Genomic DNA, 288,358 nt, shown 5'->3' with positions numbered 1-288,358 from the left:
CCTTGTAGTCAGGAGAGAACCAGAAACTCCCCAAGGTAATGAGGAATCCATGTCTATACGGATAAAGAAGGATTAGAAGATTTTATCCACCTCATAAGGATCACCATATTTAGAGCTAGAAAGGACTTTAGAGATGGTCTAATCCTCAAGGTCATAGGTTCCCCACCCCTGGAATCTGATTTTCCCATTTTGTATGTGGGAAATGTTCTGGGCTGGGCCTGAACTGGATCACTTCTCTGGTAGTTTATGTTTGCCGTTAGAATAAAATGGGGTACCCTTTGGTCATTCAAGAGTTAAGAAAAGGAGATTTACTTAGCCAGAGCAGGAGAATAATATTCAACAAGGATGTGGATTGAGCTGACCCTGTGTCAGCTGCCTATCACGTTCTGCCAGCCAAGCAACAGGACCCCCGGATGCTCCTCTCAGCTATTCTGGATTCAAGTGACCAGGAAATGATGTTAAAGGCCTAACAATCCCTTAGCCATCTGAGCCAATCAAGTCTCAAGGATGATTTCAATATCTCTTAAGAGAAAACTATCCCAACTTGTATGGTAGCAGAAGTTAGGATGCTCCCATAAGTTACTGCTTCCACCATGGGGAAACTGAGCCCCAGAAAGGAGGAATTACTTGCCCATTGTCACAAAGAGCGAGGACTTGAATCCAAGCCCTCTGTCTTCTCTTCCGATGTTCTCTCTACTACAAAGTAGTAGCATCATCTACATATACAAAGTTGTTAAATATGAGAACTAGAAGGGACTATCATTGGACAGAAGAAACTTTCTCATAGTCACACAGGTGAGCTCAATAATAGCATTATTAGTATAACAGCATTATTTGTTTATTTTGTATTTGTTTATATGTATATTATAAAAGTATTATTGGTTTATAATATAAGGTAAAACTTAAATGTGAAACTCTACCTCTTCCAGAAATTACATTTGGATTCCATGGACAGGAAGATGTTATTTCTTATTAGTTGGACTCCTCTTAAATTAGTTGAACTCCTCTTAAGAAACCTAACAATTCCATTGTAATAACAAAGAAAGGTCCCTCTTCTTTTGCTTGAACTGTATCTTGACAGTGTTCCAAAGTACTCCATAAGCCTTAAGGTGCTGTATAAATGCATGTTAATATTATGATTCTCTTCCTTATTGTTGTGGGGGCCATGTTCTCCCTGGGAACACATCCCCCATGACCTGTGTGTGGAGCATTATAGGCGATAATGGTATTTCAGTGCTAACTCTGATAAGAGGGAAGCATTTGCAGTATTCCTGGAAGGTTAACTGGTTACTAAATCTTGTGAGGGAGTCAAGATGTGAGAATATCCAAGCAAGGGTACCAGAAGGGACAAGAGACAAAAATGGATTCAGAGCCAAGAAGTTGCCTCTGACTGTCTAACTCCTGGCACGACTAACAGAAGGCTTTCCCTCATCTGCCCCAAAAAGCAACAGCTGTAGACATCATCCTAACCCCCAGTCACAGTTCATATTCTGAGGAGGAGCCATGGTGCAAGAGATTAATGTTTCAGGCATGCATTATTGAGATGCCATGTTTTTCAGCTTCCAAGGCTCCTAGGTTTGATCACTAGATAAGTCCTTAACACCCCTTTCCTTCCCTTACGTGACTCCAGCATGCTGATAGACAGCAATGCAGAGAGCACTGGAAAAGTAGATTTCAAATCTACGTTTCATGATCAAGTAGCTTATGTTTTCCACAAAGTCCTATTCCAGAGCCTTGTAGTGGCACCCGGGACCTCAAAGGCTAAGCCAGCAGACCACAAACTGTCGAAATCTGCCAGACTGAAAGTTTTCCAGTAAGGATATATGTATGGCTTGGGACACTCCTTCCCCTTTAAGGGATAGTGATCAGGAATGCAGCTTGAACCTAGAAATGATTTCCCCTAGATTAGTAATATTTCAGAGCTAGCTGTGTGACCCTGAGCAAGTCACTTAATCCTGATTGTCTCAAAAAAAAATTTAAGGGGGCACATAGTTATAACTCTAGACAGTTGCCCCCTCTCTCTGAGGAGAGCAGAGTGGCAGCCAGTCTCGGGCCCCAACTTCCTACTTCCCTTCCCGGGAGGAATCAAAGCTTCCCTTGGAGAAGGGTGAAGGAGAAAAGCCTCTAAAAGCATTGGACCTCACCTTCATGCAAGCTACATGTAGATAGACTCACATGGACACATATAACTTACATGGGCAAAACAAAATAGTGACATACTATGTACATGTGTATGTGTCTGATATCACAGCAACATGTATGTATATCTGTGTCACATAACTATGTCAGTATGTATGAGCTGGACAAAGAAATGGCAAACCACTCCCGCATCTTTGCCAAGAAAACCCCAAACAGGGTCACAAAGAGTCGGATACGACTGGAAAAATGACTGAACTGAATGTTCTATTGTATTTATATTTTGTTAAATATTTCAAAATCACATTTTAATCTGGTTCAGAGCACTGGGGAATGTTGAAGACCTTTGGGCCACTGGCATAGCGTTTAGTGTATCAGACTTTGAAGTCAGGACGACCTGGGTTCAAGTCTACCTCAGATACTTAATAACTGTGTTACCTTGCATGAGTCATTTAACCTCATTGTGCCTCAGTTTCTTCATCTGTAAGATGGAGGTGATGGACTAAATAGTCTCTGAGATCCCTTCCAACTTTAAACTCCATGAGACATTGATATCATAATGAAATTAGAAAATTACAAAGCAAAATACACTATTTTGAAATAGTAATTCAAATACCACTACAAATTTAAATACTAATATAAATACTATAACAATATTTCAAATACTATTTCAAAATAGTATATTCTGTTTTGAAATTTTTATAGAAATTTTTGGGGAAGGCCTTTTTTATCTTTGTATCCCCAGAGCCTGGCACATAATAAGCACTTACTAAATTCTTGTTTCATTAGTTCTTTCTGTGGTGGCAAAGAACTGGAAATTGGGGAATGGCTGAACAAGTTGTGGTATATGAATGTGACGGAATACCATTGTGCTATAAGAAATGAGGAGGGAGATGGTTTCAGAAAAACCTGGGAAGACTTATGTGAACTGATACAAAGTGAAATGAACAGAACCAAGAGAACAGTAACAGCAATGTTGTAATGATGATCAACTATGAAAGATTCAGCTACTCTGATGACAATTCCAAAGAGCCCATGATGAAAAATGTCATCTACTTCCAGAAAGAGAATTGATCAACTCTGAGTGCAGATTGAAGCATCCTTTTTTCACTTACTTTATTTTTCTTGCTTTTTCAATTTTTTTCAATATGGCTAATACAGAAATATTTTCACATGAAAAAAAAATTCTTGTTGCATTAAATTGACTGACAGAGTCGGAGAAAATTGTTGGGTAAGCAGGGAATAGTGTCAATTACTTTGGATGGTAAGAGATGTAGGGATGGAGAAATAAACATTATTAAGCACATACAATGCATCAGGCACTGTGCTAAGCACTTTACAAATATTACCTCATTTGATCTTCAGAACCCTGGGAGTTGTGATTATTATCCCCGTTTTGCAACTGATTAAACTGAGATAAATAAAGGTTAAGTGACTTATTTACAGTCTTTGTTCCTGTAATTCAGTCATTTTTTTCAGTCATCTTCAACTCCTTGTGACCCAATTTGGGGTATTCTTGGTAGAGATACTGGAGTGGTTTACCATTTCCTTCTCCAGCTCATTTTTCCAGATGAGGAACTGAGGCAAACACAGTGAAGTGACTTGTTCAGGGTCACATAGCCAATAAGTGTCTCAGGCTGGATGTGAACTCAGATCTTCCTGAATTCAAGCCCAACATTCTGTCCACTGTGCAGCCTACCTGCCCTCTAAGGGATTCCAAAATCAAAGAGGAGGGCAAAACCATGTAATTCCCTCCCCCACCTCTACCTGTAGAGAAAAGACAAGCTCACATGCCTAGCACAGTGCCAAGCACAAGCAAATACTTGTGGATGGATTAACCATCAGCCCTCCAAAAGGCAAGCTTCAGGATCAGAATTCTATAGCCTATGAATGAATGAATGAATGAATGAATGAATGAATGAAGCATTTATAAACCACCTCCTATGTGCAAAGCATTAGGAATTCAATATAGAAGTCAGACAGCCTCTACACTCAAGGCACTCATCTTCTAGTGAGGAGCATCATAGCACATGAGGAAGGCTGCAGCTGAGAGTCAGATGGAAAATTCCCATGGTCCTTTGGGTACAGTGCTGGGAACCCAAAATACAAGAGTGCACGGAGTGTCTGCTTAGAAAGAATTCTACTGCTCAAACCTTCTTTCAGTCACAGTAACAAGGTTTACCGTATTGCCAATAAAAGCTGTGGCGATTCTAAGAATCTGTGCGATTTAATGGAGCTAAGATTGGTACTTATATACAAGAAAAGACAGTGAGAAGATCTGGATGGGATCAAGAAGCAGCAAATAGCCTGGAGTGAGCCAGGTGCAGACAATGAAAGGAGTTATGAGGTTGGAGAGCCACAGTGAAAGGATTACTGAGGATCTAGGTAGACCAGGATGGACCAGATGCCTCAGACAAAATGCCAGTGGGGGAAAGTTCAGGGGCTTTTAGGGGTCCAAGTCCCAAAGACACGGTCTTTTCCTTTTAGGGGTCTAGATCCTGTAACACCATCAGTGATGTTTCTTCTTTAATGTCATCTCCACTGATAAAATCATACCAGTTTCTCATGTTGGACTATTTGACCAAGGTGCCAAGGACGCAGGTGGCAAGAACTTTTCTATGTGTGTCCTCAATAGATATGGGTTGCGGGAGCAATTGCTAGGCTACATTTCCGTGCATGTTGCTTCCTAGGTTAATGGCTGAGGGAAATGAGCTGGAAGCAGTGCTACTCCTGAGGTCCTGGGCTGTACAGCGCTGCTTAAATTGTAGGTCTTGACCCCATATGGGGGTCACATAACTGAATGTGGGGGCTACAAAAAATTTGGCAACAGTAAAAGGTTTCTGAATGCACAATGACCAAAAATTAATTCAAAATCAAATTTGTAGTGAATCCAAGGTGTTTCTGGTGACACTTGCCCATGTTGCATCTGCAACTTGAAGTCTTGGTTCTGAACACACAACATGCCCACTTTGCACTACACGTGCCATCATACCACACAATGCCAACAAATGCTGCCAGAAACACCTCTGCTCAAATTCTAGACTATTATACATTATGAATTGCAGTGTTTTCACTGTACATATAAAGTTTTCTGCTCTTACAGAAACAAAATAACTTAATTATGGAAAATAAAAAACTTTTAACATTTTCCTACCACCATTCCTCAGCATATAAGTATCAAATGAGTATATCTTTGGCTTGTATTGTTTTAGAATGTTTGATTTTAAAAATTGCTGTTATCTCCTTTTACAGAAACATAAGCATTTAATTGCAGCAAGTAAAGACAAAAGCTCTTTAATAATTCCTCCACCATCATCACTCTAACTGTGGGCATCAATTTTTTAAATTAAGCACAGACATGTAATTTCATACACTAAGGCTAGTGTTTATTTGAGAAATTATTAGCAATATTTATTTATGTTTTAGGATAAAATATTTTTCAGTTATGGATAAGTGGCTAAATTTAGACTGAAGAAGTAAAAATATCAATGACAATGTGGCAGTCTTTGCTACCAAGTCGCAGTACACCTAAATTGAAAAGAAAAAGAATAATATGTCAAATCATTTTTGCAATATGGATTTACTTCTAATAATGATGGTGGTGTAGAAAAATCTTTGCTTAATTTATAATGAAGTTTTGTCTGCACAGCATGTGAAACCAGTCAAATTAAAACAACGTCTTAATACCAAGCATGCATTGTACCACAATAAACCAAAGAAATATTTTGAGTGACTTCTAAAATCTTCAAATAAAGAAAAACAATGTTTTGAGGAACTTGTTACTTTCAATGAAAAGTCTTTACTTGCATCTTATGAAACTTCTTATTTAATTACAAAAACGAAAAAGCCCTACACAGTAAGAGAAGATCTTGCGTTACATGCTGCTATTAAAATGTCAGAAATAGTTCATGGGATAAAGTATGGGGATGAATTTCATAAAATTCTTTTATTGAATGATACTATTTCCAAAAGAATTCTTGAAATTAGCAAGGATCAATTCCAGCAACTTATTACCAGGCTTAAGGGCAGCCTAAAGTTTACAATTCAGTTAGATGAAACAACTGATATTTCTAACATGGCACAATTGTTACTTTATGTAAGATATGTTTATGAAGGAAGCATACATGAGGAATTTTTGTTTTGTCACCCTTTGGAAGGGCACAAAAAAGGTGAAGGTATATGTCTTAAAGGTGATGAATTTTTCACAAATTAAGGTTTACAGTGGAAAAATTGCATTGGAGTCTGCACAGATGGTACTGGAGCAATGATGGATGAGATTGTTGGATTTGTAGCAAAAATTAAAGCTGGTGGCAATGAACATATCACTTTTATTCACTGCATGATCCATTGGGAGGCACTCATAGCCAAAAGAATATCACCAGAGTTAGATGTTGTACTCCCTCAATACAATCAAAATCATTAACTTCATTAAAAGCCATGCCTTTAACAGTCATTTGTTTTCAAACCTTGGGAAAGACATAGACCCTGGTTACAAAACCTTATTACTATATGCAGAGGTGAGGCGGCTCTCAAGAGGGTGAAGTTTAAACAGATTATTGGAATTGAAAGATGAAGTTGTTATATTTTTGACTAAGAAGAAATCCAGTTTTGTTAATTTTTTTCATAATGACTTATGGCTTTCAAAACAGTTTTATTTGTCGGATATTTTTGAAAAATTCAGTGATTTAAACATGTCACTTCAAGGAAAAATTGTAACACATTTATGTTAAAAAATAAAGTTGAAAGTTTTGCTTAAAAAGTTAACATGAAAAAATAGGGTAGAAAAGGGTTCTTTAGAAATGTTTCCAGCTACAGATAATTTTATAATTGAAAATAACTTTCCAAAGATTTAATTGTAAGAGTTATAACTGATCATCTGAAGTGCCTGGAAACAGTTTCAGAAATACTCTTCAAATTTTTATTCTAAAAAACTAAGTTGGGAGGCAGCTAGGTGGCGCAATGGATAGAGCACCAACCCTGGATTCAAGAGGACCTGAGTTCAAAATCAGACCTCAGACACATAACACACTTACTAGCTGTATGACCCTGGGCAAGTCACTTAACCCCATTGCCTGGCCAAAAAAAAAAATCTAAGTTGGGTTCATAAACAATACTCAATTGAAATTTTAAAAAATCAGTCATCTGCCATTAAAAGTTCAAGAAAAATTTGCCAAGTTATCAAGCAACACAGGTTTAAAACTTGAGTTTCCTTTAAAAAAAATCGTTAAATGAATTTTGGCTTGGGATTAGGAGAGAATTTCCAACAATTTCTGAAATGGCCCTAAACATACTTCTTTCATTTTGTACTATGTATTTATTCGAAGTAGTGTCTCAGCACTGAAAAACATTGAAGAAGCTCTGCGTCCTGAAGTATCAAATATTCCACCAAGATTTAATTCTTTATGTAAAAATTAAAAAAGCATATAAATCTCATTAGTATGTATATTTGCTTTCATCTTTAATAAATGGTAAAATTATATGTACACCAAAGAATTGTTTTAAAATAAATTTCTTTATGATTTATTATCAATAAATTTTTGATATATACCTATATACCTGAGGTCATGTAAAAATTTCTCAGGCGAAAAGGGGACTACGCCATAGAAGTGTGGACTACGCCATCAGGGTCTGAGGGGAGACGGTCGTCAAGGTGGTGGTGATAGTGGTTCAACCTGTTTGGCACATGCTGGTCCCCTCCCCCTCTCCCAGGTACACAGTAGGTACTTAGTACATGCATTTTGACTAATAAATGCTTGTTGACTGAGACAGTGTGGTACAGTGGTAAGAATGCTGCATTTGGAGTCAGACGACATAGATTCAAATTTCTACTCTGACTTATGACATATACGACCTTGGGCAAGTCCCGTAATCTCCCCGGGCTTCAAATGAGGATGTTAGAATAGAAGTCCTGTAAGGTCTTTTTCCAGATCTAAGTCTACGGTCCTATGGTCACAGTTTCAATTGTTCTCCTGGTTATCTTTGCTTTGTTCTGCATCTGGTCATCCAAGCCGCCTCAAATTTCTTTGAATATTTTCCAGAATTCTAATGCTCAGGGTGGGGGGTGGTTTGATTGGTTGACAGAAAAGGAAACTACATTTCCCATGATGCTCGGAAACCGGAAGGACGTACTCTCACCGCCTCCCGCCCCTGCTTATACACCGGAAGTCCGGACCTTAATTCTCTTTCCCTTCTCTCAAGGTAGGAATGGCTGGCCGGGGTTGGGCGCTGTTCCTTTTCACGTTTCGAATCCGCTGCCATCCGGGCTCTTACGGCCGCGAGCCGGCATCAGCATCGCTCGCACGTTCTCGGGGCCTCTCCCGGGGCTCCCCGGGCACCGACGCTTTTTCAGCATTGGGAGCCGGCGTCCGGCTCGGCGGCGCTGGAGGCGCGGGCCGCTCAGAAGGCCCTGCGGCCGGACCCGGAGCGGACACGTCGGCGTGGGGCGGGAGGGTCCTTGCGGTCACCCGTAGCGCGTGTGGCTGGGAGCTTCCTGCGGGGTGGGGGCTGCGGCGGCGACTCAGAGGGAGGTGTCGGCGAGGCCAGGGTCCAGAGGCCAAAGACCCTTCGAGGGTCGCGGGCCCCGGAAGGGGGCCGCAGGACGGCGCAGGGAGCCGATCCGCCCTGGAAGCGGGGTCGGAGAGGGTAGCGGCTTCCGCCTTGGGAATTGTCCACGACCCCGAAGCCATAGGCCGCCACCCCTCTCACCCTCTGTCCCTCCTTCCTTCCTTCCCCCTGCCTCAAAACCCTCCTCAGCAGAGCAGGAAGACCCGGGTTCCAGTCCAGCCTCCAGACACCCAACCGTCTGCGTGACTCTGGACAAGTCAGCTTAACTTCCCTGCCCCTCGGTTTCCTCACCTGTAAAATGAGAGTAATAAAAGTACCGACATCCTTCTTGGATTGTTGCAAAGATAAAATGCGATATTTGGAAACCTCTTTGTAAACTACATCCAGCGGCACTTTAAGCACAGTTTATGGATTGATAAGTAATTGTTATATATGAGAAACAACCTCTGCCTAAAGTGGGCTTAGGGCCTGCTGAGTGGAACGGAGTACACGGCATGGACCCAGTGGGAAAGGGCTAGAGCAGTAATAACTAGGGAATCAGAAAGGGCCTCTTAGGAAGAATCCGTTGAGCAGAGCCGTAAAGGAAGCCAGGGATCCCTGGAGGTGGCTTTTAAAAAATTCTTTAAAGGCAGGTTTTTTTATTTTTCGGGGAGAGGGGAGCTTTTTAACTCTTTCTCCCCCCCCCCCCGCCCATTACCTTAACCGTACATAATTGGTTCCTAGTAAATGACTGAATTGAAATAATTTTGTGAGGGTCGGTAGCTGGCTCTTGAAGCTGACTGAGGAGGCCTAGAGACTCCCCTGGCTTAAGCTTTAACACCAAATATCCCCACCCTGTGTGTCAGTGGTGGAGCTCAGCTTTCAAAGTCTATTTACACTGTTGGCTATTAGATTGTCAGTGATAATAGCCAGCATTTATTTAGGACTTTAAGGCTGACAAAGTGCTTTGTTGTTTTGAGTTGTTAAATGCCTACTCTGTTAAGACATAGGGTTCAAAAATGAGAATGTTGTCCACTCCTTTTTGACTCTTGGTTACCCGTTTGGGGATTTTCCTTGGCAGAGATACTGGAGTGGTTTGCCATTTCCCTCTCCAGCTCATTCTTACAGTTGAGGAACCGAGGCAAACAGGGTAAAATGACTTGCCTAGGGTTACCTACTCAGTAAATGTCTGAGGCCAGATTTGAACTTAATGAAGAAGAGTCTTTCCGATTGCTTACTGCTGTATCCACTGCCCCCAAACTGGGAATACAAAGATGAAGAAGACCTTTGAAATGCTTGTGGAGCTTACAGTCTTGGGGAGGGTGGGGGTGGCACCGGTCATGTATATGGACATGCAGTAGACACCAGTCTTGATATGGTAAAGAGGAAGCCTTCCCTAGGGTGAACCTTGAGGAGAAACCCTAGTAAACTGGGGGAATAGCCAGCTTGTGTTCTGGTTGGATCTAAAGAGAAGGCATTTGTGTGTTTGAGAAACAAGGTTGGGAAAGTTTATTGGAGTCAGATTCTGAAGACCTGTTTATGTGGCTGAGGGTTTGTGTTTTCTTTTGTAAGCATTTGGGAGGCATGGGAGGTTTTCAAGCAGAGCATTAACAAGTCACATCCGGGTATTTTGAATATCTGTATATATGAAGGATGTATGCGTGGAGGAGGAAGAGACTGTAGCCTAAGAAACCAGTTAGGTGGCTTTTGTACAAATCAAGACAAAAGCTAGTGAAAGCATGCTTGTTATTTGACTTGATTGAATTAGGATGGTATTACAATTCGTTTAACCAGTGTTTCTTTGTTGACAGATGGCGGACAAAAAACCCCCAAAGGAACCAAAGGAAAAGAAGGTCCGGAAGGAAAAAAAGGAGAAAAACAAGAAGGAAGATGTGGCTGAAAAGGTGGTGAAAAAGCCCCGAAAGCACTGCAGTCGGAACCCAGTCCTGGCCCGAGGGATCGGTCGATACTCTAGGTCTGCAATGTATTCCAGGAGAGCCATGTACAAGCGGAAATATGCTGCACCAAAAACCCGGATTGAAAGGAAAAAGAAAGAGAAGGTGCCTGCTACTATCTCAAAGCCAGTTGGTGGTGATAAGAATGGAGGAACTCGTGTGGTAAAGATTCGAAAGATGGTAAGATTTGGAGACGGTGAAAAACCAATCAAGTGTCTTCTGATACAATTCAGGAAAGGGGGGGTGGGGTTTATACTTAGAAAGCCTTCCTTGGTTTGGATTTACAGCAAAGTTGAAGACTACCACAAGCTCAAAATAATGTGGCCCACCTATTTACAGGTCATTCTGAATCTGCTGTGGTACTTAGTACCTAAAAGAGAGATGAGTGCGTGCTTTTAAGTAGTTTTCAGTATAGTTGGGAAAGACAGGTGTATAAGAAGTTAATAACAGTTTGAAAGGGTTATAAAGCAGCATGGAGGGTCCGACAAATAAGTCTGTCTAATTATTGTACTTGGCTCTGCCGCAGAGCTCACTGGTTGCCTTTAGAGAACTCTGGAGGGCCTTCTGCTTTTGTAACTTTCTGGTGTGTGTGGTTCTCCTAGCCAAGGTATTACCCTACCGAGGATGTGCCTAGAAAGCTGCTAAGTCATGGCAAAAAGCCCTTCAGCCAGCATGTAAGGAGACTTCGATCTAGCATCACCCCGGGCACAGTTCTGATCATGCTCACTGGCCGCCACAGGGGCAAGGTAAGCTTAACCAATTTTGTGTGTTCCTTAGTGGGTTGAAAGCCCAGCCTCTGTTGGCTGCCCTAGAGCAAGCTATGCTTTTAAGTTATTTTGTTTGTTTTGGGCTTCATTCCTGGGTAATTATGTTCTTTATACACCCCTGGTTTAGTTACAAATCTGTTTTCTAGTAAAATAAAGATAATCCTAGGTACAAAGGCTTGATGGGTAACTTGAAAGCAGTCCTTATTTGTAAAACGTTAAGATTTGATATTTCTGCTTCCTTTGCAGCGAGTGGTTTTCTTGAAGCAGTTGGCTAGTGGCTTGCTACTGGTGACTGGTAAGGAAACTTTACCCCCTTTGAAATACCATTTCTGTGTCTTTTTCTCATTGAAATAAACCATATGTTTAAGACTTGGCCCTTCTGGTTTGTACACAGTGGCCAGTTGACAGACACCTAGTAAATAGGAATCGTACTGGCATTCTTGATTAAGAGTTGGAAAGTCCTTTTCCAACTTTCCAAGCTTTTAGCAGCATAGCTTCTGGGCATTGTAAAAAGTAATGGGGAAAGGGGTGCTCCAAGGCTCTCTTTCTCTCACTTTAGACAGAGAATCTCCTTGGTTAGGCAAGCTTCCACTACTGTTGAGAGAATCCATGACTTTAAATGTAGAGATATCAAGTAAGATTACAGATTTTTCTTAAGGTCACTTGCCTTCACTTAACCACCTTAAGTCTTCATATGGGACTCAGTGTTGCTTCTTACTAAAAAGTCTCTAGTTCTAATGCTTTTATACTAGTCTAGTAGCAAACCCAGAATTTGCTGGAGGGCCGTGTCATTAGCATACCTGTACTACTGAAATAGCCCATTGGGGGGTCTTGCCTTCTCTCTGATCCATCCTCCATATTGGCTGCAAATTGATACTCCCAAAACACAAGGCCGACCATGCAACCCTGCTGCTCAGGAAGCTTCAGGTTTATGGTCTTTAGGATAAAATGCAAAACCCTCTGTTGGCATTTAAATCCTTTCACCTGTCCTTCCTTTGTTGTTGTTTTGTTTTTGGTGAGGCAGTTTGGGGTTAAGTGAACTTGCCCAGAGTCACACAGCTAGTGAGTGATATGTGTCTGAGGCTGGATTTGAACTCAGGTCCTCCTTACTCTAGGACTGGTACTGTATCCACTGCGCCACTTCAGTGCTCTTCACCTATCTTTCAAAATTGATTTCACTTTGCTCTTCCCCGTAGACTCTGTTTCATATGTTGATAATGGATGGAGTGAACCCACTCTTTCCCCATTATTATTGTACCCTCAGCAGCCAGCTCAGCACATTTAAGGGTCTTGATAAATCCCTATGACACTGAAATGAACACATAAAAGCTTAAAAGATTTTGAGTACAATCTTGGCAACATTTTCTGTGGACCAACCTAGCTAAGTATCAGAAAGAATATAACCAGAAAGTGGATGACCCCTACCACTAAATGAAATTTTCTGGACAATACAACTTTAATGACATTTTGTATTTTAATTAGATCAAAAACCTCATGAGCTGTTGCTTATTTTTTTTTAACCAGGACCTCTGACCATCAACCGTGTTCCTCTGAGAAGGACCCATCAGAAGTTTGTCATTGCCACCTCTACCAGGGTTAACCTTGCAGGTGTAAAAATTCCAAGTCATCTTACCGATGCTTACTTCAAGAAGAAGAGGCTCCGTAAACCTCGACACCAAGAAGGAGAGATTTTTGACACAGAAAAAGAGGTGAGATTTCTGTCGCCCTTAAAATGGTCTTGAGGCTTGGCAGGGGTGCTTTTGTTAAGGGGATGGGTTAGGATTCATTAGTTAAATTGGAGTGCTGTTTTGACCTTCAGTTCAACTCTGATCTCCAAGCAACTGGCGGTATCGTGGCACCGTAATCTTGTTATATTTAGTACTGATTTCCAAGGCTTCTTACAGAGACACTGTTTGCTGAGCTGATTTGTTGGTAGCCGTTGACCATGTTTTAGCCCCTGGTTGAATTTGCATACATTTTCTTCTCTTTAGAAATACGAGATTACGGAGCAGCGCAAGGCTGATCAGAAAACAGTGGACTCTCAGATCCTGCCCCAAATCAAGAAGATTCCTCAGCTCCGTGGCTACCTGCGCTCTGTGTTCTCTCTCTCCAACGGAGTCTATCCTCACAAACTGGTATTTTAAATGCCTCGCACAGAACTCTCATTAAAATATTTGGAATAACTATTACTTGTGCCATTTTTGTGTGTTCTAAAGGTCATTCTCCGGGCCACCGTGCCTGTTTTCCCATGTCCTCACTCCCGAATCCTAATCATGCCAACTGGAAGCACTGGATCTCTTCGAATGCTTTGTTTTTGTTCTGGTTTAGTGATGAGCCCAGAGACTTGGACTATTGGTAAAGCCTGCAGTCTTCTCATTTCTCCCCAGTGTTGGTCCTTATAAATACTGCCTTGTGGTTATTTGTGTGGCCCAGTCCCTTGGGCACACCCCAAAAAAGGTTCCCCTTCCTACCCTTTCCAGCAAGGTAGCCCCCCTCCACAAGTCTTCTCTAACTTAACTTTGCCGTTTGTTCAAACAGTCCTCATAGGGCAAGATCCTGAAGCCCTAAACCCTTGGTTCTTGTCATTTGAATGTTCTATAACTTAAAAAATATGCTTCCTAAAACGTGCCCCCAACGGAATGCTTCACTCCAAATGTCTAAGGCAGTGGTCAGTGATGTCCCTTCCTAGATACCATACCATTAGTGCAAACCAGGAGCTATTAAGTAAGAATAGGCAGAAACGGGCATGTGTAGTAAGTAGAGCACCAGGCCTGGAATCAGGAATGTGGGCCAGTCACGTTAACCTGTTTGCCTCAGTTTGCTTATCTGTAAAATAAGCTGGAGAAAGAAATGGCAAACCATTCTGCCATGAAAACCCCAAGTGAGGTCACAGTTGAAAACAGCTAAACAAAAGTGCCAGGAACCGTGCAGGAAAAGCCTTAGCACTTCTGTCTGCTGTATCTTGAACATTGGTGATAATTCACTATTAGTTAGATGCTTGAGGCTAGACCAATAGGGCCTGTCAGCAATAAAACTACATTTAGGTTGTAACTCCTAAGAAATAGCAACTTAGCCAACCACAATCAGGTCTAGGTGTCTCGACTTCAATTGGCTTGATGATTATCGGCATTAATGTAACAATACAAGCTCCCAGGTGGGCAAGAGAATGAACTAAGAAGCCCATTTCTGGTCCTTCCAACAGGAGTCAATGTAGAGATCCATAGGGAGCACTGAAAATGAGATTATAAATAAACGTGTGTGTGTGTGTGTGTGTGTGTGTATCAATCTCCAAGTACTCTACCAACGTCAGCTCCCATTATCTGGTGCTGATGTTTTCTGACACAATGAACGTGTCACATTTTTTTAGTTTTTTAAGAGAAAGTCAAATAGAGTTTAGAGATCTGGATTCCAAATTAAGAAGGGTTTCAGGTCCAACCTATGAACACATACTGGTTACGTATGACCTTGCGCAAGTGATAACTTCTTAGGGCTCTCATAAAACTTTCAGAAAAAGTGAGTGGTAATCTGCCTTGCTTGAGAGAATTCCTCATCTGGGAGTTTCCAATATTAATCAAATTATAGGCCAGTCCCTTTTTTTTTTTTGGCAAATAGGAAGTTTATCCCTTTTTTTTTTCTCCTCAAAAGTAATTTTTATTTTTAATATCAGTCACAATACTCATTAATCAAATAAAATGAGAAGTTTCATCTGGAAAAAACAAAAAGCCATAAACTTCTTCCATTTGATAAGTCCCAAAGGTAAAAATTGCAAAAAGATAATTTATTGTTCAATGTCTCCTACTTTCTTTTCAATGTGTGTACTTAAATTTTTAAAAATTTTTTAATTTATTCGTTTTGATTTATCAAAAATCATTTCCATATGCTTTTGAGTTTTAAATTTTTCTCCCCCGTCCTCCCCACCACCCTCCCTAAGACGGCACACAGTCTGATATAGGCTATACATATACATTCTTATTAGACATATTTTCACATTAGTGATGTTGTAAGTAAAAATTAGTACCAATAGGAGGAACCACCAGAAAGAGGAAACAAAACTCAACAGAGGAGGAAACAAAACTCAACAGGAGAAAAAAAAATAGCAAATAGTATGCTTAGATCTGCATTCAAATTCCATAGTTCTTTCCATCATGAAGCCTTAGGAGATGTCTTAGATCCTTGTATTGCTGGGAAGGGTTGTTTATCAATATTACTCATGGCACAACATGGCTGTTATCGTGTACCATGTTTTCTCTTGGTTCTGCTCACTCTCACTTTCTTCTTTCATGCATCCATAATCCATAAAGATATCTAAATTGAGCTTTGAAAAACAAAGTGGGTTTTAGTTAAAAAACTGCCCTTTCCAAAACAAGCTGTGAGATTGTGGGCAAATCGTTTGACCCTGCACTGGGCCTCATTAACTAGATGGTCTCCAACCTCCCTTTTATTCTGAAGAGTCCTTAAGACTCACCAAATCAGAGGATCAGAGACTTAGAGCAGGCAGGGACCTTAGCGGCCAACCCTTCATTTAATTTGAAGAAGCTGGAGCTCAAATGTCTAGGGAAGAATTCAAACCCTAGTCTTTTCTGGCTTCAAGTCCAGTATTATAGCATATAGCCTCAGTGATAAATTGCAGTTATCAAAAACCTGCCTAACTCCTAATAGTTTGACTAGAATACTAGATGGTATTTCTACAACAGAGAAGGCTTGGATATCATAAAATTATTTAGTGTTTTGAGGGGTCCAGTCCTGTGATTTTTGGGACATAGGGAACTTATAACGTTCCTATATATAATCATCTAATTGATATTAGAATATATTAATATTGGACATATGAATATCATATTCATATGTATAATAAAAATTGTGTGTGTGTATATGTATATATATATGTGTGTGTGTGTGTGTGTGTGTGTGTGTGTGTGTGTGTGTATAAAAATCATCTTTTCTGGTCTTCTGGAAGACCAAAAATTGTCTATGGGTGAAGACTGGCACTCTTGTCTGTAATTTATAATCTTACAGAATCTCCTGGGGCACTGGAAGAGATTGATTTGTCCATCCTCACATGACTAGGAAGTGCCAGGGGGAGGACACGAACCTAGGTTTTTTCTTGCGTATAAGACCTCTCTACTAGGCTTCACTGCCTCTCAAGAAAATATGTAAGGTAACTTTTTTTTAAATAAATTTGATAATTTTTCAAAAATTTTTGGAAAAGAAGGTTTAAGTTGAAGGTCTGTTGTTAATGTGAGCCTATTCAGAAAGAGTCAACACATACTAAAATCCCTTTATTTTTCCATATTTCTATAGTTTCAGAGCCTAAATCCAATGACAGTTTGGCTGTAATAAGTAGCTGAATCACAGATTTTCCATCCTCTTCCAGAAAAAAGAGAAAACTCAGCCAGCCGCCCCATTGGAAGTGTTAAAGATATTATATTCTTAAAATTCTTAAAAACAAATCATTGGACTTCATTAGCGTCAAATATGCTGTCGGGCTCCATCTTCCTAAATTGATCAGGGCAATGCCCAGAGAGCAGGGTCCAGAGAGCAACCCCATCATTCAACAGATAAGAATGTTGACTCAAGAGTTAAGATTCCAGAATCCCATTTCTATTACTGATTTAATGCACAAGATCAAATAAATAGTACCCCACATTTGCCTCATACTGTATCCTTTCCTTTTAGCGCTAACCATAAGCATCTCTAACAAATAGCCATCTTTTTGTTTGTTTGTTTGTTTTTCAGACCTTGGTTCATGTGGAAATTTGTTTTGCATGACTTATTTGTAATGGATTTTGTATTTCTTGCCTTCTCAGTGGGTGAGGGAGAGAGAGAATTTGGAACTGAAAATAAAATTCAATTTTAAAAAACGTGCTATTGCTACAAAGAAGATTAGAAAAGATGATTATATATGAAATTGAACTGTTAATGTACAGTTTGTTTTTTATTGGATTGCTTACCATCTCAGAGAGGGGAGGAAGGGATAGAATTTGGAACTCAAAACTTTAAAAAAAGTTTAAAAAATTTTTTTGACATGTAATCAGGGAAAAATATATGAAATTTTTTAAAAGAAGGAAAAAGGGATAGAGAAGAATGTAGAAGGTTAAGTGACTTGCCCAGGGTCACACAGCTAGTAAGTGTTATGTGTCTGAGGTCATGAACTAGCATTCTCTCCCTGTCTGTCTTTCATTTCAAAGGCCTAAAGCAGGGTAGTGACTTACCCAAGGTAGAGCGGAGCTGAGACTCAAACCCAGGTCTTGTGACCCCCCCAATCTATCATTCCTTCTGATGTGATTTACACTCAGCTATAACCTAACCTCAGACACAGGTCATATATATCCTTTTGGGGAGAGAGGAGTGTGGGAAGAGCAGACAGGCATGGATGGGTTGGAATCTATATTGCAGATACCACTACATTATATTTTTCCCCAAACCTCACCCTTTTTCTATCTTTTCTCTTTCTTTCTGGGGCGCCACCATCTTTCAGATTCCTCTAGGTTTCACCTTCCTCTTTCATTATCCTTGACTCTTCACTGAACTGAAACTACTCTTTCCAGTTACCAGTGACCTCAACTGCCAGTCTGAGCATGGTCTGTTCCTCATCTTCACCCTCTTTGACCTTGAACTCTGTTGACCACCCCCTTCTCCCAGATCCTTGCTTCCTCCTTTTGGGGCTGCTGAAAATGAAATATTAAAAATTCTCCTATTAGCACACTTTGGAAACATAAAAAGAGAATTTTCTATCCTGTTCTAAAAATCTTCTCAATGAAGAATCTGCATGGGCTTTGACCTCCTTGTTAAAAATGTGAGAATAAGAGCAGCTAGGTGGCACAGTGGATAGAGCACTGGCCCTGAAGTCAGGAGGACCTGAGTTCAAATCTGGCCTCAGACTAAACACTTGACACTTACTAGCTGTGTGACCCTGGGCAAGTCACTTAACCCCAATTGCCTAAATATATATATATATATATATATAAACACAGTATCTTCTGATTATTCTTCAAGAACAACTGTTTAGCATCGGGAACATGGACATTTATTAGGGAAATTTCAACAAAAACGTTTATTTAACCGATGAAGGGGATTGAAGAAATGATAGCTGACATTTATACTACCCTTCCAGATTAGCAAAGTACTTCGTATATGTAAACTTGTCTGAAAAATAAATATCCTGTTTTAGTGAACGAAGCCAACAATATACTTCTTCCATTTGGATCCATATACCTTTGTCAAGTATCTTTGACAGCTCTGACAGCCAAGTATGGCAACCCCATATTGAAATAAGCTGATGTTAGAACCAGATCTTTGGCTCACCGTATCACAAAGTGTTAAAATAAGATTTTTTAAAATGACATTCAAATCACATTGCTCTCACTAAAAATATCATAGTTGATATTTTTAGTGAGAGCAAAAAGGTTGTTTGTCCTGTCAAATAAAATATCGCTTTCAAGATATTTCATCTTTATTGCAGCCATTTTAAATGTCTACCTTCATGTGTTTAAAAATATATATATTCATTAGAATAATAGTATACGTTTGTAATTTATATGTAAGCAAATATATTGAGGTATGTACTCAAAAAGAATGGGAAGCTAGATGGTGAAGTGGGTAGACTGCTGGGCCTGGGGTCAGAAAGACTCATTTTCTTAGGTTCAAATATGGCCTCAGAAACTAGCTAAGTGACCCTGAGCAAGTCATTTAACCCTGTTTACCTCAGTTTCCTCATCTGTAAAATGAGTTGGAGAAGGAAATGGCAAACCATTCCAGCATCTTTGCCAAGAAAACCCCAAATGGGGTCATGGAGAGTTGGACATGACTGAACAACATTACAAAAGATTTTTTTTAAAAATAGGAATATGTTTTTTTAGAAGATTTACAGCAGGGTGGGGAGCCTACCTTTGAAGCCACATATGGCCCTCTAGGTCCTCAAGCGTGGCCCTTTGACTGAATCCAAACTTCATAGAACAAACTTCACAGCCCCTGGACAGCCCAGAGTAATTTTTTTTTTTTTTAAAGCGAGGTAGGCCAAAAAAGTTTGAGAACTTGGGGTAGCTAGGTGGCGCTCTCTCTCTCTCTCTCTCTCTCTCTCTCTCTCTCTCTCTCTCTCTCTCTTCTCTCTCTCTCTCTCTCTCTCCTCCCTCCCTCCCTTCTCTGTCTCTGTCTTTGTCTCTGTCTCTCATTCTCTGCCTGTCTCTGTCTCTCTCTGTCTCCTCCCTCCTCTTTCCCCTTCTTCTCTCTCCCTTCCCCCCGTTTTCTTTCTCTTCCCTCCCTCTCTCCCTCTCCTTCTCTCTCTCTCTTTTTCTCTCTCTCTCCTCTCTGTCTCTCCTCCCTCCCTTCTCTCTATCTGTCTCTCCTTTCTCCCTCCCTTTTCTCGTTCTGTCTCTGTCTTTGTCTCTCTGTCTCTCATTCTCTCCCTGTCTGTCTCTCTCTGCCTCCCCCTCCTCCTTCCCTCTCCTTCTCTCTCTCTCTCTCTCTCTCTCTCTCTCTCTCTCTCTCTCTCTCTCTCTCTCTCTCTCTCTCACACACACACACACACACACACACACACACACAGCACAGCCCATTATCTCAAAATCCTCCCTGCCTAACACTAGATGGATTAAGGTTCTAGAACTGGAAGTGACCAGTGGAAGAGGAAAGTGACTCTTCCTTACAGTGAAGCAAGGCTGGAGCCACCTAGATGTATGAGGGCGGAGCCCCCTGGGACAGAAGTTCTGGAGCTGAAAGGGTTAAACCCTCCGAGGCAGGGTCTCTAGTCCGAGGGTAGGGCTTTGTGGAGTGACTGATATTTACTCTGCATTTTACTGACGTCCCGTTCTTTCTCCAGCAAAACAAAAAAGGGGGGATAGTCTCCTCTTTGTCTTGGTATATCCCTACGCCCTCTCCCCTTCCCCGGCTCATACTAGGCGCCCGAGGAGTGTTTGCTGAACAGGGCTTGAGATATGCTCGGGGGTCGGCAGCAGCCTCAGCCCTTGCAGCAGCGTGCTCTGAGTCTGCCTCGCTGTGCCCGGGAGAGCGGCTAGCCTTCTCTTCTGACCAGAAGACGACTCTACTCTTCGGGCTCTGGGCATTGCCCCTGCCAGCCTGGAGGTGGAGTTGGCACCCCGAGCTAAGAACGAAACCTAGGCTCTACCGACGTCTGATGGTGCGGGCTGTCTGAAACCGCAGCAGCGGGACCGCCCAAGTCTATACAAATTAAAGCTGATTGTGTTAAGTCCGCCTGTGGAGGTCCCAGTCAAAGAGTCACAGGACCTGAGTTCAAATGTCACCTCTCCTACTGCATGACCTTGGGCCGGTGATTTAACTAGTTCCCTAGGTCTCAGTTTCCTCATTTATCAAATCAGAGAGTTCGACTAGTCCTTAAGACCCCTTATAAGTTCCAAATCTATGATCACATGACTTTAAGTAAAGTCGGTACTGACATTTCAGGGCTCTGGTTATCCTAACCTTCTTTCAGTTCTGTTCTTGCCCTTTTGCAAGAAAACAAACAAACAAAAAAAAAAACCTCAAGAAAAATTAAAAAAGTAAAACAAAGGATGCTTCAATCTGCAGACAGTTCTTTGTCGGGGAGTGGATAACATTTTTCATCATAAGTCCTTCAGAGCTGTCTTGGATTGTTGTATTGCTGAGAATAACTAAGTCCTTCCCAGCTGATCATCCTGCAATATCACTATTACTTTGTACACAGCACACTTCACTTTGCATCAGCTCATGTGAGTCTTTCCAGGTTTCTCTGAGAGCTTCCTGCTTATCATTTCCTATAGCAAAATAGTATTCCATCATAATCACATGCCACAATTTGTTCAGCATTCCCCAACTGATGGGCATCCCCTCAGTTTCTCATTTTTTGCCCCCAGAAAAGAGCTGTTATATTGTTGTACATTTAGGTCCCCCCCCTTTTTTTATGTCTTTTGGGATATAGACAGCGGTATTGCTAGGCCAAAAGGTATGCATGGTTTTATAGCCCTTTGGGCACAGCTCCTAATTGCTCTACAGAAAGGGTGAATCAGTTCACAACTCTACCAACAGTGCATTAATGTCTCATTTTCCCCACATCCCCTCCAACATTTGTTATTTACCTTTGCTGACCTATTAGCCTTCTAATAGGTATGAGATAGTATCTCAGAACTGTTTTAATTTGCATTTCTCTAATCAATAGTAGTATTTTTTCATATAGCTTTCATAACTTCAGAGACCTTTCATAACTTCAGATAGCTTTCATAACTTTATCTGAAAACTGATCATATCTTTTGATCATTTATCAATTGGGGAATGGCTCTCATTTTTAGAAATTTGACTCAGTTCTCTATATGTTCGAGAAATAAGGCCTTTTTCAGAGAAACTTGCTTCAAAGTTTTTTTCACAGTTACTATTGCTGACTGCATTTTCCTCCACCCTATTTATTCCCCCCCAACTCTCTCCTTTCACCCTGTCCCTCCTCAAAAGTGTTTTGCTTCTGACTACTCCCTCCCCTAATCTGCCCTCCGTTCTATCATTCCCCCCTTCTCTTATGCTGGACATTTTTAGTCTGGAGAAGATAAGACCCGGGAGGGGTTGCCCTATGGACAGCCCTTTTGGTCCCAAAAGGCAGAACCAGGAAGAATGGGAAGGAAGATACGAGGAGGCAAAATTCATCTTGATGCCAGGAAACCCTTGCAGAGAATGAGAGCCATCCCAAAGTGGAATGGGCTGCCCTGAGAAGTCCTGGGACCATAGTATTGTCTATCTAGGGCTGGAAGGGCCATCAAGTCACCAGACCACAATACTAGCCCTTTGCAGGCTTTTTCTCTCATTCCACTGCACCCTGCCAACTAGCTTGCAGGCAGCCCTCTCGAGATCTGTTTTGTCTTTATATAATGATAACTCTGACAATCTCTTCTCAATACAGTCTGCTGTTTGAATTGGTTTCCTCATCTGGGTAATGGGTTTACTGTCATTCCTTCATTTCTTTCTTGGCTCCCAGGAGACCAAGGGCTCACATCTCTGACATGGGTGGAAGTGGTGGGAATGAGCAGAAATGAAGTCTGTGTCCAGGACACTGAAAGCAATTACTTAATCCTCCTAGGACTGGACCTCTGACCTTACTGAACCTAGGAATGTCAATAGCTCTGTGCTCTAACCCTATGAGGACACTAGGCTCAGAGCTCAGCTTGCAGGGTAGATTATCCAGGTCAAAGGGGCATTGCCAAATGAAGATATGTTCAAGTAAATGGGGATGATTAACCTGGGGAAGACTTAAAGGGGATATAAGACCAGTATTCTCCCCATTTCCCCACAACAGGGATTAGTTCTCCCAAAGAGGTAACTAAGCTGCTCCTGGGACCTGATTCTTCCCTGCCTTCCTTGATGCAGTTTCTTGGTCAGAAAGAAGCCGAATCCATCAAAGCTAATTGCCACTGTAACCTTGTTCATATCTTTGTTATTTTGTGGTTAAGCAGACCTTTTGTCAACTATTCAATGACTTAGTTTAAATTTTTTAAGGCAATTGGGGTTAAGTGACTTGCCCAGGGTCACACAGCTAATAAGTGTCAAGTATCTGATCTGAGACCAGATTTGAACTCAGGTCCTCCTGACTTCAGGGCCAGACCTTTATCCCTGTGCCACCTAGCTGCCCCTGTTCAATGACTTAGGAGTGTCTCATTTCACTCCACTATTAAACCTGAACTCACCCGGTCCCAGTGCCGGCTTGTCCCCAACATTTGGGATAGGTGATGATTGGGATGAGTTGAGGTGGCCTCGAGGCTCATATTGTGACTAAGGGAAGAAGGCACTGTGAATATGTTGGGGGAAGTTGGATGGACACCACGTAGTGGTATCTGAAAACAAGAGCTCTTCTGGAAGTGAACGGGGAGTCCTCTCAATGGGACAGGAAGCAAGCTCCTGCTGATGAAGGGCCATTAGTTCAGTGGGTGATGGAGGAGGCTGAATGGGAGGGCAAAGAAAGTGCCAAGTCTAGCATTCCCTAGTTATTGTTGACTATCCTGCAGAAGTTAGACTGCCAGCATAATCAGATTGAAAATGAGCTGGTGGGGCAGCTAGGTGGAGCAGTGGATAGAGTACCAGCCTTGAAGTCAGGAGGACCTGAGTTCAAATCCAGCCTCAGATCAAACACTTGACTCTTACTAGCTGTGTGACCCTGGGCAAGTCACTTAACCCCAATTGCCTTAAAAAAAAAAGAGATCCTTGGTAACTTTCAGCTTCTTATTCCTGCAGTTGTCAAACATGAGGTATCAAATATGATACAATAAAATGTTTTGAGAAAAAAAAAAGTGAGCTGGTGCAGTATATTCACCAACTGGAGACAGAGATCTTAGCTTCTGGGGACCGAGCGATGGAACAAAAGCAGCTAATGGACCTAGTGGCTGGGCAAGTAAAGGGATCTTGCCTCTTTTTTTTTTTAGCTATTTTTGGCATTAAATTTTTTAAATATTTAGTCCCAGATTATTTTCCTCCCCTTAATCCATCCCCCATCCATTGAGAAGGCAAACAGTATGATCCTTGTTATATATGTGAAGCATATTTCACATTAGCCATATTGCGAAAGAAAGAAAGAAAGAAAGAAAGAAAGAAAGAAAGAAAGAAAGAAAGAAAGAAAGAAAGAAAGAAAACAATAAAAAGAGAAGAAAGCAAAAAATAAAAAGAATGTGAAAAAAGTGTGCTTCGATCTACACTCAGAGTTCATCAGTTCTCTCTTTGGATAGCATTTTTCATCATGAGTTCTCTACAATTGTCTTGGCTGTATTAACCAGAATGGGTAAGTGTCACAGTCGACTGGTGTTACAATGTTGCTGTTACTGTGTTCAGTGTTCTCCTAGCTCTACTTAACTTTACATCAGTTCATATAAATCTTCCCAGGTTTTTCTGAAACCATTCCCTTCATCATTTCTTATAACACAATAGTGTTCCATCACAATCATATAAAAGGGATCTCTTCTGATGGGAGAGAGGGGAGGGTGAATGGGGATTGTCAGGCCAAAGCCAGGAACCTGTGGTATTCTCTCTGATTCAGAGATTCCACTTTCACTGTATCCCACTGGGATCAAAAGCTATGATGCAGGAGAATCAGACTGGAAGTGAGAAATAGAATTAGGAAGCCCCACCAGAGGTGAGCCTTGCTACCAGGGGCCTACTATACCCTATTGACCAGTCTGCCTTGGGGTCAATAAGATCCCAGATTCTGAATGAAGTCCTACCAGAATGGCTTCAGACTTAAGCTATGAATCTCCCCCACCATACAACTATACAGGTATGGCCTGATCAACTGGCAAGATGGAGCAGGAGGCAGGGACTTCTGTGGCTTTAGCAAATACTGCCATCAGCGCAAATAGATGCTCTGGGAAAGGAAAGAGGAATCACAGAGTCTGCTTTCCTACCAAGTAGGCTAAGGGCAGTGACACCCTCTCTGGGTGTGGCTCCTGAATCAGGGGGTTGACAAGAAAGCAATTGATGTCCAACCTATGGTGGTGCTAGTAAAATCCACCTAGGTGAAATTCAGTACCCGGACGTAGGGGTCTTTCAGTTCTACCCAAACCTAATGCATCTCCTACGGCCCTTATACCATTTGGATGTTTCAGAGGAAGCCACAAAGAGATCACCCCAGAAAGAGGGGGTGTAATGGACTCTTGGGAGTCAGCATTTGTGCATTCCCTTTCAGGAACCTCTGTGCCCCTTAGTGTGCATGGGTAGGGTCAAAATAAAACCTGTAGAATTACCCAAATTATCCAATGCAGTGAAAATCAAACAATTTTGGTGCCCTGGGCAGGGGGGAAGGTGAAAGAAATTTCTTTTCTAGAATTGGAAAAGAAGGAAGCTGGAGTACTTCATTACACTAGACATCCTTGTATTGTCTTTGAGGAAGGCAGATGTCACCACACTGCTTATGGTAAACTATAGGGAGACAAACAAAGTCATCATGTCCATCACTGTCACTGTTCCTGACCTCATCAATGTTGCAGTCCAGGGAGCCCAGGCCCAAGGTGAATAGTAAGGGGTTATCAACCTTGCCAATGCTTTTTTTTTTCCTCTATGCCTGTGGCTGAGACTAATAGAAGCAGTTTGCTTTACTCTGGAAAGGAGTACAACATACCTTCCCTGTTCTTCCCCAGGGCTACCTGAACTCTCTCCCATGCTACCACATTCTGGAGAGCGGAGACTTAAAAAAGGCTTCCCTTACTGAGAGCATTGATAAACACTAGATGTATTAAACCCACAGCCAGCTGCTAAGTGGGGCCAAATTAGATTAAAAATATAATTGGTAAATATTTAACAAAATAAATAAAAAATACAATATAATATATGTACCATTAATTTGTAGTTTTCTAAGTCAATATACTGCTAAAGGGAGGTTTCTGTTTGAGTTTGACAACATTGATGTACACTACATTGGTGACATAATGTTGACAGGGCCAGATGAGGCCATGGTGGCAGAGGCCTTAGATGGGGTGGTGGAACTATGAGGGATAAGGCCTGGGAAATCAACTCTGAGAAAATCCAGCTTTTAGCCCACTAAGTTCAGGTTTTGTTGAATACAGTATATGGGGAAAACCCAGAGAATTTTAGGCACAATCTAGAATAAGCTACTGACACTTGCTTTCCCATCATGCAGTCTTCCTCTTTCAGGTGGGATTCAGAACAGGCTCACAACCCTGGAAGATCTAAAGCACATGTCCAGCAGTCTTTCCCTTTCATCCCTTAAGACCCTGCAAAGCCCATGTTTCTGGAAGTCTCTGTCCATAAAGACCAGATTGAGTGGAGCCTTTGGCAGGCACCGAGGAATGGCTAAAATAAGTGTTGAGTTTCTAGAGCTACAAAGTCCCCAGAGGGGCCACTCACTCTACCATTTCTGAAAAGCAATTGCTTGCCTGTTACTGGGCCCTAGTTGTTATTGAATAGATGAAACAGAGTCATAGTATCGTCCTTTGTTCAGAGTTGCTTATTATGGCGGTGCAAGATGGGTAGAACACACAGGAGGCTTCTTTTGCTGAATGGAAATGGTATGTTCAAAATCACATTGGCCCAGGTCCCTCTGGTGTTGGTGCTCTTCACAAACATTTATTCTATAGTACTGAAGGGGGAAGGGAATGAACATTTATATTGTATCTACTATGTGCCAGTCACTTTACAAATATTATATCATTTGATCCTCACCCCAATCCTGAGAGGAAATTGCTGTATTATCCCAATTTTACAGCTGAGGAAACTGAGGTGATTTGCTCAGGGCCACACAGCTAGTAAATGTCTAGGTCACATTTGCATTCAGGTCTTCCTGACTCCAGGTCCAGCACTCTATCCATTCCACCACCTAGCTGCCTAGGTGATTCTTCCCACGATGCAATGCAATACAATACAATACACATTTATTAAATGCCTACTATGTGCCAGGCGCTGTGCTTGGGTTACAAATAAGAAGATAGTTCCTGCCCTCAAGGAGCTTACAATCTAATGGAGGAAGACGATACGTAGAAGGAAGCATTGCAGCTGATGAGAAATGAAGGAGAAAAGGAGTTTCTGGATCCTCTTTGAAGGGAAGCTTTGGGCAGAGTCTCATGCTCTGCTCTCCAGGCCTCCGGTCACACCAACAGAGACAACTCATTTGTCACTTTTCTTGCTTTCCTGACTGCAGAACTCATGTCTATTTGATTCTGTCCCTGCAGGGATGGGGAAGTAAGATGGGGAAAAAAGAGGCTATCCTTTCCCAACCCTGACAGGAATAGTGACTCCTCCCACAGCACAGCCAGAGCAAATGCTTAGCTAGGTGAGCTGAGCCTGATGTAAGCTGCCTCTTCTGCTCTGTATTGCTTTTCCTGAGTAGAGGTGACTGAACAGTAATCCTGGGATGGAAGAATCTACTTTAGTCTTTTTTTTTTTAAGGCAGTTGGGATTAAATGACTTGCCCTGGGTCAGGGAGCTAGTGCGTGTCAAGTGTTTGGTCTGAGGCTGGATTTGAACTCAGGTCCTCCTGACTTCAGGGTGGGTGCTGTAGCCACTGTACCACCTAGCTGCCCTAATCTACTCTACTCTTAAAGACAACCTGGTAAATTCAAAATTGGGGATCCTGGAAGCAGAAGGAGTTTTTGCATTGGAGAATATGCCATGGACAAAGAAAACGAGTCTAACTCCTGGCCTGGCTGGATATGGACTTTGAGGGAGCATTGCAAAGCCAATGTGAAATTTATAAGTTACTGACTATGTAAGCCTTGTTAGCGCTCACTATGAGAGCCTTTTATATTAAACATTTATTTTGTATATGTGAAATAAATATTGGTTTACATTGCACTTTGAGTATTCTTTTACTCTCCCTTTGGGGGACCCTAAACATAAGCCAGACTAAGCTTTAAGAAAATTTCCCTCAGGGAACTGAGTGGTAGATATGAAGAGTCAGAGTTTGGGAAAGGGAGTCTTAGCTTTCCTTTATTTTAAAAAATACATAATATTTTACTTTTCCTCCAATTACATGTTAAAACAATGTTTTATTATTTGTTTTTTTTAAAGTTGGAGTTCTAAATTCTATCCTTCCCTGAGACAGTAAGTAATTAGTTATAGGTTCTACTTGTGCAATTATGTAAAACATTTCCATATTAGTCATTTTGTACAAGAAGACTCAAATAAAAGCAAAGAATGAAATAAAGAAAAAAGTGAAAAATGGCATGTTTTAGGCTGTATTCAGACAATCAGTTCTTTCTCTGGAGGTAGATAGTATGCTTCCTCATCAGTCCTTTAGGATTGACTTGAATCATTGTATTGCTGAGAATCGCTAAGTCATTCACAATTCATTGTACAATATTGCTGTTACTATGTATAATGTTCTCTTGGTTCTGCTCATTTCACTTTGCATTGGTTCATGTAAGTCTTTCTAGGTTTTTTTGAAATCATCCTGCTTGTCATTTCTTAGAGCACAATAATATTTCGTTACAATCATATATCACAGCTTGTTTAGCCATTCCCCAACTGATAGGCATCCTTTCAATTTCCATTTCTTAGCCAACACAAAAAAAGAGCTGCTATAAATATTTTTGTACAAATAGGTCCTTTCTTCCCCCTTTTTATATGTCTTTGGGATATAAACCTAGCAATGATATTGCTGGATCAAAGGGTATACACAGTTTTATAGCCCTTTGGGCATAGTTCCAAATTGCTCTCTAGAATGGTTGGATCAGTTCACAACTTCACCAATAGTGAATCAATGTCCTACTTTTCCCGATCCCCTCCAATATTTATCATTTTCCTTTTTTGTCATATTAGCCAATGTAATAGATGTGAGGCAGTACTTCAGAGCTGTTTTAATTTACATTTCCCTAATCAATAGTGATTTGGAGCATTTTTTCATATGACTATAGATAGCTTTAATTTCTTTTGTCTGAAAACTGCCTGTTCATATCCTTTGACCATTTATCAGTTGGGCAATGACTTGTATTTTTTTACAAATTTGATTCAGTTCTCTGTATATTTGAGAAATGAGGCCTTTATTAGAGATAATTGTTGCAAATCTTTCCCCCCAGTTTTCTGCTTTCTTTTTACTTTTGGTTGTATTGGTTTTGTTTGTGCAAAAAAATGACCTTTCCTTTAAAAAGAATTGATTGACTTGCCTTTTCATTAGCAATGAAAATCTTAATTTGATTATGTTTCTAGAGTTGGAAAGCAGAGGGGAGGGGAAAGGCAGGAAAAAGGTGTTGTGAACACAGGTGGCAAGAAGGATAGAATGTGAAATATGGTTGGGGCCGGCTAAATATAGCAGGCCATGTGATACACTCATCAGTCAGTGCAGGCCCCCGTATTGGAATTCCAGGACTGAGGAGGTAAAGTTATCCAGAGTCTGGTTTCTGGATAGGTCTGGTAGGTATAATTGCAAGGCAGATGATAAGGTCCAGCAGTTCGGAGAAAGTCACAGCAAGAAGATGGATGGCAAAAAGACACCCTGCATTAATATCTAAGGCCATTTGACTCTAAAAGAATTATTAGGGCAGGAGAAGAAAAACTCAAATATATTGTATTTCTTTTTTATATTGAACTTAGCAATAACTACAAACATTTCAATATTTTAAAAAATTTAAATGATTGTAAATAAACCCATAAACTTCTGATATGTACAGTTGTGGTGCTTTTTTTTTTTAAAAATATCAGATTGCCTTTCTTGAAAACTGGTCACATACCCAGCTCCACAGTTGCTAGGTGAAAAGAGGGTGTTGATATCCCTATACTTCCATGTACCTCGGATCTCATTGATGTGGACATTCCCTTCAAATGCTATAAATCACATTTACTTTATGTGTCTTGTCCTGTGAGACTCCTGTCTCCTTATAAACTCTCCCAACCTCTAAATGTCTCAGTATTATTACCTAGACACACATGGAACATGTGAATCTGCTCTCAGTTAGCCCTTATTCTCTCTACTTGGCCCACCCCACCTTTTTTCCAGACCTACGTTTCCCCAATAACATTCTGCATGCCTCTTTTCCTGTGCAATAATTCAGTATATATTTTGACAGATTTTTATTGATTTTTAGACTCAGAATGGCCTAAGAAGAAATTAGTTCTTAGTGAAAACCTGAGCCCTGATTCTGGGTTTCCCTTGCAACAGCTAACAACAGAATTAGCATCTCTAATAAAAAAGGAACCATCTGCTCTCATTTGACCAATTTAAAGTCTGAGTTGTCTATTCAAGGACACTGAGGGTTAATCAGCATGTGGCCTCAGATTGTGGTAAAAAAGGAAAGGAACAAGACATGCCCATCTTCAATTTCACAACCAAAATTGATCCATGATCTTCTATGTGTGAAAAAAAAAATCTGACTATCTTAATAGTCGCTTTTTTTTTTTAAAGATAATTCAACTAGTATTCTGTAAGAAATGGTGACAGGAAAGGTTTAAGAAAAACCTGGGAAGACCTGTACGAACTGATGTAAAATGAGGTGAGCAGAACCAGGAAAATAATTTACACAGTAATGCCAATATTGTAAAGATAATCAACTTTGAAAGATTTAGTGTATCTGATCAGCGCAATGACCAGCCACAGTTCCAAAGAACTCTTGATAAAACATGTTATTCACTTCCGGATAGCAAGGTGGTGGACTCAGAGTGCAGACTGAAGCATATTTTTTTCTCTTGCTTTTTTTGGTGCTAGTTTTATTTTGGTGGTTGTGGGGACAGAAATTCAGAATAACAATGGAACGATAATGCAGAAATTTGCTTTGTATGACTACACATGTTTTTATAGATTTTGTTTTTCTTGCCTTCTCATTAGGTGGGGAAATGGGTAAGGAGAAGAAAAGAATCTGGAACTGAAAAAAAAAAAAGGAATAATTCTGCCTTAAAAAAAAAAAACTCAGTCCAAATAAAAGAAGCATGGTATAATAGAGACCCTGCTTTGGAGTCAGGAAGACCTGCTTGGATTCAAGTCCAACCTGCTAATATATACTAGCTGCATGACCATGGGCAAATCTCTTAACCTTCATGTTCCAAGCAAGTCTCTAAGAGTATAAATAAGACAGTTTCAGATTTGCCCTAATGGAGGGAGTTCCCACAGTAAAAGCTCACTATACAGATGAAATGACAAATCCCATTTTAAATATTTCATTCAACACACATTTATTAGGCACTTAATATGCATAAGACACTGAACTGAAGTTTGAGATCTGAAGGAAAAAAACAAGCCCAACTCGTCCTTGTCCTTAAAGAACTTATATTCTACCAGGAAATACACCACGTACACAGGTAAGTAAGTGTTATCCTTCATTCTCAAAGAAGACCAAAACTACCCCACTATGTTAGAGTCAAGTTACAGTATGTCCGATGGTAGCTGATCAGACCAATATGAGCTCAGAAGGCTGTACCACAGGTCAGGCACAAATAGTCCATGTGAACATTTGGGGCAGATTCTCTAAATTTGCACATCTCCCGTTTCTTTTGAGCTACTTCAGTTCTGCTTTGCTCATAGAGTACAACGTATTCTCTGACATGGGTACGCCATGCTGAGCAGTCCTGTGCCAGCATCTCCCACATCACACAATCAATTCCAAAGTTCTTAAGACAGACCCTGTCTGACCACCATGTGAGTGCTTGTCCTGTGTGAGTTCTCCATAAAATAGTCTTTTAAAAATAGTCTTTACCAGGAAATACATTATGTACATAGATAATTAAATACAAGATAATTTGAGGAGTGAGAGAACATTTCAAATAGGCGGAATCAGGAAAGGCTTCTCTAAGGATGTGGCACCTAATCTGAGCCTTGAAGGGAAGTAAAGATGCTAAATGAGGAGAAAAGGCATTATGGACAAGGAGAACAGTCTGTACAAAGGCATAGAGATGGGAGATTGCATGCTGAGTTCAGAAGACAGCAAGCAGATCAGTTTGGGAGGAACATACTGTATATAAAGGCAAATAATGGGAAATGAATCTGGAAAGGCAGGCTGGAGCCAGATTATGGAGGCCTTTGAATGCCATGGTGACAAATCTGAGTTTTATCTTAGAGATAATAGGGAATCACTGAAGATTTTTGAACAGGGAACTATACTGGTAAGACCTGTGGTTTAGGAAGTTATATGGAGGATCAACTGGAGAGAGAAGAGGCTAGAGGCAGAAGGACAGGAGATTGTTGTAATAGTCTGGATGATGAGAAAAACTTGTACTAATAACTAATTATTGTATTGAGACCAAAGTTTTCCCCCTTTTCTGATTCCTCATCCAGAAATCAACTAGTGTAGGAGATCTTTCCAAAAGACTTACCCAGCCAGGATGGCTGAGATCTAATCAAAGACAATAAAAGAAATCTTAAGGTTAGGCTAATGGGTGCATTCCTACTCGTTGTGTTTGCTCAGACGGGTCTGGAAAATGTGGATCCTCCCTTTTGTCACACAGGTGATAGGGAAATTGATAAGGCTCTTTGACCAAGATTTGGGCGATCCAAGTCACATATCCCAAGACCTTCATTGTAATATAGCCCACCCGATCTGTAAAATTCATTTTTTCATTAATTGTTAACCATTCAGAGTTGATTGCCACCCTCAGGAACATCTACTCTTCCAAAAGCATATAAACTATGAACCCACCACCATGAGGGGTCTTTGGTCTAAGAGAGAGAGAGAGAGAGAGAGAGAGAGAGAGAGAGAGAGAGAGAGAGAGAGAGAGAGAGAGAAATGATCATCCTTTTATTAAAATGCTGGCACTATTAATAAAATGGTTAAATTACCCAGAAATTATTTCTTGAACCTTTTAAAATGCCACATTGAGAAGTGATGAATGAATGAAAAACTATTTTTTTTCATGAACATCATGCTTCCCCTAGGATAACCTTATCACTCAAAATCTCCATCATGGAGGCAGATTCAGTTTTGATACTCAACTCCTTCTCCATGCCCTCATTTGCCTCTCCCTCTTATTGGAGGACTGGAAGATAGAGCAATACATTTCTTTCAAAATCTCCCTTTACAGAAGGCTCAGAATTTTCCAGCTAACTTCATTTCCCATCAGCTGCTCTGCCTGTTTTTGACTCCATAAACATCATGTCCCCATGTAAGGTACCCTCTGGAACCCCCTCCCCTTTCAGCTTCCTTTTGTGTTACTATCCTCCCCTATCAGATTGTAAGTTCCTTTAGGACAGGGACTGTCTTTCTTTTTCCTATTTGTATCTCCAGCACTTAACACAGTGCCTGGAAAATAGGTGCTTAATAAATGTTTATTGATTGACCATTGACTAACTATATGCCCATCACTGGGCTAAGCACTAGGGATATAAATTTTTTTTCTGTTGTTTTTTTTTTTTGGTGAGGCAGTCAGGGTTAAATGACTTGCCCAGGGTCACACAGCTAGTTAGTGTCAAGTATCTGAGGCCAGATTTGAACTCAGGTCCTCCTGACTCCAAGGCTGGAGCTTTATCCACCGCGCCATCTAGCTGCCTTTTTTTGGGGAGGGGGGCTAGGCAATGGGGTTAAGTGACTTGCCCAAGGTCACACAGCTAGTAAATGTTATGTGTCTGAGGACAGATTTGAACTCAGGTCCTCCTGAATCCAGGGCTGGTGTTCTATCCACTAAGCCACCTAGCTGCCCCATAGGGATATAAATTTTAAAAGCTAAGACAGTCCCTGCTCTCAAGAAGCTCATATTCTAACATAAAAGATAGCACAGATAGTAGGTTTCAGATGCAATTCTTAGGGAAAGGTCTCATGATACTTAGGGTGCAGAGGCAAAGCAAATGGTAATGCATCTCCTTTAATGCCATTTACAGTGACAACCATATTCATTTCTGACATTAAACTGTTTGACAGTGCCTTGTAAACTGTTTGACAGTGCCAAGGGCCTGGGCGGTGAGAAGTTTCTTTTCTGGGTCTTTAGCAGCTGTAGCTGATAAGGAGGTGGGGCTATGGCATCTGCCCAGTGATGGGCAGTTGATTAATAGTTCAATGGAAATGGTGGTCAAAAAGATGGTGGTGATTTGACCTGCCTGGCACATGCTACATCTTGTGATACAGGTTTGAAGGGGGTGGTGGTTGTATGGGTGTAGAGAATGAAAGAGATGCAAGAAATATTGTAGGGGTTAAAGTCAACATCTACTGGAAATGGATTGGATATAAGAAAGGAATGAGAGCGGAAATGACTTGAGATTGTGAATATGGGGAACTAGAAGGATTATTTGTCTTTCCAGGCTAATGGTCCATATATTACATTGATATGCCTTGCATTTTAAAAAGGTTAGCTATATGGACACCCCCAACTCCATATATATGACTATGCAGCATATATAAAGGACATATTTCACATCTTCTAATTCTTTTCAGTCTCTCTTCCTGGGCACATAAGAAGGAAAACCCGTGTGATCAGGGCAACAACTCATGACTACAGGCCTGAATCCTACGTTTCTTTAGGGAATGATCTGAACCATCTGTCACTGGTCCTTCTTCTGAGCCTCTCCACTCTCCTGCTAGAAGAAGTTGCTTTTCTGCTACTCTCAGGCCACTAAAACTGTGTTAAGCTTTTTAAGCTAAAAGCAGCCTTATGCTCAGTGTCAGCAGAGCTTCTTAAGCATGTACTTTTTCAGTAAAAAGCAGTTCTCTTTAATCCTGGGATGAGCAGAGCTATTTGCATTTTGCTCTCTAAAGTGTTTGAGGAGTTGCCTCCTCAAGCCAAAAAAAAAAAATCAATGTAGATAAGCTTTTGAAGGGGTTTCCCTCTCTCAAACTATATTTAGTTCTAGAAAGAAAGGCGGCCTTTTCCTCGGCCAGTTCTTCACCCACAGCAGAGGAGACTCCTTTCCTCCCATCAGCTCCTTCAAACAGCAAAGCTTTCCTCCAATCAGATCAGCTCCCTGCATCAACAGCAGAGCTTCTAGTCAGCTGATTTCAGCTTCTCTCAGCCTCTCAGTTCAGTAGGTGTCTGTACTTTCTGGATTCTGATGTCTAACTTCTAATGCCTCAGTAAAGGGTATCCTCATTTCTAACTTGGGTTGAGAAACCTCAAATCTACATTTCTTTGTATGTGCCTCAAATAGTCATTATACAATAGATCCAAAACAATTCTTTGATGCTATTTCCAAGCAACAAACTCCCAAATCCCCAAAACAGTCATATTCAAGTTACTGGCTAGAAAGAAAATCCACTACAGCTATCTCTATGATTAGTCAGCACCTTTACCTTTGAGGGGCATGTTTTCACTCTGGTCCTCTCAAAACTTTCTAGCTCTCTTCATGTACTTTTCTTCAAAGGGCTGTTCTTTGTGTTTCTTCAAATGGCTTTTCTCTATATTCCATACAAAATGCCCTTTTTCTGCTCCTTTCAGCAAATAAAAAGCTCACCTAAGAAAGGGGCAGTAACTTACAATTGAATGAGTGAATGAATGAATAAAAAAAAAGCACACGCTAAGCACATGCCACGAACTGGAAATACAAATGCAAAAGCAAGATGGTAACGGCTCTCAATGAACTCACATTCTAACTGAGGAGGGTTAAGTGGCAGTGCCAAGGGAAGTCCTCATTAAGTTTTAGGGTTTCAGGGCAGGGAAGAGAGTGTCAGTGGGCCAGAGAACAGCAGCCCAAGGCAGAGGACATTGGCACTAAGTAGCTTCATTTAGTTTCCCAGCAATACTTAGAAAGGGTCTCACTGATATAGGGAGAATTGTACGGGCTCCTTCTCCATCCGCCATCCAGAATTAACCATGTGAGCAGAACAAAGATGATTCAACCTCATTTGAGTCCCAGGATCTAGCCTGTGTGACTGCTGCTTTCCTGGGTCTCTGTAGACCTGGTGATTTACAGCTCACTCATCTCATTGACTTTGCTCTTTATTTATTCTTGGAGGTGTTGGGCCTCCCCATGCCCTCCTGAGTTCCCCGGCTGCTCTGGACATGAGGACACTAGTCGTCTTCCTTCAGGCCTTTCTCCCTTTGTGTGTGCTCCCTGTCCTGTAATGAAGCTGGTGATTAGGAGCAGATGCTCCTAGGCTCTCAGGCATGGACATTTCAAGGAGTTACTTCTTCCTTTCCAAGACTGCTTCATAGAGGTGGGAAGAAAAAGCCTACAGTCTGCTGGAAGGAGAGCTGGGAGCGATTATCATTTCTATGGGGCCTTTAGGAGTAAAGATAAGCTAAGAAGCAACATCGATGATCAAAGAGAAAGGGCAGGGGTGAGGGGTAAAAGGAAATGAATACACGGATCACTGAGGCAAGAGAAGCTTCAGCCTTCTAGTATGGCACCAGCAGCTCTTCCTGTGGAAGATGGGGGATAAGGGAGAGTGGGAGGTGTCATGGGAGGGGGTGGGGTCCAGAGGATTCAACTTTGACCTGGCTTTGAGTTCATCAGGTGCTAGCTGTGTGTCCCTGGGCTAGTCACTTAACCTTTGCTTCTTCATCTTTAACAAGGGGGTGATAAGCAATCAATAAACATTTATTAAGCACCTACTAAGAACCAGTTGTTGACAGGACTAAATGAGGCATGTAAACCTTCTGGCCTCATAGAACTAACAGCTTTGTGATCCTGGCAAAATGGTAATTCCCAATTATAGAGTGATTTAGAGTACAAAGTATCTTCCTCACCATCTCATACTTTGCTTTGCAGAAGTGTGTGTGTGTGTGTGAGTGTGTGTGTGTGTAGGATCTTGAGCAAACCACTTAAACTCCCTGGGCCTCAGTTTCTTCATCTGCAAAATGAAAAAGTTGGACTAGACGGCTTCTGAAGTCTCTTCTAGCCCTAGTCGACAGTTACCAGTAAATAAGCATTTGTTAAGCACCTACTGTGTACCTACCAGGCACTGGGCTAAACTGAAAGGATGCAAAAGCAGGCAAAAACCCAGTCTCTGCTCTCATGGAGCTCAGTCTAATGGAGGACACAGTATGCAAACAACTGTGTACAAACATGCCATATACATGATAAATTTGACATCATTTACAGAGGGAGCTGGCATTTACCAGCATTTGGGTTTTGTTTGTTTTGTGAGGCAATTGGGGTTAAGTGACTTGCCCAGGGTCACACAGCTATTAAGTATCAAGTGTCGGAGGCCAGATTTGAACTCAGGTCCTCCTGACTCCAAGGTTGGAGCTCTATGCCTGTTTTTTTTTTTATTTACCAGCATTTGGGAAGACTGCAAAAAGCTTTTTGCAGAAGGTGGAATTTTAGCTGAGACTTGAAGGAAATACACGAAGTCAGGAGGCAGAGACAAGGAACAAAATCGTTCCGGGCATGGAGGACAAGCAGAAAAAAATGCCCGGAGCCTCCAGATGGAGTGTCATGTTTGAGGAACAGGCTAGCATCACTGGATTACACAGTATATAAAGGAGAGTAAGGTAGGAGGAAAGGTAGGAGGGGTCTAGGTTATGAAAAGCTTTTATATTTGATACTGGAGATAATAAGGAAGCCACTGGAGTTCATTGAATTGGAGTAGGGGCAGCTAAGTGATGAGTGGATAGAGCACTGGGTCTGGAGTCAGGGAGATGTGAGTACAAATCTAGCCTCAGGCATTTAATACCTGTGTGACCCCCAGCAAGTCACTTAACCCTATTTGCCTCAGTTTCCTTATCTATCAAAGGAACTGGAGAAGGAATGGCTAACCACTTGAGTATCTCTGCCAAGAAAACCTCAAATGGGATCATGTAGAGTTGTGGTTGTGTGGTTGTGGTTTGTCCTTTGTTCGCAAAGAGGACCACGATGTCAGGGAGGTGATGCCATGACTTGCAAATGAATTGGATTTTAGTGAGGCAGGGCTGTGCAGGGTCACCAGCCTCACTTTCTCCTCCAGAGCCATCTGGGTCCAGTGGCCAGATATCAATCAGGATGACTGGAGATGGCCCAGGATGCAGTGGGAGACCTTGACTTTTTAAAGCTAAGGTCTTTCCAAGTTCTCACTTTGACTGAGGCAACACCCATCTAGTGATTAGGGCTGTTTAAGAAATGAGCTAAGGTAGAAAAATAATAACAAAATTCATTTGGAAGAACAAAAGGTCCAGAAGATCAAGGGAACTAATGAAAAAAAATGTTAAGGAAGGTGGCCTAGCTGTTCCAGATCTTAACTTGTATTATAAAGCAGCAATCATCAAAACTACTTGGTACTGGCTAAGAAATAGTGGTGGATCAGTGGAATAGGTTAGGTAAGGAAGACATAGTAGTCAATGACTATAGTAATCTACTGATTGATAAACTCAAAGACCCCAGCTCCTGTGATAAGAACTCACTATTTGACAAAAGCTGCTGGGAAATTTGGAAAAGAGTATGGCAGAAACTAGGCATAGACCAAAAAAACCTTATACCATACACCAAAATAAAGTCAAAATGGGTTCACGATTTAGATATAAAGGCTGATACTATAAGCAAACAGGGAGAGTAAGGAATAGTTTACCTGTCAGATTTATGGAGAACAGAAGAATTTATGACCAAACAAGAGATAGAGAACGTTATGAAATGCAAAATGGATAATTTTGATTACATTAAATTGAAAAGTTTTTGCACAAACAAAGCCAATGTAACCAAAATTAGGAGGGAAGCAGAACACTGGGAAAGATTTTTTACAACCAATGTCTCTGATAAGGGCCTCATTTCTAAAATATATATAGAACTAAGTCAAATTTATAAGAATACAATCATTCCCCAATTGATAAATGGTCAAAGGATATGAACAGGCAGTTTTGATGAAGAAATTAAAGCTATCTATAGTCATATGAAAAAATGCTCTAAATCATTATTGATTAGAGAAATGCAAATCAAAACAACTCTGAGGTACCACATCACACCTATCAGATTGGCCAACATGACAAAACAGGAAAATGATAAATGTTGAAGATGTGGGAAAATTGGAACACTAATACATTGTTGATGGAGTTGTGAAATGATCCAACCATTCTGGAGAGCAATTTGAAATTATGCCCAAAGGGCTATAAAAATGTGCATACTCTTTGATCCGGCAATATCACTTCTAGGGCTATATCCCAAAGTGATCATAAAAATGGGAAAAGGACCCACATGTACAAAAATCTTTATAGCAGTGCTTTCTGTGGTGGCAAAGAATTGGAAATTGAGAGGATGCCCATCAATTGGGGAATGGCTGAACAAGTTGTGGTATAGGAATGTAACAGAATAGTGTTGTGCTATAAGAAATGATGAACAGGCTGACTTCAGAAAAACCTAGAAAGACTTGCATGGACTAATGCTGAGTGAAATGAGCAGAGCCAGGAGAATCTTATACACAATAACAACCACATTATGCGATGACTGACTTTATTAGACTTAGCTCTTCTCAGCAATGCAAGGATCTAAGACATTTCCCAAAGTCTCATGATGGAAAATGCCATCCACATCCAGAAAAAGAACTATGAAGTTTGGATGCAGATCAAAGCACACTATTTGCTCTTTTTTTCCCTTCTATTTTATTTTGTTTCCTCTTTCTTGTGGTTCTTCCTATTGGTTCCAACTCCTCTTTACAACATGATTAATTTGAAAATATGGTTAATAGGAATGTTTATGTAGAGCCTATAGCAGATTGCATTCCGTCTTGGGGAGGGGAGAGAAGGAGGTAGAGAAAATTTAAAACTCAAAATCTTATGGAAGTGAATGTTGAAAACTAAAAATTAATTAATTAATTAATTTTTTAAAAAACAACCTATGTTCTTCCTTTGTAGATGATTTTTCTCCCAGGCTTCTAGAGGGCACATTCCTTAGACTAATCTCCTCCCTTGACTCCCAATGGACATTTTGTAGAGTGCCTCAATTTTTTAAAAAGGCCAACAGGGGGCAGTTAGGCGGTGCAGTGGATAGAGCATCAGGCTTGGAGTAAGGAGGATATGAATTCAAATGTGATCTTAGACACTAGCTGTGTGACCCTGGACAAGTCACTTAATCCTAATTGCCTCCAAAAAAAATAAAAAAATAAAAAGACCTCCAAGACCATGGCCAGTCAGCTTTGTCAGAAAGACAATGACTAATCTATCATCTACTTTCATCAATTTCGTAGTATAATAAGATTAGGGATTATGATTTGTGATTTCATTTGTGCAGGGAGCTCTCAGAGGAATAAACTCTCTATCAATGCAGGGGGCACCTTCTTTACAATTTAGAACCTTAGAGAGTCACATAGAGCATGGAGAAACAAAGTGATTTGCTCCCAGTCACATGATGAGTCTATGCCAGAGGCTCCATTCCAGCTAACATCTCTACCTCTTCCCCACCAGAAAATTGGCCGGTGTCCCTGGCACCACCCTGGGCTTTGATAAGCCTTATCTTGCCCAGACCCAGCTCTTCCCACCCATGTCCAAGTCCATGTTGCTGCTAACTGGTGTACGCCCTTTGCTTCTCCTTTATTTTTTTTTTAAGCTCCCCTTTGTATATTTTGTTCCTCCAATAAAATATCAGTTCCTTGAGGGCAGAAATTGCCTTGCTTATATGTATTTGTCTCTTCAGCACTTAGGAGAGTGCTTGGCGCATAGTAAGTTCTTAGTACATGTTTTAATTATCTGTAAATTTGTAGTGGATTGAATTAAATCTTATTTGAAGTCCTTTACAGGTTTCATGTTTTTTTAATTGAAAGATGATGTCAAATTATTTTTTTAGAGAGAAGGAAAGTAAGACAAAATTGACACACTTAAGAGCATGAAAGAAATTTGATGGTTCTTGACAATTCAGACAAATGAGCTCCTTTAAAAAAAACCAAAATTTTATTAATGCCTTTTGTCTTTTCATCATAATCATTTTCTAGGGGGAAAGAAAAGAAAAAAACAAAACCCAAACTTTCCCCTCTGGACTGAACCTCTCTTATGATGAAAAATAATTGGCAATACTATCTAACATAGTGGACTCATTTGACAATGTGTGTAACATCCTGCCTCAACGTACTCCCTCCTCTTTGCTATAAAGATTATAGGGTCATATGTATCATATCGTATAGATAGCATACCGTCTAGAGCTGGAACTGACTTTGAATTCACCTAGTCTGGGGACTCAGCATCTTTTTCTTTGACATTGTAGTAAAGAGATCTCTATAGATCTCTTTTCAAGAAGAAATTTTTTTCCCTTCCTTTTGGTTTTCCCCTTTTGTTCTGATTCTTTCACAACACGACTAATGTGGAAATATGTTTAATATGATTGTACATGTACAGCCTCTATCAGATTGCATGCCATCTTGGAGAGGGGTGAGGGCAGGGAAGGGGAAAATTTTAGAACTTAGAATCTTATAAAAGTAGATGTTGAAAACTAAAAATAAATAAATTTATTTTTAAAAGTCATTTTAAAAATAATCAAAGGAAAGGCTAAATTTCAGTTAGAGGTTAGTGAATGTCAAGATGTCATTTTTTTCCCATCCAAGTTCACAGAGCACCTAAAATCTGTTTACACACCCAGAGTTTAGAATCTTTGGTTGAGTTTAATCTTTTCAGTTTACAGATCAAGAATCAGAAAGGTTAAGTCATTTGCCCGGGTCCACATAGTAAGTGTCTGAGATGGGATTTGAAGTCAGGTCTTCCTGACTCCAAGTCCAACACTCCAATCACTATTGAAGGTATGTTTCATTACCTGTTCCCCAGACCTTTCACTAAAACCTTTCCTTTTTAAAGAATCTTGGAGCTAAGTAGTTCATGTGATTTTGCAATTCAAGAAGACTTGATTGCAGTTTCCTGGACCCAGAGGGCAGCAGATCCTTCAGTGACCAAAAGGTGGCATGGAAGCCCTTCTCTCCTTGAACTTGGGGTGCTGAGTTCTTGAGCAAGGAAAGTAGCAAGATGAGTGTTTGGGTAAATCTTGAGCTTTCAGACTCTGGGCAGGGCATCTTCCCTACCCTGTTATCCGCTGCCAGTTATGACTGTAGCTGAACTTTTGCCTATTACACGTTATCTCCTTTAAAAACTCCCCTTTCTTAAAGACCCGCCCACACAAAAATATTAACATTAATAGTTACTGCAACTAATGGGAATTTATTAATTATTAATGAATAATATAATTGGTTATTAATAACAGCTCTTTTTGTAGTGGCAAAGAACCAGAAACTAAGGGGATACCCATCAATGGAGGAATGACTGTACAACTTGTGGTATATGAATGAATGGAGTACCATTGTACCACAAGAAATGAGGAGTGGGCTGGTTTTAGGGAAACCTAGGAAGACTTGTACGAACTGCTGCAGAATAAAATGAGCAGAATCAAGAGAACAATTTATGTAATTGCAATACTGTAAAAATAAGCAATTTTGAAAGACTTGATCCAAGCAATGACCAGAGGATTCATGAAGAAGCATGTGAACCCACTACCCGACAGAGTAGATGATAGACTTAGGGTACAGAATGAGACACACATTTTTGGTCATGGCCAATGGAGGAATTTATTTTTTACTTTATTATGCATATTTATTAAAAGGGCTCCCCTCCACCTTTTTTAAAATGGTAGATGTAGGAGGGAGGGAAAAATGGATTTTTATTAATTGGAAAAATAAAAGTTAATTATACCCCTTCTTTTGGCTGCTTTTCACTATTTTCTTCTTTCTTCTGCCTCCCTTCTCAACCTCCTCAATCAATATCAGGAATCATAGGGTCATAATTTATAACTGGAAGAGACCTAACAAATCAACTAGTCCAAAAATCACCTTTTACAGATGAAGAAACTGAGGCACAGACAGGTTAAGTAGTGGCAAAGCTGGTATTTGAAACCAGGTCTTTTGATTCTAAACCCAATATTCCCTCCCCCCTCCCACTATATCACACTAGTCCTGGTTTGGAAGTCAGAAAACTTGAATTTTGAGTCCTGGCTTTGACATTTATTTACTTATTTAAGATCACATTCAGAGTCAGGATTTTAATCCTGCTCCTCTAACTGCAATACCCAGTGCCCTTTCTCCTATCCCATATTAGTCCTACTCAGAAAGAATGATCAAAGAACATATATGTGTGGACGTATGTATATTATATATATACATACATACACACATATACACATTCATATACATGTACTAATAAATACACATTCACATACACAAATATATACATATTCACATATATAACATACATATTCATATATATCACATGAAATCCTTAACATATATGTGTATGTATATATAAAACTACACACCTATCTATACAGATACATAATATTCATATATACATATGCATATTCATTCACATATACATATTCACACATACATACATACACACCCACCCACACCCACACACCCACATATATATATATATATATCTTGAAAGAACTCCTTAGTGTGTGTGGGTGTGGGTGGGTGTGGGTGTGTATGTGTGTAGTCCAAACCTTAGAGAGTTGCTGGGGCGCTGAGAGGTGATTTGCCTAGGGTCACACAGCCAGGTATGTCAGAGGAAGACTGAATCCAGGTCTGTCTGCCCATAGGCAGAACTTTTAGTTACAATGTCTCTTCAAAGCCCATCCAGCCCCTTTGAAAGCAGAGGTTAGATGAAGTATGCATGCTTCTTCCTTAACGCTGATTATTAAGGGCATAGAAATAATCTCTCCACTGCTTCCATCATTTGGGCTATTGACCAGGTCTGGGGCTCTCCCTTCCTTAGTGTTTTAAAGGCAGTGAAAGCAACATTTCATTGTCACTGACCAGCACGGATCTCCCTGATGGCTCATTTCATTCTCCTTATATCTGCTTTCAGCTCCTATCTGTGGACCTCACTCAGATACCAGAACAGTATTAGCCCATCAGCTCTTGCTGGGGAGCTAGAGGAAGGCAGCAAAAACATTGAGAATCCCTGAGGGCTCAAGCCAAGCCACGTCAGCAGCTGCCATGGGCAGCTGCAGCAGCCTGGAGATGTCTCATCAACAAGCCTGTTCTGTCTTGGGTAAAAGGCTCCTCGTGGCTCCATGAACCCAAGCCTACGGTTAGATCATCTGCTTCTTCCACTTCCTCAGGCTTCCTCTGTGCTCCTAGCCCTGCTCTGTTCAATTGGCTTCTTACTCTCTCACTTTCTCTTTCTTATTCTGCTTTTGATCTCTTGCCCATCTTGAATAGCAAACTCAAAGGTAAAATGACAAAGAAAACAAATTGTAAAAGCAGATAATTTTTCCCTTCTCTTTGCATTAATAATTAATTCAATTCGTAATTAAATTCAGTTCAAGAAACATTTATTAAGTACCTACTATGTGTAAGGTATTGCACCCGGTGAAACATTCTCTGCCCTCCAGAAGCTTACGCTTTACTTATGGAAAACTATACATATAAAGGTAAGTAAATAAAAATATACATACCAAGTAATTTTGGGGGTGATACTAACAACCGGGGGAGATCAGGAAAGGCCTTTATTTAGAGGAGGCTCTTGATCTAGCTTTAAAAGGACCTAGGGATTTCTAAGAAGCACATATGAAGAGGCCAAGTAGCTTAGCTTGAGTGGCAAATTTCTTTCAGGTAGGGATTTGTTTTTTTCTGTTCTCATCTGGAAGTTCCTTCCTTGGAAAAGCAGAGAGTGTGGTTCATGGGTGCTAACTCATTATCAGTTGTCTGAGGATGATATTGCACTGGTCACATTATATCACAAATAACAATTCAGCAAGCATTTCTTAAGTAGATACTATCCCCAAGGCACTGTGTTTCATAGTCCCTGACCAACAAGATGCTTCTATTTAATGAGAGAGACAACTCACACATATAGAAGTACATACATGAGCTATGCAAAAATGAATGTAAGGTAGTTTTAGAAGGGGATGTGCTAGTAGCACACCTATTTTGCCCTCATTTTACTCATATCCGAAATCCGATGTAATGAATTAATAGCAATAATCATTAGCATTTATGTAGCATTTAAATTTTAATTAAATTTCATTAACTTAATGAAATTTAATTTTAATTTTTACATTCACTTTTTATAAGATTATGAGTTTCAAATTTTTCTCCCTCCTTCTTTTCCTCCCCTCCTCACTAAGACAGTAAACGATTTGATATAGGTTATATATGTGCACTCATGTAAAATGTATTTCCATATTAGTCATGCTGTGAAAGAAAAAACAAACAAAAAGAAAAAACTATGAAAAAAATAAAGTGAAAATAGTGTGCTTCGATCTGCATTCAGACACCATCAGTTCCTTCTTTGGATGTAAATAGCATTTTCCATCATAGCATTTTATTTTAAAAATACTTTTCAAATGTTATCTCATTTAATCCTCATAGCACCCCTGGGAGGTAGGTACTATTATTGTCTCCATTTTATAAATGATGAAACTGAGGCAGAAAGAGGTAAGTGACTTGCACAGGGTTACATAGGGAGTAAGTACCTGAGGCTGGATTTTACCTCAGGTCCTCAAGGTCCAGGGCTCTAATCCACTTTACCACCTAGCTATCTGCTTATATTGTGCTAGGTATTGTATTAAGCACTGGTCAAATAAAGAAAAGGAGGAAAAAAGTCCCTGCCCTCAAGGAGCTTTACATCCTAATGCAGAGGTTCCCAAACTTATGCGGCCTACCATTCCCTTTTTAAAAAAAAGTTACTCAGCACCCCCACCACCCAAATCTACATTCTTTAACCCTTTAATGTTTTTTTAAAAATTTGTGTCATTTCAAAAATATATAATTTTTTTTAAAATGATGCATCTTAAATTTAATATTTTATTATAAATTTGTAGGGTTTTTTCCTGCATGGAAATTTTGATTACACAATATTGCATCATGTAATCAGATAGTGTAATATTGTAAACAAGTCATTACATGCACACATTCCTGCTGATGCATGCTAGACTTCCTGACAATGCATGACACGCTCGCCTGCCAACACTTGCTTGTTAAGACCTATGTGCTGACTTGACCACTGATCAGTTATAACTTGCATTTTGTGTGTTTATTTGGAATATAATATAATCACTATGACTTTAATTCTGTTACACAACAGATGAAATGTGTATGAATGATTTTTTCAAAGTTTTCTTATTTTCTCTTCTTTCGTTATGTTTCCACTGCCCCTTTATTTTTATTTGCCCCCCAATTACACCTGAGGCTACTACCACCCCTTCCCACTGGTTCAAGGAACTGCGGAATGTTTTGGGCTAGAATATGAACCCTCACTTTAAATCTCAAGTCCACAGTTCTTAATAAAGTGAAGGCACGGTATATTTTAGCCTTTAAGAAATTTGTCCTTGGTTTCACCACTGAGAAACTCAGTGGACAATCTGGGATAAGTAAACCCTACTTTTCTGGCTCTGATCCTGACATTAGAAAAGTCAATAAATGGTGTGTCCAGTGGAGTTGCTTCTGTTCTATGTAGCCAAATGGAGAACTTTTAGGTGATAGTAACAATGCCTCCAATAAGATAAAATAAAATATCCTTTGCATTTACCTCATACCTTCAGGCTCCACCTACCTATGTGGTCTTATTTCACGTTATTTTTTTTAATCCAGCACGCTCTCTATGATTCTAGACTTGTCACGGAACTGTACTCATCCCTGAGAGTGCTTTCTGAAGAATGGAAGATTATGTCAGATTCAGCAAAATGCATTCAGCAGCCAGTGGGTCTATGTACATAGATGTTGGATGGCATCGTGGAAGGAATTCTGGCTCTCAGTTAGAAGACTTGGGTTCAAATTTTGGTATTATTGATCCCTGAATTCTCAAAGGTAAAACTAGGGGAATGTAAACTCTGGCAGGTTCTACCAGGCCACAAAGGGTTTGAGCATGGCCCTAGCAGCAGCCTATAGCCGCATTCTATGTGCCAGCCTAGCTAAATATAGATAGGCTCATTCAGCAGATAGCTTGGCCGCTTGGTGATGAATAGGTTAGCTGAGACAATTCAGGAAACAAAGAAAAATACAAAAAGGCCCTCATTCTGTTTCTCCCATTCTATTTTTGCAGTGATTGAGACAGAGTGGTATAAATAGGAGCTAGTAAAGGACATTAAGGATCACAATTTTGAGAACTTCTATAAGCATTTACTTAGCTATCATTACTTTAAAGTGAGATCTTTGTCTGGTGACCAGGTATAGACATCCTACTGGATGGGCTGAATTTTATCTATCTTGTCATTCAACTATAATTCTGATTGAAAGCAAGAGACACAAGGAAATGCAAATAAATGGGAGGGTAACTCTCATGTCCTGCTGGCAGTAACATATAAAGGTGGTGGCTTTGTTCATGTAAAGGCAGCATGTGCAAATGGTGGCACTTGCCAGTAGTGCCTGCTTCTGGGGAGGCTGGTAGACTGCTTGAGGTTGGGAGTTCTGCTGTGCAACAGGGCTAACATTGACTGGGTATCTGCACTCTATCTGGCACCAACATAAAAAAGAAAGGAAGGAAGGAGGGAAGGAAGGAGGGAAGGAAGGAAGGAAGGATGGATGGAAGCAAAGAAGAAAGGAAAGACAGAAGGAAGGAAGGAAAGAAGGAAGGAAGGGAAGAAGGAAGGAAGGAAGGAAGGAAGGAAGGAAGGAAGGAAGGAAGGAAGGAAGGAAGGAAGGAAGGAAGGAAGGAAGGAAGGAAGGAAGGAAAGAAGGATGGAAAGAAGGAAGGAAGGAAGGAAGGAAGGAAGGAAGGAAGAAGGAAGGAAGGAAGGAAGGAAGGAAGGAAGGAAGGAAGGAAGGAAAGAAGGAAGGAAGGAAGGAGCTGTGTCATTCTTTGGGCCCAGATTGACTCAGAATGAATGTAAATAGCAATTGTTTCTGTTCTGGCCAGAAACCCTGAGGGTCTTCCCCAACCAGATTGATTTTTTTTTTGACTAGGTAAAAGAGGCCATTCTCTGCCTCGTTTCTTACCTAGTCTTAATTACTGAGACCTGCCAAAGATCTTAGCTTAAAAAGGCCAAGGTCTCCCACTGTATCCAAGGTCATCTCCAATCCTGATCTATACCTGGCCACTGGACCCAGATGGCCCAGAGGACAGAGTGAGGCTGGTGACTTTGCACAGCCCTGCCTTGCTTAAATCCAATTCACTTGCATGTCATGGCATCACCTCCCTGATGTCATGGTCCTCTTCGAGAATGAAGGACAAACATCAATGGCACCAATTTGATGAGCACCTGGCAGTGGAGCACCACCAGGCTACCTAAGGAGGGACAAACTGGTCGGGGTCACAGATTCAAGTTTCTATGCCATTCATTACTGGGATCAGGCTCAGGAGTGGCCCCTGCCCTTCCAGAATGCATGAGATAAGGAGATTCAATCTCCAAAAAATAAAATTAAATAGAGGTAGTGTGAAAGATAATTTCATGGGACAACTGATCATGCAATGCTCATGATCAGAAAGATCACCATGAAAGTAATTACAGCAACATCTGTTGCTGATAATTAGGTAGTATGAAGAGCTCAGTAAGAGCCTCCAAGTTAAATTGACATGTACTCGTTTACAGGACGACTTCAATTCAAAGATGAAATAAAGGAAGATAACTCAAAATAAATAGATGGTAGATAGTACACAGTAGCCTTAGATTTACATATAACAAAATAACAAATATATTATTTAAGAAAAGAGTTGGGAGGTACCAAACAGGGTGAGCACCAAATGACATCACAAAAAATGAAATAGATTATTTTTTTACACATAGGAAACAATTGATTATCCCTGGTGTAGGAGTCATTTTTGAAAGAATTGTCCATACTATACATAGTCAGACCACTGACTTGTTGAAGTAAAGATAAAGCAAAAAGGATAAAAATAAGAAGATGCAGCATATAACTGAAGTAACTCACATTTGACCTATTTAAACAAAACACCCCAAAATGGGAAATAGATAAAAGAACAGACTATTTAAACACGTAAAAACTGTTCTTAGCTGTACAAAAAGCAGTGGGAGGATCCAGATTTATCTGTTGGGTCATAGTTTGCCAACCCCTATTTTAGAATACTTTTATCTCATAAAGCAAGTGTTAATGAAGGGAAAAACAAGTTTACAGAAAATCGTGTGAGAGGCTTTCTGAGTACGTTTATGAATTATAGTGGACAGGGAACAATACACGGTTGAAAAATGGAGAAGATCTGTAATGATTTTGTCTCTTTTCACCATCAAGGTCTAGTGAGCTACCACGTATGAACTTCATAGCTACAATCCTTGATGATCTCTATGAGGAAATGGAAATGGCACTGAAGAATACCAAGATGGAAAGGGCAGCTGGACTAAAACAAGTATACACAGAGAAGACCTGTGCTTGAAGTGAAATAATTTGAAGGTATTGAGGGATTGATTCTCAAAATATCTGAATGGAGAATATCTAAGGCTCAGAAAAATTTTCAAACCTTATTATCAAAAAAAAGTAACTGAAATTACTAGTAACTAATGATCTACAGGACTGCTTTCTCAGATATACATAATTTTTATAAGCATAATTGGCATGTGCACAGAGGGCATCCTTAATGAAAGATTGAGAAGTGAAAAGGTAGATTTTCACAAACAATATTCCACAGCAGACAACATGTTTAGAGTTACAAAACTGACTGAAAGGCATAGGGAATACAAGCTCCCACTATGTTTATTGTTTGTTGACTGGTTAATTTTTTTTTATTTGATAAAGCAAAATGCCACATTAAGGATTCCTCTAAGAAAGATTCTCTCATGCATGTGACAAAATCATACAAGATTCTTTGAAAGATGTAACAACAGAAATGATTTTCTTCAAAGACTCTGATTATTAATAGAATAGCAAGCAAGGCCTAAAATAGGGTTTACTCTATAGCAGTGTTCATTTTTGTTAAGGAAGATGTCCATGGAAGAGTACAAAAAGAATAATAATAACTAGCATTTACATAGCGCTTTAATACTTGGAAAGCATTTTACAAATATTATCTCATTTGATCTGCATAACAACCCTATATGCTATTAATAATATGCTATAATTATGCCTATTTATAGATGAGGAAACCAAGGGTGAGAGAGGTTAGGGCGACTTCAAGTACAGCACTTCCTCCACTGTGCTGCCTGGCTGCTCTGATACCAGCAATTTTCTAAAGATAACGTGACCCTCCAAATGCTGGATGATATTGTGCTAATTGCATCAAGTCCCACAAGACTGCAGAGCCTCATAAATGAGATTTGTTTCCTTTTAAAGAGTTCAATGGAATCATCCACATAGGAAAAACCAAGTGGACAAAGAATGCCTATTGTCCAAGAAATGATATGCAGACGTGTGGACAGAGACAATATATCAATACATATATCTTGGATAGCCTTTGAAAATAAACAATGGGCCCAGAGTTGAACAGGAAAAAGAGCAGGTTGGGTTCCTTTTGGGGACTAGCATAGGGATTTGAATTACTCTAAATGGCCCCTGTTGCAAAGCCCCATCTTTTAAAAATATTAATGTTCTTCTAGAGATATTGCATGTCTTTGGGTCATGGTGTTCTTTTTTTAAAAATTTTATTAATTTATTTTGATTTATCAATAATCACTTCCATATGCTTTTGAGTTTAAAATTTTTTCTCCCCCTTCCTCCCTACCCTCCTCCCCAAGACAGCGCACCATTTGATATAGGCTATACATTCCTATTAAACATATTTTCACATTAGTGGTGTTGTAAGTAAAAATTGCACGGTGTTCTTTAAGAGGCAATATGGCTACCTATCATGTATGTTCTAATGAGGATTCTGGCTGGGTATGGGTTACATCAAAAGGCTGCTGAGATCTCTACAAACTCTTAAATTCTATGAGTCTATGAATACTGGTTTTTATAAATACCAGAGTTCAAATCCAGTCTCAGATACTAGCTGTGTGACCCTGGGCAAGTCACTTAACCCTGTGTACCTCAGTTTCCTCATCTGTAAAATGACCTGATGGAAATGGCAAACCACTCGAATATTTTGGCCAAGAAAACCCCAAATGGAGTCAGAAAGAGTTGGACACAACTAAAAAAAGACAACATTCTCACAACAATCCTGTGAGATTGCTAGATTCAATCATTCATTCATTCACTTAATAATGCTTAGCTTGTAAAAGTCAGAGTTAAGCTTCAGACCCAGATGTCCCCACTCCAAGCCCTGTGTTCTTTCCAGAATACCACTCTGCTTCTGTGGGTGTATTGGGCACATTGTGCTCGAGTTCAGGGGTCTTAGGACTTCCTTAAACTCTTAAAAATTATTGAGGACTTTCCAAAGACCTCTTGTTTATATTTATTAATTCATTTAAAATAGTAATAACAATCCTTCCATGTTAGCATAAATAACATATTTTAATAGAAAAATAACTATATTTTCCAAACAAAAAAATCAGTGAGAAGAGTTTTACATTTTTTCTTTTTGCAAATCTCTTTATGTTTGGCTTAAGCTGTTGTGATGTGTTATTTTGGTTGAAATATATAAAGAAAATACAATCTCATGTAGATACGTAGTTGGAAAAGGGAGGAAAATTTTAATAGGCAAGTAATGCCTTAGGGTTATTATGAAAATAATTTTAACCTCACAGATCCCCTGAAAAGGTCTTGGGGAGCCCAGGGGTCTGTAGAGCACATTTTGAGAACTGTTGTGCTATATTAGACCAATAAATGAATATGTGTAAATTACACACATATAATATCATGTTAGAGTCTATAGCTCGGTCACTTTTTTGTAATTTGAATTGAGAGCTAGGACAGCTACTTGGAAGGAGATTGTACCGGCTCTGGAGTCAGAGGACCACTCTAGTACTTGCTACCTATATGACCTTGAGCAAATAATTTAGCCTTGCTGGGGCTCATTTTTCCATCTGTAAAAAGAGAGGGTTGGAGTATTACGGTCACTAAGCCTTTCATAGTTTAATACTGATGTGTCATAGCATTACTTAGGAATAATTGTGGTTGCCAATAAAAGTGAATTTGAGCATGATTTCAGAATAATTGGGAGTGGGAGGGCAGGAGCATTAATAAAAATAATAATAATTAGCATTTATGCGTGCTTACTATATCCTAGACACTGTGCTAATCATTTTACAATATTATCTTTTTTGACCCTCACAACAATCCTGGAAGGTAAATGATATTATTATTTCCATTTTACAGCTGAGGAAACTGAGGCAGATAAAGATAGTTAAAAGCCAGGAGGTAGGTGTTGTCATTAATCCCATTTTACAGCTGAAGTACTTGAGGCATACAGAGGTTAAGTGACTTGCCCAAGGTCACACAGCTAGTAAGTGCCTGAAGTTAGATTTTAACTGGGGCCTTCCTGATTTCAGGGAGAGCACTCTATCCATCATGCTACTTTGTTGATTGGAGATGGGGTAACAGTCTGCCTACGTAACACAGAAAGCAATGGAGAAATGTGTGGTGGATCAGGTACTAGGCTACATGTTTGGTCTACAAAGACAAAAGAGAAACGGTAGAGAGCTGCATATTATATAAGATGACTTGCCCCCAAGGAATGGCATAGAGAGGCAAATTTTGTTTGATGTCAGGAAAAACTCCCTACCAATTAGAGTCACCTCAAAATAGAATGGGCTGCCTCAGGAGTTTGAAGGTTTCCTTCCCCTAACTGGAGGTTATAAGCAATGGATACAAGCAGTGTTTTAGAGAGGAAACTTGTTCAGGTCCAGGATGGACAGGATGGCCTCTGCGGTTCTTATTAGCTTGGAGAGTCTCTGTGATATCATCCAGGAAAACATATAATCAGAAAAATGAAGTGGGTCAATTATGTATCCAGAAGTAGGGACAACAGACAGATAGCCTGACTGGGGCACATGGGGAATGTTTTTTAAAAAAATCTCCAAGAACAGCATCTGGAACATTTGGCTAGATTCTCTATTGAGGGTTTATGGAAGAATGTGAAGAGACATGGAAAAGATTGGCAGGAAGGGATGCAGAGTCAGAATTTATACTATAACATTGACATTTTTAAAAAAAAGAACCAATTTGAAGATTTGTATAAACAAATGAAGAATGAAATGAGCAGAACCAAGAGGAGAATTTTTTGCAGTGACAATATTGTAAAGGTAAACAACTCCGAAAGCTGTAAGAACTCTGAACAATGCAATGACCATCATTGATTCAACGGGACTGATGATGAAGCAGGCTGTCCACCTCCTGACAAAGAACTGATGGACTCAGGGTGTGGAATGAGTCATACAGTTTTTGGACATGGACAATGAGGGAATCTGTTTTCCTTGACTATGCATTTTTGTTACAAGGAACTTGTTTTCCTTTTCTTTCTTTTTCCCAATGGGATGGGAGAGAAAACAGATTTCTGTTAGTTTAAGAATAAAATTTTAATTAAAAATGAAGGTTTAGCACAGTGCCTGGTACATAATAGGTATTTAATCAATGTATTGACTGACTGATTGATCAACTGGCTATAAACAAGAATCATACAAACAAAAAGGAATAGATGTGTTGCTATGTGCAATGCTGGAGGGAATGCCCTCAAAAGATGACATCACAGATGCATTCGGACATTGAGAGAAGGGTAATATCAACATTGGTCACTTCACTTCACTTCATCAGATGCTTATTATATTCCTAGTGTGTGCAGATCACTGTGCCAAGTGCTGGGAGAAGATACAAAACTTAGAATAAAACATGGCCCCTTCCTCATGGTGCTTCCAGGCTAGTAGGGGGCTGAAACATAGACACAGTTAACAGTAGGAATGTGGTGTGATGGAAAGAATGCTAGAGAAAGAGGGTAGCAGAAAGACAGCTTTTATTGTCTTCATTTATTTAGTAGAGAGAATAATTCTTACACTACCTGTCTCACAGGCCGTTGGGCCGGCTAGGTGGCACAGTGGATAGAGCACCAGCCTTGGAGTCAGGAGGATCTGAGTTCAAATCCAGCCTCAGACACATAACACTTACTAGCTGTGTGACCCTGGGCAAGTCACTTAACCCCAACTGCCCTCACCAAAACAAACAAAAAAAAATAGGAAAGAAAGTGCTTTTGGAACTTCTAAGACCCCCAACCCCTTCCTCTGCTGGACAGCTCCAAAGGGTGAAAACTTCTTCCTTATGCTTTCCTAAGTATTGCAGTAGAAAGCTTGCTGGGAGAGGGGTTCAAATCCTACATCAGACACTTACTATCTGTATGACCTTGGACAAATCACTAAACCTCTCTGAGCCTCTATTTCCTCATCTGTGAAAGAGGGATAATAACACCACCGACCTCACAAGGTTGTTGTGGGGACCAAAGGAGATACTATATGGAAGCAACAGTGCTTTGCAGATCTTAAAGTACTATATAAATTTTAGCCATTGGGGACTTTGAGTTTTTACTGGTGCAGACCATAAGTCCTCCACATCATATTCTTTGAGAGTCTAGCCTGAATACTCCCTCAAATTGAGCAACCCAATTCGCTTGAAGCATTCTTCCTGGCCTTTTAACCATGTGATGTCTTCCTTTCTTACACTGACCTAAAATTTGCCTTCTTGTAAATTCCATTCTAGTTCTGATGCAGAATAGAAATATGATCATATCAATGGGCATTCATACAGCACTTTAAGATTTGCAAAGCACTTTAATCTCGATTTGTTCTCGTAGAAATCCTGGGAGGTTTCTCAGAAATTATTTTCTCAGGGATTTCTCTGCTATTATTATCCCCCTTTTACAGATGAGGAAATAGAGGCAGATAAAGGTTGAGTTGCCCAGGGTCATACAGATAGTGAACTCTTGAAGCCAGATTTTAACTCGGGTCTTCGTGTGTGTGTGTGTGTGTGTGTGTGTGTGTGTGTGTGTGTGTGTGTACTTGACAAGAAATTCTTTTGCACTTAGATTTGCTAACCATGGAGGCCGAATCTGTGGCTTCCTAGAGCTAACAAACCAAAGCACTGTATTGGAAGAGACCTTAGGGAGGGAAGGAGCAGAGAGAAGCAAGATTCCAAAGGGCTTCCAGACAATCCCCAGCTGCCCCAGGGGAACGTGGGTTTCCTCCACCCGTAATGAGCTCCCCATCGAAGCGGGTTTCCAAGCAAAGGCCGGGACGTTGCAGAGCAGCATGTCGTTCAGAGAAGGGGTGGGCCAGATGGTCCTTGAGGCCCCTCCCCACTCAGATTCTGTGATTCAACCCGTGCTGTCAGACTGTCTTGTTCAGAGGTGAGAGGGATAATAATAGCACCCGCCTCACTAGGTTGTGAGGCTCAAATGAGATAATGCTTTAGAGTGCCATAGAAATGTAACTCAGGAGTACAAGTTGTTTCCACCCTGTGGAATGTCAATTCCCCGATGAAGGGCCCTTTTTTTCCCTTCTTCTTTATATCTTTAGCTCCTAGCACGGTTCTGGACACAAAATGGGCAGATTAATAAACGCTTGTCGGACTAAATAAAATGTAATTGGCAGTGTGTTCCCCCAGTGGATTATAAATTCCTTGAAGGCAGGAACAATTTTCCCCCCAAAATTAATTGTCTTTGCATTTCCAGTGCCCCACACCCAAGGGGGATGAACCTGCCATTTTATCGGTATGGGGAACTTTGGGATGAGAAAATTCCCTTTACCAATATCCGTGGCAATTTATGGTCTTAAAGAGTTGCCTTGGACACTGAGAGGTTAAATTCCGACCTTTCGGCGCCTCAGTTTCCTCATCTGTAAAATGAGGAAGGCTGGCCTTGACGGCCTCTGGGACCCCTCCCATCGATGATTCTGAGGGTTACATCATGGCGCGTTCTGGTCCGCCTCCCTTCCTCCCCCGGCAGAACCTAAGCTCCATTAGGGGCAGGGGCTCTTTCATTTTTTATCTTTGCATTCCCAGACTTGGGAGCAGGGGCTACCTCCTGCACAGGACTGGACACATAGTAGGCTCTTAATACGTGCTTGCTGCCTTGACTGTTTTGATTTGCCATCTCGCCTCTGGATCCCCAGGGCTTAGCACAGGGCCCGGCACACAGTTGGTGGTTAATAAATGATGATGGCTGAATGACCAAGCACGGTGCCTGGCCCACCACAGAGGCTTGAAGCAAGGTTCTGGGGACTGAAAAGCATTATTGCTCCCTGTCAATAAAAGGGCGTGGGAGGGGCGGAGATGCGGCTTGACTGACGGCTGACCAATGGTCGGAGCGGAGAGTGCTAGGCAGGTCACATCAAGGGCCACCTCCAGGAGGCCGGGAGCAGACCTTCAGGGAGGCTGTCGAGGTGCGGGGGGAGGAGCGGAGGGAGAGGGTGCCGCAGCCCAGGGTGGAGCCGGGCGGGGCGAGAGGGGGCAGAGCAGCGCGGAGAGGGCCGAGCCGGGGAGGGGGGAGGAAGGGCGTCCGTCCCGAACTCCCGGGCAGGGGCGGGGCCAGGCGGCGGCCGGGGGCGGGGCCTGTATTGTCCGCTCCGCGGGGCATGCCGGGAGCCTCCGCCCCCAACATGGCGTCTCACTGACAGTTGGCTGAGGAGCGGCGGAGGCGGATCGGGCTCCTCAGGGCGGCGGCAGCGGCGGGAGCAGGCGCGGGAGCGGCGGCGGCGGCGGCGGCGGCGGCGGGGCCTCCAGGTCGGGGGTGGAGACATGGCGGCGGCGGCAGCGGCTCCTCGGGCTGCTTAGGGCGGCGGCGGCGGCGTGGGCGCGAGCGCGGATCCCCGGGGCCGGGGGCGGCCATGGAGCGCTAGCGGCTCCGGCTCCGGCTCGTCGTCAGGCGGCTCCGGCTCCGGCTCCGGCTCCGGCTCCGGCTTCGGCTCGCGGCTCCCCCAGCCCCGCTCGCGCCGCTCGGCCATGGGCTCTTCGGCGGCGGCGGCGGCGGCGGCGGCTGCGGCTGCGGCCGCAGACTCGGCGCAGTGGCTCTCGGTGAAGGAGGAGACCATCTTCCTGCACGACGGCCTCATCCGGGTCACCGACCTGGCCGAGCTGCCCAGCGAGATCCTCGGCGCGGCCGAGACGGCCGACACGGACCTGGAGGTGAGCGCGGCCCCGCCCGGCCGGTCCGGCCCCGCGGCGTGGGGGAGGGGCGCGGGGGTCGTGACTGCCGGGGCTGCGGCCGGGAGGTTACTCATCCCCTGTGCAGTGGGGCTGGAGCGGGGGGGCGGGGCCTGCGCTAGAGCATCATTGTTCTTGCTCGTCCCTGGAGGTGTCAGCCCAGCCGCGACCCTCCTCCCCTTGATCCGTGCTTCCTCCGTGGCCGCTCCCCCCTTTATCCGTGCTTCTTCCGTCTCTGCTCCCCACCTTATTCCTACTCCCTTCATCCCTGCTCCCCCCTTTATCCCTACTTCCTCCATCTCTCCTCCTCCTTCTTTATCCCTACTTCCTCCATCCCTATTCCCCCCACTTTTATCCCTACTCCATCTGTGCCCCCATCCCTGCTTCCCTCTTTATCCCTACTTCCTCCATCTTTATTTCCCACCACCTTTATCCCCATTCTCTCCATCCCTACTCCCATCCCTGCTGTCCCCTTTATCCCTACCTCCTCCATCCCTATTCCCCCCACTTTTATCTCTACTCTATCCTTGCCCCCATCCCTGCTTCCCTCTTTATCCCTATTTCCTCCATCCTTATTTCCCCGCACCTTTATCCCCATTCTCTCCATCCCTACTCTCATCTCTGCTCATCCCCATTATGCCTACTTCCTCCATCCCAACTCCACCATTTTTGCTCCCACACCTTTATCCCTGCTGCCCTCCACCTTTATCCCTACTCCCTCCATCCTTGCCCCCCATCTCTGCTCCCCCCACCTTTATCCCTACTCCCTCCATCTCTACTCTCCCCCTACACCTTCATCTCTACTCATCTTCATCCCTACCCCCATTCCTACTCCTCTTCACCTTTATCCCTGTTCCTCCCACCTTTATACCTGTTCCTCTGTCTTTTATCCTTACTCTTTCCATCACTACCGCCTTCTCTTCCTCCTGCCCCCACCTTTATTTTTACTCTTCTCCATCCGTTCCCTCACCTTTATCCCTACTCTCTTCCATCTCTATTTCCCCATCTCTATCCCTACTCTTCTCTATCCCTATACTCCCTCACCTTTATCTCTACTCCCCTCATCCCTTTCTGTCATCCTTATCCCTATTCCTTAACCCCTATTTCTGTCCTTCCTCCCTGTTCTTTCTCCCCTTCATTTCATTACTTCCCTAATATGTATTGCTACTTCCCCCCTTCCCCATACTGGACTCTCCCTACCCCTATCTTCAAGTCCTTATCCTCATTCTTCCATCCCTATTTCTGACTCTAACACTCCCCTCCCCAGTTCTAACCTCATTCCTGTGTGGGGTATTTTTTTTTCACCTTTAGCTCTGTACCAGGTACTTTGAAGGCCATATACCTCCCCTGCCCCAGCCCCAGGTTTTTTATAAGTTGAAGGAGGAGGAGGGTGACTCCAGATTCTGACACACTAATTTCCATAAAATTTCGATTATCTTGCCACTTGCCTCCTCTGTGCTTCTGCCAGGGGGTGAAATTGAGCAACCTCTCCTTTCTTGATGATGGGTTTTGAAAATGACATGAGGTCTTTGTAATGGGAGCTGGCTGGTGTGAAGAGAGACAGAGAGAAACTGAGACTGGTTTAGCATTACTACATCTGTGTGTGGTGTTAGGTCACAGGCACTTTAGGATACAGAACCTTTTTAGGAGCCCAGGGTTGTAAACTGGGGTGTTATTGGAACTACGGCAGGTGCTTTAGCCCTTGCAGTCTTGACAATATTACTATTATTTTGTCAACAGAAACTGGAATATGATTTATATGAACTTTCCTCCTACTTCTTTCTGTCAGCAGTCTTTAAAAAAAAAAGTCAACCCATGATTCCTATTCCCAGTACAGAGATAGAAATACTTTTGTTACCAGCACATCAGGTCCCTCTTGCTGGCACTGCACTCCTAGTTTTTCCCTTTCACTTGAGAGGTGACATTTTGGCTTGTAGGTAGCATTGGTCAGTTATCATGAAATTTTTATTCTCACTAGTAGGAACACAGGTAGAGCAAGGAAGGGATGTCTTGTCTTCTAGCTGTAAAAAGAAAGCAAGGAATCCTTTGTGTTTTATGGTTTGAATACATTGGCTTTCAGCACAAGGAACATTTAGAAATGGATTTAAAACCATGACTGGATGATTTTGAAAACTGTAGTGACCTAATCTCATCTCAGACATAGATATGAGAACATTTCAGAACCAGAGACAGGATGTTTTTTTCTGAAATTGGTTTCCTCAGCATTCCTTTTGTAAGCTCTTCAATTTCACATTTTACAGTTTATGCCCTTAAAAAAAAAGTAAGTATAATAATTGGTAGACAGTTCCTAACCTGGAACAGATCCTGTTTCATAACATCTCATTTTGGTTTATTCTCTAAAGACAAAGTTCTGCATGGGAACTTAAGGTGTTTTGCTGTGATAGTGAGATGCCTTTGGTTTGTTTACTGTGGCTCTGATGGGATGTGGATGAGTGATAATCTTGGGTCTGTAGAGACTAGTTGACCTTAATAAAATAAAACAAAACGAAACAGGAGAATGAGAATTTGGATAGGGTATTTCTCCTGAATGCTGAATTAATGAGGCAAGAACCTTTGTGGCTCTGTGGGAATGAAAGCATTGTGGCTTTCTTTTTCCAGAAAAGGAAACTGAGACCAGAAAGGTTAAAGAATTTGTCCAAGGTCACACAGGTAGTAAGTGGCAGAATCAGGCCTGGAACATGGGTTTCCTGAAGCTGAGGCTTCTCTCCTCTCTGCCTTACCATTTGATAAATGTCAAATTGAAGACATTTAGACAAATAAATCTACAGTGACATTTGAAAAAACGTTACATTAAATGAGTTGGTCATATTAAACAAGGTCACTATTTGTATAAACGGAAAACGTTTCTTTCCAATAAATTCCAAGTAGAAGAATAGTTTTTGTCTGGAGTTGTGTTAAATGGAAATTTTATCCTGAGACATTTTCTAGCCTTCTAAAATAATACATATATTTAAATATTGAGAAGAGACAAGCTATTCTCAGAAAAAGAATGCCTGAAGGGGGAAGTGTTTTTCTATGTTTTAAGGTAAATTAGAATTGAATGAAATAAAAATGATCATTTTTCTTATGTCCAAGATATGTCTATGCAGTGTAGGGTAGCAAAAGACCCTGAATTTGGAGTCAGAGGACCAACTTTCAATTTCAGGCTCACTTCTTCTCTATCTGTATAGTCTTGGACAAGTCATTTACTGTCTCTTTGGCCTCAGTTTTCTTATTTGTAAGATGAAGAGGTTGAATTATTTGATCATTGAGAACTCTTCGGTGGGTAAACTTATAATCCGATGATCTTAGTCAAAAGAATTTTAAAAAAGATTTTTGTGTATCATCTTATTTACTGTTTATTTAGAAACATAATTGTTGACAAAGGTTAAGTGATTTGACTGGAGTCATATGATTAAGGGCAGAGCTTCGACTTTATAGTTTAGATTGATTTTTAAAAAGCATTTAAACCCATGCTTCTCATTATTCATTGTTTCTATTTAAAAAAAAAAACCATAGGAGATGAATAACTGTAGACCTTAACCTGGGTGGAGGGTAAAAGGGGAGGGTTCCTATGCCTATAAGTACCCATCGGTATTCCACTTTATCAAATGTTTATTAAATCCCTATTTCTTGTGTTCAGAGGTATGCTGGGAGAGATACAAAGTTAGGAGAGAAACAGTCTGTGCCCTTAGGGCCCTTACTGTCTTGGACTTAAGAAGCAAACATGGATAATGCTAACTTACATTACTTAATAAATGCTTTAGAGGGTTGCAAAACAAAGTGCCCTGTAAGATTCAAAGCCATATAGAACAGGGTTACTGGGGCTCTGTTTAATGGAAACAAGCACTTAAAGAGGGAAGCCCTTTGAAATAAGATTATGTTGGAGCTGGGAGGTGGTGCTGTAGATGGGCCCTGGAGTCAGGGGGACCTGAGTTCAAATCCTGACTTAGACACTTACTTGCTGTGTGACCTTGGGCAAGTCACTTAACCCTGACTGCCTCCTCCTCCCCCCCCAAAAAAAAGGAAAGAAAGAAAAAGGAAAAGAATTAACATTGTGTTGACCTGTTCAGCAGTATAAACCAACCTATTCTTTGTTTGGGTTTAGTCTTCTAGGAGGTTTTACTCTATGGTATATATGTTATTTGTGTTCATTTTTGGCAGCACTTGGATCTCTTTTACAATGCCAAATTAAGCTCATAGGAAGGTATTTCCCTGTTGAAACACCTTTAAGGTTAGAAAAAGGATTAGAGAAAATTGAACCAGAATGCCAGTGTAACCTTGTGTAAATAAATCACTACCTTTTTAATTCTTATTTACCTATTTGTAAACTCAAAATGTTAGCATCTCTTTTCTCCCAGGTTCATGAGGTGGTTGTGAGCAGCAGCCTTATATGAACTAAATGCACAGCGCTTCTTAGAAAGTAGACCACATCTGTGGCCTCAGAAATGACTTCATTCGTATCGGTGTGTCCTTTTCTGTAGGTAAAGAGGAGACATAGGCATTAACAGCTGGGCATGGAAGCGGAGTTGTTTTTGAGAAGGGATGGATTTGTCCTGATCTCACTCATGTTATCTCCCTTGCAATATGGCTGGCCAAGCAAGACAATAGAGAGAGTTGGAGAGAGGTGCTAAGGATTGTCACCATCTCAGCTTTCCTCCAGTTGCATGGCAGGAGCTCTTGCTGAATAGCAGTCTTGATTCATATCAGTGTTCTTGGCTTTATATTGATTGTAAAGAAATACACCCTGTTGGCCAGTGTTACCTAGTAGACTGTAAAGTATCTTATGAATTAGGAGTGGCACATGTATGAAGATAATTATGAAAGATCTGTCATTTCTATTTTTAACCCCCGCATTGTTGGTAACACCTAGAAGGGCCCTTCCATTCCTTCTTTCACCTGACCTTCCCATGACCCTGCCCATCATACAGGAGTGCTTATGGGCTTCTTGATGCAGGTTATTTGGTTACTTACTTTATTTAAAGGTAAAGTTATGTATGAAATTGTTTCATAATGAAGAAAGGCTATACAAACAACTTTACACAGTATCTTAGCACAATTTATGCTGAAGCCAGTTGTTGCCAGTTGTTCGGGAGTTTTCACCATATTCCTGTTTAATTTTGTTACACATCTCCTCGTTTCTCCCTCTCCATATTTAATGAATGTTACTGTATGTATTTTGAGAGTTTTGGGGGAACAAGATAATGGTAGCTGTCCTTAGGTTATTGAAAATCTAAGATCCAAAATGTGTAACTTATAGAATTCTTTGTTTGAAGACATCACGTGCTTTTTATCTAGAAGATCCAAATGGGACCAATTTGGAACCTGAAAATGCACAGGAGCAAAGCCTTTGTATGGCTGTAGAAGAAGCACACTGTCCTGTTGTCTGTAGACAGACTATAGAGAGAACACTTTTTCCAAGGGGCCCATGCCCCTTTTTTTTCTTGTGGTCAGTAATACATTAATTACAGGAGCAATTCCAGAAAGAGCTAGGAGAGAGCCATGGCTTGTTGCTCTGTGATGGCATGGGGATTGTGCCAGAGGCGGAAGCCAGAGCTGTGGGGAGGGCACAGTGAGAAGAACATGTTTGGCTCCTGGATTGTGCCCTCATGCACTGAAGTTGAAATGTAGATGCTCCAAGGTAAAATCTTGGTAATATCTCCTATCTTAAATATGCACATAAAATGAGCAATACTAGCTTTAGGAAAAAAGAAAATTTTGTTAAATTTGAGCAGGTTCTAGAAGCTGCTTATTTTAAAGGTAATTGCATTTGGAGGGGAAGCTTTCTTCAAATATTTCAGTGTTGGGATTGATATTTATTTGATTTTACTTTGGAAAACTGAAGCACAATGATGACCTTAGAAATTTCCAATTTTTTTTAAATCGACCGTTTCCAGGTTTTGCATTTTCTTTTTTCTTTCTTTCTTTTTTTAGTATATGGTTGAAAAGCATTTTAACTGTGTGGTTCCTGGCCTCTTCCTATCTCAGCCAAGCATGTTTTTAGAATAACTGGTATAGAGAGCTATTTTATGGTAGGTCTGGAATCTATGAACTGCTCTTCCTGTGACATATTTGGAATCCTTCGTGTGCTCTGTCCAACTGGCAGTTGGCTGCTTTACTAGGTCATAACACAGTATGCAGTAGGAGAATGGATGATAACAAGGTGTATAGTGCTCACACTTCCTTATGCCCTTATGTTGTAATGTTCTGTAAGTGTAAATAACTGTTAATGCAATAGCAAAGTTGTAGTGTGACATCCCTAGAATAGGATCAGTCAGCTTCTTTGTATAAGTAATGGATCTTCTTTCAGTTTGTGGCAATGTGCATTGAGCTTATTCTTCAGAGAAGAATTATGGATATCAAAGAAGAATCTGTGGTTGACACACTCTCTTCAAAACACTGGCAAATAATAGAAGAGCTGTCTACATTATTACTTGATACTTCTTTCCTTTTTTTATACTTGTACTATACATGTCTGAAGTAACTACTGGCTTAGTCTAGAAAGAAGGAAGTTCTGTAAGTACTTAGTAGGCACCTTCTTGGCTGTAGGATTGGAAGTAAATAACATGGGCAATACAGAGACAAAAATGAAATGGACCCTGCAGTCTATCAGGAGAAACAACACGTATATATAAAGAACAAAAATAATTTGTGGGAGATTAGGAAACACCTCAAGTGGTGGGTGGCAGTCGAGGTGAGGTCTGAATGGAGTGAGTTATTTTAAGAGGTGGAGATGAGAAATGAGTGCATTGTAGTCATGGGAGATAACCTCTGCAAGGACACCCAAAAGGAGATGGAATGTTGTGTGTGAGAATTTGCAAAGAGGCCAATTTGAACTGAGAGTTCATGAAGAGGATAATGTGTAATAAGCCTGGGAAGATACTGGAGCTAGTTGGTAAAGAACTTTAAATATCAAAGAGAAGAGTTTGTTTTGGACCCTAGGGGCAGTAGGGAGCCACTGAAGCTTTTTTGAGCAGGAGAATGAGGTAGTCAGACCGGAGGTTCAGGAATATCACTTTGGTAGCTGTGGTATGCAGGATAGATCAGAGAAAACAATCATCTTCAGGTACATGGCATATGTGTCTTTTCTACAGTTAGATTCTAAGGGCAGAATGTTTGTTCCATTCAACAACTGATTCTTTTCAGCCAGTGATTATTAAGGGCTAACTTTTTGGGAAGAGCGTGTAGGCTCTGAGGTCAGGTACCTGTCTTTTTCATCTTTGTATCTTTCCCAGTACATAACACATACAGTATCTTGTAGGAAGTAATAATAGCTCTCAGCTCTATAGTGTTTTAAGGTTTACCAAGTGTTTTCTTTTCAACAACTTTGTGAGGTAAGTAATATTGTCCCCATTTTACACACAAGCAAAGCAAGGACCAGAACACAAATTTGGCCACAGTCATTTGATGGGTGATGGAGCTGAGTCTAGTGTTGGAAACATTTGCTAATTTAAATTTGTGATATGTGACTGATTATTGAGCAAGTTTTTAAGAAAATTCCACCAAGTTGAAGAAAACTTCCACATCTACATGTGTGGCCCTCGTCTCTTTCCTGATTTCCAGTGCCTTGTCTCTTTCTGCTTGCACTCTACCTGGAAGTCTCATAGGGAGCTCAGACTTAGCTGGTCCGAAGCCAAACTCATTACCTGTCCCACTAACCTCGCCTGTTTCTGTTAAAGTTACCCCTATTCTTAAAGCTACTCAGGATGGCAGTCTAGGAGTTGTCTCCATCACCCGCCATTTCCAGCTTGGCCATCGTCAAGTTTTCTTCATTCTCCTTCCTTAACATCTCTTGTATCTGACTTTTGAGAGAGGACAGCGTTATAGAAGAGAAGGATTGTAGAAGCCAGATTGCAAAAGACTGCTTGTGACAAAATGGAAGCTCATCTTTCTTCTTTATCTATGAAAAGAGGAATAGAATAGGGCAATACCTCGAGGAGATGAGAGGATCAAGGGAAGAAGGGGTGTGTGTGTGGTGCCCCTGCTTAGAGGAAAACTGTGTGTTAAATTCAATTCAGTAAACATCTATTAAGCACCCACAATATTTAGGTCCCAGACATTCCAAAGACAAAACCCAAACAATTCATATCCTCTGGGATCCAGTGTTTTACTTTAGAGTCTGCAGAATGCTTTGCACACCCTATCTCTTTTGAACTTCACAATAATTCTGAGGTAGGCATTATCTCCATTTTGCAGATGAGCAAACCAAGACTTAAGAGAAGTTCAGTGACTTGTCCTTGATCACATAGCTAGTAAGTATCAGAGATGGGATCCAGGTCTTCTGATTTGAAGTCTTATCTGCTACCCCACAATACCTTCACCTGCAGTGCAACCATACTAGTCTGTTTACTTCCTGTCTTTGTGCCTGTGTCCTGGCTCTTCTTTGGCCCTTCAGAATTCTTCCTTCATGAGAGAGAGAATGCTCCCCCAAGTTGCTAGTGCCTTAAAGGTTACCCTGTATTTGTTTTGTATGTGTTTTGTAAAAACCTGTTATGTGTACATCTTGTCTTCTCTGTTAAATGGAGGCTCCATGAGGAAGGAGACTGTTTCACTTTTGTTTTTTGTACTCTTAGTACTTAGCACAGTGTCTGACATTTAATAGGTATTATTGTCATTTTCAAAAGGTGCCATTCTTCTGAATAATTGATTCTTAATTCCTTTGCCTGTGAAAACCTTTCTTTTTTTCCTTTCCTTTTTTTTTTTAAGCGAGGTAGTTGGGGTCAAGTGACTTGCTCAGCATCACACAGTAAGTGTCAAACATGTGGTCTGAGACAGGATTTGAACTTAGCCCTCCTGACTCCAGGGCCCGTGCTCTATCCACTGCACCACCTAGCTGCCCCTCCATTTTTCTGTCTAATCAAGTAGTGCTTGATTGATTGGCAAGATGTGACCACCCCTGTGGGTGGCTGAGGTACAGTGGAGACAGACAGAGGAGATCATGGGATTTGAGGTTGGTGAACTGAGGGGCTGAAGTTCTCAAAGGGTTATCAGAATGAATATTGAAGTAATCAAGGATGGGGGGGGGAGGTAGGAGTGGAGAGACCTGAGGAAAGTTATGAATGTGAGAGTGGCACAGGGAGAGGGTTTAGAAGTTGCAATGGGGGATCAAGGAGGATACTGACCCCTTATTATTATTATTATTTTTATTATTATTTTTTTAGGCAATTGGGGTTCAGTGACTTGCCCAGGATCACACAGCTAGTAAGTGTCAAGTGTTTGGTCTGAGGTCAGATTTGAACTCAGATGCTCCTGACTCCAAGGCCAGAGCTTTATCCACTACATCACCTAGCTGCCCCCTCATTTTCAATATATATTTATTTAACCTTTGTCATGTGAAAGTCCATCAATCTATCCATACATTTTATTTATTTAAACAAATTATTGATAACTGTTTGGTACCACAAACACTTACCAACAGAGCACCCAACAACCTCTCTACAAAGTACACTCTCCCCTCTCTCTTCCCAGGCCCCATACAGCTTATTGTTAGGAGAGAAGAAGGAGAGAGGATATTTCCTTTACCTTTGGTGCTATGATACCAATATTGACTATTGTCTTTGATTTGAATTTTGTTGTTCTCCAAGTTAACTTGATTTATATCATTGTATACAGTTCTATTACTGACAATAATGGACATAGAGGTCATCTATAGAAGATTTACTTTCTAAGAGAATTGATCATTTTCATCCATTTTAAAAATGGTTTTCTGATAATCACAATGATTATTAAGAAAGTTGGTACAGTATTATCTTACACTTGACGGTAAGGACAGTAAGCTAGTAGGACACAGGAAAAGTAGCATTCCAGTTACCCCCAGGTGGAACCATGTAGATTCTGGTTCTAATCCTGGCAGCATTTGAACTTTGTAAGCAGTCACTCTAAGACTGGTATCTGGGGCATTTAGATCTGTTGAGGTTCTGGGATTTAAAAAACAATACCATGAGTAAGGGGCAGACATCAGACAACCAGTGCAAATGGAGATGAAATATTAAATGGTCATTTTTGATGAAGTGAAATGGTTGCTGTTGAGATAGAGTCCTGCAGTCACAATTAACAGCTCTCATAATAAAGAGAGAAGATGCATTTTAGTTTAGACCAAGTGCATCTCAACACTGTAGGTTTGTTAAGGCTGAAATGAGCCATGTAGAGGAGAAAAGGCCTTTAGTTTTTGCTAAGAGAGTAATAAGTTTCTGTTGATGTGCCTGTTAACAACTTGAATGAATTGGAAGAATTTAAAATTGCTTCACCTATCTCCAGTTCTTATTCTGAAGTGTTGGCTATAATTTTTAAAAGTACTTTGAATTTAAATGGACTTTTAGAAATTTAAACATTTTGGAACAAGGTGATAAGCTTGATCATATTCGAGTACTATTCATCCAGAGATTTCTTTGAAAAAAAAAAGGCAGCTTCAAAAAGCCTGACTCTTTTTCTCTGTATCATCTTTTATAGAGTGTAAGTACCTTGAACATTGGAATTGTGACTTTTAGTATAGTACCAAGACAGTGCATTTGTGTGCCACCTGCAAGGGTTGAAAATTATGCCTCATGTGTCCAGCTGTCTCCAAGGAGGCTCTGAGCCTCAGAGAGTATGATTTTCTGGCATGAAAAGTGTGTATATTTGTGAAAAGTAATAGCCTTTCATTTTGCCCCTTCATATTGCCTCCTAGTTCTGCCCTCAAATGTTGGCCCTGTTTATTGCAGTGAGTGTATTTTGGGCACTGAATAAGAATAAATGTCTCAATTTACTTGTGTGGGTGGAATAGTTTTATTTAAATGAATAGAGTCATTTTATTCCTGATTAAATTTGATAAGGTCAAACTTCTTAAGATTTGAAACATTGAGGAAATGTTTCTAGAAAAGGGAAAGTAAGGCTCTTCCATTTAAGAATGCAAAGTCAAATACACTGGAGTCATTTAAGTACAGTTGTCATAAGTCAAAGAATGAGAGAGGCTTTGGAGCTGTGCAGATTGATAGTTTTTAGCTTTTTGGTTTGATAAGGGTAATTAAATTCACACTAACTAGTCATATAAGAAGTTATAATACATGCATTTCTCTGTTCTTTTCAGTTAGCCTCAAGGTAGTAATTGGATGTACCTAATGGAGCTCTGCAGGGAATTTAAAAACGTATACCCACTCAGGTCAAGATGGCCCACATGCAATAGTCCTCATTATTGAAACTGGGGTGCATTCACCAATGACCAGGGGATTGGGCAGGAAGGAAAGTCAAAATGCCTAGTTACTAGTATCTCTTATCATAAGCATAAGCACATGCAAGCATCTTAAAGTTCCTTGGGTCATACTGTCTCCTGGAAATCTTTGACCACTTAATAACTCTTATTTCTCTAGCACTTTAGTTTTGCTAAATGCTTTCCTTGCAACAACTCTGCCGTTATACAGCATAAGCCCCCATTACCATTTACTTAGAATATTGTTATAGCCTTCTTTCAGATCTTCTGTCCTATAATACATCCTTTATACTCCTACCAAAATAATCTTTATTCATTTGCCTGGTTATGTGACTCCTCTGTTCAAAAATCTTCAGGGATTCTTTGTTGCCTAGTGAGTTCAGTTTGCTAGACATTCCAGGCCCTCCATAACCTGACACCCTCCTTCCTACCTTGTCATTTTATCTCACATTACTCTCCATGCAGACTGTGCAACAGGCATACTGGTTTCGTTTCTGTGTCTGAATGAGCCATATAATCCATTATTTTCATGCCTTTGCCAAAGCTGTTTCCTGGGTCTAGAATATGCCCTCCCTCTCCACCCCAACATTTTTGCCTATTGAACTCCTACCCAATGTTTAAAATTTAATTTGTGACACCTGTTTTGAGAAGCCTTTCCCTGACACTATGGGTCAGTAATAACCTTCCTCAGATCTTATCTAGAACTTTATTTTGTGGTTCTCAAATACACTTAACATAAAATATTGTATGTTATAACTCTCTCTGGGGTCATTTCCCATTTGACATATGGAAGGGGAACCTTAAGGACAGGGATAATATTTCCTCTAAATATAGCATTTTCCAGTGCCTAGCCACAGTACTCTGTACACAGTAATGCTTAATGCAGGTTTGTTACTGTTCTTGTATTATTCAGTCCACTTTGCAGATGAGGAAATTGAGGCTCAGTTTGTTTACTTGCCCATACTCACATGGTTGTTAAATGATGTAGTTATAATCCAAACCCATGTTTTACAACTCTGATCCAGTGCTCTATTATTTGAGTTTTTCAGGTGACTTACTGGCATTTTTAGGCATTTTCTAATCAGTGCAGTTTTTTTGTCAATAAGAAGTCTCAATAATACCTCCTCACTATAACAGGAATAATGTGTACACATGGACCACTATGTTGGCTGCCAGAATTCCTGGGATCTTGTTGTATTTGGTGTCTGACTTAATGTGCAGACCTTCCAAAGCTCTAGGCTGTACAGTATAAACTGATAGATTTTTTTTTTAATGCTGTTGGAAGAGGAGAGTACTAGCCATAAAATAATATTGACTCTTTCATAATTTGTATCTAGTGTATTGCTCCCCACCAAAGCATCAAGTGTATTAACAGATCTGTTCCATTGCACTTGAAGCCCCAAATAACTACACTTGGAGATGAGATAGTGCTGGAAAGGTAGCATAAAAATAAGCCCTTGGGATTGTTCTGGCTCCCCTCACCCATTTTTGACCTCAGCCCCATGAGAAGCACAGCTTGAGAGGTGAGAGTAAGATCACCTAGTACTACTTTTTTTTTTGAAGTTCAAGAGTCTTTTTAGAGAACCTACATCTCCTTTGTGATAACTGAAAGATTTTTTAGACTTTTTTAAAAAACTTTCACAGTGGGCTGATATCAATTGGAAAGGATTTGCTGTTTCAGCTCAGTGCTTTTCAAAACTGCTTGAGGGATTATACCTTAATGGAACTTGGGGGTAATCACTGTTAATAGTGAAAAGTTTCCAAGCTTTCTGGACTTTTATTTTCTCAATTTAAAACCTTGACTCTCTTCATCCTTCCTTTACTAGTCCTCTCAGTACAGCTTATTTGCAGTTGAGGGATCTTGGAGATCAGCTGGCTGTTGGGAGTAGCTGGTGCAGGCCTGTAAGAGAGTAAAGTGCCAGTGAGCACTTGGTGCCTTGTGGCTGGGCCTGGCCCAGAGCTGCTCATTTTGTGGGCTTCTTGACTCTAAGGCTAGCTGGAAGGCTTAATCTGTTCATGTGTAAAGTTAAATGGAATTTAGGAGTAAGCAGTTCTCAGGTGGGAAGTAGAGCAAAGCAGCCTAATTCATCTTGAAGTCCATGTTTAAAGGCAAGAGAAGGATCCTGGCTGCTCTGATGAGATCTGGATCTGTGTGATGTTTGTTTGGAATCTGCTCACATTTAGCTAATAGGTTGTATTTGGCTTTCTCAGTCTAGTGGTTTGTTGATCTGGCTGCTGCTTTCAGAAAGTGACATTTTGATGTTCCTTAATGTGTATAATTGTAACAAGCTTTGAAACCTTAAGATGAAAAAAGTAATATTACAGAAGAATAGTTACAAACGAAAAGAGTAATAGTTACAAGTGTAATTATTAACTGAATGGCATCTTATCCTGTTCACCTTTTTACCCTTCTTCTGTGACTGATATTTACGTTATATAAATGTCAAAGGAAAATTAAGTCAACAAGCATTTATTAAGATTCTGCTTTATGCCAGGCATCATGAAGCTTTGGTATTATGTAAATTCTTTGAGGGCAGAGATATTTACCTTTTTTTTTTTTTGGCTGGGCAGTGGGGTTAAGTGACTTGCCCAGGGTCACATAGCTAGTGAGTGTTTTGTGTCTGAGGTCACATTTGAGCTCAGGTCCTTCTGAATCCAGGGCCAGTGTTCTATCCACTGCGCCACCTAGCTGCCTTTTTATTTTTGTATTCCCAGCCCCCAGCATAGTGCCTGGTACCTAGTAACTTACAAATGTTTGTTGATTGTCATTGAAACATCATCCATCAAGACAAGCTTTTTGATTTCTCTCAGTTTTTTACTTTTTGGGGGGTGGGGGAGAATGGTGTGCCTGAGAATCACATCTGTTTTTACAAAATGCCTATTGGTGAATGGACATTTTCTGCCTTTTAAATTCTTTTTGACAGTATGTCATCAGAATCACTGTCCCCAGTCAGGTATTTCAGTTTTATTATTCTGTATCTTCAATGGTTGTTACATGGTGGAAGGTTTTCCTTGCTTGAGAATTAGTGGGCTGGTTTGGTATAATTTATGTCATAAGAGCATAGGAGTTTACAGTTGAAAGAAATCTTAAAATCCTCTTCTCCAGCCTTTTCATTTGACATTTGAGGAAACCAAGGCCCAAAGAGGTTAAGTTAGCTGCGCAAGGTCACAAGGAAGTAGCAGTAGTGCCAGGCCTGGAATGTGAGCCTTGTGGCTCTCGTCAGTGCTCTTTCGATTGCACCTCAGTAGGAAATAAATGTGGCAGAATCTTACCAGGTTTCTAGTCACACTCCTTTCATTCCTACAGCACTCATCTCAATTTCCATTTTCCTCTTCAGGCATCGTGGAGACAGGAAACTTTTAGTCAGTTGCCCCTCAGTGCAGGCACTGATGGCATGCACATTAATTTGCAGATGCACAAGGATGGAAGATGTAGCTAAGGTGCTGTATAGCAGGCAGGATTCGAATAAAGAGAGCTCAGTGGATTAGTCCTAAAAAGACAGACTATAGTAGGGATAAATAAAAGTTCTTAGTATCGTGTTCAAAAAATCATTGTCACAAGTACAAGATTCTATCTGTGTGTGAAAGGCATCTTGATATATTGGCTAGAATTCAGGATCTGGAGACAAGAAGTCCTGGGTTTGAGTCCTACCTCAGACACTCATTACCTCTGTGCTTCTAGATAAGTCACTGAAGCTTTCCTCACCTAATTTTAGGATAATATCTGTTGTACTTACCTCATGAGATTATTGTGAGGAGCAAATGAAGATAATAGAATGATTAGCACCTTGAAAATCTGAAAGCACTATTGAAATATCATCATCATCATCATTATTTAGCAATTTGAGAAAGATAGGAGTGTTTTTAATAGGACTGCATATTATTCATTGGTATTATATGGGAGCCAAGAGAGCAGCTGTCCTCTTAGACCGAATTAGGAAAGACCCAGCGGCCAGGTCTGTAGCTATAGAAGTGACAGCTCCTCTGTCAGTTCCCTTTGTCAGACCACACCTGGGCTGTTTTGTGGGGGGTTTTTTCTGTGTGATCCATTTTAGGAAGAACATTGATAACCTTTGAACCTCAGCTTGAGAATCTCTTCTCATATAAAAACCTTCCCTGGTATTGCGATGTCTTAACATTCTAGAATGTTAAGTTGGAGCAGTGCTCTCTCTCATGCTGACTCCAGAGTTTGTCTTCAGTCTTTAGCATGGCTTTAATGAGTTCCTGCTTTGTTCTTTCTTACAAGTGGGCAGTGATGTAAATGATTTCTTTTAGGTTTCTCTCTAAATAGCAATTTTCGCTTTTGGATCTATAGTTCCTTCCTTGGCCCTTTATTAGCTTTACTGACATTATTTACAGCTGAGACACTAGTGTCTCTGTAAGTTCTATTTACAGGTATAGCGAATGAGCCTTTCTTGTGGCTGTCTGATAATAACTGGAAACATTGAGCTGATCTTTCTCTAGTGGTGACTTGCATTTCATTACTTTAGTTCATCAGTTTCCCCCACCCATAACTTAGAAATGCAGTTGCTGGTCTTTTTGTTTTGTTCTGGAGTGAGGGCCTAACCAACTTCGAAAGGCTATTGTCTATACCAGTAATTCCCTAACTTTTTAAACCTTGTGACTTATTTGATTCGATGTCATTTCTTTAAAAATGCTTAATGGCAGGGGCAGCTAGGTGGTGCAGTGGATAGAGAACTGGCCCTGAAGTCAGGAGGACCTGAGTTCAAATCCAGCCTCAGACCAAATACTTGTCACTTACTAGCTGTGTGACCCTGGGCAAGTCACTTAACCCCAATTGCCAAAAAAAAAACCAAACCACTTAAAAATGCTTAATGGCATATCAGGATTGGTGTAATCAGCATTCTACCAGTCAGAAATCCAGCACTCTGGTAATAGGTGTTAATTATGAGTCTGAAACTTTAATTCCAAAGTGCTATTAAAGCCCTCAAAGAAAGATTAAAATTTAGAATTTTAGAGTTGGAGGGGACTAGATATTCTGGCCCATGTTATTTTACAAATGAACCTGAAGTCTGGAGAGGCCCAGTGAGTCAGCAAGCTTCTGTTAATCAGTTACTTGGTACTGAGCGCATGTACAAGAACTGAAGTGAAAAAGTTCCCGTCCTCCTTATGTTACCCTTTAGTTGGGGGAAACAATGCAAAATGTACATCACATAATTGGGGAGGCCTGACATTTGGAGGGAATGAACCAAGCTTCCCTGTGGCACTGGAGCTGCCCTTTGAGTGGTAGTTACTAGAGAAGGGAGAGGCGAGGAAGGAGCGCATTGAAGATGCAGGAGACAGTCTGTGCAAAGGCCTTAGAGGCCTGAGGCGTGTGGAGTAGAGGTGTCAAACTTACCCACTGTTTGCTGCTGCAAAACTCCTTAGTGGAGTCTGAGCTAGATTAAATGTAACTGGAACATATTTAGCAAATAAAAGTATAGTGCAACAAAGATAATATTAATTTGTGGTTTTTTTAAGTCAATATGCAAACAGCAGAGATCCATTTCTATTACTGCAAATAGTTTGGTTTAGCCAGACCACAGAGTTGGAGGTGGCACGTGGGGGCCTACGTCTGAAAAGGCAGGCTGGATCTCAAACGTGAAGGGCTTTAAGTGCCATGTATTTGATCCTAGAAGCAAGAGGGGTCCATTGGAGCTTTTTAATGGGCATGAAGTGGTCATATCTGTACTTTCAGAATATCACTTTGGCAACAGGGTAGCAAAGATTGGAGCGGGGGAGATCTGGGGTATAGAGGCTAATAATAATAATAAGGAGGCTATTGCAATAGTCTAGGCATGAGATGAGTGCCTAAATTAGTGTGGTGGCCATGTGAGTAGAGAGAACAGGAAATATATTAGAGGTGTTATGGAGATAAAATTCATAAGAGGTTACATGTGGTGGATGAGGGAAGAATGAAGAGTAGAGGATCATTCCAAGATTGTGAGCCTGGATGACTTGCAGGAGGATGATGGTGAGCTCAACAGAAACAGAGAAGTAGAAGAAGAGTGCACAGGGGAAAGGTGAAAGTTCTGTGTTGGCCATGTCGAATTTGAAATGTTTACAGGCCATCCAGTAGGAAATGCCCAGTAGGCAGCTGGTGATGAAGGCTTGGGAGACCAGGATACAAATCAGGTTAGAAGCTGAGTTGAATGAGAATGGAGTCCAGGTTTCTAGATTCTAGAACATCTAGTTTAGTGTTGTTTTTGCTATTTTACACTATTTCTTACGAAAATTGCAGATCTGTATGATAATTTGTTATTCTTCTTCAGATGTCTCATTAACCTGAATGGCCCATTCTCTAACTATATCAGATAACCATTTACAATAAAAGTGAATTATGAATGTTTTGATAATTATATATCTATCTTTTTGCTTCTCAGAGGGCTTTAGTTTGCTTTCTTGGTCTTATATCTTTTTTTTTTCCTGTCATTTCTCTTGGCTTTTGTGCTGGAAGAGTGAAGTATTATAACTTTCTTTTCATTTCAGACATTTGTTAAGTTCCTATTGCATACAAGGCTTTATGGTAGTCATTGGGAAATGCAAAATATTTATTCACTTCTTTTTTTTTTTTTTGGCTAAGCAGTGGGGTTAAGTGACTTGCCCAGGGTCACACAGCTAGTAAATGTCAAGTGTCTGAGGGCCAGTTTTGAACTCAGGTACTTCTGACTCCAGGGCTGGTGCTCTATCCGCTGCACCATCTAGCTGCCCCTAAACACAAAATATTTAGATAAGACATGGTTTGGTTTGTTAGAGGGATGACATATATAGATAACTATAAATTACAGTAACACATAATTATAGTAGAGAGATAGAAAACAAAGTACAACATGGAGTGGGGGGGAAGGGAATCAGGGAAGGAGGATATGATATTGGAGGGGCTTTTCTTTAAATAGTATTTGTTTCCAATTATATGTAAAGACAATTGTTAACATTCATTTTTGTACAAGTTTGAATTCCAGATTTTTCTCCCTTCCTTTCTTCTCTCTCCTCATCCTAAAATGGTGAGCAATTTGATGCAGGATATTTATGTGCAATCATGTAAAATATATATCCATATTAGTCATGTTGTGAAAGAAGAAACAGACCAAAAGGGGGAAAAGCCCCAAAAAGAATAAAGAAAGTGGAACGTGGCATGCTTTGATCTGCCATTCGGAGTCCATGAGTGAGTCCTTTGGAATTGTCTTAAATCATTGTATTGTTGAGAGGAGCTAAGTCATCTGTAGTTGATCATCACGAGATGCTGCTGTTACTGTGTACAGTGTTCTCCCGGTTCTGCTCATTTCACTTTGCATCAGTTCGTGTAAATCTTTACAGGTCTTTCTGAAATCTGCCCGCTCATCATTTTTTATAGCGCAGTAGTATTTCATTACAATCCTGTATCACAACTTGTTCAGCCATTCCCTAATTGATACAAAAAGAGCTTCTATTAATATTTTTGTGCGTGCAGGTCCTTTTTCCTTTGGAGGGGCTTTAAAGAGTAGGTAAAAATTAAATAGTTGGAGGTGGGAAGAAAGACTTTGAAGTCCAGGGAGCAGGCATGAACAGATGCACAAATGTTCAAAAGGACAGAGTAAAATTGGAGGATGTGGAGTTTGTAGAGAGTGGTATAGTTTTAGATAAGACTGGAAATGTAGGGCCGTAGGATTATAGATTTAGAGCAGGAAGGAACCTTTGTGGTCATCTTGGCCAACCCCATCTTGTACAGGGAGGAAGAAGCCGAAAGCCTAGAAATTTTATGTGACTAGCCCTAGAGTCACAGAAAAGTACTAAGTGGCAGAGCTAGTATTTGATTCTAGGTCTCATAGGATTATTAGGGTTATGGAGCTGTCAGAGAACCCAGCAGCCAGCTAGTCCCAACCCTTCCTTTTACAGATAAAGAAACTTTGAAAGAGGGAGGTCAGGGGACTTAGTCAGGATCACCCAGGTATAGTAAGATCCCATTCAAAATCTAGGGATAGTCTACTACATCACAATGCATCCTGATTCAGTCAACAAGCATTTATTAAGCACTGTGGAGATAAAAGGGGGGAAAAAATAAGCCCGGCTTTCAAGGAGCTCTTAGTCCGATGGGGGAGAGACTACATGCAACATCTATGTGCAAATAAGCTATGTAAAGAATACAGGTCAGTTTTAGTGGGGAGATACTGAGATTAAGGAGGACTAGGAAAGGCTTCTTGCAGAAGGGAGGACTTTAGCTGAGACTTGAAAGAAGCCAAGAGAAACCAGAAAGCAGAGATGAGAAGGGAGAGAGTTCCGGGAATGGGGGGACTAGTCAGTGAAAATGCTAATTAGGAGATGGAGTGTCCTGTGTTTGAGAAACAGTGAGGAGGCCAGTGTAACTGGATCAGAGTATGTGGAGGGGAGAGGAATGAGGTGTAAGGAATACTGGGAAGTGTGGCGGGGCCTTAAAAGCCAAACTGATCCTGGAGGTAATAGGGAGCCGTTGGAGTTTATTGAAGGAAGTGAGGGTGGGGTGACATGTACAAAACTATGCTTAAGGAAAATCAGTTTCACAGTTGGGTGGAAGATAGGCTGAAGTAGGTAGAAACTTGTGATAGGCAGACCAACCAGAAGACTATTGCAATAGTATAGGCTTGAGGTAATGAGGGCCTGTACCAGGGTGGTGGCAGTGTCAGAGGAGAGAAAGGAAGGAGATGTATACAAGAGATGTTAAGGTAAAATAGACAGGCCTTGGCGATTGATTGGATAATGGGAGTGAGAGAGTGAGGAATCAAAGATGACACTTAGGTTGTGAACCATGGTGATTGGGAAGATGGTCGGTTTGGGACATATTGAGTTGAAGATGTCTATGGGACATGCAGTTCAGCACGTATATAGGCAGTTTGAGATGCAAGACTGAAGATCAGGAGAGAGGTTAGGGTTGTATAAATAGATCCCAGAACCATTTACATAGAGATGATAATTGAATCCATGGGAGCTGATGAGACCATCAAGTGAAACATGGTTGGAGAAGAGAAAAGAAGGTGGCCCAGGACAGAGCCTTGGGGGAACACCCAGGGTTAGCAGGAGTGACCTGAATGAAGATCAGCAAAGGAGATTGAGGAGTGGTCAGACGGGGGAAGAGTCTGGAGAGAGCTGTGTCAGGAAAACCCACAGAGAAGAAACATCAAGGAGAAGAGGATGATTAACAGTGTCCAAGGCTACAGAGGGGTCAAGAAGCCTAAGGACTGAGAAAAGGCCATTCAGTCTGGCAATTAAGAGATCATTGGTAACTTTGGAGGGAGCCATTCTGGTTTAAGGATGAGACTGGAATCCAGACTGCAGAGAGTTATGAAGAAAATGAGAATAAAGGAAGCAGAGGCACCTGATTTTAATTGACTTTCTCAACGCATTTGGCCAGGAAAGAAAGGGGACAGGCAGATCAAGTGAGGGTTTTTGGAGGATTTGTAGGCTGTAAGGAAGGAGCTAGTGGACAGGGTGAGACTGAAGATTAGTGACACAGAGATAGGAGGGGGCAGTTTGCTGGAGAAGACAGGATGGAATGGGATCATTTGGACATCTAGAGGGGTTTGCCCTGGCAGGGAGAATGACTGCCTCTTCATGCAAGGAAGAGGTAGTAAGTGGAAGGCATGTGAGTGATGTGAGTTGAGAACAGAGGAGAAGGAACTCTCAGGGAATAGTCTCAATTTTTTTAGTGAAAGCAGCTGAGAGAGTGTAGACCCTACATTGTAGGGAGAGGAAACCATAGAAGGTTTGAGGAGGGATGAGAAAGTTTGGAAAAGCGGTTCTGGTGAATGGTTGAATGTGCTCTGGTGAATTGATTATGGAAGTGTAAAAGGACTGCCTTGCTGCTGCAACGAGAGCCCATTTGACATTGGACCTTGAATGAGAGGTAAAGGAGTTTGAACTTTACTCATTCAGCAAATAGGGACCCACTAAAGATTTTGTGGGCCAGCTAGGTGGCTTGGAGGATAGAGTACTGGGCCTGGAGTCAGGAAGATGAGTCTTCCTGAATTCAGATCTGGCTTCAGACACTTACTAGCTGTGTGACCTTGTGCAAATCACTTAACCCTGTTTGCCTCAGTTCTTCATCTTTAAAATGATATGGAGAAGGAAATGGCACTCTCTGTGCAAAAAACCCTCCAAAAAACCCAACCCCAAATGGGGACACAAAGAGTCAGACTTGACTGAAAACAACTGACCGACAACAGTAACAAACATTTTTGAGAAGTATAACATGATCAGATTATCATATGGTATCTCTAAACCATGGATGACCCATCACCCTAGTTTAGTAACCCTCATCATATTTTTTCGTAGACTATTACAGTAAGCTTCAGATTTGACTCTTAGCTTTCATTCTTTCCCCTCTCCAATCCATTCTCCGCACAACTGCCAAAATAACCCTTGTAAAGCTCAGGTATGACCATATATCACCCTGCTTGCTCAAGAATCGATACTTTCTCCCTACATTCTCTAGTATAAAATACAAACTTCTGAACCCAAGTTCATTTAAGGGGCAACAGCCTGGCTCCAGTTTACTAGGGATATTGATAAACTAGAGAGCTTCCAGAGTTTGACAACGAAAATGGTAATAGTCTTTGAGTTTATAACACACACGAAGATTCTTTGGAAGAACTGGGTGTGGTTATCCTGGCTAAGAGAAGACATGGAAGGGAAGGGTGTGATAGTTGTTCTCGTGTATTTAAAGCCCTGTGATATGGAAAAAGGATTAGATATGTTTTGTTTGAACCCAGGCAACAGCTCCAGGAGTATTGGGTGAAAGCTGCAAAAACTTGGACCTAAGTAAGGAAACATTTCTAAAAGACCAGAGTTATCCAAAATCACGATGGGCTGCCTGGGGAGGTTGTAGGTCCCCTCTTTGGAGGTTTGTCAAGTACAGTTTGAGGGAAACTTGTCCTTATCAGGGAGGTGGCAAAGGGGATTCCTCCCTAGGGGTGGGCTAGGTGCCTTTCCAATTAAAATATTCTGGGGTATTGGGATAATACCTTATATGATGTTAGTTCCCTTCAGATATTTGCTGTTAGCATGTACTTGAAACGTACTCCCTCTTTACCCTTGTTCCATAGAATCCTTCATTTTCTTCAGGGCTCAGCTCCATTGTCATTTCCTATGAGAACCTTTTCCAGATCCTTTTAGTTCTTAGTCCTGGCATTCTTCTTAAATTATCTTGCATTTGCCTATCTTTTTTTTTTGGGGGGGGGAAGGTGAGAGGCAGCTGTGTGGTGTAGTGGGTAGAGCTTCAGATTTAAGAGTCAGGAAGACCTAAATTCAGATCCAGCCACCAGCACTTAACTAGCTGTGTGACCCTGGTCAAGTCTCTTAAACTCTCTCAGCCTCAGTTTCCTCAACTGTGAAATGGGGGTAATAATAGCATGTACTTTCAAGGGTGGTTATGAGGATAAAATGACGTATTTGTAAAATGCTTGTAAACCTTAAAGAGCTATGTAAACGCTAGTTGTTATTGTTTTGTGTCCCCTGGCAGAATGTCAGTTCCTTGAGAGAAAGTGCTGTTTATTTGGGACTTTTTATCCCCAGTGCCCACTACAGTGTGTGGTACACAGCGGGTACTCAATGAATATTGTTGATAGGAGATTCCCTGGCAGGGCCATGGCGCCTGGGAAGGAAGTAGGTGGAAAGTGGAGGCAACATGGCTGTTGGGATCCCATTCCCATTGATCAGACAGGTGTTAGTAGGCTTTGGACCTGGATGGATATGAGACAGGGAGATGATAGAGCTAAAGACGATATCAGTATTTTGAAGTTGAAAGATTATGTGGGTGGTGGTGCCTTTAAAGAAACAATCAAGGGGCAGCTAGGTGGCGCAGTGGATAAAACTCTGGCCTTGGAGTCAGGAGGACCTGAGTGCAAATGTGGCCTCAGACATTTGACACTTACTAGCTATGTGACCTTGGGCAAGTCACTTAATCCTGATTGCTTCACACACAAAAAAAAGAAAGAAAAGAAACAATAGATTCAGGAGGAGAACAGTCTTAGGGAGAAAGATCATCTTGGTTTTGAATATGTTGACTTTGAGGTGTCATTGACTTAGCTCGTTAGTGGCTTATTAACCAGAATCACTTCACACCATCAGCTCCTTGGCTGTTTTTGTCAGTGCTAGTGCTCAGAGGTGTTTTTGTGTTCTTTGGGAGATGGGGTTCTCCTCTTCTGCTTAAGGATGATGGATGTCTGAGTGATAAGAAAAGTGCTACCATAGATAACTGGAATGATTAAGGTGCTCAGTGATTTTCAAGTGAAAGGCACTGTACAATCAGAATCCTTTTCATTTCCTCTTTCTTATTGGAAATGTGCTTAGGAGTTGTAGACTTTAGGCACGATAGACCCTCAATATATATTTGTTTGGATAAATGATTGGTTTGTAATGAGGTAAACCTACATGGAGCTTTTGATGCCTTGTTGACCACGTCCCTCCCTTCCCAGCTCAGCAAGTTTGAAAGGAATATGGTTTTTTTTTAAAGTCGATGTAAATAAAGAATTGTAAATGTTTAAGGTTGTGACTGTCACACTTTTCAATATTATATGGCATGGTTTGGGATAAATGTTTAAAGGAAAGGGGAATCATCTCTTCAGTGCTGACAGTCTTTTTGAATTGTGTTACCTTATTTTATTTGCCCATTAAACCTAGTGTCTCAACATGGGGTAAGCCTTTTGGATACCAGTGTAGTGTCATCTACTGTGGCTGTTTTTTGGGTTCTACTTTTCACTGAAAGTATGGAAGCTTTTTCCTTTATGTTGAGTCAGCTTCTGTCAGTGATCTCTGAAAGGTTATGTAGAATTGGAGAGGCAGTGAAGGATTAGAGAAGGGTAATAGTCTAATTTTTTTTTGAAGGAAGGAAATAAAATCTAAAATCTGTGATCCAGTAAGAGACTTTGGTAATTGAGAAGTCTAATATGTGTTACTAAAGGTAGGGTTAGTGAACATTTTAATAGCAGTAATCACCAAGGGTCAGTGTGGTTTCTTCAAGAATAGGTCATTCCAGAATACTCTTATTTCTTTTTTGGGCAGGATTACTAGATTGATAGACCTGGGGCTTTGTTATAGATACAGTTTACTTAGTCTTAGCAAAACATTTGATGAAGCCTCTCCTTTTTCTTGTGGAAAAGCAGCAGAAACATAACTACACAATAGTATAATTATTTGATTGTTTGATTTTGTTTTTGGTTTTTTGGTGAGGCAGTTGGCATTAAGTGACTTGCCCAGAGTCACACAGCTAGTAAGTGTTATGTGTCTGAGCCTGGATTTGAATTCTGGTCGTCCTGACTTCAGGGCCAGTGCTCTATCCACTCGGCCACCCAATGGTATAATTAGATGGATTATGAACCAGTTGAAGTGGTGAACCCAGGACTGATTAATGGTTCGGTGTCATTTTGGAAGGAGATCTTCAGCGGAGTATCTTAAGTATCTGTGCTTGCCCTGTGCTGTTCAACATGTTTTGCATTGATTTGGAGAAAGGCTCAGATGTCATGCTTATTAAATCTAACACACAGCTGGTAGGATTCAAGAACTGGTAGGCTTAAAAGAGATCTGAACACTTATGAGCATTTGACCAAATCTAATAAGATGAAGTTTAGTAGGGGTAAATGTTAAGAGTTATTACTCGGGTTTTAAAAAATTAGCTTCATGAGGAGCCAGTAAGGGTAGAGGGCAGAATTTCATCTGAAAAAAAGACCTTTGGGTTTTAGTGGGTTACTCTGTAATGAGGCAATCAGTAGAGTGAAAGGGGAAGCAAGAAATCTCAGGCACTCAGCAGCCAATGGAGCCAGTTTAAGCTGAGAGGCGTCAATATTGAGGACTAGCCCGAATGTACTTTGCCATGGTCACACCACCTCAGGAGTTTTGTACTCAGTTCTGGGGCCCACATTTTAAAGCTGGAGATTGATGAATTGGGTATAGACAGGAAGGGAAGCCTTCTAGGGAGGGAGGGGGTTGAGGGTATGATGACTTTCAGATATTTGAATGGTTGTCATGAGGGAGAGAGATTAGATTTCCAGAGAATTAAATTTAGACTTAATTTGTATCAGAGCTTTTCAGTCATGGAATAGGCGGATTTGGGAAGAAGTTGATTTCTCCTTAACATCAAGCCAAAGCTAGATGAACACTTGCCAAATGTAGTGTAGAATGGTTAGGTATGGGTTAGCATAGAATGTTTTTGAGGTTTCTTTTAATCCAGATTTTGTGAAAGCAAGTTGTTTTTTGAATTATGTACTTACTTCCTCTAAGAGTCTATGATTTTGGTAGCATGGGAACTCCTCTCTACAAAGTAGTAGTAGTAATAATAATAGCTAACATTTACACAATGTGTTAAGGTTTGCAAAACACTTTACATGTTATCTCATTTGATCCTCACAGCAATCCTGGGAAGTAGGTGCTGTTATAATTCCCATTTTATAGCTGGGGAAACTGAGCCAGAGTGGTTAAATGATTTGTCCAGGGTCACACAGCTAGGCAGTGTCTTTTAAACTCAAGTTGTTTTGACTGTGAGTACAGCACTCTATCCACTGTACCACCCAGCTACCTCATTACTGTGGTTAAACAATCCATCCCTTGTGACCAGCCTAAATGATTAGCCTCCTGGAACATCAGTAGGGTGGTTCTCAGAGGACAGATACACAGTCCATATTTGTGCTATACTTGAAGCTTTTCTAGTTTGGGAGGATGTGTCAGGGTTTGTGGTCCTCAGAAATAGCCTTTGAGAACTCAAGGATAGCGTTATTGCCATAGCATCAGACTTGGCAATCTGGGGAAGCCTATGGTCCCGTTCTCAGAATACTGTGTTTTAGTACACAAAATAAAATATATAGAATTACAAAAGAAACCAATTATATTGAAATACTCTTAAGAAAATATTTTTTAAAATCAAGTTCAGGGACCCCAGATTAAAAATCATGCCTTAAGTGGAGATTCAGTATATACAGATATCATATCGATCACTGTGAAGTGATCAAATTGTAAAGATTCTAAGCTTTATCTCTTTTTAAAGGTTTCTTAATTGAAATATTGTGGTAAATAATTTTAAGTGAAGTTACATATTTTTGTTAAAGCCATAGAAGAATGACAAAGCCTCAATAACTGTCCTCCCTAATATATCAGGGTAATTTGTATTACAGGCTGTCCTGCTTGGTGAGGTCTATTCTCTAAAGGCCCCTATCAAACTGTAGGCCTTAGAAGACCTAGTCAAAAATCAAGAATACTTAGAAACTGGAGTAATTTTGATGAGACGATAATACCTTTGGGCATTTAGTGATATATCCATGGTATTGTTTAATGATTTGATATTTAAGAAACATGAATTACTGCTGACATAATTTTTTTCTCACATTCATTTCTTAATGTAGTTGTACTCATTTTCCCCATATAACTGCCACATTTTTTTTTAATCCCATTTGGCAAATATGTAATTTTTCTGCTTAATTAGGTACATCATGAATCTTTTATCAAAAGGACATTCATTCTTAACCTTTAGCCCTAATGACCCGAATTTAAGGGTGGGTAGGTTGTGAAGTGGATAGAATGCCAGGCCTGGAGTCAGGAAGACCCGAGTTCAAATGTGGTCTCAGACACTAGCTGTGTGACCTTGGGCAAGTCACTTCACCCTGTGTGCCTTAGTTTCCTCATCTGTAAAATGAGCTGGAGAAGGAAATGGCAAACCACACCAGCATCTCTGCCAAGGAAATCCCAAATGGGGTCATGAAGAATCGGTTATGACTGAAACAACTGGATAGTAACGCAAATTTTGAGCATTTGTGACGTTTGAATTTGAAATAGGGTTGAGGTAAAAAAAACCAAAAACCCCAAATACCAAAGACCAGGTTTTGTAGGAATTCACCCCCATCCCAACCCCACGCTTAATAAGGCCTGAAAGCAAATTGAGTTTTAGTGGTCTTACTGTTGTTTCATGGCTTGAATTTGGAGATTTAATACGTAGCTCCTGAAGAATTCCAGATTAGTCAAGTGGAAAAAACACTATCAGTGGTGACAGGAACATAGCCTATTCTAGAAAATATCTCCTGATAATTGAAAATTACCCCTCACAGTTTAAAGAAGTCATTATTATATCCTTAGCAAAGAGGAAGAAACTATGGGAACCAGGACGAAAGAGACTTTTTAGCATGACTTTTTTTTAAGTTAAAAATTTGTTTTGCATTTTTATCCTGAAGCATGAGAAGGGGGTCTGGTTGTACTCACTCCTTAACTCTTTATCTTTTCCACTTGGAGTGTTGAACTGACTACTGAAATCTTAAGTGTCATAAAATGGAAAAAGTATATGTATGTGTGTGTATATGTTACATATATTTTAAAGAAAGTTTAAAACTCTTGGCTTCCAGTGGTATTATATGATTTCTTTGTTTTGTTTTTTCTCTGGTGAGTCAATTGGGGTTAAGTGACTTGCCCAGAGTCACACAGCTAGTGAGCGTTATGTGTCTGAGGCCAGATTTGAACTCAGGTCCTCCTGAATCCAGGGCCGGTGCTCTATCCACTGCCCCACCTACCTGCCCCTATATGATTTCTTTTAAAAAGTGATCATTAAAACTAAGTAGCACACAGCTATGGTGAAAATATCCTTTACTTTAGCACCTCTTCTCTCACATAATATATATTAAGATCATTTGGTCTTAATTCCAAGGGTTATTTAATTAAAATATCTATATATTCAATCATTTATGTTTCAAATGTCACATTATATTGCTTCAAGCTTTGGTACTTCTTGTGCTAAATTAAGATCCTGGGGTATGTCTGGTAAATCTCTCAGTCAGAAAGGTAGCTTTCACAATATTCCTATTCCTATACAAATTCATTTACATAACTCTTCTCACCTATTTTTTAAAAGATGTAATTTGGTTGTAGGTCAGGTATAGACGATCCCTTCCTTCTTGGAAGTCTTTAAGGCTGTCCAGATGCCCTGGTTAGTGTAGATCAGGCAGATTTAGCCAGGTGGTAGAATGTATTCTAGTCAGGTTCTCAATTCTTATAAAATCTCTCTGCTTATTGTGTCCATAGGGTTATCATCTGGGAAGAAAAGAAGCCTGGCCCTTCCCTAATTCAGTTTGGGCTGGGCCGCGACAAGGACTTAGTCCCTGTCATGGATGTCTGCTAACGTGAAAATGATGAGGCTTCCAGCCTTTTGGTGACTGTCTTGTAGGAATTCTGAAGTTTTCTTCATTACAGACAAGGCCTCCTCGAGACCCAGATACCAAGTTTCAGCTACTGAGTTTTCAAGAGTGGAATTGGATTTATGCTCTGTATGTTTCAAACTAAAGCAAATTGATAGATGATTAAAAAAAAGCACTACTTCTTTTTGCTTTCTGAATTTTCAAGTGTTTGATAAGTGCAGAGAGGTCTTTTATTGCATATCTAGTAGTAATTCATAGCCAAAACCCCCTGGGCCTTTGTGTATTATGGTCCACTAGCCCTGAAATTCAGCTGTCCCTATTGAAAGATAATTGGCCCTTAAGCAACCTTCACCCCATTCTCAAATCCTCTGCTCAATAAATATTTAATTGATTGCTGATGGCAATTAGAAAAGATTGTGTGATCCTAATTATTTTCAGAGCTGCTGCTTCAACTGTCAAATTTGTTGGAGCAGCTAGGTGGTGCAGCCGATAGGGTACTGGGATTGGAATCAGGAAGACTCCTCTTCCTGCGTTCAAATGTGGCCTCAGACATTTATCAGCTGTGTGACTCTGGGCAAGTCACTTCACCCTGTTTGCTTCAGTTTCCTTATCTGTAAAATGATCTGGAGAAGGCAATGGCAAACCACTCCAGTATCTTTGGCGTGAAAACCCCAAATGGGGTCATGAAGAGTCGGACATGACTGAAAAATGACTCAACAACAAGCATCTAAGTTATAACTAGTTTTTTTCTTCGTGCTACTTGAAAGGCCAAGAGTATTAGTAAAATAGTTTAAAAAACTTTTCTGAAAATTCTTTGACTCCCCTGGTAGGGCTTTAAGGTAGGCTTCCTAGCCATTTCTAGTATAAATTCACTCACAAAGGTCCACTTTATACAAAAATCAACTTTAAAAGTGAACATAAATGTTTATTATAGTTTTAGGCACATAGAACAACATGTCATAGTTGTGGTTCCTAACCAGAAAGAGCTTTGTGGCTTGTGGTATTGTATTGAGCAATTTCTCAGCTGCCAAAAGATAAACGCAGTTTAGAAGTCTTCTGAAAAGATGAAGAAAACCAGTAGCCCAAATGATGAAACCAGTTGGATGTCTTAAATTGACATATGAATCCTATTAAATGTGAGACTTTTTTTAATGCCTTAGTTTTGAAAGACCCATCATAAAAATCGGAAGTGCTCCATTGAGCACTGGAGGGAAAGTCAAATCCATATGATGAAAATTCTTATAAAAACCACCCCAAATAAAACTCCAGAAAAGGTATCTGAAATCAAAATGAAAGAAGAAACGAGGTCCTCAGGGCCATGGTTAGAAATGAAAGAGTACAACCTTTAGTGACCTCTTTGGGACATTTTTGTTTCACTATAAACTCTTACTTTATGCAGTTATGCTCATGGATATTCTGGGCTACAAATGGATAGGCTTATTAGAATCAGCAGATTGTGTTGTAGCAGCAAAAAGATTTTGAATGCCATTACCTTAATACTCCTTTTAATTGTAGAGAGGACACTTCAAGAAGATCCTTTTTAATATTTAATATGTGCTTTCTAGACTTTTTTGAGTTGACATTATATCATTGTTATGTTTTACTTAACACTCTTCCCACCTCCTGAAAGTGCTATTTGGCATGGTTTTGTTTTGTTTTATTTTTATTTGTTTTGTTTTTCAAATTAAAATGACCTTAAATAAAATTTGTTTGGAGAATTTCTTTTCTTTGCTTTTTTTTTGATATGGCAGTTGGGGTTAAGTGACTTTCCCAGGGTCACACAGCTAGTAAGTGTCAAGTGTTTGAGGTCACATTTAAACTCAGGTCCTCCTGACTCCAAGGCTGGAGCTTTTATCCACTGCACCACCTAGCTGCTCCTAAGGATAGGCGTTTTTAGTATAATATACAACTTTTATTATATGTGGAGCATTATTATTCTATATGATGTCCAGAAACCAAAATTAGTTCAAATTATCCTTCCTTGTATTGTTGTCACTGAAAAAAAAAAGCATAATTACATACAAATTTATAAACCTAAACTTTTCTACCTGATCCTAAATCATATAGTTCAATTTATTTAAGGAAACGCTTTCTCGATGTTTCCGCCCTAGTTGTCCCAGGGCTTTCCTTTACCCCTGTAAGTGATAGGGAAACGTCCTAAATGGCCAAACTCAAATTGGGTCCCAGTTCATTCCCTTCGGAGATAGACCTTGTTTCTGGATTTCTCCTCTCTTCATGTGAAATTCTGATGACTAAAATTATATTTTTTTCCATCTCCAAGACCTTCTGCACCTATGTTCTGTACTCAGTTGATATTTTTTTATAGCTTCAGCCATTGTTTTAATAACTTCTTAGTGAGTTCTTGCCTGACTAATATATACTAATATACATTATTAATAATATATAGTATAATAATATAGACAACAAAAAAATGACATGCATTTGTGAATGACAGAGCCATACTTTTTTCATTTCCACAATGCAAAGTGGATAGTAGATTTGTTGGATACTTGATTAATTGAAACACTGTGAAATGAAAATAACTCTCAAACTTCTGAGCAGAGAAACAGAAGTCAGAGTCACAGTCTGGCCCTTTCTCAGTTAGGTCGTAGGCCATTATTGTGGTTCTGACCTCTTTTTCTTATGTGCTTATACATAGCTTTTAAGTTCTTCAAGCACATCAACAGTCGCCAGGAATACGAAAAAGAAGAAATAGCCAATCATGATTCACCAGATTTTCATAGATTTATGACAGGGAAAAATCCTTTTCTTTACCCCATCCCCTGAAAAACAGATTATGGAAGGTAGCAGATTCAAAACCCATCTACTGGGCTACTGTGAGTGATTTAGAAATAGAAGTCTCAACCGTGGTCACTTTGTTGTAGCATATAGTATGAGAAGTTACGTGATCTGTTCCTCATGTCATAAATGTAGAACCTAGGTGATTTCAATTCAGATTCTTTGTTTTACAGAAGAGGAAATGGAGGCCCAGACGGATTAAGTGCTTTGCGCAAAATCATACAGTTAGGAAGTAGCAGAGTCAGTATTCCCACCTAGAGCCTCTGTCACCAAGTTCACTTTCTACCCCGCCAAGTGCTTTTGTTATGGAGGTTCTTGACTTCAAGTCCACTGACCCCTGATAGGCGCATGGCTGGATTTCAGAGGGATCTGTGAACTTGGATGGAAAAATAAAATTATATCTTTATTTTTTACTAACCTCTAACTGAAATTTAGCGTTTCTCTTAATTATTTAAAAACATTATTCTGAGGAGTGGTCCATAGGCTTCACCAGACTCCCAAAAGGAACATGATGTACAAAAAGATTAAGACCTCTGCTCCATTATTTGATGCTGGCAAAAGCTAAAGGGTTGACTTTAGAAAAGTATTTGAAGTGGTAACATAGAAGGCTTTTACTACCTTTGTTTAACCGTCATACTTGTAACAGCTCTTCTTGCTTATCTCTGGTCCTACAGGCACTTTGGGACTTAACTTAAACATGCCCCACCCTGACAAGTCTAGTAGGAAAGTACAGTTTTGGAGTTCCAATTCTGAGCTTCATGCCTGCTTTGTTACCATCATATGTCAGTATGCCTTTGCCTTCTCCATGCTCTGTTACTATTCATTTGGTGTGCCTTTTTTGTGTGTGGCAATAAAATGAGTCATAAAAGGTGGCTTAGGGGTATTTGAAGCATCCCTATGGAATATTGGACACAGATAACGCAGGTGACTGATATAAAAATGAATAAACTATTTTAAAAAATGCACACCTACATATATGGAAACGAAACTCTGCTGAATTTTAGCACATATGGAGAGGTGGTAAAAGATTTAGAATGCCATTTTCTCCTTTGGTCCTTTCTCCCCACCCCCAAAATATGTTGTTTTTATCAGGAGCAGAGTTTAAACTTCTAGAATGTAGACAATAAGAGACTCCTAGGTGGATTCAATTAGATTCCCATTATTGTTACATGCAAATCAACAGCCAGTCTGTCTGGTCAAGAAAGCTAATCTCATCTTCTTATGGGAAGGCCTGGAAGCAGATCAGACGAAGGGTACTATGGGGATAGGTGGAGAGATCTGCTTTTGTGTCTCACATCTCCCATGAATAAATGACAGTCACCATATTAGCGATGATTAGTGGAAGCATCACTTTTGAGGGTGTGCCCTGCTGCCTGTCTTTGGCTGCATTTAATTAGGATATTATTTAGTATGAACAGATTCTTGTTTACATGAAGGATATTGCAAGGTGTTTGTAGATACCATTGGAACCAAGAAAAACTCTCCATTAAAAGCGGTAAATAACAGTTAAATTTTTTTTTGGTTAGACAATGGGGTTAAGTGACTTGCCCAGGGTCACACAGCTAGAAAGTGTTATGTGTCTGAGGCCAGAGTTGAACTCAGGTCCTCCTGAATCCACAACTGGTGCTCTATCCACTGCACCACCTAGCTGCTCCTAAATTATTTCTTGTTAAGAGTTAGGAAGGGCCTGTCTATATGTTGTACTTCATTGGCTCTATGGGTGGCATTAGAGTATACCCGCAACTGTGAAAAAACATAGATAACTAAGTTCTTATAAATCAAATTCTTTTTTGAGTGTTTATATCAGGGGAAAAGGGTATGGGAAGGCTTATGAGAGCTTGACAATATGAGCTAAGGTACTACCAATGAACCCACGACAAGAGAATAATTATAAGAAAGTGGAAATTTTTTTTTTATCCTAAGAATTTTTTTAAATTGTATGCTTATTAAAGCCTGCCACCTTCTTTCAGTGATGTTTTGAGAATAAATTTGCTTTGGGTTTTTTGAGCCTTGAGAAGAAAAATACTACTAAAATACCGACATGGTTATTCACATTGGTGATAGTTTTTTTCTTTACTATTTTTATTGATGTCTTTTTTAAACCAACAGTCATTTCTTACCCACCCTGTCTAACACTCCCTTCAACAAACACAGTTAAGCAAAACCAACCAAGGAAACAGCCATGTCTGATATCCTACATAACGTTCTTCACTCTTAGTTTTCCATCTTTTATCAAGAGAAAGGGATGTATATTTTATCTTCAGTTCTTTGGAACCACAATTGTTCCTTGTGATTTACCTGAGTTTAACTATGTTAGTTTTGTTTTCATTTACATTGTTGAAGAATTTGTTGTCCTTATCATTTTCATGATTCTGATTTCTTCACTGTGTCAGTTGATACAGGTCTTCATATGTTTCTCTGAATTCCTTATATTCATTGATTCTTGGAATAGTAGTATTCAATTACATTCATATACCATAATTTGTTCGGCCATTCCCCGGTTGATGGGTATCCACTTTGTTTCCGGTTTCTTTGCTACCCCAAAGAATCCTTCCTTCTATGAATCCTTTTTAATATATGGGACTTTTCTTTCTGTTATTGACCTTGGGGCTCATCCCATTTCTGATGCTTACTATGTGAACCTGAGACTCAGTTTCCTCATCTATAAATGAGGACAGTAATTGTACCTTCTTCACAGAGCTGTTGTAAGGATCAAGTGAGATCATGTTAGTAATGTGCTTTGCAAACATTGAGGCACTACAGAAATATTAGCAATTATTACTATTAGTGGGATTGCTCAGTCAACTAACAGATTTTTTGCGATTTAAAAATGTCCAAGAGATACCTAGCTCACACTAAAAAAAGATTATTCTTGTTTTTTTAAGAACTAAGTAGGTTTCCTTGGTCTGAAAAGACAACAGGTACTTCTGAAAAATTTATTTTTTACTAAAATTTTATGCTCTCATCTCCTTTCTCTTCCAAAAATAACAACCCCCTACACATGCTTGCTCACTTTCAATAACACTCCAGGGGCTGTTTCCAGGAAAAGGTTAGAGTGAAGAAGAGTGTGTTTCCTGCTGACCATCAGCGTTTCACTAAGCTGAATCCTGTGCCCATACCTGTGCCAGCTTCTTTTGCCATCTGCTGTCAGCATGGATTAGTTAAAAATCATACAGCAGGGGAAGGCAATGAAAATTAGGTGGTTGGGCCTACTTTTCCTTTCCTACAAAGCTGATGCCTTCTCTGCCAGCTAGATGATACAGAATCTCAGATCGTTACTGCAGAAGAACTGAGCATGGAAATATGCAAACCCCATTTTAGACGAGGTCCCATTTGGTCTGCTTTCATCATTATAAAATCTTTTTGGATGGGCAAGCTGAAAACCTGATTAATGAGACTTAGTTTCCACAGATATAACCAGTTGGTGCCTTATAGCTCAGTGTTGTTGTTGAGTCGTTGTTGTTTTTGCTTAACCATTTTTGTTACAAGGCAGGATTCCATGGTGGGGAAGAGATATATTAGTAAATGGTTGTGGGATTAAAAAAAAAAAAGGCATCACTTTTTTTTTTTTTGGTGAGGCAATGGGATAAGTGACTTGCCCAGGGTCACACAGCTAGTAAGTGTTATGTGTCTAAGGCCAGATTTGAACTCGGGTCCTCCTGAATTCAGGGCCGGTGCTCTATTCACTGTCCCACGTAGCTGCCCCAAAGGCGTCAATTTTTAAGAGCCCCCAAAAGGAACTCTGTAACATACCTAGAAAGAACCCCGGTGGCTGAGCCTGTGTATACAAGCCTGGGCCTCCACCAGCAGATATTGCATTAATCACAGAATCAGAAGAAGGCAATTAACAAAATGGTCCAAGGTCTGCCCCTACTAGCTCCAGCTCCTAGACATACACAATTTAGGCTTTAACCGAAGAAGAGGGAAAACTTGGTCCTGATACCCAGGCCTTGGACCTTACAGTCTGATGTCCATGGTGACATAGATAATCACAATGCCAGCAAGAGACAGCCGTACCTGTTTACGCCTCTCCTAATAGGCTAATTATATCTCCTAAACATGAGTCTAATGTAGTCAAGGACTCTTGTGTCTGACTCTTCGGATCCCTTTTGGAGGTGTTTTTTTTTTTTTTTAGCAAAGATATTAGAGTGGTTTATCATTTCCTTCTCTGGCTTGTTTTGCACATGAAGAAATTGAGGGAAACAGGGTTAAATGGCTTTCCCAGGGTCACTCAGCTAGTAAGTGTCTGAGGCTAGATTTGAACTGAGGAAGATGAGTCTTCCTGACTCCAGGCCTGGTGTTCTATCCACTGTGCCACCAAGTTGCTCTTATATGTAGGAAGAAAAATCCTAGGGTCATCCTGCCAATAAACATCTGTATTCTTTCTTTGACCTGGTGCATCCTCATTGAGAACAGATACTGTGTTCTATTTAATGGTTCCAGGACCGTCATCAGCTGTTTTCTGTGGGCTGCCGTCATTTGAATAAATTACCGTGAAGTTCTCTCCACCAAAAGATAATTCATCCACCTGTCTTTAGAAGATCTGGCATCTATGACTATCTACTACAAATCAGTGGTGCAGGAAGTCAGTTAGTTGGTACCTTGTCCTGTAATCATTTTATCATAGATTCCTCTGGTCTCTAATACGAAGTCTGAATGAAGAAATGAAATATTTCTATTCAAGTTTGGGGCAAGAACATTGGCGCAGTTAATGAGGTGACAGACCGGAAACGAGCTCTCAATTCAATGCACTAATCATATTACATGTAATCCATATAAATGGCGTGCTTTATAATACACATGGCTGGCTGAGATTGTAGCAAGCCCAGCCTGAGCCAGCAGATCGCCGTATGTCTTACATGGTTAAGTGTGTAACCATCCTGATGCAACTGTTCTGTAGAGCTCTGTGGGGGGAGAATCCTGCAATTTTTCTCTGGGAAGTAAGTGACCGTAGAGTCCAATTCTAGAAGGAAGAGGTGGTTCTCTTAATACCAATATGCATATTTCTACCTCCCTTAAGCTTCTTTGCTTAAAAAAAGAACGTTAGACCAACCTTAGGTAATTGGTGGAAGAAATAGAGCTAAATGAACCACTGTTTCAATGCTTTTGTGAGTGTGGTTTTGGTTTTTTTGTGGGGAGAAGGGGTCTTTTATTCCAGAAGCTTATTTTACCAGGAATAAAGAACCAGAAAAGGATTTTTATTTTATTTTTTTATTTATTTTTTAGGCAATTGGGGTTAAGTGACTTGCCCAGGGTCACACAGCTAGTAAGTGTCAAGTGTTTGGTCTGAGGTTGGATTTGAACTCAGGTCGTCCTGACTTCAGGGCTGATGCTTTATCCACTACACCACCTAGCTGCCCCTCAGCAAAGGATTTTTATGACACATTTGGCCCCTGTGAAATAATTTAGAGGCAAGTGTACCCTACTTTACTTCATAGAGAAACTGAGGTATAGAGTTTAGATTATAGCTTAAGCAATCCAGTAGTCATTGATAGAACCATGCCGAGAAGCTTTTTAGTTAATGGCTATAATTTTTGTAATTTTAGGTGAAGTATTTCATCTTAAAAATACTTTCATGCATTTCTGTTATGTGTTTTTTCTGAGTAGATAGAACCAAACCCCCGTGGTTAATAGCAAATTGCTTTCTCCCAGAAAAGATTATGCATGTTGCCAAAACTAGATCCCTAGGAAAGGCAGAGCTTCACTGCTTTCCACCACCTAGTTACAGTGACTCATCCTTTACTTATTGGTCCAGAAAATTGGGACAAAGGCCACCAGTGTCTTCCCAAACAACTAAGACATTCCAGAAAAGAAGGACATGGATTAGGAGCTGGACAAAGGCCAGGTCTTCTTCCTTATTAAATGTAAGGTGGCCTTACTGAACACCCAACTAAGGCATCAAATTACGGATTGTTTGGTATGTAGGTAGGTAGAATATACTGTCTAAGCCAGTGGCAGGGAACCTGTGGCCTTGTGGCCTTCTAGGTCCTCGAGTGCAGCCTTTTGACTGAGTCCAGGTTTTACAGAACAAATCCTTTTATGAAGGAGATTTGTTCTGTGAAGTTTGGATTCAATCAAAGGGCGGCACTTGAGGACTTAGAAGGCAACATGTGGCTTTGAGGCTACAGGTTCCCCACCCCTAGTCTAGGCATTCAAGCTTAGGTCATACTAGTGAAATGAATTAATTGGTATGCAATGGTAGATTAACTTCTGAATAGCTCTACAGTTTCAGAAAGCACCAGGGGCTTCTGTGGGCTCACGTTCAAAACTGAATTTCTACAGCCTGCAGGGAAAATTGGCACGTTATTTTAAAAATCAGTTCACTATCTGCTTTCCTTATGGCATTATGTTATTTACATGTGAAACATTTATATTTTCTTTCATTTAAAGAAATTTGGGGGCATAGCAAGTAATTTTTTAGAGGATTAATTGTGGTTATGGTTTTGTCCCAAGGACATTGCTATTTCTTTTTCCACTCATACCAAATTTTGTATAAAGAGGCACACGTGTGGAAAGGTTTAGCTGTGGTGGCCTGTAGCAAACAGACCTTAAATCAGGCTCTTGAGTCTGCTTGTTTCTGCATGGTCTTGGGTTTTTACTCTCTGTCTTTTGTAGAGAAACATTGGTCATCGAGGGGTAGAGTGGTTTGTGGGATACTTGGTGGCCTCTGAGTACAATTGCTCTTGAGAAAAAGATGTGTTGGTTGCTCGTTTGGTTTCTTACGGTACAGCTGATAGGCCACATAATTTGGGCTCAACACAAATCATAACTGTCAGATCAAGATGGGGAACAAATTGCAACTTGTCAAGATGTCTCCTGTAGTTCTTTATTACAGGGCTTTGCTTCCTTGAAATAGAAAGTTTTAAGTTTTCTAGTTATCTTTCCTTTCCAGTCAGTAAAGTTAGAAGTCTTAGGAAATTCACGGAATTTCAGAGCTGAAAGAGATCTTAAAGACCGTCTTACTCAACCATTTCCAAGCAGGAATTCTCTTGACAATATCCCTGACAAGTAGTCATCAAACCTTTTGTAAAGACATCTAGTTTAGGGGAGCTGTTAGCTCCGAAGGCAGCCTGCCTCTATATTGTAAATCTTCAACACTGGCCCTAAAGTCAGGAAGATGAAAGTTTTGAATCCTATCTCAGATACTTACTGGTTGAGTGACCCTGGGCAAGTCGTTGAATCTCTGTGTTTCCTCATCTGTAAAATGGAGATAATAATAATAATAATAATAATAATAATAGCCTTTAACTCATAAGGTAGGTCGTTAGGAGGATCAGATGAGGTAATATATAGAAAGAGCTTTTTAAATCTCAAAGCACTTTAGAAATGTTAGCTGTTATTAATTCCCTAATAATTTAGGATTCTATTTTCTCTAAAGTTTACCTAATCTTGACAGCTGTTTCTATGTAATTAGAAATCAAGACTGAATCCAAAAGGTTGGATAAGTATCTAAAAAAAATTGCTTTAGAGTGTGCACTGATAATAAAGTGTAATATCCCAAGTTTATTTATAGAAAAGAAGAAGACTACCACCATGAGAGTGCAAATTATATTCTAGTTAAATCTATTTGATCTTAGGTGTTTTTGTCCCAAAATAATTGTAGTTCCATCTACAGCTGGTATTGTGCCCTAGAATATTTAGTGTGCAGGTCAAAACCCCATTACAAAAACTTCTATATCAATAAATAGATTTCTGTAACTTGACTGATTATAGTTTATCCCAAACATTCTTCAATATAGCAACTTTTTAGTATAGTAAAAGAATTTAAGTAGCCATTTATAGTTTACTGTATCAGGATTTGACCTGTATTAGAATTTCAAATATTTCTATTTTTGTACAATGCCAAGCTACGTAATTTTGAAAAGTGGTTGTTGATATAAATAAATATATGTGCATATGTGTTTGTGTATGTGTGTGTGTATAAATTACAATTTTCATTCCTTAAATATCTTTGCGTACTGCTGTGACTTAGACATTTTCTAAATATATATCTATGTGGTAGACTAAAGCATTTGCAGAATATCTTCAGTAGATCCAGTATTTCTCAGATATAGATTATGCCCTGTTATTTTGGCTTTATGAGAAAGCTTTCCATGCCAGCTTTTGGAAAATCTTGGATGGGACATAAACTTAAGGTGTCTTGTTAGTTCAGAAGATGAGTATATCTGGTACAGTTTAGTGTATTTAACTTTGACACAGATTGACTCTGTTTTATTCTTACAGAAACAATTTAGGAGCAACAGAAATCTCAGTGTCAAACTTTTGACAGTTGTCATTTGCCATTGCTGGGTTTTTGCTTCAGCACTTTTGGATTTGAACTATCATAAAAAATGGTACCAAAAAGGAAAATTTATGTATTTTGGCCTCAAGAATCCTGTTATTTTGAAGTGGTATGATCCAGACATAGCTATCTGACATATCAGTGTAATATATACAGGTGTGTGGGTTTGGAGGAGGAGATTGGTTAAGGGCCAGCGGTTTAGCCTTTCTGAATATTTCAGCAACAGATAAATAAAGCTTCATATCGTGAGTGATCTAGGTGGCTTTCCACTGTTCAGAGGACAGTAAAAGGAGCGAGAGGAACTTGGGGCCTAATAGGAAGAGTTAGGTTGGTTGGTGGGTTTTAATTTATGGAAAACTGTCCTAGAAATCCAGAGTGGGATTAGAGATGATACAAAGTATAATTCATTATGTCATAAACACCAGAAATTTGTGCCATCAGATTATGTAGATTGTATAGCTTTATAAAGATGCAGTTCCATCATTAGCAATCACAAGAGATTACGGGTGTCATTGACATTGATACTAAGACAGGCACTCAAAAGAACGTTTTGCTAGGATCATGCTAAGGAGGTGACAGTTGCAAGATGATAGATTTAATCATGGGAAAGGTAAACATAGTTTTAGCTAGCTGGTTAATTTTCCTGAGCACTTGGTATTTGCAACATGAGGGAGACAGATGGATTTGCATTCTAAAATGAAATTGTTTGGTTTATATAGTAGAAGCCATGCACTAGACAAAGCTTCTGGGGGAGTTCGAATTAGTCAGGCACTGTTTCATGTGAGTAGAGGTTGAGAGATAGGGACAGATTGAGGTAAAGCAATCAGTAATTTTTCACATTTCTTGGATGTAGTTGGCCAGCTAATATCGTTAGTTAACATTTTTTTGAATTCTTGTTGGATAATACACAGGGTCCTGGCCTTGGGCTTGCCTAACATGGTATATATATATATATATATAGTAAAATATATCAGATGGTCATCTGAGTTCAGAGGCCTATAACTGTAGGAAGGTCGTTTAATGTAACCCCCTCATTTTAATTTTTTAAAAAAAAAAGTTTTTAAAAGTCTCATTGATTGATGTCCTTTATGTTATAGTCATTTCAACCCATCCCTTTATTGGGTTTTCCCTCATGACAGAGAAAAAATATTTAATAAAATAACAGATATACCAGTTATATGTAATAATCTATTCTGTCTGTCTGAGTACTCCCCAGTCTCTGGTCTGTGAGGTGGGGAGCTTTATTTTGTTATTTCTACTCTGAGTCCTTCGTTGGTTTTTTCATTTACTCAGAGTTTGACTTCGTTTCAGTCATTAACGTTTACTTGTTGTGATTGTATGTATTCTCTTAGTTCCTTATTTTGCCCTGCATCAATTCATACAGAACTGCCCATGTTGTTTTCCTCTTCCCAGAGGTTTTTGGAATTCTTCATATTTGCCCCTCCCCCCCCTTTTTTTTACTATATAATACTAATCTGTTACATCCTTCTCTTGTAGATTTTCAGCTATTCTTCAAAAAGTAGGCGCCTACTGCCTGCTTCTTCAAGCTTTGCTTTCACAAATAGTGCTGCTGTGAGTGTGTTGGTAGGCCTTTGTGCCTGTGACTTTCTTGGGCATGTGTCCAGTTGTAGGATCACTGGGCCAAATGGTGTGGACGGTTTAGTCACTTTTCTTCCATAATTCCAAATTGATCTCCAGAATGGGTGCACTTCTTCACAGAGCCACCAGGGACCATCATGGTCCCTGTTTTCTTGTAGAGTCTCACAGGTGATAATGGACAGAACTGAGATTCATTCCCAGGTCCTCTTGCCTTCAAGTCCAGGGCTCTTTCCACTGTACGTGCTGCATGCCAAAGTTTAGAACGGATCTCCATGATATTAGAATTAAAAGACTGATAAGAGTGATTACAAGAAATGCTTCAGGACTTGGAACAAGTCATCAACCTGTCTGGACCTCAGTTTCCTCACCTGTAAAACAAACAAGGAGTTTGGACTCGCTCACTTTTGATTTCCCTGCCAGTGAAGGTCTAACATTGCTTGAGCCTACTGCACTGTCAGAGGTTTATAGCTCAAAAAGAGGAAGATTTAAGCCCAGATTCTAAAACAGAATTCCTAACTCAGGAATTTAGTCATGGCGGCTCATTACTTTTGTTTCTGCTTAATGTCATATTCAAAACAAACCAACATAAAGCATTTAAAACTTAAAATTTACAAAGATTAAGTGACCATTTTTTCATTTTTCCCTCTAGGTCCCTTTTCTACTATCTTCCCATTTGTTCTATGTACCTATGTCTTTTAAAAAAATTATCCTAGATAATTATTATGTGGTTCACTTGATTCTGCTTTCTCTACTTTATGAAAATATGTTTTCAGAGAATCACTGAATCTCCAAGCTGGAAGGAGACCATAGAGATAGACTGTCTAGTACATCCCGGCTTTACGTTGGAATCCTTTGTACAGCGCTCATGACAAGTCATCATCCACCTGCTGCTCAAACAGTTCAAGTGAAGGGGGCCTGTGCCTCCGAAGGCATCTTGTGGTACTTTGCACGGCCCGTTCCATTGTGCTGTCTGGAATCCTCCTTATCGGTGATCTCTTTGCTTCACTCTTTTTGTCTTTTTGCTATAATGGAAACTTCATTTTTGTCAGAAGACATCGTATCCCTGGCCATTCCCTGTTAGTAAGTGATTCTCCCCTGGTGGTTCCAGAAAAACTGGGCCAGCAGGAGTGGACACAATCCTCCTTTTTCATCTCCCTTACCAGATGATCATTTTAGAACCTGTTCTCCTTTGAGGTTCACTCTGTCTATCTTGTTAGTCAAGCCCAACTCCTTGTCACAACCAGGTACCAGCCTCCAAGTCATTCTTGCTTTCTCAAGGAATTCAGTATGTGATTAGTCTTTCTCTGTACCTTAATCCCTGCCCTCAAAGTTGAGTACCTCATTACCCAAGCCTCTCAGTTTATCAGCCTCCTAAACTTCCATAACGTCCATCTTGACTATACCTCATTCATACAAAGCGATGGTAAAAGCCTTGATCTATCATGTCAAATGATGTTTTGTCAAACATGTCAAAATGACTGTTTTATCTCCATGATCTAGAAGTCTCCATTTCTTCTTTTTGATCATAACTTCTCTTCAGTGTTTTCCCCTGCCTTTTCTTAATCCTTTCTTCTTTCCTCATCATGACTTTGAGTCCCTCCAGAGCCTTCTGTTTTCTCTTGGTCAGTCTATCACCTTTACTCAGGTTTCATTTTCCTCACTTCACAGTCTTGACCCCTATAGTTGATTAGTTCAACCAATGCAGAATTAACTATACTTGAATGTCTTTTCTCTTTATATCAACAGTCATGTCTTGCCACACCCCAACCTATGGTCATCCCTATACTTGCCTTCTTCAGTCTATTCAGCTATTGCTTAATCCTGTTGGAGAAAGTCATGCAACAGTGCTTTCTTCTGTGGCTATTCCCAACCTCTCTTTTCAAATCTCCAAACCACTTCCTTCTCTCTTCCGCCACAAAGAACTTCACCTCCTACTTTACTGAGTAAATAGAAGCTATCTATTATAAGCACCCTCTTTTTCCTTACTCCACACCTTCAAACCCTGCTTCATCATCAACTCATTCTCTCTTCTTTTGCTTCAGTCTCTAATGGAGAGGTGATCTTTCTTGTAAAGGCTAAGCCCCCCAGTTGTGGTCTTGATCCCCCCTGTCTCCTAGCACCTTGCCCCCTTGATCATTCCTTCTCTTCCCATCATCTTTTGTCTCTCCATATCCACTGCTTCCTTCTTACTGATCTACAGCCTTGCCCAGGTCTCCTCATCTTTAAAAAATTTTACCTTGACTCTGCCATCCCCTCAAATTACTGTCCTATGTCTCTTCTCCTTTTCAAATCCAGATTCCTAGAATGGGTCATCTACACTTATTCCTTCCAGTTAGGATCACTGTTTAGGGACCAAGAGGTCACTGAGACCAGCCCTCTCGTTTTATAGATAAGAAACTGAGGTTGAGAGAGGTTAAGTGACTTGGTCAGGGTCACACGTCTAAGCGGTACACATCTGAGGCAGGATTTGACCTCACTTCTTCCATATTCCACGCCTAACACTCTATCCAGTGTGCCCTCTAGCCACTTCTCGGTCTGCTTTCTCACTTCCTATCGCTCAGACCTTTGAAGGCCGACATCTGCCTCATTGCTATACTGAAATTGGTCTTTTGAGGGTTGCCAATGCTAAATCGAGTGTCTTTTTCTTAGTCTTCACTTTTTTCTTGCTGTTTTATAGCTATTAACACTGTTGAACAGTTCCTACTTCCTGGACACCCTCTTGCTCCTTAGCTTCTCTGATGTGCTGCTCTCTTGTTTCTGCTGCCTGTCTAAACATTTTAAAAAGTTTGCTTTGCTGCAGCATCATCCTTCTCTCATCTACTTGGTGTGTCTATCTTTTTCTCTCTCTTGGTGATATCATCACATCTCTTGGATTCAGTTATCTCCATTCAGATGACTTCTAACCCTGTTCCTAAACAGCTCACCTTTCTCTTGAACTTTATTGCCACATTGCCAACTGACCACTGGGATGGTCCTGAAGGCATCTCAAACTCAGTATGTCTAAAGCAGAATTTATGTTTTTACTAAAACCCATCCTTTCTTTAAAAAAAAACTTTCCTTTTTCTTTTAACAGCACCATCCCTCCTCCCAGTCACTCAGTTTTGCAAACTTGTAGACATCTTTTCCTTGTTTTTCATGTTTCTACAACGTCTTTAACATTCCTTTTTTCTGTATTCACAGTCTCTACTCTATTTCAGGCCCTCATCAAGTTTTGTGTAGGGTACTGAAATGATCTGTTCATTGGTTTCCTTTTCCCAGTCCATCCTCTCTGTGCCCAGCTGCCAGAATTGATGTTCCGATCTGGCCTTGTCATTCCCCTCTTTGTTTTTCTAAATTTTTGAGGTTTTTGAGATTTTGTAACTTTATTCAAATGAAGTTCACTTTAGTTTTCATCCACATTGACTGTCTGTAAGCTTTTGAAAGTTGTGACAAGCACGTAAGTAACTTTTTTTTAAGATTGATATCTTCTGTTAATGTGTTACCTACATTTTCTTTTTTCACATTTATCTTTTAAAAAAATTTAAAATTTTATTTTCAGTTCTGCATTCTCTCCCTCCTTCCTTTTGCCCTGCTCATTGAGAAAGTAAGAAAAACATCCTATTACAAATATGTATGTATGTAGTCAAGCAAAATAAATTGCCACATTAGCTATGTAGAAAGAAAGAGAGAAAGAAAGAATGCTTTGCTTTGCATTCAAAGTCCATCAGCTCTTTATCTAGAGATAGATAGCATGTTTCATCGTGGGTACTTTGGAATTGTCATTACTTTCATTCTCTATTGTGCCCCTTCCCTCACCCCCTCTGAGAGAGCCATCTCTTATAATAAAGAATGAAAGAGAGGAAGGAAAAACAGATCAGCAAAACTAACCAACATATCATAAAAATCTGTTGTGGCAATCCTTTTCATCTCTGAGTGATTTTCCATTAGGCTTTCTGCAGTGGTTGTTCCCAATTTTTCTTTTCCGTTTTCCACATCCAACATCCCCCACTTCTGTAAAGGAGAATGAGCAGGTTCTTCTCATATCTTTGGGGCCAATATGGGTCATTCTAATTTTACATTGTCAGCAAGCATTTATTAAGCACTGCTATATGTGAGGCACCATGCTAAGTGGGGATACAAAGAAAGGCAAAAGATAACCCCTGCTCTCAAGGAGCTCTAAGTATAACGGGGGAACAGCAGGTAAACAGCTGTGTACAACAAAGTAGGTGCAGGATAAATTGCAGATAATCTGAGGTGGAAGGCACTAACGTTAAGGAGGGTGGGAAAAGATCTTGCAGAAAGTGGAATTTTAGCAAGACTTTGAAGCAAGTCAGGAGGCAGAGATGAGGAAGGAGAGTGTTCCAGATGTGAGGGGCAGTCAGTGAAAATGTCCAGAGCAGAGAGATGGATGGCGTGTTGTGTGCAAGGAGCAGCTGGGAGGCAGCTTAGTAGAAGAAAGATGTAAGAAGACTGGAAGTTTAGGAAGGGCCAATTTTTTAAAAATGCTTTAAAAGCCAGAGGATTTTCTGTTTGATCCTAGAGGTTGTTTCTATTGTTTTGTGATTCTATTAATTTACATTGTTTACCTTATACAAATTACCTTCCTTCTGCTTGTTACACTTTGTATCAGTTCATATAAGTTTTCCTGTGCTTCTGTATTCATCTCCTCTCCTAATTTTCAATGGCTCCCTGTTTCCCCTGGGATAAAACAAAAAATCCTCAGCCTGGCATGTAGAGCCTTCTTTTTTATATATATAATTAATTAATTAATTTTTAGTTTTCGGCACTCACTTCCATAAGATTTTGAGTTTTAAATTTTCTCCTTCTCCCTCTCCTTCCCCCTCCCCAGGATGGCATGCAGTCTGATATAGGTTCTACTTACACATTCATATTAAACATATTTTCACATTAGTCATGAGGTAAAGGAGAATTAGAACCAATAAGAACCACGAGAAAGAAGAAGCACAACGAAACAACAAAAGAAAAGGAGAATAAATAGTATGCTTCTGTCTGCATTCAGCCTCCAAAGTTTGTTTTCTGGATGTGGATAGCATTTTCCATCGTGAGACTTTTGGGGATGTCTTAGATCCTTGCATTGCCAAAAGCGAAGTCTATCAAAGTCAGTCATCACACAGTGTGGCTGTTACTGTGTGTTCTTCTGGTTCTGCTCATTGCTTTCTTTCTTTCTTTCTTTCTTTCTTTCTTTCTTTCTTTCTTTCTTTCTTTCTTTCTTTCTTTCTTTCTTTCTTTCTTTCTTTCTTTCTTTCTTTCTTTCTTTCTTACTTTCTATTTTCAGGCAGTTGGGGTTAAGTGACTTGCCCAGGGTCACACAGCTAGTAAGTGTGGAGTGTTTGGTCTGAGGCTGGATTTGAACTCAGGTCCTCCTGACTTCAGGGCCAGTGCTCTATCCACTGCACCACCTAGCTGCCCCTCTTTTTTTTTAAATTAGTTTATTTTGAATTACCAAGTCACTTCCGTAAGCTTCTGAGCTTCAAATTTTTCTCCCCCTCCCTCCCTAAAACAGCATGCAATCTGATATAGATTACACATATACATTCCTATTAAACATATTTTCACATTAGTGATGCTGTAAGTAAGTATTAGAGCCAATAGGAGGAACCACCCGAAAGAGGAAACAAAACACAACAGGAGAAAAAAAAATAGCAAATAGTATGCTTCAATCTGCATTCAAACTCCACAGTTCTTTCTTCTTTGTGGATATCATTTTCCATCATGAGGCCTTTGGGGATGTCTTAGATCCTTGTATGGCTGAGAAGAGTTAAGTCTGTCAGTATTAGTCATCGCACAACGTGGCTGATACTGTGTATAACGTTCTCTTGGTTCTGCTCACTTCACTCAGCATCAGACCATACAAGTCTTCCCAGGTTTTTCTGAAGTCAGCCTGTTCATCATTTCTTATAGCACAATAGTATTCTATTACATTCATATACCACAACTTGTTCATCCATTCCCCAATTGATGGGCATCTTCTCAATTTCCAATTCTTTGCCACCACAAAAAGAGCTGCTATGAATATTTTTGTACATGTAGGTCCTTTGGTTCTGCTCATTTCACTCAGTATCAGTTCATCTAAGTCTTTCGAGGTTTTTCTGAAATCTGCCTGCTCATCATTTCTTATAGCACAATAGTATTCCATTACATTCATATACCACAACTTGCTCAGCCATTCCCCAATTGATGAATATCCCCTCAATTTCCAGTTCTTTGCTACCACAAAAAGAGAGGCTATAAATATTTTTGTACATGTGGATCCTTTTCCCTTTTTTATGAGTTCTTTAGGATACAGACCTAGAAGTGATATCACTGTGTCAAACTGTATACACAATTTTATAGCCCTTTGGACGTAGTTCCAAAATGTTCCCCAGAATGGTTGAATCAGTTCACAACTCCATCAACCATGCATTAGTGAGGGGCATCTAGGTGGCGCAGTGGATAGAGTACTGGCCCTGGAGTCAGGAGGACCTGAGTTCAAATCCAGCCTCAGACACTTAACACTAACTAGCTGTGTGATCCTGGACAACTTACTTAACCATGATCGCCTCACCAAAAAGCAAAAACAAACAAACAAAAACAACAATGCATTAGTGTTTCCAATTTTCCCACACCTTTCCAACATTTATCATTTTCCAGGTTTGTCATGTTGGCCAATCTGATAGGTGTGATGGGGTACTTCAGAGTTGGTTTGATTTGCATTTCTCTCATCAGTAGTGATTCAGGGCATTTTTTCATATGACTATAGATGGCTTTAATTTTTTCCTCTGAAAACTGCCTGTTCATAGGCTATTTATCAATTGGGGAATGACTTGTACGCTTATGAATTCAGCTCAATTCTCTATATGTTTTAGAACCGAGGCCTTTATCAGAGACACTGGTTGTAAAAATAGTTTCCCAGCTTTCTGCTTGGTTGCATTGACTTTGTGCAAAAACTTTTCAATTTAATGTAATCAAAATCATCCATTTTGCATTTCATAACGTTCTCTATCTCTTGTTTGGTCACATTTAGAGCCTTGTACAGTTTGGTATATTATACCTTCCTAGCATTATTTAATATTCCTTTTTGCATGTTCTCTCTTCCAGTGAAACTCATCTTCTACCTGGTCCCTATACATGATATTCCATCTCCCTCTTCTGTGCCTTTGGACAACTTGTCCTCCACACCTAGAATCCATCCCATCTTGACCTTCATTGCTTAAAGTCTCCCCAGTCCAGCTTGGGGGCCATCTCCTCTACCAGCTCGCTCGCTCTTGTTCCTTCTATGGTTTAGAGCTCTCTTCTTGAAATTACTCTCCATTACTTTTTGTTCTTTGTTTTTTGCTTTTTGGTGAGGCTACAGGGGTAAAGTGACTTGGCCATGGTGACATAGCTAGGAAGTGTTAAGTGTCTGAGGGTGGTTTTGAACTCAGGTTCTCCTGACTCCAAGGCCAGAGCTCTATCCACTGCATCATCTAGCTGTCCCTCTCCATTACTTTGTAAGGACTTGGGTGTATACATGTTCTGTCCTCCTGGTAGAATGAAATGAGGACAGAGGCTGTTTGGTTTTTGCTTGGCATCCCCAGTGCTTTGCACATAGCAGATGTTTAATGTTTGTTGGAATGTATTGAATTTGACCACATTTGTACAGGGCAAGAAATCAGTGACAACACTGGGTTTAGTAATCCCAACGTTGTAACTGGCCATCACTTTAAATTTAATGGCAGTCCAACTTCTAGGTGATTTAATGGGACGAAAAAATTCTGGCCATGCTGAAGAAATTCTCAGATGAGGCATTACAGGTTTGTAATTCATTTGTTCTTTTTGGCATAGCATCCTGCTTATGGGTCCATGGACTGTCTATGCCATCTAGACTAGAAGTTTTGCAGAGAAATTTAATGAAGCCAGACCCATTGTATTCACTGTGTCTACCACCGTATTGTATGGCTTACCTTCATTCTAATTTTTTGTCACTGCACAGTCAGCTGAAGAGGTAGGTAAAATATCTATATATCTACATATCTATATCTATATATCTATATACATATATATATATACACACACTAATAGCGTAATATATTAAGATATTGCATACTGAGCTTCACAGTTGTTTTCCTATTCTTGTCATTCTGAAACCAGATTAGATATGTAAGATGGATGATATATACAAAGTGCTATTTTAAGGACCAGGAAGTAGGTTATCGATAGGACTCCTTAGTGTAATGGAAAGGGGCTGGGACTGGGAGTCAGGACACTGGGAATCGATTCTAGTTAGGGCTTTGCCACTAACAATGAGACCTTAGTCAAATCACTTGACCTCTCTTGGTCTTAATTTTTTTTTTCCATTCATAAATTGAGGGCTTTGGAATAGGTGTTCCTATGAAACAAACATTATATTTGAATTCAAAAAACCTAGGCTCAAAACCCAGCACTACCACTTGTTAGCTGGGTGATCTTGGGCAAATCATTTAAAATCTCTGAACCTCAGTTTCCTCATCTGTAAAATTAGGGAGTTGGTCTACTAGACCCTTATTGTCTGTTCCAGGTTTTAAATATAATCTTATAATTTAATTCTCTGAGCCTCAGTTTTCTCAGTTGGTTAAACTAGAGCAGGGTTTTTTTTACCTTTTTTGTGCCCTGGACCCCTTTGTCAGTCTGGTGAAGCCTATAGATCCCTTTCTCAGAATAATTTTTAAAAAATACATAAAACAAAATATACAGGATTACAAAGGATATCAATTATATTGAAATATAGTTATCAAAATAGTTTAAAAAAACAAGTTTATGGACCCCAAGTTAAGAATCCCCCAGACTAGATAATAATCTTTAAGGTTTCTCTCATACCTCTAAAATTTGATGGTTCTAGTTCATGAAATACTCATGGTCCCATTGTTGCCCTTTCTAATTGTTATAAAGTTTTCCCTTGTTCCAGAATCTACCTGTCTTTTATATACTTTCTGCTTTGATTTGAGTTCTGCTGCTTGGAGCAAGAAAGAATGTCTGCTTTTTCTTCTACGTGACAATGTTTTAAATAGCTGAGGTCAACTTTTGTTCTCCCCTGTCTTCTCTGAGCTAAGCATTCCATGTCCTTCCACCTATTTATCGTATTTCTGGTTTTCTAGATCTGTCATGTTGTCCACTGTCCTGGCAAACATGCTTTGGTTTGCCAATGCCCCTTCTAAACTGCACTGCCCTGAAATGGCCACATACTCCCATTATGACATTTATACAGTACAGTAGGACTTTTGCCCTTCTCTGATTTGGATGCTGTTCTTCTATTAATACTATGATTGCATTAGGTTGTTTTTTTTTTTTTAGTAAAGCCCTTTTCCCTTTTTGACTTAATTGGGCTAGAGAGGCTGGCTATGTGGTGTAGTGGAAAGAGGTCTAAACTTCAGGAGTCAGAAGGATTGGGGTAAAATCCCACTTTTGACATTTACTACCTCTTTGATCTGAGCCAAATCCTTAAATATCTCTTAGCCTAGGTTTCTTCCTCTATAAAATGGTACCTCTAGCTCTTACCTCACTTGGTTGTTTTTATAAACCTTATAAAGCATTCTGTACACGTCAGCAATTGTTATAGTTGTTATTGTTATAGTTAACTCTAATAGTTAATATTGTTATAGTCAACTAACATCAACTCGTCTCCCCCAGGTTGTATTTCATGAGCTAGAGTCAGTCCAGAGACTCTTTCATCTTGGAACTGTGTACTTTTTTGCTTAAGTCCCCTCAAATTTCCTTCACTTTGTTGGTGGTAATTAGAAATGCCAAAGCATCTTTAGTCTAGTGGAAAGGCCACTGGATTTGGTCCTTTCTCTGCCACTTACTAACTGTGATCCTGAGCCACAAAGCTTTTGTCAAATTTAGAAAAATTTAACTCTGAATTTATTGCTTCAGTTGTAGATTTCAACTTATAGATCTCATATCATGATATAATTTGACAATATAAGATTAATTCATTATTGTTAAAATGTGTGTCACCTCGTATATGAATCACTGTGCTTTAATTTGGTAACATCTAGTTTATTGTCAAAAATGACTTGACCCCAAGAAATGTCACAGAAGATATCATCAGGGTCACCTCTATTGGGAAAAAGAGTGAGAGCAGGGCAGAGCAGATGGACAACCCACCTGCTCCACGGGTGTTCATGAAATTTTAAGAGTTCCAGAGGAAGGAAAGTCTCCTGGATGTCAAGTAGAGCTTACAGCGAGGATTTATATGAGACTCTCATACACTAGAAGATATGGAGGTGGAGGGAGTGCTAACAAGAGTCTGGGAGGAGCCCCCTTTTTTATCCCTGAGCTGTAAGAAGCTGTCTCACCAAGGAGAGGAGGGGGAGGGAAGAGAGGCATGCTGGGAGGAAGGAAGGCTTCTAGGCATACACATTCCTCCTCCTTGCCTCCCTCTGGGGGTCCATCTCAGGGTCCTGGGGTATGGGTCCCTTTCTTTAAGTTGTTGCCTAGATATTTGATAGAGTAGAGGGAGTCTGGATTCAAATCCATAAATCCTCAATTTGAATCCTGACCTTGTGTTGGGCAAGTTACTTCACCACTAGGCTATGGTTTCCCCCTCTGTAAACCAGAGCAGCTGGAGTAGCTGATGTCAGGCACAGGGCAGGTGCTGAGGATTGGTTGAATTGAATCCTGTTTGATCATGAATCCACTGAAATACGACAGGATGCTTTCATTTGCTGCTTGATTGCATTTTGTAAGAATCTTGGTAAAGGTGTGGGGGAATTACACTTTGTTTAGTTTTGTCATTGTGGTGCCACACAGCTTCTCTGCTTTTTGGTCATGATATTACATTTTCTTAAGCACAGGAGGGGTAGACGTATTTATGAAATCTCTTTACAAGATAAATTTGTGGCAATATGATCACATCCTTAGATTATCACGTCATGAAGTAATCTTATTATTCCTCTCATAGGATAATTCTTCTAAGACCTGAGAAAGAGCCATATTGCTACCTCAGCTGTGTTAAAAAACTTCTCTCCAGGAATTGTTCTTGTGGCAGACTAGGGCCATTTGAGCTGATTTCAGCCATCTTGTTGGCACTTTCTTTGGCTAGAGTGGCTTCCTCAAACTCACCAGCTCTGTTGTGGGAAGTTGGATAGAGTGCTGTTTTTAAAAATTTTACAATGGGTTGGGATAGCTATGAAAATTAAAAGAGATCCCTGGATTGAAATGTGAGGAAGACCTTTAAAGAAGTCAGGTTACTGTTGGTAGATTGCTAGTCAGGAAGACCCTAGTTCAAATGTGACCTAAGATACTGCCTAGCTGTGTGACCCTGGACAAGTCACTTGACCTCTGTCTGCTTAAGTTTCCTCATTTGTAAAATGGGAATAATAATAGCACCTACTTTCCAGGGTCGTTGGGAAGATCAAATGAGTAAACACTTTGAAAACCTTAAAGTGCTATTTAAATACTAGTTGTTATTATCATTAAAAAGAAAAATTTAAGTATTACTTTTGTATTTCCTTTATTCATTAATTCAGCAAGTGTTTATTGAATGCCTGTTACATGCAAAGTACTATGCTAGTTAGGATAGTGAACTGGGTGCCTAAAAAAGAAATGTAAGACATGGTTCTTGCTGTTTGGGCACTTACAGTCTACTTCAGGAGACAAAACATAAACAAAAGAAACAGTTAATGCATGGCCTTATGGTTAGGTGCCACAATGAGTGATACAGATAATAAGTGATACAGGAATTGAGAGAAAAGGGAGGTCCTTGTGGGCTAGTCTGTTTGACCAAGGCCTTGTGAGGGAGGTGGTTTGATCTGGAATTGAAGGAGGAGTAAGATTTTACAGACAACATCATTCTGGGCAGTGGAAGGAGGTGGCTTAGAGAGAGAAACGGCAAGAGCTGTATCTTGGTGTTGGGGGTGATCATGTCTTGTTCTGGTCTGGCGGGAGGGAAGGGCATGGGTCAATAACTTAATTCTGGCTATGGAGATGGTGAAGCAAGAATATATTTAGAATCATGAAACTGGAAGTAGTCGTCTGGGCCAGCCTTTTGACCCAAGTTGACAAGTGAAAGGCCAAAACAAGGTTATCTAGTGTAACAAAATCATTGAGAATCAGTGACTGAACACTGGTGAAAAGATATTTTGCAGAGAAAACTAGGAAGTGCTGATGTCACCACGTGTTCACACATTTCATTATCAACTCTACCTAGTTCCTCCACTGGAACATCATCAGGTAAGAATGGACTTTTCTTTCTCCCTAAGTTGGCCAATCCATACTCCCTTTTCCATCAGTCTGAAACCCACTTTGGTTGTGTGTGTCAGGAGGCCTAGACCTTCTCATGTCCTAGTTGCCTTGGGGGCAGAGGGGACCTCAATTCAGGGTGGTTGTGGTTATTGGCAGAGAGCCAAGTCTGAAGGCCTCCCTTACATCTCCTATAGCTCTGTGGTGAATACTGATGGCCCCAACTCCCTGTCCTGGCGCATCCTTCCTGCAGCCCCCACATAAGCAAGAATACTGGCAGTCTAGCAGCTATTTGTCATTCTGTGTAGGAAACTCACAGGAGGGAAGGAAATCCTCTCAGGACACAAATGTGTCTGCTCCCCTTTCATATGGGAATTCTCCTAAAACCGAAAAGTAGCGTGGGGTGGGTACTGCGAGGTCTTTGAGCAGGTAGACCTCAAGTCAGATCCTACCTCTGACACTGGCTAATCCGAGACAAGTCAGGGGCCTTTCTGAGCTTTGGTTTTCTCCTCTGTAAAATAGGGATAACCCTTGCTTTAGCAATTACCTAACAATGATTGTGAGAGAAGCTATCTGGACTGTGTAGTGCTATGTAAATATGGTGTCTTCTGAGGTCTCTTTCTGCTCTTGATCTCCGATCCTATGTTCTTCTTAGTGTAGGCCCCAGCAGCTCTCTGCACCTAAGTCCCCTGTTAGATGAATGTCCTTGAAGCAGTCTTGCCCTAAGGGAGGTGCTTTCAGAGCTACCCAGATTGCTCTGCTCCCTGCCACCCCTACCCCCCACTTAGTCACCCTCCCCCCCCCCAAATGCTTTAATCTTCCTGTTCTACTGAGAGATGGCTGACAACCAAGAATGATGTGAGCTCCAGGAGGGCTTTACCATGTCTGTTCCTGGACCCTATGGGCAGTGTCTGGTGAAGCCTATGGGCCCATTCTCAGAACGATGCTTCTTTTGTTTTGTTTTGTGTTTTTTGTTTTTTAGGCAATTGGGATTAAGTGACTTGCCCAGGGTCACACAGCTAGTAAGTGTCAAGTGTTTGGTCTGAGGCCGGATTTGAACTCAGGTACTCCTGACTTCAGGGCCGGTGCTCTGTCCTCCGCGCCACCTAGCTGCCCCTAGAACGATGCTTCTAAATGCATAAAATAAAATATATGAGATTACTTAAAGAAACCAATTATTGAAAATTAAAATGAAAAATGGAAAAAAAAAGGTTCATGGACCTTAGGTTAGGAACCCTTAAGAACAAAGTTCTATATACTGAAATATTTTTAAAATTTGTTTACAAGGCAGGGTTCTTTCCCAAATTTTGGCACACTATTCAAGGACTACAACTTATGAATGAAAGCATATAAATTATCAGTTATTAGCAGTTAGGTTAAAATTCTTCCTTTATAAAAGGTGTTGAAAGAAAGAAATGGAAGCCATTTCTAGTTTAGACAGAGAGAATTTTAAAGATTCTATAAAGCAGTGTAGAGTCAGGTTCTAATTTGTTTGAGACAACTAAGAAACCTGTAACTTGGCCTCGTTTCTACCTCTGAGTCTATACCCACTTCTAAAGTCGGTAAGTGTTCTATGACCCTTCAGACTGCAAACCAAAGCGAGTCTCTCGTTGTTGTTGATACCAGTAATGACGTTAATTCTTCTCTCATTCCCCCAGCCACAGCTTGGTGTAAATTGAGGTCTTCCTGACTTTCGTTGTCTGTTGCATTCAGGTCAGAGCTCCTGTGATCCAGCGTGTAAGAAACAGCAGAGGAAAATCAGGACACGTTTCAAATCTGATCAAACGTCTGAATGGGACTCAGGCTTCACTGCCATCTACTTAAAGACTTTATTTTAGGATTGCAAGTCTGTTCAGCGGATCAGTTTTGAAATAAGCCTTGGAATAAATTGAGATTACACTGACAGATTCACATAATGAATTGAATCAGTTAATGTACCATACAGACTGTATAGTGTCGTAATGTAACTCATCTCTTTGAAGCTTGAGTGATCCCAGGTTTGAAACAGCCCTCTTCTGATGAGCCAAAGCCATCATTGTTCATTGTTGGTTCCAAATACACGCAGTGGCTTGTCCAAGGAACGTAACCCAGTGTTGCTTGAGAAAGACAGATGCCAACGGTACAATGGCAGAGAGTAGGGATCTACGTTAAAGCGAGTATTTCTTATGATGCTTCTTCTCTTCATTGTTGCCTGAAGTTTTCCCACATTTTTCTAATATATTTTCTAGAATCTGAGACAGAAGAGACCTCAGAGCCTTCCAGTTTCAGTCTATAACTGAGCAGGAGTCTCCTCCACAATGTCCCTTACAAATAGTTATTTACCTTAGAGGAATAGAAAGAAAATGGGAGGAGGACTTGGGAAGGAGGAGTTTTAAGGGAGATCTCTTGGGAAGAAGGGATGTATGTCACTATTTATTGATTTGACTACTGCTGATTAGATGGAATTGGCTTATGAAGATAAACAATTTTAATTGCTATTTATTTAGTATCTGTGCTCACTTACCTGTGACAAGTATAGTGAAAGTTTGGCTGAGAAGACGTAAGCCAACCAGGTAGCCTTTGGGTATTTAAAAGTGAAACTAGAAGGACAAAGACCCAAAGAAAAATGAAAAAGATCTGTTGAAATTCTATACCAGACTATTTTCTCCATCACTTACGGTGGAGCCGTATATTTATCTCAATAGCCTCATCCCCAGGGTGATGCATAAGGAAGCAGAAATAGTACTAAAGCAAACAGAGATGACAGAAGTAGTTGCACTAGACTATAGTGACCTCTGTGCTGGAGGTCATAGAATTTTGAGTCTGTTGATATATGAAAGAAAAGACATTAAACCCTTGGCAAAAAATCGTAAGCCTTGTTCTTAGCCAAAAAAAAAAATTAATGACAGCTGAGAAAATATCAATAACTATGACCTCTTATGACTGCCTTTCCACCTCTTAAAATTTTTTTATGAGAGTAATCTACACACTTCAAGGGAACTCTTGATGAAAATATGAACAGACTTTCTTTTTTTGTTTTGTTTTTGATGAGGCAATTGGGGGTTAAGTGACTTGCCCAGGATCACACAGCTAGTTACTGTTAAGTGTCTGAGGCCTGATTTGGACTAAGGTCCTCCTGACTCCAGGGCTGGTGCTCCATCCACTGCGCCACCTAGCTGCCCCTCAGGTTTTCTTTTACAAATTATGTTTTACAAGAGATTGCAATTGATTGCTTTGTTTTTGCCATAGCACAGTGCCTGGCACATAGGTGATTAATAATAATAATAATAATAGTAACTAGCATTTATATAGCACTTTGCACTTTATAAATACTATATCATTCGATTCTCACAGCAACTCTGTGAGATATATACTATTATGATCCCCATTTTACAGATGATGAAACTGAGGCACACAGAAGTTAGGTGGTTTACCTAGGGTCACTTAGCTAGTAAGTATCTGAGTCAGTATTTAAGTCCAGATCAAATACTATTCACTGTGCCACCTGTCTCAGGTTAATAATTGCTTAGTGAGTTGAATTTAATTGGAAGCATTAGATTCCTGTGAACTTACTTTTTGTTGGCTACCAAAAACATTTTATATGGTAGACTAAGATGCCACCTTAAAGGCTCTCATGCATATCTTTAAGGTCGTACAAAATTCCTTGAAAGAAGGAATAAATCATTTTATTTGACAGACCTCTGAGTAGTAATATCAAGCAGGATCAATTTATCTTCAAAACCGTTTGTTGCTGTCATAGCGGATGTCTAGTAGAGAGTCTGAATGGCAGATGGATTCTTAGTAGAGGGTGAGATCCTTCAGCTAAGCCTATTTGTGGCTGACCTTATGTTGACTGCATCAGGTGAATATTGCAGAGTCTTCTAAATGGTAACCACAGTCTCTCAAAAGAGTTCGATTTAACTGTCCACAGTTTGCAAACCAAGTGGATGAAAAATGCCTTTTTGTCCCGACTGCAGTATACTGGTAGATGATCCATTGGTATGTATATTTTGGGCAGGTACTGTGGATGAGGCGCTTGGCACCAGTGCCTGGCACATAGTAAGTGTTTAATCAGTGTTGATTGATTGATAAAGAATGAACTGAATCTAGGACCGAATAGGAGGACAAGTGCAAGTTTTGAGAAATTGCAGAGCACTTTTGAAGGTATCAAGCATCTTCTTGAAACAGAAATTTCATTGTTTTAATATTAATATTCTTCCAGTGGTCAATAGTGATACTTAAGTCTCCGAAGAACTCAAGTTGTGAGTCACCTAACTATGGAGTGGCACAGGATGGACGTGAGCGGGCTGTAATATATTGCTCGTGAGGCTGTTGTTAGCTGTCAGCCCAGTGCCTGATGTATAGTAAGTGATTAGTAAATGCTTTGTTGAGTGATCAGGGAAATATGTGACTAGAAAAGAGGTGACACTGCCATAGGAGAACAAGGGATAATGGCTGAGCGGCTTGTGTGCTCCTTTGGTCTCCAGACATTGCCCATATCAATGAGATCACAGGTCCATTTAAGCATAGAGATTCCCTACAGCCCTGAAATATTGGATTGAGCCAGATTGTATTATTCCTTAATGTTCCAAGGGTCTGTGTGGGTATTTTCTCCATTGAAGTAGATCGCAAGCCCTCCACATCTTAGGAAGTGGTCTGCATGAGTTTCTGTGGTTTAAACTTTTCCGAGGATGAGCCTTTCTGTACTTAGGCTGATTCTTAGATAGTCAGTAGTCAGTGCATGTTTATTAAATGTCTGCTGTGCCAGGCACTGTGCCAAGTGCTGGGTACACAAATGAGAAAAAGAAAGACAGCTCCTGCCCTTGTGGAGTTAAGCCCAAACAGAGCAGCTGGTGGGAAATGAAGTTAGAAATTCCGAGCCCACTGTAAAGGGTGGCATCGGGGAGGAGTTTTTTGCATCCCCCTCTAGCCCTCTAGAGGGGAGAGGCAACTGAGGGTACTGAAGGGGTGTTGAGTACCAAAGGTGAAGCAATCACCATAAATATAGGATTTCTGGTGATGAGCTTATCCTGGGAGAAAGCATGAGGCATGTGAAGTAGAAACCAAGCAGAACAGCTGGTAGAGGGGATAAATGGTGATATACCAGCTCAATACTTGAATCCTTTCCAGCTTGGTAGTATCTACCAGAGGCTTGAACTCCGTTTTTGTAACCTTGAGAATCCAAGGTCATCTCACATCATGATAAGACATTGGGTTAGAACTTTAGCAGAAGTAGATGTATTCTTATATATGGTCTGTGTGAAGGGTTGTATTTGCTCCAACTACTTCTCTGCATTCCTCCATGCAAATTTTAAATTTCTTTGTTAAGTATGGGCTTTTAAAGCATTTTCTATTATATTTTTCACAAGAAGCAAAAAATGTTAAAAATGGCTCGACCCAGTATTATATCCTTATGTTCTTTTGCTGGAATCTTGTTCGGAATCAGATTTGACCTCGTGATGTCAACCTCACTTACCATACCCTTCCTTTGTCCCTTTTCCTCTTCCTCCAGAAGTTCCAGGATGATTGGTGTAGTCAACATGTGTGTCAGGTTTGATAGCACATTGCTCCAAGTCTCTAAGTGGCTTTGAGGGTGCCACTCCTTTAATTAGAGAAGACCTGGGTGTTATCACCTATATGCAGTTTCTGATCCTTTTGTTTAGAGATAGCAAAAGATCTACCCACACATAGCTTTTTTCACTTTTTTTTTTCCCTTGGGGAAAAAGTGTTATTAATTTTCTAAGATGTTGGTCTTTTGCCCTCTTGGCCAAGAGCAGATATTGATAGAAGGCTCATATGTTAAACTGTGACAAGTCACTTAATAAAGCACAGATCTACCCAAATGGCTCCTTCAGAGTAAGCTTACTAACCTAAAACTTAGTGGTTTCACTAAAGGATTTCAGGCCGGCTGCCCCTCAGACTTGAGTGTTCTAAAAACAGCAACAAAGTCTTATTAATAAATGTACGGCTCTCAGTGCTCATAAGGTGCCATTGAAAATGGATAATGCTGAATAGTCTAATGGATTTTTAAAAGCACAGTAAGCTTCAGACACTGCTAAATCAATAAATGTAACAGCCACTTAAGTGTATGTATTACATAATATTTGGTTAATTATATTATAACAATTCTTTCCAAATAGTTTTTAAAATGGAATGCTAAAAATAAACAGAAGTACTTGATGTAAAAAAAGAAATTGACAGAAGAATACAGATTTATATTATGTATTTTTCAACAGCAAATTGTGCAATTTGGTATTAGAAATAGCCAGCCACATACCTCATTTTATGAACCATCAAATATTATATTTCAGAAGCGCTTGTGTTTGAACGTTGGTCATAAAAATAAATAGCTAGGTTTAGTGTTACAGAATTGTTCATCTATTCTTGAATCTAATAAAAGCCCATTTTGCATTTTTTGGTAATGACTTCCTATAGCAGAGCTGATCCATGTCTGCTAAGGCATGAAGTCATATATGTGCTGCACATATGGAGCTGATTTCTTTTTGAAACCTTTTTTAAGCTGAAAAAAATCACAAAGTCGATGATGGAAAAGCTTTGGCAGGAACTATCTACATTGTCTAGGTTTTCTCAGACTCAGGAAGGTGATGAGATCAAAAGGCTCATAACTGCTGCAAAACTTGTGTTTTATGTTGTGTAGAAAAAAACAGCAACTGGAGCAATAAACTTTGGTGTGCTCCTAGTGATGACAGAAGCATCAGCATCTGTAGGCCTTAGGAAGGAAATGCTGACTTGATTCCTAGAATAACAGTATCCTTAGATGTGTCTGTAAAGGCATTTAGGAACAAGCATTTATTAAGCACCTACAATATGCCAGGCATTGTGCTAAGCACTTTTTTTTTTACAAATATTATCTCATTTGATTCTCACAACAACCCCTGGAGATAGTGCTATTATCGTCATCATTGTACAGATGAGGAAACTAAGGCAGACAGGCGAAGTGACTTGCCCAGGGTCACTGAGCTTGTGTTTGAGGTCAAATTTGAACATAAGTCTTTCTGACTCCAGGCCCAGTGCGCTATCCCTGGTGCCACTTGATGGGCTGGCATTTAGTCCAAATGTAATGTACATGGCCAGAGAGATCCAGGTTATTGAGTTTCTCCTCAAATCAAGGAGTTTCTCCTTGATTGCTAGAGATTTTCAAGGATTCTGGAAAACTCTGCTAGTTTCTCATATCTGATACCATTTTAAGAAAATAATTCAGGATCTGAGGTTTTTCTTTATTAATGCAGGAAACGTGAACTGGAAAAATGCAGGCTTGGCAAACATGGAGAAGGGTATTTAGTAACATTATTTACTATTAAAGCTTTTCTTTATCAGGGACTGAGTTTGCTATTGTATGAAAAGCCTTGTGATGTACTAAGAGTAAGACAAAGGTTGGACATTGGCAGTAACTAATGTGATTTTTAATGTAGCTGAACCTAATAATACATTTCTGAGTACATGTCTAGCCTGGTTGAAACTATCTACATTCAGTATTAGCTTTGACCATGAATAGCATTTCAAAACTTTATAGGTAGTTATTTTATTTTGACTTGCTTTTTTGATTTTCCAAAGTCAACATTTTTCAAATCAGTAGAGCAACATACATACATTTTATAGCTTGGCCTGGTAACTCCAGTATTTACATTGCATCCAGAAGAGCTTGTTATTTTAGTAGATTAACAGAAAATTTGAGATGGAAGGAAATTGGTTTTTGGTTATTAGGAAAAATAACGTGAACCACAGCCTGTATATTTTGTGATATCTCCACCAGTGATTTAACATAATATTTTTTACTTTCTATTTTCTGGGTGTCTCCATGCTTTGACCTTTTAGTGTAATGAGAACCAGACTCCATCATACATTGCTCTTGATAATCTGTTTTCATGTGTAGCTCTCCCTAATTGTTCTGTATTGTGCACTGTCTAACCTAGTAGAATTTTAGTGCATGAACTCCTTGAATCATAAATTTGGTTTGAATCTTTTTCTTAAGAACTGGTTCCTCTCTTAGTTGATTGAACTGTTACTGCTTTTATTCCTAGCTGCTTAAAATCAAGGGGAGCTTCCAGATAATTGTATGTTTTGGCAAGAAGGTGGTGGAAAGGAAGGCTGTATGAATTGGGTAAATCTATATATTATCTCAAAGTGACAATGTGACAAAATTAAAAATTGATATCTATCTAAAATTAAAATACCATATTTTGTGATAAATACTTAGAAGTAAAGACTGTGAATTTTTTTTTTTAAATAAAGGTAATAGATTTTCTGGAGAAGTAAATCCTTTTTGCTTTTGTATAAAATTTTTGGCTTTGAAGTTTGATCATAATCTTTTTCTTCATTGCATTTAGGCAGTGACTAAACCAATGTTCTCCCTCCTATTTCAGGGGAGGCTTAGCAGAAATATTTAGGAAAAGCTCTTCCCAACAATAAATAATTGATCTCATGGTGCATGTTTTTATACATTGTTAGAATCAAAAATAGTTTTAGATAATGGAATTCAATTACATTTTGCTTCTTTATTTTAGTGATGATTGATGAAATGGACACATTCATTGTTGGATAATAACCTTGTATTGCTTGCTTTTCTTAGATTTTAACGTTTGAGACCAAAAATCCTACTGAACTTGCAGAACGTTTGCGGTCTGTGTGTGGGAATCAGAGCAATGCCTATGCCCGCCTGCTTGAATACCGTCTGAACGCCCTTCGAGGACTGTGGAATGCTCAGCGCCAGCTGGCTTTGGAAGAGCAGCATGAAAGGGAAAATTCAGGTGATGAAGAAACTTTGGCTCTGCTCAAACGCCAGGGCTTGTTACAGCAGCCCGAGCAAGCACCGTTCACATCGCGAATGGGGCTCCTGCTGGTTTTTCCTCTGCTTCAGTCCCAGAGTAGAACAGACCCATCTCTCTGTAACATCACAGCAGAGGTGCTGTTGAATTGCCTTCGAGACTGCCAGCCCTTGAGCTTGACTAAGGAGCCAGTTGACTGTCTGAACGGAATTGAGGCTCTGCTCTGCTCTTGGCTAGAGGAGACATCTGCCACTGGCCAGTGTGTTCCACGTAAGCAAAAGGAGAATGCTGCTGCTGCTCTTGTAGCCTTGGCTTGTGCAAGGTAAGGGAAAAATAATTATCATCCTGATAGCTCCCATTTAGGCAGTGTTTTTCAGTTTACAATTCACTTACAGAACTCACTGCTTGCTTTAATTGCTTTAATGACTGCTGATAACTGGATCAGGTTAGAGTGATGACTGATAGGTCTTGTAGCAAAAACTTTGTTTGCTTGTGTTTTAAGACAGTGCATCTAAGTGGGAAACCAGCACTTACCAATATTCACTCATTCTAGGTGAATTATATTTTATGCCAGATGATTAGCAAAGTGCTGTTATTTACATATCTACCTGGTAGATGGCCAAACATTTTTGAGTTCTCCTATAATTTTTTTATATTCATTTGCAAGAGTAAATTAGCAACGTAGAGGTGGTTTGTTTGAACCCCCTTATTTGTTTGATCTTTATATGTGACATTCAAGGCTAGAGCTTCATCCAGGTCATGCCCTAACTATTCGTGCTCCTCAAGGCTCTCCTCTTCTGTCCTGTCCCCTTCCCTCTTCTCCTTCCCTCCTTTTATTCTGTTTTGTTTGGTGGTATCGTAAGCTCCCGTGGATTCAATTATCATCTCTTTGTGCAGGTTTCTAGAATCTGTTTGCCCAGACTTAATCTGTCTCCTGTCCTCCAGTCTCACATCTCCACCTGTCTGTTGAACACTTGAACTGGATGTCTGGTAGATGTCTTGAACTCAACATGTCAAAAATTGAACTTTCTCATCCTGCAAACCCTCTGCTCTTCCTAACTTCCCTGTTACTTTTGAGAGCAGAAGCATCCTCTTAGTCACCTGTGCTCAGACCATGGGTAATAAGGGTGGCTCTTTGCTCTCTCCCACCCCCCGTGTCCGTATAGTTGCCAGATCTTGTCCGTTTAGCTCCCTGTTGTCTCTTGTGTTGCCTTCTCTCCTTTCCCTGCCACCCTGAGCCAGGCCCTTGTCTCCTCACACCTGAACTCTTGCAAGAGCCTTTTGGTTGATTCTTAACACTTAAACAAAACCATCATAAAAGCACATATGTATTTTATATTTAAAGTGATTGCAAATAAAGTATTAGGGTTTTCATAAAGCAGGATTTGAAAGTTCAAACTAATTTTTTTTATTTGGAGTTCTTTACTTTGTACCACTTCTCGTACGTCTTCCTTGGTTTCCCTGAATTCATCATCTTCAATAATCTTTATAGTACAGTGATATTCTAATACATCCATATACCATAAATTGTTTGGCCATTCTCTCGTCACGTGTTACATGGTCTATTTCCAATAAATATTCCTGCTATAAATATCTTGCACACTTGGTCTCTTTTTGCTGTCCTCAGCCTTGTTGATCACAAAGATACAAATCCATGATCTGAAATCACAAGATCAAAGGGTATGAAAAGTATAGTGACTTTTTAGTAGCAAGATCCATGCTGGCATTTCTGGAAGACTCTGATGTTCCCAGCTGAAGTTTCTTTTTCCATTTCTCACTCTCATGGAAAGAATCTTCTGTTGATGATATCAACATCTGATTGCTTCTTACTATTTTCTAAGTCATTTTGGCCATGTAAAATTCAAAGTTGACCTTCAATGGCTAAAATTTAAATTATTTTTAAAGCAAAATAGGACCAGCAGTTATTTTCAGTTTTGTCACTTTGAACAAACTGTCATAGCTTAGTTTTAAGCCCTAAGGGAGTACATGCAATTGTAGAAACCTTGTAAATGGTTCATTGCTGAGATCTGCTCAGGTGGTCTCTCTCTGTTGCTCAGTCTCTCTATTGAGGCTATCAGATGTAAGAGAAGGAACAGAAAGCTGGACAGACGATGGGTCTGATCACATCTAGCATTTAATAATGATATATAATGATGGTGCTTTTTTAAAAAAAACTTTTTAAAGTGCTTTTTATCTCACTTTATCTTCACAGAGCCTTACTGAGGGACATAGACCAAGAATGATTATTGTCCATATTTGACAGGTGTAATGAACTAAAGCCAGGAAGGTACTCAACAAGCGTTTGTTGAGCGCCACCTTGTGCTTAATTAACACTGAGCTGAAGTGCCAGAGATACAAAGACAAAAGTAAAAACAGTCTCTTCCCCTGAAGGAGCTCCCATTCTCATGGGGAGATCACACTTCCTTATGTAATTATGTACAGAATATCTACAGAGTGAGTAGAAGATAGTTTTGGGTAGACAATGTGCTAGTAACTGGGACCGTAAGGAAAGACTTCTTTAGAAGAGCTGACCAGGGATTCCAAGAGGTGGGAGTGAGAGGAGTGTTCAGTCCAGGTATGGGGGACAGCCAGTACAGAGGTTCAGAGATGGAACCATCTTATCTGTGGAACAGCAGATAGGCCAGTATTGGCTAGATCACAGTGTGTACAAAGAGGAGTAGTGTGTAAAAAGATTGAAAAGGTAGGAAGGGACCCAGTTATGTGGAGTTTTAAATGACAAACAGAGTTTCTATTTGGCCCTAGAGGTAATGGAGTCCCTGGAGTAGGAGGGGGTGACCTCGTCAGACCTATGTCAGCTTTGTAGAGGATGGCTTGCAGTGGAGAGAGTCTTGAGGCAGGCAAACAGTAATTACAGTTAGAGGCGATAAGGGCCTGAACTAGGATGGTGGTACCATGAATGGAGAGAAAGAAATGTATATGAGAGATAGTGTAGAGGTAGAGACAAGACTTGGCAATTATGTTGTGTGTGGTGAGAGAGGAGCTGAGAATGATAGCAAGGCTGTGGACGTGGGGACCTAGAAGGATGTTGGTGCCTTACAGTCATAATGGGGAGTTTTGGAAAAGGATTGGTTTTGGGTGGGGGGGAAAGATGATGAGTTTTGTTATGAGTTGAGTTTGAGATACCTACAACACGCCCTATTTCGTGACTGAAGTTAGTGACTAAAGGTCAGGGAGAGGCTAGTGTTCTCTGTATCTGGTCATCTGCCTAGACGTGGTAATTGAACCCTGGGGAGCTGACTAGGTAAGCAAGTGAGACAATGGAGGGAGAAGAGAGGAGCGGGACAGAGCTTGGGGGACACCTGTAACAGTGGGCATGATATAGGTGATTAATCAGCAAAGGAGATGGAGAAGAATCAGTCAACAAGTAGGAGAACCAGAAGAGAACCATGTCATGAAAATCTAGAGAGGAGAGAGCACCTAGGAAAGAAGGTGATCAGGAGTGTGTGTCAAAGGCTGCAGAGAGCTCAAGAAGGAGGAGGATGGAGAAAAGGCCATTAGTTTTATTGATTAAGATATTATTGGAATTTTTGGAGAAAGATGTTCTAGTTGAATGATGAGGTTGGAAGCCAAAGTGCAGGGAGTGAAAAACAAAGTCAGAGAAGTGGAGATGCTGAGGAAGAGAGGATACAGGACGAGAGCTGGCAGGGATAGTGGGTTCTAATGAGGATATTTCAAAGACAGGCGAGACTAGGCAGCAAGGAAGAAACCAGTGGGGAGTGAGTAACCAAGGCGATGATAGTGGGGACAGTCTGCTGGAGAAGATGAGAGAACTGGGTCAGGGCTTATGCAGAGGCATCGGTTTTGGTGAAGGAGAAGGGGCACCTCTCCATCAGAGACGTGTGGAAGGAAGTGATGGAAGATCAGTCAAGGGCTTGTGAGATGAAGAAGATGGGAGAAAAGGGAGCCCTTGGCAATTGGCCTCATTTTTTTCAGTAAAGTATGAAGAGGGGGAAAAAAGGGTTTGGAACAATTGTTGTGGAGAGTGGGGTAGAGAATCCATTAGGGAGAAGTAAAAGGATGATTTTGCTGCAGTGAGAGTCCAGATCATCAGATTCTCACAGTGTCAGAAGACCATTAATTTAGATCCGATGTTGGAGACCAGTTCATTCAACTTTGTCCATTTGCAAAGGGGTAAACTGACACCCAGAGAGTTGAAGTGACTTACTCAGAGTCACCCAGCTAAGTGAGGCAAGGCAACAGCACGTGAGAAAACAACTGAAACCTGCTCAGCTTTTAATAGGCTGTAGTTATCAAGCCATCTTGCCTCATATTCTGATGTATTTCTATTACTTTTTCAGGGGATCATTGAAAACCTTTGTACATACAGTCCATCTATTACAGAAACAGACAGATCTGGGGTCTCTGCCGGTAGCTGATGTACTCTACAGGTAAGCCTCTATTTAAAAATGGCCTATATGTTTAAGATTTCTTTAAAAGCGAGATTTTACCACCCTCAATGACAAATATTAAGGTAAAAACTGTCCAGTTACATTTTGAAGAAATATCATGATCAAATTCTTATTGTGTCAAAATGTTGTTCATCACCAGTTCTACTTTCTTTGAAAATTTTTTTGTACTTTGTACTTTGGGGCAAATTTGAGAATGTCTGATCTTCTGTTCAGATGTCTTGAGTTGTTTTTTCAGATGACAGGCTTTTGTCTTCTTATTGGAATGAAGAACTTGAATGTCTTCCCTCTTTTATAGGTTGCTACTTTTGGAAGGAGGTCCCGGATCACCATCCTGTTTACTTGGGGGCAAGCACATGGTTTCTTGGGGATATGAAGATATGCTACCAGCACCAGATGGTAACACTGGTTCCAGTGCTGAAAATAAAGGTACTTTGGGTTTGGGGCAGGTGAACAACATAAGGGGAGGTGAGAATGATTTACATGTAACTCTGTGTTTAGGGTCTTCATAATTTTGCAAGGTTCTCGTAATTTTATGTTGGTTACTTTTATTGTCAAAAGTATAGACCCTGATAGTGTATGAGAACAGAACACAAGCAGTTTTATTGTTACAAAGCATATCTGAAACACTTAACGTATTCCTTAAAAAATACTCATGGATATTTGAATCTGGTCTCAGTTGCCCAATGCAGTAAATGTTGGAGATGGGAGAAGAGATCATCAAGCCTTGTTTTCTTTTTTTAGTGCATGATGAAAAGGCACCTGAGGCCTAAAAAGGCAGCCAATGAAGTGGGGAGAGAAGGAGGAGAATTCTTGTGCATCCTGAATTAGAGTGCATTTGTTGAGTTACCCAGTGTGCTAGGTCAGGCCATTGTGCATGCAGAATTTCTGACCCATTGAGCTAAAAGAAGCCCTTATCATTTTCTAGATGGAGAAACTGAAACTATCTTATTGAAGATTTGAAAAAGAAAGTTTCTTCTGTGCTAGGAGGAAAATCCTAACAGTCTCTTTCCCAGTTACTTCAGGAGCACTCAGTTGGCCCAAACTTGGGTGTACCCAGGAATCTTTAGAGTGGATTTGAACTCTTTCTACCTTTCTGGACTCTCCTCCATTGTTCCTATGGTATCAAGTTGTATAACTATGAAGTAGTCCTTGAGCAAATGATTACATTGGGGGCAGAACTTAGGCTTGGAGAAAGGAATAGTGAGAACTGTTTCAAAGTGGGATGGCTTCCTTGGGAGTCAGTGGGCTCCCCATCCTCGGGGGTCTCCAGACCCAGGCTGGAGGGGCCCTTAGCAAGGATGTTGTCGAGGGTTCAGTCTTGAGTTGGATTAGAGAGCCTTTCAGATCTCTTTCAGCTCCGATCTTCTATGATTCTGTAGCCCACAAAAGCCTGCTTAGTAACTGGGGTGATGGGATGCTATGGGAATACAGAATTATTATATTTAGCATTTTAAAATCATTATTAAAGATAGCAAGACTTGTATTCTGTAAGGTTTACAAAGGACTTTCTGTCCAGCCTGTGTAGTGCAGATATTATTATCACCATGTTAGAGATAAGGAAAGAGCCTCAGAGAGGTGAAGTGACTTGTCCAGAGTCATATACCTCCAAAATGCGAGGCCTGGAGTTAGAACTCAGGTGTCTTCTCAATCCAGGCTCAGTTCTCTTCCTGGCACAGCACGCTGTCTCCAGAACAGTTTTCCTCTACGTTCATATGAAATTAAAGCCCTTAAGGATGAGTTGACTGTTCCTGTCCTGTAGTGTGAGGAAGTCAAACCCTGTAACCAGAAGACCTGGGTGTTGGTGCTGCAGCTGACACATGCTGGCTGGGTGATCATGGGCAGGTCCCTTGGCCTTTCTGTGCTTCAGGCAGCTCTTTAGAGCCTGAAGTCACAGATAAGTTGCCTTTGGCCTCTATCAGTGGAGGACGTTTCCACATCAGGAAGAGATTATGAGCAGGTGAGATCATGAGTTGGAATTAAGCAGCAGCAGCAACAACAGAGCTCCTGCACTAGTTATACCTGTGCAGGGCATTTTAATTTCTTTTTCCAAAAACTTCTGTGCCCTTATGGACAGCATGGTGAAATAAGAGACTGAATGATATTGTGATGGGGGAGATCTGCACTGTTGATGCAAAGAATGGCAAGGGTTGGCTCGGTCTTCAGCGGACTGCCAACCCTGTCCTAGTCAACATCTTTTATGAATGACATGGATGGAGACATATTAGGGATGCAACCCAAGCTGGAAGAGAGATAGCCAGTGTAACACACCCGACCTGATCAATCCCCTTAACTATGGGCTGCATTATTGGGCCCAAGCTGGCTAGATGACTTTAAACAGAGATGAGCTCACTTAATTAGCTTAAGTGGCATGCAGCGGCCCAGGCTTGCCAGTGTTTTGTGTGGGAAAATCCTGGGATGTTTTGTTGACCATAAGTTTTATATGCACTGACTGTATGATTAGGCTGACTAAAAAAAAAAAAGGTGTCACCATTTTAGGACTCTGGTTAGATCGGAAGGATTGAGGGTCTGGGTGCCATGTTTTATGAGGGACAATGAATGACAAACTAGAGTCTCATCAAGGACCTGGGCTTTTTTAGCCTGGATAAAGACAAAAGGGAGAATCAAATAGGTATTGTCAAATATTGGAAGAGGGTTTAGATTTGTTCTGTGTTCTGAGTGATACAAATTAGAGAGGCAGATTTTTGGATCAGCATTAGGTTCTGAGAAGCCTTCTAAGTATCGGAGCTGTCCAACAACAGAACGAGCTGGCCTCATGGTGTGGTGAGCTCTCTTTCCACAAGGCTGTGTGCCCGGGGTGCTATGGAAAGCAGGCTCCAAGGCACATTTTTCTCTTGAGTTCTGGCCTCTCTTTTCTCTTCTTCTTCCTGTCCTCCTTACATCCAGTCTTCCCAGAGCCCTTGTCTTTTCTCTCCCCTTCCCCCAATCAGAACAGTCTGGGAAACAATCTCATTGACCACCTCTTCCCCTTCTGAGGGTCTTTTCTCTAGTTAGGAAGTGAAAGGCAGTGGGATGGAGTGGGCCCGAAGGATGTGAGCTTGAACTGCACTTCGGCTGCTTGTTCCCTTTGGGAAAATAGCTTCCCCTGCACAGGCCTCAACTTCTCTTTCTTTAAGATGACAGGGTTGGATTGGGTGATTTCTAAGGTGCATTCTGCTTCTAAAGTCTCTGATCCTCAAGACTTTTCCACTGTGAAAGTAATCATCAGCAGGACAGGGCAGGGTGGCGTTGGCTATTTGGCATCAGGGGCCCCTCTCAGGATCTCTGAAATCACATATTCCAATTCTGGGTTTAAGACTAAACAAGTTTATCCCACTCCTATAAATTTCAGAAGTCAGGAGTGCTTCAGAAGAGATCGTATTAGTACTGCATGTACGCACATACTTAACCTCTCTCCATCCTCCAGTAACTAGCCACGTTTTCTATGTTTGCTTTTTGCCTTGTGTATCTCCTTCTTGGACAGCCATTCTGAAATACCATCAGTCAGTAAACAAGCATTTATTACCATTTACTACAAGACAAGCACTGCGCAAAGTGTTGGATACAAAGACCATACCAGTCCCTGCCCTCAAGAAGCTTACATTCAAACAGGGGAGACACCATGTAAATAACTGGGTATATACAAGATACATAAAGTAGAGGAAAGGTCATCTGAGAGGCAATAGCACTGAAGGGACCAGGAAGGTCTCCTGAGCAGGGAATGTTTTATCTCTTAGTGGAAAGCAATCTTTCACATAATCCCAGGGTTGGAAGGGAACCCGGAAGTCGAGTCCAAGGGTCAGCAAACTATAGCCTTTGGCTGAAATCCTGCCCACCACCTGTTTTTGTATGGCTCTGGAGCAAGGAGTATTTTTTAAAAATGTCTTTAAATAAAGTTTTATAGTATTAAAAATTGGTAAAACCATTTTTACGTTGTAGGCTGCACAAAAACAGGCAGTGGCAGGATTTGGCCCTTGGGTAAGAATTCTGTCTACACCATCTCAAGAGAGGGGCATCCAGCCTCTGTTCAAGCCAGTGACAGGAGGACTCATCCCTTTGACCTTTGGGCCATTCTGATTATTAGGAGATTTTCTTCACATTAAGCCTAAATTTGCTCTTTGCATCTTCCACATCTCTTCCTTCAAGCCAAAGACAGCCAATTTAATTCAGTTTCTACACAGTACCCCCTTAAATGCAAGAAGACAGCTGTCACGGTGAACCTTCTTCCCGACCTCGCCTCACCTCTCCAAGCGTTCTCTCTTTCCAGGCTGATCAGCTCCAGTTCTCTCTACAGAGCCTCGTGTTTCACATAGAGTGACTTTGTCTTTGGGAGCCCACAATTTAAAATCTCTTAATCTGTTAAGATACTTGAATTTAAGAAGATATGTGTGTGAAGATATATACATAATTATAATAATTATAAATCTACACACAGACACACATTTATTTACTTACTCTGTTTGTTTGCTTTATTATTTATTTATTTATTTCAGATGCTGATTTGGGGCGGTGCCTTACAGCAGATGGTCTTTACCTGTATACCACTAACTCTGTTGGTAGAGGAGTAAGCAAATTGGGATCTGGATTACATGGTACTTTACGGTAAGCTGTGTTAAATTTGTTAGATGTTTTTGTTGGAGTATTTCCTTTTTTATAAATCTCCGTGAAAGGGAATTTTGGGTAGTCAGACTGAAGAAACTTGCTTTATATTAATAACAAAATTGCCCTTCTAAATTGAGAACTAAATAATCCCTCTTTCACTGCCATTTTCTTTTTCATTTAATCTTTCCCTTGTCTTGAGTTTTTAAAAGATAGATTTTGACCTTTGACCTAGTATGGAAGCCACAGAATCTTGTGCTCCAGCCAGAAACTGCTTCAGGTTTATATTTCTGAAACTATGTCAGTAACTTCTTTGTTGCTAAATAAAAAAAAATTTTATGGTTAAATATTTACATACACTTAGCTTGGAGATTGAACAAGTAGTGTTTCTCCATTAACAGTCTATAAATTTTAATCCCTGCAATGGAAATAAAAAGTGAGATTCTATCACTGATTTCTTTAGATTTTTTTAAAAGATATTTTTTCATCTGTTGTTAATTGTGCAGAATTTTTGTTTGCTATACAAGTTGTCCATCAAAAAAATGAATATTATTTATTTCTCTTTACTTCAGAGATTCTGCATACTTTAAGAATCACTGCTGTTAGTATTAGTAAGTCAGAAATACTGCTTGTATTTGATAATTTTTGTAATCACAACTTATTAAACATGCACGCACTGTTCTCTTGCAGAGGTTTTGTTTATTGCCGTAATGATGAGCTGGAGCCAGGATGGGTTGCTTTCGGCAATGGCAGTCTTCTTCATCGGCCTGTCTCTTTTGATAATAAACCTCATTCCCTTTTCCAGGTCATTGACCAGAATACTCTTCAGGTAAAATAAAATAATAGTGCTTTGGGGGATGTTTAAAAAAGTTATTATAAAATATGTAACTTCTCATTATAAGGAATATCACTTGAACATATATTCAAATAAAAACCTAGCTGAACATACAAATAATGCCTTCTCATTTTCTTCCTCTTCATTACCTTCACATCTCTTTGCCCAGTTACATATGTCTAAATGTATTTCTTTCTTTTTTTTAATATAAATTTATTTATTTTTAATTTTCAATATTCACTTCCACAAGTTTTTGAGTTCCAAATTTCTCCCCCCTCCCCCCACCCCAAGATGGCATGCATTCTGAATACCCCTTCCCCTGGTCTGTCTTCTCTTCTACCTCTCCCCCCTCCCTTCTCTTATCCCCTTCCCCTTCTATTTTCCTGTAGAGCAGGATAGACTTCTGTACCCCATTTCCTGTATTTCTTATTTCCCAGTTGCATGTGAAAACATTTTTTTAAAAACAAAAACAAACATGTGTTTTTAAAACTTTGAGTTCCAAATTTTCTCCCTTCCTCCCTCCCCACCTACCCTCATTGAAAAGGCAAGCAACTCAATATAGGTTATACATGTGTAGTTATGCAAAACACTTCCATAGTAGACATGTTGTGAAAAACTAACTCTATTTCCCTTAATCCTATCCTGCCCTCCCCATTTATTCTATCTATTCTTTCTTTTGACCCTGTCCCTCCTCAGAAGTATTTGCTTCTGATTACCCTCTTTCCCAATCTGCCCTCCTCTCTATCACCCCCTGCTCTCTTGTCCCCTTCTCCCCCTTTTCCTGTAGGGTAAGACAGATTTCCATACCCAATTGAATGTGTATGTTATTCCCTCCTTAAGCCAAATCCTATGAGAATAAGATTCACTCATTCCCTCTCACCTTCCCCTGTTTCCCCTCCACTGTGAGAGACTTTTCTTTCTGTTTTTTTTTGTGAGATAATTTACCCCATTCTACCTCTCCCTTTCTTCTCTGAGTATCATCCTCTCTCATCCCTCAGTTTTATTCTCCAGATATGAACCCTTAATCTTCAACTCACCCTGTGCCATCTATCTATCTATCTATCTATCTATCTATCTATCTATCTATCTATCTATCTGTCTGTCTGTCTGTCTGTCTGTCTATCTATCTATCTATCTATCTATCTATCTATCTATCTATCTATCTATCATACATACATACATACATATAATTTTTTTCCTTCAACTACCCTAATACTGACAAAGTTCTCATGAGTTACAAATATCATCTTTCCATGCAGGAATGTAAACAGTTCAATCTTAATAAGTCTCTTATGATTTCTCTTTCCTGTTTACCTCTTCATGTTCCACTGAGTCCTGTATTTGAAAGTCAAATTTTCTGTTTAGCTCTGGTCTTTTCATCAGGAATGCTTGAAAGTCCTCTATTTCACTGAATGATCATTTTTTCCCCTGAAGGATTATACTCAGTTTTGCTGGGTAGGTGATTCTTGGTTGTAGTCCTATCTCCTTTGCCCTCCGGAATATTATATTCCATGCCCTGCGTCCTTTAATGTAGAAGCTGCTAAATCTTGTGTTATCCTGATTGTGTTTCCACAGTACTTGAATTGTTTCCTTCTGGCAGCTTGTAATATTTTCTCCTTGACCTGGGAACTCTGGAATTTGGCTACAATATTCCTAGGAGTTTTCCTTTGGGGATCTCTTTCAGGAGGAGATCTGTGGATTCTTTCAATTTCTATTTTGCCCTCTGGTTCTACTATATCAGGGCAGTTTTCCTTGATAATTTCTTGAAAGATGATGTCTAGGCTCTTTTTTTGATCATGGCTTTCAGATAGTCCAATAATTTTTAAATTCTCTCTCCTGGATCTATTTTCCAGGTCAGTTGTTTTTCCAATGAGATATTTCACATTGTTTTCTAATTTTTCATTCTTTTGGATTTGTTTTACAGTGTCTTGATTTCTCATAAAGTCACTGTCTTCCAATTGCTCTATTCTAATTTTTAAGGAAGTATTTTCTTCAGTAATCTTTTGGACTTCCTTTTCCATTTGGCCAATTTTTCTTTTTAGGGCATTTTTCTCCTCATTGGCTTTTTGGACCTCTTTTGCCATTTGGGTTAGGCTGCTTTTTAAGGTGTTATTTTCTTCAGTATTTTTTCGGGTCTCCTTTAGCAAGCTGTTGACTTGTTTTTCTTCCCAGTTTTCCCTCTGCTTCCCTTACTTGCTTCTCAAAATCCCTTTTGAGCTTTTCCAAGGCCTGGGACTGATTCATATTTTTCTTGGAGGCTTTGGATGTAGGAGCTTTGATTTTGTTGTCTTCTTCTGGTTGTATATTTTGATCTTCTTTGTCACCAAAGTAAGATAATATAGTCTGACTCTTTTTGCGCTGCTTGCTCATGATCCCAGCCAATTACTTGAGTTTTAAACTCTTTGTTAAGGTAAGAGTCTGCTTCCAATGTGGAGAGTGTACTGTCCCAAGCTTCAGGGGTTTGTGTAGCTGTTTTCAGAGATACTTGTAGGGACCTGTAAATTTTCAGTTCTTCCAAGGTGGTGTGATAAGGGGCGAGGTGTTTACTGCTTTCCTGGCCTGTGACCACAAGTATTCCTTTCTGTCCTGTAACTGTGAGGAGGGGTTCCTCTCCACAGCCACTACAAGCTCCACCACGCCAGCACTCCTCCTCACCCCAGCACCTCTGCCCAGAGCTGTGACCCAGATCCACACATGGGCAAAGCAAGAGATTCCTGCCTCAGCACTGGCAAAGAGATCCCTGCAGTCCCTCTCTGATCAGCCACTGGAATCCCCCTCAGTCTGTGGGCCAGGAGCTCGGGAAGCAGCTGCCCCGCCCAGGGCCACGCTCTTGGGGAATGGAGCTGAAACCCCACCTTCCTCTCTGACCACCGACAGAAACAGACTTTTCCCACTGACCTTCTAAGTTGTCTTTGGCATTCGTGGATTGAGGAGTCTGGAAACCTCCACAGCTGCCCATGATTCAGTCCTCTGAGGCCTGCTCCAGGTTTGCTGCGGCCTGCGCGCCCGCGCTGCGCTGCGCTCCTAGCCCGGCTCGATACACCTTTCTGATCAATCATCCAGGTTGTCTTGGGCTGGAAATTTGTTTCACTCTGTCTTTTTGTGGGTTCTGCTGCTTCAGAATTTGTTTAGAGCCATTTTTTATGAGTATTTGGAGGGATTTGGGGGAGAGCTCAAGCAAGTCACTGCTTTCACTCCGCCATCTTGGCTCTGCCCCCCCCAATGTATTTCTAATAGTCTTAGTCCACATCAGTTATTTTTCTAGTTTTTCTTTCATTGCTTCCCATTATTTCATATGACTTTCCATATTTCTCTGTAATTGTCATGTTTGTCACTTTTAAAGACAGCATAGTATTGTATTGCATTGATGTGGCAGTTTGTTTAGCCAGTCCCTAACCATTAGACATTTAAGTGGTTTCCCATTATAAATATTACAGGTATAAATATCTCTGTACAGATAAGCTCCCCCCCCCTTAATAACATCCATAAGGTTTTTCCCAGTGATAGGATTATTGGATCAAAGAGTATTTTGTTTTATCATTCTAAACTGAAATCGCCCTCTTCAAAGTTATTCATTGATCTCTTAATTGCCAAATCTAATGGCCTTTTCTCAATCCTCATACTTCTTGACCTCTTTGCCTCCTTTGACCTTATGGATCACCTTCTTCTCTGAGCTGCTCTGGGTCAGAGTTTTTATGATACTGCTCTCTCCTAGTTTTCCTCATACCCATCTCACTGCCCTTTCTCTTTCTCCTTTGCTTTTTCATCCTTCTCTCTCTCTCTCTCTCTCTCTCTCTCTCTCTCTCTCTCTCTCTCACTCACTCTCTCACTCTCTCATACACACACACACACACCCCCCCCACACCCACCCACCCACCCACACACAATATCATGGGTATCCCCGAAAGCTTTGTCCTGAGCCACCTTCTTTCTTTGCTTTATCCTCTCTCACTTGGTGATCTCATCAGCTCCCATGGCTCAAGAGTTCCCCAGGCCCTTATCTCTGTGCTGCTGATTCCCGGATATTTATATACCACCCTAGTCTCTCCTGACCTGCAGTCTTGCATCTCTAACTGCCTCTTGGACATTAAGAATTAGATGGCTCACAGGCATATCAAACTCAACGTTTCCAAATCAAACTTCCCTGTTGCTTTTTTAGGGTACCACTATTCCTCATCGCCCAGGTAATTTTAGTGTCATCTTGTCTCTTTTACTCTTATCTCTCCACCTGTCCAGTCCTCTGCCAGATCTTGTTTCTACCTTTATAACACTTCCTGTGTACATCTTCCTCTGTCCACTTACATAACCACAATGCTATTTCAGTCCCTCATTTTTAGCTCTCGCCTGGATCATCACAATAGCCTCCTGACTGGTCTCCCTGCCTCAAATCTCTCTCTTCTCTCATCTATCTTCCTCTCAGCTGCCCAAGTGGTTTTCCTACAGTGCAAGTCAGACCATGTCACACTCCCCCATCTCCATCCGCACGCTCAGTTCTCCCACTTGGCTCTCTCTTACCTCCCAGATTGGATACAAAGTTCTCTATTTGGCCTTTATTACACTTTGCTCCCCTCCAGCCATACTTCCCTATGAACTTCCTTGAGCACAATACCCCCTCTCCTATCTGTGCCTTTGCAGTGGCTTTCCCTCAGACCTGGAAAGCCATGCCTGTCATCTCTACTTCCTGGTTTTCTTGACTTCCTTAAGACAAGTCCCACCTTCTTTAGGAGTCCTTTCCCAGTCCTCCCAGCTGCTGGTGCCTTCCCCTGTCATATTGCCTTCTGTCTCCTCTGTGTATTTTGTATGTTCCCAGCTGTTCACATGTCTCCCCAACCATGATGTCAGCTTCTAGGGCAAGGACTGTTTTTGCCTTACTTTGTATCTCCAGAACTTGGCACAGTGCCTGTGGTCAAATGCTCATTGACTGACCAACAGAGTGCTTTCCATAATTACTGTGCCAAAAATACAAAAGACCTTGGCCCTATTAACTGATAAAACCAACAACCATTTCCTTTTTCTTTTTAATAACTATAATTTAAAAATTAAGATAGGAAAGTTAGCTGAGGGACATAATATTTCACTGACTGTATTTTGGAATTGAAGTCATTTACCAATTCTGTTATTGTAAGCTATCTTTGTGGGATAAAACAGCATTAAGATGGAGCTCTGATTTCTGTAGTTGCTAACCGCACGTGACCTTAAACTGCTGACACCTAGGAATTGAATTTGATGTTTCATCTGTTTCCAGTATTCTTCAGTCAAATTGTCTTTATTCTGAGTGTTATGGTAGCAGTGATTTCCCCCCTGGAGATCTGCTCTCCCCATGCTTTATTGGAGATGGAAGCAATTATAATACAGATTGATTATTCTAAGGAACAGCTTCCTGGTTCTCTAGTGTTTTAAAAAGTTTCTTTAAAGAATAAAGGAATAGGGCAGCTAGGTGGCACAGTGGATAGAGCAGTGGCCCTGGAGTCAGGAGGACCTGAGTTCAAATATGGCCTCAAACACATAACACTTAGTAGCTGTGTGACCTGGGCAAGTCACTTAACCCCACTGCCTAGCCAAAAAAAAAAAAAAAAGAATAAAAGGATAAGTCTGTTTGGCAGTTGTTTGCCTTGCTGGCCTCTCTCCACAGTCTCGAAATGTATTTTCCCTTTTGTGTTTTTCCCATCCCTGAACACCAGTGTACTTTTAGCAATGGCCAGTTGGAATTTTATCTATATGTTGGCATCATGAAAGCATTTAATGAAGGTATAAGTCTTTTGAAAGTCCTGTTTGCATGAAAATGCCTCTTAGTGAGTTTTCCTATAGTGCTTTCATAGATATCACATGCCTTTAGCTTTTAAGAACTAGCATTCTTATTCCAAAAAATTCCCTTTTTTATTTTATTGATTAAATTCTGGAAACTAGGGAGGTTCCTGTAAATGATTCCTTACCTTCTTAATTGGCACTTAAAGGGAGAGGTTAGCTTCCTCTGAATTTGATAGACTCAGATTTACTTCAGATTCTCTTTTACTGACTTTACCAGCTTTGTCCATTGCTGCTTCTGGAAAGACCATCTTCATTTTATTTCTGAGACCTAAAGCAGCTAGGTGAAATTCACTATTATATTCATTATTATTTTAGTTATTAGGAACAGAGTTCTGAAAGCTCCAAGGTAAAAAAAATGCTAAGCAGTCTTGGAGCATGCAAACATGGCATTTGTCTTGACATCTGAGTCAGTCAATAAACATCTATTAATTCCTACCATTTTAAATCCATGCAGTTTCTGTAATCATTCAGTGAAGCAGAGCTATGAGATTCCTGAATACATAAATGCATTAAAAGCAATTTTGTGAATTAGTTTAGCAGGGTAAGCTGTGACATCTGTCATAGCAACTTTTCCAAACTCCTTTTTTTTTTCTTTACTACCTAGTTCTTCACTAATAGGAGACCTCACTTCCTACTTCACTGGATAGACTGGGACTACCCACAACTTCCTCTCTCCTTGTCCACACCTCACAGCCTATCTCAGTCTTTACCCATCTTCTCCCTCTTACTTTCATCTTGATGGATGAGATAGCTGTCCACTTTGCTAAGCCTAGCCCTTGATTTCAGACCCTGCAACTTTGAGAATCTATTATTCCTTCTCTTGGCCTTATTTAGTCTTTTCTTTTCTCCTGGCACCTCCTCATTTACTTAAAGAAATACTAAAGACATACTTAAAGAGATCCTAAAGAAACCTTCCCTTTGTTCTGATATCCCACCAACACCCCCTCCCCAACCCCCTACCCCTGCCTCCAAATGATTATTGGATCTTTCTCTCACCTTTCACTGCTAAACTTCTAGAAGGAGCATTCTATTTTTGTAGTTTCTACTTCTTTACATTCCCCCCAGCATGCTGCAATCTGATCTGTCTTCCCTATACTCTACTGCTCTCTTAATAAGTTTACCAGCGACCTCTTAATTGGCAAACGCATTGGTGCTTTCTCAGGCCTCATCCTCCCTGACCTTTTCACAGCATTTGACCTTGAATAGCCTCTTCTTTTTGGTATTCTCTCTTCCCTTGGCTTCCATGATTCTGGTCTTTCCTGGTTCTTTCTTTCTTTCTGATGGATTTTTCTTAGTTTCCTTCAGTAACTTCACAGGATTTAGCTATTTAAACTGTGCCTAATCAGGCATCTGATCCAAGAACATGATATCCCCAACAAGTGACTATTCGACCTCAATTTGAAGACCTTCTTAGTGGTAGAATTTCCTCCCAAAGCCGCCTATTCTACTTTTGCATAGCTCTTAATTGTTGGGAGATTATCTCCCTGTATTAAATTTAATTTGAGATTAAATTTGTCTGACTGTACCTTCTACACATTGCTCCTCATTCTGTCCTCTGGGACCAACCAGGACAAGTCTAATCTGTCTTCCACTCACAGCTGTTCCCTTACTTGAAGACACCTCATTTGTCCTCCCTAAGGGTTTTTTTCCAAGCAAAATACCCTAAGTTCTTTCACCTGGACTTTAGCTCCCACCCTATTGCAATCATCCATCCCAGGTACTCCTCACCTTCACTTATCACAGCATTGATTCACAGTCAACTTGCAGGTTATTAAAACCTTCATATTTTTCACATAAAGTTTTACTGAGCCCTGCCTCTCCCACTTTTTGAATCCGAACAAAAAGCGTTGTATTAATTCCTGTTGCATTTCATCTTATAGCTGCAGCCCCATTTTTCTAGTTGTCATGATTTTTTGGGATCTTACCTCTGTCATACCTCATATTGGCTATTCCTCCTGGCTTCATATCATTCATTCAACTCCAATAGAATAAGCTGTTTGAGAAAAGTGATTGTTTCCTTTTTTAAAAAATTCTCCAGTGTATCAATTCTTGATATACTACAAGCTGAGTAAATGCTTGTTGATTGGTCTGCATACTTAATAAGCATGCCATTTGTGTTTTCAGATCATTGATAAGAATGTTGAACAGCACAGATCCCAGGATAAGTCCTTAGAGACCTGTCTCCAAGTTTATATCAACCCATTTAGATGATCCCTTAGATCTTGTTGTTCTTCCAGCCTTAAACCAATGTCACCGCACTGTCTTCTAGTCCACATCTCTCTCTCGCCAACAAGCATAACATGAGGTGTTTTATCAAATGTTTATTGATGCTGTAGGTGTACCTTGTTCATGACCAATCAGTTTTCTAACCATTTCAAAAAAGAGGCTAGTCTGCTGTTACCTGTTTTTCATGAAACTCTGCTGGCTCTTAATGATCTCTTATTTCTAAAAAATTGCCTTCACGTTGGATTTCTGTATATTGGGTGCATGAGGGCATAATTAAAGTCCTATATTGAATGGGACTGAATCAGTAAAAGAAACATAGAACCAAATTGATATGTTGTGCACATCTTTGGGAGTTTAACCTTTAAATTTAGCCAAGAAGTTTTTGACAACTTTTTTCAACAACTTCTCTGATTCATCTGAGATCATTCCATCACCCTTGATTGTATTCAAGAAGGCCTTGTGGTGTTCGATTATATGAGCTAAAAAAGTACAGTCAAACTTGGTGATATTAGTGGGATCCATTTTGTCAAGATACCCTTTTACACCAGCATAGATGACTACCACCTGTTCTTCAATTGCCATGGGAGCGTATTGGCCTTGCTTTAGCAACTCCGTTAGACGTATACCACGATTCAGTAGTTGTTGAGTGGCAGGGTCTAGATCAGTACCAAACTGAGCAAAAGCAGCCACTTCACGGTACTGAGCCAACTCTAGTTTCATTGTACTTGCCACCTGCTTCATGGCCTTGGTTTGAGCAGCAGACCCCACCCGGGACACAGACAGACCAACATTAATGGCAGGGCGGATACCTTTGTAGAACAATTCTGTTTCCAAAAAGATCTGTCCATCAGTGATAGAGATGACGTTGGTTGGAATGTAAGCAGATACGCCGCCGGCTTGTGTTTCAATGACTGGTAAGGCAGTTAAGGAGCCACCACCACAAATGTTGTTCATTTTGGCTGATCTCTCTAGCAAACGGGAGTGTAGGTAGAAGACATCACCAGGGTAAGCTTCACGACCAGGTGGGCCACGGAGTGGCAGAGACATCTGACGGTAGGCAACTGCCTGCTTGGATAAGTCATCATAGATTATTAGGGCATGCTTACCACTGTCCCGGAAATATTCTCCCATTGAGCAGCCAGAATAAGGTGCCAGGTACTGAAGTGGGGCGGCTTCAGAAGCAGTGGCTGAAACCACAGTGGTGTACTTCATGGCACCTGCATCTGAAAGTCTTTGCACCAGTTGGGCAACAGTGGATCTTTTTTGACCAATAGCAACATAGATACGATAGAACTTCTTCTTTTCATCAGTTTCATCATTAAAGCGTTTCTGGTTAATAATTGTTGCAATAGCGAAGTTTTGCCAGTCTGTCTATCGCCAATAATCAGCTCCCGCTGACCACGGCCAATTGGTACCAAGCTGTCCACGGCCTTAATGCCGGTTTGCATAGGCTCAGACACGGAGATTCTGGGAATGATTCCAGGAGCTTTCGGACCCACTCTTCTACGTTTCTTGGCTTTCGTTGGACCTTTTCCATCAATGGGATTGCCCAGAGCATCTATTACACGGCCCAACAACTCCTCACCAACTGGAACATCTACAATGGCTCCCGTCCTCTTCACAGTATCTCCTTCCTCAATGAGTTTGTCATTTCCAAATACAACAATACCAACATTGTCCGGTTCCAGGTTGAGGGACATACCTTTTATACCTGAAGAAAATCCCACCATTTCTTCTGCTTGAACATTCCTTAGTCCGTGTACATGGGCAATACCATCACCAATAGTAAGGACACTCCCAGATTCTTTAAGGTCAGCAGAGGTTTTACTTTCCAGAAGATGTGATTCAAGTTGAGAAACTAGCTTGGAAGTACCTTCCTTAGAGGTATGAACGTTCCTTGTTGCAATAAAGGCTGCCCCCAGGGCATTTCTGGAGACTAGTCTGGCTTGCCAGAGGAAGGCATGAGCCAGGTCCGTGGCTACTCTTATGGAGAGCATCTTTGCAGCTCCTCATCAGCGTTCCTGTATGGCCCCTGCCTCTGGGTTGACTGCACTTTCATTTCTAAATGCTTACAGACCATTCCTTTAATAATACATTCTAGAATTTTGTCAACAATTGAACTTCAGCTCACCAGCCTATAGTTCGCTCCCTTCTCTTCCCGTTTTTGAAAATTAGAGGAATATTTGCCTCTCTCCAGTACTGAAGCATCTTTCCTGTTCTCCACAGTCTTTTAACAATCTTGTCAAAGATCCTTGACAGCACCTTCATATTCGCCATCTGCCATTTCTTCCAGTACCTGGGGATGCAGTTCAGACAGATCATGTGACTTGAACTCATTTAGGGCAAAGAGATGTTTTCTTACTATCTACTCTTTTATGTTTGGTTTAAACTCCATGTCAGTCATTTTTGTTCCGTCCTTCCTAGTCCAAAGGTCATTGTACTTGGCAGGGAGAACGGCGTTTAATTCTATTTCCTTCTGTCATAGGATCACAAAATCACAGAATGACAGAGTTGAAAGGAAGCTCGGCAGCTCTCTGGCGCAACCTCTCCCTGAAAAAGGGACCTGCCCAGCTAGAGGCCATCCAAGCCTTTGCTGGAAAGTCTTTTCCTTCCCCCCCCCAAGACAAATCGTTCTGTTTTTGTGTGGGTCCCATTAGGAGGTTTCCCCTTACATCGAGTCTGAATTTGCCTCCTTGCTACCTTGACCTTTTTTCCCTTCTGCACTCTAGGTGTGTCAGATTGTGCCGATGCCAGCAAACCACTTTCCTATCGGCAGCACTGTGAGCACTGTGCATCTTTCTGCAGACGGTACTCACTTCTATTGGATTTGGTCTCCTGCAAGCTTAAATGAAAAAACACCAAAAGGACACTCTGTTTTTATGGATGTTTTTGAACTCACAGTAAGTTTAACCTTTCCCATTGTAAAGAATTCTGCATTGGTATTCAATTTCAATTTGGTAACATACATGTTCTAAGACTGCAGAATGTGTGGGCGATGACTGCTTTGCTATGAGTCTTTCTAATTAATACTGGTCGCATGAGCCAAAGTTTAGAGTTTAGCCATTGTGTCGTGTGTGTGTGTGTGTGTGTGTGTGTGTGTAGGGGAGCGGTCAGCAAGCATTTATGGAGCACCTGCTGAGAGAAATGATTTCTTTCATATTTAATAGCTGTTGAATCAGGACCAAGATCTAAAAAGACAGTAAAAGACATTCTGAATGTGGGCTAATGAGTGCATCCTGATCATTGTGTCTACTCAGACAGGTCTGGGAAAATATGGATCCTCTCTTTTGTCTGAGAGGTGACATGGTAATTGATGTCTCTGACTAAGATTTGGGTGATCTAAGTTACGTACCCCGAGAGCTTCACTTTAATGTAGCCCACCTCCCATTCAGAGTTAATTGGTCTTCCTCATAGATACCTACTCTTCAAAGGGCATATAAACTGCGAGCCCATTGCTATTAGGGGGCTTTGGTCTAAGAGAGACGGCCAAATGACCATCCGGATATTATAATGTGTTGGCCTTATTAATAAAATGATTAAACCCAGAAACTATGTCTTTTGCACCTTTTTAATCATCACATTGCTATGTGTCAGGCATTGTGCTAAGCACTGGGAATACAAAGAAAGGCAAAAAATAGCCAGTTGCTGCTCTCAGAGGAGCTCACAGTCTACTCTGCTAGATGGCATGCAGACAACTATGTACAAGCAAGGTCTGTGCAGGATAAATTGGGGATCACCTCAGGGGAGTTACTTCAGTTAAGGAGGAGAGAGAGAGAGTTCTTGCTGAAGGTGGAACATCAGCTGAGATCTGGAGAAAACCAGGAGGCAGAGCGTTATAAACGTGGAGGATGGCCAGTGGAAATGCCGGGAGACGCAGCACGTGAGGAACACCAGCAAGGAGGCCAGTGCCACTGGATTGCAGAGTACAGAGAAGGGGAGTAAGGAGGGTAGAGGAAGACTGGACCCCAGGTCTGACGGGGTCCCTCATCATTCTGGATATGTTGGGGGGAGTTGTTGGTGCCAAAGCTCCCTCCATCAGTGCAGTTTTGCATCTGGTCTGTAACTTTTGATCTTAGGTGCATGAGGCACGGGGAAGTTAAATGATTTGTCTGCAGTCACCTGGACATTACGTCTCAGAGACAGGACTTAAACCCAGGTCTTTCTGACTCAAAGATGTCCCTTTATCCATTTATTTTTGCATATGCTTAAATCTGGGTAGATGGAGGGATGGATTGATGGATATGAGTGTGGTCTATCTAATTGTGAAGTCTCTTTACCCTGTTGATTGCCAGATTTCATTTGTCTGATCGTGCTGGCTAATCCGGAACACCTAATCATAGGAGTTCCTATCCTTCCCCACAGTTTCATGTATGTCCATGAAGCTGTTCTGGAAGTTGAAGAGGACAGCTTTCATCCACAGACATGAAGCCTTCTCAGTGGCCGTATGTGAACCTCCTGAAGAGACAGTATTTTTATAGCCACATTTAAGGAGTGATAGTTTTCCTTCCTCTTCCTCCCCTACCCCCAAGTCTCCCTCCCAACCTATACAAGCATACATATTTGATCCCTTGCTGCTCTTTATTTGTGCTGTTATTTATCTCTGGGACCTTTTAGTTGCTCTTTCTGGGATTGGATTATTTTCATTAGAAGGCACTACTTATCGACACTTTATGTAAAATTTTTATCAACAGCTTTCCAGTAGAACTGATTGATCTTCACTTATTAAATGTGTAATCTAGAATCACTTTGTATCAAAGTACAAAAGGAAAATTCTCGATGTTTCATGTCATGTTTCTTTAAAGTTTATATTGAGCCTTTAGGTTTTCATGATGTTTTTTTGTAAGAGCAATATTTAAGTATTTCAAGTCCCATGTTCAGAAATAACTGCTTTTGTGGCAACCAGACTGTACTGAGTTATCAAATGGAAGAAGATATCTTGATAAATAAATTGAGATGAGCTAAAAATGTTATTTTGAACATTATCTAAGGGCATTCTTCTTTTAAATAGGTTGAAAATGGTATGTTTATAGCCAGCCCTCTCCAGGAGCGTATAATACTAATGAGGAAAGAGGGCGAGTCTGCCAAAAGCATTAATGAGATGCTTCTGAGTAGACTTTCACGGTACCGAGCCTCTCCATCAGCAACGCTGGCAGCCCTCACTGGCTCCACCATCTCCAATACGTTGAAGGAAGACCAAGCAGGTATGATCTTCATTTCGCAAATCAACTTATCCAGTGTGATGCACTTTTGTTTATCCCATCAGTCTCCATTCAAATATATTTTTCTATAGCTCTGAAAACCTAAACCAGCTTCCAGTAGAATGTAAGCTGCCTGAGGGCAGGAACTGACTCATTTAAAAACTTTTTTTTTGTTGTTGATGGCTGTTTTTACATTTCCTATATTTTCAAGTATGTTCCTTCCCTTCCCACCTTCCACAGAACCAATCGATCGGTCAACAAGCATTCATTAAGTTCCTGCTTTGTTCCAGGCACATCCTAGTGAATGCTAGGGATACAAAGAAAGGCAAGAAAATGTCCCTGCTCTCAAGCAACTCCCAGTCTAATGGGGGAGACAACATGGAGATGACCATGTACAAACAAGATACAGACAGGGGACAAATTGGGGTAGATGTAGAAGGAAGGCACTGAAACTGAGGAGGACTAATAGAAGGTGAGACTGTAGCAGAGACTGGAAGGAAGCCAGGGAAGCCCGGAGATGGGGGGGGGAGTTCCAGGTATTGGGGACAACCCATGACTGTGCTGTCAGGAGGTGGAGTGTCATGTGTGAGGAGTGGCAAGGAGGCCAGCGTCACTGGGTCAGAGAACTAACCAATGTAGGGAAAAGATCTGACCTTCTCCTCTGCGGAGGAGGTGGGCAGGTGCCCTCTCCTATCCGCTCTTGGGGGCTGAGCTTGGTCATAATAATTTCACAGTGTTTGGCTTCGTCTGTTTTGTTGTTATAGGTCCTTGGCTTACATTGTTGTAGTCATGTATGTGTTGTTTTCCTGGCTCTACTGGCTCCGCTTGGCATTAGTTTATGGAAACCTTCCTCTGCCTGTCTGTCTTTATCATATTCATCACTTTTTATAGGATAGTCATAGTTTGTTGCATTCATGTGCCAGACCTTATTTAGACATTCTTCAGGCAGTAGGATTCTGCTTTGTTTCTAGTTAGTTTGTAGTCCTACTACAAAAGGCTTCTGTAGATCTATTTTGGTGTGGTATACGTAGGACTTGGGGCAGTTAGGTGGCACCATAGGGCATAGACTCATCTTCCCGAGTTCAGATTTGGCCTCAGACACTTATTAGCTGTGTGAAACCCTCAGTTTCCTCATCTGTAAAATGAGGTGAAAAAGGAAAAATGACTAACCACTCCAGTATATTTGCCATGAAAACCCCAAATGAGATCATGAAGGGTTGGACACAATTGAAAACAACTGAACAACAACAAAAATATGGGGCTTATCTCACAGTCAGAAGGTGTGGACACTTGAGTTGCTTTCCAGAAGAGTTGGACCAATTCTAGACTCTACCTTCATGGCATTAGTGGACTCATTTTTGCACAACATTGACCATTTCACTTGTGTCTTGTATCTCCAGCTCCTAGGACAGTGTCTGACCTACTAGGTGCCTGATATATGCTTGTTGATTAATTAGTTGAATCTGATACTAATGACCATTGTATTTGACCAGAATTTTGTTGCCTCTCCATGTTGAACTTTGTAATTTGGATTCTTCTCAAAATTGTGATTATCTCACAATTGGTGTTATAGCCTCATTGAGATTGATGTTGAAGTATCAGGGAAGAGCTTGGGACTGTCAAAAACAAAACCTAATTTTCCAAGGGCAGTCCATCCCTCTCTCTTATTCCAGTTAAATTCTGGACCCAGTCCAGTGTCCATTTGTAGTCCAAGATAAATGTATTGGTGGAATAGCTCAATGAGCTGTCCAGCCCAGCTGCATGTCACAATGTGGACAATGGACAGTCTTCATCCATTTCTTTTTTCCTCTGGAGATGTCAAGTGTGTATATTTTGAGTGGTTACAGATCTCATTGAGGAAGACCTGCAGTACCTGGTGGATTTAATGTAACCAGCACAATAAGCATATGGAGTACCTCACCAGTTTAAAGGGAATGTTGCTTTTGGACTTTATTGTAGATATTATCCATGACTGTGGTACACTTAACCTTTGTTGAACTTTTGTCTTATTTTTATGCCTTGGTTGATGTTGGTAACCCAAAGATCACTGAACAGAATTATCTCTTTGGTTGGTTGAAGGAACTGGAACATTTAATATGAAGATAATAATAGCTAATAATAATAGTGTTTATAAAGTGATTAATATTTCCAAAGCTCTTGCAAATATTATCTCGTTTGATCCTCACCTCCCCCCACCCCGACAAAGTTATGATAACTGGCTACATATCTTTGGCAGGAGGGCTGTCATGTAAAAGCAGGGTTGACTTGTTCTTAACTGAAGGTAAAAATGAAGACAAAAGGGTAGAATTGGAATGGCCTGCCTTAGAAAGTGGCAGTTCTCCCTTACTTGCTGGATGTCTTCAAACTTAGCCCCAATCACTACTTGTCAGGCTGCTATGGAGAGGGCTCCTGAAGGGACAGGTTTGGCTAGATGGCTTTTGAGCTCTCTTCTACCTCTGAGACACTTTGGATTTCATACCACTTCTAACTTCATTGATCAGAGAGAGGAAAAAGACCTAAAAATATTAGAACTTCCCATTTCAAGGAAGGCTAGATCATCTTTGGAAGAAAGTTATAGTATTGTCTATCATTTTTTATAGCTATTTGCTATCTTTCCTTCAGATATCTTGAGAATCAGTCCTTCAGTGCTTTCAAAACCCTATGTCTTCCCATGTCAGTTTCTTCTGCATGTGTTTGGTCTGATCAATTTTTTGTTAGAATTTCTACTTACATATTGCATTGAAGTGTGAGAAACCAAATGTTCTGATTCCATTGTCATCCTTGATAAAAAGTGGATTATAGAAATACTAGCGATGTGTTCCTTTTCCTTCCCTATTTTCCCTTCCTTCCAGATTTGTCTGTATATGTTCTTGGGATGATCCTGCTACATTGTAAATTATGCCAAGCTTTGTGCCTATTTCTTTTCACCTCCTCAGCCCTTTGCCATTTTATGAGGTAATACTGCTCATCATGTTTTACGCATGATTTTATATATTTGAAAAAGGTGCTATCTTTTGTCATCATGTCCCACTGTTTGGCACATTGAGCATTTTCTGGCAGAGGTGGTTTCTGGGCCTTCACATTGTGAAGATTGTGATTCTTTTAAGCTAAGAGTCAAAAGCTTTTCCTTCAGCCAGTTTCCTATTTTTTAGATCAATAGCTTCTTTTTTGTTTTTGTTTTAAATAAGTATTTATTGATGTCTTTTTTTTTTACAATACAACAATTTCCCTTAATAGCCATCCCCTTACAGAGAACCATCCCATATAACAAATAGTATTTTTTTGAGTCAAAAAAAGAGGAAAAAATCAGCATAACTGATTAATATGTCAAAAAAGTCTGAAAATATGTACATTGTGCATTTGTGAATCTCCATCTCTGCAAAGGGGTGGGGTGGGAATGTCTTCTCTCGTTCTTTCAAGCCGTACTTGTTCTTGATAATTTTGCAGCATTCAATTTTAATTTTTTTGGTGGCTCTTTAGTTGACAATGTAGTCATTGTGTATGTTGTTTTCTTGAGTCTGCTTATTTCATTCTGTGTCAGTTCATGTAGAGCTATCCATGCTTCTCTGTATGCATCATATTTGTCATTTCTGACAGGGAAGCAATATTCTACTGCATCCATATATCACAGTGTGTTTACCATTCCCCAGTTGATGTGCATCTATTTTGTTTCCAATTCTTTGCTATCACAAAAAATGCTGCTGTAAATATTTCATTGTATATAGGGACTTTATCAGTGGCCTCCTTGGAGGGTAAGCCTAGTAGTGAAATGTCTGGGTCAAAGGGTATGGACATTTTAGTTGCTTCATTTGCATAATTCCAAATTGCTTTCCAGAATGCACGTCCTGATTTATAGCTCCATCAGCAATACACCAGTGTGCCTACTTTACCTACAACCCCCCCCCAACACTGATTGTTCCCATCTTTTGTCATCTTTGCTTATTTGCTGGGTGTGAGATGAAACTTCAGGGTTATTTTGATTCACATTTCTCTTATTATTAATGATTTAGATCATTCTTGCATATGGCCATTACTATTTCTTTTTGTTATTATTGAATAGAATGGTGTGATTCATTTTTTCCCTTATTTTATTTTTTCTCAGTTACATGTAAAAAAATTTTAACATGCTTTTTTTTAAATTTAAAATTGCAAATTCTCTCCTTCCCCCCCACTTGAAAAGACAAATAATTTGGTATAAATTATATGTGAAGTCATGCAAAACATAATTTCCATGTTAGTCATTTTGCAAAAGAAAACAAACAGAGGGAATTTTAAAAAGTATGCTGTGAACTGCATTCACACTCCATCAATTCTTTCTCTGGAGGTAGGATTTTTCATTGTAAGTCCTTCAGAATTATATTGGATCTTTGTATTGCTCAGAATATCTACGTCATTTACAGTTGATCATCGTACAGTATTGTTGTTAATGTACAATGTTCTCCTGGTTCTGCTCACTTTACTTTGCATCAGTTCATATAACCATCATGCCATAAGCAATTAGGGATAGTTTTATCTCTTTTTTACCTGTCTTTATACTTTTAATTTCTTTCTCTTATGAGCTAGCAATGCTAGCAATAGCAATATTTATTGGAGAGGTTCTGGAGGACCTGTATTGTCTATGGTGCTTGAGTTTGATTTTAGATAGATATTTTTTATGTTGTTCATAAAAAGATCCCTTTTTGCCTATACTTTGTAGGATTTATAATATTAAGGAGTGTTACACTTTACCAAAGGCTTTTTCTGCATCTATTTAGATAGTCATGGGGTTTGAGCTGTTTTTATTTTTAATATGATTAATTATATTGATTACTTTTCTAATGTTGAACTATCCTTGCATTCCTGGTATACCCAACTTGGTTACAATGAATGATTTCATGGATGAATTGGATGTGGTCTGTTTGATAAAATTGTATTTAAAAGTTTTGAATTGACATTCATTAATGATATTGGCTTATAATTCTGTGTTTCATCTTTCCTTAATTTAAGTATTGGACTATATTTATCTCATAAAAGGAATCTGGTAGGGGACTTTCTCATTTTTGAGAATAATTTGTGTGGTATTGATTCTTTGAAAAATTGATAGAATTCTTCCTGTGAATCCATAAAGATTAGGAGGATATTTTTTTCCCTCTGGCAATTCCTTTGAATCTAGTTCCATTTCCTTTTCTGAGATTTTTTTTTTTTAAAGATCTCTATGTGGTTTTCTGTTAGTTTGGGTATTTTATGTTTGTGAAAGTATTCCTCTCTTTCTTTTGTTATTCTCAGTTTTACTAGTATAGAACTGTGCAGAGTAGGTTCTGATAATCCTTTTTCTGATCTTATTATGATTTCACCTTATTTGTTTGCTATTTGATTTTATTTTCTTACCTTTTCTTTTTAATTAGATTGGCTAAAAGCTTTTAAATTTTATTAGTCTTTTCAAAGAATCACCTTTTAGTTTTAGTTTTCATTTCCAGATTATCTCTAACTTTTGATATCTCTTCTTTTTGTGCTTATTTTAGGTTTATTTGTTGACTTTCTAATTTTTAAAATGCATATTCAGCTTATTAATCTTCTCTTTTTCTATTTTGTTAATGTATGTTTGTAGGGATATAATTTTTCCCCTGAGGACTGCTTTAGCTGCATCCCAGAAATTTTGGTATGTTTTTTTCATCATTATTATTTTCTTCCACATAATTATTAATTGTTTCTATGTTCTTTTGCCTACTCATTATTAAAGATTTCATTGTTAAGTCTCCATTTGGATCTGTCTTTTGTTTATGTTCTCTGAACTGATTACTATTTTTATTGCATTGTCATCTGTAAAGAACTATTTCTGCCTTTTAAATTTTATTTTTATTTCTCTTTTTGCAATGTACACTGTGACCTAATATATGATTAGTTTTTGTAAAGGTTTCATGTTGTGCTAAGAAATAATATATTCCTTTGCAGTCCAACTTAAAAGACACAATAGATCTTTTAGCTCTAGGTTTTCCAACAATTTGTTCAGTTCTGCATTATTCCTTTTGTTTGTCTTTCTGTTAGATTTATCTAAAACTGTTGGATTTATCTAAATCTCCTGCCATTAAGTAGTTCTAAGGTACCTATTTTGGATTCCCTCTTCTAAACAGCTTCTATATTAGTGCCCTGTAGATCTTGTGCCCTGATCCCTTTTTTCTGTTATGCATCACTCTTGAAAGTCCCACTTCCTGCTTGTGATCAAGAGGATATTGCGTCATGGTTGGAATTTTCCTGTGTCCATGATTGTGAGGGTCATTATTAACCTTGACCCTTCCCGTCACCGTTTATTTTTTTTCCTGTTTATCTTGAAATGCCTCTGGGTCCATTCTCTGCCAGTCCTCTGGATGTAATGTGCCCCCAGGAGCTCTGATTCCCCTTGTCTTGAGGCAGGATGAGTGATCTCTCTAAACACCAAATTCCTTCAGATTATACCCACTATAAGGTCTGGATCTCCTTTTATAAAATATCTTTCTTCTCCCATGGGGGCATGCATCAGTAATACTCTCTCCTACCAGTGTAGCAAGACTTCCCTCTTTCCTCTTGCTCAGTCCCTCCCTCTGCTTCCTCATTCATTCTCCTCTAGGATTCTTCTTGAGAGACTACAGAACTTCTTTTCTTTTCATTGACTTGTTTAAGGTACATTACATATGTTTCCTTTTATCTTCCTTTCTACTTATGTGAGTATACTCATTCTGTAATTTAGTCTGTCACGCACACAAAAATATTAATTGACTTATAGCAGGGTACAGGCCTGTTTCTGTATCATCATTTCTATTTGACTTGCTTTTCCCTTGAATTCTTGTGTACTTTTAGAAAGAAATCTCTTGGTTTTTCTGTTCTTATTTTGTTGTTATTGTTCTTGGTTTCTGTGGATCTATCATCTTGGGTTTTTGAAAAGCAAAAAAAAAATTTGTTCAGGTCTGAATTTCTTTCTAGGAATGCTTCAAATGCCTTTTTTTTTTAAACTGAATGTCCCATCTTTTTTCATTAATGGTTAGGCTCAGATTTTGAAGAAAGGTATGTCTTCTTGGGTTCCATCTTGAGCTACTTTGTTCTTCAAAATGCATTATTCCATTCCTTCCTGTGGTTTCTGGTGAGTGCAGAATAATCTTGTGTTATTTTAATGCCTTTTCCTTTATATTTGAAACTTTTTTCCTGGTCACTTGGAGAATTTGTTGTTTATCAGTAGAATTGTTAAATTTAACTAACATGTGTCCTAGAGTTTGTAGCATAGGGTTTGGTTTGTTGTTGTTGTTGCTTTTTGGAGGCAATCTGTGGATTCTTTCAATTGGTAGTTTGCTTTTTGTGTTCAGAAATTTGGGGCAGTTTTCTTGTATTATTTCTTGCTTTATGGTGTCAAGGTTTTTTTACTTGTCATATAGGCCTGTAATCCTTAACTTGCCTTTCTACATCCTGTCTTCAAGATAACTAATCAATCAATCATCTAGCATTTATTAAGCACCTACTGTGTGTCAGGAACTTTGCTAACCTCTGTGTATACAAAGAAAGACAAAAAATAATCCTGTCTTTTAAGACGTTCATAATCTGTTGGAGAAATAAAATGCAAACAACTACGTACGTGCAAGATATTTACATAGGATAAATTAGAGAAAAATCAACAGAGGAAAGTCACTAAGATTAAGCAGAGAAAGGCTTCTTGCAGAAGATTGGGATTTAGCTGACACTTGAAGGAAGCCAGGGAATCCAGGAGGTAGAGATGAGGAGGCAGAGAGTTGCAGCCATGGGAGACAGCTCAAAGTTGAGAGTGTCGTGTGTGAGGAACAGCAAGGAGGCCAATGTGATTGAGTGTCAAAAGCTACAGAGAGATCAAGAAGAATAAGGGTGGGATTCTATAGAGATCTTGTTTTCTTTTTATGGTATTACTTTTTGCTTCTCTTTTTCCAGAAAAGCCATGTATTTGAATTCCCAATCATTTATCCCCTCTTTTGTTTCTTTGGTGACACTTCGCTTTGTGGCTTCAAGTTTTTCTGTTGTGCTTATAATTTCTGTTGTGCAGGCCATATATTCTGCTTTCACAATGCTTATTTCTCCTTTGAACCATTCAAGGAGATCCTGCTGTGGTTCTGCCTCCCTTGGGAATCCACAGGCTCCTTTGCCTCATCAGATGTTGATTTGTTTTCCTTTGTCTTTTAATATCTATTCAAAGATATTTGGAATTTTTTCTGATCTAGGTGCCATGTTCCCTCCCATTATTATCTTCTCTGTTGACTTACCTGCTTATGCTCAAGGACTTTAACTGATTTTTTTTAAATTACTGAGGTCTTTGTTGACTTGAGTCTTTTTTCTTTATGTTCTCCTTTTGCTCTCTTTCTTTTGCTTACCCTTTGATTCCAGTTTCCCTGGGGGATGGACCTCAAAGCAGTTTCTGATTCCTGTTATGCTGGGCAATTCTCACAATTCACTGGCCTCAGTCTTTCCCTGAAGTGATTGGCCTCTGGTGGATGCTAGGTCCTTTCTCTCCGTTTTACTTTCTTTCAGCTCCACACATGCTAATTGACTGTTCCAGTTCCCTCTGTTCCTCCCTCCACCAGATCAAAATTCTTGATGCTGTTGTTTACAGATTTCCAATGAGTTTGGTACCTGGCTCACAGTTTTTCTTTTATCTTGATCTGTTGGTGAACCAGTTCAACTTCATATTGTCCTCTTCTCTTGAGTTCCTAGCCTCCTTATCATATCACCGTTTGCTCCCTGCTAAGTAAGCCTTAGCTTTGAATCACTCCCACCATCTGCAGCCTTTGCTCGTGTACACATGCGTGTGAAGAAAGGTGGAAAAAACCATGCAGCCTTTCTGTTTGAATCCCCCCCAAATTGGTTACACAACCTCAACTGGCCTCTCTTCCTGTTACGAGGCAATTGTACTATATCTCATTTATCAACTCACTCTCCCACTCCCCACAGTGGTTCTTCCAAACCTTTTTATTCCTCCTCAAACCTCCCACGGCTCCTCCTCTCCCTCTACCCTCTCTGCTGAGAAACTTGCCTCATATTTTACCAAAAAAAATTGATGCCATTTACCATGAGCTCCCTCTTATCCCCTCTTCCTCATCTCCTATCGCTCAGATGTGTTCTGCCACTATCTTGTCCTTCATCCCTGTCTCACATGATGAAGTAGCCTTACTAATTAGCAAGGCTAACCTCTCTACTTACACAGATGATCCTGTTGCATCCTGCTTCCTCCAGTGGATTGTCCCCTCTTTCATCCCCACTTTATTACCTATCTCCTCAGGCTTCTTCCCTACTGCCTACAGACTTGCCTACATCTCCCCCCTTGTCCAGAAAACCTTACTTGATCCTTTTGTCCTTGCTAACTGTCATTATATATCTCTTCTACCCTTTGTAGCTAAACTCCTTGAAAAAGCTGTCTACATAGGTGCCTCTACTTTCTCGTTCATCTTCTACTTTCTTCTTAACCCTTTACAGTCTGACTTTGGACCTTATCATTCCATTAAAACTGCTCTCTCCAGAATTACCAGCAATCTCTTAATTGCCAAATCTAATGGCCTTTTCTCAATCCTCCTTCTCCTTGGCCTTTCTGCAACCTTTGACACTTTTGATCGCCCTCTCTTCTTTGATAGTCTCTTCTCTCTGGATTTTCAGGACTCCACCCTCTCCTAGTTCTCCTCCTACTTATCTGACCACTCCTTATCAGTCTACTTTGCTGGATCCTTATCCAGGTCATAATCGTCTAACTATAGTTATCCCACAGGAGTCTCTCCTGAATCCTCTTCTCTTTTCCTTTCTTTTTTTTTCTTTTTTTTGGTGAGGCAATCGGAGTTAAGTGACTAGCCCAGGGTCACACACCCAGTAAATGTCAAGTGTCTGAGGCAGGATTTCTATTCTCTTTTCCTTCTGTACTACTTCACTTGGTGATCTCATCATACATTATGGCTTTAATTACCATCCCTGTACTGATAAATCTCAAATCTGCTATCCTGCCTGAACCTCTCTGCTGTCCTCCAATCTCATATCTCCAGCAGCCCTTCGGACATCTTGAACTAAACTTGTCCAAAATGGAACTTACTATCTTTTCCCCTAAACCTTTCCCCTCTCTTAACTTCCCTATTACTTTAGAGGGCAACACCATCCTTCTAGTACTTCAGGCTCACAACCTAGATATCACTTTTGATTCCTGACTGTCTCACCCTCCCGTATCCAATCTCTTGCTAAGGCCTGTTGATTTCACCTTTGCAGTATCTCTCCTCTGACCCTTCCACCACTCTAGTGCAAGCCCTCATCACCTCACACTTAGACGATTCCAATAGCCTGATGGTGGGTCTGCCTGCCTCAATCTCTCCCCACTCCAGTCCATCCTCTGTGCAGCCACTAAAGGGATTTTTCTAAGGCTCAGGTCTAATTTTGTCACCCACTACCCATCCCCTACTCATTAAACTCCAGTGGCCTCCTGTTGCCCCCAGGATAAAATGCAAAATCCTGTTTGGCATTCAAATACCTCCATAACCTTTCGTCCTCCTACTTTTCCAGTCTTCTTAACATCTTACTTCTCAACACATCCTCTTTGATTCAGTGACACTGGCTGTTCCAGAAGTAGGACACTCCCATCTCTTGGTTTCTGGCATTTCTCTGGCTTGCCCCCGTGCCAGGAATGGGCTCCTTCATCTCTGCCTGCTGGCTTCCCTGGCTTCTTTTAAGTCTCATCTAAGGTCTCATCTTCTACCGGAAGCCTTTCCCAACCCCTCTTGATTCTAGTGCTTTTCCTCTTTTAATTATTTCCTGTTTATCTTATATGTAGCTTGTTTGTACATATTTGTTTGCTTGTGTCTCCTCTTTGTAGACAGAAGACTGTCTTTTGCCTCTTTTTGTATCCCTAGTGCTTAGCATGGTGCCTTGCACATAGTAGGTGTTTAATAAATGTTTACTGACTGACTCAGTTCTCTAGCTGAGTTTGTGGTTTCCATGCTGCTGTCCTAGGCAGAATAAGCATCTGCCTTGAGCCCTTGGAATCCAGACTTCACAGAAGACATCTTTTGATTAAGGGGATCCTCTTGGATTCAGTCAAAGGGCCGCACTTGAGGCCCCACATGTGGCCTCAAGGCCGCACGTTCCTCACTCCTGAGCTGGATGTTAATTCTGGTCTAAGCGTATGGGTAGACTTATTTGGCCTTGTCATAGCGAGGTGGGAAATGGAGGAGACACTAAGTGAGTACATTAGGGTTAGTAATTAACCTTTTCTGCTTTTAGTTCCTTGGGTTTTTAACCTTGTTAGGATTCTTGGTGTCTTAGACCATGAAGAAAGCTGAAATTGCTTTATCTCTTGTGCCTAATTCCTGTTTTAGAGATATTTGAGAGGCCCTGAGGATTATAAAAAAACCCAGAAGTTCCTCACCTCTAATTTCTCAATCCAAAATCATATTTTCCAGTTTTTAAAAATTGGCATCCCTATGCCCAGTTCCACATTGAAGTGACCAAGTATTGATGCATAAGTTGATTTAGTTTTTAGGGTTGTGCCAGATTCATTAAATAATTGCATTCTCTTCTTCCTCTCCAACAAAAGTTGATTCATAATGCACATTTATTAACATGGTCCCTAATCCACAGTCATCCTATTGGCATCCCACAATCCTCAGTCATCCTTATGGAGGTGCATAAGCTGTATCATCCTCATGGTGCTCCATAAGCTGATGGCCTCTCCTCTTCCTGATGGCCTTTGCTTATGTGCATCACTAGTGCTATAAGGCAAGAAGACCAAGTATCTCATACAATGATGTTGCCTTTGGGCACACAACTAAACCAACTCTGCTCCATATTTAGGGAGAACCTATTTAGCCATCCTTCCATTTAGCTTCAACAGCTGCAACTTCTTCGTCTAATGGTTTCATTTATAGTGGAACTATCAGTTTGGAAATAGTTTGGTTTCTCTAGTAGTATGTCAATTCAATGGTCATTGGATAAAAATCTGACATTCAGAATACCAACAGTTAATTTAATGTTTATTGACAATCCAGAAATGGATTCTTAGCACCTTCTGCCTTCCTTTCTGCTACACTGACTGCAGAAGCTTAGGACTAAGTGCTGGTTCTAATTTTTCTAATTTTCATGTTCAGAGGATTGACCATCTGCCTCATATTGAGCCTCCCTATTCTGGGAAAACAGGCCCATGTTGTCCCTGGAACTTGAAGTAAAGCCTTCTTAGCTAGGAAGAATCTGTCAGATCTTTGACTTCCCCAATCTAGCTGTTGAGAGTCAAGGGTCACTTTCACACCCCAACGAGGAAATGGAGCAGGACTTTCATGGAGGGTTCAGCCATGTCAGTTCCATTATTTTATATTACCATTATTAGTATGATTTGTAGAATATCCACATGAATTTGTTGCTTTGGTGGTCAGGCATGCAAGAGCTAGGCCTTGTAGAGCTTGCAGTTAAGATTGACAAGCATGGAGGATGTACCAGTCTTTAGACCCAGACCACAAGAGTTGGGTGCTTCTGTGAACTTCTCAGAGTAGTTATTTTCTCTGCTGCAGATTGCAGCCTATTCATGCCATCTTCTCTAGTGTGATGTTTGACTATGCCCTTTTCTTTTCTTTTCTTTTCTTGTCTTTTCTTTTCTTTTCTTTTCTTTTCTTTTCTTTTTTTTGTGTTTGCTTTTTGGCTAGGCAGTGGGGTTAAGTGACTTGCCCAGGGTCACACAGCTAGTAAGTGTCAAGTGTCTGAGGCCAGATTTGAACTCAGGTCCTCCTGACTCCAAGGCTGGAGCTCTATCCACTGTGCCACCTAGCTGCCCCAACTATGCCCTTTTCTAAATGTGCCACAAGCAGTCTCTCAGATTTGAAGCCATCCTCTATGCCTGGGAATATTTTGTAGATACCAGTGCCACACACCAGGTATGGCCATTGCTTGATCTTCTAGCCTTCCCAGACCACCTCCTTGGATAGCCAATCAACCAATGGCATCACCTCCCTAATGTCATGCTCCTCTTTGAGAACAAAGGACAAACAATAACAACTAATAAATTATATCAAAACCCAAGATCAAGGAAAACAGTTATGTACAGAAAGAATGGTGTAACTGAAAATTACTCATTTGTACTTTTATATTTCTACTGGGAAGAATGAGAAAAAAGGATCCATTGTTAATTAGCAGCAAAGTCTGTCCAGTGACATACTTGATTACCCCTCATTAATTTCAAATGTTAACAGTTTCACTCCTCTCCATTATCATATAGAAGAGGGGAAGAAATACTTATTGTATTTAGTTTATTATGTGAATTTGAATTGGAAGGGACAATTTAGTTTGTAGACATTTTTTTCCTTTACCTGTGATTTAATTGCTGTGGGTGCTTCCTCGTGTGGAAACTTCCTCCACTCAGATAGATTGTTAATTGATCTGTAACTTTTTTATTTTTGAGAATTGTCTGGATCACTGAAAGGTTAAGTGAGTTCCCCGCAGTCACACAGGCAGGTTGTGTCAGTGGCAGGATTTGGACCTAGGTTCTTCTTGCCAAGCCCAGCTTTCTAGCTACTGTGCCAGGATTCCTCAACCATTTATAGTTGAAAAAATGTTTTCCTCCAAACAAGCCTGCGTTTAAGTCTCCTTCTCCCCCACTTTGCAGATAAGGAGCCTTTGACTCTGAGGGTGAAACACCTTATCTGAAGTCATAGCCCAGGCCAGAGCTAGGAAACACTGAAGCTCTAGACTAGAGCTTCGGGGGAAGGATTGAGGGAGGGCTTTTCAAATAGACTTCAAAGGGTCTCATCTTTTATTTTCTTTTTTTTTGTTTAGTATTTTTTCCCCCAATTACATGTAGAAACAATTTTAACATTTGTTTTTAACACTTTGAGTTCTGAATTATCTCCCTTCTTCCCTCCCTACCCCTCTCATTGAGAAGGCAAGCAATTCAACATAGGTTATAAATGTGTAGTCATGTAAAACATATTTCTATATTAGTCATGCTGTGAAAGAAAACATAGACAAAAAAAAACTCGAGAAAAATAAAATTAAAAAAGAGTATGCTTCAATCTGCATTCAGAAACCATCAGTTCTTTTTCTGGGGATGGATAGCATTTTTCGTCATAAGTCTTTCGGAATTGTCTTGGATCATTGTATTGCTGAGAATAGCTAAGTCATTTACAGCTGATCATCTCACAATATTGCTGTTACTTTACTATATACAGTACATGTCACTTTGCATCAGCTTCTCTAAATCTTTCCAGGTTTTTCTGAGAGCATCCTGCTCATCATTTCTTATAGTACAATAATATTCCATCCCAATCACATACCACAATTTATTCAGCCATTCTCCAGTTGATGGGCATCCCCTCAATTTTCAGTTCTTTGCCACTAGGAAAGAGCTGCCATAAATATTTTTGTACATAGAGATCCTCTCATCTTAAAGCTCTGTGTTTATCAGAAAAGGAAGCTGACGCCATATTAATTGGAATATACATATTCAAAACATCATGGAGGATGGTGTCATTGTGCCCACACAGTAACTAATTTCCCAGTGTTCTCTTTTAATTAAAGTTTCTTAACCACAAGTAAGAGCCTATCTTCTGGATTTATGACTTGCAGAATTCATTTGTTGTGGCACAGGAGGAAAAAACAAGAAGAGGAAGTGGCATTTGCCATGGGGATGCTGTGTCGGATGGAAGAAGTTGGGCTTTTTTCACTTTTCCAATTTCAGACAAAGCACTAAAAAAATGTCAGCGCTAGACTATTAATGAGAAGTTATGATTTAAGCCCTGACAGGTTCCGAGCTGTAATGCTGTGAATAAGTTTCTCATTATTTCTCACCCAAGTAAGTATAGCAGATCCTAAATGAGCTCCAGTACTCTTCAGATCGTGGTCTTGCCAATGTATGCAGGGAGATTAAATTAGAAAGCTCATCTTCTTCTTAATAATAGCTTGTGTCAATGATCCAAAAGAAGTTATCTAATGGAATTTCATAAATCTTGCAGGTACAAATTTATTTAGATATATAGATGAGGAAATACTATATTATTTAGTACTGTGATGAAGATCTTTCTGGCTCATCTCCTGTTGAGAACTCACTGGATTATATGGCATACATAGAAATCACGTAGTGATTAGGATGCTGGGCCTGGAGTTCAAATCCTGCCTCAAACACTCACTAGTTTTATGATCATGGCCTGACAAAGCCAATGACATCATGTAGGTCAAGTGCTTATGAAACCTTAAGGCACTGTACAAAATTTCCATTACCACTACTACTACCGCTACAGCAAAATGGATGTCTGATAGTTTAACAGATAAAGTCCGCTCAAGTTTAGTCCCAGTGACGTCACAGTATAGAGTGACTCAAAGTTATCAGCGGCTGTGCCATCAAAATGTGAGCTGTGTTCAATGGCCAACCCAGTTACGTTTAGGGAGCCTTATCTTTGGGTTTGTTCATTGCACTTGCTGAGGATGCTCCATGAAGTTGTAATGTGCTTGGGCGTCTACCTGGGTGGAGGATGTACCTGCACACAGAATCATGGTGTGTTTTGTACAGTTCACCCAGCAACCTTACCATGTGTCAGGCCAAGTGGCAGCATGACATAATGGATGGAAGACTTGGGTTCACTTTTCTGATACCTACTGGCTATGTGACCTTGGGTAAGTCACTTAACCTCTCAAGCACCTCTCAACTCACTAAGACTGTAGGTTACAGAACACTTGTTGATTCGCATTGGTAGAGGAAGTTCACTTGTGGGAATTTCTATGCTAATGAAATCATTGGTCCAGACCAAAAAAAAAAAATAGAAATCGTGTGCCAGGTCCTAGGGGTACAAAGGCAAAAAACCCCCAGTGCCTGTCTTCAAGCATCTTGAATTCTCCTGGAGAGAAACGTTGTATACCTAGACATTTAAAAACAGTGATTTCAGTGTTGGGAGAGTACTAACACAAGGAGCGATCCGAAGGACCTCATGCCTTAGGTGGGCTGGAGCTAAGCCTGGGGGGAGCTGGAGGCTCCAAGAGTTTGGAGGAGGAAGGGAAGCATTCCACATCTGGAGGAAAAGAAGATGGAACTTGAAGGGCTTTACATGCCAAAGAGAGGAGTGTGTATTTCATCTTGGCAACAAGAGGCTTCTGAAGCAGGAGGGGTAACATAGTCAGCTTTCTGCTATAGAAATACCAGTCTGCCAACTATGTTGGGGGATGACTGGGAGAGGGGAAAGAATGGATTTGGGGAAACCAATGAGAAGGCAATAGCAGTAATACAGCAGAGACGTGCTCAAGGCCTGAGCTGGACTGGTGGCTCTGCTAATGGAGAAATTGTGAAGATACAGTTGACAAGACTTGGCAGAGGATTGGATGTGGGAGAAAAGGGGGAGTGAAGAAGAGTCTGAGATGACCCTGAGGATGCAAACCTGGGTGAATACAAGAATGAGGGTGTCCTCCAAAATCAGGAAGTTATTAAGACAGGGCTGGGTCGAGGGATGGGGTCTGGGGAATGTATTCTATTTTGGATGGAGGGAATTTGAGATGCCTTGGTGATTTCCAGGTGGAGACATTCAACAGGCACTTTGTAATACAGTGCTATAGCTCAATAGAAAGAAATGAGGGATGGGCTGCATTTGAAGTCAAATAGAAAAACTGAGTGTATGCATCAGTCTTGTAGTATTTTACCTAAAACCTCTTTGATAACATGTGGAATGTATTTTCTTTTTATTCTATTAGGTTTTAGTTCTGGCTACTTTTAAAATTCTTCTTTTAAAAAAAACTGTTGCAGGAACACAAAGAAATATTTGGGATTTAGAATGGTTATAAGGGATATTTGAGTGAAGAAATTGAGCCCAAATTTAATTTTTTCCTAAGCTAATCATCTCTTTATTTCTGAGATGGGCACTGTATTCCGTTTTAATCATCTGTTTTGTTAATTAAATTTCAGTTTCTTCTAAAGCATTTTAATTTTTTTCAGCAGCAAATACCAGTTGTGGGCTGCCTCTGAAAATGTTAAGGAAGACCCCTATTTACACATGTGGCACTTACCTGGTGATGCTGGTTCCCCCCCCGGGGGGCTCAGGCAGCTCTGCAACCCGTTCACTCTTTGGTGGAGCAAGTGGTCTGTCATCTTTAAAAAGTGAGTTTCTTCCCTTTGTCTGTGGGGGTTTCTTTTTGGCCTATCCTTGATAGCTGCTCCATTTGATTTTGGCAGGCTCTTGGCCCTTGTCCTAATCTCCTTGAAATGACTTTGAAAAGTCTGAAACTTAATTACCTAACATGGCCTATACTGATCCTAGGGAGGGGCCATGTCCTGTTACAGTCCATTATTTAATACTTTATCTTCATGAAATCATTCCAGCAAAGAAATCACTTACTCTTGTAAATGATCAGCATACTTTCTTGCTCTTTTTGAAACATGCAGATGTATTTTTAAATTTTATTTTCTTTTAATTGATACTTTTGATTTTATATCATATTCATTTCCAGATATATCTCTTGCCAACCCAGTGAGCTTTCCCTTGTACTTAACATTTAAAAAAAAGTCGTTCAGCAGACCTAACCCATCACTAAATAGTATCTGATAGTGTCTGCGGTATTCTACCCCCAGGATGTAATGGAGGAGAGAAATGGGAAGCCTGATGATCAGTTATGACAGCAGTGCATATGTGAGAACATTAGGAACTGCACTAGGGTAACAGAGGGAATGGAGCAACGCCAATTCAAGCAACAGTGTGAAAAGATTTTGTCAGTGGATGGAGAGACGCAGACTCCCAAGTTTTTTAGCCAGTTAGATATGCCTCTAGCAAATGTCACGTCACTGTCTTTAGGACTTAATCATGTTGATATATGGTAATCTAAGTGCAGAATGCTTTTAGAAATATACTCATAACAAATGAAGATAATTTTTTTCCATAGTGAAAATGTACATTTCCTCACTGTAAAGTATAGTTAAAAGTTTGAAGTTTAAAATTTGTAATTGAACCACCAGCCTCCAAAAGTCCCATTAAAGTAGGGTTCTTTTTTATTGTTTCTGAAGTTCTGGCATCTAGCTTGGTGTATAACATTTCGGATGGTCAGTTCACAAGCCGTGCAGACCTCATTGATGCTGCTGGGAGCTCACTTGGACGTGGTGCTCTTGTCCCAGGACTGGGTAAGAAATTAGTGCATGAAATTCCTAGGAGAAACTCATTAGATTCATAAACTTCTCTTATAAGTTCTTGCCGGTTTCCATTGAAGTAATTTATTACATAAGTGAGATTTTGACTTCTCCATTTTCTTGTATGTATTTTAAAAGGAACTGTCAGCAATAGGAATGAGGCAGTTAATACTATCTTCATCTTGAGGTGTTTATTCCAGGTTCACATTGAGATTAAACTGTAGAACTAGAGAGAAAGCCTTAGTCTTCTGATTCATAGGTCTCACCGCCTTTCATTAGTTAAACTCAAGGGCAGGTTCAATAGTACTTTACCTATGTAAGTCATTGAATTCTGCTTTTGTCATAGTTGGACTCAGTATAATATGCATTCGACAGAAACTTCTCTTTTGTGTCCCCTTTAAAAATTCTTTCTAGTTATTCTAAAAATGAAGACCATTGTTGAGGTGAATTTCTGCCATTCCTTAGAAAGAAACCTTGTCAAAAAATCCAGTACAAGTGAAATCTGAAGGACTGGGAACCTGTGATTTTCCTCTGTAATTTAAAATTGGGTTATTATGTGATAGCTGGAGCTGGCTTTAGATATTAATTATCTGTGTGCCTTGAAAAGCATATAATGAGAACTTTTCATAAAACATTCAGGTTGAAAGACGGGAATGATGCCATACCCAATTGCTTAATATTCACCTTTGTATCCATGAAAGATATAGATTAGCAGCATCAGACTTCTCCTTTTCAGTATTTTTAGTTTTGAAATGTTTAGTAAGAGGAACCTCCTGAAAAATCCTGCTCTCTATCCTTCATTGTGGTATGGTGGTGATGCTGGGTTCTTGAATGCTCTGTATCAGCACAGCTCAAAAGTTTTCATGGAAACCAACCTCAGAAGACATGGGGTCCAGTAGCTCCTCTGTTGTCTCTTGTCTAAGAATAAGACTATTGATGTGTGGAGAAGCTCTTCACCAGAAGCTTTGCCATAGCAACTCATGATGCGGAGGTGAAGCCGTCTGTGTTGGTTATAGGATCACCCGAGACTAGTGAAATCTTTGATCTTAGGAAGTAATGAACTGGAATTAGTAGGGCAAAAACTGAAAAACTATGCAGGGAAGGTATCGAGGTTATTTAAATAAATTTTCTTCTGCAGGTGCATGTTATGACACAGTGAATAACATGATATGGACATGTTCTAATGACTATATTGATCAGTGGTGCAATCCTGGGAATCAAGCTTTCCATTATGTGTGTCAAAGACTTGGAGTCAGCCATATCATTACTGAGCCAAAAGGTGAGCAAAAGTGATACTGTATTAGCCTGAGGCTGTGCCATTGAAATGTTAGAAATTGTTGAAACATCAGTGAATAGGTGAGAGATGAGCAATCTGGTTGAACTAATTCAACCAATTAGCAAATCAGCAAATGTCTCTTGCGTGCCAGAACTGTAGGTTAGCACAGAGATTAAAAATAAAATGGAGTTTAATTCTATTGGAAAAGACAACATGGACGTATAAGAGTATACACAGAATAAATACAAATAAATGCAAGAAAATTAAATATAAGGTGGTTGGGAAGGGAGGGCACTAGCTGGAGGGGAGGAGAAGGCATTAATTGGGGAGGGGAGGGAGGGATGGAAGGCACTAACTGGAGGGGATAAACAAAGACTTCAGATAGTGCTGCTTGAGTTGCTAATGTTGACTTACTCATGTTACTCCTTCCGTTCACCCTGTACTCCAGCCAAACTGGACTATACTCTGTTCCCTGAACATTCCCTGTGCCTTCTGGCTTTTCTACCATTACTCATGGTATTCTCAGTGCCTGGAATGTCTTCTAATTCCTACCCACCCTTTAAAGGTGGGTTTATCCTACCCCTCTTTAATGCAGTTATCATGAAATAGGATTATTCAAGAAAATCTTAAATTGATGGAATTCATTAGTCTAAGAAATAATGAAAAATCCTTAAAATGTGGAGGAAGGTCTTTTTAGACAGTGGAGCCATCAGTAGAAGCAAGCTGGTACTGCTTGTGAGTCTGCCCCTTCACCCCATCCCCTACCCCCCATTCCCCATCTCCCATCCCCCAATTCAAGCAGCTGTCCTACTTTTCAGGACTCTTTGCTTCTTCTATTCCTCTGATTTCAAAGGGAGGTACTTTTATTAGCTCCAAAAAAAAATTAGAAATCTATCATATACCAGTAGCAACACGTGAGGGAGATAGTGAGAGGGGTGGAGGTCACAGTGGCTATTTGCTGGTATGTATAAGGTCATTTGTATCTCATGCCTTTGTTGGATATCTCTTCCTACTGTGTTTTTAATTTTCTAGGCGAGGCGATAACCACAAATGAGGTTATAAACCAGTTACTGCACCATGTTGGTGCCATGTGCATCCATCAACTCAATCTTCTTGCAACCAATACCAGTCTGCCAGTTACAAACTTTCTGGGCAAGCAGCATCCAATTGAAGCACACCATCTTAGCAGTATTTGTGACATTATGGAGAAAGCCATGGTCAATGGAGATACCTGTATTATACGCTGCATTCTTGTTGTCTTTCAGGTAAATACTCAGGTTTCAGATAAACACTGGGAAAGAGATTCTGGAAATTCACAACCAATAGAAAAGAAAATTTAAGCCTCTACTGATTTTTGCCAATTTTATAAGGTAGATTGAAGCATTCATTTGCTAGTTTTAAATTTTAGAGACTGAAACCGTTGATTACCAAAAGATTCTTGTGTTTTATCATAAAGAAAAATAAAATAAAGCCTTCTGGTTCTGTGCTACATTCTAATCTTCCATTAGAATTCTTGTCCTATTCAAAGCATTACAGTTACATGAGTGCTGCAATGTATATGATATTGAAAATATTTATTGAAACTGTGTAGTTTGACACTGGGAAAAAAATGTTATTAAAAGTCCCCTGGGGATGCACTCACAAGACCACCTTCCGTGCACTTTTAAAAATAAGATCATTTTAGTCTCTCCATGGTTTCAATGGAATGAATGTTTTTAGATTAAATTCTTATGTTTCTGTAGGTGGTGTTTAAATTTTTCTTCAGTCCACAAACCGAAAGGAACCGAGACATCATTCGACGGTCAGGACTTCTGCTGTGGCAGTTGTTGATGGCCCCAAAAGACCAGATTTGCCCTGAAATACAGAAGGAAGTCTGTCTTGCCATCAGGTAAACTGCAGTGGATTTTCTTAGTGCTCATCACAACAAGATGGATTAGAAGTCCCCCTGCCAGCCGGTCTAATAAGTATGTCTCTTCCCCCAGTCCAGAGTTCTTGAAAGATACTTTGGGGCTTCCATTGTCTATAGAAGACATGCCTTAATTTGGGAGGGCACCTGTATTTGGTTGTTCGTAATGGGGAGCTTGAAGCCTGCTCTTGGGGGACCTGGAGAAAGGTTTCAGGTGTTTATCTCAGCTGTTCTAGCATGGGTGCTTTCCTGATTTGCTAAAATGTCTGTCAGGGAGTGAGACAGAGGACAGAGCTTCATTTGCATATGGCTTTTTGATTCTAAAGAATTTTTCCCGGTTTTGTAATTAATCAGTTGTACAATCAAAATCATACTTGATCTTATGGGTATTTGTAACACTTAACTGTAACTCACTCATTACTCCCTCCTAATCTCCAATGATATTGTGTTCACATAAAAAAAGTGCATATTTTTACATAATTCTAGTCTTTGTTAATATTTTTCTGGGTCTACTTTATAGGTCTCACTATTTCCACCTATTTCTCTTATTTGTCCTTCTTTATGGCAATATAGTACTCCAGTACATTGGGGGACCACAATTTGCTTAGCTAATCCCCAGCAATTTGATATTTCAATTTTTTCCCAGATTTTCACCATTAGTTTACTCATATATAAAAATAAATGGATTGCTCTGTAATCCCTAAGGTCCTTTCTAGCTCAGATGGTGAACGGATCCGTAAAACTCCCTACACAGTGTTGTTGTGAAGAAAACCCTTGGCAAACCTTGAAATGCTACAGAAATATGAGATTTAATTGTTAGTTAATTTCTTTTGAGTCTGATCCCAGTAATATACCCAGGGTATATTTCCAACAGTGTTCCACAAAGATACTTTGACTCTTATGACTCTTGTGTATTGTCAGATTCCTCTCTAGAAAGATCCTTCAAAATCTATATAAAATTTTATCCAGGCACTGTATAGATGACCGAGTGCCTCAGTATTACGAAAGATCCTTTAAACAAACTAGAAGTTGTTTGCTCTTTGGTGAGAGAGAGGGAAGAAGAAAAGGGAGTCTCACAGAATCTTAAGAGTTGAAAGGGACCTCTGATGTCATCCAATATAACCCACACCTAAATAGGAATCCCTTAATTATATTTTAAGAAATGGGGGTGGGGATGGGAAGGAAAGATAACATAGCATCTCCAAATATTACAAGATTCCAGTGAGCCTCTTCATGAATGGGAAGTAGTCCAAGGCCAGAGACAAAACTGCTCCCTCTGTTCCTTTTTGTCATAGAGTATCGAAGCAGGACAGAGGGTCCTATAGGATCTAGTTTTTTTCCAACTCATCAGCAGTTCTTGTGATCTTTAAAAAAAAGCTAGATAGATTTTTTTTCTTCTACCTGGGCACTACAACATTGGATTTCCACTTTTTTGTCCCTTTCCCCCTAGAATTATGTCCTTTAGTTGTTGGTTTTATTCCCCTGACAATATAGGGGTTTAGACACTTGAGTGCCACTTTTGTTTTGATAAACTCACAGCCCACTATTGCCTAGATAGGGTCAGACATGCCTTCTTTGCACTATTACAGTGGTTCAGTCACTTTGAAAACTAAAATGGAGAGGTTTCCACACTAGAATTAGCCTAGAGTTCATAGTTCTTTAATTTATGTAAGACGTGTACAGACATAACAAGTGCCAGGAGAGAGTGGAGAGAGGAAGGCCTGGTGTGGCTGGCCCTGGAGTCACAAGGGCCTGGGCTCTGATCCTCTTTGCTTGCTGTGTGACCTGTCACAGTCAAGTGAGGTGACTTCTCTGAGCCTCAGGTAGTTGTCTCACACTCGTGAGTTTTATGCAGGCTGCAGTTTGCGTCAGTGAGAGAATTTCCACACCAGTGAATTCTGATTTCTTGATGTATTGCTCTACATATCAGTATATGTGTGCCTTTTGTCTCTAGAATGGGAGCTTCCAGGCCTTTTTTTAGTTAATAACTGTGCTTACAGAGAGATGTACTTGGATAAAAGAAATTTTCAGATAAAATAAGGCCTGATGTTCTTTGCCTTGTCATCATTTTCTATCTACACAGTCACTCCCCTAATAGAGTAAGGAGAGTTCAAGGAAGGTAAGTTCTTTGGAGACCTTCTTCCTCTAAAGGAAGAGCTGGTTTCCACAATGATGCTTTTGTCTTTTCTCTCGTTGGAGGATCTAGGGGGACGGGAAACATTGCCATCTGGAGTTGCTCATGATCTGCTCTGCTCTCGGAGTTATTCTGATATTAATTTTTAAGGCTGAATCTTTCTTGATACTGAGAGAGGGGGCTATTCAATAGCCATGAGAGCTAAGTGTTTGAATCAGAGCATGGACACTGACATTTATAGCCTGTTCCATGACTATAAAGTGAGAGGTTTCACTAGATGATAATAGTAAGTGTCACGTTTTTAAAAATGAAGCTTTCGGTTTACAAAGTACTTTCCCTCATAAGGTAGAAAGTATTAAGTATTATTGTTCTGTTTGGCAGATGAGCCAACAGAGGGTCAGAGAGATTAAGCCAATACAATCACACAGTTAATAGGGATCAGAATACAGATTTAAGTTCAGGTCTTCTGACTCTCGATTAAGCACTCTTTGTCCCACACTACACTGCCTCTTAAGGTGATAAAGGGGATAATCTGGAAGCTTTCTTCCCTTTCTAAATCCTATGATCATATATTTAGTCAATCTATGCCAGCATCTAAATGCACCATAAAATTGGCTTGAGGGCCATCCCTATCCATTCAGTTAAGCCAGTTGTATGTGTCTGCACAAGCTAAATATTGAAGAACTCACAAATAGGACAAAGAAAGGGATCGCTATTTGTACAGTAAATACAGGTTCATACATTCAGGATGTGTGGGGTAAGTTAACCAGCTCCTTTCGTAGAATTTGCCTAGAATGTGTTCAAAAAACTAATTTTTTGTTTTCTCTCATTTTAGCTCTGGTTTAACTATCCTGTATCCAGGAGAAGTTGAAATGAATAACTTACTTAAACTGGTCTTAACAGAAGGTGAGAATAATCTCCAGGTGACATTTTAAGAGTTGACCTTGGAGAGGAGATCGCTGAAGGCAGGAGCTTTTATCTGTGTCCTCATTGTCAAGAGCGCCATCCAGAGAGGGGCTTCAGAAACACTTGTGGCGTTGAATCAGTTGTGGGGAAGGGTTAGAACTGGATAGTGATTAAAGATTCCTTTCTCTGCCCACCATTAGTCCTCTATGAACTGGAAGAAAATTAAGTATTCAAGGTTAACTTGTTTCGTAGAATCTCAGAGACCCTTGATGAAGGTCTGCCTCCCACACTTAGAATAGCCCCAGGACCCTGGACAAGTTGCTTAACCTTTCTCAGCCTCAGTTTCCTGTGTCGGTCGTATCCATTATTATGTAAAATGCTTTGCAGATCTTAATGTGCTGTGTGAGTGTGTGCTGTTAGGAGTCTAAGCTGGCTTTTTCATGTTAGCATTCAGAGCTGTAGAGCTGCCGTGCTGAACTAGAACTTGATATCTAAGTCATGGGAAGATACAGACAGACAGAAGTCATGTGCCTCGTGGGGTCTTTGTAGTCAGGGAGCAGATAACCTGGAAGGCAGAGTGAGTGACAATAGCAGCCAACGCCCTGGTCCTTACACTTAAGACGTTGAAAGTGTTGCCCCCGAGTTATTTCCTAGTGAGTCAGATTTCCCGGTGCCATTGCTAGAGTGTATCATAAACCTTTGCACTATCACAGGAGAGAGAAACACTGGACTCTCCCAGCTGCGGGACGTGATCCTGACCAATCTGGCCGAACAGCTTCAAAACAATCGTTTTGGTAGTGATGAAGATGACCATTACAGGTGATGCGATTACATTGTTCATTAGTCATCGTGGGTCAGCCTCAGAATGCGCTGGCCCTTGGGAAAATATGATAGCATTGACTAGCACTAAGTGAATTGGGGGAGGAGGCAAACATTTCAGATTCTTTAATAAAAGTTTAAGGTTAGTTAAATCTGTGCCCTTTTTTGCCACATGGGTTGGTGCAGCTTTGAAAGAGCCCCAGGCTCAAAGGCAGGAGAGTTCTAGGCCTGGCTATGCCAGAATGGGACTGGGTTACCTGGAGTAAGTCACTGCCCCTTACTGAGCCTCTTCCATTCTTTTCAACTGTAAAATGAGGGGTTTGGGCTGGATTCTAGTTTAATTTAAGGATCTATACTTAACTTTATGCCACTAAGGTATGAAAAGAGCATTAGTCTCCTTTCTCATCAAATATAATTAGTATAGTTGGAACTCTGATAATGAATGAATGGGAAAAAATCATCAGTAAATCCCACTGCTAAAATGTAACTCCATTTTATTAGAAGAGGAAGTCAGGCCTAGAATTAAAAAGATGAGCCTGTGATGATAAGGGACATTGCCTATTAAGAAGGCACAGATACCTGAGTTCAGATCTGGCCTCAGACACTTGACATTTACTAGCTGTGTGACCCTGGGCAAGTCACTTAACCCCAATTGCCTTACCAAAAAAAAAAGGCACAGACGCATACCTGGCCCCTTGGCCTTAACTTTATTGCTAGATTCTAGCTTTTTCTGCCATTTACAGCACAAAGTATGACCAGCAGAGCACATGTGGCCCACAGCTGTGTTTGTACGGCTTTCAGTGAAACTGTTTTAAAATGTAAAAACTGGTATTATCTCCTAGGCCATACACAACAGGTAGAGTGCTAGACTTGGCCTGTGGGCTATAGGTGACTGATCTCTAACTTACGCTGTTGTGGACGATACCCTGTCCTAGGTCGATGGGAACATCTCTGGTGCCACGCGTTTCTTTCCTTTTGGTGCCTTTGCCGTGAATGTTGGTTTGGCAAATGAGCATTATTTGGTTGTGAGGTCAGTTAAGTGAGTCTTTTTTTATCTGCAGTGTGGTTTCTCAGGGCTTACCAATTGTGTGAAATGTGTCCTTTAACTGATAAGCCATCGACATTTTACTGTTACATTTTTCCTGCATTTTAAAGACTAAATGATGAACTTTTGCACTACATTCTGAAGATTGTTGTTCGAGAATCCTGTATCTTAATCACCAAGTGCCAAACAGTCTCTAAAGATGATTTTCAAAGACTTCTTTCAACGGTGCCTGTAAGTAAAATTGCATTTCATGAAAGCAGGGTTTTCTTGAGCTGCCTTCTTTCAATTCTGCCAAGTTTAGGCACATTGTGCATAATGTGAGAGAGAAGTTAGAAGCAGGCCTCAACTGTCAGTGGGGTGAGAACCTTTTGGTTAGGCCGTGGAGCGCCCATTTTCTCCAAACGGCCTGTGTCTTCCCTGAATCCCCGGTGCAGTGACTCACAGCTGAATCGGGAGGGGGTCTTGTTCCTCACTGCTCACTAATGAGCTTTTCCTGCTTTGAGAGGCAGGTTTTTCATTTGGTACCACCACACAAATGAACCTAGTCTGCTCAGTCAAAGGAAACAGGCACTAGAGAGCACTTGTTAGAATTGGTGATGGGAGGAAGGCAGGGAGAATTACCAGGAGGACAGGAAGAAAAGGGGACACGTAACATGCAGCGTGATTTAGTGCTGGGGAGCCGGAACACTTGTGTGGAAGGCTGGCTCTGTACAGCCCGGCTGGGAGAAGTGGGCAGCTCCCTCAGCCCCTCTGTGCCAGGCACCTCCTGGATAATCTGCTGTCTGGAGCAGTGGAGGGCATCTCCACACCAGGCCTAAATTGATGAAATCAGTTCATTGTCCTGAGTGATTGGAGCAGGGGACAGGGTGAGATGTCAGCAGTGAGTGAAGGAGGTTCGGCAGATCAGTGACGTCAGCACATGGACTCTTTGAAACAGCTTGTTTAAACAAGTGATTTGGGATTTGTCTTGTATGTTGCCCTTCTCTCCTTTGCTTGTCTGAACTTTTCTAAAGGATTTTGCATCTTCTGTGTTTTCAGTAACATTTAGCTCATTCCAGTTGCCCTTATTTGTATTAAAGGCCGCTTCCTCCTGCCTGCGCTATCTGATGGCAGTACAGAACCACCTTCTCAGTAACACGGTTTTGATTAAGCCCGATGAAAACGATGACAGTGACAGTTCCTTGCAGGGAGAGACATTGAAGGTACAGGTAAACACCAAGCTTTATTCTAATGAGGCTTTCTCCAGTGTGTAGGGCGCTGCTTAACTGGCTGCATCTCTGTGTGACTCAGTGGCCACTCTTGCCATGTTGGTGCATTCTTCACAAGAGGATAGTAGTGCCTTGAGCATCGCAGAGGTTTTCATGCTGTTGCTGTATTGCTAGTATGTTTGTGACACTGTTGTCATGTGGCATCCCAGTTGGCCTGTTTGATGATTCCTGCCTTCACCTTCCTGTCCAGGAGTATAGAAAGAAACAGAAAAATCCCGGGCTTTGTAGGTGATGCCCTATGCTCCTAAAAGTCATGTGCCCCAGTCAGGCTGGGAGTGAGACACTGTAGACATGAAACATTCAGAGAAGTTTGTTTGTGTCCTGTCCTCTTGTAATGCAGGTACCTTTGTTGCAAAGGATGCTTAGCTTCCTTTTCATAATCTCTTTGTTGAGCCATTCGGTTTTTTTTTTTCTGAATTCATAATTCATCTCAACTTTTCTGTAATTATTTTCTGGAAATTGTCATCTAAAACAAATATCCAATAATTTGTCCTAAAATAGCAATTAGAATAAGCCAACGATTGTTATTGCAGTAATTATATCATTTCAACAGAAGCTTGGACTTTTTGTTGGCATCTTTATGTTGAGTTTTATCATTTGGGGAAGATTTAACTAGGTGACTGATCTGTTCAATCCTAAAAATTCTTCCCTCCCTTAAAAAAATGTCCCACCCATAAACAACTCCCTGGAAAATTAAAGGTAAAAGTCCTTGCAGCATCCCTTTTCTTTATTTCTGCTGAAAGCGTTCTGACATAAATTCCATGTAAATCATACATCTAGCACTGATTTATCTTGATGCAACATTAATTTGGATATAGGGGGATTTCTCCCTCCAAATAGAACGTATATAAAAATTGGAAGCAGCTATATTATGGATTGCAGCTTAGAATCTGTTTTATTTTTCATTGTATATTTTTTTCCTTTCAAAGGAATCTCACTGTGGGGATGCAGCCAGCATTCAGGGGTAGCCTGTGTCCAAGTCATTGTGACATTTGGGGGCTAGGGAGCTGGATATAATAAACTGCATTCAATGCTTTTGAAGCCAGTTTTGGTCAAATCTCCCAAACAACAAGAAGACCGAATGCAGTGATTGTCACCCAAAGCTATGATACAGTCATTAACATTACTTTTTTTTTAAACTGAAGTTTTAAAGTTAATCTAATGAAAAAGAGCCCCAGAAAATTCCTAACATAAAAGTAGTCTTCTCTTTGAGTGTCTAAAAAGAGTCAAAGTTCAACTGTTTTGTTATTTATACATTGAAAGAGTAATCATGAGGCCAGTGTGTACCATCTCCACTTAGGGCTTGTAACATGGCATTTCTAAAGAAAAGTAGAGATTTCTATGTAGAGGGCAGGCTTAGCTATGGTTTTCTAGAGAAAATAGAAAAGAGCTAAATTTTTCAATGAGCTTTGAAATTGTAACCCTTTGTCCAGAATCTACTCATAGTTCTCCCACAATCTCAAGAATAGCTTTTTTGACTTTTTAATAGTCTTTAACTGTCTGCTACCTCAGCTGAGTCTTTTGTCTGTTTTCAAGTGTATTGAGTGTGAGGTATTAAGTAAAAGCTAAATTGTATTGTTACAGAACTGTTGTGTATTTGTCTCATTTTATTCACCTTCTGTACCCTTTCCCTATACATAACACCTTTCACTGTTGTGTTTTTCTCCTTAGCTATCCTCATACCACCTAAGGCCGTCTTCCACCCGTGCAGTTCCTTGGCTGGCAACCAGCAGCCCTCTTGTGCTGGATGGGATGGGGGCAGTGCCTTTCCTCTCTAGGGACTTGATGTACCCCTCTGTGAAATGCGGGGCGTAGCATCCCAAATCCAATGGCCACTTGAAGTCCTAGCGGAGTTTTCTGCTTTGGGCTGCCCCTGTCCACCACATTATTTAATTTGGAAGCATACATTTTTCTTTTTCATTTTCACTTGTCAGTATATTCATCAGAATGTTAAGTCTAACACTGTGACATTTTGTACCTAGGAGCTAAAGGCCAGTATTTTGGCTCTTGCTACCCAAATCCTAACTGGATGTGATGAAGTTCTAGAAATGCTTCAGCAAGTCACAACTGCACTCCTGAACAGTGACATAGCTGACCGGGACCAGAGGTGAGCAGCACTGAGGATCAGTAAGGCCAAGGAGGTGGAAGGACTGGCTTGGAAAGTGGCAGCCAACTGAACAGCAGTGTCATCTGTTTGTATAAGAGGCGATCTTGGTGATGAACTCCCCAAAGAGCAGGAACTGAAATCTAAAGATAGTAGAACCTAGGTTTTATTGATGCCTTTTATCTCTCAGTGCCACCTGCCATGCCCCCTACCCAATATAATCTGTCCTTTTAACAAAAGAAGAAGTTCGGCAAAATCATCTGACACCAACTGGAAACACATTCGGTGTCCATGGTCAGAGTTATAAATAGAACAAGGCAAGAGGAACTTTGGTCCAGTGTGCAGGCATGATTGGGGCTGGATGGAGCGGACAGGTGGGCCACAGTGCCACACTATTAAAGGAATTTTTGCCCTCCCTGTCCCTCATGTGATGCCACTCTTAAAGGGGCTGTCTCACTGTCCCTGCTGCCTGTTGTCTTACCCCTACTTTCAGCCCCCAGCCTGGATTTCTTGCTGGTAGGTTCCTTTCTCTTATTCCCTTTAAAAAGTGTCCTGTTTCCTCATTAAAGTCCTCCTCTCTTGCCTCTTCCTGGGATAGACATTGCTGTGGAATCTCAGAATTGGAAGGGACTTCTGAGGCCATCTGGTTCAACCAGTACCTTAACAATAATCTCCTTTGTAGCCTCTCTGGCAATGACCATCTGACCTCTGCTCAGAGGTCTCCAGTGAGGCTGCTATTCCACCTTGACACACTTCTGATGAGCCAGATCTTCCTCACTCCGAGCCCCAGTCTGCCTTGGCATAGCTTCTGTCCACTTTTCCCAGTTCTTCCCTCTGGGGCCACATAGAACCAGTCTAATCCCTCTCCCTTATGGGTGCCCTAGACACGGCAGTTTTTCAGCCTTCCCTCAGTTTTCTTTTCTCTACTCTAGGGCAATCATCCATTGTTTCGTCCACAATTTGTCCAGGCTTCCTTTTTTTTTTAACTCTCAAACAAAAGAAGCCCCTAAATTAATCTCATTGTGGGATGGCTGAGTCAGTGTAATAATAGGAATCTTTTATTTTTGCCACATGGAATGCCATTTGTCACCTTCTTTGTAATGATCTGACAACTGGGCTTTCCCTAAATTTCCTTTTCTTAAAATATCACCCAGCACAGTACCCTTTGCAGTCAAACTCCAAATAATATGTACTTCCTGATGAGAAAGAAGACATTACCAGTGATGCAAATGGCTAATATTTCAGAAATTCAGAAGATTTCACTTTTCATTGCTGTGGGTGCTTTTTTGACTATCATAGATTTCAACTCTGCTGCACCTTAGTAAACCATCTTTATTCGTTTCTTTGGCCAAAAAATTTCACCACCAGGTGGATGGCCTTCTAGGGGTGAGCCTATTGAGGTGACAGGTCTGGTCCTTTGATGACAGCCATATGACCTGGTCTTTGCTGGAAACCTTTCAAATTTGGTAAAATAATAATAATAACAATCACAATAATAGCAGCTGACATTTATATAGCGCTTACTATGTGTCAGTCACTGTATTAAATTCTTAACAATTATTATCTCATTTGACCCTCAAAACAATCCTGGGAGGTAGTAACTATTATTATCTCTGTTTTAGAGCTAAGGAAACTGAGGCAGAAGTTAAGCGACTTGCCTAGGATCACATGGCTATTTAGTGTGTGAGGTGGGATTTGAGCTCAAGTCTTCCAGATGCCAGGCCCAGTGTTCTATCCACTGTGCCAGCCGGCTACCAGTGTGTGATCAGTGAGAGTAGGGATTGTTTCTTTGTATTTCTATCCCCATTGCCTAGCACAGTTCCAGGCACATATTAGGTGCTTAGGAAATACAGACCTATCGATTGGTTGGTTGGTCCTCCCAGAGTCAGTGTTCCACTTGCACAGGCTTGGAGAGCTCTGGGCCATCCAGCCTTGCACAGCACAGGCATGGTGAGGGGGTGGAGTGAGTGGGACCCTAGCGAAGGGAGTGTCTACGTAATCAAAGCCTAGGAAAAGATGATTATTCGTGGCTCTGACTTGGCTTGGTACTCTGAAATAGATTCTAGTATCTATTAAAAAACAAGTAAAGTTGAACAAATGATCTACGTATATAGTGTACTAAAAATGTTTTCACAATCATGTATTGAAGAGATGTCTTAGTCCTCACTGTTCAGGTCACTGCCTTGGTTTACCTTCCATTCATTCTCAGCACCAAAGGATTTGCTTATTTTAAGGTTAAGTCTTTGGCCAGAGAACAAGTACAGTTTCTCTTCACGTGTTGCTATTTGCCACCGTGTCTGGTCCTAAGACAATTCCAAGGATTGAGTCTCTAAAAAGAACATTATAGTTTTCACTTTATTTTTTAGTGTTCTTTTTCTTTTGGTCTCCTTCTTCTTTCACAACCTGACTAATATGGAGATAATTTTATATGATTGAACATATATAACCTATATCAAATTGCTTACCATTTTAGGGAATGGGGAGGGGAGGGAGGAAGGGAGAAAATTTGGAACTCAAAATTTTTTTTAAATGAATGTCAAAAATTGTCTTTACATGTAACTGGAAAAAATAAAATACTGTTTAAAAAAAGACAACAAATGAAAACAACGGTATACCCAAGTCTCAGACTTGCAAGACACACACACACACACACACACACACACACACACACACACACACACACACACACACACGTACATGGGCACCACCATGGTATACTCTAACACCTAGGCTATGGAGGAGGTGTAATCTGATGTGCAAGACTGGGAGCCTAAATTCTATTTCTAGTTCTGACATGAATATCGTTTTTAGGCTAGAAAAAAATTTATAGAACACCTCCCTCTTCTCTGAGACTCCCATACAAACTGGCCTCCATTCCTTTCTCTGGGTGTAGAGATTAAGAAAGGGGATCTTTCAAGTAACATTTAAAATCTTCCCTTCATCTGCACAATATCTGCCTGAATTGTCTGAGTGGTCAGTGAAGCCAAGGGACTTGGGTTGGGGTGGGAATGGCTGAATCTCCACAAGTATTTGGTTTCTCCTTTCAAGAGCTGTGATGCCCATGTAGGGTGGCCATTTACCTGTTGGAATTTATGTTTTGATGTTTTTTTGTGAATAAAGAAAAGAAAAACACCCAGTAAATTTCATTAGAAGGCAACTGAATTCACTCCTCACCTGTCTGATAAAGTCATTGAGCAAAGATGATACTTTCTACCTGGTATGCTGTTCTCACCTTCCTTTGAGGAAGGTCGAAAATGTTTAATGTTGATTTAGATTGCTGGGTAAAACCATACCTAATTAACGGGTTCAGTAAGATTGAGTTTAATAGACACTTTTCCCAATAAATGCCAGATGACTTTCGTTTACCTCCTCACTCCTGAAAATGGCTTAGGCTTTGTGTTTTCTTGGATATTTTGCAGATTAAAAGGCTTGGAACAAGTCACTAAGGCTACAATGCTTGGTCACCTTCTTCCTGTGTTACTGACCTCCCTGATGCACCCAAACTTACAGACTTTGACAATGGCTGACGCCCTCATGCCCCAGCTGGTACAGCTGGTGCTTTACACCAGTCAGGTACGGCCTTTGATGCTGACTGAGGGCATTGGTTTTAGACTAACAGATGCATGTTTTCCACTGAAAGTATATTCAGTTCAAGGAGAAACCAGAGAGACAGAGGGCAGGGGTGGATAAAGGAAGTTTTCATGTCTTAAAAAATGAGCTGGCATCTAAAATCATTAGATAGTTGAGTGATTCTTCCTCTCTTCGATCATATAACTTATTTATGAGTCCTGCAGTGGATGTGTGCGTGCTGAGTTCACGCTCTTTTGTGTATGTAGGACTACAAACCCAACATCTCCTCTGATCCCTTTAGGCCCTTGCCAGCTGCTGGTGGCAGGGTATTCTCTGAATAGCATTGTAGACTTTAATTAAGGAAAATAATGTTAACAGGTTTGAGTAATATAATATTATTTATTGACTGAAAACAAAATCAGGCTAGAAAGATCACTGGAGTGAGTCAGCAGGTTCTATTTCTAGGTTTGGCTTTTGGTGACCTTAAGTGATTCCTTTAAATTCTCTGTGCCTTTATCTCTTTGTTTGTAAAATGGAGTTAATATCTCCTGCCCTTATTCAGGAGGACAAATGAGGTCATCTGTGTGACTCTGACCTCCTTGGAAAGAAACCTCTGTATCATTTCATGGCCTGTTGTTATTATTATTGAGATTAGGATGTGTGATTTAAGATGATGGGTTTTGTGTTTCAGACGGCCTTGCTGCTTAAAACTCAGTCTCCAGTTTTTGCCGAAATGGGCTGTTCCCCATGTGGTACATCAGATCAGAAGGGCAAGCTGTTCCCAGATGAGAGGTGATTGATGCTGCTTTGTCAAGTGAACCCCCTACTTTTATTTATCATTATTATTATTATTATTATTATTATTATTATTATTATTATTATTATTATTATCATTATCATTATTTAGTGAAAACTTGTTATCCTTTCACAGTGTTTCCTGGCAGGGAAACTGTAACTTGGAAAAGAAAAGGATTGGAGGGTCAAAATTTTATGGTTGTTTGTAAAATTGCTTTGTAGATTTATGAAAAAGTTTTTTTTTTAAGTGCATTTGATTTCTGTAAGGAAATAATTTCCCAAAGAATTGAGAGAAGAGTCCAGCCACTGAGCTAAGGTGAAGGTCAGTTCTGCTTTTCTCTGGAGCTCTTTCACAAAAGGATCTGCCCAGATGAGAGAACACTACAATTGGATCATTTTGAGCAATGAGGTCCTATCAGTCTCTACTTCATGATACGAGAATGAGTAAAGTAGATTAGAATAGACAAGAGTGGACAGCTGGGGATTTCTTACTGTCTTATGCAAATGAAAGTTAATTAATGAAAGTTAATTTGTGTAGGATTTACATCCTGAAGGGAGGTCTTAGAAAACATTAATGCTTGTGATATGTGGAAAATAATGGGTTTGGGTAGGTCCTTTAGCACTTTAGGAGGTTTTTGGTTTTGATTTTTTTGATAAGGTATTTTATTTTATTTTATTTTTTAATTTTATTAATTTATTTTGATTTATCAATAATCACTTCCATATGCTTTTAAGTTTAAAATTTTTCTCCCCCTTCCTCCCCACCACCCTCCCCGAGATGGCACACAATCGGATATAGGCTATACATTGACATTCCTATTAAACCTATTTTCACATTAGTGGTGTTGTAAATAAAAATTTGATAAGATATTTTAAAAGAAAAGTTTGTTAAGTTGTTCCCTTGGCATTCAGTACATCTATCTAACCTCTCCCTTGAGAAGAAAACGTGTTCTTGAAGCCCATAACTACAGGGATTTTTGATCCAGGGACAGGTACTTCCCATTGATTGCCATTGTTAGCATCCTTCCTAAATCACAAACAAACCCAGTGTTATCACAATGCACGCTTTGTAAAGTCTTTCAGTGAGATCTTTCTAGGTGGCCTCACGGGAGCATCTCATTAGCCTTCTGTATTAGGATGGATACGTATTTGGGGATTTTGTTGGAATCTTGGGTCCTTGCTGCTACACTATATCATGGTTTCTTTCTCTGTTTTAAGAATGCTGGATGAGAAAGAAGAGCCAGGTTTTCTCACTGGATTAAAGATTCCTGCCCCGTGGGCTGCGGGGAAAACTGTGGAAACAGTGCACCCAGTCAGAGACAATTATAAATTTAAAGAAACAGTCCACATCCCAGGAGCTCGCTGTCTCTATCTGAGATTTGATAGCAGATGTTCTTCACAATATGACTATGACAAGGTAAGTCAGGACCAGTATGGAAACATTTTTAGGCTGAATGTGCTTATTGCCTATATGCTTCTTATTTATTTATTTCTCTCTTTGTTTGTTATTTTATTTTGGAGAGGGTTTTTTTTGTGTGCTTTTTTTTTTTGGCTAGTGGTCACCATTCATGACACCTTGTTTCTACCCACAGATGTCTCTACAGAGATCCTTCCTAAAATAATGTCAAGAAGGGTAGTGATTGAGGGAGTTAAAGAACCATCACTTTTGCAGACTAAAAACAGGGTTTTGAAATTAAATTAAGACTCTAAAGCCTTTCCTTTTTCTCTGCCATGTGGTAGAAATCATAGGCTTTTCAGGAGCAGCTATCCAATTTGCTATTGATTTTTTTTTTTATGGCAAGTTGCAAGTATACTGTGAAAACTCGTCAAATGACCTCTCTGTGTGTGAGCCTTAAGACACAAAGAGGGAAATTCTTCTTTGGAGATCCCAAAGTGGATCTTTTGGTCTCCTTCTTCTGAGCATGGACCTTCCTCTACAGAGAGATATATGAGGTTCCATTCCCATAAAATAGTCTCCCTATGTGCATGTGGAGAGAGAAGGATGCTGGTAATCCCTGTGGTTACCTACTTATGGGGATTGTGCCTGACTTCATCGACCATCACTTTCAGTGCCACATAGATCTTTGAGAAGAAACATTTCTCCAAATTAAGGTTTATAGTCCTACCTAGACAAAAGTATAAACAGAGGGGATAGAATAGGATCCCCATGAGAAGAGTCTAAATAAATTGGGATTATCAAGCCTATGGATGAAAAACGATGGGTTCTTTTAACTGCTTTTAAGTACGTGAGAAAGGGAGGGTTGCTTAGCCAGTTGTTACCTCTATTTGCTCTGGACCGAACAAGAAAAAATAGCTTTAAATTGTAGCAGAAGAAGGTTGTATTAATAAGAAGGAAGAATTTTTAACTGTGATCATTACGAGATGGTTCAATACACATTTCAGTAATATTTGACACACACTCATTAAGTGCCTACTGTGTGTAAGAAGACTGCTGAGTAGGTGGCACAATGGATAGAGCATCAGTCCCGAAGTCAGGAGGACCTGAGTTCAAATTTGGCCTCAGACACATAATACTTCCTAGCGGTGTGACTCTGGGCAAGTCACTTAATCCCAATTGCCTCACTAAAAAAAAAAGAAGAAGACTGCTGAGGAAGTTGAAGAACCTCCTTTTAAATAGTATACAGCCCCATCTACCAGGAATGGGTTTATGGTGTCAGCCTAGATCCAACTTTGTCCGAAGACAGGGGCATGAGCTAGATGACCTTTAGAAGGTCCTTTGCAACAAGTTCTCAGTTCATTTGTCCAAATATCTATGAAACACCTATTAATATGCATGGCTTGCACACAACACAATCACAGAATGACAGAGTCAGAAGAGACCTCCATCTTGTTGTAATGGAAAGAGTGTTGGATTTAAAGTCAGAGGACTCAGCTTCAAATCCCAGTTCTGCCGCTTGTTACTTTTATGACACTGGAGAAGTCTCTCCACTTCCTTGGGCCTCCGTTTCCTCATCTGTAAAATGAAGGTGTTGGATCGGATGAGGTCCCTTCCAGCTCTAAGCCTTAGGTCATTTTCTGACCCTGATTCAACCTATACAAGAACGAGAATCCTCGCTCTGCCCTCCTCAGTGAGTGGCCTTCAGTGTAGATGGCCCTCCCGTCTCCTGAGGCAGCCCGTGGTCCTGTAGGGCTTGAATTAGGAGCAGGGTTTGCCTTGAATGCGGCCGAAATCTGGCCCTCTGCGGCTCTGACCCGTTGTTCCTGGTTCTCGCTCCGGAAGCCGGACTGAGCAGGTCTGCTCGCTCTTGCACATAGAAGCCCTTCATATTCTCATAAACAGTTGTCTTATGCCCACTAAACCTTGTCTTCTTCAAGGTAAAGACCCCCAGCTCCTTTGCTTTGTCATCAGATGGCATGCATGCACCATCCTGGTCTTGCCTCCCTGAATGTTCTCCTACTTACCAATGCTCTTCTTAGAATGCGGGTCCTACCCCCACTCCCAGTGAACACTCTTCTTAACACTTGCTCTCATGGAGCTTGTGGACTAGTCTGAGCACGAGAAATCTTGGATAGAAATATAGGATGACATAACATGCAAAAGTGTTGGGAAGGGGTCCAAAGTTCTATATCATTTTCCTGGAGGGCAGAAGCTCTGCCTGCTGTAACCCTGTCTGTTTTTCTGATTTTTAGTGAGATGACTCTTAAAAATTATACTTTTTAAGATTACCCTTTTAGTTTAATTAGTGTTATTCTGTTTATCCTTTTAAATGTAGTCATCTTGGGGCAGCTAGGTGGCGCAGTGGATAGAGCACCGGTCCGGAAGTCAGGAGGACCTGAGTTCAAATGCGGCCTCAGACCAAACACTTGATACTTGCTAGCTGTGTGACCCTGGGCAAGTCACTTAACCCCAATTGCCTAAAAAAAGCAAAAAAAAAAATTTTAAAAATGTAAATGTAGTCATCTTGTGATGATTCAGTAGTGAAGTCTTTTCTAGAAGTTCGTGTTAAGAGACACAATACAGAGACTGATTACCTAGCTGACCATCTCATTGACTTTGCCATCAGTCTCCGGCTGTTGACAGCCAAAGATCTCAAAGCATAAGAAATGCTATGGCCCTCTTAAGCACCCAGGGCTAAATCTCACCTTCCACTGGACACTTGACTCATGTTGAAGTCACAGGAAATTATCGATGCTTAGTAGGAGACAGGATTTACTCTGTTCAAAAGTGTGAGAATCCTTTCTTAGAGAAATGTGAATGCCAAATAATCAGAACTTTCGCTTAATAGAAACCCAGCTCTCATATGAGCATTGGAAAGGGTTCACATCCCTGCTCCTCCACTTCCTCCACATCTCAACTTTGGCAAATCAGTGCACATTCTTGGGCCTTCAGTCCTTCATTCAGGTCCGTTCTGGCCCCAAAGTGAAATGAAATGACCTGCTTTTAATAAAGAATATTATCAATGCATGATAGACAAAGAAAGATGCTTGCCTCTAGCTCAGTGTCTTAAGTCTAATTTATCAAGCCAAGCCCTAGGACATAAAGAGCTGGGACCCAATGGTCACTGCTGGAGCAGGGGCTGGAGGCTGGAGGAAGGGAGTGGGAGGTAGGAGTGTAAAATCAACACAGATCAGTACAAGGAAATTTGAGGAGAGACAGAGAGCACTTCCTTTTTATGCCATCTGACGTGTGTTCCTCAGCTCTATAGTTTATTTTCCAATTTGTTGCTGCTTTTTTTTCCCCTGCACTCATTTCTTCTTTCATATTCGTTTTTTAGTTAAATGCTACCATGTTTCTATCTGTGTTTGCTTAGTTAGCTCATTTTGGGGAGAGTTTGAAGGGAAAATTGTGCCAGTTAAAAATAGTTTGTGTATATGGAATAACAAGTAGAATTGAGCATGCCAAAAGAAGATAGAGCTTAGGTGACTGGGAATATCTCATTTTCCAAGGTGGGATTCTGTAGTCCCTCCAGTGAGTTATATTTTAGTAACTGTTAACATGTTTGCTCGATAGCCAGTGTGATGGGTGCATCCCGCACTGACTGCTTAATGTAAAATCATTGATGCTGGGATTTAAAATGTTTGATATTTTGAAAGAATTAGGCAGATTGTCTTGTTACATTGACAGCAGTGCCTGGTTATTAACTGTTTAAGAAACAAATCTCTTACGGCCTCTTTATTTGTAGATTTTGTTTTTGTTTTTCTTTTACAGTCTAACAGTATATTTTCTGTTTTGAAGTTGGTGATTTATGCTGGGCCTAACACTAACAGTAGGAAGGTTGCTGAATATGGAGGCAATACACTGGGATATGGCAGCCGTAGTGTCTTAGGAACTGGCTGGCCAAAAGACTTAGTAAAGGTATGGTATTACAGCTCAAATAATTTCATAGAACAGAAAAATGAAGTCTTATGTTGTTAGCCCTGGGCCCATATATCAAGAGTAACACTCTTTGGATGGAGGTTTGCCATGAGAACATATTGTGAAGTAGGAGTATTTAGTTAGGTTTACCTGATGAAGGTGTCTTCTCTAGCTGATCCTCCTTTTCCCCCGAAGTGCTGATCTCTCTTGTTATTTTCAGGAACGATCCCCCATACCTTTTTCACGAAGTTAGATTATGATGATCCTCCCATCCCTTGTCAGTCAAGGTCACATAGTCCACTGGATCCAGGGGTCTTCTTGAGACCCTTGTTTGATAGGGTCACAGCATTCTCCCCTCCCCTTCTAGGACAGCAGGGCAATTTCAGAGACCAGTGTGTTGTAGAATGCAAAAAGCAGGATCCTTGGTGTCAGAAGCCCTGGGTTTGATTACCGTTCTGGGTACTTAACTATCCTTGGGGCCTGAGCTAGGGCACCTGACGTCTCTGGGCCTGAGTCTCTCACCTGGAAAATGAGGGGTTTGGCCAGATGCCCTCTGAGGTCTCTTCCACGTCAAAATCCTATTCAGTGGGCACATGGGACTTGGGCATCTGTTAATTAGCAAGGCTTTAGAGAGCATTGCCAATGCTAATCCTCAATGTAGTGAGATTCAGACCTAGCCATTAGTAGTATTAGGGCTCCTGAATCAACCAGCACTTACAGATAGGACTGTGAGGTGAGCTGATCCCTTGAGCCTGGAAAGACTCTTGGAGTTTGTCCCCTGAGCTTTGTTGTGATATGATGCATCCTGACCTCAGGGAACCTGAAACCAGCCATCCTCCGTGGTGGTGTTTGGATCGAGCTTCCACTTCATCCGGCCCTTTCCACGGTTAGGTTGTTAACTGCATCTGAATTTGTGCTCATAGTAATGAGTAAGAGACAGTGTAGCATGACGGATGGAGAGCTGAAGACCCGCCCCTCACACGTACTGGTTGTGTGCCCTGGGTAGATCAGTGCCCCAGACAGCTCTCCAAGGCTGTAAGTCGTGGAATAGATGCTATTTTGCATTAATAGAAAGAATTTCCTTCTTCAGACCCCCCTATGCCAGTGAATTCCCATCTAGGAAAGGAAAAGGACTGACTCCACGATGCATTACAGAGTCTTTGAGCAGCCTGCCCCCAGGTGTTTGATTAGTGTTGGCTGCACCAAGGCCTTCTGCTTGCCCTCTGGACCTCAGTAAAACTGCTGGCAAATCTTCCCTGTAGCACAGGAAGAGAGGGACCAACAGTCTGCTGGCATTATTCGAATTTATTCTCATATCAATTCTAGCCATGCAGTTAGGCAGTTGTGGTCCATCATAGCTATCGAGCACCAGGATCTGGTAGGGCAGGAGAGTCTCCCTAAAGACCAGAGGCTCATGTGAAAAGGGATGAAAGTGACATGAAAATGACTTCTTAAAAAGAATTCAGCCTTTGGCCTTTTCCAAGAAGTGAGCCTGTGAAACACACTGATCTGTTGAAAACTGTTTTTGTCTTGTTTTAAAAGTGCCTTTTTCCCCGCTTAAATTTTAAGGTGGAAGGGGATACAGTCACCTTCTCCTTTGAAATGAGAAGTGGCCGAGAACACAACACTCCAGATAAAGCTATGTGGGGCTTTGCTTGCACGGTTCGAGCTCAGGTACTCTAATGTGACCACTGCTGTTTGTCTGATGCATTTTCTCCTGTGCTCCTGGGTTATTTCATCTGCATCTGCAGACGTGGGGGCAGGGATGAGCCGTTATTTCATCTGTTACCTCCATTTGATGGCACTGAGCCAATCAACCCTCTTGACTTGAGCAGGAGAGGGTGGATGAGTCGGCAGGGATGAGGTTACGACTTCTGTAGAGAAGCCGACTCAGACTTGGTCGTCCAGGGGTCCAGGGAATCTACACGTCTTGTGGATGGCATGTCCTTAGTTCCCAGGTGGCAGAGCACCATTGTATAAGACACCGATTCTGGAGTCGAGGCCATACTGTAGATCAGCTTGGAGAAGGTGATGTAGTTGAGGAAGCCACAGAAGTCCTGTGAAATGGGACTAAATGGAGGGGGCCAGATGGAATTGTGGTGCATCCCTAAGTCGGGCTCCCAGAGAACCTGGGCCTCAAAGTCTTTGCTGATATTTGCCAGAAATGAACATATAGTGTTATGTATATTGCTTCCCCAGAATGTTGCTGAGGCCGCACTCTTTGGTCATTGAAATTCTATCTATCATCCATCCGTGTTGCTGCTGTAAAGAGTTTGGCTTCTGCCACTGCAGGGCCTCACCAGCGATGGCCAGTGCTGGCTCAGGGAGTGCCAGGGCCTGGGGATGCTGCTGTTCTAGGCAGCGTGACATAGCCTAGGTTAACGAGATGCATGGACGTGCATTGATGAGCACGCTTTGCCCCTGTCCACACTTGCAGGAGTCGTCGGAGGATGTATCAGGAGGATTACCCTTTTTGGTGGACCTGGCTTTAGGTCTATCTGTACTAGCTTGTTCCATGTTAAGGATCTTATACAATGGACCAGAAATTACCAAAGAAGAGGAAACCTGCCAAGAGCTGTTAAGATCGAAGCTTTTGCAAAGGTAAAAGACTTCAATTTGACTTCTTTTGTTTAGAGAGGATTTGGGATTTTTCAGTAAGAAAAAGAGCATTTAGGGTTCATTTCTCAGCCATCATTGTGCCTTTCATTTTATTACCCAACGTATACTGGCACCTACTGTGTGTCAGGCACTATGCTAGATACTAGGAACAAGGGAAACTCCTGCCTAAGTAAATTGGGGCCACTCTCTTAACTTGACAGTTTGAACAAATTTGAGTCTCCCATTTCAATTCCTTCACTTGCTGAAAAGTGCTTCTTCAGATGAGTACTTACTTGGTAACTGCAGAACTTCCCCGTTAGACAGGGGAGGAGAACCCCACCCCAGACTTAGGTGTCCTGCAGAGAGTTATTGAATGGTGTCCTTCACAACCCACTGGAGATGGAGCCTCCTGATCTAGATTGATGATGGTTCAGCCACATCCCGGGAAGGTGACTTCTCTGCTTTCCCTTTTGGTATAGCCATGTGGGAGAGATGCTCCCTCCTTTTTAAGAGTTCCAGCATGGTGATTGGTGGAGCAAGGGGTTACCTGCTCTATCTGCTGTGATGGAGCCACATGAATGGAGTCTTTGAGATCAGTAATTGGTTGAGGGGGATAAATGTAGGGAGTGTAATGTGCCTTGATTTACCCAGGGAGTGCTAACAAGGGGGATGTGGCTGGTCTTCCCTATGGTGCTGGGTGCTTTGGGACTATCTGGGCTGAGGTGGACACTTTACCATGAAGTTTTTATTTGGCAAACAAGGGGAGACCTTCTAGGGTGTTTTTAGAGCTAGAGGCAAAGAACAAGGGACAGATCATACTAAAGAATATATGCCAGTTGCTGGGCAAGTGCCATGTTCTTTGTCTCCTCTCTCTAGCAAGAATCAAAGACTTTAGCAGGGTCCTTAGGGTTTCCCTTTGGGATCCTACATGTGAAATGCTAACTTGGATTCCATAAAAGAGTAGAGAGTAAACTTTCAATACAACAAGAGCCTAAGGGGAATAAAAGCCTTATTGATATAGCTCTGTGTGTGTGCGTGTGTGTGTGTCTATAATTAATTTGCTTGCATTCCTCAGAATGAGTAATAGCACTTGCAATTACAAAATTCTAAGAAGCAAAATTATATCCTTGCACATGTGATAAGAAGTACAGAGTCACTGAGACCAGACACTATAGAAATCATTGAAGAATTTAGAGTTTTGTTGGCCTTCCACACTGTCTGCACTTTCACAGTGGGGTTGGTGGTATGTCTTAGAAGTTATGTTGAAGCTAGTCCTGAGAACTTCTGTGGTCCTTGTGTTAGTAAATTTAGAATTGAAACCTTCAACTACAAAAACTTTCCCAAGATGGAAGAATCATGTTCACAAATTCCCATGGTGCTCCTTGATTTTAAGCCTCTGGAGAAGGGTCCAGTACAGAAAAATTACAGCCTCAGTGCTCACTTGATCTTGTTACTGTCACCAACAAACTTTGTCCAAGCAGCCTTCCTAGAAGTGAGGGAGATGAGGAAACTGAATGCGAGTGACCCCATCTTTGCCTTTTTAGATGTCAGTGGCAGGTGGAAGCCAATGGAGTGATCTCTCCTGCTCTGACCCCAAGCCCTTCTCCGCTGCCACTCACCATAGATGAAGACAGGGAGTTCACCTACCCCTCTGATGTCCTGGTGCCTCCCTTGGGGAATGACTTTGAACTGCCTCGGATCAGGCTGCCTCCGGGAATCATGATAAAACTCAGGGAAATTTCTGGGCGTGCGAGACCTCAGTTTAGACCAAGCATAAAGTATGTTATAGCATCTTATTTGTGTTTCTGGACAGATTGTATTGCATTTCTCATATTCTCCTTTAGAACAGAGATCAGTCTTAGTGGCACTTTTTGGCTTGCCAAATATATTCTTGTTCTCTCATTTATTTAGTGAGTGTTAACTGCCTTCCCCAGAAATCTCACCTTTGGATCCAGCTTACTAGGTCTAGTGGTGTGGTGGGAATAACATCTCTGTGTTATCTGGAGGACACATTTTACCTGCCGGCAGAGAGGGCCATTAAAAACCTCTCCTTTGGTTTGGGCAGAACAGAAATCTTGGCTCCAATATTGTTATAAAACCACAATGTTGTTAATGATTAAGAAATATAAAATTAGGCATGATCATTTGTGTTGGGGGGGTGGGGGGCAATGGGTGTTCAGCTTTGTGACTTTAATTGTAGCTTAAAATGTCCAAACCTCAGCAAATAGAGCCACTAAAAATTTGTATTCAAGTTCTCTGCTCTAATATATGTCTTTCCCTACCCCAGCCCCCAGCCATCCCCAGCTGGTGTAGTTATTAAGTGGTGGTAGTGATGGCCAGATGGATAGACAGTGCTGTCATTTTCATGCCTCTTCTTCTCCTTGTAGACTGACGGTAGAAGTTGCAGTGACTGCTTCTTTACTGTGCTGAAACCTAATCAGAAGTGTGATCTCTCAGAAGTCTTAAGATTTCTAGGGAATTAATATGTGGCAATTCCGTATTGTAAAGTTGTTCATTTTAACTGTAGGGAAGTGGTTCAGCCTGATGTCATGGAAGAAATGGTCGTGTCGTGTGTGATTAAGCACCTGAACTTGGTTGATGCTCTGCAGTCTTTGATCAATTTCCAGTATCAAGAGGAGCATGCTGAAGAATATGATTTATTATGTAAAATCATGGGGGAGACCTTTAAAAAGCTCAATGCTATGGAGAGGCAACTTCAGGTAAGGAAGGCCAAACTATTTGTTATTTCCTCATAAAGGATATAAAGGATTTCTTAAGTGCTGGACGTTAAGAAACCTCAAAGTTTGTTCTTAATTTTGTAAGGAATGGTGTAGCTTAGATTGCCTAATTCATATGTAAGCTAGGTATTCCTTGCTGAATCTCTTTACATTGATCCTTACTTTAATGTGTTTATCAGAGTGTTGCAGAATTGGAACAGAAATGGCAAAACGAGGTTGATGATGCCATGCAAGGAAAACTGGAAAACAACACACCATTCTTTTACGATTATCATTTTAATGAGGTGAGCATATCAATATAGCTTAAAACACCCAAATCCCAGCCAGCAGAGCCACTCCTTTTCCCTCCCCTCCCCCCAACATCTCCAACTAATGGGGTCAGGAAGTGGTGGCGGATTGGTTGAAGCCTCTCATTGGTGCAGCTTACTTTAACTCTTTGTAGACTAACAATAGGAGTGGCGGTTAATGCTTCTTTACTGGGTCCACACCTAACCAGAAGCATAATCTTTCCGTAGTCTAAGATTTCTGGGTAGTTAATTTAGCCAGCCTATAGAACTATTCCAGAGGCATCCCTTTTCATATAGGATGAGGCCATGCTACCTTCACAGAAGGAGGAAATAATTTCTATTGTACCTAAAATTGACCCATGTGGTTTTTTCCACAAGTGGTATATAATGATGTTAATTAGACCAGTCTGTTGACAGTTCAGAACTACAAATGACCAGCTATTGAAGTTGTTTTTAACTTATGAGTTTATTTATAAAGATGCTGAGGAAACTTGAGTTGTGATCAAATTTCACTCTGTGTACACAAACTGAAAAGAAATAATCCCCAGAGAGGAGCAGCACCATTTTTAGTCATCAAAATGTCAGTTATCAACTGATAAACTCTTTCCGTTCCTCAGAAATATGTCCAAAAGATGCTATTTTCTCCCTTAAAGATCTGATCATCTAATGCATTGTACCAAGGATGTTGGTGTTACAGGTTATGCATCCATTTTTTTTTTCTCAAATCATTCTTTAGAACAAAATAAAGGAACTGGAACTCTTGTGTTCGATGAAGGAGGTTTCCTTTGATGGAAGTGACCTTGAGAACCTGGTCTTGTCATTGAGGTTGGTGATGGTGAAACAAAAACGTGTTCAATTTATCACATGAATGTTTCTGCCAGAAAGAAATTGTAAATATCTTGATACCATCTCAGCTCTGAAAAAGAATCCAGGTGTTTGCTAAGAATTTCAGATGTGGGACAGACTTCTGAAGTCAAAATATCATGGTTTTTATGAACCACAGTAGACCTTTAAACTTGAGGGCAATACATAAAGTTGGTACAAGTTATAGTTTGGCTGTTTTTGAAAGTTGTGAGAGAAAAGCCCAGCTTGCTGCGGCTGCTTTTTCTCTCTCCCATTCTCTAGGCAAGCTCCTTGGTTATAAAAATTGGTTTTGCCAAATTAACAAAGGACTGATAGGACGTGGACTTGTCTTTTGCAGGGAGAAGTTTTTTCAGGAAGTGAATTCTCTTATTCAGAAACCCCTGCACCCTCTTGCTAAAACAAAAGCATTAGTCAAGAGCTTAATGAACAGAGCGGAATTGCTGCTGCATGTCACCATTGCCGCCCAGTCCAGCATCCCACGAAGCGTGTCGGGTACACCCGCAGAGACGCCAGGTACTGCTGGAAAAGGCCCTTGGGCCCCATAGGATCTTAAAGCTCTCAGTGCTCTCTATTCTTCAAGCCTTAAAAGAGGGAATTCTAGCATTTTCCCACCTGCCCTTTATTTTTCCCCTTTGAAAATGTGGCACATTGTCATCTGATCCTGAAGTTGGATTCAGTGAGCATGACTGTATTTCCTCCTGATGCGACTGCTCCTCCATCAGGCCAGTGGGGTCCAGGGATGGGATTTCATTATGGAAAGAACCCCTGGCGTGCAGCGTCCCTCTGGGGATGGAAGTGAGCAGGCGGAGCGACTTGCCAAGGGTCAAAGGCAAGACTTGAACCCAACTCCTGGGAATGAAGCCAGCCCTTGGTCTGCTGGCTGTGCTGCCTCTCCCTGCCTCGTTAGCTTCAGAAATACAGCATTTGATTGTATGACAGCAGCTATCATATGTCATGTGGGTTTTAGGATCTCATCTGTGCATGTGATACAAAGCGACACCACAATGTAACAAGTATTTAAGTGTATCGAGTATTGTACACTTGGGAATCATTAATCAATTAACATTTATTAAGTGACTGATTACAATGATTATTTCATTTGATCCTCACAACAACTTGGGGAAGTAGGTACTGTTGTGATTCACATTTTACAGATGAAGAAACTGAAGCAGACAGGTTAATGACTTGTCCAGGATCACACAGCTAGCACGTATCTGAGGCTGGATTTGAACCCGGGTCTTCCTGACTCTAGGCCTAGTGCTCTACCTATTGTACCACCCAACTGCCTGCAGAATAGGAGGCAGTCTTAGGCAGGTGGTTGTTAATACATAAGTTGAATTTCATTTCAAAAGCAACAAGCATTTATATAATCCTTTAAATGCATCACCTCACTTGCTCCTCTTAAGAGCCCTGTGAGGTAGGTATTTAGTCTTCCTGTGAGGAAACTGAGGCTGAATGAGGCTCTCATACATTCTTGTTAGAGGCAGGATTTGAACTCAGGCCTTCCTAGCTCCACCTGTACCACTTTTGCTGCTAGACCACGTGGCTGCCTACTGTGGTTAGTAGTTGGTTAACAGATAAAACAGATACAAGTCTTTGGAGCTCAGTCAGTCAATCAGCAAGCATTCACAAAGCCCCTGCCATGAGCCAACCGCTTCTTCTGACACGCTTTTAGACAAATTCAAATCAAAGGCTGCAGGGACTGGTCCTGATGGGCGCCTTGTTTCCTGTGCACGCCTTCTACTGGGCAGGCTTGCCTGGCCCTTGCAGCAGTATGACTGCCCGCCTCATACAGAGGATGACCCTCTTTCACTAATGACTTCAGTAGGGTAAAGGCTTGGTCAGACTCTCCTGCCCATGAACTCGGGTTCCAGGCTAGACAGAGGAGCCACCGACAATGAAGCACAGATTTAAAGAGGAATGAGAGGTGAGGAAGAAGTCGCCTGTGCAGAAAATGGTGCAGTAAAGAGGGCTCTAGCTTTGGAGCCCCGGGACCTGGGTTCAAATCTGGACTCTGCTCCTTGCTACCTCTGTGACCTTGGGCAAGCTACCTAACCTCCCTAGGTCACAGCTTCCTTACCTTGCCAGTCACTGGCAATTCCATATCTGGATTTGTTTTGTTTTAAATAAAGGGATTGGCTTAGGGCAGCAGGCCTCCAAGTTTTTGGTCTCCAGACTTCTTTACACTTTAAAAAATGATGGAGGATCCTCACTCCAAAGGGCTTGTCTTGATGCAAGTTACATCTATCAATATTTACTATATTAGAAGTAAAAACTGAAAAAAATTAATAATATATTCATAATATATAATAATAAATTAATTTTGCTAATATAGCACTTTTGCAGGGAAGGTGAGGCAGTTGGGGTTAAGTGACTTGCCCAGAGTCACACAGCTAGTGAATGTTATGTGTCTGAGTACAGATTTGAACTCAGGTCCTCCTGACTCCAGGGCCTATGCTGTATCCACTGCACCACCTAGTTGCCCCAATACAGCACTTTGAAATGAAAAAATAGCTACATTTTCCAAAAACAACAATGTTTAGTGAGAATGGCATTATTTTACATGTTTTTCCAAATCTCTTTAATGTCTTACTAGAAGACGTAGATTTTCTTGGATGCTTCTGTGTTCAGCCTGTTGATATGTTTAATCCCACAGATGTGTAGTTGGAAAAGGGAGGAGTGTTTTCATAGGCAAGTGATACCTCAGTGTGATGATGAACATAATTTTGACCTTGCCGACCCTCTGAGCCCCCTGATAGAGTCTTAGGGGCCTGGGAATCCACTTGGAGAACCACTAGCCTAGATGCTATCCAAGAGTTCTCCACATCCCAAAGCTGTGACTCAGACGTCACTAATCTCATCATCCCTCGCCCTTTGCAATCTTCTGCTCCATGAAATGCCTGTATCGAAATAAAAAGTGACCTTTCAGGAAGCTAAGGGGATTCTTCCAGACTTTATTAGAGAATCTCTTTCATTAAATTAGTAAGAACTATAACCTAATTACCTGAGGTTAGAAAATGCCTTCAGACTTGAGGATCCTCACTGGGCTTTTGGAACTGTGAGCGTTGGCACTGTCTTGGTGCTTGGGGGGGTGGGGTACCCAAGGAGGAAAAATGCAATGGGATAGGAGGTGGGGTACAGTATGGGCAGGACAGCTGTGATGATGGAGCCATTCTCTCACCTTGTGTTCCAGCCTGTAAATCGGCGTCCGAGACCAAGGTGATCGCTCACGCTGTCCGGCAGCCTGTGTTTCTTCGTAGCATGTCTGCTCCATCTGACCTAGAAATGATTGGGAACGAAGACTTGGAATTCACTCGAGCAAGCCAGAGGTAAGCTGCCCGTGGCGTGGCAGGGGCAGCAGCAGGGCCCAGTGTTTGACCAAGTGCTGGCAGCAGCGCCATCGCCTGACCCAGTGTTGTTCTCTGCAGGCGCCGACACGTTCCCAGCCACCGGAGCAGCTCCTTCACACTCCTTCAGTCTCTGGCAATCGAGGACAGCAGGGACAAGCCTACGTACAGTGTGTTGTTAGGACAGCTGTTTGCCTTCATTGGGACCAACCCAGACCAAGCAGTAGGTCACACCTTGCCCCCCTCTCTTCCTTCATCCCCGTGGAGTACAATGTGACAGCCCAGAGTGCTGGTCAGACCTGGGAGAGGCATCGGTTATTCAGAGACGCTTGGTCTTTGATATTTCAGGTATCCAGTAGCAGCTTCCTCCTCGCTGCTCAGACCAGGTGGCGGCGTGGGAACACCCGGAAGCAGGCACTTGTGCACATGCGGGAGCTGCTGACTGCAGCCGTTAGAGTCGGAGGGGTGACGCATCTTGTAGGGCCGGTCACTATGGTGCTTCAAGGCGGCCCCAGGTGTGTCATCGTTATCTGTTGTCAGCAAACAACAAAATAGTCCTGAGAAGCTTTCCCCATAAACAAGGGAAGCCGTTCTGTAGACTGTGTTACTTGGGGCCAGAACAAACTCTAAATCATTGTTTGCTAACTTAGAAATTGTGCCTTTAACCTTGGCCATTTGCAGCTGAGTGTCCCCCTAGAGCTCTTCACTTGTATTCCCCACAGAGCTCTAGGGACCTTTAATCAGTGACCGAGAAGACTAGGACCAAAGGCCATTTATGCAGCTAGCTTTAGCTCCTTCTGTATCCCATGCCAACTACTGGCAGTAGTTTTGTTTTCTTTTTAATTATAAAATAAATAAAAATCTCAACAAATACGAACAATCCAAATAAGGAATAAACCCTAAATTGAACCATATAATCAGAAGTATTTTAATAGAAAATCATACATAATTTATGGCGATAATGATAGTAGGGTTTTTTTTACTCTTATGAGCCCCTTGTGATCTCTTTTCCCTTTGTGTGATTTTAAGCTTTTGTTGCTTTTTAATATCTAGTCAGAGTCATTTTTCTAATCTCATCTGTTTCTTTGAAGACTCTAGTCAAGAAATGCAGGCTCAGGTAGAGGCTGGCCATAGGCACATGTGCTCAGGAAGTCCTGAGTAGAAATCAAGAGGCCCGGCCTGTCAGGCACGATTCTGTACCACATCAGGACATGCCTTCTCAGCCAGTCACAGACATTTGGCTCCATGGTCCGTTTTTCTCTTGGGTAACTGGGGAAGAAGAAGCCCATGTCTTTTCTATCACTTGGGTTCTAGTCTCAGAAGCGCCATTTGCCAGGTGGATGACTTGAACGAGCCACTGTTCTTTGGGCCTTGGTTTCTTCATCAGGAAAGTAAAGGGTGAGATCCTGTCCCTAGCCTCATAGTCCATGGCTCTGGACCGTGTTGAGTTGCTTGCAGAAGTTCTTTGGTGATTTCTCAGTATCATGCCCTCTTTGACTTGGTCTAAGAAACGTGCGTTTTGATTTCTCTTTTCATAGAATTGAAGAACTAACCTGTGGTGGAATGGTCGAACAGGTGCAGGAGGCCTTCGGAGAGACCATGACTTCTGTGGTGTCCTTGTGTGCTCGTTATCCAATTGCTTGTGCCAATAGCATTGGGCTCTTATGCACCATACCTTATACCAGGTAAAAGACTATGCCCAAGAAACAAGAAAATGCCAAGCTGCAGTTGTATTCTTTGAAAGTTGAACATCTTATTAAAATATTCCCTTCCTTTTGAGTGAGGGAGCAATGACTCAACGAGCTTTTATTAAGCATTTGCCGCATGCCCATCGCTAGAGATACAAAGATAAAAATGAAGAGGTCCCTGCCCTCAAAGTGCTTATATTCTACTGAGGGAGGCAAAATATACACATACGATTATATGCAAAGTAACTCTGTTAGGGAGGCACTGGCCCTGGGGGAAGGGGGTCGGGCACTGGGGCCAAGCTTTGGAGTTATGTGGGAATTTTAAGAGCCTCTGGACTGGTGAGGAAGGAGAGCAGTCTTGGCTTTCCTATGAGAGAACATTCATGAGGTGACTGCTTTTATTCCATTTACCATTTTAAAAGTTTGAGCTCTGACTCTATTGGCTTTCAGTTGTATTGAGTTTGCAGGCTTTTGTGATTCAAAAGAAATTGTCACCTACCCTGACTTTGGATTTATTAAGTCTCTTACAACCTTTAAAGACCCCATGTAAATTCCATAATGTTGATTCCTCTAGAGTCATAAACAGACTTTGGTAACCACAATATCTTGTGAAAGTGGACCTGGAAAGAGGATGAAGATGACGTGTCAGGAAGAAGAAATAGCATGGTGAAAGACGTTCTTAAACTTAGACATTGACTTTCCTCCTAACATATGGTCACCATCTAAACCTCAAAGAGCTCCTCTTTGATGGACAGCTTGGCCATTCTGGCAAGCCCAAGCTGCCCTGATTAACTTTCAGTTGGTGGTTTTGTTTAAGGAGAAAAAAGTGCAATGAATTGGTTGTTTCTTGTGAAGGTGTCATTACAAAGCATTTTGTAAGGTCTTAATTGTGAGTGGTACCGGTCAGGGACCTCCCCCAGACGTTTTTCCAGCCCCCTAGACAAGCTTAGTGTTGAACCCTCATCCTGTGAGGATCTCTCACTTAGACAACTTTTTCTTCGCTGTGTGTAGGAGTGAAGAAAAGTGCCTGGTCCGCAGCGGCCTTGTTCAGCTCATGGATAGGCTCTGTAGCTTGAGCAGTCAGGCTGAAGCCAGCTCCAGCGAGAAGCAGACCAAGAAGCAGAAAGTGGCCGCCATGGCCTGGGCAGCCTTCCAGGTGCTTGCCAATCGCTGTGTAGAGTGGGAAAAAGAAGAAGGTAAGAAGAGGGGAGCCACAGCCTCAACACAGTTCTGCCTTGGGCCCCCCCCCCAACTTCCAGCTCATGCAGTAAGAGGCTTTTCTTCTCCTTGATTCTGAGAAAACCATGAGCTAAAACATAGGCTCCCAAAGTGCGTGATACCGCCCCCAAGAGCACTGGAATGATTGGGGAGGGGGGGGGTGGTAGTAGCCTCGGGTGACACATATTTCAAAAAAAACTATTAAAGTGTTAAAGAAAGTAGATTTCCATGGGGACACTGAGTAAATTTTTTTTAAAGGGTGCAGTAGGCCAAATAAGTTCGGGAATCTCTGAGCTAAAGGATGTCCTTAGGACTCAGGGGTGGGGAACCTGCGACCTCAAGGACACACATGGCCTCTAGGTCCTTTTATTACGGGGATTTGTTCTGTGAAGTTTGGATTCAGTCAAAAGGCTGCACGTGAGGCCTTTCTTCTGAACACAGAGGCCTGCAAAACTTTACATAATCACAGTATTCCCTTGTTTAAAGAGATCAAATAAGATAAATTTATAAAGCACTTAGTTCCTTTCACATCACATGGCCTCAAGGCTACAGGTTCCCCACCCTGCTTTTAGGTCTTTTGGAAAAAGCTAATCAGTTCCACCTCCCCAAAGTGAAGCAGCTTGCTTCTCATTTCTTTCTACACTTAGGTATGAGGTGATTCAGTGAAATGGTTTCATTGCTAATGGGTTAGCATTAAGACAGTGTTTACTAGTTTTGTGTGTGTGTGTGTGTATGTATGTATTAGATAACATTCATTTTCAATTTAGTGCTTAAGATACAATTTTAAAAACATGCCAGAGAAAAATTCAGCATTCTAATGAGAAGGTATGGCATTAGTCAGAAGCAGCCTGTTTTCCTTAAGACTACATTCATGGAAACACAAGGCTGGCCAGAGAGAGGGAGGGCTCACTGACAGCCGTCCTGCAGTATCCTGCTCGTGTGCCCACCTCTCAGTGTCCCCCAAACTCCCCCCAACATGAAATGGCAGAGGAGGTGCTGCTCTGCACTGTTGGAGGAAGCTTTCTCTATGAAGGGATCCCATGTGTGACTCAGACAACAAACTAACCCTATTTGCATTTTCCCTTTTCCCAATGGTTGCTGGTTGATCCTAATCGAAGAAAATGGCTTTTCCTGGTTATCTGTGGAATAGTGTTCCCTTGTTCTCATGAACAGTCTCCTCTAGGACTAGTCTTCATGGAGCTGTTAAAATGTATGGTGAACAAGGAACAGCCTAAAGCAAAGTTAAGGAAACCCAGGCACCAGTAAAGAGGCGGGTCTTGTTGGTCCTGTGGGGTCTTAGGTTTGCTGCTGTCTCACCATGTGCACCCCATCTCTGCCTCTGACCCTAAAGGTGGCTCAACTGAGGCCGTGCACTCAGGCCTGGCACGGCAGGTATCCAGCCTGCTCACCAACCACCTCGCCCGAGCAACAGAATGCTGTGGCAACCAGGCCGCTGGAAATGATGCCCTTCAGGACGTTCTCAGCCTTCTGAACGACCTCTCCAGGTGTGGTGTGGGGCAGCCTCTGGGAGGGCCAGGAGCTGGGGGCCACCCTGTCCTCAAAATCCTGAGCCTTGGGTGGTTTTGGAAACTCTCTCTCTCCCTTTGAAAAGTCCCAATGATAGTCTCAAGAGCTCTCCACTTCTGTGACCAAGTCTGCTGATGTGGAGGCTTATTTCTGCATCATCAGAGAACGTGATCATTTGTGTTACTCCCCGGGGGATAGCAACTGCTAGGCTACTAATTGCATTCAGTAACCGAAGACCAGATCCCCTTGCTGGCAAGATTAAAGCATGCCTTTCAATTGCCTCCAGTTAACTCTTCTTCTCATACCGTGCTTTCAGAAGAAGAAATACTCCAGTGGCTTTATAGCATCATTACTGAGCTATGAGATTAGCAGGGACATACCGTCCATGTAAAACCCCAGGGCCAACTGCTTGTATTTCTGGACCAGTCTGGAGAAGTCATGCAGCTCTAGCTGCAGCAGTTTCTGAAACCAGAGGCCTGCAAAGCTTGACATAGTCATCACTATTTCCTTGCTTAAAGAGATCAAACACGATAAATTTATAAAGCACTTAGTTCTTCTCACATAGTAGGCACTTAACAAATGCTTGTTTTCTTTCCTTGTTCCCTTAAAATGAAGCCTGGTAGAAGAGCCGAGCATTTTGTACTGATCGCTGAACTTTCATGCTTAGTGACACTGTCTTTCATCAAATGTCATTGAGTTTCCAGAGCTGGAAAAAAGACCCTGGAAATCTTGACTTACCGATTGATTTTAAGTAGTGGCATTCACCCTTTGCTTGAAAACTCACAATTTTAGCGGGCATGAAATACTCAGAAATAATATTTTTAATTATCAGTCAATAGTCGAAAAGCATTTATTAAGTTCTGTGGATATAGAGGAAGAAAAAAAAACCCAGACCCTGGCCTCAGGGGGCTCACATTTGGATAGGGGAGCAACATGTAAATAGCCAGGTATATACAAGACACACACAGAATAAGAAGAAGGAACTCTCTTAGGAAGGGTACTAACAGCTGGGTAGCTGGGAGGGCCTCCTCTAGAAAGTGAGATTTGAGCTGAGTCTTCAGAGAGCTGAGAGGCGAGGTGAGGAAGCGGAGCATTCCGAGCTTGGGAGATGACTAGGGGCAAGGCAGAGCGCTGGGAGATGATGAGTGAGGTGAGGAGCAGCCCAGAGGCCAGTGTGGCTGGACCCCGGAGGGTGAGGAGAGAAGGCTGGAGAGGTGGGAAGGGACCAGGCTGCAATGGGAACAGCAAGCAGTAACATGGTCAGATGTGTGTCTTTGGCAAATGACTGTCACCTGAGGGGAGGATGGTTTGAAGTAGTGAGAGACGAGACGAGGAAACAAATGGAAAGGCCAGTGCAGGAGGCCAGGCAGGAAGTGATGAGGGCCCGGGCCTGGTTGTTGGCTGTGTGAGTGGAAAGAAGGGGACGTAGATAAGGCACGGTGTAAAGAGAGAAACGATAGGATTTGATGGCCGATTGGATATGTTGGGTGAGTGCAGGTGCAGTGAGGATGACACAGAGGCTGAGAGCCTGAGCGATCGAGAGGGTAGTGGTATCCTTGACAGCTTGTATCAGAGAAGTTGGAAAGGGGGGCTAAGGTTTTTGAGGAAAGCTAATCAGTTCTTTTTTGGACATGAGTCTGAAGTGTCTGCAGGACGTCCGGTTAGAGATATACAGAAGTTGGCCGGCGCTGTGGGACTAAAGTTCAGAGAGAGGTCAAGGCTAGAGAGAGAGATCTGGGAGTCACTAGATCCATGTGAGCCAATGAGGGGTCACTACAGGAGGTAGTGTAGAGACAGAAGAGGAGGGGTCCTGGGAGAGAGCCTTGGGGACCAGGTGCAGTTAATGGATGTGTTAACAGAGGTGACTGAGCAGGCATGGCAAGACGAGGAGGAGGACCGGGAGAGGACGCAGGGAGGAGAGAGCGATTGGCCATTTCAGAGGCTGCAGAAAGGGCCAGAGGGTGAGGACTAAGAAAAGACCCCTGCAGTTGGTAGCTTTGGAGAGAGCAGAGATGTTCCAGAGGTTTGCGTGTCCTCGTAAAAGGCTGATGCCGAAGCCAAGATGTCTTCCTTATGAAAGATCTTTTCAAGAGGTTAATTGGTCTTAACCTCGAGAGGTCGGCTTCATCTCACATCCTCCATTTTTCTCTCCAGGAGCCACATTGGGAAAGCGATCCTGAGCCAGCCAGCATGTGTGTCCAAGCTGCTTTCTCTGCTGCTTGACCAGCGCCCTTCTCCAAAGCTGGTCCTGATCATCCTTCAGCTGTGTCGGGCAGCACTGCCTCTGATGAGTGTGGAAGACTGTGGGAATGTGGAGCTCCCCCCGTGGAGCTATTCGGTGCCCTCCCTAAACAGTGAGCAGGACGATCCCAGCGATCCAGCTTCCAAGATTGCATCCCTGCTCTTGGCAAAATTGGCAGATTATGTGGTCCCAGGTAAAGAACTTAGAAGGAAGGAAAGCCACTCTGGGGCACCATCTTATTCTAGCATATCATTCAGTGATATTTAATGTACCTCAAAGCACAGCAGGGCCAACGGTCGTAAAGAGGGAGACGAGAGAGAGAGAGACAACCTTTTGCCAGGGCAGGGGCGCTAGCTTGGAATGGAATTGTGGGCATCTTCTAATGGGGCTTTGCCTTTTACTTGAAGGATGCCAGACCGTGCTTTCTCCTACTGCCTCTGAACCGGATACAGCCTTGGCAAAAGCTAGTCCAAAGAATTCCATCAAAGGAGACAAAGATCCTGGGGAGGAGAGCGAGGCAGTGGATGGCAAGCTTTCTATTTTTATTCACAAGAGGGAAGATCAGTCATCCCATGAGGTCTTGCAGCCACTGCTAAGGTAAATCAGACCTGGACAGTCGTCAAGATGGCAGCAGATGCTAGGGATGATAGTGGAACTCTCCCTCCTCTGACGCTAGCTTTGAGGCCTCCTCATGGTGTCAGGGGCCCCTGGGCTCTCAGAGCCTGAGCTAGGGCATATCCCCTCCGGCAGTCTTTTTACCGAGCCATGTTAGGCTTGGTGAGAGCCTTTGTCATGGGGTGTCAGACAGGCCAGTCCTCAGCCTGGCCGTAGGGTAGTGGGGCTGGTCAGCTGCAGCTGCCCAGAAAAACCATTTACCAAAGCACAAAGCCCTGGCAGTCTGCATCAGTGGTGGGAGGCCCCGGGCCATGGAAGTGTCGTGCCGTGCATTTGAAATGGGTGGATCATGGAAGCATGTGCAAGTAAACACATCCTCAGTATCTAAATATTACAAACCCATGAGGATCCTATTAGAAAATGAATGAAGGAATAAATGGAAAACCTTTCTTAAGCCCTTAACCAGTGCCAAGCACTGTGGATACAAATACAAAAGCACATGGCCCCTCCCCTAAAGTTTTTATTCTAATAGGGAGATCCTTCACATGTCAGGGAGTGATAGCCAAGGTGTGGGAGCTCTGATTTGGGAAGTCACAGGTGTGTAAGTCAAATTTGATAACTGCGCCCATAAGCAGGAGGTAGAAGAGGAGGAGGGCTGCTGTGTACCCAGCAGAGGGGAAGAGGGCAAGCAGATGACTGGCTGAGCGGTCAGATGGGATGCGAGGCATGGCCAGGTGTAGTGGATCAGGTGCATTGCTGCTAGCTGGCTCACCAGTCAGTGCAGTTCAGATCCATGGGCAATGATTTTGGAGCCAGACGACTAGGCTCTTTCCCTTACTGGCCTTATGACCTGGCACCCTTGTCCTGGGGAGATTGTACAAGTGTTATCACTGCAAATGTGGCTCTGACTCACTGATTCTACAGGCTAGTAAATGGCGGAGGCAGCTTCACACCCACGTCTCCCATTTCCGTCTGGTTCTTTCCTTAAGCTGTACTGACAAACAGGAATGCTGCCCTGCAGCCTGAGGGAGTGTGGAGGGAGTGTTTGGATCTACAGGACAGATTCCTCCTGCTGGACCAATGCCTGCCGTCCTCAGCACCCCCATCAGAGCCCTTGGCCAAGCATTAAAACTGCAGTGGAGCAGAGGGGCCTTGGTGTGCTCGGGGCTCCCACCTTGGAGCTGGGGCCGGCCAGCAAGCAGGAGAGAGGCACACCGTCAGTTTTTGGACATGATTTTTCTTTGCTGTTTCACTTGTGGGCAGTGCTCATTTAAATTAGTAAATCGTCTAGGTGCTACAAGTACAGTGCTAGTTGGCTGCCTTCCTCAGGCCTCCCTCCTCTCCCATCCATCTTCTACTCACCTGTCAAATCAGACTTCCTAGAAACAGGCCTAACTGTGTCCTCACCTCCCCAGCCCCAGTCAGTAAGATCTGGTGACTCCTTGTCACCTCCTGGGTCAGAAGTAAAATCCTCTGTTTGGCTTTTCAGCCTGCATGGTCTGGGCCCCTCCCACCTTTCCAGTCCTCTTATGTCTTACTCTCTGCCATACACTCAGCAGTTTGGTCCAGGGACACTGGCCTGCTTGGTCCACAGACAAGACTCTGGGCATCTTCCCAGGCCTGGAACACCCTCCCCCCTCTTCCCAGTCTCTAGGCTTCCCTGCTTCCTTCAAGTCCAGCAAAAACCCCACCTTCTACAGCCTAGGACCGTCCCTCTGGGTTGTTGGAATTTGTGTTCTGTCTGCATCGTTTGTCCCTTTAGACTGTGCGCTCTTCCAGGGCAGGGCCTGTCTCTTGCCTCTCTTTGTGTTCCTGGTTCTTCACACAATGCTGGGCGCACAGTAGGTGCTTAATAACTGCTGACTCGACTTAACCTGACTCTTGCTGCGCTGGGCTGCTTGTTACTCCTCTTATCCAGCGCGTCCCACCTCCTGCTTCTGGGTGTTTTTCCTGGCTGTTCACTGTGCCTGGAATTCTTTCTCCCTCCTCACATCTGCCTTGTGTAACCCCTCATGCCTTTCAAGGCCCAGCTTAAGTGCCACCTCCTTTAAAGGCCTTTCCTGATCTCCCAATCGTTGTTGGGGGAAGAGGGAAGGGAGCAGACATTATTGCTCATTGTGTACACGTGCTGTATTTATTTCTATGTAAACAGGCTTCTCTTAATAGATTATAAGCTCCTTGAGGGCAGGACCTGTTTTACTTTTATCATTGTATCTCTAGGGGTCCTAAGGGACACAGTAGGCACTTAAATAATGCTTACTGATTGAATGATAACTGTGCCTTGTTCTGTCCTGAAGCCTCTGTACTTGATTATTAGGGGAACCACTCCCCTTTTGGGAATCGTGTCCTTCTTTAAACACAAGATGGCCTCGTTTTTGTTGGCCACTCATCACTTCTTTCCTGCTAACAGTCTGCCCCCGCTCCTTTTTCCTCTGCATTTGCAGCAGTTCTGAGGGGCGACCATTCAGACTCGGCACAGGTGCTAACATGGAGAAAGTGGTGAAAATGGACCGAGACATGACGAAGGTGAGCCTGGCAGGGAGGATCCTGCTCTCCTCAAGCCCATCATGAGTCATTCCTGGATCTGGCAACATCCCCCATTGTTCCACTCCATTCATCATGATGGAGAAATAGAAAATCAGTTCAGTTCCCCTAGCGCAGAACAGAGAAGCAGGACATTTTGAAATTTCTCACGAGCCAGCATAGTAACCAAGGATATTTTGAAGTAAGCTGATCAAAGACAGTTGTCTATGTTAAGATACAAATCCTGAAATATGAAGAGAAGATAGAGATTTGAGCTCTAGAATGGTATTGTGGAATTTTTTTCCTCAACTCCATTCAGATAAGTACCACAGCTAAAAATAGATTGGCAGCATTTAGGTGGAAGAGGCTGTTAAGCAGATGGGGCCAAGTACTCCAAACATTTCTCATATTGATTTCTCAGAGTGGCTGCTGTGAAGTGATCACAGAAGAGGCTGCAGCCGCCCTTCGGAAGGCAACTAAATGGGCCCAATCAGGCCTCATTGTCAGTGTTGGGCCACCGGTAGAAACTGTCAACCCAGAGACCATGAGTGGGCTGTCTACAGGTGACAAAAAGAAAACTGCTCAGACCTCCGTTTGTCGAGAAAGGAATTCTGAACTTGCAAGGTAGAGACTTTCCAAACTGATTAAAATTTATTCTTTTTTGGACTGGCTTTTAGGACTTAATTTGGTATCATTCCCTTTACCTATTTGAAACAAAGACATACAAATTTATGAGAATATAAGTCATTTCCCAGTTGATAAATGGTCAAAGGATATCAACAGGCATTTTTCAGACAAAGAAATCAAAGCTATCTATAGTCATGTGAAAAAATGTTCTAAATCACTGTTGATTAGACAAATGCAAATTAAAACAACTCTGAGGTACCACCTGATGCCTATGAGATTGGCTAATGTGACATAGAAGGAAAATAATAAATGTTGAAGGGGATGTGGGATAATTGAAGTGAGGATATAAGTCACAAAGCACTAACTTCCCATCCATTAGAATTGTGGTTTGCTTGGCCATAGACAAAGAATTCTGTCTGGTCCTCGACATTTATGTAGGTTATAGGCTTTCCAAAATGCAAGGTTTGGAGGTGCTAGTGGAGGTCTAAAGAGCAATAGACAGGTCAGGGAGTTTATTCTGAAGGACTTCTCTAGGAAGCACCAAATATAACTTAAGAGAAATAAGCAGACTTTGTTGTCACTCTTCCTCTCCAAAGGTCAAAGCCATCCACTCCCAGCCCTCATTACACATATGCAGTGCTTTCCCCCCCAAAGTAGGATGGGTCAAAAATAGTTATTCTTGGGAAGGTCGTTTCATGTTGGAACCCCAGAGGTGAAGGTTAGGGCTTCCTTCACCTTGAGGAATTGTTCTGTGGACAGAAAATCATTGAGGACCACCATTATTTAGATGCTCACTAAGAGAGGAAGAGCAGAAAAATGCCTATTGACATTCTAAATTCCAGGCTGCTAAGCCTCTCTACACTGATAATGTTTTATTCTCTCCATACTTGTCATTCTAACATACTTTTACTCACTCTGCCAAACTGCACTGGTTTTATTGTGACAAACAGATGTTCCAGGATAGTCACGATGCTGGAGGCCGTGCCCTTTCCTTGGTAAACCTTCTTGGGCACCTGATCCCATTCTGTGTTTCCATCCCCAGAACTGACCCCGTGCGCCCCTTCATCAGTGGCCACGTCGCAAACAGCATGGCAGCAGAGGTGATCGCCCTGCTTCATAGTTTGTTAATGGCACCAGAGTCGAATGCTGCTCAGATATGGACAACGACTGCCGAAAAGGTAAACATTACAATGTGGCCACAGCTTGGTTGAAGTTAAAATAATAATTGTATTAATAATCATTATTTAATTTTAGTTAATTAATAATTAATAAGTGTTATATAATTATGTATTTATATTATGTATAATTATATAGTTAGTAATAAATGTGCCTCATTGAAAAGATCAGTTGTGGCTTTCAGCATTTTGTGGTACAGTACCAAGGACGCTGACCTTGGAGGCAGAGGAGCTGGGTTTAAATCTGATGCTTGCCCCCCCCATGTCACCTCGATCTTCAGTGTCCTCTCTGATGACCTCTGAGGTTGCTGTACATAAATACTTACATGCTTTTAGTGAAGGGAAGTTGGGTAACTGTTGTCAGTCTCTCATCCTTGCCCAGTTTGTTTTTTTGGCACATTTCATCCATAACAGCCCCTTTTCCCCAACCACAGTTCCCCTTTGGAGTTCAGACCTTAAAATTTACTCTGTAAGATACTATGCTTGGTGCTGGAGGATAGAAAAGTGTTAATTGGCCTGCTCCTGCTCTCAAGGAGCTTATCTTCTATTGGGCATAAATAAGACAGATACAAGGTAGACTGTGATGGGGACAGAGTGGAGATTCTTTTTCACTAAGGGGGTGGTGATCAGGAAAGGTCTGATGGAGAACTTGTCTGTTGTCTTCTATACACTGACATCTTAAGGTGTCTGTGTGTGGTTTAACTGCACTGAATGACATAATCGATCCCTTTTAAAGGGTTAAACAGCAGTGTTTTTGTTTTGTTTTGTTTTAAACTAAAACTCTGTAGTCAATTCCCTCTTTACTGTGATAGTTTTTAAGGTGAATTCCTTGTACCATGTCTTGAAATTAATTAGATATTGAAGAGACAGAGTAAATTAAATTTACTTGCTTTCATATAGACAGTTTTTGTTTTGCTTACATAGCAATACAGTGTTCCATTTTCCCATATTTTGAAGGTTATGTTGGCCAGCTCTGATCGTGTAAGAGCCACAGGCCCTGTGAAACTCACACCACTTGCCCTTGGAGCCCCTATGGAAACCCCATGGGATTGTGGTATCTGCTATTTAGAATATAGAAGGACTGAACTCATCTTGTCAGTCATGTGGCCATTCTGTTTCCTTTCTTTTCTAAGCAGAGTTCATGCAAAAAAAATGATCCAAATTCCAGCCCTGTCCCCTCTCTTGCATTCACTTAGGTTCTGTCTCAAGCTCTGATGTACATCCCTCAGCTGGGAAAATATGCTGAAAGCATCCTGGAGAATGGTAGCAGCAGTGGCCGGAAGCTCGCCAAGCTTCAGAAGATTGCCCGACAAGCCGTGGCTGCGCTGTGTGCACTTGGAGGCTTTAAGGAGACCATCAAGATAGGGTCTGAAGTCCAGGTAGTATACACTCTGTCTGTCTTCTCCTTTTATGCGCCACCCCCCACCCCAGCCTTCACTTTGGAACTTATGGCTATTTCTTGCCAGCTGAAGATCTGTAGAACAAGCCTTCCAAGCCCAATGAGACAGTTAGAGCATTGCAGTTTAGAGGTTAAAGCTGAATTCTGAAAGGACTTGTTCAGTCCTGAAGCCTGTCACCAGCTACTTATGCATAAAATGAGTGATCCAAGCAGCTGGGCCTAGACCCTGACAGCTCCTACCTCCAGGGGTACACATTTCAGTCTCTCAGTGTCTGTGAGGTCTGGGGCCTGGAAGTATCTGGCTGACTTCCTGCACTTAGCTAAGCTGGTCTTTGGGTGGAGAATGCACAGTCTGTCTGCAGGCCCCTACTTCTGATGTCTTCCCCGCTTGCTATGACCTGCCAGAGGTCACCTTCAGCTGGTATAGCCTTGGAGAGCTCATGACCACGTCCATGCCATGAGAGGATACTGGAGGAGGTTTGTAATTGAGGTATCTGTGAAATAAATTTTATAAAATACAAACTCTATCTCATGGAGTTTCACTAATTGTCTGTAGCATTTGAAGAAGGTCAGTTAAGACTGTATTATACAAGTGTTACTTGTCATACTCAGCACCATCTTTTAAAGTTTAAGGGGTGTCTTTTACTTTGGCCACAGCTAGGCCTCCACTGCAGAAGACTGGTAAGCTGTGGGCATTCTTGGGGCTAAGTCATTTCTCTCTCTAGGTATTGGGGAGAGGAATATCCGGGAGCATTGGAGTAGTGGCCTCAATCAATGAGCAGGAAGGTATAGCCACTGTCAAATTTCCACCCATAGACTGTAGAAAGACCTCGCAAGCGTCAGACACATTGACTATTCCATTATCTAGACTTTGTGTTCCAAGATCAGAGGTAAGGTCATTTTCAAATCCAATGTCACTCTAAATGGTCATTTGCACAGTCATGAGTAATATATATATATTCTATATGGAAAATATGTGATTCAATTAAATGTGGCTTGTGATGTGCATGCATCTTGGTTGTGAGCATTTCAGAGCAGTATTTGTATGGAAGTCGCTGCATACGTGATGTGAGATGCGTTCCTTCGTAGAAGAGATCTGTTGTGTTTTGCTTCTTTGTTGTGGTTTTGTTTTCTGTGTGTGTGGCTTTTTTTTTACTTGACTGTGCAAAATGAGAATTAACGACTCCAGATAATAACACCCTCATTTCTTAGAAACTAACTACTTGAATTTAACTTTTTGCCGTGCCCCCCCACCACCGCCATCAGGCATTGCCTCTTCATAAACTGTCCATTACTGAGAAGGTAGTACAGGCAGTCCAGTCCATGTTGCTTCCTCAGGAGGGAAGTCTATCTATTCATACCTCACTTCCTGCAACAGGAGATGGCTCAGCCCCAGTAATGGCAGTGGTTCGGCTCCTTGCTGAGATCAGAACAAGGTGAGTGCACCATTCCTTCTCTCTCTGCACCTTCAGCATGCTGCTCGTCTTAGACTCGGGGAGTGGGATGGAGAGCACGGTGACGGCTGACCGTGGACTGCCCAGCCCAGGTGGCGCTTCTCTGAAACAGCTTGGGCTTTCCTCACCCTGACACTCTCTTGCTCTGGTGCTGAAAACACGTGATTTTGTGTCGCCTTCAGAACCCATGCACCAGTAAATTCTGTGCAGGAAGAGAGTGTCTTCGTGGGCTCTGGACAGATCCAGCTTAGGGAAAGCCAGAGGCATCAGGGACTGGAGTCCAGGGGCAGCCTGGGGGCAGGGACAGACTGGTCTTAAAGCTCATTTCTCAAGATGACTTCGTTAAGATTTGACTGACGGTTTTGAAATGTTCTTAAATGTCTTTTACCATCAAGAGCATGCCTGGTCATGGCCCAGCTTTTAGAAGACAGTTTATTTTGTGAAGAATTCCTACAGCAGTGTCCAGCAGCCATTGAAGTCCTCAACCTCGTAGCCCAGGAGTGCAGTCCTGGTAAGTGCCCCCCACCTTCCATCTTTGTCGTGGTCATTTGGCACTGTCTGCATCACTGGAGTCTGGTGATGGGACTTCAATGCCTGTGGTGTAGAGTGCTCAGAGTGCAGGACTCTAGGCCATACCCCTCAGCCCATGCCCTGGCCCTGAGTCTGAAGAGACCCCTGCTGTGAATGCCTAGTCCCCACTTATAAAATGTGAACTTTAGGTCTGTTAGGACCTTTTGTTTTTCAAACTCATACTATTTTGCCTGTCTTTTTCTCACTAAAGCTTAACAGTCCTTAGGGATGTTTCATGCACAGTCTCACTCTTGCTGTTGGCTGAATTTGAGTTGAAAACTAAGTGAAGTGTTTATAGTAAGAGTGTCCTTTAAGTGCATTTATGTAAATGAACATTTTCCATATGTTCCAGGGGCATAATTATGGAGTTATGAAGAGTCATTTTGAAGTTCAGGATTAGATTATCATTTCCTTAATGTACCTGTACAGGAACTTTTACCATCTAGAGGGAAGAAATATGTGTCTTTTGCTCTCTTCAAGGTTTTCCTTATTTTTTTCTTCTTTGGGAGGAAATGGATCATTTATTATTTATATCACTGTAGATTCCCTTCTACTCTTTGCCTTCCCCATGCCTGTCCCTGCTTTGGGTCTCTGACCCCTCTTTAAATTCTTTCACCTTCTGGTTTCTTGTTCATTATCCACTTTTATGGCTAAATCTTCTTGCCCTTTATTAATCAGAAGTCATAGCTGGAAAGTAGCAGATTGTAGAATTCAGTCAGGCAGAGAGAAAGCACAGGAGAAAATGAGAATGTTTGATCTGTAAAAGAGTTTGTCCAGCTCCTAGGCTGCAAGGAAGCAGGCCTAGATTTCCTCCAGAGCAGGCTTCATTTCTTGTGTGCACTGCATCCCAATTTGACTGACTGCAGGTTCGTGGTTCTGGTTCAAGCTTCATTTTGAGACAGGTTTTGGTTGATTTTAAAGATCATGTAAATGGTTGAAGACCTCATTTTCCTCTTTAAAGTAATCTGCTTTCTAAGCTTAGCAGAATAAAGTTATCTTGAGCATCAGTTACCTTCTACTAAATAATAACAGTTTGTACGTTGAAAAGTGACTTTACCACTGCAGAATTAGGCAGCAGCTGAGGCTTACGTTTGCAGCTCATGGTAAGCATTTCTTTTTTGTTTACTATATCATCCACAGAAGGAAACTGCTATTAGTAAGCTGGTGTAAGTCCATTCAGGATTCTTCTTATTTGGTTAGGGGCAGGAAGCCCTGAAATTTCATGTCCATTATGTTCCTAAGGCTCCAGGGAACTTACCCTCTTTTCTTTATTCTTCTCCTTTTTCTTTAGTTGGTCTTCTGCTTTCCCAGGATTTCATCTCTCACCTTTCCAAAGATAGATCCCAAATATTTGTCCACAGCTCCAATCCTAGTCTATTTCCAGCTTCCTTCTGATTATCTCCACAGGTAGGGGCAGCTAAGTCAGGAGTACCTGAGTTCAAATCCGGACTCAGACCAGACGTTTGACACTTACTAGCTGTGTGACCCTGGGCAAGTCACTTAACCCCAATTGCCTAAAAAAAAAAAGAGAGAGAATGAATATCTCCACATGTATACTCTGCTAATACCTCTGAGTTAACATGCCCCAAACCAAAACCATCCTGTTTTCTTTCCTGCCATTCTCCAACCAAATTTCTTCAATGGGGCTGTCATCCTCTCGAGCTTAAAAACCACAGAATTCTGTTTGCAAAATTCCCCTGTCTTTGCCCCAACTCCACACCTAGTCAGCTTACCAAGGGCTGGTTGTCATCCAGCAGCTCATTTCCACTCCTGTCGTCATCACCACCCTAGTTTTGGTTACTTATTAACTGGTCTCCCTGCCTCTGATCAACTCGCCTTTCCCCCAAGTTAACCTTCTTTTAGATCCTCTTTGAATGTGTCATTCTCCTGAGCAAAGATGGCTTCAGTGGCTCCCCCTTGTCCAACAAATGAAAATCATACTCGTCAGCCAGGCGGCCCCAGCTGCCCTCTTCAGCCTTGTCTCTCACTCATCTTGTCCACAACCTCTGTCCTTTAGTCAGGACCCTGGGGTATTCACCGTGTGTCCAGGGTGCCTTGGCCTCCCTGCTGTGGGGGCCTTGGCTCAATGCTTTCCTTTTTGCCTCTGCAAAGTCTGGAAGGTTTCTCTGTCCCTGCCCTGAGAAGGCCTTCCTCCTTCAGCTGACTTTCTGCAGCACTCTGTACTGCTCCATCATGGACCTAAGTCCTGCTGAGAATCCCTCGTTTGGCCATAAGCAGTTCAGAGACCTTCTCTCACACTTTATGTGCTCCATAGTGTCTAGTACATGTTAAGCCCTAGGTAAATAGTGAATGAATCAATTATAGTGGGGGTTTTTTTATATCTGTCTTTTTTTAAAATGTCCAAGATACCCCACCCTAGTAGCCCCTTATCTACAAATAAAATGTAAACCTCTTGAGAGCAGGAACTGTTGTGATTTTTGTCTTAGTATCCTAACTGGTTACCTTAGTGCCTTGCACATAGTAGGTGCTTAATAAATGTTTGTAAAATGTGTTGGTTGTTGAAGCCAAGTCGTGAGCAATTTCTTCCTGTTCTAAAAGATTTGGAGTTGGAATTTGGAATTCTTGGAATTTGAGAGAAGTGATGCAGCAGAGTGCTGAATGGGGAGTCAGGAAAACTGGGTTTAAATCCTTGCTCTGTATTCACTAACTATCTAGAAAATGGGGATGGTAACATTTATATTCCTTACTTCATAGGATTGAGAAAAAAGCGTCGTGAAACTTCACGCTCTGTATAAAAATGTGCCGTGGGCTGCTGTTGCTGTTTTGTGGTGCATTTCCCCAGTCTGATTTGTAATGTTGCAGGAGAGCGGCTTCTGGTTGTAGAAGTGCAGTGTGAGAGGTTAAGGATGCTCTACCGAGACTGTGCTCGCCCCCCACCCCCACCTCTCCAGGCAGACCGGAGACAGGTAAGCCTCAAGCAGTCCTCAGGGTCTGCTTTTTGTTCTTTTGTGACATGGAGACCTAGCCCTTGGGCGAAGAGTCAGACATCTTAAAACTACTGGGGGGGACGGGGGCGTGGGCAGCTAGGTGGCACAGTGAATAGAGTTCCAGCCTTGGAGTCAGGAGGACCTGAGTTCAAATTTGGCCTCAGACGCTTAGCACTTACTAGCTGTGTGACCCTGGGCAAGTCACTTAACCCGGATTGCCTCACCAAAAAGCAAAAAACAAAACGAAAAACTACTTGGCAAAGCATTGGCAGAATTTACAAGAGGGGTTTGAGTTGCCACTTTGTTGAGGGGCATTTCGTTTGGCACTGTGTATTAGTTACTACTGATCAGAATCAGAAATTCTGTTCTGGGATCTTCCATCTCCTCCTCGGCCTTATTCCTCCTAGTTGGGCTCATCATGACTCAGTAGTTAAAAGAACAATTTAACCATCATCCTCACCCTTTGAATCCCTTTTCCCTATGTTCTTGCCAATTCTTAGGCCTGGGTCAGCCCACCAGCTGCCATCTTTACTACTGGAGGAAGCCTAGGACCCATGAAGCCTGCTCCATTCCTGTGACCGGAACTTAACTGGGAATTCACTTCTGACTGACCCTTTGTTGTTAGCTCTTCAGTGGCTCTTCAGAAGTCTTCCCTCCCTCCCTCTTCCAGGGTATCCTTGTGCCCTGTCTCAGCAGATGGCTTCAACTTCAGTTTTACTGGGACAGTTGAGACCTTCCGTCTTGGTTCCCATATCTCAGATCCCCAGTACACTGTCTGTCACCTGTCCTTTCTTTCTTTGTCCTAGTCTCTGAGGAAACATCAGCCACTCTTCTTGTCCAGGCCAACTCTCCCGCTTTGTGCCCTTAATTCCAGCCCCTCCCATCTCCCCTGCCAGTAGGTTGCACGGTTCCTCTGCCTCTCACCCTAGGCATGACAGCGTTCCCAATACCTACAGACATGCTTAGGTCTCCTCTGTCCTTGATACATTTCACCTGACCCTGCCAGTCTCTGGAGCTAGTCTCAGCCCCCTACATTCTGGCTTCTGACCACTTGACTGAAGCCTTTCTCTCCAAAACTGGCAGTAATGTCTTCACTGCTAAATGAGATGGCTTTTCCTCAGTCCTCATTCTCTTCCTACAGCTCTTGACGCTGGAGTAGTTCAGGGGGCTTGACTAACCCTGCTCTTGGATTCTCTGTCTTCCCTCAGCTCCTGTGATAGCAACTGCTTCCTCCTGGTTCTGTGCCTCAGTTTCTTTGGCTGGTTCCTCATCCATTTCTCACCCGCTGAACATGAGGGCCCTCTAAGGCCCTTTCCTGGCCCCACTTCTTTCTCTGCTCTTTCTCCCTTGGTGATCTCGTCTGTTCCTACGAGTTCATCTCTCTGCAGAACTCAAATCTTCCATCACCGCCTGCCCACTAGAAGCTCTGCCTGGGTGGCTCCGCAGCAGCCAAAGGGCTGCGGGTCCAGAACGGCGTTTCAGCGCCGCTCCTCAGCACCTGTGCTTGCTGCATTCTTTGCTCTCTGTTGAGGGCACAGCCATTCTTCTGGACTCCCAGGTCCTGGACTTCATCAGCGCCCCAGACTCTTCCTTTCTCATTCTCCACCTTTCCCTTGCTAAGCCCTGTTGTCTCTCCCTCCACAGCATCTCCATGCTTACAGTCTCCCCCTCTCCCTCATCCGGCCTCCACACATCTGCCAAAATCAGCTGCTTAGTCTGACCACGGTCTGACCGTGTCACTGCTGCTCACAAGTCTTCAGGTGCTTCCTTTTTCTCTCTAGGATAAAATATCAACTCCTCAGACTCGTGTTCGAGGCTGTCCACAGTTTGTCTTTACCTGCCTTTCCAGCCTCATTTCACATTACGCCCACCCCCCACACCCACACCCACCCACCCACTGCAGTAAAATGGGACTTCTTTGGTGTTCCTTCTACAGTGTCCATACAGTCTTACAAACTGTTGGCTGTGTCTGGAATGTGCTTCTTCTTCTGCTTTGTTTCTCTAAATCTCATCCTTCCCTCCCACCCCCAAACATTTTTCCTAGTAGAATCTGATCTCCTTGAGGGCAGGAGCCATTTTATTTTTTTGTCCATTTTTGCTGCTTCTCTGTTTCCCTGGTGATTAGCACAGTGTTTGGCTATATAAGGGCTTAAATGTTTATGGGTTGATTGATTTGTATTTCCAGTGCCTTGCACATAGTAGGCACTTATTAAATATTTGTTAAGTTGTGTGGAGTGTTGCTTAATTTAGAGAACAAGAGAGCACAGTGATTTGAAGTCCCAGGAACCGTAATAGATCGCTGGTAGAGGGATCAAGCTCTTCAGTCTCTGAATAAGCGTGACTCTTTTGCCAGTGCAAAGGAAGTATGAAAAGATGACTTTGTTTCCAGTCACACCTTCCCCCATAATCCACTTGTATACACAATCACGGTGGATTCTAACAATTCCGTTTGGGACCACTGCGGAAGATACAGTTCTCAGAATGCCTGGTAGATCTCCACAAAGGGCTGTTTGTGTAAGAGGCTAGGTTGTTAGCGCCTGCTTTCATTGGGGTGCTGTCCCAAATTAACCAGTAGTTCATTAAGCAGGCCCCTAATATGTTACTTTACCACAGTGTATGTGCAGTATACTCATTAGCTGTATGATCTTGGGAAGTTCACTTCACCTGTATGAGCTCTAGTCTCCTCTTGGGTAAACTGAGGAGCAGAATGCCTATGGTGCTCACTTCATAGATTAGTTGTGATGCTTAAATGACATAACATATGTAAAGTGCTTTGCAAAATCTTAGTTTTTCTATAAAGGTTGGGTGGTGGTGATGACGATATTATAAAGGTATTTTCCTCCACTGGGCAACCCCAGGATTCACAGACCTATTGAAAGGGTTACTGTTCTTCTTGCCACAGCCCAAGGAAATCACCTGGAGTCCTTCTCGGGTGTTTCCACCTGTTCGAGCCTGCATGTTCTCATCTCACCTGACCTCTGTGACTTTCCTGGCTGATCCAAGTGCTGGTGGAGGTCTCCCACGGGGCACATTTATCTATGCGACCTCCCCACTTCCCATTCAGGTGAGACAAAAGAGACCATCTTTCATCTTCAGGTTCGAAAGAGAAGGCTAGAGAAAGGGTGTCTGATTGTCCCTGACTTTTTCCTAGGCTCCGTCCTTCTACTGGGAAATTGAGGTTGTTTCCTATGGAGATACAGATGATGACACTGGACCAATAGTTTCGTTCGGCTTTGCTACCGAAGCAGAAAAACGAGATGGTGCCTGGACCAATCCTGTGGGGACTTGCCTTTTCCACAAGTAAGTGGCTACTGTTTATCTCAAGGGGATAAGGAAGAATCCTAAGGGTTTGGGGCTTTTGTTATTTAAAAACCATTCCTCTACCAACAGCCCTCCAGGCTTTAACTTAAGAAAATGTTCCTTCTCAAAGCCATATTACAATTATTCTTTTCCTTTCATTTCAGCCGAGATGGCTTTTCTTAACTAGGCTCACCATTCTTTGCCTTGGTTTTGTTCTCGTTGCTAGCAATGGCCGTGCTGTGCACTATAACGGCTCCAGCCTCTTACAGTGGAAGAGCGTGCGGCTGGATGTGACACTCTCCCCTGGTAGGTGGGCCGGCGGCAGCTCTCAGAACAGCCGACTCTCCTCTCTCTCGCCTCCCTTCCAGGCGGTTTCACTGAATGAACAGAACGTGCCACGTAACTCAGGCATTGAGTTGTTTGGGGCACAGCGTCAGGATCTCATTTAGGAACCAAGGATTGGTCATTTATGAGTCATCTTTATTTTTATCTCTGGGTCCTCTTAGGAAATTCTGAGGTTTTGCCTCTTGTCTGCTGTCATAAATGATGTCAAGCAGATATCCCCTCCTGCCCCCCCCACGCTCTGACATCTGATTTCCTGTCCCCAGGCCTCTGTCCTGCTCTCAGTGCTCCCCTCAGAGGCCCCACTCCCACCCTAGTGCTGACCTGGTATGATCTGCTTCCAAATTTTCCCTTAGTTGATAGTGCCGCCCCAGCCCCTCTGAAATGTTTCATGTGTTAAGGTTAGCTTCTGGAGGCCAGGGACTGTTTTCATTTTATCTCTGTGTCCTCCATGCCTGGCACAGAGATATTTAATAAATACTTGTTAAGTAAGGGAACTAACAAGACATTGTGGCAAAGCAGATGGAAAGCTGAACTGGGAATCAGGCAGACCTGGATTCAAATCCTACCACTGACAATGATTAGCTGAGTGGCCAGGGGTTTAGTTAAATTCTCTGAGCCTCAGGCAGCTCCCTAAGACTGATGTGCTAAGTTACAGTATCTGCAGTCACCAACAGAATCTCAGGTCCTTGACATACTGAATATTGACATCAGACATTTACTGGGAGCTGGCAGGCATTTTTAGCAGAGAGGCCTCTAAAAGAGCCAGCACCAGGACCTTGGAGTGAATTATGATCTCCTCTATTTGTTTTCCTTTAAGTAACCTAAATGCAAAGGCAGCCTATATGTCCACCCTGTCCAACCCCTTCTGTTGGTGGTGCCGGTCCAAGAGCCTAGCCCATTTCACCTTCACAACATGAGACAAGCTAATCTCAAATCAGAAATGATCCTAATAATGGCTGTCCATGGCCATGCAGATGGCCCTGATGTTCTCCTTCCTCTGTTCTGTAGGGGATGGGGCAGGAATCGGCTGGGAAAGAACAGAGGGCACCCCTCCCCCTCCAGGACAGCCCCCCAAGGGCCGGGTCTATTTCACGTACTGTGGGCAGCGCCTGCCCCCATGTCTGGAAGATGTTTCCGGAGGCATGTGGCCTGTGGTTCACATCCAGAAAAAGGCAGGTCCTCTCATTTAGAAACCTTGGGATTGGGGGGTTGGCTTCTATCAGCAATGCAGAAATCTAATATAAAGAACTCGATGACAGCTCCCAGTGAAAAGGAAATGCAGAATTAACCTGATTAGGGAAGGACTTGATTGTTTTTATCTGTAAAGCTGTCCTGTGCTTAGCACATCATACTTTTGTGAGGAAGGAAGGAAGGAGGGAGGGAGGAAGAAAGGAAGGGGAAGGAAAAAAAGAGGGAGGGAAGGAAGAAAGAGGGAGAAAGGAGGGAGGGAGAGAAAGAAAGAAGAAAGGCAGGGAAGGAAGGAGGGAGGGAGGGATGAGCAGTACTTTGTAAAGTAAGTGATGTGAGCCTCTGAGGCTTTGTGTCTGCACTAGCATCTTTCAGGCCCTTCCAGGGAGTAAAATCAAGCAGCAGCTTCTCATCTTCCCCCCATGATCCTCCTTTCAGAATACCAAGATCCGGGCTAATTTTGGGTCTCGCCAGTTTGCCTATGCCGAAGGGCAGGCCCACCGGAATGCTGCTGACCTGTGCATTGACCTGGCTGAGGAGATCAGCGCCAACTTTGAAGCCCTTCCTTTTGCCATGGCATCCGACAGTGACAATGATGCCGGCACCAGCATAGCGTCTGACCCAGGGACACATGGGCCTCCCTGTCGCATTGCCGCCGTGGCCACAGCTCAGCAACGTAAATGGCCCTGGGTGTTTCATTACTCCTTAGAAAATGGAATTCTCCTATACCAACATTACCAAAATGTTCATTTAGGATTACAGTGTCATAAGGTGGGGAGCTAGAAGAGTGTTTAGAACACATCTCCTCTAGCTCCCTCATTTTGTAAATGAGGAAGCTGAGGTACAGAGCAGTTAACTAACTTAGGATCCCATCTCTAAACCTTCAAGGGACCTCAGATGTCAGCAAGTCTGACTCCCTCCTTTACAGATGAGGAAGCTGACTTGGATGCCTCATTACAAAAAGCATTCTCTTTTTCATCTTGAAGAATTATCCAAATTGCTCTCTGTTGAATTAATTGTGCCCTGAAAAAAATTCTTAGTATAATTATAGGTAATATCTTATTCCTTTGACTGTTTGCTTGAAGTTCCTCACAGTTCCAGACCCCTTTCTCTCAGGTGAATGGGGGATGTTGTTGCTGGTTTTTTCAGGGTGCCATTAGTTAAGGGCCTTCCTGTCTCCTCGTACATGAAATGTATAGTTTGATTATCCTCTGTTACAGAATATGACAGTGACAGCTCTTGTCATTACAAAGTGGAGCTCAGCTATGAAAATTTCATCACCTCAGGCCCAGATCCCCACCCACCTCCCATTGCAGATGACGAGAGTGATGATGATGACGATGACGACATCCCCCAAGTAAGAGCGATGCAGCCACAGGGAGAGGGTGGGAAGGGCATGACCAGAGCAGGTGTGAAACTTGTGAAAAGGGAAGAGACTACTGGGAAGGAGTTACTTCTGGATGAGAGGGATGGAAGATGGAAAATGGGAGACAGTGGCCAAGCCAGGTCTGGAGGCAGAAGGATTTTTAGTCAAATAATCTGACTTTGAAAAGCATCTCTGATTTATTTATTTAAAAAACAAACAGATTACAAAGCAGTTGCAAGATTCTGATTTGCTTACATCAAGAGTCTCTTTTGCCTGTAACAGATCCAGGGTGTTCAAAAAAGGATGTATTTTGGCAGGGACTCGGTAAGGTTGGGCTGACATGAAATTTCCCTCATGCTTTCTGAAGCAAATGGGGAAACTGGCCTTAATCCAGCTGTTCCCTGCCCCAGCGTCTTGGGACTCTATTCTCCACTGGTAGCCTGCATGGCCTAGTGGCCTGGCAGGGGGAAGGAGTGGTTTTCAGTAAAGAAGGAAGGATGGGAAATTGCCACTTGCCACTGAACCTGGCTAATCCTCCCCTGGTCTGTTTGCCTTCTCTTTTCCAGGAGGATCACTATGCCCTGCTCGTGAAAGCCTGGGAAACCAAAGTGTTTCCTACCATTAGAAGACGCTTCCGCAATGAAGCTGAGCGAAAATCAGGCCTGGACCAGATTAAGGGGGCTCTGCAACTAGGTCTGCTGGCCCCTTTATTTGCTTTGTTTACTTGTGGGGTGGCTCAGGAAGGGGAGATGCAGAGACATGAACTCCGCTTAAGAGAAGCGAGGAGAGGGCACAGCTAGATGGAGCAGTGGATAGAGCACCAGCCCTGGAGTCAGGAGGACCTGAGTTCAAATCCAGCCTCAGACCAAACACTTGACCTTTACTAGCTGTGTGACTCTGGCCAAGTCACTTAACCCCAATTGCCTGAAAAAACAAAGAAAAAAAAAAAGAGAGAAGCGAGGACAGGCCTCAGCTCACTCCTCCTACCTTCGCATCCTTCACCTGAGGCAGCTTTTGTTCTGAGTGTCTGGTTCTCACTTGCTGGTCTCTACAAAGCCGTGTTTAAAAGGATGTAGCTGAGTGTATAAGTTCTGGGAGCTTATAGAATTGGCTTTTCTTCTCAGGCACCTCTTAAGATCAGAGAGATGTTACTAGCCCAAGAACAGTGCAAGTTTTGCTCTTAGATGTCAGATTAGCAGTGAATGTTCAGTGTTCTGGGCCCTGAAAATTGCTGCAGACAGCTTATTCTGTTTTTAGTCCCTTCCCTTTCTCTTCTTGTGTTTCCTCTTCTTGGTAAACATCTGCTTTAGAGGAGAAGAAATGCCCTTTTACAAGTAGTGCTGGAGCTCTTTTTATAGGGATAAAATCTAGACTTCAGGCTTGATTCAAGTCCCAGCAAGGGAACCCAGGATTTAATCTGGGAGCCTTTACCCTCCTTACTCTTCCATGTAGGCTGAGAGTTCCAGCCTTCTGGAAGCCTTGTATTTCCACTCAATGAAATTCATTCAGTTCCAGCACCATATCCATGAGTGGCACTCACACATTCAGCATCTCTGGATTTCAGGAGTGATCCGCTTGACTTTGCTGTCACCCTTCCCAAATGGCAGGAGGCGATGGCAGGAGCTGACTTCTGTGGACTGACTTCTTTGCTGTTACCCATTGTTTTAAGATGTTGATCGTTACTATAAATGACCATTCAACAGGCATATAGTAATTGCCTTTTAAGGGCCAGACACTGTGCTGGGTACCAAGGGTGCGAAGGCAGAAACAAAATAGCCTCTGTCCTCAAGGCCCTTCCCTCCTACTGGATGCGCATAAGCACAGTTTTAGAGCAATGTGTAATCTTTGTAATCTTTCATAAGTACAACATTTGTATAATAATCTATAATATTTATATAAGTTTTTGATCCCTAAAAGATTATAGGAAATAGAGATGTAAAGACCATTATTAACACACACAGTTCCTCCCTCTGCCAGGATCAGAAAGAAAGCCTGCTGTTGTGTTGTCTTAGACCATGGTTCCCCTTTTTCTCTGACTTCCAGGTTAGTTCTTAACCACTTATCCCAATACAGTTCATTGAATCATAGGTCTGGAATTAGAAGGGACTTTAAAAGCCATCTGGCCCAACCTGTCCATGTTACACATGAGGTCCAGAGAGCTGCCGTGACTTGCCCAAGGTCACATAGCTGCTAAATGGCAGGGCCTGGATATGAATTCATCTGCTTAGTCCCCAAATCCAGCCCTCTTTTCATCATGCCACATTGTTTCCCCATCTACTCGGAGGCAGCAATGGGCCTGATGCCCTGAGCTAAGAAGGCACGAAAATGATCGGACGTGGAATGCATTTCACGGTCTCCTGCCATGGATCTCTGAGGCTGGCTCACTTATTCTCAGCAGGTCAAGTTGTGGATGAAGTCAGGAGGTGGTGAGGTCCCAAGACTGATCATTTGTAGGAGTCATCCCAGCAACCGGGAGCGTTGTGTCAGGGGGCTTCCAGTCCGAGGCTTTTGAGTAGGGACCACCTGAAGTACGACAGGTTCTCAGGGATGCATTGTGATTCAGACTGGCTGAGTGTTCTCTTTCAGTATCAGTCCCTGGATGTTTCCTCCTTTTTTAAAAGGTGTATGTATTCACAGTAATTGCTCTGTGGTGTGGAGGAATGAAGGAAGGAAGTTCTTGCTTGAGATTGCTCAGGTTGGTCGGGAAGCATTTTCTTTGAGAGAGAACTAGACTTCAGAGACTCATGATGCCATGAAAGAAAATAAAACTAGTCCTCATGGTTCCCTGGTTTAATGCACAGGTGCAAAGTTTCCTGCACATTACATGGTAGGTGTGGTTTTTAAAGAGTTCTTTGGAAAATGGTGGGAGATGTTTTATAGAATCCTTGAAACTAAAGTGCCTTAGAGGAGGGGATGATTCTGAGCCCATGCTCTCTCCTCTTGTTTCATTTGGCACTGATTTCTCTCTGTAAGCATCCTTCTCTAATTACAACCTCTTTCAGAATTGTGTACTACAAATTGTTATCCTTGCTAATTGTTGCTAATGAGCAGAGTAGTAAATAAGGAGTGGTAGAGATAGCCTTTATTGAAAAGCAAATCCTGTCAAACATTTCCCTTAGCATCAGGGGAAAAAATCTGGCGTGGGTAGGCAGATGTGATGAATATATGTCACACACACACACACACACACACACACACACACACACACATCCCCACAGCAACTCCATACTGCCCACATGGAAGCCAGCCTGCCTATTTTTTCTGAGGAAGTGCAACATGGCCTTCGTTAGCTTCATTGTGAGGCTAGTGACTACTGATCCCAGGGGAGCAGGGGACAGCCCAGCTCCCAGGCTTGGTCTGTGAATGGGAATGTGCCCTCACTTCATGACAAATGGATGTGCGTGTGGCCCTGAAGAGGCTACCAGCCTGGGCTAGTGAGGGAGAATGGGCAGAAACCAGCAACAGGCTTCACCAAAAGGCATCTTCTTCTTTCAGGCATGGTGGATATCGCCCGGCAGACTGTAGAATTTCTCTATGAGGAGAATGGTGGCATCCCTAGAGATCTTTATCTTCCCACAATTGAAGACATCAAAGATGAAGCAAATAAATTCACGATTGATAAAGTTCGCAAAGGTTTCTTTTTCCTTCTTGCTTTGCTAGAAATTTGGAATTGAGAATAGGTTTTTTTGAAAGCCATGAGCTTGAGAAACACAGTGTAGGGCCAGGCATGCAACTGCTCAGGGAAGCAGCAGTGTGGCTCCAGGCTTCTCTTACACCCACTCTTCCTGGGTGCCTCTGCTGGAGCCCTCAGCCAGCCCTGAAGACTTCCAGTAAGGACAGGCATTCTCGGGATCCCTCTTCTCTCAGCTGCACATGAGGCACAGACAGAAAATTGTGGTTGTCAGGGGAATCACCCTAAGAGGACGGGCAGGGGCGAGGAGAAGAAGGAGGTTGCCAGTCTTTTCTAGCCAGTATGTGTCAGTTTGGCCCCATCGCCTGAGGTGATGATCTGCAGCCCCTCTGAGGGCATGTTCAGATGCTGCCCACACCCCCCTTCCCATCCTGGAGCAGGCTTAGGCATGACGCTGGATCACAGGGATCCAGACTCTTGAATGAATCTCTCCCTCCCTTGGCCCCCAGGGCTCACGGTGGTCACACGCTCTCCAGACAGTAACAATGTGGCCAGCAGTGCCGTGGGGACTGCGCTCCCCAAATTTGCCATCCGGGGGATGCTGAAAACGTTTGGCCTCCATGGAGTTGTTCTGGATGTGGACTCGGTAAGTAAAAGACTTTCAAACATGCCTTTGCTGTGCTCAAGGTGTTCTTCTCTTTTCTCCCATCACTGAGCTTGAAGTGGGCTGCAGCTTCCTGAGCCCGTGGCTCTGGCACCTGCGGCCAAGGCAGAGGAGGGGGAGCAGGTGCACTGCTGTCTGCCCTGGCTGTGATGGACATGGTCAGCAGTCAGTCCAGACAGACCGGTTATTGAAAAGACACGTGCCCATCTTCTCCCTGACTTCCCAGTCTCCCATTCCGTAACTGAGGTAAATGAGAGGTAAATTGTTTAAAAATCAAAGAAAGAAACTTACAGCAGATATCAAGTGCCGGCCATGCTCAGTTTTGTGCTTTATGCCTAGATTCTGGGATTCTGGATCCTGTAAAGATTAACTAAGACAAGACCCTTCCTTATGGCACACTGCCTCACTATCGGAGAACTCAGTGCAATGTGATGGCAAGGACCCTGGGAACAAGACTCTGGGCCCTGCTTCTGACACCACCACCCCCCCACCCCCCCAGGCCTTAGGGCTCTCGCAAGTCTCTCCACATTCCCAGACCTCAGTTTCATGTTTGGTAAAATGATGAGGCTGGAATAAATGATCTTTGAGGACCACTCCTGTTCTAAAGTTCTGTGAGCTCTGAGCCAAGTATTCAGATGCAGACCTTAAGAAGAAACTCTAGACCAGCATTCAGGCTCTGCTGAGCAAGCCAGGCCGCTTTTTGGGCCGAGTCCTCTCAGACACCCTTGTAAGAAGTTAGCTCTCAGACCTCCATGGAGTTTAATGCAGCATATCTTTCAGGTCAGGACTGGCAGTGATGCACTCTGTCTTAAACACAGAATTAGGCCAGCTCCTAATTTCATCTTGCAACTTTAAATCATTCTGATCCAGTGTAACTCAAACCACTGACACTGGGACTAATATATGGTACTAACACGTTTTCCTAGCAGTGGAAATTCATGACAAATAGAAATCACTTATGAATAGAAAATCATGAAAATAGCATTACGTGAGAAGCAATAATTGATTATTTCTTGAGCGATTTGGCTTCCCGTGTTAAGTATAGTGTTGTTTATTATTTTACTCCCTCACGTTTGAATCCCAAGTACATCTGTATGATTTTATCCTGTGCCTTAATGACCCCAAAATAGAGATGAGTCATCAGACAGGTACCCAGTTTGGCGAGCATCAGCAATGTTGGGAATTTGCAACTTGGCCTTATTGTAAATCAGTAAACTCCACTGACTACCAGTTCTCTCTGGTGAAGGGGTTGCTCTCTCTGGCATTGAAAGCCTGCTACCGACTGGCTCTAGGCCTTTACCCTGCTCGAGCCCAGCTGGCCTCTTGGCTGTTTCCACCCATGATGTCCCCTGGGCCATCTCAGGCCCACCCTGTACCTGGACTGTGCCTCGTCTTCCCTCTGCTTCTCAGAGTCACTGGTTTCCTTCAGACTCTCCCTGCCCTGTGAGACCTTTCCTGATCCCCGAGCTGTTGGGTCTCCCTGACAAAATGGTCTCGTGTCCCGCTTGTCTCTCTCTTGTGTGGAACTTCTGTGTGTACGCATTGTTTCCCTTGATAGAACACCAGTTTCTCAAGGGGAGGGGCTTTCATCTGCTTTTGTGTGCTTGGCACATAGTAGGTGCTTAATAAATGCCTATGAATTGAGTCCATCTGTTAGTAATAACACATAATTGGTACTTTTTAAAAAGTTTAATGTAGTTTGTGAAGAGATATCTTAACAATTTAAATTTATCTCCATTGCTTGACCAGATCCATTTAGATTTTTAGACTATCCATTGGTATATAACCAACACATATTTAAATTTCCTCTAATCATTGTACTCTTTTTTTTCCCATTTCTATTTTAAATATTTACAACAAGTATTTCAACCATGTTTCATCTAGAAGACTAAAATACTCTTCATTTTTTTCGAGTTTCTACAGTCTCAGTGTTTGTTATGTGGTGTCCTTTAACAAAAAAAAAATCAGACATTTAAAAGTATTGTGTATGGCATTTTTCACAAGTGTAATGTACTATTACTTTTCCTGTCAAATCATGTATCTGATAGTAAAATAGCTCTGAGCCAGCAATTGGCTACCACATAGAAGAGGATTGGAAAGCCTGGAGGGGAGAATAAACATGCATATTTTCAAGCTTTGCAAATAAAATCAGTATTCAAGGGGGAAAAACCAACAAACTTTCATATTATTATTGTAGGTAAATGAACTGGTGCAGGTGGAAACTTACCTCCGCAGTGAAGGGGTGTTGGTACGTTACTGGTATCCTATCGACATGTTAGAAAGGCCACCTGCAGGCTACCGCAGGACTGCGACTAACGGCCTGGTTACACTGGACAACACCAACATTCAGATTCACAGGTAACTGAAACTTTCTGTCTGGCTCACAAGGGTAGGGAACTTGTGTCCTCGAGGACATCTGTGGCCCGCTAGGCCCTCAAGTGCAGCCCTTTGACTGAATCCAAACTTCACAGAACAGATCCCCTTAATAAAAGGATTTGTTCTGTAAAACTCAGTCAGAAGGCCACACCCAAGGACCTAGAAGGCCACATAGGTCCTTGAGGCCACAGGTTCCCCACTCCTGATAGACAATCTATATAGGAAGAGCCCTCCTGGCAGGTTCTCCTCCAGATACTATTTAGTTCCTAAATCAATCCAGTACTTAATGAACACCTGCTGTGTGCCCAGCACTGTGCCGGGCACCTTTGGGGTGAGGTACAGAAGAATTAGGAAGGGAGGCCTGACTCGGGCAGCCTAGGAGCACACCCAGCCAGATGGGCCATACACACCATTTGTCTGTTACCAATGGCAGTTTTTCATTGTGTGCTAGATTCATAACTGTTTATTAGCTTTAATAGAAAAATATCCCCCAGATATATTTCTGAATCTTAACGAGGTGCCGAAAGCTTTTATACTAGTAGATCTTTGGGGTTTATTATTAACAGATATCCAGTATGAAAGAAAACAGCTGGCTATTGATAGACAAAGTGGGCCACAGATCTGAGGGGGATTCTGAAAGTTTGAGGTAGCATCCCAATGCAGGTGTTGTTCTTGTCATTGATAACATGCGTTCGGCAGCAGAGGCACATGACACGGCCGGTACAAACATATTGGGTGACTGAGTATTCAAATAAACATGAAAGACTTCATCACCAAAAGAGGCTTCTGGAGCTCCTTTCCTAGGCAGAAAATACTCCATTTGTTAGATGAAACTTAAACCAGGAAAAGATGAAAATTCTCTTGTTTGTCCTGTGTCTTTATGCTTAACAATTTCACTTCTTTGAAAGGATTTAAAGGTGGTAAGCGCTTTGATTAAAGACCTAGTTATGTAGTATGTTTGTGCTGCTTTCGTCCATCCCTGATACATTTACGTTTATAAACAACTGTACCCAGGGGGAAGGGACAGACAGAGGAGGGAGACACATCAGTTATTTAGCCTATCTTCCTAACACGTCTTCTAAGTCTACTTTGATTTTGTTGATTTTGTTCTTGTAGTCAGTGCCATCCAAGGACCAAAGCCTGTGGGGTGTTTTTTTGGCTGCCAGTCCCTAACAGAGTCCAAATGTTCTTGCATAAATATAATTTAGGCCACTCAAGAAACATCAGTGAATGATGACCTGATCCTTCATGGCCTCCAGAGGGACTTTTGGAGACTGGAGAACTTGTGTACATTTGAAAGCTACCTCTAAAAGACTTTTTGTGTAGTTTTCATCTCTCAAAGGTTTCTTCCTTGTGGGTGGTTAATAAATAAAGCACAGGTGCAGTCTAGGCAAAAGCTTGGGTGCTGGCGAGGTAGCAAGTGCTTTAGGGAGGGAGACACAATCCAGATAATACCTAGTTGGGCATTAACGAGTGATTTTCCAAAGCCCCTGCTCACTGCTTCCTTTGATGGCATTAAAGCCACTGTCCCGGGTAATTAAAATCTGGGGCCCTTTGGACCCCACTGGGCCCAGTTGTTTTTCCAGTCAGCTCTGACCAAGCCCCCGAGGAAGTGCAGAGAGCAGCCACCCCTAGGCACAGGGCATACCCTGATGGGCTCTCACCAGAGTGAGGAATAAAATGGCTGCTTTAGCAATGCTAAGTCATCAGGGCAGTTTGGGAGGGATGGCAGTCATAGGGGTTTGGGGTTGAGGAGGGGAGCAGGAGACTTCCATTCACCTCATCCCGTGTTTCTTCTTTCCAGGGAGCTGCTGAGATGTGAGGCCTCCCTGGCCAGGCTTTACTGTCGCACGGCCCTCCTCAACATCTTTGCCCCAAAACTGCCTCACCTGTTTACCCGTCTGTTCCACATCCCTGCGATTCGGGACATCACCCTGGAACACTTGCAGCTCCTGTCCAGTCAGCTTCTTGCTCCACCCCTTCCTGGTAAAACATCACTTTGATTACACAGTCTCCTTGGTCACTGTCACACGCAGTAGGCCTACTGCTGCGCCCTAGTCAACAAATACCTCTTCGGACTTGCCTCAGGGCACGGGATGATGCCATATCCTTCCACCTTGCTCCCTTTGAGAGGATGAGCAAAGCTTGAGCATGCATTGGGAAGCTCAAGTGGAGAGGCCGTCCTGAGGAATTAACCTTTCCAAATTGTTCTTTTTTTTCATTCACGTGAAGTTGGCCCTAACTCTTTAGACTTCTCTTGTGGCCAGGGGTCCAGTGAGCTTCTTAAAGTTCTTGCGGCTCAGAGAGATGGTAGGACATGTCCCTTATGCAAACGGTGACTGGCCACATACACACTCTTCCATATTATGGGAATCAGAGAGTAAAACATTCTCACTGTGAAGAGCTCATTCGAGGCAGGCCTTTTTGACTTCAGGTAGAGCTGTGTTTTAGGGAGGCCATCCAGATGTCCTTTTTTTGGGGGGGGGATGCCACAATTCCTGTGTGGGTGCTTGGATTAAAGACCTTCCAAGATAGGAGTGAGACAGAATATTTTTGGCTGTCCTGGCAAATGCTGCTTTATTCTGCTCCCTAGCCCCAGGGCAAAATCCAAGAACTGCAACCATCCCTCTCTCCTTCCTTTCACCCCCCAGCTACCCAACCTGACCTGTGCAATCTGCCTTCTGATCCCCGCCCCTGCTTTACCAGAAACTTGGAAGAGGATGTGGGAGGAGGTTGGAGGAGGTGCTGGGGAGGGAGGCACACGCAGTAGAGCCTTTGGTCGGCCAGATGCGCGTGTCCACGCTTCATTCGGGGCTGCACCCGGGATAGTTGCCTCCTCCGTCCCCTCCCCCACAGATGCATGTGTGATGTCCCCAGTGGCACCAGGCCTCGTTTGGGATTCTCAAGGGCTGCGGTTTCCTTGACCTTTCCCTGCCCCTGGGCTTTGAGGCATTAAGTTGTGCTTGTAGGTCTTCTGAGCTCCTCTCAGAATCCTCTGGTTGGGGGAGGGAAGCCAAGCCTCTTGGTACCTTTCAGGTGTTGCTGGTTTGGGCGTGCTTTCAGAATCAGCCTCCCGAGTGAGTGAGGGTCCTGTGGCTGCACCCCCTACCCTGGGCCCTGCAGTTAGGCCCTGTTTGATTTCCTGTTTGCAGATGGCACCATCAGCTCCAGCGCTGTCCTTTTGGCCCAGTCTCTGCAGCACTGCATCCATGCCCAGAACTGTTCTGCTGCAGACCTCTTCTACCAAGGCAACTCGCAGACAGTCAGAGACTGGCTCAATGTGGCCATCACACGCACCCTCCAGCAAGGAGAAGAGAGCCTTTTGGAACTAACAAGACAGATCTGTTCTTTCCTACAGGTAAAAAAAAAAAATCTTTGCTATAACTTTAGCGTGGTCACAATTTTAAAATAGAAGACATTGATTTGCTAAAAACTGTGCTCATTTTATTCTTAATCGACTTCCTTTCCTCTTCTCTAGGTGCCTTTGTACCTTGTTACTTTGTTTCCCTGTTCCTGTAGGGCCCTCCCGTCGTACCCCACCTGCTGCTGAGAGACTTCTTATCCTTTCATTTTTATGCCTAGCATGAAAGGATGATGTGCTCCCATTTCTGTTGGTAGCCTGTGGTTTTCATGATCAAATGTCTCTCTGCAGACAGCCCCGGAACAGTTTCCATCAGAAGAATTCCCAGTTTCCGAGTCCAAAGTCAATATGGATGTTAACTTCCCTGGGGCCGCCTTCGTTGTGGTGTCTTGTAAAGAAAGTCAGTCTGGCTTCCGCAAAGAGTAAGTGGCCCTCAGTCAGGTGGAAGGCCGTGGAGAGGGAGGGAGAGACGGAGCTTGACGAAGGTAGCAAAGAAACATGCCAGTTGTCTCTGGGACACTCACTCTTCCACATCCCCTCCATTTCCCAGGTGGTCACTGCCTTTTCTCCCCACTCCCTGGTTAGCCCAGAGAGCCATCCCTTATGACAAAGAAGGAAAAAAGCAATTCAGCAGAAGAGCCTCCCAAACAGAGGAGGTCTTAACATTAAGGAGGTCTTCACTTGGCTGCAGCCGAGCACCTCCTCTGCCCTGGCCCTCATGCTTTCAGTCCTTAGATTCCTCTGAGGTGATTGTGGTTTGTTTTCTGCTCTTGGAGTGCTTTGTTTACCTTGTCCTCTTAGTTCACTGGGCCCCCAGTTCACAGGAGCCTCCCTCTGCTTCCTTCTGTTCATCGTATTCATCGTGTCTCACATCTCAGTAATGTTCCATTGTGTTCATGTACCAGAACTTGGTTAGTCTTTTTCCAGTTGACGAATCCAGGATATCTGCTTTGGGAAACATTTCTATCTGACAAAGAAATAGTCAGTAATAATAATAATAATAACTACAGACATTTATGCACTACGATAATTTACAAAGTATCTGCCAAAATGCTATTTAGTCCTCAGAACAGCCCTGGGAAATAGATCATTAAAGATCCTTCTCTTTACAAATGAAGAAACAGAGGGTCAGCTAAGTGGCATAGTAGATAAAGCATCAGCCCTGGAGTCAGGAGGACCTGAGTTCAAATTTGGCCTCAGACGCTTGACGCTTACTAGCTGTGTGACCCTGGGCAAGTCACTTAACCCCATTGCCTCGGTGCGCACCCCCCCCACAAAAAAAAGAAAAAACAGGCTTTTGAAGGTTAAGGGATTTCTTTAAGGTTATGTCATTAGTAGATAGCAGTTAGGACTCAAATCTGGGTCTTCTGACTTAGCACGCAGTGCTCTCTCAACTGGTCCACTTTCACAAAAGATGGTGGAAACATATAGGCATGATTCCATCAGCCTAGCTTCCTCTTATTATCATCTCCATTAGAAACACCCACTGTACATGTGGCCGACTCCTCCATCACTGCGGGTTCTTTCTTTCACAGCTCCTCCCTGTACAAGGCTCCATGGGCCCGAGTGCTCTTATATGGGCTAGGCCACAAAGTGAAGCGAAATGGCCAACTCAATCTCATTGAAGCTGTCTGCTATCCACGGGACGCTTCTCCAACCAACACGGGGCTCACCCCGCCTCCAACCACCAACCAGTATCCTTCTGTGATCATAGCGACCGACAAAGTCCACATCAAACTGGGTAAATCTCTTGATTAGCTTGTGGTGATGACAGATTGGAAATCATTCCTCTACTTTCCCTTTTCTAAAATGGAAGGGATCTTCTGCCTTGCTGAGTGCAAGAGAAGGTCTGTTCAGTAGGGTACACTTTGGAGACCTGTGTAATTTTGCAAAGGTCTGACAGGTGATGCACTGTTTGGTGGTGACAGGGATGGTTACTTGATGGTTGGAATGACTTCTCCTTAGTATGATTGGACCAGAGCATAAATCATTTAGATTTCACCATCCAAACTAGGTTTCATCCAGTTCTCAGCCCTCAGACCTGCTGTGATTAAATCAAGCTGCTGGGGTACTGGGTGATGAGTGCCACAGAAACACACTCGGATCCTAAGGAGGAAACAGTACTTGGGGTGTTTTCATGGGAAGAAATGATGTATCTTGTCTCTCCCAGCATCTTCATTAAAGCTGCCGTGGGTTCAGTGCTTGAATCCAGTTTTAGGTGACAAAGAAGTCTGTTTAAATCTAGAGGGTGCTGCTTGCTGCTTGTCTCTCTGCACAAGGTGCTGTTTCTAGGCAGATGATGGAGGAGGAGGGGCCTTTGGTACCAGGTGCTCCAGCAGCAGGTGTCCCCTCCAAGGAGAAAGAGCCAGGCAGGCTCACAGTTTTCAAGTGGAATTGCATACTGAGCTGAAGAGTACTTATTCTGTGATCATTTGGAAGTCATTTTCAATCTACTAGCTTAACTTCAAATGTTTAGGTTATAGGTGGAGGACCCCTGCCCCAGCATGGTCCTCCTGCTCTTCAGTTCTTCATGAGAACAGTCAGCCAGAAATGCAGGCCTGTTCACAGAGCTGCCTCATCATTGTGCTCCTGTTGCACAGTAATAATAACTCAATGTTTTGTAGACAAATAGGTCTTCAGAGATAGAAGGGGACCTTCAAGGTCCTAAAGTCCAGAATGGATCCTCTGTCCCCCATTTGAGGAAGGTCAGACTGTACAGGCTGTGTGGCCGGTGCAGTACCCTTAGCTGTGCAGCTAACCGGTGGCCTTGCCAGGACCAGCCTTGGGCACTGGGGACCTGCAGCGCACTTGCCTCATTGCAAGCTTGGAAGGAAGGAGTCCAAGTGTTATCATCACCACTCAGGAGAAAACTGAGGCGGAGAGAGCTCAGGTGACCTGGCCACAGCGTCATGGCTTGTTAGTGGCAGAGCCAGACTTCGGTCACCCTCGGCTGCTAGCTCTGGCTCCGAGCTCCTTCAGTGGCACCTCTCTGGGTGGCTCCCATCAGTGCAGTGGCTGGCAGCCATCTGGATGGCTTGTGCCCATGTATCAGTAGGAAGTTGGGATAGCCTTTCAGAAGAGAAAAAAGTGGTCTTAGCTTCCAGAAATCATTTTTTCAAGTACCGGTTAGGATATGTTTGACCAGATAGCAGTTATCCAAAGGTCTGGGGTGGTAGGGCCTCCAAACTCAATATGGGTTGCCAGGCCAAAAGGCCTGGTGCCGTCTTGGGCTGCAGGAGAGAGTCCTGGTGTCCAGACCACGGAGACGAGTGTGGTCGTCCTCTGCACTGGGCAGACCAGCACTGGAATCCTGTGTCCACTTGGGGCACCACACCCAAAAAGTGCCTTGGTGAGCTGCAGAGCTTCAAGAGGTTGGCAGCCAGCATGGGGAACAGCCAAGGAGCCATTTGAAGGGGAGAAGAGGCAGAGTAGCATGGCAGAGAGAGCCTGGATTTGGAGTCAGAGGTCCCCCAATTCCAGCTCTGCCACTAATTAACTTTCAGGGCTTGGAGGAGAAGACCTGTAAGTTCCCTTCCAGCCCTAACTCTGATATTCTCACCCTAGGACATAGAGAGGGGTAGAAGAGCAGCCTTTAAGTGTTTGGGAGGCCATCATGTGGAAGGAAAAGTTAGCTGGCTCTTTGGGGTACCAGAGAGCAGAGCTCAGAGCAGTGAGTGGAAGGGCGAAGAAGCAGATTTAGTTTCAGTGTAAAAAGTTTCCTAAAAATGATACCTGTCCCAGAATGGAACAATGGCTTGGCTTTCCCTTCATCAGAGGCCTTCCAGAAGATTCTTGGTATAGACATTGTATTCCTGCGTCAGTACTGCTTGGGTGAGACTGCCTCAGAGGCCCCTTCCAGCTCAGAAGTCCTGGGAGTCTGTGGCAACAGTGGTGTGTGGTTCATTTCATGGGGGCCATAGTACTCCCAGCTGGCCAGCTCTCTGCCCGCAGTAGCTCCCTGATGTGTTAATACAGTCCCAGAGCATTCATTTCAGGAGCGGGAGTATTCTAGGCAGTGTCTCCTTAAAGCACAAAATAGAACTCATGTTCAAGTCACTGAGACAAGTTGGTTTCTTCATGGTTTAAGAAAGTATCTCTTCCTCATTTTTACTCTGCTTCTATTACCCCATTTGAAAGGAAATTGTGTTGGCTTCCTTTTTTTTCTCCCATTTGTTGCCATCCTGTCCAGCTTAGCTTCTACCAACCAGTTTCGTACATTTATTGAAGTCAACGCTAATCAGTGACCTTCCTTCCTGGGGGGTGTCCTAGGGGTCTCTCCACCTCCAGGAGCTGTGCTGCTGTTGCATTCTCTGCCCCTGGAATTCCCACTGGCCATGGCTTTCACAGAGCAGCTCTTGTCTTGGAAAACCGAAGATGGTGAAGGGAAATCTGAAGATGAGCCTGACACCATCATCCCGACTTCGGTTCTGCTGCACTTGGTGGAGCTCCTAGGTGAGATACAGAATAACAATGATGGGGATGATAGTGATGCCAAGAACACCGTTGTCTGAAAGTGCAAGCCGAGCCGTATTTCATTTGGGTCTCACAACAGTCCTGAGAAGCCAGAGCTTTTACTTTTCCATTTTCATCCATGAGGAAACCAATGCTCTGAAAGGTTAAGCAACGTGTTCTGGGTAACAAAGGTAGTAAGTGTCTGAGCTCAAGTCTGATCAAGGGTCCAGATACCCCCGAGCCCTGTGCAGGCTTCAGCTCATACCAGGCCAACACACCCTCCTCTCTGGTGCAAATGTCAGACTGGGGAGCCCCCAAATCATTCCTTCTTTAGAAAGGGCTTCACAGTTGCCACAGACTACTTGCTATATAAGAGGCTGTTTTCTAAGATTGAAAAAAAAAAAGGTCCATGTGAATTTCGAATTAGAATTTTAGAAGCAGAAGGAATCTTAGAGACCACCAAGTCCAAGCCCCCTCATTTCACACTTGAGCAAACTCAGGTCCAAAGGCTAAGGGACCCAGCAGAGGCTGCAGATGGTGGAGCTCAGCTCTCTTTCCCTCTCACCCAGCCCTGACCTGGACAGAACCCGTCTTTCGGGGCATCTGAGGCGCCGGGTGTTGATTAGGTAGTATGAACATTTTTTCCCATGTGTAGTCTTTTCGATCTTCCTGAGCTGCAGTTTTGATCTTAATGATTTAGAGAAGCTGGAGAGAGAAGTGGAAGGTGTCATGGGCAGGGGGAGAAGACTCTGGCACAGTAGTGTGACCCATCTGGTTGAATCCAGCTGATGGATAGCCACCTGCTTAGCAACAGAATGTGAACACCAGTTTCATGTGCTTGGATTGCAAAAGCACCTTGATGTGGACTTTTTTTTTTAATAGGAAACTTCCTCTGGACAACTGATATGGCTGCATGTGTGAAGGAGATGATCTTCCATCTCTTGGCAGAGCTCCTGCGCAAAGTGCACAGCTTGGAGCAAAGGAAGAAGCCGTCAGGCCTGTCGTCCTCCATTGCCCTCCAGCTCAACCCTTGCCTGGCCATGCTCATGGCCCTGCAGTCAGAGCTGCACAAGCTCTATGATGAAGAGACGCAGAACTGGGTCACCAGCGGTGCTTGCGGAGGCTCGGGGGCCCCCGGGGCTGAGCAGGGCAGGTTCTCCACCTACTTCCACGCTCTGATGGAAGCCTGCCTGGCCGTAGCCGAGGTGACTCTGCCCATCAACATGAGTGTGACCTCGAGCGTCATGGCCTCAACCAGCACACCCAATCTCAGCGACTCTTCATCCTCGTCCTCATCTTCCCCGGGGCAGACCCCTCAGAGCCCCAGCCTCCTGTCCAAGAGGAAGAAGGTCAAAATGAAAAGGGAGAAGGCCTCCTCTTCGGGTAAACGGGCTTCCTCTCGAACAGTGGAAACGGACGCATCCATGCTGAGTATCGGTGGCAGCAAACCAGAGGACATGTTGTGGTTTCACAGGGCCCTGACCTTGCTCGCCATTCTTCGGCACCTCATCAAGAAAGATCCCCAAGGGCTGGGAGTGACCAACGACGCCATCGCCGATGCTTGCCAGGCCCTCGTGGGCCCCACGGCCCACAGCCGCCTGCTGGTCATCTCGGGCATCCCCACGCATTTGGACGAGGGCATTGTGAGAAGTGCCATCCGGAAGGCTTGCAACGCCCACGGTGGGGTCTTTAAAGACGAGATCTATATTCCTCTGCAGGAAGAAGACCCCAAAAAGCCCAAGGACAAAGCAGAAGGAGGGGAGAGTAGAACAGAGCTGGAGAAGCCTGGGGGTTTCCCCAGTGCTGACAGCCTGGACGTCAGCAGCTCCAGCAGCGTCACCCCCGCCATGAGCGTCAGCGCGTCCGCCTCCACCAGCCAAGCCTCCATCTGCAGCTCTCAGGGGCTCTCACAGACAGTCAGCGAGGTCTCGGTGGAGCCATTGCCTCCTGCTCTGGAACTGGCTCTTCCTCCTAGTTTGCTGGAGCCCCACGTTGTCTCCAGCCAGGAAAGTCTAGACATTTCCCTCTGCAGCACTGGAAGCTTGGGCAGTCTGGGGAGCCTGGGGGAACCCATTGATAATGCAGAAACAGCCTCAGTGTCTGATGTGGGGTCCACATACGCGGTCACATCGCTGGACAGCCAGCCCCTGTCGTCTCGTCCCATTAAAGGCTTCGCCGTCGTGGAGGTAATGGCCTCTGGGCCCCACGGTGTCACTGGGGTCACTGTTCCTTCCAGCTCTCTCTTGTCACCAAGCCACCCATGATTCTTTTCAAGGGGCTAATTAGTGGGGGAGAGAGAGAGACAGAACAGCAGCACCAGTGACAGTGACTGCTAGCATTCTGTGGGGCACTTTATAGACTTTACCTCATTTCATCCTCACAACAACCTGGGACGGAAGTGCATTTTACAGATGAGGAAACTGAGACAGGCAGAGGTGAAGTGACTTGTGCAGGATCACACAGCTAGGAAGCATCTGAGGCAGGATTTGAGCTCAGATCTTCCTGCAAAGACGGCAACCAGATGATACAGCGGACAGCGTGCTGGTCCTGGAGGCAGATCTGGCCTTAGACACTAGCTCTGTGACCCCGGGCAAGTCACTTCACCTCTGTCTGCCTCCGTTTCCTCATCTGTAAAATAGGGCTAATAACAGCATGTGCACACACCCACACCGCCAATCAATCAGTGCCACCCCCGCCATTGTGAGGATCAAACAAGATAATAATGGTGAAGCTCTCAGCAGAGTTCCTGGCACATAGCCCGTTAGCTGTTGGTGGTGGTTGTTGCTATTATTGTTTTTATTGTTATCATTATTATTCCTAACTCCAAGTCCAGTGCTGTATCCACTTTGCCACTGTATTGATGGGATAGCATTTTCCAACAGTGCTGACTCAAGTTGAGCTAAATGTCCTATATTAAAACACAATGGAACAGTGCAGTCAGCCATCATTAGGTGCCTGCTGTGTACGAATCACATTGTCCAATAGGTGTAGATTAGAAACAGCCCTTTGTCCTTAGGAAAGCTCACAGCATCCCACCATAAGTGCGTTCCAGAGTTACCAAACGAAGTGCCACGTGAGCTCTAGGGATGGCCGGGTTGAGGTTCCTGCCAATTGGAGGAGGAAGGGAAGGTGTCCTGGAGGAAGTGGCCTTGGAGTTGTGGTTTAAAGGGTGGCTCACGAAGTCGGATGGCATTCAGAGTGGGAGGAAGCCCTGGGTGCCCTTGGGGCCCAAGGCCGTGGGGATATTTGCAGAGAGCTTCTGCAAGCTAGGCAGAACATGTAGGTTACTCCAAATAAGAACTTTGTCTTATTTGAACAGCTGAGCTAGTGCGCTCCCAGTGTTAGGCTCTCTTAAGGAGGAGAACTGTCTGTGTCACTTCTTCATGAGTTGGCCGACCTGATACTGTGGGAGTAGCTGGCTAGAAACCACCTGCAGTAAGGGAAAAGACAAGTAGCCAGGTCAAAGAGAGGGGAGGAAAAAACGGATCTTTGTGGCATTGAATGATTGTTTTTCTAGTAAAGCTCCAAGTGACCTTCTTCGTTATTCACACAGATACGCTCCCGGGCCAAAATTGAGAAGATCCGAGCAAGTCTCTTTAACAATAATGACCTGATTGGTTTGTCAAGCCTCGATGGCGAAGACGAATTAATGGAAATGTCAACTGAAGAAATTTTAACTGTGTCAACCGTAAACCAGAGTTTATTTGATACCCAAGGAAGCCCAGGGCTAGAAGACTATTTCAATGACAAATCCATTAAAGGTATGTTGCTCTCTAGAAATACTTCCTAGGAGCTGCTTCTTAGCATTTAGTGGTCTGAGGTCAAGGTGTGGTGTTGGAATTACTTTTTTTCCAAAGTACAATAACCCTTCCAAAGATTGGCGTCATTTTTTGCATGTCAGGAGGAGCGTGTTAATTTTTATTTTCTTTTTGCATATCTGCTTTACTGCAGAGAGAAATTCCTCTCTCGGCCAGGCTTCCATCCAAACCAACACAACTCAGGGAATTAATCACCCAACCAAGAATAGATATCCTGCAGGCTCCTTTAATGGGTCATTATAGTATCTCATCTTACTATTGGTCAAGGAGTTGTAACCAGGTGGTCTTTTACTGACTCTTAAGCCCATTTATTTTGTTCTGTTTTCTGGAGCCAAAGAATAGGATCTTTGAAATATTTTCCTTGCCATAACTTTGTTCGTGTGCTTGAGGATACTGATTCCTGAGCCTTCTCTTCCAGTGAAACATTCCCACCTCCATTAGCCTTCTGGCAGGGTGCCATTTTTTTTTTTAATCTCTTTATACTCTCCTGCCATCTTCCCCACCTGTCCTAAACTGCAGAGTTCAGACTGGACCCAGTACTGATGACGTTTCTGGCAATACTGGCTCCAGCAGAAATTCTGCCGTGGATATGATGTGTCCTGCTATGCCAGCCCAGGAGCGTGCTGACTTTTTTCATCACAGCCAGATATTGACTACTCACCATCTGCCAGTGGTCTCTTTTGACCCTCAGCTTGTCTTCTTTTGCATTTCTCTGTGGCTGGTCTTTCTCTGCCTTGCCTTTGTATCAATTGATTTTATTTCCTAATTATACTAAGGTAGAAACCACATGTGACGTGTTTATTCGTAGCATTTTTATAGTCTAACAAGGCTGTGCTTTAGTTGATATATATTCAGCATTTTTTAAAAGACCACTTGGGCATAATTCCTCATTGACATTGAACAGTGCTGTGTGTTGTTTATGCTACATCCTGGCCAGGATTAGGATTTTATGTCATTATCAGCCTTTCTTAGGGGACACATTCATCGTGTCCCTTAAGAGAAGTAACAGTGCTTAAGAAAATAATGAGAGGAAGGGAGATGAGGAATTTTGCTGAGAAACCATAAGACTGCCTTCTGGGGCCACACAAGACGGTTCTGGAGAATCATTTGCACCATTAGGAAAATGAAGAAATCCAAGAACATAGGCTCAAAGGCCAAAATAAACATGTTCTTTAATGATCACGTGTCATGGTGCTGTTTCTTAGAACAGTAACATTGTGGAAGTTCTAATTTCTGTACTGGCTACACCTTCTCTCCTCCCATACAGCTCCCTGGTCAAGGCAGAGTAGTTAGAATACTTCGGCCTCCCCATTGCCCCATTGCCATTTCCAGGTTCTCCCTTTCTCCCATCACTTCCTTTGAGGGTCCTGCTGTTCACATCTACCACCCAATCAAAATCCCGGTAGCTGTTGTCTACAGACCCTTTCTCTCCGCACTCCCCTCCACACACACCCCCCCCTCGTCTCCCCAGGTCATTCCCCTGCCTTCCTCGCTGAGTCTGATACCTTGGCTTACAATCTTTCCCTCCTCCCCAACTGCTGCCCTCATACTAGGGGACTTTAGTATATACATATATATATACATATATATATATATATATATATATGTATATATATGGAGAGAGAGAGAGAGAGAGAGAGAGAGAGAGAGAGAGAGAGAGAGAGAGAGAGAGAGAGATTCTCTCTCAAACCCCCTAATCTCTTAGGTCCTCACCCTACTTTCCTTCCAGGCACTGTTCCTCTAGCCAACCCCAGCCACACACAAAGATGGTTATACCCTCAGTCTTGCCATTACCCACAATACGAAATACCTCCATGTTCAAGAATTGTGAAATCCCCTCATCTGACCATAATCCATTGACTGTTCACCTCTCCCTCTGCCTTATGTAACATCCTCATTGTGACATCCAGTTCCTTGGCCCCTTGGTTGTTTCCCAGGCCATTTCCCCTGCACTAGCCAGTCTCCTCTTTTCCCCACCTCATTCCCCTTGGTGACCATTTCAGTTCTACACTGTCTTCCTCTTATCATATCACCAGTTACACCCAGCTAAGCCTCAGATTGCTCCCACCATTCATCACCTTCATACCCACATACCTGCCAAATGAAGGTGGAGGAAATCATGAAGTTGTTCTGTCTGGGTCCACTGTAGATTTATGTTACATGAGCTCAGCTGGGCCCTCACTGCTGCTTAACAATCCTATTCTACCTCCCTTATCAATTCACTCTCCCACTCTGCACAGCAGCTCTTCCAAACTTTCTCAGCCTCCTCAGACACTCCCATGGCTTTCCCAGCTCCCAGTTTCTCAGCAGAAGACATTGTTCATGTTTTACAGAAAAAATTTGAGACAAATTGCTGTGGGCTCCTTCTCTCTCTCATCTTCTATCACTCAGGTGCCTTCTACCACTCTTTCCTTCACCCTTGTTTTATGTGATAAATTGTCCTTAGCAAGGCTAACCCCTCTACTACCACAGATGATCCTGTTCTATCCCATCTCCTCCAGCAGATTGCCCCAGTCTGTTGCCAAGGCCTCTCAATTTCGCCATTGTAGCAGCATCTCTCAAATGCGTTCCCCTTCTCTCCTCTGACGCTGCCCTCATCACCTCACACCTGCATTAGCACAATAGCAGTGGGTGGGTCTGCCTGCCTAAAGTCTCTCATCACTCTGCTCCATCCTCCATCCACTAACATGATTTTCCTAAAGCACAAATGTGGCCACGTCACTCCCCTCCTCAGTAAACACTCGTGACTCCCTGTTACCTCCAGGATCAAATTCAAAATGCTCTGTCTGGCATTCAAAGCCCTTCATAATCTGTCCCTCCTACCTCTCCAGTCTCCTCACACCTTAACTCCCAACACATACTCTTGGATCCAGTGATACTGGCCTCGTGTCTGTTCCACAAACAAGATTCACCATCTCTTGGCTCTGAGCATTTTCTCTGGCTGTCCCCCCATGTCTGGAATGTTCTCCCTCCTGACTTCCCTGGCTTCCTGTAAGTCCCAACTAAAATCCCTTTTAATGGAACCCTTTCCTAAACCCTCATCATTCCAGTGCCTTCCCTCTGTTGTTTCATATTCATTCTGTATGTAGCTTGCTTTCTATATATGTGTTTGCATGTTGTCTCAGAGATTGCCTTTTGCCTCTTTTTGTATCCTCAGTGCCTTAGCACGGTACCTGGCCCATGTTAGGCATTTAATAAATATTGACTAATTGATTATAATTGAATTTTCCACAAATGTAACTACAACTTTCTGTAAAATTTTACTATTCCTGCCATTTGTCTGTATCGAATCTCTTAAATATTTAAATACTTTTCTGTTATATTCAGAAGTACTTGAGAGCAGACTGCCTTGTCTTTTCCTGTGAACATCATGTTTATCCTATGGTTTTGTTCCTCTCTCTCAATACCAGGAGAGAAGTTGGTGCCCGGGGCTCGAGAGGTCCTCACAGATATATTTAAAAGCTGTGCCCACTCAGAGCAGATGCTCAGCCTGACGCCGGCCAAGCCCATTAAAGTCTCTGACATCTATCTCAGTAAGGAGCAAATCAACTCCCAGACTCCCGGAAACCTGCTCCATGTGTTCTTCACCAATGTGCGCCCCCCAAAGAAGGTGCTGGAGGACCAGCTGACCCAGGTAAGCTCACCCTCCCCCGTATAAACCCTGCTTGTGGGCTCTGTGTCCCAGGGAGCGGATGGGGGAGCAGGAGCTGTCACCCCAGAACTAACCACTCCTTTCTGTGGGAAGATTCTGAGGAAATATGGCGTGCCCAAGCCCAAGTTTGACAAGAGCAAATACAGCAAAGCGGGCAAAGAACAGCACCCCGTAAAGGTGGTGAGCACCAAGCGGCCAATGACGAAGCCTCCCGCCAAGGAGAAGTCTGTGCTCAACAGTGTCAGGTGAGCATCTGGGGGCCCCCTCCCGCCCTCCAAGGCACAGCAGAGTCTCCTTCAGCTGCAGTACCTGCAGCCAAGAGGCTTCTCTTAGTCACGCTGGGATTGTGCCTGTGAGTTCTCTGCTTTCTGGCAGGGTGATTGACACTTGGCTCAGCTGAGACATGCGGTAAAAACACATCCATCAGGAGGAGCTCAAGTTGAGTCAGCAAGCATTTCTGAAGTGCCTGCTGTGAGCCGGGCATTGTGCGAAGTCCTGGGAATACAAAGAAAGGCAAAAGACAGTCCTTGCTCTCAGGGAGCTTACAGTCTAATGGGAGAAACAACATGCTGGCAGTTACGAACAGACAAGATGTGGACAGGATCAGCGGGAGATAATTAATAGGGAAGGCACTAAGATTAAAGGGAATCGGGAAAGGGTTCTTATTGGAGGATCGCTTAGAATGTTCTCGAATAGTTTTAGAATAACACAAGCTTATTATGTAGTACTTTGTAAACACTATCTCATTTAATCCTCTGAACCATCCTAGAGTGAAGTAGGCAGAGACAAGTATTATTGTCTTCGTTTTACAGATAATGAAACCGAGGCTTAGAGAATCTGGACTTGTCCATACTGAGGAAGTGGCAGAGCTGAGGCTTGAACCAGGGCCTCAGTATTCCAGTATTTTGTCCACTATAGGAGCTGCTTCTCCACATTTTGTCACCCTCAAGTACATGTAGCTACAGTCCTCAGTGAACTAAGATAGCAAAGTGTTAGCAGGTCAGCCAAGGGTCCTTGCATAAACTAGGTGTGTGGCATGAACTGAATTGTCTGAACGATCATACAAAAGGGCCTTCTTATCAGATAGTAGATCAACAGGCGATTTTGTGTGTGTCTGGAAACATTTTATTCTCAAGTTCTTCAAACAGACTTAAATCAACTCTGTCTACATTATTAATTTTCTTAATAAATTCTCTTCCCAGAGAGTACAAAGGGAAACCAGAAAGCTGGCTTTTTGTATCTGCCCCAGGCAGAAACAGTTTCATTCAAACATTTGGTTTTGTAGCAGGACAGCTTTAAGTGAGAAGAAACCAATTGTGAAGCCCAAGTCGCCAGAGAAGAGTAAACCTGATGAAAAGGACCCTGAAAAATCACCCACCAAAAAACCAGAAGGTAAGGATGGGGCTTCAGAGCATATCCCCATGCCAGAGAGCCACGTGAGCCCTGGCGGACAGCGCGCTGCCCAGTTGAGGCCTTGCTTGTCTCTAGGACCCGAGGTCAGACGATTGTTCCTTGCAGAAGCGTCACTGTGAATACTGACTGATGTGTTGAGCACTGGAGGCCGTCCCTGAAAGGGACCAGGGACACAGAGCCTCCAGGCCATGGCAGGGGGCAGTTTGATCCCTTCCCATTGGGAGACCCTCTGGGCGACCCCTTGTCAGTGATGTTGAAAAGGGGGTTTGTGATTCTGGTAGACTGGAAGCTCATTGAGGGCCAGGAATGTGGCTTGTCATCTCTGAATCCCCAGCATCGAGCAGAGCGCCTGGCATCGAATAGGCGAGCAGTTACTGAGTGGACTTTTACTGGATGCTTGCTGAGATCCCCTCCAATCTCAAGATTCTCTGACTTAGCTTGGAGGTTTTCTTCTTAAATTTCAAGAATTGGAAGGAGGAGGAGGAGGCGGCATCATTTTCCTAGACCCCATTCATTGCTTTGGGGCAACAGAGAATGTGGCTTTGTCTCTCCACCGGCACAATTCTCTGCACGTAGTAGGTGCCACACAAAGGTGGCAGTTTGTTGGATTGAATATTCTTAAAAATCAGTGCCAACTGTGGTAAGAAAATGTTTTGGGAGTTTAGGCATGGCTCCTAGGGAAGAGAGAAAATCTGAAGAGGAAAGAAGAAACTGGGAAAATTGGACACTAGAACTGTTGATGATTAGATAGCGCTAAAAACTTCTGAATGCTCCCAAAGTTGGGGGGAAGTCTTAGCAAACCTTCGGGAGTTATGAATAGTAGCTAAAGGAGAGTGTGGGCGTGGATTTACCACGACTACAGGCTGAAAAGACAGCACTCCAGTCTTCTGCTCTCCACATGCTCAAGATCTAAGAGGGGAGCAGACAGGGATTCAGACTGCCCATGATACTTCAGTGTGTCGAGGTAGGATGGGGAATGAATCGAGAGCCAGCCTTGGATCCAGGAAGATGAGGGCAAGTCCCTGCTCTGAGCCTCTGGGTGCTCTGGGCCCTGAGTGTCTGTGCAAGTGCCATTCAGCACTGGTGGATGGAGTCTTCTCATTCTTGAGTTCCCTTTCCAAGTGAAATAGCAGCTCTAGTCCCTCTCTGTGTTTGGTCAGTGCCATGAGAGAAGGAACTGTCAGGTTCATTAAAGATTTAGAGATGGCACGATCAGGGCGGGCTTCACAAACAAGGGGGCGTTTGAGACATGGGCAGAGATGCAGCAGGGGCCTTCCCCCAGAATCTCATTGGAAAAAACAAGAGGGGCCATTGAGGTTAGCCTGTACCTAGACAGGAATTCCCCGTGCGACGTTCCAAATTGTCTTCTAGGCTCCTTTCAGAGATTCCCAGTCAAGGGGAGCCTTCTGCCTAGGAGTACCAGCAGCATGAGCAGGAGCCTGGCGATGGGAAATGACAGGGTGTGTTCAGGAACCACATCTAGCTGGAGCAAAGCAGTGTTCTTACAGGGGAAGAGCGGGAGGTGATGATGGAAGGAAGGGGCGAGGTGGGGGGGAAGGTACTAAGGGTCTCCAGTGCTCGGCTCAGGACACTCTGATTCTCCCCAGTCCCTGAGGAAAAGTATCTGACCTTGGAAGGATTTCACAAATTTGTGGTTGATCGAGCCAAACAAGACATTCGCAGCGTCTGGAGGGCAATTCTGTCCTGTGGCTATGACCTTCATTTTGAAAGGTAGGTGAGTCACTCCTGGCTTTCCTGGACCAAGTTTTCATATAACTGAGCTGTTAAACTTGGATGGTATTTTTTCAGATTCCACATTTCACCCCAGGTGAATTACTGACAGGAAATCATAACCTGTGGAGGCTCTCATGGCATTTAAAATGAACCTCCTTTGGCCTTTGGAAAGTTTCTTGTGGTCCCTCTGATAGGATAAACATTGATTAAGTGCCTGCTATGTGCCAGGCATGGTGCCAAGTGCTCGGAGACTCTCTCTCTCCCTTCCTTTTTCTCGAGCCAGCCAGTCAATGAGGCATTCACTGATCCGTGTTAGCCCCTTTCCATCTCCCTCCCATAGAGAGCCAGAGTCACAGAGTCAAACAGAGACCCCAAACACACTAGCAGTCACCGAGTGTTACAGTCCAGCAGAGTAGCTGTTCTGAGGAGTAGCACAGATGTAGCAGCACCACCTTCAGGCCCCAAATGGGCATTAGAGCCCACATTTACTCTTCTGTCACCATGATCCTCCTCCCCCAGGGTCACTCAGTTATCAGTGCCATGGAGTCCGTCTCAGGGGTGGGGCTGGTCTCGTTCTCCAGGTCAGGCCCTTATCCAGTCGCTGCTTCAGTGCCTCAGCGCACCCCTGCCTCTGTCTCTTGTCCAGGTTAGCTTCACACAGTCACTGTTCATCTTCGCTTCCCTCCTAGGTCCTGTTGACCTTTCTCTTTAGCTAAGTTGGTGAATTCTCCCCCCTCATCATGTTTTTCCTCTTCCCTTCTCTAGTCTCCCATTTCCTAGAAAACTGGCTATCAGTCCTTAGAATGAGGCCACATCTCCTACCAAACAAGGGACAGATAGGCCGAGAGGAGCTGTCCGTTAGCAGACTTGTACTAGGATCTGAACTGATCTTGCCCACTCCTGCCTTGCTGACCAGTTGAACCTTGTGGCTACCCTAATGGCTGGATCTCCAGGGCCCATTCAGTAGTATCTCTCCTTTCCAGTTGGATGCATATTTCAAGCAGGAAAACTGCCAAAGCGAAAGAAATTCCCCTTCCCCCCTCCCCCCAGCCACAAACAAGTTTTCCAGAATGAAAGATTGCCATTGGCTTAGTTTGGACATTCGCTCAACTCTTGGCCAAGCTCCCCCAGAAACCTGTGCACTGTCCTCCAAAAGAAGGTGAGATTTCTGTCCTGTTTACAGCATGTTTTCTCCTTAATCAGAGACTCAGACTTTAGCCACAGTGGGTAGAGAAGAGACAAGCAGTTTGAATTTATTTGTGCATTTAAAGGAGCAATTGTGTTTCTTTTGACTGGAAGACCATGTTTAAGTGGGACAGAACTCAAACCTTGGAATGCCCCAGAAACTGATTGATTATACCTCACTAGAACAGTCTGTCAATTAGCAGAGCTTTGGTGCCTTCCATGCACTAAGATGTCCTTGGGAGGGCCTCAGATGATGCAGTATACTACAAGTCAGAGGTATCTGCCCAAGGACCTATAAAGCAGATGTGTTTCCTACAGAGACACAGAACAGAACCTGCCCTCCAGAGAGGATCCCCCCGTAGGGAGGGGGCTGGGGCTCAGCCTTCGAGCTGCCTTTGCCTGGGACCCCCATGGCCTGGCAGCAGCCAGGGGGGCAGAATGAACCAGCATCAGCATGGCGAGTTGTCCCTCTCTGGGCTAACACCCCAAAGCTCTAGCGCTCCAGCACCTGTTGCACTCAGCTTGAGGCCTTCTCTGCTTGCAGTACTTTATGTCCTGTGTTTAGCACCGTGCTCGGGCCCTCATGTTCAGCTGTTGGAGACCCTGAGGCCGGGAAACTTCGACTGGCCTCAATTCTCTAGAAAAGGAGGGTTTCCTATGAAGCCCACAGCCCCTGCATTGTGTGCAGGGACAGAGGTGCCTCCGCAGTTCCCAAAGTTCATTTTTAAACCTGATTGAGAATTGTTGAAGGGAGTCGTGTAGACCTAAATCCCAGTCCATAGTTTCTGACATTGTTGCTCTTTAGGTGTGCCTGCATCGATGCCAGACATGCACAGAAAACATCCAGGAAGTGGACCCTGGAGATGGATGTCGCGCTTGTCCAGTACATCAATCGCTTGTGTCGTCATCTTGCCATCACCCCTGCACGACTGCACCCCCACGAAGTGTACTTAGACCCCGCAGATGCTGCTGATGCCAGGGTCGCCTGTCTCCTGAGTACGTGTCCTGGGAAGGGGCTCGCACTGAGACCGGTGCCTGTGGTACCCAGTGTCGCTGCTCTGGGAGCCTTAGAGTGCGCAAGACCAGAGAGCCCAGGGGCTCAGCTGAGGAAGAAAGGCCAGAAGAGGGAAGAATTAGAAAACAGATAGGAAGCTTGGAAATCACTAACCAGATTCAAGTATAAATGCTTGACATGAGCATGGGCTCTTGTTTTATTTGATCCTCACCCAGTGGTGTGGTGCAGGGGGCAGCACCAGGCTCACCCCCTCGGGATAAGAACCCAGGGCCCCAAGGCTGCCTGTGGAGGCAGCGTCCTCTCCCCTCCCAGACTGGACTCTAATCATGTTATTCCAGCTTCAGAGAGCGTGACATAGCAGCAGTCACCCAGGCTGCCAGGTCGTGTCCTAACTCTCTTCATTATTGCTACCTTAGATGTTCCCATCGAAAGCTTACGTCTGCGCTTTGCTCTGCTCCAGTCCCTGAACACCACCCTGGAGACATTCTTCCTGCCCCTGGTGGAGCTGCGACAGACTAATGTGTTCTCCAACAGCATTGCCGCCTTACTGCAAGAGGCCAAAGGTCAGAGATTCCTGGGGCACAGGGCTTCTGGAGGCTTAAGCTGAATAGAGATGCTGACAATAAGACCAGCAGCCATGTGTCATCTATTTGCCCTCCTTGGGTAACCAGAGTTAATTGACACAGACACATGCTGTCTTCCTGCCAAAGCTGTAGCATTTGGGCTAGAAAGGCCCTCAAGAGATCACCAAGCTTTCACCTGCCCAACCTCAGTTCTGACATGAAAATGCCCCTTGGACTGGCCTGTTCTCAAGCTAAAAGCCTGTATTTCTGTAGCCTTGTGTCGGGAAACGGGCTCAGGTCTGGTGTGATGGAGCATGTCTATAGGCCTTGTGCTGGCGGGTCACTTGGGCTCGGGTGCTGAGCTGAGTGGGCATCCAGACCAAGTCCTGGACCAGTATGGTAGTCCCAGCAGCCAGTGAGGGCAGTGTAGATAAGGTTGTGTGAAGAGAAGCAAACCAGCCCCAGCTGGGAAAACAGAACAGATGAAAGCTCCCATTCCAGTGTGTAGTGGGATTGGGCCTGTGAGTGGCCACCATCCATCCAGGTGGGTGAAATAGCGAGACCTGATCTGAAAACAAAGGAAGAGAGTGCAAGCAGGTGATGGCGCCAGGAAATGGTGGGGGCACTCTGACCTGGCATCTCTGCCTCCCTTATGTAGGGTTAATCTTCTACGACACAAAGGTGACCGTGATGAATGGAGTGCTGAATGCCACTGTGCAGAGGACAGCAGACCACGCCGCCCCAGAAATCACCCTGGACCCCCTGGAAATTGTTGGAGGTAGGGCGTGGATCATCTCCTGTGGAGAGGCAGCCTCACCCTGAAGGTTCCCCCCTCGTGAAACAAATGCCCTTCTCTCTGCACAGGAGAGATTCGCTCTTCAGAAAACTCCTACTTCTGTCAGGCCGCGCGGCAGCTGGCCTCTGTCCCGTCATCACAGCTCTGTGTCAAACTGGCCAGTGGAGGAGACCCCACCTATGCATTCAACATCCGCTTCACCGGAGAGGAAGTCCACGGGACCAGTGAGTAGTGGTTATCCTAGAGTAGCTTGCCTGGCAGCCTGCTTGGAGGCCTTGGAGGAGGTCGGAGATAAGAACCTGGCACCGTATTTTTTTTCTTGCCCCATAAGTCTCTTTTTAGCCCCCAAGCACAGAGGGTGCTTGCTTAGCCAGACCAGACTGCATTGTCTGTGGCCATGTGCTGCCCTTTGGGGTTTTATTTACTTGCCTCTTTTCCTAAAAGCAGACCTGTATTCCTTTTTTGAAATTGATTTTTGATCGCTAGGTGGCACAGCAGAGAGAGCACTGGGTCTGGAGTCAGGAAAACCTGAGTTCAGATCCTGCCTCAGATGTGAATAACTTAACCTGTACCAGTCTGCCTTAGTTTCCTCATCTGTAACACTGAGTTAACAGTAGCACCTACCTCACAGGATTTGTTGGGAGGATCAGACGAGATATTTGTCAAGCACTTTGCAAACCTCAAAGTGTCATCTTAATGCTAGATAGCATCGTATCATCATTTTCATATGCCCAGAGTGCCCCCGCACCTCTCCCTGGCTCGTCTCCCATTTTTAAACAGAACTGCTTCTGATCATGTTAGCTGTCCTTCAGGGGCCCTTGGGTTCTCTTTGAAAAGATGAAAGTGGGGGCAGCTAGGTGGCGCAGTGGATAGAGCACCGACCCTGGATTCAGGAGGACCCGAGTTCAAATTCGACCTCAGACACATAACACTTAGTAGCTGTGTGACCCTAGGCAAGTCACTTAACCCCATTGCCTAGCCAAAAAAAAAAGATTAAAGTGGGACCTGGCCAGGAATGGCAAGCTGCGTGCCCCATGTTGTCTGAAGAGCTGACACTCTTCTCGAAGCGAGTTCTGAAGAAACCAACTGGCTCAGGTGCACCAGGAAAATACAAGGCCCAACTGAGAGGCTTTGAGTGAATCTTCTTGCCCCCTTAAAGGGAGAAGCCCTGAGTGAAGGTATACTTGCCTCACTTTAGCTCTCTGATAAAGCTGGAGAATTGTTTTAGCGGGGCTGCAGCCCCTGGCTTCCTGGCCATCATCTTAGCAGATTCAGGGTATGTGGGGGGGGAAGAAGAAGAGAGCCCCCCCGCCATGCGTAGATGAGCCCAAATTCTCCTCTGCTGTCCATGCTAGGGATTAAGGGCAGGTGCCTTCAGGAGCAAAGGGGAAGGGCCCCGAGACTTGAGGGAAGACGCAGAACAGAAAGCTTAGCATTGCCCTCCACTTAGCCACCACCCGGTAGAATGGAGCCTCTTCATTAGACCTCAGCATTACCAAGTGGTTGCTACCAGAGGGCGTCTGAATAATCCTGGGGAGCAGGCTCTTTGATGGGTCCCCTGAGGCTGCAGCACTATTAATTTGGGTCTGTAGTGGATCAGTAAGAATTCCTTGCTTCTCAGCAAATCCTGCAGAGATGAAAGGCAGCGGGCCCTTCTAGGGAAAGGCTGGCTGTGGCTCTAACTGTGGACTGAAGCCTCTTGCGTGATTGGCAGCTTCCTTGGGTTTCCTGCCTCCACTGGGAGAGTTCAGATGGCCCGTGATGATTGCCAGTTGCACCTCTATAGACCGTGAGCTTTGGCAAGAAAGGAAGGAGTCAGCTTCCCAAGGGTCAGCCTCCCTGAGGCTGCCCATGCCCCATTCCTCTAGCCTGGCAGACCCCGAATTGCTGCCCCTCCTTGGAGGCAAGAGGCTCTCTTCTCAAGGAGGATGCCCAGAAATGCCTCCAGGGTTCTTAGAGAAGGTAGGTCACCGCAGAAGGAGAGTCCGGGGGTCTGCTGAGGGTTGAAGCTCCTTGGTCTGTGTCTTGCAGGTGGTTCCTTCCGCCATTTTTTATGGCAGGTGTGTAAAGAACTCCAGAGCTCTTCCTTGTCCCTCCTCTTGCTGTGTCCCAGTTCTGCTGTCAACAAAAATAAGGTATGACATCCCGAGAGAGGCAAGGTATCAAGTGACCCTTGTGCTGAGACAGTATGGTGGAATAGAAGGAGTTCTGCCTGGATTTGGAGCCCCAGGACCTGGATTCAGATGCCTGTTTTGCTCCTTGCCAGTGTGTGACTTTGGGCAGAGGCATTTAACTTCTCTGAGACTCAGTTTCCTTACCTGTAAAATGAGAGGATTGGGCTTGATGCAGACTAAAGGTCCTTTGATCCTGCAGTCTCATTCCCCAAGCTGTTTTCCCCAGTGTCAGATCCTGGGACAGTGATCAAAGTGGTCTGTTTCTCACCCACCGTTGGGTTTGTCTTCCAGGGCAAGTACATCCTGACTCCTAGTCCCATCACCTACGGAGAAGAGCAGCTGCTTCATTTCTTTGGCCAGCTGCTGGGAATCGCCATCCGTGCTGATGTGCCCCTGCCCTTGGACCTCTTACCCTCCTTCTGGAAGACCTTGGTGGGGGAGCCCCTAGATCCTGATTTGGATCTCCAGGAAGCAGACATACTCACCTACAATTATGTCAAAAAGTTTGAAAATGTGAGTAATGACAGAGGACCCTCTTTGCCCCTTCATGCCCGTGACCTGAGGGGACAGCTGCCACTGGGCCTGGGGAGAAGTTACCCTCCCAGTGACTGACCCCTGCAACCATGGTCCTGCCCAGAGCCCCACCTGAAGCATGATTTAGGAAAACCTGCACCTTCCTCAGTGAGAAGCCTCTCCCTGTCTTTTCATGCATTGACACCCTAACATAACACATACACACATACACACACTCTCCCTCTCTCTCTCTCTCTCTCTCTCTCTCTCTCTCTCTCTCTCTCTCTCTCTCTCTCTCTCTCCCCATATCTCCCCCCTCTCTCTCCCCCCCTCTCCCTCTCTCTCCCCCTTTCCCCCCTCCCCCCTCCCTCTCTCTCCTCCCCTTCCCTCTCCCTCCCTCTCTCTCTCTCTCCCTCTCCCTCTCTCTCTCTCTCTCTCTCTCTCTCTCTCTCTCTCTCTCTCTCTCTCTCTCTCTCTCTCTCTCTCTCTCTCTCTCTCTCTCTCCCCCCCCTCCCCATCTTCACTTGACAGTTGTTGACTTGGCTGAAAAATCTGCCTACCCCCTTCACTTTCCTCTCTCCCTGCAGAGACTTGGCCCTGAAAGGCTCAGTGAGGCAAAAGATGGGCCCGGGTAGTGAGGCCATGATGGGAAATCATAGGAATTGGTTCTTTTAGATGGGCTTGAATGGACAGACAGGAAGGCACAGAGATTGGAACCATAAAACACGGGATAGGGAAGAGGGCCTCTTTGTCCTACTCTGAGGGACATGCACAGAAACTCAAGAAGAAGGCGTTCTCCCTCTTTTCTTGGGCCATCTGTCCCACTTAGCAGTTTAGCATCTCCCCTCCAGCCTTCTGACAAGGTGAAGCTAGCATTCCTGTTTGCAGGGAGGGATGGACCCGGTGACCTTCAAGATCTCTTCAGCTGTGAGACTTTCTGTCAATGCCCTGTCTGTTCACCAAGCCAGCCCAGGGCAAGAGAGGCCTTCTCCATCCCCTCTCCTGCAGTGTAGGTCTCAACTCTTTCCCAATATGGTGGTAGATAAGTGCAAGTCAGGCGCTGATTCTACTGGGTCACCTTTAAACATAGAGGCAAATGGCTCTCCCCGTGCTGGCCAGAAAGCTTGTGTTGCACCTCCATGGAAACGTCCTCTCTGCCCACACTGTGGATGGTGTGGAGCCCACTTACTGTGCCCACATCATCCCCCTTTGATCCTGGGAGACCACAGGAGCCCGGAGAACTGGGCTCTAGAGAAGGCGCGCTTGCTTCTGGTTCTTGGGCAATCCCAGCCTCGGGCTGGCCGAGGCTCCGACATGACCTGGACGTTCTTCTCCTTTCTGCCCTGGCCCCCGTGGGCAGCAGTCTGCTGAACCCAGAGACCCTTTCTCAGAATCGGGCTTTTACACGTGTGAGATAAAATACTGGGATTACAGAGGAAACCCTTTCCATTAAAAGGCAGTGAGCAGAAAATTGTTTAGCAGTTCATGAACTCCTCACCAAGAGTTCCACCACACCTTTGTTCGGTCACTCGGGGGGAACAAGAGAAGAAGCCTGGGTTCTCCTGTCTCGCTGCTCTTCTAGTTGGGATGGTGATGCAGACAGGAGACAACCGTAGTGTTCATCTTGGAAGAAGCAGCAGAGAGATGGGCAAGTCCCTTCACACTCCAGGTCTCTGATTCTCTGTAAAATGAGGATGTTGGACTAGATTAGCTCTGGAATTCTTCTAGCCCTGCCATCCCCTGTTCTCAGGCCCCTCCCAGTACTGCCATCCCTCTGCCTTCTCACATCTCTCCCTGCTCTAACTAGGGCTCCTGGAGGACGCAGGGACTTTCTAATTAGTCTCTGGCCAAGCTACTCTGAGAGAAGCTGGTTTTGAGCAAATGCACAATTAACTGCATCACGAAGTGCCTCCTCACTCTCACCAGCTCCTGTGGATGAGATCACAGAAGCTGCCAGTCCATCACTTCTCCGTTTCTAAAGTGCCCCTGTAGTTGTCTCTTTCTAGAGGATGGAAATCCCAGGCACAGGGCTCGCCTTGGCCTCTGATGGTGGCATTCTCTTCCTGGGGTGATAACAGCCAGGGTGGGACTGGGCCAGAGGTCACCTGTTTCCCGGCACCTTGGCCGCCCGTCAGGAGTCTCCTATGGCCACGTTCCCACCTGCTGTCCTTCTCCCATCCTAGATTAATGACGAGACAGAACTGGAGGCCCTTTGTGCTGAGATCGCCTCCCAACATCTGGCCACCGAGAGCCCTGACTCCCCCAACAAACCGTGCTGCAAGTTTACCTATCTGACCATGACTGGTGAAGAGGTGGAGCTGTGCTCCCGAGGAAGGCACATACCAGTTGGGTGAGGCCCTTGTTCTCCCCATTTGGGCTTTTGCCCACCAACAGGGCATAGTGCTAGGGCCCCAGGACCACATGTGGGGAGTGTAGGAGTGAAGTGAGGAAGCCTTGTTAAACTGGGCAATTAGAGCATGAAAGATGGGCCTGGAGGTAAGGTCAGATAGCAGGAGGAAGGTCCTTGAAAGGGAGGGTGACAGCCTTGGAACAAGACTGACAAGGCCTTGCCAAACAGGAGACTGACTTCCAGCTCCTGGGGAGCCTGGGAGGGGAGGCCCCTGAGGCTTAGGGAAGAATCCCTGGATAGCCTCCTAAAGGGCCCAGCAGACCTCTCCAAGAGAGGCGATGGAATTGATTGGCATCCTCAGCTTCTTCCCTCTCTCTGTTATCACGCACGCCGCCAGGTGGGAGAACAAAGACGTCTATGCCATGGCCATCCGGAGCCTGCGGCTTCGCGAGCTGCAGAACCATGACTGTGTGATGGCCGTCCGGGCAGGCCTGGGCTCCATCATTCCCCTGCAGCTGCTCACCACCCTCACGCCTTTGGAGATGGAGCTACGCACCTGTGGCCTCCCTTATATCAACCTGGAGTTCCTGAAGGTAGAAGGCCCAAAGACCAGAGCGGGGGCAGCGGGAGAGTGGCCATGAGGGCTCGTCCTCCTAGAAAAGAAGGCCCAACCAAGAGCTGTGTGCTCACTGTGTGCCCAGTGCTGGCTGAGCGCCAGGGACACAAAGAAAGGCACTGTGGTCCTGCCTTCCGTGGAGGAGGCAGCACGTATGTTACCGAGTACACGCAGGATCTGTGGTAGATGCAGGGCTGTCTCAGAGGGAAGGCCCTGGTAGTTAGGGAGGGGGAGAGGGCCACAGCAAAGGCCTGGACGGGAGGGTGGGGGGAGACAGAGGTGAGGAGGGAGTCTCCCAGCACCCAAGCACAGTCATGGACAAGCCCCAGAGTTACAAAGTGATGGAAGGTCATCGTTAGTTTGTAGAAAGACAGAAAGGGCAATGTTGTAAAGCATTTTAAATACCAAAAAAAGGGTTTGGTATTTGATCTTGGGAGCCATCGGGAGCTAGTGGAGTTTATTATAGAGTAAAAGAGTGACGTGGGCAGACTTGCACGGACAGCAGGGTGGAGGACAGCTCAGAGCAGGGAGAGGCTGGAGGTGGGGAGACCAGCTAGACTTAGCAGGACTCGAGGGCCTGTTCCAGGGGGTGGCTGTGGGAGTAGAGAGCAGGGGACAGCGACCACAGGCAAGGAGTCATGGAAGACACAGGTCAGGAGCCTGGAAGACTAGGGGGGAGGGGGAGGCTTGAGGCAGTAATCGGGACGTTCTAAAGAGGGGAGAGTCGGGGGAGAAAGATGACGGGTTCTGCTTTGGCCATGCTGAGTTTGAGATGTCTGTGGGACATCCAAGTCTGAAAGGCAGTTGGTGACGCGGGAGCTCACCTGCCGGAGCAGATACAGTCACCAGGTAAAAGGGTAGAGGGAAAAGAGATGAGCCCAGGCGGCCCTGCACCTCAGGCCAACAAAGGCATTCCTGTTCAATTCAATTAGGTAAACATCCACTGAGCCCCTGCGGCCCGCGGGGGACCCTGCTTAGGTGCAGAGATGGGAAATGCCAGAGGTCAGTGCCTGACACAGTTGGGGTGGAGCTGCTGTGACTCTCTGTGACCCCGCTGGGGGTTTTCTTGGCAGAGATGCTGCAGTGGTTTGCCGTTTCCTTCTCTAGCTCATTTTACAGGGTTAGGTGACCACTAATAAGTGTCTGAGGCCATAGTGGAACTCGGGAAGATGAGTCTCCCTGCTCCAGGCCTGGCGCTCTGTGCACTGTGGCGCCCCCTAGTGCCCACACAGAGACTAGCTAGCATACATGATTACTGAGGGGAGGCAGGACCAGTCTGCAGAGGCTTATCGATAAGGTCAGGGAGATGGGGAAGAAGAAGGAAGGGCCGGCGAGCAGAGGCAGGAAACCAGGGCCATACTTCAGCCGTGTTCTGGGGCGGCGGGTGGGTCTTGCCTAGCCTCCTGGGGGCTGCTTCCCTGGACATCATCAACTAAGGCATCTCCTCCCTCTGCCCGTTTTTAGGACCTCCTAGGTTGTGCAGAAAACACGAAGACCAGGCGTGGGGGTCGGCAGTGGCCCACTTCGGGGTCATGGCAGGAGGGCAGAGCTGGGACTGATCGCCCCTCTTCCCAGACAGTCCCCTGCCTCTCGACCACCCGCCTTAGCATCATAGGGTGACTGACTGTCTCTCCCTGCAGGCTCATACCATGTACCAAGTGGGGCTGATGGAGACTGACCAACATATTGAGTTTTTCTGGGGTGCATTGGAGACGTTTGCTCAGGAGGAGCTCTGCAAATTCATCAAGTTTGCTTGCAACCAGGAGCGGATCCCTTTCACCTGTCCCTGCAAAGATGGGGGTCCTGACACTGCCCATGTCCCCCCATATCCCATGAAGATTGCGCCCCCAGATGGCACTGCAGGTACCCTCCTTCCCCTGGGGCACTGCAGTGAAGGCTTTGGAGCCTGATTGTATGTGTCCTGTTCCAGGCAGGGAAGCCGGGCCCTGGGCTGATCAGGCGGAATGATCCGGCCTGCTCCCACCTCCCCCAGCTCCACTCCTGGGAAGGCGCGGCAAGGCTGGCACCTGGGGTTCTCCGAGCCCAGTCACTGTCGCTGCTCTCTCCTTCCTCTTTTGTGCCTCAGTGACCGGGTGGGGGAGGGGGGTGCTCATGGGCCTAGCTTCTGTGCCCACTCAACAGGCCAGCCTCCTCCCTTCTGGGGAGCTGATAACGGTCTGTGGCTGGTTGTTTCACAGGCTCCCCAGACTCTCGGTACATCCGCGTAGAAACCTGCATGTTCATGATCAAGCTTCCCCAGTACTCGTCGCTGGAGACCATGCTGGAGAAACTGCGCTGTGCCATTCACTACCGGGAGGACCCCTTGAGTGGCTGAGTGGCTGGCGGGAGGGAGCCCGCCTCAGGGCACGTGGAGGCGCGAGGAGTGGCCGCGGGGAAGCCCGCCAGCCCAGGAAGCCCACCTGGGGGGCAGCGCCTGGGAGGAGCTGGGACACGGGGCTTCTCTGCGGCCTGCCGTGTCCTCTCCTTCTGAAAGACCGCCTTTTGTACTTGTCAGTCTTGTGCTGGAGCGGTTCTTTGGTTGCCTCGCTCATTTGTGGAATATTTGTAGGGTAGTTTAGTACCAAACAGTTTGGTGTGTGATTTATCTCCCCAGACAAGGAGTCTGGATCTGGGTGTCCGGCTACTTGAGCCCAGGAGCCTCAGCCAGACAGAGGCCACTGGTGAGGGGAGCAGTCCCCAGCACTGCCTCCAGCCAGCCCGGACTCCTCCTGCCCCAGCCCTGCCCCTGGCCTCCCTCAGTGGACCCACGGGGCTTGTGCTGGACAAGCAATTCCACTCTGCAACCTGCATTGCCTGCAGACTGCTGGGGCCAGTTAGCCAGTAACTGAGCTGGTCTGAGAGGCTGGAGAAGCGAGAGGACGTGTGGATTTCCTTGGCTCTTCTAGAGTCCTCTTATCTGCCCTTGAAAAAAGCAGCCATAGTGCAGTCATTGGTAGGGGCCTTCCCCCTGCCCCCCCCCCCCCCCCCCCCGTCAGCAGAGGTCAGCCCAAGTGTGGACAGGCTGCCGTGGAACTCTGGGAACAGAAGCCTCAGCAGCTGGCCAGGGCGAGTGGCCACCTTCCCCAATTGCGAAAGGGCCTCTTCCCAAGGGCGACAAGCAAGCACATGCTTCCAATTCTGGCTCCCTGTTCTCGTGCTCTAGGATGGCCCTTCTCCCCCACACTGGTCCTGGAAAGAGGACACTTGGAACAGGAGGAAGCGGGCCACATGTCCATCACCTTGAAAAAGGTGATGATTTGAGGTATTGAATCAGGAGTTTGCAGTCAGGCCACTGACCCCCGTGGCTGTGACCAGGGACCCTCTGGCCCCCAGAGGCAAGTCCCAAAGTGGGCACGGGACACCAGGGAAGAGTCTCTCCCCACTACCCACTGGACACTGTCATCTGCTATCAGATCCACGCTGCCTCCTCCTCCAGCGGGGGGGCTCGGCCTCCAGGGTTCTGGGGTAGAGTGCTCTCAGCTCCCCCTGGACGCTCGACTCGGGGTGTTGCCAGTTCTCACGGAATTGCAAAGCTGTATTTAGTGTATATTCTTGTGAATAGCGGGAGCTCTGAGTGCGAGGTCTTGAGGGCTTCGGTACATACACATGTGCCTGAGAGAAGCCCCTTCTTTCCCTGTGTGGGCTAAGTCTGTGCTCCCCTCCGAGTGAATGGAGACGGGTTAGAGCTGTCAGCTACATCACCACCCCTGTTATTCTTCACAAACATATTAATGACCATTTTATACATCCATATATATATATATATATATATATATATGCATATATAGAACCCCCCTTTTCTCCAGTCTTCTAAAATAAAGTCTAGGACTAATCTCTACTACTGAAGTGATTGTGTTGTCAGGTTGCTGGAGCCTCCTTGAGGGGAGGGGTGCACAGACCCCAGGGAGGGAGGCCGGGCACCATCCACCTCCCCTAACCCCTCCAGCTACGACCTTGGCTGGGGAACCACAGCAGGACCAAGCTGCTGCCCCTCGGCACCCCCGTCCATCTGTTCCCACTGATGCTTGTTAAATATGGCTCCCGAGTAAGTTGTCATTACTGCTCTTTGTGGTCCCCCTTTTCCATCCACTCCTTGAGCGGACTTGAAATTCTGTAGCTACCTCCCCTGTTGGGGTTTGGGAAGCTCCTGCCAATCCCATGGCCCCACCTGAATGACAGCTGTGAGTAAGTCAGATTCCTGCTGCTAACGACCTGCTCCCCCTCCCGGAGGCCCGTGGACCTCCCCGGCCTGGCCCAGAGGTTACATGGTGTGTATTTATTATCCTTATTTATGGTTCCTTTGACCCAGTGCTCTTTACACACAGGCGCTGTGTGAAGGGCCCATGCTACGTCCCTGGTATTCAAGTCCACAATAAATAACCTTCATCTGATTTTGATTTCTCTGAAGTCATGTTATTGTCGATTCTGGCTGAGAACAAGTTCCAAGAATGTTACTGACACAGAATGATGTATTTTGGCGGCTGTGACACAATTTAACTGCCTCCAGATGGCTTGGAATTAAAAACTTTTTGAATCATCATGGTTTCTTTGCACTTGAACTGTATTTACTCCCAGTGGGTCCGGGGGTAGGCCTCCATCTGTGTCTCCTGCTCTGGGGTGGGCCCTGGCAGGACCAGCATCACCTAAGGAGCGGCCCCCTTGGTCATTAGGCAGAATCAAACCACCTCTGGGCGAGCACCCAGGGGGCTTGGTCATAACCACTCTGCTGCATTTGTACCTACTTGCACACAAAGTGTAAATATTTTGTACAAAAGGGAAAAAAGCTAGTGGAGCCCCGCCTCCGCGTGAGCCCTTTGGCCTACACCCTCACATTGCTTTCACTCAGTCCCCAAACCCCTACTCGGTACAGAGAACATTCGAGCAGCGGGCCCCCAGCTCCCTGAGTGAAGAGCCCCCCAGGCCCTGCCCCATCAGGCACAGAGCCACTTGTTTTAAATCTCTTTAATCTGCATATCTTGTATTTAATAAATGCCTGCTTTGGTGGCTATGTCCTTAAAATGTCATTATTTGGGGCCACGAAGCCATCAGCCCGGACCATTGCCTATAAAAGTTACCGGCGGCCCCTTTACGCCTCTCCTTCTGATGTGCCCCCCGGGCCTCGATGTGCTCAATGTCTCAGACACCTAGGTGGGTACTCGGTGCAGAGTAAGGAAGACCCAGGTTCAAGTCCAGCCTTGCTGGCTGTGACCCAGGCACTTCACCCATTTGCCTCAGTTTCCTCAACTGTAACGAAGACTGATGTGAAGGGCTTATGCCTGACACACAGTACCACTTGATGCAAGTTCTTATTCCCAGGGGAGGCAGCTGACCCATTTACCGGCTTACACTGCTTGGCAAGTGCGTGCAAGAGAAAGGAGTCTTCTCAGAATGGGACGGTGTCAACGAGGGCACTCTCCTTCCCCAGGCAGTGACCATCATGGGCATGGTAGGCCCCAACAGGCTTGTGCTGCACAGCCCCAAGTTAGCAAAAGAGGAAGCCCAAGCTTGAACGTTGTACTCAAAGGTCACCCCATGTTGTCATGGGGAAGGGGCACAAAAGTGGTCCTTCGTCCCTCCCTCCCTGAGGAAAACTCAACAGCATTCACTTGACCCCACAACACACCAAAGACAGGAAACATCAGAGACAGGCTGTGCTCCAAGTACAAATTTTATTTCTATTATAGGGAACTTTAAAAAATTAAAATTAAAAAGGAAAAAAAATTAAAAAAACAAGGGACTCTGAAGCTATTCTCAGAGCCAACTGCAGAACTGCTTGGGGAGTAGGGGAACCACCCTACAGGGGGCCCAGGTCCACCCTGTGGCTCCCAGTGAGATGGGCTATTTTCACAGACCAGCAGCCCTATCAGGGAGCCAATGGCAAGGTTTCCTGAACAGCCACCCCCAAATGCCCTTGGGACAATGCTCTTCAAGTCCCAGGTAGAAGCTGCACTGGTGGGCTTAACACCAGTCCTCGAGGTCTAGCACCTCAAAGTGAAAACATCAAGGTTGGTGGTGGTTCCTTCCCACTTTTGGCCGAAACTTGACATCCCCCTCACTGGAATTCCCTGACCCAAGGGACGTCTAGTGTTCGGGACATGAATTTCAAAGCTAGCACAGAGAACAGGAGCGTATAGGTCAGCTGGCTACAGGAAAGCCCCCAAAAACACTGAGCGAGCTCCCCTCAGGCAACAGGAGAATGACTTCACAGACAGCACAGAAGGCAGGAAGGAGATGACTGGCCGGGGCCTCTGCCCACCCTCCACCCCCACAACACTGCAAGGAGACAAATGCCTCGTGGGAAAGGGAAGCCTTTCACCGAGGGGCTTCTCCACCTCAATGAGGCCCCAGCCTACAGGCAGACGTGGAACTCTGACTGGCCTCCCTGGGCTCTGAACAATCCTCCCCACTCTGACCACTTCACAATGTAAAAAGTTAGAAAAGGATGGCTGCCTAGAAAAATTAAAATCCATACGAGGTTCTCTGTTGGAATAATCAGAGAGCCAGCATCTTGCATCAGGGCAGGTGCTGCTGTGCATAGAAGGGTCAGACCAAGCTAACATCTCTAGCCCTGAGGCTATTCCTCCTCTTCCTCAGCATCACCAGCCGCTGGTTTAGGAGATTTTGTCTGCGGAAACACCACACAGCCTTTTGTTCCTGAGCGGCCCCTCCCTTCCGCCTCTTCCCAATTCTGGTCCCCACAGGGCTGCCCTCCCCTGGAATGCTGGTGGGAAAGAAGAGCCCACAGGCGAGGGGCCCGGACCCTCCCCACCAACCTTGAGGGGAAGGTTTGCCAAGCCGGCACTGCTTGGTCATGGGGCGTGTGCCCCCCGGGGAGAGGCCTGCCCAGGGCTGGATCCCAGGTTACCTTAGTAGTTCTGTTTCGGAAGTTGGCGGCAGCGGGGGTAATCCTTGAGTTCCTTCCAACCTCATTCCTCATGCTGAAAATCCAGGAAAAGGAATTGGAAACCACTCCCTGAGTATCTTAAGGTCTCAGGGACTAGTGTGGGCAGAAAGGGACAAAGGAGTAGGTAGGAGAGACTAAAGAGGCATGTCCTGAGGGAAAGCCCTGCAGATACTGTCCACCTGCCTGCAGGCTACAAAAAGAGGAAGCCTACTTTCCGGCAGGTCTCCTCACTGCTCCAGGTGAGTGGTTATTTGTACAACCGGAGAGGTGAACACAGGTCCATTACAAGAGGGAGGTCAGCTCTCCTAGGGGGCTCCTACAGAGGATGCCCAGCTAACACTATCTCTTTACTACTTACCTTGATCCATGTCTCACCGGAGGTATCCGGGAGAAACTGGGCACATAATTCTCTGGGTATAAACTTCGGGTGGGCCGAACGGCAGGGATGGGCCCCGTGGTGGGGCCATGGTTCCTGCGACTCTGGCCTCGTGTCTCCAGGCTATCCAAGTTGCTGGCCTTCAGCACACGGGGAGAGCTGGGCAGCACCCCAGGCCGAGGGTCCAACGCAACTTTGGGCAGTCTGTTTCGGGCAAGCCCTATGCTGCTCGTGGACCTGCTGGGGGGAAGGGGGTACTGTGGTTTGCTGGATGCTTCCCGCCGTATGTCGTCCATATAGCAAGAAGACAAGTCTCCTGAAAGGGGAGAAGGAGACCATCAGTGATGTAAGGCCCATGCTGCTGGGAGTCAGAGCCAGAACCGGCAAGGGAATCAGGGACGGCTCTCCAAGGGAAATTCAGGTGATATAAAAACAAAAGACACTCATTAATTTTTTAAAAAAATACACCCAGCGCCCAGCTAAGACAATGCCTGTTAGGAAGCCAACGTCTCAGCCTGACAGGCTGCTTAGATCGCCTCTGCCCCCGGCCTCCTCACTCCTAAGCCAGCCAGCTCTATGGACTTGTTGAGAAAGCAGAGTTAACGCTCACATATTAACACAAGGGCTGCAGTGACGCCCAACATGAAGCCCATTGTATTTTCCTCTAAAATTTATTTCTAAAGTAATTTTACCTCCTCATTCATGGGTTACTACAAAATCATTAAAAATGAATTTATGCGGGGCAGCTAGGTGGCACAGTGCATACAGCACTGGCCCTGAAGTCAAGAGGACCTGAGTTCAAATCCAGCCTCAGACCAAACACTTGACACTTACTAGCAGTGTGACCCTGGGCAAGTCACTTAACCCTGACTAAAAATTTTTAAAAAAGAAAAAGAATTAACATTCTTAGTCCAAATAGGCTGGCATGGTCTTCCAAGTCCAGAGAATTCCCCAAGAAGTTACTATACACAGGAAGAAGTAAAGGACCATCGCGGGCTCAAAGCCTACGGGCAGGACCCTCTACACCTCAATCTAAGATGAAGGGTTACGAGGCCCACGTGTGCTGTGTCGGAGGTCCTGGCGGCTCTTTCCTGTGGAGCAGAAGGTGAGGAGGGAGGAACCGGGCTGATACCTTGGTGTCTGATCCGCCGCCGGGGCGGCTGTGGCGGCTTCTCCAGCTGCAACTTGTCTTGTTTGGGAAGTGGTTCGCAGTCGGGAAGCAGCCATTCTACGGGGACGCCAGTGCCTGGGCGGAGGTCACACTGGTCCTAAGAACAGAGACCCAAAGGAGGCCTTTTTAACAAGGGAACTCTCTCCTGTTCACAGACAGCCTCTTTCTGGGGGAGAAGCTGGAGAACGGACCCAAGGCTGTGTAAGGAGTCACACAAGGGCAGGAATGCCAACCGCCCCACACTGAGCAGGTCTTACCATCCTCCTGTGAGAGGTAGCAAGCCAGGTTCCAGCTTCTCCCTTACAGAACTCCCCACCTGCCTCGGCCAGGGAATTTGGGAAAGAAGCTAACTGCATTTTCTATCTCTGCTGGAGGATGTCTATCTTTGAATTTCACCCTCTGCCACAAGGAGGCAGCAACAAGCAAACAGCCTTGGAATGTCCTGGAGCAGGGTGTCTGGCCAAAAGCAAATGCCTCCACTAAGTAAAACTGATGCCTATCACACAGCCGCATTTTCTCTCCTGCACGGATTAGGGCCAGCTCCCTAAAGGAGCCTGAGCAGAACTGTGACTGCTAGTTCTCAGAACAAAATCGGTCTGGACAGGAAGCCCATTTGCCACACTGGAAGGTTCGAACCAGCAACGAAGCCCAAGGCTCTCCTCCTTCATCATGGCTCACAACAAGCAGGCCAAGGACTGGCCCAAAGTCACACAGCTGGTGAGTGGAGAGAGCCAGGACCAGCAAATCACCTGTACCAGCTTCTCTCCTGGGGGGAGGCCTCTGAGACTGAACATGCTGACCTCCAAGCTCAGCCCCACAGCGCGTCCATGCAAAATCGCGATCTTGAAGCCCTCACCCTATGCCGGCTACAGTCTAGTGACAAAGCTTTTTCAGCTCCCAAGTTACCACAGCTGGCCAATCTATGGGCTCACTGAGCATCAGCCCAGTAGTGCTGGCTCAGTGAGCCAGAAAAAAAGGACCAGGACTTCTAACCAATGGCCCAGAGTCCAGGAAGACTTCCCTTCCCATTAAACCTCAAGTCCAGTCTCCACACGGCTGCAACCTGTGGAGCCCCATACCTGGTGGTGGAAAAGGACTTCCTCTTCTAACTGAATGCCACAGAATTCACAGGGAATGATGACGCTGTCCCCGGAGGGTGCGGCTGGCAGATCCAACAGGGAGCGGAACCTGCTATTGACAGCCCGCGTGGCTGGCAGGTCCAGGAACCTCTGAAGCGGATCGTCGTGGTCCTCGCGGTCCCCTCGGTCCCCTCGGTCCTGGGACAGGCTCAGGGGGGAGCTTCTCTTACTGAACGAAGCCAGGGCGCTCGCAGGGTTACAGCCCGTCTGCCATTTGGAAGGTTATGATCAGTCACACCAGGGAATGCAAGATAACTTGGTGATTAGAGACTTACCCCACTGCCAGAGGCTCCCATCAAGGTTTCTTTTTGGGCCCCAGTGGACGTACTTTGGGACATCACTCTGCCAGGGTGAGGCTGCTGCATCCCTCACATCTGTTCCACAACCTATGGCTGGCAGGTCATCCTTCAACCTTCTCTCCAGCCGCCAATCTGGCTCCTGGCCATCTCACTGCCCAGAGCTACCACTCATTCATCCTCCCAATCGCCAAAGCGGAGGCCTCTTTTCCAGTCCTCCCCCTTCCTGACCTCGTCCAGAATGCTGAGCCCTCCTCCTGGGTTGTCCTGACAGGCCCATCACCACATCCCAGCCCTTGTGGGCTCTGTCCTGGAACCTTCTCTTTTCTCTCTAGACCCTCTTGGTCACCTCATCAGCTTCCACGGGTTTGAATGACCGTCTCTACAGAGAGGATTCCCAGATCTATGCATGAGTCCTAGTCTGGAAAGAAGGGTTCAGCTCCCAGGGGCTGCCCAGAGCTTTGGTCTCCCAACACTAACTACCTAGGAAACATATCAAACTGGATGTCCCGGAGACATCTCAAATCCAGCATGTCCAAAATAGCATTCATCTTTCTTCCAAGCTCATTCCTCTCCAAGCTTCCCTATTTCTGTCAGAAACACCCATCTTCTCCGCCTCCCAGAATCCCCTCAAGTTCTGCTTTCTACAAGAAGCCCTTCCTTCTTCTCTACCCAAATGCTAGCGCTCTCCCCTTTCCCAAGGACCACTGATCTTGAGTTGAATATTTACACACAAAAATATGCACATTACAATGTCTCTCCTAATAGAAAGCAAGTGTCTTAAGAGCAAGACTTGTTTCCTGTTTGTTTTTGTCCCCTCCCCCCAGCACCTGGCATACAGCAGGTCCCTAATGCTTGCTCATTATTAACCACTGGAGGCAATCCAACCTCCTCCATTCCTGGGTCCCTCCTCCCCATCAGGAGTGACCTAACTCAACCTTCTCACCCAGCATTTTTCTTGGAACGCTTACCTTTATAACACTGTGGATGAGTCGCATCTTACCTGCCCCGCCCCCTTCGAGTAGGACCTCCATGCAGTCCTCAGGGGGGCACCCGCAGCATACATAATGCCCTTGTAAGCACCAGGCACTTAGTAAGTGTTGGCAAGCCACCACTGACATCCAGTGCTGGGCCACAGAGAATGGGCTCCCTGCCCACCAGCCGGGCAGGAGCCCCTTTCCGTGCCAGCCACTGGTCCTGCCCCTCACAGAGCTCCCAGAAAGGCCGCCCACAACGTACCTCATGAAGAATCAGGTCTTCCTCAGGATAAAGCTCCTCACAGAACTCACAAGGCAGCATGGTCTCATCACCTGCAGAGAGGCCAAGCGTGCCTGTCTCCTCCTGGCCCCCATCAGCCACGCCCACCCCCACCTCACTAGATGTTCTAATGCCCTCTTCACCAAAGACCCCCTGGGTCTCATGCCATTGGCCCATCACCTCAACCGTTCTCACGCCCAAACCGCTTCTACATGGCCAGGCCCCCACTCATCATCCCCCTCGACTGGCCGGTAGCTATGAGGCAGTACGCCTATCCATTCCAACGGCCTCAGTCTGAGAGGTTTCTTTTCATGACACTAAGAGGGAATCGGCAGTTCGGCAGATTCTCCTTTTTCTAGGATGTGTAAAAAGGCAGTCAAAAGAAGGTGATCAGAACACCCACAAAAGAGACACAAGGAAATGAGAAGTTAACTTATCCTCAGTCTTGATAACGGCTTCGGGATCAGCAAAAGCAAACCCTAAAGCCAAAGGCCAGCGGACCCCTTCCCAGCACACACAGGACAATTCCCTAAGTCCAGCAATGTGACCCAGCCCACCCTCTCTCCCTCCCGTTCTTGACAATTCTCATCAGGGGACATGGGGAAGGTCCCAAAGCACTGGCCACTGCCCCAGGGCCCCCTTGGGCTCTACCTGCCTCGTAGGAAATGCTCTGCCACCAGGTGCCTCACCGGCTGCCGTTCTTTCAACAAGTTACCCACGAGTGGGTCCCTTGCTCGTGTCAAGGTTTTATTTTTCTTAAACTTACTCTTTGACTCCTTTGGACCCTCTGTGGCTAGGAAAGGCTCGGCGTAGAGCAGGTCAGTGTCCCGGGCCTGGCCCGGACGCGCAGTGGGGCCGAGATCTTCAGCACACACGGCTCTCCAGAAATCCTCGAGGTGGGCAGCTGTGCTGCTGGGGGTACTGCTCTCGCTCTGCAGGCTCAGGGCCAGCATGTAGTCCAAATGGGCGTCTTCCTCACCAGACACTGGGGGGGACAGCTGGCTTTTATTCCCCGTGTGCCTCTCCTGTTTCTCCGCTTGAGCAAAAACCAGCAGAGAGAGACACATTAGAGGCAGGCGAACACTCTCGTGGGGTCAGCTCCCTGCCTGTGACTGGCCATTTCCTATTTCACATCAAAGGAGAATTGCTACCAGGCCTGCCGGGGAAACTTCCTTCACCACATGAGAGGAGAGTGGAAAGGAGGCCAGGATGCCCCATGGGTCATCACCTCCCACCCCCACCCCTCCCCTCAGGAAACACCAAAGGCCTTGTAGACCCTCTGCCCTGCTGCAGTGATGCCCATGAGCATACCCTCCTCTGCCCCCACCAGCACCCAGGATGGCTCACCTCGATTCTGGTCTAGCTGCATGGCAGGCCCAGCCCCTCGGTTTGGATTTCTTGCTCTCTGGTCGGCTATGAGACGGCTAAAAAAGGGATCCTCCAGGGACCTCGAAAGCCTCTGCAGAGGTCTGGTGGGGTTTTCAGGACCCATCATGTTTTGAACAGTCTGTGCTATGAACCACGCTCCATCCTCCTCCTCCTCCTCCTCATCGTCATCATCATCATCCTCATCCTCGTCCTCCTCACTCTCATAATCGTGTGGGGAGGTCTGGCTCTCACCTCTCTCTTTTCCTCCACCTCTCTCCCACACACTTCAGGGTGAGCCTTGAGGTCTTTCACCATAACGTTCCGGCCACACTTGCCACAGAGCTCAGTGCGGGCCCCACAGTAATCTTCGTGGTCCTTTAGTTTGAGGAAGGCAAGCTCCAACTCACAATGCTGGCAGACAGCAAGCCTCAAGGGGCATTCCAGGGCCTGCAAACAGAGTGGTGGAGGCTTGCTTCAGTGGCCCAGGCCATGTCCTTTGGGAGGCTCTCTACCTCCACCCCCACCTGGCCCAGCTGGCCCATCCCTGCCCCCTTTTTCCTTCTGACCCTTGGCTGTGAAGCTCTTAGAGGACGCACTCAAGGACCTGACCACCCACCAGGCTTGAGCTAGGCCTCAGCTCCTACCAACTGCTCCTGCTCTGGGCTTGAATGAGGAAGTTGGGAGATTTTGCTGACTAGAAAAACATTTCCATCTTTATGGACTTTGTGCATAGCCCTGCCAACATTAAAAGGCTGCTCCAAGCAGTAATATATATAGGTGAATAAGAACAAACTGAATTTTATGCCTAAATGGAAGTGGTCATTAAAATCAGAAAATATGCATGAAGGACTTTTAGATGAGATTGTACCCATTGCTTGCCTCTGAAGCTTAAGGCTCTAGTTTCAATGCAGCACCATTTCTAGGACTTGTGTAATCTGTAATTACAATGCTGAGAGAGAACCAAAGAATGCTCCAAATTCCCAAACCTTCCATACCTTTAGTATTGACATAATAATTAGCCAGTGAGGAAACTGAGGGTATTAAGTGGTAGTGGGAACCGAGTGAGCCACGCTGATTCCATCTTGTGACTCAGTTCTGGAGCTAGCTCAGTTCCCTTTCTATTCAATTAGGGGTCTATCCAATTTCTGTCTTGTGAGAAAACTTTACTGCACTGTTTGAACCTAGCCCTGTGTGGCTGGGAAGCTGCCCCACCTCTCCCCACTGCCTAGAGACCGTTAACCAAGGAGAAGCCCAGTCGAATCCAAAGATCAACGCAAGGAGTCTCCTCACAGTTATACATCTCAAGCAACCCCTAAGTCTAATCTGAGAACTGGCACTGTGCTGATTAATCAGTTATTATTTCCATGTTCCTTTTGGGGGGGGGGGCTAGGCAATGGGGTTAAGTGACTTGCCTAGGGTCACAGAGCTAGTGAGTGTTACATGTCTGAGGCCGGATTTGAACTCAGGTCCTCCTGACTTCAGGGCCGGTGCTCTATCCACTGCACCACCTAGCTGCCCCTCCACATTTCTTTGATTGTTTACAGGAACTTGGGGTGGAGTGGGACACCTCTTTTTCTGATTTCAGAGAATTGCACCTGTTTGCTCTCCCCCTCCCAACTTGGAAAGTCCCTATTTTTATCTCCAATTAGAAATCAGACCACCTAATTTTGTATCCCGGTTTTATAGCCTGTTAATTGTTTTCTTTTAATACATAACAATCTGTCTCCCCCCTGCATTTGGGGTCCAGTGCTGAGGGGCCTGGTCCCGATCTGTTGTGTAACTGGCATACAATGCTTAAGAAATCAATATGCTCCAAAGCTGAAACCTCTGTTTCCTCAGTCATTTCAACTTTCACCCCCTACCTCCACTCACTGAGGGATGTGGCTTACAAGCTTGCTAACAAAGTGCTGTTAAGTCGCTACTAAACCCCATAGAAGAGCAGATAAACAATAAACCATGAAAAGGTGCTTCAGAATCTCAGCGTGACAAGATTCTGAGGCAGTGTCTGCCTGATCTTCAGGACACGCCAGCGCTTACTAGCTTCTCCCTTCTCTGATCCAAGTGGGAGGTCCACTGACCAACTCCTTCCCCTACAGTTCTGAATCTACTGGGATCTCTCACCCAATGCTCTTTGACAGTGTTTAGGTATAAGTAGCGCATGAGAAACCAGGAAGTCAGAATGAAGTGATAAGACGGGCCTTATGCCAGAGTCCACGCAAAACTGTCCACCAGCAGCCTGGATGAGCACACAGCCAGCCAGGTGAGCAAATGAGGGCCTTGGAGCTCTGAAGGCAGACTCAGAGCCCTGGCCATCTGCTCCTAGCAGGGCCAGCTGAACCAAAGCTGAACCACCCATCCCGTGACAGCAGAGAAAGCCCAGCGAGGTGGAAGAGCAGGGGCCACTTTGCAAGTGCAAGTAACACTGTGTGACCAAGTGAGGCCCAAAGTACCTAATTCCCCCTGGAGGGCAAGGGTACCAACCTCGTGGTTCGTTAACTGCCATCTTTCCATCTTCATGTTACACTTACAGGTCACCTAGGGTGAGAGTGAAGAATGATTAAGTCTATTGTCTGAAGATAAGCTCACAGCACTGTTGAGTTATGAATATGGAAGAGGATTAAGCTACCTGGCTGTGCTCCAGCTCCATGTGGGCCTTCATTTCAGACTTGGGGACTGGCTCCTTGCAGGTGTGGCACATGCCAATGTTTCGTCGACAGTGAATTTCATGGATGGTAAAGTTGGGCATGGGAATTTCTCTTTTGCTACAGAAACAAACAAAATAAAAGTGTATTTATTTGCTGACAGCTACATCCCTTTCTCCCGCCTCCCAACTGCAACATGAAACATTTCAAGCTTCAAGGCCGGTTCCTGGGGCCCTTCACGCCAGGTTCCTCGGCAGGCAGGGCTGGTGCCCTGGCTCAACCCTTCTTCCAGAATGTTTCTTTCTCCTTTATTCTACTCATTTCTCCCCCGCTTTAAAAAATGAAAACCTCTAAGTTTTGAGTTAACACTCTGAGTCTTCATTCAGCCCTCCACATAATGAGTAATCTACATTTATCCCACGATTTGGAGGTGACTAATTTAAGGGAACACATGAGGAACAGATTCAGGTTTCAAATCCAGAAAAAGATAAAACTTGAAGTGGTGGAGTTCAAAACTCTAATTCAATTAAGACGTAAAAAAAGCCCCTAGGTCCTGCTGTAGCAGCAGCTCCTCCTCGAAGGCCCAGCTGGCAGGCTGCTCCTTGTAGAGTTACCTCCCTATACGAGAGAAGGATAACTCCCTGAGGCCAGACGGGGCTTCATTTCTTAACACTCTCTCCCAGGGCCTAGCATAGGGCTTACCACTGATTAATGGATTCTCCAAAGTCAAAGTGCAAGCTCTTTATTGGCCACCATAGAAGAGACTGTTTCCAGTCACCCATCAGAAAAATGCAAGTTAGGGCAGCTAGATGGTGCAGCGGACAGAGCGCTGGCCCTGGATTCAGGAAGACCCGAGTTCAAATGTGGCCTCAGACACTTGACACTAACTATCCGTGTGACCCTGGGCAAGTCACTTCACCCCACTGCCTCGCAAAAAAAAAAAATGCAAGTTAAAACTAAAGGTTTCACCTCAAACCCTGCAATGTGGTAGGCAGCAAAAGCTGAGCCTCATGAAAGGGTGATGGGAAGACAAGGACATGAACGCAATGCAGGGGAGCTGGGAAGCAGGCCAAGCATTCCGGTAAGTGATTTATAATTATGCTAAGAAAATGACTAACCAGCCCAAACCCTCCGACCCAGAGATCCCAGGGCATAGGGAGGTGCACGCCAGCCGGGGCAATCAAGAAGAGGAAGCACTCTATAGATGCTGGCAGCTATTATTAGTAACAATAATGCCACAACATTTTTAACAGCAGCAGCAAAGAGCTGGAAAGTAGGAGCGCCCCTCACCCGGTGTCTAGGTGGACAAAGGCCAGGGCACAGCACTGCTCTGTAAAAGGACAAACGAGCAAGAACTCAAGAGAAGCCTGGCCAGCAAGTATAGCAGGGACTGAGGCTGAGGAAAGCAGAAATGACAAAGCCAACATCACCAGCCCTGGCCACTCTGGGGTGTGTCTTTGTATCCCTACTCCCCACACACGGAAGGCACTTCATCGATGCGCCGTGACTGACTGGCTGCCAGTGCCATCAGCGGAGGTCAAGGGTCAGACAAAGTCTCCCTCTCCTGGGGTTTTGCTTTTAATCGTTTGTCACTGTCACAAGGGGAGGTCTGAATTCAGAAATGACTATCATATGAAAACAAAAGACTCCAATAAAACTTAAAAGAAAAATGTAGATTACTTCATGGGACACAAGGAAAGAAAGAGTGAGCCCTATCAGCTTTTCCTTATCATGAGCTCGAAGCCTGCAATCAGGAAGACCTGAAGAGCTGGGTGACACTGGGCAGGCCACTTGACCTGTCTCCTCCTCCCTAAAATGGGGATCCGAGCAGCCCCTGCACCCCAGGGCCGTGGTCAGGATCCGACGAGACGGCACCTAGCACATGGTAAGCGCTGTCAGGCCTTGGTATCAGTATCGTACTATGACGCAGCCCAACAGCCCGTACTGCTCAGGACACGAGGCCGCTTGACTCAGATCTCCCTCTCACCACCCCCACAAACATTCCGAAGTCAATTCTGCCTCTCACCTTCGATTTCACTTTCCTCACATGGAAGGTCATCTCCCTTCTTATTCACTCATCAAAAAAACTTTTCCAACGCCCAGCTCAGGTCCCACTTTCCCATCTTCTCATTAGACTTGAAATTGCCCCTTACACCTAATCTAATCCAACCCCATAGGATCCAGTTGACCTCATTTCCAATCCTGTGCTGTTCCCATGCTGTTCAGTCATTTCAGCTGTGTCCACTCTCTGTGACCCCATTTGGGGTTTTCTTGGCAAACATACTAGGAGTGGTTTGCCATTTCTTTATCCAGATGATGAAACTGAGGCAAACAGGGTGAAGTGACTTGCCCAGGGTCATACAGCTAGTTAAGCGTCTGAGGCCAAACTTGAACTCAAATTCAGTGCTCTGTTCATTGTGCCACCATAAAAATCTCCTAAAATTACTTTGAAAATAAGCCCCACCCCCCAAAGGCCAAGGAAACAGCTGAGGGCTTTGTAAAGAAGGATCAGAGGAATTCCATCCCAAAGAGCCCTGCCTTCACAAGCTTAAAATAAAACCTAAAAACAGGGACACCCCCCTCGAAAAAAATCCTGCACGAGGAGTTTGGAGCCTGAGAAGTGACTCAGTTATTCAAACAAAATTACCCATGAGGCACCTGGAACACTTGCTTCCATGCTGCCAGGGCCCTCTAGATCTCCTACAGCAGGCCACTCTAGAACAAGGGTAGCCTTTTTCCCAACTGCTTTTCTGATTAAAACTTTAAAAAAAAAAAAAGAAAGAAAGAAAAAGAAAAAATCCTGCCTGTAGAACTTTTCTGGCCCAAACAATGTACTGTGAAGGTGCAGGCTGATTTGGACTCCATTTGGTCCAAGCCTAAAGGACAGGAAGCCAGAGTTCTAGCCCAGGGTCTGCTACTAAAGTCACTCAGCCACTGGGGGTCAGCTCCCTCATCAATTAAATAAAGGCAACCTTTGACTGTGTGTTCTAGAACAGGGGTTCTTGACCTAGAGAACATTTACTTTAAAATACTATATTTTAAAAGTTATATTTCAATATCGCTGGTTTTCTTTGAAACCCTATGTATTTTATGGATTTAACATCATCGTTCTGAGAAGGGGTCCCTAAGCTTCCCTAGACTGCTCAAGGGGGCCAGGACACAAAAAAAGGTGAAGAAGTCCTGTTCTCAAAGGTCCCTTCCAGTTCTAAATTCTATGATCTCCAAGCTAATTCTCTCACTCTCAGTCTTCTCCAGATTCTGTCAGCCTCACTCACCAGCCAGAGTTAATTACACACCAATAATAATCAAGTTGGCTGCCAAGAAGTCTGGACCAGGTTTGGTTTTTCCAAGTCTGGCCCTGCCCAAAAGCAGAACACACCCACCCAACTCATATAACAAAGAACCAATTCAATTCAATTAACACTGATTGAGCCTCTACTGTTAGAAGGAGAGAAAAAGATAAATCAGACTGGAAGTTCATAACTTTCTGGTCTCAGGACCGCTTTACACTCTCAAAAATTGTACACCCCCAAAAGCTTGTTCGTTTGGGTTATCTATATTGATATTTACCATATTAGAAATCAAAATGGATAATTTTCTAATTTAAAAATTCCTTTAAAAATAATGAAGTACACAAAAAATAACAATTTTCCAAAACAAAAAATAATTTATGATAAGAATGACACTGTTTTACATATTTTTGCAAATTTCTTTAATGTCTGGCTTCAATCTGTATTCAATTTGCTGTGATACATGTGTTGTTTCATTGATGTATATGAAGAAAATCCAGTCTCACAAAGATGTGTGGTTGGAAAAGGGAGGAATATTTGAATAGGCAAATAACATCTCAGAATGATGAAAATAGTTTTGACCTTGAAGACTCCCTAAAAGGGTTTCGAGGACCCCCAGTTGTCAAACCATGCTTTAAGAACCACTGAATTAGACAATCTCAAGCCCTCCAGGAGAGTATATTCTAGTAGGAGAGATAAGACAAGAACACAACTAAATGTAGCATAAGGTAAAATGGAGTAAGCAATAAAATAGCAGATTTGTATAGCAACTTAACTATTTACAAAACACTTAACATAAATTTGTTATCTGATGCTTACCAAGGTGGAGAGAGAGCTGACCTGGGAGCCAGGAGACACTATAATCACCTTCCAACCCTGACTCTAGCTATATGGCCATGGGCTAGCCAGAGAGTTTCTGAGCTGACAAGTACCTGAACAAGCTCTCTCCTCAACATCCCTGATGAGAGGTCGTCCAGCCTTGGCTGGGAGAGCTCCAACAACGGTGAGCTTACCACTTCTTGAAGCCGCCCAGACCACTTATGGATAGTTCCATTACTGGGCAGTTTAAAGCCTCAGTTTCTCTTCAATCCACTCATTTCTTCTAGTTCCCACCTCGGGGCACCAAGTATTCTACAGCACAGCCCTTCAAAACATTTGGGAGCGTTTGCGTTTCCCCCTCTCTCAGAACTCCACATTTTTTCCCCTCTTCTCTTTCCTTCAAATAACACCACGCATATGTTCAGTCCGTGACCATCCTGGATCCCTTCCGCTGCACCCTTCAGCTTATCAATATCCTTCTTAAAAGAAAATACCCAGAATTCCAGATAACAGTCCAGTACCACAGGGCTATCCCGCCTCCTGACTCCTGGACACTACACAGGTTTTGAAGGCAGGCAAAGACAGCCATAGACGCTGTGGCTGCCGCATCTCACCACTGCCTCCTACTGAGCCTGCCCTCCGCTAAAAGGAACCCCTCTGAGCCTCTGTGTGACTGGCATCAGTCAAAGCAGGGCAATACTGTACCTACCTCCATACTGTTAGATGGATCAAATGAGACAATGCATGTAAAAGACTTTGTACGTCAGCCCTTAAGGCTACAGATTCAAGTCAGTTCTTGGAACCTAGTCTAGCACAGAAAAGCCCTACAAGAAAATGAACAAATCTCTGACGTTGGTAACAGCCTCTCAGTCCTTATACATAATTACCACTTGGTCCTACAAAACCATGTTACAAAGGAATCTCTCATCAACTCCCAAAGGTTCACGTTATCGCCCCAGTACACAGTATATAGGTGATTATCTCCTAAGCACCATCAACTGCCACTAGACAGCCTCCTGGAGATATCCCATGGGTATCTTAAGCTCATTTCCCCAAGGGCAAATAAATCCCCTCGCAAAAACTTTATTATAATATTAGGATAACTGACTAGGGTAAAGAAGACAAAAAAACTACCAAATATCTGGTTGATTTAGATCCCTTCTTCTCTAGGCCTTGGCTTTACTACAAGTGATTTAGTTAAGACTTAGGGATATGCAGGGGCAGCTAGTTGGTACAGTAGATAGAGCACCGGCCCTGGAGTCAGGAGGACCTGAGCTCAAATCCAGTCTCAGACTAGGCACTTGACACTTACTAGCTGTGTGACCCTGGGCAAGTCATTTAACCCCAATTGCCTTGCCAAAAAAAAAAAAGACTTTGGGATATGCAATTTTTTTAAATTACTTTTTTAGATTTTTAAAATTAATTTATTTTACATGCTTTTTGTTCATCTCTCCCTCCCACTAAAAAACAAAACCAAAACCCCCCCCCCCAACAAATAATAAAGCCTTTATCAGAAATACAACTACTTCAGGCAAAACAAATTCCCATATTGGGCCATGCCCACATCCACACCCCAACATGTATGTCTGCATTTTAAGTTCACAGTTCTCTGACAGAAGGCTAAGTAGTGTCTCACTCTTCTAGAATCGTGGTTCACTTATCCCAGCTATGAAGTCGTTTTTCCTCATACCTGTGATAATCACTGTATCATTGCCTGTTCTGGTACTGCTCACTTCACTCTGCATCACTTCACAAAATGTCTTCCCAGTTTGCTCTGAAACTGTCCATTTCATCATGTTACGGCACAACAATATCCTACTGGATTCAGAAATCAGAATTTGATCGGCCAATCTGCCTATTGGAGTAGTGTCCTTTAGTTTCCAATTTTTGGCCACTAGAGCTGCTATAAATATTTCTGTACCGATACAAGCTGCTACCCACTTTATTTGATCTCTCTGGAGGACAGGCCTTGTAGTAGTATAGCTGGGTCCAAGGGAATGGATGGTTAGTCATTTGGGAGGCATAACAAATTCCAAACTGCTTTCTGAACCTGTGGATCAATTTACAGCTTTACCAACAATGCAACAGGGTCCTGCTTTCCAACACATTTGATATTTTCTTCTTATCATCTCTGCCAGTCTAATGGGTATAAATTTGCTTTCATTTGCATTTCTCAAATTATCATTGATTCAGAGCATTTTATATGGTTGTCAACAGCTTGCATTTCTTCCTTTTCAAACTGCCTATTCCTGTCCCTTGGCCATTTATCTACTGAGGAATGGCTTAGTTTGATCACCCAAATTCTGTATCTTAGAAATGAGATCTTTTGTCAGAGAAACTAGCTGCAAAGATATTCTTTCCCCTATTTACATGTGTATCCTCCTACTTCCCTTTTACATTTAATCTACTCCTATATGGGGAGGACTAGAGTGTATGTTCAATCCTCCTTCATTAAATTTGGATGAAAGTGAAATTTGTGGGATGCCTGTCTGCCCTCCCCCATCCTCTATGATTATATGTTCTTCAGCTTAAGTACCTTTATGTCATGTTATGTCTTTTGACATTAAGTCATAATCCTTTTCTTCCCCAATACTGTACTCTGGCCCTCCCATTTTTGTCTTCTAAAATCATCAAAACCAAACCAAACCATCCATGGGCCTTCTTGTCATTTTTACGTTTTTTTCCTATGACCCTTAATTGGGCAGCTAGATGGTGCAATGGATAGAGGACTGGGCCTGGAGGGAGGAAGACCAGAGCTCAAATGTGCCTGAGACACCTACTAGTCATATGATCCTGGGCAAGTCACTTAATCCTGTTTGCCTCAGTTTCCTCATCTGTAAAAGGAGCTGGAGAAGGAAATGGCAAACACTCCAGTATTTCTTCGAAGAAAACCCCGTGACCTATACAACAACAACACGACCCTTAAAGGGTCAGATTTTGCCCAAAGGGCTATAAAACTGCATACTCTTTGACCCGACAATCCCACTTTCTAAGGCTGTATCCCAAAGAGATCATAAAAATGGGAAAAGGACCCACATGTACAAAAATATTTATAGCAGCCCTTTCTGTAGTGGCCAAGAATTGGAAATGAAGGGTATGCTCATAAGTTGGGGAATGGCTGAACAACTGTGGTATAGGAATGTAATGGAATACTATTGTTCCATAAGAAATAATGAGCAGACTTCAGAAAAACATGTAAAGACTTATGTGAACTGATGGTGAGTGAAGTGAGTAGAACCAGAAGAACATTGTACACTACACAGTTACAGCCACACCGTGCAGTGACTAACCTTGATAGACTTAGCTCTTCTCAGCAATGCAAGGATCTAAGACAACTCCCAAAAGACTCACGATGGAAAAGACTACCCACATCAAGAGAAAGAACTCTAGAGTCTGAATGCAGATGGAAGCATACTGTTTGTTCTCCTTTTCTTTTGTTTCCTCTTTCTCATGGTTCCTTCCATTGGTTCTAATTCTTCTTTACATCATGACTAATGTGAAAATATGCTTAATATGAATGCATAAGTGAGTAGAGCATGCCAGCTTGGGGAGGAGGAAGGAGAGGAAAGAGGAGAAAATTCAAAACTCAAAATCTTAATGGAAGTGAATGCTGAAAACAAAAAATAAATTATTTTTAAAAAAAAAAGAATGAGAATGCACAAGTAATTCAAAAATAGTATTTTTATGACAAGACCAGAAAAGATAAATATGCAACTATATTACTGTCAGTCACACAGTTCTGAGAGTCAATGATAGTCAATTTAACTCAAAATAATGTAACATACAAGTATATCAATGAACTGAAGCAATTTCTCAGAATAAATAACTAAATCCATGAGAACAGACCCTTGTTTGTTCACAATTCAGTAAAGCTTGGTCACTTCTGAGCTCTGTGAATTTAGAAAACCAAAACAAAAACAGTTTCTATGTGGCTTTGGAGAGGGTTTCCCACGAGTGACTAAGGGATCTTCAGCAGCAGCTTTCCACGGTGGAAGCATCTCCCCAAAACAGCAGTCATTCTAACCTGATATAACTGTTCTACTGCTTTCTTCTCTATACTAATGTAAAGTTGTGAGTACCACAGTGTCTATTTGGACATACAAAGGGTTTACCCTAACTTGCTTCCTTGAGACTTCAAGTGCATATGTCTCAAATATTTCTCCCTGTAGCGCGCTCCTCTTCCCCATTCTGGTTTGAGTGATATAGGAAGCCAGGTGCCTCCCAGAATTCATCCACTGGCCTGGCCGTGTGTCTGTGTCTCTCATTCAGGTGCTATTTTTTGTTTCCTGCTGTAGGTGACAGTCAGATTTTTACTGTTCTGATTTGTTTGACCCCTTTTACCTTTTGAAATCCTCATGTGGTTTCTCATCAATGGTCTAATCCCACACTTACAACATAAATTTTTAACTGCTTTCTGGCAGCCACCACATTGTTTTGCTTGTACATGCATAATCTATATCAGATTGCTTGCTGTCTTGGGGAGGGAGAAATTTTACAAAAATGAATGTTGAATACTATCTTTACATGTAATTGATAAAAAAATTAAAATATTATTAAGAAAAAAAGAGTAGGATTTTGAGAAGCCCTTTTTTTAATCTCCCTATTAACATGCGTAAAATTAATCCCCCATATTCCCTTTCAATTCAGCAAATATGTGTTCCTTTCTGTTTCTCTTGGTGCCTGAGTTTCCATTTCAAAGTGTCTACTCAGTTTTATCTGAAATGCTTGGAAATCTTCTGTCCCATTAAAAATCTATTTTTTCCCTTGAAGGATTATACTTAAGTTTTAGATGATATGCTATCCTTGCTTATATACCTTCATCACTTGTCTTCTGAAATACTGTATTACAAGCTCTCCTCTTCTTTGCAGCGGCTCCAGTCTGGTGGATCTCTGTCTGCGGCTGTCAGTGCCACAGAGATCACCCCTCTGCTTTCTTGCAGTCTATCCCAGGTAGCCCCTATCTGGGTCTCTGGATGATTCTGGAGGCTTTCTGTGGATCCCAGGGAAGGGTAGAGAAGTCTACTAGAGGTATTTCTTTCTTTTTAAACTAGTGGATTTCTAAGCCCCAGAGCGGTATTTTCGACCTAGCATGCCAACGCCGTCTCATAAGTCTAAGAATTTTTTAGGATTTCAGATTGAGACTGACAGTGGTGCCCAAATTAACTCACCGATTTGGCGCTGTATCAAACTATCAAGAGGTCACTCCATAGAGCCAGACAAAATGACAACATTCATTTGGAAGAACAAAGGCCTAGAATTTCAAAGGAAACTGTGGGGAGGGGATGCAAAGATGAGGAAGCAATCACCCTCTAAAGCAGTACCACAGAAACTCTGATGCTGGTTAAAAGGCAGACTAGCACAGTCATCAGGTAATAGAGAAGGAAAAATCAGAAACTATCAAACTCAACCCAGTGTTTGATTAACACGAGAATACAAATTATCTAGGAAAGAACCTCCTACTTAACAAGAACTGCTGGGAATATTCAAAAAATAGGTTGGCCAAAAAAAGAAAAATCAGGTTCCACATACAACATGCATCACACTAAGCTCACCATAGACACATAACCCAGGAGATACTCAAGAAAAAAATCAGAAATCCTAAATTAAAAAAAAGAACCAGTTCATATACCTTTCACACTAAGGTTTAAGGTTTAAGAAACAATTTACAACCAAACAAAGTATAGAGGCAATTGCAAAAAGTAAAATAGATCATCTTGATTACATGCAATTGAAATGCTTTTCCATGAATAAAATCATTGCAACTAGGATAAGAAGGAATTCTGTCAAAAAAAATTCAGTCAGGGGGCAGCTAGATGGCACAATGGATTGAGCACCAGCCCTGGAGTCAGAAGGACCTGAGTTCAAATCTAGCCTCGGACACTTACTAGCTGTGTGACCCTGGGCAAGTCACTTAACCCCAATTGCCTAAAAAAAAAAGTTCCTGGCATCAAATATGTACAATAAGGACATGATATGCCGAGATACTGGAGGGTAGTGGGGGAAGAGGACAGGGGTCACACATATAAGACCAAGAGCCATTCTACAAAGGATGAGTGGCAAAGGACATGAACAGTTCTCAAAAGAATTGCAAACTATAAACAATCATATGAAAACCAGCTCCAAGTCACTAATAAGAGAAATTCAAGCCAAAATAACTGAGGCTTTACTTCCTACCCATTAAACTGGCAAAGGTGATACAAAATGGTTATAGTCAGTTTTGAAGGAGCTACTAACTGATCTAACCATCCTGGAAAGCAATCTGGAATTGGCATATGCTAAGAAAATGGAGAAAATGCCCAAACCCTCTGACCTAGAAGTTCTGCAGTTAGGTATATACTCCACTCTACTCCACTCTACCTCACCCCCACCCAAGAATGTTAAAAACAGAAAGGTCCCAGGGACACCAAAATATTTACCGCAGCATCTTTTGCAGTAACAGAGAACTAGAGTAGATGCCCATTGTTTGGGAAACAATTAAACAAATTGTGGCTGAATGTAATGGAATATTACTGTGCCATCAAAAATAATGACTATCTGGAATACAAAGAAGCCTGGGAAGCTTGATAGGAACTAAGGCAAAGTGAAGTAAAATTAGAAAAACCACATGGACAATGACGACTGTTAAGAGGAAACAAAGGAGCAAATGAAACAGCTGATTCTCAGGACCACACTTGACCAGAGAGTATATACGTACCTCCCTGCCCCTGTACAGATGTGGGCATGGAAGAGGCAGGGAACGCCATCACTGGCAGCGGATGGCTTGTTTGTGTTCAACCCTTCCCCACACTCATTTTCTTTTGTTATAAGAGGGGGCTCTTTGGGGGAGGGGCGGAGGGGAAGACCAGGATTTGGAAATGAAAGTGACAGAAAAACAAAACACCAAAAAAAAATTTTTTTAATGACAGATAGAGACAAGATGTGTTCAGTGTGCTTTTGTTGGATTTTTGCTATTCGCATGAAATTTCTCTGAAATTTAATAATTAAAATTAGACTCATTCAAAAAGTCAGATCTACACTAACCACTTTGATGAAATAATCATTACAAGGTTGTCAGTTAAGATCTGCTGAAAATGCAACCATTCATAAGGTATTTACTGATTTATAAGTCTTAGGTGAGGGAAGTGAAAAGAATGGAAGATATTCAGAAAAAAACACACAACTACCTGAGGTGGTAAAATTTTTAAAGGTGTAATCAAGAGAATCCCCTCCTCCCCCCAAAATTTGCCATTAGAAGTTAATAAAATTAGTAGCACTTGATAAATTTATGTGTCTATTATATGTGTGTATATGTGCACAAACACACACACATCTCCGTGTTTAACCTGTCCCTACAGCCAGGGCCAGGTAGTGCTGCTGTTAAGAACACACTGCCTTTCTATATCTAGACACAAGTGCACAAACCCCAGAGGAAGAACTGATGAATGATGAAATCTCGCCTTAGACATAAATCAGTATTTAGACAAATAGGAGACAATACTACCGGGATCTTCAGTAAAATAAACTGTTCACCTCACTCCCACCCACCAGGCCAAAGTCTGAGACCAGAAGCAAAAGAAGAGAGCTTCAATCTCGGTCCCTGGCCGTGTCCAGGCTCTAGACAAAGACGAGGATTACAAGCCATTGATCATAATGAATCACTCCTTGCCTCTGAGGTTGCCCAGCTTGGGCCTCCAACCTTGACTGCAGCTCAAACTTTGCACAAAACAAAAAAAAATTACCTTAACCTTTTGCTAAATAGGAATGATGGGAAAAACAACAACTCCAAAGGTTCAGCAGCCTGGACTCGAGCTGTTTGTTTGAGGGAGGATGCTTAGTCACATTCCTAGCTGCCTGAGCTTTTTCTTTAAATAAATGGCTTTGCTTTAAGTCGCCCTGTTTTCATTGGCTCTGCCGTAAGGTAGCAACAAGCCAGCCTCTGTGACTCTCTGCACAGCTATTTATACATTGTCATGGGCCTGAAGGCTGCTTCCTGGGGTGGTAGTGGTTTTCTCACTTGGGAAAAAGTCCTTTCCAAGACTGAATTCATGATAAAATAACATCATGCTGACACCAGAAGCAGCACTGAGGTGACAAGCAATCACCAAGTGTTATTGTTGTTGCTGGTGCTATGTGCCAGGTACTGTGCTACACGCACTGAAGACACCCCAGGAAAGCAAGCAGTCTCGGCGCTCTGGAGGCCCATAATCCACTGGGGGAGCGAGCAATGTTCTGGGGGACCACACTGCACATATACAAAACCAAAAACACAGGGGCTGGAAGGAAGTCACTGACTGACATCTTGTGTAGGAGGGCGAACATGGGGCTCCAAGAGGTAGAGGGGAGGAGGAGCCGGGGCCAGCCTGGGCCAAGGCAGAGGCAGAAGCAATGCCGTGAATGGAGAAGAGAGGGCAAAGGCCAGTTCCGCTGGAGTGGCGCAGTGTGTGGGGGGAATGATGGCCAATGAGCCCAGAAACACAGGCTAGCCTTGAGCAGAGAAGTGCCCAGGTCTCAATCTAACCTTGAGGACGATCACTTCAGAGATAGATTGAGGGAAGGGAAGCTGGGGGCAGGAAAACCAACTAGAAAACCACTGCAACAGCAAGACGTGATGCGATTACAGCAATCTTTCTCAACGACCATCTCATGTCATAGATGACAGAGTAGGAAGAACAGCAAGAAAAAGGACAGAAAGAAGGAGGGAGGGAGGGAGGGCAAAGCTGACTTAATCCTGTTTCCTCAATTCATTCAACAAGTATCTGTTAAGCCCTGCAACTATGTGGCAGGCAGAGTTAGGAGCTGAAGACACAAAACCACCCCTCCCCAACCATTAAACCAAAGCCTCTACCCTCACACTACCCAAGTCTCTCACAAAGCACCCCAAAGCAGTTTTCAGAGAGCACAGACACAGCAGTCACATCATACTGACACTGATTCTAAAAAATCTCTAGCAACTCATGTCAATCAATTGGGACTTTTGTGCTGGGGGAGGAGTAGGGGAGGCCTCCCAATGTGGAAAGTCCTTCCACTGATATAGAAAACTGCAAGGCCTCTCTAAATCGTAGTTTTCTGACACACTTCTGGTCCCCTGAGACAGAGTCATAAAGTCAGAGACAGGACTGACAACCAGTTCTTCCTGATTCTAAGGCCAGCCCCCTCTTATTACCTGGGCTCATTCAACTTGTTTACCATGTTGGTAACTACATTTCAATATATTGGCTTCTCTGGTAATTCTGGGTATTTATTTTATGCATTTAAAAACATCTTTCTGAAAAGGCTTCAGACAGCCAAGGAGGTTCCTGACCCAATAAAGGTTATGTCCCCTGTGGCACATCATGCTGTCACATGGATTACTGATATTAAAATTCCAGTCAGATTTATGGTGAATCCATTAACGTGACCTTTGAGCCAGTCACCAAACCTCCCAGGGTCTCAGTTTTCCCGTCTATAAAATGGGGAAGTTGGACAGTAAGGGAATTTATTTTGCTCGAACATCTGTTTGTAACAGGTTTTATTTTCCTTGATTTCTCAGCTGGGGGGGGGGGTTGCAGTGAGAGGAAGAAGACCTGAAAATGAAACAAAACTGGCTTTCACAAATAAAAAGAAAACAGTGCAATTGCACTAGATGACCACTAGGGTGCACTCCAGCTCTTGGATCTATGTCTACTAAGTTTCCCCGAGACAGAATCACAGACCTGGAAGAAGCCTTAGAGTGGCCAGCCTCCCCCTCCCCCTCTTTCCCCTTTTATTTCACAGAGGAGCAAACCCAAGAGGTGGAAGGGCCCATAGCAAAGAGCAAGAGCACCAGTCTCCTGCCCTGCCTCCCAATACCCCAGAAAGAAAATGCTCAAATGATCAAGATGAGAACTCTACCCAAATCTGGCCACTTTCAGACTCACCTAAAGCTCCCACTCTGGCCCCACAGCCTCATTTGTCAACCCTTCTTCAAGGACCACCACAAATGTCTATGAAAAGTAAATTTCAACAAGGAGATCCTGTCTGATACTGCTGACACTGACCAAGGGTGGACTTAGGAGGCCCTGAGGACAGACAGCCCAACAGGAAGCAGTCCCTGCCCTCAAAGAGCATTCTCACCTTACTGCTTGTTGGAATGCCAAACACATTTGCTGAAAAGACTATTTTAAAGAGAGCTCACACAAGACAAGCGCTCACATGGAGGTCAGAAGAAGCAATAGAAGGACACTCTCGAGGTCTCTCTGAAGGATTGTAAGGCATGGGAGACACTGGTGCAGGAGCACCCAGCATGGTGTTGCCCACATCAAAGAAGGTGCTGTGCTCTAAGAGCAAAGCAGAATCACAGTAGCTCAAAAGAAACATGGAGATGGGCAAATTTAGAGCCATCTCCACTCCAAATGCTCACATAGACCACTTGTGCCCAACCTGTACTGTGACCCCAACATAGTGATGTCACTTCCGTCCAACTCAAATATGGAAGGACAGGGGGCAGCTGGGTGGTGCAGCGGATAGAGCGCCGGCCCTGAAGTCAGGAGGACCCGAGTTCAAATCCAGCCTCAGACCAAACACGTGACACTTACTAGCTGTGTGAGCCTGGGCAAGTCACTTACCCCCAACTGCCTAAAAACAAAGCCAAAAAAAAAAAAAGAATGGAAGGACAACCACTGCTCTTACTACCATGTCTTACTTTGGGGTGCAAGTGTGGGGAGAAGGGTTGGGGAGGGAGGGGGCTAGTGAGGGAAACAAGATACACCAGATCACAAGGTAAATACAAAGACAACTTAACTAAAAACATCAAAATAAGGAGTTACCACACACTAATTTTCTTACCAGTTGTCACACAGTTGAGTTTCCTGTTCTATCACTTCAGCCATCTTCAACTTCTGAGACTTAGAGGAAAGAGAAAAAAAAAGGTTGGCACTTTCAGTTTCAATTCTGAGAAGACACCAACAAAAAAGAAACTGATTTTGTAAACTACTGCACCAGAAACCTTCCCCCAGCAAAATCACTGCTCTGAAAGTATATCATGGAATCCTCAACAAGTCTGATTTCTTCTTCATAAAGTTTACGATACTCTTCCATAAAGGGACTGAGGATCAAAAGAGCACAGATTGAGGCCTGGAAGGGAACTTCTAAGACATCCAATGCATTTTAGAGATGAGGAGAAGGGTCACACATGTGCTGGCTGGTGGGATTTGAACCCATTTCCCCCGATGCCAAATCAGGTGTTCTTTCCACTTTGGGGTGCTCGTAATAAATACAGCATCTTTAACCACAGACACTCAACTATTCTGCTCAAGAAGAGACTCATTTGGGAAGGTACTCATTCTGCAACTGTCACTGCCCAAAATTCCCTTCAGCTCATTATCCTGGCTTGAGCCACCTCCCTAGGTCATGGAGCCTGGGGACAGGCTGGGAAGTAAATTACATCTCACAGGGTAGGAATAAGTATGTGTCTACAAGAGTTCTGCTTCACTTAGGATCACTAGAAATGGAAAGGATTGTATCCCAACCCCCTCATTTTACAGATCACGGAACCTTGGCCTTTTTTTTCCAGAGCCATGATCTCATCAGGACTCTCCCCATCCCTCAGGTACACCGTTTTCCAGACCTTAGGTGAGGGCTACACTAGTTGGATAAATGGATTTTTCCCTAGCGAAAAAGCAAGACAAGAAAATGAGGCCTGAACCATCAGAACAGATGGGAGAAGGAAGCCGCTCCGGCCCATCTGCCCACCCGAGCCCACCTGCTTGGCCCGCCCCTCCCCCTCCCGCCGGAGTCCCCGAGCCCACCCCAGGCCGGACCGGTCAGCGCTGGTCAGCGCCGGCCAGCACGGCAGCAGGGCCCGAGGTGGGGCTTCCTGGGCGGGGGGCCAGACAGCAGGGATGACAGGCGCCCCGCCCGCCCGCCCGCGTCGGGTCCAGCCGGAGCCGCCCAGCGCCGCTCCCGGGGGGACGCCGAGGCCCGAGCGCGGCCGGAACCTCGGGCCTGGAGGACGCGTCAGGCCGGACCCGCCCCCTCCCCCAGCCCCGTTACCTCAGAGCTCGAGGGCGGCCGCCCCCTCCCCACCCCCCGGGGGTCCGCGGCCGCCCCGGCCCACCTGGGAGGGAGGAAGGAAACAACCCGGCGGCGGCGGTGGCGGCGGCGGCGGCAGCGGCGGCGGCAGCAGCAACAAGAAGGAGCAGCGGCGGCGGCAGCCACGGCAACAGCGCTCCCGCTCAACCCCCGCACTCAGCAACCGCCCCTGAACCGCCGCTGCTTCCGGCCACCGCAAGCAGCCGCGCCCCGATTGGTCCCGCCTCAGAGCCGGCCTGGCGCTCATTGGCTGCCCTCCCCCGTCGCTCAGACAGCCCTTTGGGAGCCGCCTCCTAGTCTATGATTGGCTCACCAAGCCTTTGAGGCGTGTCCGTTTCCTGGCAGCTCCGCCTCCTGCGCTTCTGAGGCTCTGCTGTTTAACCTCGCAGGTGTTTACAGAGGCTTTGGGGAGCTCTGATTAACGTTAACGATGTTGGTGATGGACGGTGGAAGTTGTTGTTAACTAATAATGTTGCTAATGGACCATGAAAGTTTTATTATTTTTATTATTAGCTAATGCAGTTGCTAATCCGTTTCCTTCAATTTCCTCACCTGTGGAATGAGCTGGAGAGGGAGATGGCAAACTATTCTAGCATCTTTGCCAAGAAAACCCCAAATGGGGTCACGGAGAGTCGGACACGACTGAAAAACAACTGAACAACAACTAATGTTGCTATGGACCGTTTTATTATTGTTATTTACTAATGTTACTAATGGACTGTGGAAATTATTTTTATCTTGAGAAATTGAATTGTTCAATTCAACAAACGTTGATTAAGGGCATCTGACCGTATGACTGCCCAATTCAGTATAATACTCCACTGGTTTCTTGTTACCTCTGGGATAAATTATAAACCCCTCTTTAAATTAGATATAGATAGATAAGTGATAAAGGAGATGCATAGAGGCAGAGGGATGAGTGGGTAGATAGATGGATGGTGAATGAATGTAGTGAGAGAAGAGAGAAATGTAAGGGTACAGGGAGGTCTGCCTGGAAAGAATTCATGCATTCAAATCTTTCAGTGAAGGTGGCAAGGTTTATAGTAACACCAACTGTGAGAACTAGATTCCTAATGAATCTGCAATTTAATGGGGGTGAGGATACTTATATCAAAAATGGGACAGTGAAAAGATCTGGATGGGATTAAGCAGAGGTAAATAGCCTGGGGTGAGTCAGGTGAAATAGTGAAAGGAGTATTTGTTAAGTACTCTAGGGTGGGCCAGATGCCTGGGACTAGAGGCCAGACATCTGGGTTTCAGAAATGTGTGGGAAAATTCAGGGACTGAGTTGCTTTCAAGGACTTGGTTTTTTCCTTTTAGGGGGCCAGGTCCCATCACCCAATCAGATACATGGGTAGATATGAGAAAAATAGAGAGGGAGAGAGAGACGGAGAAGGAAGGAAGGAAGGAAGGAAGGAAGGAAGGAAGGAAGGAAGGAAGGAAGGAAGGAAGGAAGGAAGGAAGGAAGGAAGGAAGGAAGGAAGGAAGGAAGGAAGGAAGGAAGGAAGGAAAGGATCATTGTCTGACCTTAATAAACTCCACTGGCTCCTTATTACTCTAGGTTCAAATATTATCCTCTGTTTAGCTTTTAAAGCCTTTCACAACCTGACCCCCTCCTACCTTTCTATTCTTCTTAAACTTTACTCACACACTCCCTAATTCAACTATTCTTCCTCCTTCACAGAACTCTTATCTCCCAACTCTGGGCATTTTCCTGGACTGCAGGGGTGGAGAACCTTCAGCCTTGAGGCCACATGTGGCCTTCTAGGTCCTCGGTGCGCCCTTTTGACTGAGTCCAAGTTTTACAGAACAAATCCTTTTCTTAAAGAGATTTGTTCTGTGAAGTGTGGATTCAAAGGGCCACACTTGAGGCCCTAGAGGGCCACGTGGAGCCTCTAGGCCAAAGGTTACCCGCCTCTGGATCCCCTTTCCCTGGAATGCTCTCTCTCCTCATCTCCCCCTCCTGGCTCCCAGGCTCCCTTCAAGTCTCAGCTAACATCCCAGCTTCTGTAAGAAGCTCTTCCTGGTTCTCTTAAATCTCCCTCTGAGTTTACCTCTAGTTTATCCCTTACATATCTTGTTTGCACATAGTTTATTTGCATATAGTCTGTTCTGTTAGACTGAGCTGGTTTTTGGCTTTCTTTATAGCCTCAGTGCTTAGCGCATAATCTGGCACATAGGAAATACTTAATAAATACTTGTTGACTTGATCTGGCTTGTTGACTTTATGCCAGGCACTGGGGGATACAAATCAATCAATAAACGTGTATTTCAAGTGCCTACTGCATGCTAAGTGGGGGATGCAAATAATTCATTACCAAAACTTTCAAAATTCCAACGGTGTTCTGCTAAGAAATCTTGGTGGTCATGGGACACACCAGTTAGCAGCTTGATGGAAAGCCATTCCATTCTCTCAAGATCACAACTAGCGTTTATATGGCATCTTAAACTTGGCAAAGCAGGTTAGATTTGGCCCTCCCAACCACCCTGGGAGGTAAATACGACTAGAGAATTTTAAATGTAGTCCAAACTAGACCAGTCTCTAATCTGTGGATGGCCAGAGCTGAACAAATCAGTCCAGAGGCAAGAGAGTCAGGAATCAATTAGCAGTTTAATTTCAAAATGAAGAAGTGGAAATCCACCTTCCTGAGAAGAAGGGCTTACTTGCATGTGGCAAGGGTAGGGTTTTTAAGCATGAAAACCACAAAAAAGCAAGATCAAACACAGCCATTGTTAAGTCTTAAGGAAACAGATCCCAGGAATACAGGCATTTTGGCGACAATACAGGAGTTCTTGGGGCCTGTGGCAATGATGCAGTTCAGGGTCGCTGGGAAGTCGGAAATGTCAGGGTACAGGGTGAGTCTACCTGGAAAGAATCCAACCACTCAAGCCTTCTTTCAGTCAAAGTAGCAAGGTTTATTGCCTGGTCCATCATCTTCTTTGCTCATACATTTCTTTGAAGAACGTCATCTCAGAGCTTCATAATAAACCTTTAAGGGCTACATCAAAGAACATTCCTACTTTTTTGTGCCCTCTGAGATGTAGATGAACCCAGGCTCTGGGATTTCAAATTAAACTCGCTTTCCACTGTACCTCATTACCTCTGTCTCATCAAGTAGACCTCAAGTTAACTGAGTGACTTAGAATCATAGGAGCATAGATGTAGAGCTGAGAAAGGCTTTAGATGTTATCTAAACCAAAGCCCTCACCTTATAGAAGGAGGAAATGAAAGTAATTTGCATGAGGTCACACAAAGCCCAAATTGGAGCTCAGCTTCTCAGAATCCAAATCTAAGACATTTTCCACTCCACTATTCCTTTCTCTTTTTTTTCCTCTCTTTTTTTCTTCCTTCCTTACCTTCTTTCCTTTCTTTCTTCTTCCTCTCTTCCTTCCTTCTTTCCTTCCTTTTTTTTTGTGCCCCTGGGTGTCTCTACCCACAGCTGGTTCTCAGAACAGGCTGTCCCCAACTTATGAATGAGCCATGTTCCAAAAATGTGTCTGGAGCTAGCTTGTCTGAAATTCAAAAAGCATTTTTCCCATGTAAACAATGTTATAAATATTAGTTCCCCAAACAAACCTCAAAGCCTGATTGACCCCTAGTGTTATTTGAAATCCAGTACATTTATATAGGAAACAAAACTGTGAACTAAGGTACAGGAGAGGGAAAGCGTGAAATGATGTTTAGACTAATAATATCTTAATGCAGCAGTTAGATAGCTACAAGTACAATAATAATATGACCCCAGCTGACAATTGGAGGTAGCATGGCCTAGTGGAAAGGGGATTGGGCCTGGAACTGGAAAGACCAGATGTAAAATCCAGCCTCTGACACTGTGATTATGACTAGTCCCTTCTGCAGCTGGGTAGGTAGCCCAGTGGGTAGTGCTCTAGACCTGGAGTCAGGAAGAGCAGAGTACAAATCCCCTCTATCCATCTCAGACCTTTACTAGCCATGGAACCCTGGCCAAGTTCACTTAACCTCTTTCAGCCTCAGTTTCCTCATCTGTAAAATCAGAATAGTAGTGATACCTACTTCACAGGTTGTGTTGCGAGGATCAAGTGAAAAAATACGAAGTGTCCCAAAAGTCTAATTTCAATTTTAAGCAATTAAAGCTCAAAACTACACTAAGATGTTTGGGATACTGTGTATAAGGATGTTTGCAAACCTTAAAACCCTATATAATGCTGGCTATTATTATTAACCTCTTTGAACATGCATTTTCGTCATTTGCAAAGCCCGGATATTAATACTTGTAGTGAGAGGGGCATTGGGTTGTAGTAAGGAGGGAGGGAATAAGCATTTATATAACACCTATTTTGGGCCAGGCACTGTTCCAAGCATTTTACAATTATTATCTCATTTAATCCTCACAACAACCCTGGGAGGCAGAAACTGTTATTCTCCTCATTTTACAGATGAAAAACCTGAAAGGCTAAGTGACTTGCCTAGGGTCATGTAGCTAGTGTCTGAGGACATATTTGAACCTATCTCTTAGTGCCATTGTAAGATTTAAACAAGATAGTAATTGTAAAGTGCTTAGCACAGCCCTCTGCAAATAGTAGATGCTATACAAATGTTAGCTATTATCATTATGATTGTGATTGTTATGGCACCTAGTTGGCACAGTAGACAAGAGTATTAGACCTAGAGTCAGGAAGACTTATCTTCATGAGTTCAAATCTGGCCTCAGACACTTACTGGTTGTGTGACCCTGGACCAGTCACTTAACCCTGTTGGCCTCAGTTTCTTCATCTGTAAAACAAGCTGGAAAGGAAATGGCAAATTACTCCAGCATCTTTGCCAAGAAAACCCCAAAAAGTAGTCACAAAGAGTCAGACACAATTGAAAAGAATTGAACAACAAAGGTTGTATCATCATCATCACACCACCTCACTACCTTTAAGGTCTGACCTTAGAGTCAGTCAGTCCCGGGTTCAAATTCTCCACATACTAGCCGAGCAACTACAGACACATTACTTGACCTTCCAGTGCCACAGGCAACTCTCTAGAAAGGAAAACTCCAGGCCAAAAAAAAATTCTGGTAGTATTTACTTCTCAAGGTTGTTTTGAGAGTCATAGGATCATGGATCAATGGAGAAAGCATTTTTTTTTTTGAGAAAGCATTTACTAGCTGCTTACCATGTGCCAGGCACTGGAAAAACCAACATAAGAAGAAAGACAGCCCTTACCTTAATGGACAAAGATAGAGTCAAGGGTGGGGGTATAAAGTCATGTAAGAGCTATCTCAGGAAAGAAATGAGCCACCTGCCTTAGGGGCCATTGATTCCAATCTCCATGGCTGTACAGATGAGGAAGCTGAGGCTGAGAGATTAAGTGACTTGTCCAGGGTCTGATATGTGTGGGATGCCACTCGAATTAAAAAAAACACATAGAGGTATCCAAGGAGAAACAGAAAGTTAATTTATTATTATTATTTCAAATCTCGAGATCTGGGTGTCCCTCCACCAGGATGATCTGATGAGGGGAGACACAGACAGAAGCAAAGAACCAAGTTATATAGCCCTAATGGGTAAAGTCCCCCCCTCCCACCAACTGGCCAATGTTTTGGCCCCCAATCTCAACATGAAATTCTACCATAGGAACAAGCAACAGCCAAACAGTATGCATATCTTAATTACAAGTTATAGATATCCATATTTAGTCCTTAGTTTGTTGAAATATTACCAAAAAAGCAATTACAGATGTTCAGTCAAGCTAGACACTGTACCATATAGCCAGGTCACCATGACCGAAATATACCATCAGGTGCATCAACAAAATAAAGGGGGGGCTTCTTCAGGAGTTTCAGGCTTGGCAAACTTTAACTGCTGAAATAACAGTGGCATAGAAAGGGGGGGGGGTGGTACTTGGGGCTAGACTCCCCTAACTCAGGTGATTTCTAGTAAACTAAAACTTAGGCCTGTCAGGCTGCTGTGCCTACCTTGTGTCATAATACAATTTCCATTTATTCTTCTAAGAAATTTTCACAGGACCCTTCATCCCACTCAGCCTTATCCCAAACCTTAATCACACTGAGGAGTCTTCACTGGGACATCCTATTCGCATAGCTCAGCGTCTGAAACAGGATTTGAAATATAACTTACGTAAAGCTCCATGGAAACATTACAATCCTGTAAGAAAGACAGTTATGATTGATCTATGCCTTGTTAGTGTTTCACATGCTCTTTTAGAGATTAATAGGCTGCTTCAGAAGGTCAGTCAATAAACATTAAATGCCCACTGTGTGCCAGGCACTGTGCTAAGCACTGAGAGGTACAAAAAGAGGCAAAAGACAGTCCCTGCCCTCAAGGAGCTTACAATCTAACAGAGGAGACAAGTAGGTTAGGTAGCTTGAACTTAAGAAAACATTGTAAATAAATGAACTCCTTTAAACCTGCCGGGTGGATGATTAATATCCCCATTTTACAAATGAGTAAATTGAGATTAGAGAAGTACTAAGATATTGCCCTGGGTCACATGGCTAGTATAAGAGACGGTATTTGAACTCAGTTATTCCTGACTGAGAGTGTTGTGGTCGAACAGTGAGCCCGCTCATGAGTCATTGCCAGAGACAGGGTCTTTGGGCTGGAGGGAAACTGTCAGGGATAGTGTTTCTGAGGTTAGGGAGAAATATGATCTTGGAAGTGGAGTCTAAGTAAAAGCACCCCATCAGGAGTGATTGATTCTGAATGAACAGCTATTGATTCACTTTAAACAGACAATAAAACAGTTTGTTGACTGAATGAATGAATAAAAAGCATTTATTAAGTGCTTACTATGTGCTAGGCTCTGCGAATACAAATACAAAAGCAAAATAGCTCCTGTCCTCAAAGTACTTACATTCTAGTAGAGGGAAAAGACACATGTAAGAAATGGTAGCCAGGGAGGGACATTTTGGTTTGGACTGTGGGGTGAGTGGGGCCATCTTCTCTTCAGGAGCAATGGTAATAGATTCAATCAGCTTTGGTCCCCTCTCTCAGAGTCCGGCCAATGACATTTCTTCCTCTTGGTTCTAGGCCAATTTTGGTGCCTTTCTCTACTGCCACCATCTTGAGCCCGCATCCACTGTGTTCCCATCACTGTTAGGAGCCAATAAGCAAAACTCATATAACATCAATTAGCTTTTACAAAAGGGCAGCTAGGTGACAGTGGATAGAGCACAGAGCTTGGAATCAGAAGACTGATCTTCCTGAGTTCCAATCTGGCCTCAGACTCTTACTAGCTGTGTGACCCTGGAGTAGAAACTTAACCCTGTTTGCCTCAATTTCCTCATCTGTAAAATGAGCTGGAGAAGAAAATGGCAAACCACTCCAGTGTCTTTGTAAAGAAAATCCCAAACGGGGTCACAAAGAGTCTGAAACAATTGAACAACAAATTTATTTTGTGGATGTAACGACAAAAGTACCAGACTTGTCAAAGTTATAGAATCCCCCTTACCTCCCTTACCTAAACAAACAGCAAGGTAGACAACTCAGATCTGTTCTCCACGGGACCATGTGTTGGCCTCAGAGAGAGGAAGGCTCAAGCCCTCTACCCCTGCAGCATTGTCTCTCATGAGATTCTAGTAGCAAAGGAGTCAGAACAAAAGAAAAAAGAGAATACAGTTAAACAGAAACGATTCACTCATTGGTCTTTAACCGTGTGGTTAGCAGACCAGAGTGTCTATATCTCCCCAAGTCTCTTCCATTACATATAATTGGGAGTCTCTTGAAAACAGTATGCTTCCAAATGCAAACATGCCAAAAGAAGAAGTTTATGCATGTGTAAGAACCCCATCACACACACACACATACACACACACACACACACACACACACACACAGAGCAGTAAAATACAAGACAGAGTTTGGAAAGAGTACATTAGCTGTTGTTGGGGAGATCAGAAAAGGTTTCATGTGGAAGATGGCGTCTGAGTTTCATCTTAAAGGAAGGGAGAGAGTCTGTGAGACAG

At 43.0% G+C, this 288,358-nt stretch overlaps 3 protein-coding genes and 1 pseudogene across 12 annotated transcripts; 2 read left to right on the top strand and 2 right to left on the bottom strand.

Annotated features, from left to right (window-relative positions):
- Positions 1 to 10,464: 10,464 nt before the first annotated feature.
- Positions 10,465 to 13,587, top strand: RPL6 (ribosomal protein L6). The gene is made up of 5 exons (XM_020979901.2): positions 10,465 to 10,814; positions 11,237 to 11,380; positions 11,648 to 11,696; positions 12,926 to 13,110; positions 13,393 to 13,587. Exons 1-5 carry the CDS (start codon positions 10,491 to 10,493, stop codon positions 13,543 to 13,545), a joined length of 855 nt encoding a protein of 284 aa, XP_020835560.1. The 5' UTR covers positions 10,465 to 10,490; the 3' UTR covers positions 13,546 to 13,587.
- Positions 13,588 to 55,990: 42,403 nt separating this feature from the next.
- Positions 55,991 to 253,657, top strand: HECTD4 (HECT domain E3 ubiquitin protein ligase 4). Of its 10 annotated transcripts, none has more exons than XM_020979892.2 (76): positions 55,998 to 56,532; positions 118,278 to 118,795; positions 122,793 to 122,882; positions 123,199 to 123,329; positions 127,394 to 127,502; positions 128,190 to 128,328; positions 139,098 to 139,268; positions 141,377 to 141,569; positions 158,464 to 158,625; positions 159,526 to 159,639; positions 160,784 to 160,924; positions 161,954 to 162,186; positions 162,664 to 162,809; positions 165,797 to 165,867; positions 166,581 to 166,686; positions 167,842 to 167,962; positions 168,811 to 168,939; positions 170,982 to 171,106; positions 174,523 to 174,676; positions 175,365 to 175,465; positions 176,687 to 176,885; positions 180,639 to 180,785; positions 182,355 to 182,459; positions 183,223 to 183,386; positions 184,928 to 185,161; positions 185,911 to 186,103; positions 186,301 to 186,405; positions 187,145 to 187,233; positions 187,610 to 187,785; positions 190,466 to 190,601; positions 190,701 to 190,842; positions 190,968 to 191,134; positions 192,158 to 192,304; positions 193,319 to 193,503; positions 194,877 to 195,030; positions 197,207 to 197,487; positions 197,702 to 197,891; positions 200,354 to 200,435; positions 200,854 to 201,056; positions 202,102 to 202,237; positions 203,431 to 203,613; positions 204,359 to 204,523; positions 204,900 to 205,069; positions 205,483 to 205,598; positions 208,481 to 208,584; positions 211,508 to 211,669; positions 211,757 to 211,905; positions 212,132 to 212,211; positions 213,259 to 213,422; positions 213,877 to 214,114; positions 214,659 to 214,795; positions 215,371 to 215,497; positions 218,300 to 218,437; positions 218,945 to 219,081; positions 221,297 to 221,457; positions 223,280 to 223,461; positions 224,628 to 224,833; positions 225,128 to 225,258; positions 226,372 to 226,577; positions 229,106 to 229,288; positions 230,171 to 231,474; positions 232,842 to 233,049; positions 236,517 to 236,740; positions 236,852 to 237,003; positions 238,047 to 238,150; positions 239,779 to 239,902; positions 241,896 to 242,086; positions 242,522 to 242,668; positions 243,327 to 243,446; positions 243,533 to 243,688; positions 245,496 to 245,599; positions 245,930 to 246,151; positions 248,335 to 248,501; positions 248,899 to 249,094; positions 250,758 to 250,980; positions 251,316 to 253,657. In XM_020979892.2, exons 1-76 carry the CDS (start codon positions 56,350 to 56,352, stop codon positions 251,450 to 251,452), a joined length of 13,290 nt encoding a protein of 4,429 aa, XP_020835551.1. In that variant the 5' UTR covers positions 55,998 to 56,349; the 3' UTR covers positions 251,453 to 253,657. The 10 variants fall into 10 exon arrangements, with proteins under 10 accessions (XP_020835556.1, XP_020835557.1, XP_020835551.1 ...); XM_020979896.2 differs by having other exon boundaries at positions 55,999 to 56,532; positions 158,467 to 158,625; positions 168,811 to 168,933; positions 180,666 to 180,785; positions 238,044 to 238,150; XM_020979895.2 differs by having other exon boundaries at positions 55,999 to 56,532; positions 158,467 to 158,625; positions 180,666 to 180,785; positions 238,044 to 238,150.
- Positions 136,723 to 138,365, bottom strand: LOC110203395 (ATP synthase F(1) complex subunit alpha, mitochondrial pseudogene; annotated as a pseudogene).
- A 1,110-nt stretch (positions 253,658 to 254,767) lies between the features above and the next one.
- TRAFD1 (TRAF-type zinc finger domain containing 1) lies at positions 254,768 to 280,629 on the bottom strand. The gene is given in 13 exon segments (XM_020979899.2): positions 254,768 to 255,742; positions 255,983 to 256,055; positions 256,380 to 256,713; positions 257,530 to 257,665; positions 258,648 to 258,914; positions 260,243 to 260,313; positions 261,027 to 261,296; positions 261,608 to 261,863; positions 261,866 to 262,075; positions 264,110 to 264,163; positions 264,255 to 264,390; positions 279,162 to 279,220; positions 280,432 to 280,629. Coding segments are annotated over 12 exon segments (1,902 nt in total). The 5' UTR covers positions 279,206 to 279,220; positions 280,432 to 280,629; the 3' UTR covers positions 254,768 to 255,691.
- Positions 280,630 to 288,358: the final 7,729 nt, after the last annotated feature.

Source organism: Phascolarctos cinereus, unplaced genomic scaffold (genome assembly GCF_003287225.1).
Source record: "Phascolarctos cinereus isolate Bilbo 61053 unplaced genomic scaffold, phaCin_HiC Scaffold_4;HRSCAF=312, whole genome shotgun sequence".
NCBI classification, from domain to species: domain Eukaryota; kingdom Metazoa; phylum Chordata; class Mammalia; order Diprotodontia; family Phascolarctidae; genus Phascolarctos; species Phascolarctos cinereus.
Note: the sequence above shows the minus strand (reverse complement) of the source record. Positions and strands in the feature narration are given on the sequence as shown.

Bases quoted from the DNA above. Each gene is read 5' to 3' on its own strand.
- RPL6 (XM_020979901.2), top strand. From the start codon at position 10,491: ATGGCGGACAAAAAACCCCCAAAGGAACCAAAGGAAAAGAAGGTCCGG. The intron at 11,697-12,925 runs GTAAGGAAACTT...TTTTTTAACCAG, and splicing joins TGGCTTGCTACTGGTGACTG to GACCTCTGACCATCAACCGT. The intron at 13,111-13,392 runs GTGAGATTTCTG...TCTTCTCTTTAG, and splicing joins TTTTTGACACAGAAAAAGAG to AAATACGAGATTACGGAGCA.
- HECTD4 (XM_020979890.2), top strand. From the start codon at position 56,350: ATGGGCTCTTCGGCGGCGGCGGCGGCGGCGGCGGCTGCGGCTGCGGCC. The intron at 162,187-162,663 runs GTAAATACTCAG...ATGTTTCTGTAG, and splicing joins GCATTCTTGTTGTCTTTCAG to GTGGTGTTTAAATTTTTCTT. The intron at 204,524-204,899 runs GTAAGGTCATTT...CACCGCCATCAG, and splicing joins TTTGTGTTCCAAGATCAGAG to GCATTGCCTCTTCATAAACT.